Raw genomic sequence first — 288,358 nt, 5'->3', positions numbered from 1 at the left:
ATACTCGCATATATATAAAAAGAGAGAGAGAAAGAAAGAAAGAAAGAAAGAAAAAAAGAAAGAGAGGGGGTTTCATAAACACTGCCTTAGATACATTCTTGGTTTAAAGTGGGACAGTTCCATCCCTGATACAAGTGTATTAAATAGGGTCAAAAACATCAGTATTGCTACCACTGTTATAAAGAACTAGATGCGTTGGACGGGTCATCTTGTTCAGCTTGATGACTACCGACTCTAAAAACAGTTGTTTTATGGTGAGCTCCTCCTTGCAAAACACCCCGGCACAAGCCCAAAAACGTTTTCATGATAGCCTCAAGGAGAGTTTGATGAGTGTTCATGTTCCTGTTGACAGTTGGGAGTCCTTAGCGTCTGATTGCAAGCAGTGGAAGGCGCTGATATACAAGGGCGTGAACCACTTTGAGGCAGCCAAGATCGAGCATGTGGAAAACGCCAAGCCTTGCCACCCAATGATGGATACCTATGGATCTGTGAAGTGTGTTACCGGCTCTTTTGTCCAGGCCAGGTTTAGTTATTTACATGAAAGTGCATGGTGATACAAGTCTCGTATTTGTTTATTTCATCCAAACAAATGACCAGTGTCATGTCTGCTTGAGGCTATGCAAGTCGCTGGCAGGACTGAAACATTATATTCGGGAACATGGGCGTCCAGTGACAAGACGTTGCAATTATCATATTCATCCTCACACACAGAAATTTTAAATTTTATAATTAAACTATCTTCAAACCAAAGGCACCGCTATGGGCACTAAAACGTCCCCCAGCTATACCAATATTTTTATGCATATACTTGAAACCAAACTTCTTCAAAACTTCACCCTGAAACTCTCAAATTATTGCCGATATATTGGTGATATTTTCTTTATATGGCCACATGAACTTTTCATAACAATAAAAGATTTACCATGGAACACTCATACAACTCCATTCCATTCTTAGATGTTACTGTCATATCCCATAACAATAAAATATCTACGTCTCTCTATGCTAAGCCTACCTTATCATACATTCCTCAATTTCTACAGAAACCACCCGTTAATGTATGAATATTGATTAGTATATTTTTTGATAATATGAGTATATGCGTATGTCCCTATGTATGTATGTGTATGTGTATATATTTATATGTATGTGCATGTATATATATATTTATATATGTGTGTATGTATATGTCTCTATATGATTGTATGTGTCTGTATATATATGTATATGTATATTGTGTGTATATGTCAACATGTGTATATGTGTAAATGTGTATATGTATGTATATATATAATAACTACAAGGTTAGTTGCTTACTTGATTTGTTTCAACTATCATTTGTACTTACGTGTGTGTATATATTTTAGTGCTTATGTGTGTGTATATATATATGTACATTTATATGTATATGTATGCGGGTATGGATACACATGCATAGATTTAAGTATAGGCTTTACTATTAGACTCGTTAAAATACTTTATAATATTATTTTTATTATTGTTTGTATATATATGGGTGTAAAATATATATATATATATATATATATATATATATATAGCAAAAATGGTAATATATATGGCAATTAATCTACACAGAATATTCCTCGTTTAATTCTACTGAGAATTCGTCAGGCTTAGGCGAAAAAGTGTGGTTATCGCGAGTTTATATATACGCTCATGCTATTGAAATTTTTAGTTAGCCAATCAGCTTCCTAGTTGCCATCGCGCCCACCCTAATCAGCCAATGAGCGGACAAAGGCACAGTTGCACTTTGGTTCACCCCTTCTCTTTGTGTGTTTTATGGGAAGGGTGGATTTGATTTTGTTGTAGTAAGCTGATCTACTTTCAGCCTAGGTATAGTTAGATATGTTATTTTGTGTTTTAGTCTATATTTCGGATATTACGTTACTTTTACATTTTTGTGGGATTTCACGAGCCAGTATTGTTTAATGCTGTATCGAAGCCATCAATATATTTCAGATACGTCGACACCTTTGCAGCTTTTGCTTCTGAAAATGAGGCGAAATCATTTTTCAATAAACTTAATTCTTTCCATACAACGTTATTTACTATGGAGAACAAGAATGACGGTTGCTTGCTTTTCTTGGACGTTTTAGTTGAACGCAGTAAGAATGCATTTTTTACGACAGTCTACCGCAAGCCGACATTTACCGGCCTATATATGAAATGGCGTCCATTTGTGCTTATTTCCATGGAGAGTGGAATTATTCATACGTTAGTATATAGAGCCCTTAAAATTTTTTCTTCTAGTAAACTAGAAAATTGGTCAAGGATATTTTCATTCAAAACGGTTATCTGGAGAATTTAATGAATCATATTATTAAAAATAAAGTTAAAAAATACAATTCTCCTGCAGTCTTTGGTCCCTCCAGGTATCCTGTCTACTTAAAGGTCCCTTGGATTGGGGATACCTGTCACACTTTGGGTAGACGAATCATTAAATCTGTGTCAAATTGCTTCCCGTTCGTTTCTCTACGTTTGGTCTTTGGTGTAAAGTCTGCATTTCCCCTAGTTGTTAAGGATGGTTTACCTTACATCACAAAAAGTAATGTAGTTTATGAATTTAATTGTCAGTGCGCTGCTGACTATGTGGGTCGAACCTCCTTAAAATTTCAGACTCTAATCAACCAACATGTTCCAGCAAAAATAATATTGGGCTGGCCTTGTCGCTCTTGCCCCCTTTCTTCCACCTTGGAATCTGCCATTGGCCAACACCTCAATGAAAATCCAGCGTGTGCCAATGTGTATCAAATGGAGTGTTTTAGAATTTTGCGTTAGGTAATTAGACTTATTTGGGGATATATCTTATATCTCTCCTTTACCCCCACTTGTGCATATATTTTATATTATTATAAATATTTTATTTTATTCGTATTCTCACCGGTCCTTCCTTTCCCTCTCCCTTGCTAAAAATGTACACGCACATCCCATTAAGTCTGCTCTTGCGAAATATTTTTTCTATAGATAAACAATTAACTACTGATGAGTTCATTGACGAATGGGGCCCCTTGGGTTTTGTCGGTTATTTTTGTACCGTCAAACAGATATACATATATATGTGTGTGTGTGTGTGTGTGTGTGTGTGTGTGTGTGTGTGTGTGTGAATTTATTTGGGTGTGCATGTATGTGTGCACGTGCGCGTATATGTGCATATGCAGATGCAAATGCATATGCACATATATTTGTGTATGTGCACATGTATGTGCATGTGTGCGTGTGTGGATCTATGCATGTGTGTATATATGTGCATATGTATGTAAATGTGTACGTGTATGTATGCATTTATATATGTCTGTGTATGCATATGATTATTTATATGTACATGTGTTTATATGGGACTGTATGTATTATGTATGTACGTTAAATATAGCTGTATAATCTATATCTATATATCTATAAAAGTGAAAGTGTATGTCTATCTGTGTGTGTCTGTCTGTGTGTGTACATTTCCTTACGCAATAAATCTGTCAATGTTCTGTCTACAGACTCGAAATTCGATACACAGGGTACTGAGATTTGGGAAAATCTTTGTAATCCGTTTTCGGCCAGAAATTATGCTGTTAAGGCGCCAAAGTTCAACGATTTGGACATGGAACTTAATAACTTGATTTGAGCCCAAACAATAAATGTTAAGGGGTCATAATACGGGTTAAAGTTTTTCAAACTTAGCATCTGCGGTCTCTACCAAATTACTCAGACAATTTCTGATCTAAACATTTGAAATTTTACATGAAGTGTATTCAGAGATAGAGCAAGCTTTTTAATCGATTTGGGTCGAAAATTTCAGCTATCAATATATAAATGTATGTATGTATGTATGTTTGCATGTCTGCCTTAAACTTTCGACAGAGGCGACGGATTTTCTGCAAGATCGGCATCGTTTTGAAGCTCGACCCTTCAGACCGAAAAATTGGCTTAAAATATTAATTTTTTCACCCTCAACTGAGCACTTTTCTACAGGGAGCGATCTTTTTTTTTTTCGCCGATATTTTCCAAAGTAATTCCCTCTTTTTGGTTGTCTAGCCTTAATTTAAACCTACGTCACTTCAGGTTTGACGGTGTTCATAACAGCAAAACGTCACGTTTTTTTCTCGTTCTTTTCCTCCTTCACGGTACGGGTTAGTGCCTGCCTTCCTACTACCACTTTCATTTTTTTTTTTTTGCTCTACATATACCTCCAAACACCCGGGCAACGCCGGGCACCCATGGTAGTATATATATATATATATAAAAGAGTGTAGCCATCAACAATCGTGGGTTTTTTTCAGCCTTTTATTATATTTTTATTTCTAAAATATGTTTATAACGCGTTTCAAGCTTTGTTTCGCTCTCTTCAGATATTTTCGTAAAAAGGTTTTCTTTCAAATGAGAGTTTGAAATGTTATTTTTACATCTTCTGATACTAAATGTGTCTTTCAGAGTGATGTGGTCTCAGAGATTTTGTCCCCAACAGTAAGTGTTGGTAGTGTCCAGTCAGAGTTATGTTCAAAGAGGGGGCTTTTGGTCCATTTGGTGAAGGTTTTTATGGTTTTTTATGACTTTCTTTTTTGCTGTATAGTACACACTCACGCACAATCACACACACATACATACATGTACATATACATATACACACGCATACGCACGCAGCTATATACACATATACACCCGCATATACACAGAAATATATATAGGAGCATACATATATACATACCCACCTACACACTCACACACATACTCACACACATCCACCCACTAACATATCACACACATATTGGTTAATTGTTTTTTGTCTTTCCCAATCAAAACACGCATGCATACATGTACTTAATCATTTAAACATAAGTACACGCGCACACACACAAATAAGATGAAGAATAGGTAGAAGGTGATATATATACACACACACGCACACACAATTATACACATACAACACATACATATACATGCACACACACATATATACATATATATATACATACATGTATGCACATAGACACTCACATACATACGCGTACGTATGCAAGCACACACATATAAATACACACACGCGTATATATAGAGACATATGCAGGGGCTCACACATAAGCATACATTCATATACACACATACACACACGAATACATTTACCCACCCATATATATGCATACATATATATATATATATACACACACATACAGATGCGTATACATTCACCCACCCATATATATGGAGACACGCACCCACCATCACACACACACACATACATATTCATACACCCATACTTCACATATATATTGGTTGAAGTTTTTTTTTCTTTCCTAGTCCAAGCACATATACATACATGTATTCAGTCACCCAAATATATGTGCACGCGCACACACAAACAAGATGGAGGATAGATAACAGATGATATATGTACACACACACGCACACCCAATCATACACATACACGCATAAATACATATACACACATATATATACACACACATATGCGTGTACATACACACGTATAATTTCTAATTGTTTGTTTAGTTTAGGGAAATGGTATTATACTGGATATGGATGTGCGCGCCCGTGAAAGTGTGCGCGTTCTTTATTGTGCTTGTTTTGCTTCGTGTGTGAGGGTGCACATTTACCTAAGTATGCATGCGTGTAAGTGTATTGTGTGTTTTGCCTATTTATGTGTATAATTATTGAGAGATGTTTAAGGCGGGGTTGAACTTTGCTATGAAGTTTTTTTCTTGTGTTAGTAAGTAGAAGTACTTGTCAGTTTGGAAGATGGGCATTATCTCGAATCTGCCTCCACTGCATGTGTATATATGCTGTGATACATGCAGGTGTCTATTTTCTGCGATTTTGATGTTGGATCGGTGTAGGGCTACTCTATTACTAAGGGTTTTTGTGGTGCCTATGTAGGATTTATCGCATGCTGCACATTTTATTACAAAGACCACGTTTTTTTGAGGTGCAATCTAGTTTTTTTTTTTTTAATTTTTAATGTTTGTATGGGGTTCGTGAATGTGTATGTGTTTCCCTCTAATATTATGTTGCAGACTCTACATCGTTGTTTGTTGCATTTTGTGACTCCTTTGTTGTGCCTTGATTGAGTTTGGATGAAGTAAGAATGCGTTTTAGGTTTTTGGGGGGTTGGAGTTTGCTTTTTATTATGTTTGTTGTTTTAAGGAAATTGTTTAGTTTGCTGTTTTGGTTAAGTAGGGCGACGTTTTTCGTTATCTCTGTGAAAAGTTCTGGGTTGTTTGTGTTGTGTGTGGAGACGTATGTTAAAATTTGTTCTTTGTTTCGTTCTTTCGCTATATATATATATGTGTGTGTGTGTGTGTGTGTGTGTGTGTGTGTGTGTGTGTGTGTGTGTGTGTGTGTGTGTGTGTGTGTGTGTGCATATGTATGTGTGTGAGAAAGAAATATATACTCTACAAAATATAGTGCTACATTTCCTAGTATCTATAAAAGTGAAAGTGCGTGTCTGCCTGTATGTCTGTCTGTGTACATTTACCTACGCAATAACTCTGTTAATTTTCAGTCTACAGACTCGAATTTTGATATACAGGGCATGGAGATTTGGGAAAATGTTTGTAATCCGTTTTCGGTCAGAAATTTGGCTGTTAAGGAGTCAAAATTTAACGATTTGACTTTTGAGAACTCTACCAAAGTCCTCAGCCAATTTTGGGTATAAACACTTGAAATCTTAGATATAGGTTCCTTGGACATGGACCTAACTTAATAACTTAATTAGAGCCAAAAACTATAAATTTTGATGGGTCATAATAGGGGGGCAAGTTTTAAAAATTTTACCTGTGCAGTCTCTACCAAATTACTCAGACAATTTCTGATCTAAACATTTGAAATTTTACATAAAGTGTATTCCGAGATAGAGCCAGCTTTTTAATCGGTGTGGGTTGAAAATTTCAGCTACGAATATATAAATGTATGCATGTATGTTTGCATGTCTGCCTTAAACTTTCGACAGAGGCGACGGATTTTCACAGGATCAATATCATTTTTAAACACGCCAGACGACAAATACCGAAAATTTGGCTAAAAACATAAAGGCTATTCAGAAATCGGGTTGGGTAAAATATTTGAGCTACCAATATATAAATGTATGTATGTTTGGTTCAGAGAGTTACGTAAATCCAGATAACTCTTGACGACGTATTATTTATTTTCGTCAATTTAGTCCCACTGTGTATACAATGTCTAAAATTGGAGAATTGCCGGAAAAGACAAGAAAATCGAGTGCTAAGCTACACATAATTGAATATCCGAATTTTGTCCGTCCGTAACACGATTCGGAGATGGTCCGTGAAGTGGAGAAGGATTAAAAAATTACTCGTTCTGAACTACAAAAAATATTAGAAGCATCTGGCACACGTGTATACAAGAATAGAATTACAATAGTGCATCGAAAGAAAGGATTCCAATCGTGGAAAGAAAAACTCCTCGATTTATGTCAGGAATCGTCTGGCATTTGCCAAGGAACATTTGGAGAAACCTTCAAGTTTTTGTGATAACATAATATGATAAGACGAAACGAAAATTTAGTTATTTGGTCGAAATAGTGTAGGTCATGTCTCTAGACAGAAGAACTCGGCATTTGACCCAAAGAATACCATCCCTACAGTGAAGTTTGGAGGTGGGAGTATAGTGGTTTGGGATTGTTTCTCTTTGGCCGGTCCTGAGAAACTTCACATCATAGAAGGGTATCGGGCTATACTCGACGATAATCTCACGAAGTCTGCAGAGGATTTGAACTTTCCTAATGGTTGGATATTCAAACGGGACAACGATCCCAAGCACACGGCTAAGGCAACCGCTGCATGTTTTTTATTTAAAAAAAATGTTTATGGAACGTAAATTCATGCATTTATCCTGATGATTTCTTTCGTGAATAAAACATTAAGATAATTTATTTCTAACTTGCAATCGATAAGAATTTTTATATAATTGACACCTTTATTAAAGCTGTTTTTATTTTATTTTTTATTACTAACACTAACATTTTAGCCCGGCGTTGCCCGGGTGTTTGGAGGTGTATGTTGAGTAAAAAAGAAGCGGTCAATTTTTTTAACTTGGACCCCTTTTATGACCATTAAAATTTATTATTTTGGGTTCACATTAAGTTATTAAGTTAGATCCATGTCCAAGGAACCTATATCTAAGATTTCGTGTTTATACCCATAATTGGCTGAGGCGTTTGGTAGAGTTCTCAAAGGTCAAATCGTTAAACCTTGACCTATTAACAGCCAAATTTCTGGCCGAAAACCGATTACAAAGATGTTCCCAAATGTCAGTACCCTGTATATCAAAATTCGAGTCTGTAGACTGAAAATTGACAGAGATATTTTGTAGGGAAATGCACACAGGCAGACAAGCAGACATACACACACAGACGATTTCACTTATATATATATATATCTATATATATATATATATATATAGAGAGAGAGAGAGAGAGAGAGAGAGAGATAGATAGATAGATAGATAGATAGATAGATAGATAGATAGATAGATTTATTATTTTATTATTTTTAACTTTGCTGATCTTTTATAAGTTCTTACAAATATAAAACAATTTCAAGTAATTTTTATTGAATGCTTTGTGTAGTGAACTAGCTATGGCAAAACGTTTATCAATCCCTTACATATTTTAGTATATTTTCAGCATTTGATGGTGGGGGGGTGAATCCATTTATATTTATATTTATATGTTTTGATTATTTTCGGTATCTTGTTTTTATATTTTATTTCGATGCAGTTTTATTAAAATGCTTTTTAATTAGTAGGGTTATTGAAAAACATGCATTCAATAGAAATAATGATGTGTTTTATTTTATATATATTATTTTATGGCTCTGAATTAGCCACAATAAAAACAGAACGACGATGTAAATCAAGACGTGTATTAATAAAAGACGAACAAAACGTTACATAATGGAAAGGGTGTTTTGCATTCCACCGAGCAAGCCAGGTTAACTCCGGAACTAGAGCCCTACCTGGGATCGTTAAGAGTTCCGGTATATATAGATGGTGGTTGAGTCCATTCAGAAGGTGGTTCCCCTACACCACTAAAATAATAAGGTTAAGGTGTACGTATATTGGTTTGGCATTATCTTGGAAATACAGTACAAACATAGTTTTATCTGAGTTTAAAATCGTATCTGTGAAGTCTTTTATATTTGTTGATAATTCAATTCTGAGGCTTATGTTTTATTTTTCTATATGTAGCAAAGGGGTATGTGTGTGTGTATCCAGGAATCGGTATTCAATGTCAGATTTGAATCAATTATATATTTGCCATCATCAGGACAGAGATGCATGTATTATGATAGTTTTAAGTGGTCAGAAATGTATCTACTTCCGCCGACTTAAAAATTCAATTTTCATGTATGAGGGAAAAGTTACAAATAGCTTCCCGAACTTACAAAACAACCTGAATACTTTACGAAAATGAAGAAGAGTGTAAAATGCAGACAATGCCCCGTTTAAACGTCCGTTATAATTTATATTCCTTTCTTTTTTCTTTCTTTTCTTTTTCATACCATGATGTAATTTATAAAAGGAACCCACAATAATTACTGCATCATTCTGTTTTCTATTGTTTTCTGTTTTATATTTCTCTTGAAAATTTCACACCCCTGTATCATATATTTGAAGCCACCATTCACCTATGCATGGAATATTCTTTCCACGTCTTGGCTAATGCACCAACCACAAGTTTTTTTTCTCTTGGACAGGCCGCCATCCCCGCAATGTTGCATAACTGTGCTTGTTTTGCAAGTACTTTCACGGATTGTGCTCCAACGTACTTACTATACTTTTACAAACTCAACTTAAATATACTTCCATCAAGCAACAAAATCACACCCATTTACTGCAGAGGTTTCTAACTGCGATAAAAACTTGTACCAATAGTTTATTTTTCCTGGGGCACTGGCCTTTACAATTCTTTCCCTGCCCAACAAATTTGATATAAACGAACATCTTGTTGCTCAATTCCCTATTTATGAAGTCTCTTATAAATCTGGCCACTAATTCAACGTAGCTCATTACATATCAGTCGTAATGTGCTTTGTTTGGAGTGAATTCATTTATTTTTATTTTTTTTAGAAAATTAAGAAGTAAAAATAAATATACGCAACATAAATTGCAGTAAATTTGACATTGATCACCTTAAAATTTCCAGCTATGTCACGAGAGTTAATCTACTGTTTATAATACCAGTACAAATGCTTAAGAGTAATAAAACAGCGAGCACCCATATCCTTCCCAAATACTTGACATAACTGCAACAAATTAGTCATGACACATTCAAAAGGTGTTTGATGAATAGATTCCGACCCAGAAAGCAGCAATTTTCTTACTTTGTCAAGAAACACAGTCTAGGGAACGTGAGGACAAAAGGACGAAAAGAAAGCGACAATTAAATAATACAATATACGAGAAATGTATAAGCGTGACGTCAAATGCAGTAACAGGGTAGTTTAAACGTTTCCAGAGAATTAAGAGATCTTTGCAGATCGGTTTTATAGTAAAGTTAGCATCATACTTTAAATCAGGGGTTCTCAACTGGGGTCCACATGGACCCTAGGAGTCCATGGAATATTTCTGAGGGTCCACAGGCAAAACATAACAAAATTATCATAATTATTATAGTTGTTGTAGAATACTTTATTTGCATTAAATTAGTTTTCATTTAAAAATAAAGCTTAATTATATAATATTTCTTTGATTATTAAAAGCTCAAAATTTATATTAGTGAAAAATAGAAGATTGTCTTATGACCAATAGTTATGAAGGGGTCCACCAAGATAAAAAGAGGGGAAAAGGGGTTCATGAATAAAAAAAAAAAGTTGAGAACGACTGTTTTAAAGTGAGAGTACGAACATGCAAAATTTTAGACATAATATAAACAAGAATACGGATTCCCTATGAATATAATCCGTAATTCACAGTAGCTCCTAAGTCTCAGTAGTAAAGTGCCTGGTTTGGGATGAATTAACGATGAAAGTTCTTTCAATTATTAAAAATTGTCAGTAAAAATTTTTATTATTTGGGTTCTGTTCTCATCTTGAGTGTTATTTTTACCACACTTGACCGTCTTCAAATGTATGTTACCAAACTCAGGAGTCTGCACAGAATTTCGAACAAAACCTTTTATTTAATGCGTATAGTATGCTTTCGTTCCGTCAGTCATGACTGAGTAAACGTCTAAATAATACGAATGATAAGCTTGTTCCCCCTGTAAAACAGTTACAACAAACACTCGTCTAGCTACAACTACTGTCCACAATTTATATGTGCCTAAATCTAAACGCAAACTCTATTAACAAAGCTTCTGTCTTAGAACTACCTGCCTGTGGAAGTCTATCGCAGGTCTGCTTCTTCTCAATTGACTACAACATGGTCGTTTTCACATTAAATGTAAATAAGCTCTTGTTGAGCTGTCCCCTTAAATAATAAAATTCTACCCAATTTCGACCACTACAAATCATTACAGTATTGTCTCACTGGCCACATTACATTCATTAACCCTTATCCTCGAGTGGTCTTCAGGTCTTGGTAAGTGGTGACTCTTCCTTGTAATAAAAATAAACAAGTAAAAAATGATTAATCTTAATCTGAAAAATTCAGAAATATAATGTCAGTAAGAAAAGATGTTGCTGAAAAGAAACATGGCAGTCATTTCAATTTGCCTCTGATCTAAACGATGACAACCATCTTAAAAAATCATCCTCGTCGGATATAGTAGTTTCGGAAAAAAATGGCTCCGAAATTTAGGTCGGAAATCCGACCGACATAATTTTATATGTTAGATACGCACGTGCATCGATAAGTACGGTGAACTCCAAATATCATGAATTCTTATACAAAAAAAAAATCATCAAATATTCAACCAGCAAAAAACGACCTTTGAGGGGAAAAACTCGAAAATAGCTTTTTTCGATCTTCTCTTGGAAGAAAGTGTTTTCTTTTTCTCCATCTTCATCATTTGCTTCTTCATCTTCATCATTTACTCGTATTTTCAGCAACTGATTAAAGTTGCACATGCGTGCGCCGTGTTTGCTTTAATCTTTTCACAATATTTTAGGCGCGTCATCGCATCTTTAATCGAGGCTTCGTTTGTCGGTCCGAAGATCGGTCGGTCCGTCATACTGTCACACGTAATTTTCAGCGCTAAACATACAGATCGAATGAACGCATCTTATTTTACTAGCGTCGAAACATATTTATAAAAATCTCGGTTCGTCACTCCGTCCGTCATGATTAAATTTAAAATTTAATTCTTGTCGGTCTGTTACACTGTAATTTGAAATATAATTTTAATCGCTAAATACGTAGATTAAATGGACTTATCTTGATCAAGATGCATCTAAATATCTATTAAGTTTAGAATATCATCCTCGTTGAACTATCAATTTTAAGTTTGCAAGGATCCGTGATGTAGTGGATTAAGTACTTAGTAAAATTCAGTTCTAAGTGACACCATTCTGAAGGTTTATGATAAAATACAATTACGGATTGCTTGGGGCTTCTACTCAGCCATGACTGGTGGAACGAGAGCATACTAACTTGGTGGATTAAATATTAAATAAAGCGTTCCGTTCGAAATTTTGTATAAATTCTGGTGTTCAAAATATACAACTCAAGCGCAACAGTGTGAAAATACCACTCAAGATGAGAACAGTAGTCCGAATAATCCAAATAATACGAATTTTCAATCCTCATCTAAAAATTCAGAAACAGAATTGTTATTGGTCTGTGATGGTTAATTTTTAAATAGAATGTTCATCAATCGTAAAATTTTAAGATATCTTTTCATACAAATATATCACCACTTATCAAGACTAAAAGGCCACTAGAGGATAAAGATTAATGGGTTTCTGAATTGGATTATTTAAAACAGTGCATGAAAAAGGCAATAGTTTATTATTTATGAGGATATCTCGAAAAGTATTTGTTGATACTGAACTTGAAGACGGCTATCTTGTAGTACGAAAAGAAGCAATCCATTTGTATTTTGGTCCAGGAAATTTATATCAGTTATATATTTCTTAAATTAGAAATAACATTTTCTTTTGTTAGACATGCTGTGTAAGTTTCGGACATTTGGGCTGTCTGTCAAGATTAAGTTTTAAATATTACTTCCATTGGTTTGTCATGCGGAACTTTAAGTAGTTTTCCTCGTAAAACGCGAAGAATGAATGCATGTATCTTATTTAGATGCGTCTAAATACGTTTATGAGTAGATGTAACTATCCTTCATTCCGTTCTGCTTGAGTTTGGAACAGCATTTCCGTTGGTTTGTCAATCTTTAGTTTGGGATAGCATTCTTATTCATTTGTCATGTTCAGTTTGAAATATTTTTATTACATTGTCACGATTAATGAATAGATAGCATTTTCGTTGATATTTGACGTGTGCCGTCGAAATGGCAATTCGTAAGTCTGCCAGGGTTAAATTTAAAATAGCAGTTTCGTTGGTTTGTTACGCTGGCATTTTCTTGGACCCTTCTCGAAATTCCAACGTTTAAAGTCATTATCTTGATATTTTCAGGCAATGTGAAGTGTTATCAGCACATAGGAAATGCTGAAAAGTCTGCCGAAAATAATATAAGTCCTCATTTACGCGCTAGAAAACTACTAACACCTGCTAATCTATATCATATTTATCTCAGTCTGTCTGTCTGTCTGTCTGTCTGTCTATCTGTCCGCTTTACTTTTTTCTGGAAAACTATTGCGTCAATCTGTCTGAAATTGTGTATGGTCCATTGCTAAGATGCAATGAATTATGGTATCCGTTCGATGCACTATTAGGGGTCAATAGGGGTTGATAGGGGTCAATAGGGATTAATACAGATTAGTCAGCACAATATCGCATTTACTCTAGAAGTTTTTTCGGAAACTACAAAGCCGATCTAGCTGAAATCTTGTGTGGATTTTTGTTATGATAAGGTGAAGCGAACTAAGTATTTTCATTGTAGAGTTAAGGATTAATAGAGTTTTCCAAAAATTTAATCATATTCAACCATTAATTTTGCATAAAGCACTCATTCTAATTAACCGGGCCATAACTTTTGCCCGTTATAAACGGGCAAAAGTATTTAGTATCCTATATACTTAGAAGGCCATCATTCCCCTGTGTATGCAGTATTATCATCACAGCCGGTCTGGTGCACGAATCACTAGCCTCTTCCTTCTTACATTGATTTTTTTAAATTAATTTCCAATCTAATATGTCCCGAAAGTCTGTCAAGGCCAAGCACTTGTCTCATCGCCACAGTCTCACATCCTTGTATTTGTTTTACAAGTACGTTCACTAAATGCACTCCAATGAGGTTACTGCAAATACACCGGCCAACCTGTCTAATTGTATAATTGCACCTCTTCGATGTAGAGGTTAATAGATCCTGGAAGATTTTTTTCAGTAGTTTTTTTTTTCTCAGATGGCTTTCCTTTGGAATTCGCTCCATGTTTCCTATTTCCACAACCCTGCCATTATGCAGAGATGTAAATGTAATGTGAAAAAAGGTCATGCTGACAAACTCTCTACGCATATTGCCTCCTATACAACTGATCTTTGGTGTTGCATTTTCATCTGTCGAGTATTGCTATAAAACACAATATACCTACGTCATCGTTGTGAATCTATTTTTCTACTTGACTGATCAATTCAGTCGGATGTCGATGTTTATAAAAAACGGTTTATTTATAATGCAGTCATTAAAAAATCATCAGAGATGCGTGTTATTTCTATACGCATGGGAAAGAGAGAGATGGAGAGTAAGAAGGACGGATAAGTAGACGGATCGCTTATCTTGCTACACTTCGCAACATTGTGCATGCTGGCTCTCTTCCTTTCTATTGGAGACAGCACCCTGACACAGCTTTGCTTCCGAAATCTCTCCAGTCCAAAAGAAAAGGAAGTCCACGACCAGGACTTACATTGTTTTAACGACTTCAGTCGGGTTGCCTCTAATCCTAAGTTGTCACTTAAACTTTTCTATTCATGAAATCTCCCTTGCTATGAAATGTCCCTTGTTATGAAATGTCCCTTGCTATGAAATACTATCACAGTAGCTCTTTATGCATCATCAGTAATATGCCGAATAAAAGTAATAAAAAAACGCACTGAACGAATGGGCGTACCTTAAGAATATCTCTTATGCATTTTCCTCTTCAACGTTTCTTCTTTCTAAGTGTAATGAATTCCACGTGAAGCCCGTCTTTATCCATCACCAAAACATATAAATGCCTCGTGTGAACGTTTCGCGGCAAAATAGTGTTTATTCGACTATTTATATGTTTTCTTTTAATTCATCTTCTTTTTTTCGAATCTGCTTTCGAGTCACGAAATTAAATCTCCTCTCAAATAGACATACCATTCAATAGCTACATACAGCGTCGACATGTACTCATCAAAGGATAAACGTGTATTCATAGCTACACATACATCATCAAGTGATTTTTATAATCTTAGTCTGCATATACTCGCTTACACATGTGTACACACATAAGAGATAAAATATTTTTTAAATATTTTTAAAGTAAAATAAAAAAAACGTTGAAGTCTGAATTATCGACAGAAATAACGCTATTTATCACGATTCTCGCAGCATCATATGTAATGGCTAATTCGTAAGCTCTCTCATTTCAGACGCGGCTGTGCGTGTTTGCACACCTAAGTGTCTTTATGTTCTTTACTTATCTACACCAGCAATAACAGTGATAGTAGCGTCTGGGGATCTGGTTACGTGATAGGTACAAAAGCGTCAGAGATTGACTTTTTCATTCAAAGCGACATTAATTTCAAATCAAAATGGCAGACATGTTTGTTGGCCGCAGATGAGAGAGCAGTGAACAGGAAGTGTTATAATAAGACTAGACTACCACGCATGCGCAATGTATATATGTGTTGTCTTCAAAAAAAAAAAAAGAAAACCTTTGTAGCTTTACACAGAAAATCTTTTATATTAATGAAAATAATGTCTGACCCCAAAGAAATCAATTTCTCGTTCCGTCTGCTGTCTGCAAAAGAAAATATATGCAACATTGGGTACGGAATATTTTTTCTTTTTTTGAAGTATGTAAATTATAATACATTATTATTTGTATTGAACTATGTAGCACAATATTACTTTCTGAGTATTTATTAATACTTATTAATTTATATCTTTGGGGTCAGTTCTATATCGAAAATAGATATATATTAAAATATGGTGGATACTATTTTATTTAGAAATGTAAATAAACTCATATTTGCTGCTTGTTATTCGTTTTTTTTTTCTATCCATAACCCATTTTTGCATTATCCAGGAAATACTAGCATTTGAGTTTATAAATATATTGGATTGCCCATCACCAACATATTCCAAATTTCAAACTGTTGGACATCTTCCTGTAAATTTCTTTACGTACGTTTACATGCACAATTTCGGTGCACAGAATTATTCATGTAATTATTATGTCAATTCTTGAATTCAAGAACTTAAACGTACTTCGAGAGATAAACGGTAAGATGATCAACATCTTGAAATTTGGAATATAGACTTTTGTCATTTATTTGTATATGCTCTGTAGTTACATCGAGTTTTATAAATTAAAGGGTTGATACAAATAGAAGATGAAATATAATTGAATAAACGTATTTCCCCATAACTCTCTCTATCTCTCTCACTCTCTCTCTCTCTCTCTCTCTCTCTCTTAATTTACATTCTAATGATCGAAAAATAAAGCCAGTGTATATATTAATAAATCAGTTAGCCTGTTTACAAAGTATTTATTAGATAAAACTATTTATATTATGTATTCACCTAAAATTGAAACATTTTTACTAGTAGGGCCCATTAACCGGTTTTGCCCGGTGGAAGCATACATCCCTCGTAAAAAATTGAATTCGGTTGTTGGTGATGGACAATCCCCAACATCTTAATATTAAAAACGTCTTTTGGAATAGACACCCCTAACCTCCTCATGTTAAGAATGGCTTATGGAATAGACACGCCTTACCTTGAAAATGATGAAAAGTAAGCTGTGACATTTCTTATTGTAACGATATGTTATATATTATGTTAATGTAAATAATGCAAAATGGCAAAATTTACGACGCTGAAACCAACGAAGCAACGGTATTTGCAATAGATGTAACAGAAGAAGCTGCGGTAACTTCTTTGTACCAAATTTACGACTGTTTATTTGTGTAACTTAAAACTAAATGTTTTGGCAAGTTTTTGTAAACATTAATCTGTACCATCGCGGAAAAGCGACAATAGGAAATTATAATTGATTTAAAACGATGCGTGGCGATCATGTGTGTGTAGTTAAAGGTGAAAGTATAACTACGTAAATTTATGAATATGAGCGTGTTAGAATTTGGGGAGTGGTATGCATAAAAGTAGTTATTCATGTAGATTGAGTGGCCATATTGTTTAAGGTTTGGCGTATTCGTTTTTTGTAAGATTGTGTGTAATCCTGAATCATAGAATTTTATATTCTCAGCCAATGAGAATAGCTGGAATGTTAGTGGGGAGAAATCATTATTTTCGAATAGCGAAGTGTATAGGTAGTTTTATGTGTATGGGTGTTTCATCCAGTTAATAAGGGTATCAGGGCAATATAGTTATAATGTTTATATATTACCCGGTGTTGATTTCCATACAAAGAACTCGATCTAGCTCTCATCTTTTATTTCTCCTTGTATGGTAATTACAGTATTAAGTCGCCTTTCTACTCCAGCGGAAAAGTTCTTTCTTTCTTCTCTCTTTCCTAATGGAATATCAATAGACAAAGTTCTTTTTCATAGACACAGTACTTACATTTCCATAGATAAAGTTTGTTTTAAAGCGCTTCTTGGCTGTGGAACACATTATTGATGGGCTGTTTCCTTATTAATTACAATTTGGTTAGTTCTAAGTCAGAATTCAACAAATTCTTGTTATAAATCGCTCTATAATAACCAAAGGTAATTGATACCTTTGATCAATATTATCACTCCCATAGAATGTCCTGTCTCTCAACTTACAATAATGGTGCTTCAGTAATTCATTAATCCTTACCTTCAAGTACTTGGCAGGTGCTCGTCTGAACTCCAATCTCTGGTTCCCCCTCCCCAATCTTTCACGAAAAATACCCGTCTAGCTGAATCCACTGTGAAAAATTTCCCCCACTCTATATATGGGCCTAAATCAAAACGCGGATTCCATGAACAAAGCTTCTTTCTTAGAACTGCACGCCTGTGGAACTCTGTTCCGTCTGCCTGCCTCCCACCGGACTACAACTTGGATGTCTTCAAGTCCAACGTAAACAAATTCCTAATGAACCGCCCCCTTAAGTAAACACTTTATCAAATCTCCACACTAACCTAATGTACTTGCAATAACCCTTATCCCTGAGTGGCTTCCAGACCTTGATAAGTGGTGATCACTGTGTAAAAAAAAAAGTGATAAGTGGTGACAAAATATTAAAAAGAAACTGTGTCCATCTTACTCTGACTTCTTTCAAATATCGGCCTGGCGCTTGGTCTGCTCTTGATTCACACAGCTGCAAGCCCCGAAAATTGTCCCACTCAGCCCAGAATACAAATATCTGTTTCGGCGTCAACAGAAATGTAATTTGTCCTCTCTCTCTCTCTCTCTCTCTCTCTCTCTCTCTCTCCCCTCTCTCTCTCTCTTTCTCTCTCTTTCTCTCTCTCTCTCTCAATATAGGTTCCAAAACATATACTATTACAGTAATTATATAAAGCCAGGCCTGGAACTCTGATATATGTAGCCACAATAAGCAGTGATCATCTATTTTTAAGTATCATTGTGTTTTCTGTATATACATGGAACCGTCCTACGACGAGCAATACTGCTAGTGTTAATTGTAAGCTCGTGATAACAGCCATTTTTCAGTTTTTAAACAATTTAATCTTTGAGTATGTAACTATTAAATTTGAATTTTATCTAAATAGTTAGTTTTCAAAACTCTATCTAGATATAAATATGTATGGCAAGTCCCAAGCGTAAAACACTTTCAAACTCTTTTGGTGCCAATAATAGTTGTGCGTTTCAAATATCCGTGACAAGAATCATTCATAAATTTGTTTAAACAAGAAAAAAATATAAAAACTCTGAATACAAAAACAAATAGTCTTGCTAATCGATAGAATTGGTTTTCAATTCGCGGAATTTGTAAACGTTAAGTGATCGTGTCATATACACGAAATGTTGATGTCGTCTTTTGGTTTTTATTTAATCAACGACAAAGTGGAAAACATGATGATTCAGTCGTGTATATAACCACGTTCGCTTTCGGTAGGAAAGATCGGTAGGCAATTGTAAATCCTATGGGAATAGAAAACTAAATTGTTTTAGCGTTCATTTATAAATTAGATGGGCAGTAAAATATAATTTGTTTACTGACTTATGTTTCTTGTCATGGTACACTGACAGTCACTGTGTTATATATATATATATATATATATATATATATATATATATATATATATATATATACAGGGTGACCAAATAAAAACAAAAGCTAAATGGAGGCCATCTAGAACATATGCTGTAGAACGCAAAAAAAAAAACAAATATATAACAAATAAATGTTACCAAAGGCAAGATAAGTTACTTTTCTGCCAAACTGGATATATTTTTTGTGTTTTTATTCAATGTAACATGTTTATTCAGCTCGAAAAACATACAGTGTTTACTGATGTATTGGAAAATTCAAGATGGCGCCTCACTCCCTCTTTAACACCGTAAGTTTCGGAAAATGTCTTATAAATAAAAAATATACAAAATACTATTAAAAACCCGCCGAATATATGTCAACTTATGTCACGGTAACACATATTGAGCGAGTTTTTAACAGTATTTTATCCGGTTTTTTATTTATAACACCTTTTCCCAAACTTACCGTGTTAAAGAGAGAATCAGACGCCATCTTGAATGTTCCAATACATCGGTAAACACTGTATGGTTTTCAAGCTGAATAAACATGTTACATTGAATAAAAACACGAAAAAAATTTTCCAGTTTGGTAGAAAAGTAACTTATCCTGCCTTTGATAACATTTATTTGTTATATATTTGTTTTTTGACAACTTTTTCGAATCTATGTGTACAGTAATACAAACCCATATATATATATATATATATATATATATATATATATATATATATATATATGTGTGTGTGTGTGTGTGTGTGTGTGTGTGTGTGTGTGTGTGTGTATCATCATCATTACTATTTGGCAGCCTTAAAATCATCAATAAACTAAGATTTTGCCACGGTTAAAACATTCTAAACTTTACCCCCTACGCATTTAATATTTGCGTTGGGAACATGTAACACTTTTCAGAAAGAATTGATTCGTTCTCTTTAGACGATTTCCTGTTTCAGAGATAGAAGCATTCACGTGCAAACATGATTTAGGCTGACCTAAATTTTTAAAAATCAGGTCTGAAATCGTCTTTTCTAATTTAACCAGCGATGGGGGGTGGGGTGACATGTTGACTTTTCTGTCCATCTAATTTCTCTAATCCACTCAAAAAGGGATCAACTGTGCTATCTTTGGGCTACAATTTCTTGGCTTTCAGGTGTCTAACTCTGTCCCGTGGGGAGGCATAGTAAATAGGTACAATAATGACTGCAAAAATAACTTCCATGAAGTTGAGCTGCGTTGATCCCCCCCCCAACTGGACTAATTTACTCAACTGGATTATTTGATTCTTGCTAAGGATTATTTTCACTTTTCGGATTACCTTTGAAAGAGTCTTTGTGCAAGCTGCAAGTTTATTCCTGATCTAGTGTTTTTCTTTTTGTGTGAAGTTATTAATTTTTTTTAGAAACAGGGTAAGTAGGGTGATTTTGTGATGTAAGACTGTGTAATATGTTAACTTTGGTCAAAATCACCTGTTCCTTTATTCATCGAATTATTTCGATTATCGATTATCGATACTTATCGAAAATATTCCAATAAAAAACGTATCTAAAACACTGTAGTCACACTACCGAAGGAAACGAATTACACGCAGCCACACACGCAAAATTCCTAATAGTAGAGATTTGAAATTAATTATATGTATATGTGTTTGTGTGGGGGGGGGGGTGAGATCTTTGTTATTGTTACATTCAAATTTACGCAAAAAAACATTTTTCAATGTCATGTAATACTTTTGATGCAATCTGTTTCTGGCATTTCGTTATTGTTTCGTTAATTCGCGGCCTCTAAATATCAATGTCGATTTTTATTTGTCCGGTTATGAACATCTACAATACCATATTGATAATCCAGGATAACTTACGACTTGTCTTTCATTTCGTGTCTCCTATTCCTCTTCCTCAAAGCCACATGCAAATCTATTTAAAACATATCATAATTCATTCACCCTCTCCGACGAATTCGATCAATTATTTCAGTTTGGAGTTCAGTTACCGATAGCACCCGGTGAACAATAGCGAAGCACTAAGCTCCTAACTATATGCATTAACATATTGAAGACGCTCAAATAATCCACAGAACGTAGTAGAAAATCCTATAATCAGTTCAGAAACACACGTAGCGTGGATAAATTCTCACAGAACATTGAACATACAATCCACTGCTGAAGTTCATAGATTAATCCTCACTTTGATTAACATGGAACACCAGTTCCCGAAAGTGGGTCCTTGAAACAACAGTTTACAGGAGACACATTAATGAATAACTGTTTGTCAAAGGTACAAATTTGTCAAACCATCATAAACCCTTCAGCTTAAAGTCAATCGAACCGTTTGGTCTTTTTCGTTCGGCTTTCGCGTCTAGAATTAATAGAACAGCAACCTTCTCGCTTTCATACGAGATTCCGACAGTCAGGCAAGCATCCTCAGGTTTCGGTCCCATACATACATGGAAATGATATAATGACGATTGCAACCAGAAAGCCATAAATTTAAAATACGAGATACTTTCAATAAGTTTCCAGATTTATTTTGTACAAGCATTTAAAATTGTCGTAGACGCTTGGAAATTCAGTATGTTATTGCTATACCTCTAATAAGATTACTGGCCAAGTTCAAATGAACAGCTACAGCAAGAATTGAAATACATCCTACTAAAGCCTGATTGTCACAGCTGGTGAATTTCAAAAATGCAACCTGGACATGAGGACACTTTAGAAGAACAATAAGCAATAAAATTCTGTTTTAAACTTGAAAAAAATGCCATAGAAACGTGTGGAATCCTACAGATTGCTTTTACACCATCTTACATGAATCGAGCAGCAGTTTTTGAGTGGTATAAGAGATCCGAGGAAGGCAGGGAATCTGTGAGTGGATGCTCCGACGAACTACAAGTCCTTGTATGCCCTCGACATAAATATTCTCGGTAAACCCGACAAGCAGCAAAATCCCACCCTTACACAATGGAGATCACTAGATGTAAGAAAGCCTTCTACTCTAATAGTTTCTTCTCCCGAACTGCTAGACTTTAAAATTCCCTTCTTCCCCAACTATACTGACATACAGAAGTTCAAGTTTAATATGAACAGACATCTGGCTGCTGAACTCCCTACATAGTATCCCTGCGACTTGTTAGTAGCCCCTACATCAAACTGGCACTGTGCTTTGTTTGGGGGGAAATGTAATAACAAAAGAGTAAATAATTACATGTTTACATAGCAATTAGTTAAGATAAATATTCAATATTGTTTTTGCGTTAAGATGGACTAATTAGGTGAAATTTTAAGCAGTAATAATTATTCTTTACCTAATTTCGAATGTTGATTAATATCTTCTATTAAATTAGTGATGTAAATTTACATTTAATGGAAGGGTATGAATTAAACAAATGTTAAAAATGATTAAAATTTTGAAAACTGGTTAGTTTGTATTTCTTAAGCATTTATTATGTAAGGGCGATAACTCTAAGAATAAGGCCAATAATCAATCTTGATTTGTCGTTTAAATGGGAAAAATTAGTTTACTGTAGTAAATCATAAATATTACATTGATAATGGTTTTGTTTAGTTCTAGTTAATTCAATAATAAATATTGTAATAATATTATCAGGATAAAAATTTATAAAGCTACATTAATTTTAAAGCGAATATATTTATTTACAACTGAAGCAATAAGATAAATTAATAAGTATTAATAAGTACTTAAAAAGTAATATTGTGTATAGTTTAATACAAATGATAAAATCACATTGTAAGATACAATCTTTAATTTACTCCTCCAGTTTAGCACCTTTCAGCAGAAAATTTTCTTTTTGCCTGTTTCTTTCGAATGTTCCCTTTTGTTGATTTCTTCTGTCGATGAAACCCCGTTGTAAAAAATCGAAATTACTATCTTCCTTCTTCCCACCATTACAACTATAATCATATATTATTATAATAATATTCAAAAACGAGTATACATCAAGAGAAGGACACTCTCGTATTCTTGTTCAGTGTTGCCAGATAGGCCTTTCAAAGCCAAATTTCGGGAATTTGGCCTTTTTTAACAGCAGTTTGGCCTTCAAAAATTGCATTTGACCTTTTTCAAACTGTAACGTACATACTAACCATAAAAGGAACAAGCTGATTATAATATAGATCACCCAGGCAAAACTAATCTAAAACTAATTATAGAACATTATTTTCATCAAAGACGAACAGAAAACGTATGTGACAAATTATATAGGTGGATAAGTTGAGAAAAAAGATACATGAAAGTGTCAAATAATAAACTGTAAGACCGTTAATCTACAAGAAAGTCTACAAGAGCGAAGCTGACAATAATAGAAACTTGCACCCGAAAGATATTTATCATCAAATTAATGTGTTGGTATACATTCTGTATAAAATTTGCAGTTAACGAGCCATTTTTTTATAAAGGTTTTTCCCACCATAACATCCCTCCTATTGTGCAAATTTTAAATTAAAAACTGTCAAACCCATTGATATTTTACGTTTAAACAGTAACAACCTTATCGTGGCGTGCCACTACTAACCTTACAAAAGAACTTAAAATAAATACACACGATTTCTTGAAAAAATTGGAATCTGGGACATGATTTCTTTTCCATATATAGAATGCCGCTCGTTTACTTCGGGTTCAAGATATGACAATTCTACTTACTGTCCGAGATTTTATATTTTCATTCTTTTTTAATGTTCTAAAAATTTGTTCGGTTGTTGTGTCGACCCCATTTACAACTAGACAATCTTCAAAAGAAACATTTAATTCTTGAAAACCTTAGTCACATGATAGAAACTAACATAGTTTCTTTCTGTGCATATATTCAGTTTAACGAACCAATCGGATGTCATTAAAGCATTGGATCGGCACCGAGTGGCAGAGCAATAGAAAAAAAGTGCGATTCTTCCATCACAGCTCGCAAACAAGGCTTGAGCCTTGTAGTTTACATTAGCATACTTTTTACCTCATCGTTACAGCATTTTCACTATAATGGCGATGACAGTCAGCAACGTCAATAGCAGCAGCTCTTTACCCCACCTCGCTTTCTACAGCAGCACAATAATGGCTGCCATCATATTCGCCACAGCAACTAACATTGTAACTTCAACCGGCCATCATCATCATCATCATCATCATCATCATTATCATTATCATCATCAATACCAACAATAACATATACAGCTAGTTCTTTGGTCAGCCAAAGTTCTTCAGTAGCTAGATGAAGAGACTGCTAGTCGCAAGATAAGGAAAACTCAGTGGAATTAACTAAGTTTGATTACTTAGAGATGGTTTATGGCAAGTGTTTGTTGACATTGTGTGTTAAGATTAAAGGAAGACCTTCAATCTGTAGTGGAATGGGGATAAAAAATGGATGGTCACATACAATGCTGCCAAGACTAAGCTTGTTTCCTACAATAATTGCAAGAAACTTTCTCTACCACTAATAGCAATGGGCAAAAACACATTACCTGAAAGTACTTCCTTTAAACTCCTCGGCCTAACGTTCACAAGGAGCATGAATTGGAACAGATACATTGAGAGCATTCATGCTGCGAAGAAGGTGGACTCTCTCTACCGTGCTAAAAAGCTACTTACGCCTGAAAGTATCCTGTATCTCTATAAAGCCACTATTCTCCCATGTATGGAGTATTGTTGTTATATTGGGGCTGGTGTATCTTCTACTAGTCTCTCGCTCCTGGACAGGGTTCAAAAGAGAGTCGCCAATCTGATAGGTCCTGAACTGTTATCTAAGCTTCAGCCTCTGTCCCATCCACGAAATGTTGCATACCTCTACGTGTATTTTAATGGTGAATACTCTGACGAACTACAAGCACTTGTAGCCCCCCCCCCGACGTAAATACCCCGACAACCCCGATAAGCATCCAAATCCCACCCCTACACAGTAGAGATCCCTAGCTGTATGAAAGCCTTCTATTCCAATAGTTTTTTCCCCCAGAACTGCTAGACTTTGGAACCCTCTTCCGGAATTCTGCTTTCCCAACTGTACTGACATGCAAAAGTTCAAGTATAACATGGACAGACATCTTGCTGCTCATCTCCCTTCATAATATTCCTGCAACTTACGTCCCCGGTAATAGCCCTTACTGGTACTGTGCCTTGTTTGGGGTGAAAATTAAATTTAAAATAGAAGACAGCTATGTTGTAATTTGCAGGGAAGCAGTTCCATATTAATGTGTTTCACATACGGGAAATTCTTGAAAAGAATCCTTCTTTATAGAATCTTCGCCTGACGCTAACCACGTGGAGTAAGAAATAAATGCATTTTTCCGCTGTGATAACAAGACGAGTTCTTGCTATGAATGTTCTACAAGGAGAGAGCAAAGATAGGAACGCAGTCAAACACTTTTCATGTAAATAACGATGGAGTAGAGAGAGCTAGCAATGTATCTTCTGTGAGAAAGGCGTTGTAAAGAAAATAAGTCGATTCTACATTCTGCCAAGGCCGGAAAGAATGCTTTAAGCAGCAACTACCCAGATGTGGCAGCAATACTCTTTATAAAATATTTTCGTGGGGTGTATGTTATAATTTGAAATTATCAAAATGATTTGTTTTATCAAACATTTAAATATATTTTCAAATTCTTTACTTATGACACTCAATACAAATTTATTCACATGGCTTCGGTTATTATTTTCAACTTATAGAAAAATATTTACATTTGTTCACTTTCAAACTGTAACATAAAGAGGATTGTGCTTAGATGGAAACGCTTGGATGACACCTTAAATTTCAAAGGTGGCTGTAAACGGAAGTCGATTAAATCACGTGAAATCTTGTCAGAGATTTTCTATATTCTTAGTTGGTTGAACCTCACAAAGGACAGATGTGTCCGGAGTTATTCCAGAATATGGATCGGCCGCGCTCAATGTAACTACACTCATGAGCAAACAAAAGGAGGGGGGCAAGAGTGAAAGAAGGAAGAAATCGATTTTTCAATATTTTTTCATGAATGTTTGTTAATGCAGGATTAAGGCGGTCCAAAATGACTTACAATCAGATTTTTGATATTTTAAGAAAAGAAAATGTGAAAAATCTCTTTCTGCAGTTAGTGTCACTTTTTGAGGGTGTCTAGTAGTAGTAGTAGTAGTAGTAGTAGTAGTAAGGTTTTTAACTAAATAACAGGTTTTACTTACACATTGAGTATATTCCAATGCACTAAGAACAATATCCAATTTCTGTGTGAAGATATCCGGTTTCCTGGTTTAATGTTATATGGAGAACTAAATAATCGTACATTTTATATAGCTTTTTAGGTGTACAACTGTAGGGTGTATATTTATATGTGTGTATTCCTCTTTTCTTTATGTGCCTAGCGGCTTTGTGTTTTCTAGTCTATATAATTTATGTGAGTACATACGTGTGATCTGCGATTATCGAGAAGAATGGGTATATTTATAACATTACATGCTATATAAAGTTCGTTGTGAGTGTATATACATTCAAATGCAGTTCATGACGGAACAATAACACACGAGACAGTTCTTAAAGCAAAACGCCGAATAACGTTTTCGGGGGGGGTACCAGCAAAAGGACACATAACTTGTTTTTCCTTTTTTCTTTTCATAGTTCTTCCATCTTTCTTTTCTTCCCTCCAAAAGAAAAACACCATGACGCGAATCGTATTTTCTTTATATAAACATCTATTTCACATTCCATCGGAGTTACGCAGCGCAACACCCTCTTACATCTTACATTTTTTTTATATCGCACCTATATCACACGAGCATCAAGGGACCAAAATCCGGAGCCCAAACTTTCCTCTGCCAACTAACCCGGTGGCTAACTAACTGAGTCTTTAACGGAATCTCTTTGACTACGCGTATATCAAGCTCTTTCTCTGTTTTTTTTCTAACGTCAACACCACGTCAGCCTTTTTTCTGGTGAAACTATAAAATGTATTTGTTTAATCTAAATTAACATTTGTTTATGCAACTACATTCCAATCTGGTTTATTATTTATGACTAGGGCTATGACAAGAGAATATTCTTATTATTGTTTCAAGTATATATTCGACACTATTAAACACAGTTAATCGATCGAGAACCACACCACTCTATCTAAAAACATATAAGATATTAACTGATATATACTCGAGAGTCAAAGTAATGAAAACACTATTCTCTTTTCATAGCCTTATTTATGAACTTAAATTTTATTACGACACCAAAATTTATTTGACAACATTTTTCCCTTAACTGAAATTCCATACTTTAAAACCCAATCAACACTCGACGTGCCATCTCCCGCTCCATTTTTATGAGAACCCCAATATTCAATATTAAATGCATCAAACATTGATGTAATTGCTTTTCCATTCCATTTACTAAATTCAGTCATCTTTTGCAAAAGTAAAAACAAAAACAATTTATATTTACAAAAAACGAATGATACACCATAAACAAATATTTGACGATATAAAGAACTTGAAGCATCCAGATTTTATCAAAATGATTTAATATAAAAAGGGTTGATATACCATAAAACCGAATAACCAATACAAACACCATGAATAAATCTTTGAAAATCTATATAACTTGGAGTTTATTATCAAAATGACCAAATTCGACATTAAATAACCTCAAAAGGGTTGGTATGCCGTAAAACAAAACAACTAACCATAAGAAAATACTTGAAGATACAAACAAAATGAAGTACGAAACTTTACTTTCTAAAATTATTGGATTCGGCATTAAATAACTCGAAAAGGGTTGATATGCCGTAAAGCAAACTAATCATCATGAATATAAATATTAAAGTTTAAACAACTTGAAGTGTGAAAACTTTTTCAAAAATACTGCATTTGATATTAAATAAACCGAAAGGGGTCGATATGCAATAAAGCAAAATAACCAGACCGAACAATACCCAATTAAATTGGAAAAGAAAAATGCATTAAAGTTCAAATTAATTTTCTTTGTTGATTTAATTCGATCACGCTGAATGAGATGAGGCGGCTAAAATATACGCATCGTCGTTATGTAACTTAGATACGTATATTTAAATAAATAATTTATATTTTATAAAGTATGTTATGTTAGCGTTTACTGATACACAAAGTAAATTATCATAAATTAGTCGGTATCGTCTGAGTTTAAAAAACACATATCAAATAAATTCACTTTTAAAATGAACACATTCACACTGAATCTAATCGTCTTTTTGTTCGCAGTATAAAAAAACAAAAGGATATATCGACGCGTAGAAGATAAAACAATATCTCTTTAGAAGCCGCTAAGATGCATATATTCTTTACAGATAGAAACAGTGTGTCTATTGTTGTCGTCGTCATGGGATTTATGGAAGGCGGGTTGAGTCAGTCAATCGAGCGGAAGTTTTGAACGACGTTCAAATATCTTGCTGGTTAAGAAAGTCGCTCGAAAAAAAGTCGGCAGTGAATGATTGAAAGTAACCAATGCGTTCAAATAAAAGCTTTCCGAGAGACAAAAAGTGAAATTTATCGCCTTCTCTCCCTCTGAATATATTGCCGAAAAGAGTGGTTTTGTAAATATTCTAAGTGAAAACTGTGCGATATTGAAACTGTCATCAGCCCCACGGGGCGTCGAAACAATGACTGCAACTGATTTATGGCACTCTGGTTTATTATTTCTATAAACTAAACATTTACATTTATTGAGATTTTTGCTGTTTTACTCTTCACTTTGAAAAGTGTGCTGATACGTCCTCGCTTCTCAATAAAAAGAATTCGTCTGTAGTTCGATCGATAGTTCGCGTTCTCTTCTCAAATAGAATTTTCATTACCAAAAGCGCAGATGGAGTGGACGCATCTCATTTGAAATGAGCTCAGACAGCGATCCAAGATGATTTCGTCCATCGTTTAATCCGTCTCACATAAGTTTGAAAAGGAAACGTTTAAGTTTGAAGTTGATTTGTGACACAATGTAATACAGTGCATATGAGCGCGTGGGAAATTATCAGCAGCAGCGAAGCCTGGCTGGCTTGCGAAGAGATTAGCAGCAGCAGTAGCCGAAAAATGCGTATATGCAAATTAGGAAGTGTGTGCGAGAAGAAAAAAGAGAAAAATGCAAAACGTGGCGGGGAGAAAGAAAGTCGGCGTCGAAGACGTGTAAAGTCGAGGATGGGTATGGGCCGGATGTGGCCGGCATGCGGTCGGAAAAAGAAAGTGTACACTGGGCGAGATGGACGATGGCGAGAGACTTTTAAGTGGTGTTCAGACGGGAAAGTAACGATAATAAAAACTGTTATTAAAAAGTAAAAATGCCGACCCAGAGTTTTGTTTATTTCTTTTCTTTTCTTTGTTTATAACTGCTACGTTACAGGTTTTAAACAGCATTTTAGTTGCATTTTACGTTTAAATCTGAAAATAGTTTCTCACTCATGCGTGTGAATTAGAATTATCATAACTATTAATTTAAAGTGTAAATTTTAAGTTTGCCTGTCGTGAATTAGTTTGAAATGAATTTTCTCCAGTTCTTCACGTTTAATTTTTAAGTTGGTGTATTATGAATAAATTCTAAATAGCGTTTTCGGTGCTCTTTTACACTTAATTCTGAAGGAACGCGTGTTAAATAGAATTACCTTAGCTCGTCAGGAACACGTGTTAAATAGAATTACCTTAGCTCGTACGTTTAACTATGAAGTCAGTTGGTCATGATTTAGTTTGGAACGAATTTTTTTGGTGTTTTAACTTTATGTATAAGTTTGAAATGCATTGTGTTGCTCTTTCATTCATTACGTTTGGATTTGGTTTGTCACACAATTTTTTAATGAAATTTTCGTTTCTCTTTAACGTTTAGGTTTGGAATGGATCGCTCACACATAATTTTGAAATAGCATTTCTGTTGCTTCTTAAGTTTGAAATTAGTTTGTCACTCATAAATGTTAAATAAAATTTTATATTTAAGGTCGCAGAGAGTCTTCCTTGCATATGCTTGAAATGAATTTTCGCTGTTCAGTTAGTTTGTCACACATAACCGTGAAATTAAATTTTCCAAGTTAATTGCTAAGTTAATTTATCATATATACGCTTGAAATTGAATTTTCGTCGCTCTTTAATGAAGTTTGAAGTTGGTCTGTCACACATAAATGTTTAAATCATCTTTTACGTTTAATTTAAAGTTAGTGCGTCACTCACCAATTTGAAATATAATTTTCGTTTCTCGTTCAGGTTTAAGTAGTGAAGGTGTCCTTTCACATTTCAATTTAAATTGTTATATCATTATCATCGAATGTTGTGGCTCTTAAAAGTTTAAGTTTTAGTCTGTCATATATAGATTTAGTCTGTCATATATAGATTTGAAATGAAATTATTACACATAAGTGTTAAATGGAATTTTTGCGCCCCTTTAAGGATTATGTTTTAACTTAGTCTAACAAATATAAGTTTGAAATAAAATTTTGAAAGTTAGAAGCTGCTCTGTGAAATGGATTTTTGTTTTTCTTTCACATTTACGTTTGAACTTGGGTTGTCACATATAAGTTTTTCTTGCTCCCTGACGTTTAAGTTTGAAACTGTTGTGGGCCTATAAAGGTCCAGAAGAAAGACGGGATTATGTATTTAATGGAAACAATATATATTGAACTGAAAAGCAAATACAAAGAGAATAGTTGTATGTCAGTCCAACTACCAAGCGTACATAAACTGTATATAACGCCGAGAGACATATTCTCCTTGTTTTCATAAGTGGAAGAGTTAATTGTTATCTGTAGGAAGGTCATCTCAACACAAACATAAGTGTTCAATAAAATTTTCACTCCTCTTTCATGGCATGCATGAGTGCGAATTGATTTTTTCGTTTCTCATTTACGTTTAAGTTTGATGTAAGTGTGTCACGCAAAAAATGTAAAATAGAAATTTTGTTGCATTTTCACGTTTGACCGAAATTTGTCTTATATATTATTTTTTTATTTTGTTTTTATTTTTATTTATTTATTTTTTTATTTTATTTTTTGGGGGGAGGAATCCATTGAGATGAAGCTTCATAATTTGTATATTGATTTTATTTGCGGACTGTTATCCTCATCTTCATAGTTGTTGTTTCATCATGTTTCGGCCAACTCATCCTCTGAACATCTATAGGTGGTTCACCACGACGGGATAGGAATGCTAAGTCTTGTAACTCCAGTAATTACTGCCTTCCATAGTTGCTGTTGTCTCACTACGATTATGACCCACTAATCTCTTGGCCTGCTTTGGGTAAGATTTTAAACCTTTATCTTTAGACAATGCTCACCTGGAAATGTAGACTCAACGCCTCTATCTACTGCTCCACAGGCCCCGAAAGAGGCCTAAGGATGAGTTGGCCGAAACTTGTTGAAAACAGTGAAGATGAGAATAACAGTCCGCAAAAGAGAATTAATACACAAATTATGAAGTTTGTCTGACATACAAACGTTAGAAAACAGGGTGTCCATCGATAAACGTGCATATTGAATGGGCAATTGTCATTCATTGTCCAAGTGTAAGAGACACCGCAAGTCTATTTCTGCTCTATTGTTACTTTCATGGTACATGCTTAACTGAGTTTCACTTCATAGTTACTCTGCAAAACATTCACAGCAAAAACTCGTCTAGTTAAAACCGCTCCTAACAATTGCCCCTATTCTCTATATCTGCTTAAAACTAAACGCAGATATCATAAACAAATTTTCTTTATTAGAACTACCCGCCTGTGGAACTCTATATGTTTTTTTTTCAAGTTCAATGTAAACAAGTTCTTGTTGAACCGTCCTTTCAATATATTTCTCTTCAATTTCCACCATAATCGATCATAACAGTGTTGTCTCGCCGATTACTTGACACTCATTAACTCTTATCCTCAAGTGGCCTTCGGACCTTGATATATGATAACTTGCAAAAGCAAAATATAATTCTTATATAAATCTTTCCCTCAATCAGTGTTTTAGGCTTTACGTTTAAGTTTGGAATAGGATTTTTGATACGTTGAAACATTCTTATGAGAGCCTATCTCAATTGATTATTCGTTAATTGTCATGCATAAGTTTGAATAGTATTTTCATCGCTAACGGGGTTCTTTTAAAAAAGATGATGGCAACAACTGCAGGTTATGTCATACAGAAGTAGAGAGGGTGAGCCACCTGATATTGATTGCTAAGATGCTACTTGAAGAAGGCTACTATACAATGTGCCAAAATAAAGTGTGTAAATATCGCGATAAGATCATTTCTAAAAGAAAATGAATATTCAATGTAGCAGAAAGTTCTGGGAGCCTAAGATTTCAGAAAGAACAATTGGAAATAAGTGATACACCATTCCATTATTACTACGCAATTTCGACAGCTACGTACCTAGAAAACGGAACTATTAAATCTGGCATATTGATATGAGACAAAAAGGAGAAAGACGCAACCTTAGTAAGACGTCAATGTCCTTAATGATGCTGGGTTAAACAGAGCTGAGAAAGAGAAGATTACGAAATACCAAGGTCTTATGTACGATATGAAAAGAAACTGGAATTTTAGGAAGATCTTCGTCATTCTAGTAATTATAGCAGAATACTAACTCATGAAAAAGAATTTTAAAAGCTACTTGGCAAATTAAACCTGGTGAACCAAGCGCAAGAGAGATAAAAAAAAATGCGCTTAAAAGGTTGGTTAGAATCTTAAAAAGATCTCCCAGTTGCAATGTCTGCGATAGCGAATGAATGTCTGGTAGGAAACTGCATCCCCAGCAAGAACAAAAGCATATGAATTTTTTAAGATGATATTGAATGGACCCATGTTAAAAAGGAATTATTTGAATTCAAATATTAGAAATCGCTGTTCATCTCACGCTAACACTTACAAAACCTAAATAAATAATTACATTTATAATTTTATCCATTATACTTAAGTATAAAGTAAACCATCCCCCCCTATGCATGGACTATGATTACGACATCTGGAATGGTGCACAAACCACTTCTTTTTGGACAGGGTACATTACAGGTCCCTCACTCTCTGCCTTGTCAAGTCGCTGCAATGTTTAATACCTGTGTTTATTTTACGAGTACCTCAACGGAATGTGTTCCAGCGAACTTACTGCACTTGTATCGCCCTCAACGTGGATATCCTCCTGAAAAACCTGACAAGAAGCAAAATCTCATGCCTTCACTGTAATGGTCTCCAGATAGTAGGAAAACTTTCTACTCTAATAGCTTTATTCCTCGGACATTTATCCTCAGAATTCCCTCCCTGTTCCTTGTTCTCCTGTCTGTACTAACATGCACAAATTTAAATGTAATGTGAATAAAAATGTTGTTGTTAGCGAACTCTCCGCTTAGGATGACCTCTATAAATATGGTCTCTAATCATAGTCTACCCTTACGCCTCAATGGCGTTGTGCCTTGTTTGGGGTGAATATAATAATTGTTTTGTTTTTATTAAAAGTAATTTTCTTTTCGTTTTTGTATAATGATTACAAAGTAGTTCACTCAGTCACAATATCTTTACAGCTCGTTGTTGTACGGAAAAAACATTTTATTCTTTTTATTTTTTAATTGACTGTAATAACCAAATCCAAATCCGATCTTCCTGAAATAAACGACAAAGAATCGCCTGTGCCGTACATAAAAACCTCGAAACAACAAAAAAAGAAACAGTTACAAATGAATAGCCATTTGTTGATCCATATTAGCTGGATAAGTCTACGGGGGGTGGGCAAGTAAATTTGGTTGCGAAAAATCTAACGATAACAGGTAATTTTCGTATTATTTGGATTCTGCAGACTACAATTCTCATCTTGAGTGTTATTTTCACTTCTTCAGGTTGATTTTGTCAAACTCGGGAATCTGCACAGAATTTCGAACGGAACTCTTTATTTAATTCACTGGGAGAGCATACTCTCGTTCAACCACACCTTTTCTGAATCGGTACAGCTTGAGTTCAGTGGTAAGGAGAAGTGCTAGACGACTAGAAAAAAAATGCCGAGATAAGCAGAGAGCACATGCAGCACCTGGAATATCAAATTGTCACCCATTTTAGTACTGACCGGGCTCAACATTGCTTAACTTCGGTGATCTTACGGGAATCGGTGCATCAACGTGAATCATGTCGTATATATGATTAAAATATAGACGAATCGTGCAAACAGTAATTTGGTCTTCCGATAAACAGATGCTAAATATTCTTTAATTATAGATTTTTTTCCTGGAAGATTCAAATCAATAATTCTAAACTCGAAAAATTTATTCTGAAAGAAAATGTGTTTCGATAAATGTTTGATGAGATAACAAACTATCGAAAACTTTATTTTTCTATTACAAAATCATCCAAGATTTTCGTGATTTCTTATCATTACGATGACGCATTGTTTCATTCCAGCTGAATTGTGATCGATTTGTTAACTGAAAGCGAATTCAGATTTTTAGCCGTCGACTTAAATTCCGATATTTTGGTTTTCTATTTGAACCTCGTGGTTACAATTTGCACGTCTTTACTCTCGTTATTATTCGCGAGACATCTTTGGGGGGGGGTTATGACTTTTGTAAGAAACATGCACAACGGAGTGTTTCATTTTTTAAAATGTTTTTTTTTTATATTAAATGAATATTCTTTTAAATGTTTATGAAAAAAATATTTAAATTATCCAAGATGTGATTGTCATTACACCTTTAAGAAAGAACCTAATTCAATCGCAATGCAGTTCTGTTTCTAATGCTTTTTATTCCGTTTGTCTCCTCTTTGTGTGGCTGTGTGGATATCACTTATTTGGAATAATCTGAAGTTGACATAGAACTTGATTTGTTTCAATGCAATTTCTTCATTTTTATTGAATTTTTTTTCTAAAGGAAAAGCGAATCTGTGAGACATTACTTGACATAGGCAAAGAAAATTATTGTTACACTTTCACTAACTGGCTATCATACACGCATGTTCTCGTTATCGTAGAAGACCCCTGTTTCTCCTTGTTTGTGGATACAATCACTAGGAAGCCGATATTTAGTTGTTGTTGTTTTTTAAGTTTATTATTAAAAAGAAAGAAAGAATTCCAGATAGACGGATAGTTGAAATTGGTACATCTAATTAGAGACGACCCACCAGCAGACGTAACCAACGAGATATCACTTTCCAGATCTAAAGGGCTTCTGTCTATCTAGAAAGTGATCTTTGAAGTTTTTATTGATTATTGATTGCTTTGATATTTTGATGATAATCCAAGGTCTTTCCAGATCTATTCTGAAACCTGACGCCCAAACTGTTGCTGCAAGAGGCTCCTATCTGCTGATCAGTGCAACTTTTAGGAAAGAGCTTAACCCCGACGATTGACAACAAACAGCCAGCGTGTTAATTATCCTGCCACCCGTATTTAGGGTCGTGTGTGTTTTGTGCGCACAGAGCATCTGAGCGGTAGTTTCTAGTAACCAGTGAGTGTCTAGTTATATTTTTGAGGGTCATTACATTTTTTCTTGATCTAAAGAGGATGTGTTTATTTGACACCTGGGGACATGGTAGCTGTTCTCAGGACATAACAACCCTACCAGAAGCATCTCTACCAGACAAGATATAGTAACATGTTATTGTGTAATACGCACTGGAGCCGAGCCGGATGCACGGACAACGATGTACACTAACTCACCCAGTGGCTACATCGTTAACTTCGTCTAGTGATGCCCCCTTTAAAATGCAATTAGAAACTTACTGGTCGCTGGAAATTAATGTTCAGGTGCTCTGAGCGCACAAAACGCGCACTACTCTAAGTCCTTGTGACGATACCTTAACACGTTGATTGGCCGTTTGTTCAGACGTTGTGGTTACGTTCATCCCTTGCAGGTACTCTAGTGATATGCCGCTTCTCTCAGCTACAGAATGACCATCAGGATAAATCTGAAACATCTGAATCAATAGGCAATTAATAATTAATGAAAATTCTGAGATCGATTTCTTATAAACAAAAATAGTTATTACGCAAAACAATTTTTATATAGTTCGTACGAAGAAAATATAAACGATTCGGAGCCTCTTTGTATTTAAGTGAACGGATGGGTATTTTTTACATTAGATTCATTTCCACAAATGATGATTTAAAGGTTTTCGGCTATGCTGGAAAAGAAAATTTTATTTAAATTTTGCAGAGATAAGTAATAACTACACATATAAAGACCTGTATTGTGCATTATAATTCACTGGCGGTCATGTTTGCATGCGCACGCGATAAACAAATAGGTCTAAATCCACAATTTTCTTTTTAAATATTAAAAACGACTTTCGGAATAAACATTCATAACCTCCCCATGTTATGAATGGCTTTCAGAATAAACACCTCAATCTCCTCAAGTTAAGAACGGCTTTTGGTATAAATATCTCAACCCTTCCCATGCTAAAAATCGTAGAGGTGGATCTAATGTAAAAATTTACCAACAGATTATTTCTGGGTGAATTTTAACTGAAATCAAAGTTCAAATAGCTTTCTCGCATTTGGGGATTTCAAAACTAACTTTCGGATTCTTCGAATTCACATAGCGGGAATCTGTATCAGTTGGGTCAGTTGGAGGAGGAAAGCTACTTCAGCCGGTGATGAGAGCAGACGCTCTCTCTCTCTCTCTCTCTCTCTCTCTCTCTCTCTCTCTCTCTCTCTCTCTCTCTCTCTCTCTCGCTCCACCGACGAACAAATAGCAAAAACTGTCTTCACTTCCGGATTTCTAATTTTATGAAAACCACTATATTTAATTATATAACCACTACGTCCTTTGCCGCTATCAAAAGTTCATCTTTCTTCTTCCATTCTCTTGTTTCTATTTTCTTTTTCATTTGATGCCCTTTTCTCTCTCTCTCCCTCTTAAATCCTTTCCTTTCTCTCTTTCGTCCCAAAAGAATTTGGTAATCAAACCTTCTAGATTTCTCGCTATCAGAAACGAAAAACAAAGCTTGTTTTAAATTATTTTTCAGCATAAGACATGTTGTTGATTTGCCGCCAATTCTCGCCGACATTCGCCAAGCCCGTCCATAATTTCAATTCTCATTTAATATTGGGAGATTTACTTTTCTAATATAGAGAAATTTGGGATATCTGGAATACTTGACAAATGTCAAGCCCACCTGACCAATCGTGGTTGCCAACCAAGGCACCCGACGCTGTTCGGCGATGTAGAAGCAATTAGCTACAATTAAATATATTTTTTAATTTTAAAATAGCATTTATTTAGTTTTTATTTTTATTTTATATACGAATTATACGAATACGTTCTTACTGCAAAGTAAATAACGATGCATTCTTCACTTAATAACTAGGAAGAAGACAGCAATCTTTAGCCATCAGTGGTAATGTCCTCATGACATCTGTTTGTTCCTTATGTTCATATTCTATTTAGTCACTGCGTGTCATTTTTAACCTTTCTATACATTAATTCCTAAACTGATCGAAATCCTGATATTTCGAGCAGCTTTGCCTCAAAGAAACCGAATCAATATACAGAAATCAATTTAGAGAATTGAAGAATTTTGCAAGTTTGTGTTTGACTGAAGAAAAGCACCGAAGAGAAATGATATTGATAACGGTCAGTAGATTTACGGGAAATTGAATTTATTCATGCTCAGAGCAGTTCTCTGCACCCACCTGGCATCTGTAAGATTTTAGGCAGAGATCAGTAGTTAAAAATCTAACCTAATGCCATGAATTAAAAATTAACACAGTTTCACAATAAACTCGGTCAACTCGTGTGGTACTGAACGAAAGCATTTTCTCCATTCACACTCACTGAAACTGACAGAAATAGAACCTGCACTAGAATGATTATGAAAAGATAATTGACAGAATTTTCAATTGGATTTGAACAATATACAAACTTAATAAACAATGCAGGTGGTTCATTTTAACACTTCAGTAGCCGCATTCGTTATTTATTATTGTATAAATCTCTTTCGGAAAAGGTAGTGAGCGCTTCGAATTGACAAAGTCTCATGTTATAATTCGGCTGTACTCTGATGAGGGAGAAGTTAATATTCTGTATATATATATATATATATATATATATATATATATATATATATATATATATATATGTAGATATATATATATATATATATATATATATATATATATATATATATATATATATATATATATATACACTGTATTAACAAAACCAAGACTTCAAAGAATTGAATTGGTAGCAACAAAACGTGAATTTCATTGTAAGTTACAATTGTTTCAAGACCGGTTGGATAATTTTCAACCGCCTTAATGCTTGAACTTGTCCAACCGGTCTTGAAACAATTATAACTTACAATGAAATACACTTTTTGTTGCTACCAATTCCTTTTTTCAAGTCTTGGTTTTGTTAATACAGTATATTAATGCTCAATTATGAAATATGGTAATTTTGTAGCTCACATTTTAAGTCATCTCTTTTTGGCTTAAAATTCATTGGTATAGGAAAATTTACTGAATTATACGAATCCAGTAAAATTCAGTATATTACAAACAAGTCTATATATATATATATATATATATATATATATATATATACTGTGGAAGCAAAATCAAGACTTCAAACAGGGTGTTGATGGCAACAAAAAGTGTATTTCATTTTACGTTACAATTTTTTCCATGTCCAATCGAACAATTTCAAACATTATATCGTTTGAAAATTTTCCAAAACCAGCATTTCTTCAGAATTCATGAATAAACACACTTTTGACAATAGAGTATTTTTGAAGAGAAAGAAAAAAGAAAAATTCTATTAACGGGAAAAGCATGTGAGAAAAATTTTCCTTTGCTGTAGTTACGGAAAAATCAATTTAAATATTAATATATCGCCTAATTTTCGTATCTTTATTTAAGAACAGAGTCATGAGAAGTTTTCACAGGAACCCCTAAGCCATTTAAAAAAAAAAGTTATATGTCCCATTCGTTGAGTTCCTAAATTAGATATCGCTGTTTCTTTATTTTCCAATAATTTAATTTTTATTTCTATATTCATAGTATGGCGTAACAACCTTGCAATAACGTTACGGTTAATTTTAATTGCGTATTAGTGGCAAGTAATGTTTAAAGATTATCGTTATTGTAGTACTTAGATATAGACCATTTTAGGTTTAAAGTTTAATCGAATATGAGAATAAATAAAAAGAAAAAGGCTGTATTGTATATATAAATACTTGTACAATATTTCGAGTGAGGTTTTCTAATCTATTTATTATTATTTAATGTTTTAAAATTTATTGTCATTCTACTTAAATGTTTTCATATTGTTTCTAAAGACAATTATAAAGGGAGATAATCCAATTATGTTGTTAATTGCTACTAGTTAATTCTGTTCGAAACTGAGTCGAGTTTTATTTCCTATGACAGTTAAAGGAAGATAATTCAGGCCGTTTGATGTTTTCGGTTTCATTGATTACTAAAAGGCGTCTATGATTCAATAATTAATTTAATCATACAGATTCAGAACGTGCTACGATTGCTTATTTAACAAATTAAGGATAAAAATTATGTTTTTAATCTAAAAAAATTGGTTTTTACCCATGGGTTTAACCCATATCTGTTATTAATCACTTATGCTGCTCATGTCTTATAATTCGTGTGTTGTATTCTTGGGTAACTAAATAAAACATTGTATATTCACTAATTATTATTCTGAGAGCAAAACCACCCAATAGCTACAAATGTGTTTCACTCCGATGAGAAGATGTCTACTCCTGCATTTATGGGTAAAAACATTTAGAACAGGGAGTGAAGCAAGAAAATAAGTAAATCAGCATGGATTTTACCAACTTAAGATGTCAGATGACAAAATCAATTAAACTAATTTTCAGCCCTCACTATTGCTAATTTAATTTTTAATAAAAAATAGTTTAATTGTTAAGTTGTTTTATTGATTTGAAGAGGGTATCACTTATTTCAACGTCAATACTGCTACAGCTGAATACAAAAATGCTTACCGTTAGGGAGAAAAATTCCATTTTTAGATGAGCTTTATATTTTATTTATATTTCTTACCCGGTTTAGAATGATAGAAACTATATTCGCATGTTAGATTTGGATCCTTCATTTAGATTATATAGCTATTTAACTCTACATTAAAATTTAATCCTAGCATCAGATGATCTTTATTGTTGTAAAAAGTTACATTTAAGGCGTGATAGCAGAAATCTATTCCAGGGAAGACATCCCTGTATAGCATCTAGTCTTTTGTTCAAAATTTCCTCTTTGGAATTCACTATGTGAAAGGCTTCCAATAAGCATAGATTGCACCTTTTTGATTTCCCGGGGCTGTACTTCCTCCCCCTGTCTACTACTGACCATTTTAATTCAAAATCTTTATTATTTCTGTTAAGTTCCCTAACCCAATCAGCTAATGCAGTTGTATTCCTCTTTTTGTTTTTATTGTTAATGCTGATTTTGTACCCACCCCACTGCCATCCCTATTAGTTTCTATCTCAGGTTCCCAGATATCCGAAATGCATGAAGAAAGCGCTGATTCCCAACATTTCTAAAAGAGTTTCAGAACTTTCTAAAATGAGAGTCTTTTTGAATAAAAAAAAATGAATACTACAATGACGCCCTTAGGAGATCGGGATACAACGGAAAAGTCGAATATAATAGTACCTACAATGTTAACTACAAACCTAGCTGCGTAATCTCGTATAACATGGCAATGAGAGCTAGAAAAAAACAGAGATCAATAAGGGAAACGTTAAAAATTATCAAAAGAATAAGAACGGTGGAGGAAATAATAACAGCAGAACAGGTAAGGATGAGGGTGTATGATTAATAAGAGAAATAGACGCAAGAGACAGGTTTGGTTCAATCCACCATTCAGCGAGCATATCAAAAATAATATACCTAAGGAATTCTACAGAATAATAGACCAAAACTTCCCCCCCGGATAATAAATTAAGCACAATAATAAATAGAAACTCTGTAAAATTATCGTCCAACGTCCAGAAACTTAACTAACCCTATGATCAGCTCCAACAATAGAAAAATCAGCAAAATAAGGAACAATAACGAACTAGCATCAAACGAAAGTATCCTAAACAGACAATGCAATTGCAGAATACCTAGAAATTTTCCATTGGATGGGAAATGTCTAACCTCGGACATAGTGTATAAATGCGAGATAAAAACCGACAACACTGGGAGCACGGGAACAGTGTTTAGGGACAGTTATAGAAACCACGTAGTATCATTTAAAAAGGAACCTGAGATAGAAACTAATAAGGATGGTATCTAACAGCCATCCTAACACTAACAACACTCATTATCCCCTCCAAAACAGTCCTCGTACAATCATTGTCCCGCCCTTTGTTCAACACAATGAACAGAATTCAAACTATTCCCCTAATACAAATTAGCAAATTGATATTCAGACCTCGAGCTTTTAATAAAGTACATACATATATCGGTGCTACTTCAACATGAATTAATAAAAGAATATCAAACCACATTTCTTCTGTTTACAACCAAAATTCTAATAATAACCAAGGAACTTCACTAACCACTTTAATTAAAAAGTTTAATTCTAACAATACACCTTTCTCAGTCGAATAGACTATCCTAAAAAAGGTGAAGTCTTATACTCCAGACCCTAAGTCATGTAAAATCTACACAACCAAAGCTATAACTATAATTACTTCCCCTCAAAGTAGCAATATAATAAACTCTAAAAACGAACTGATCCCTGTCTGCAAACATAAGTCCAAATTTAATTATGGTAAATTTGAAATTACATAGTCATTAATTTAACCTTTCATATATATATATATATATATATATATATATATATATATATTTGTGTGTGTATTCTTTTCTATTACATTATCGTTTTTTCTACATACTTTTTAAATATTTTATAATTTTATAATTTTTTTATTGTAATTCTTTATTTCTTCCTTGTTTGGCCGGTTTTTCATCGGCAATTTCCGTTTTAGCGTTTAAATATTCCTATCTATCAAATATATCAATCTACCTACACATTTATATTCTGCATGTATGTTTAATTATACTTTACTATATGCATGTACTTTCATACTTACTTACATAATTATTTACTTACATATTTATTTGTTTTATCAGAAATTTGCAGATACCGGCCTTTCTCTCCACTATAATTTTTTTTAACTTTTAATTTATTTATTTATTCATCTATTTACTTATATGTATGTATGTATGTGTGGGTGTGTTTGTCGTATATATATATATATATATATATATATATATATATATATATATATATATGCGTGTGTAATTGTATGTATTCATATATATGTATATATGTTTGTATTTATATGTGTATGTATTTATTTTGTATTTCTTATTATTTCATTTGGTTTCCTTCAAAAACTCTTGCTGATAATTTAATTCTTGAATAATAACTTTTCAGTTGACCTCTCTTTTGCTTAAAATTTGGCTTAAAATTTTAGCGCCTTTAACTTCATCTTGTCTGGGTCATTTTGACATTGGTTCTTCTATTTTAAATTTATTCCAATCATCATTCAACCTTTTTTCTTCCCCCTTTTTCGTCTTCTTCAAGCATTTTCCTTAATTCATCCTTGCCTCGACAATCGAGCTGTATATTTCTTCCATTCCTTTTTTTACGCACATTTTATCTTTCTTTTAATAATATACTGGAATTCTTTCTCTTTTCCTTGTACCTATTTGTGAATTATTCCACGGATTTCTGCCTTTTGGATTACTTTAGATCATCTTCCAATTACGCGATTCCCTTGGATTTTACTTGTGTGAATGGAAATTTAACTAAATTTATTGGATTCTGCACCTTTGGATTTTACCGTCATTGGATATTTTACCCTTGACCAGGCTGTCCATTCATGTGAAATCACTTTTTTATTCACCCTATTTCCTCTGCTTCACTTTTTGTTATCAAGTAAGATCTATGACTTATTTGTAGTTTCGTTTAATACTTTTGCAAGGAAAATCCGATCCCGCATTTTGCTAAATCCTACCCTCTGGTGAGAAGGAAAGTATTTCTTCGAAACTCCGCGGATTAAGGACTATCCACTTATTTAGTGTTTCCTTTTTAAAATTAAGTATGTTTTTAACTCTTTTTCAAAGTGTTTTTAACATATTTTATTAATTACTTGTGCTTGTATATATATATATATATATATATATATATATATATATATATATATATATATATATATATATATATATATATATATATATATATATATATCGACGATTTCAAAACTAAGCATCATTAAATTCATTTACCCACACAGCAGCAGCCGTATAGCGTAATGGTGAGAAGCCTTGACTGTCATTTGGGCTGTGAGGTTTCGATCCTGGCTTGAGACAGTTGCCTGTCTTGCCGCACTGATGAGCTGCGAAACAGTACTGTATGTGGATGATTATGTATATATATATATATGTATATGTGCGTGTGTGTGTGTTTGTGCGTGTATATATATATATATATATATATATATATATATATATATATATATATATATATAAGGCACTTTGTATGTGTGTGAGTTCATTACCTGTCAACGCTGAAGCGGGTCGTTATTTAACGGCATAAGGATCTTTACAATTCAGTGTAGACTATAACGTGTTGTGAACTACGTCATTGCAGAAATGTGACGCTTCCTCTCGGCACACAGCGGTGGATCCTCGACTAGAACAGGCAATCAATCGAGTATTAAAATTGTAGGACATTTGCTGATCGTCATTCAATCCAGGATATCGTCGGATCTCCCTGCTGGTATATATTGTCATGCACGTGGCGGGGGGGGGGGTAAAAATATTTTAAAGCAAACAAAGGGATATGGACAGGAATTTATGAAAAACAAACGTTTATCGCAGGCAGACAAATTTTCTGCATAGGGGTATGGTCAAGATCCCAATAAGGTTCAATTTTCCTTTTTTATTATAGAAAAGGTTGAAACAAGAAACAGCAATTTTGTTCGCATGAGACAAGCGGGATGCAAAATAAACACAAGAATCGAACACGATAAAATTGCGGGAAAGAACGAGAACAAACGCTTCTAAATAATATAAAATAAATTTATTAAAGATAGGGAAAGAAATTTTAACAAAAAACGAAATATATTCAAAATTGATGGGATGTGGGGGATATTTTAAAACATGTAAACTGAGCGAAAATTCCGTAAGAGAAAGAAAATGGATTAACAGCGTAACTAGACTCCACGTGACCAAGAGAAAATATTCAATCTTCAGTTCGACAGAAAAGAGAAGCAAAAATTACGCTCACAATTCTTTTTTTCTGTCTTCTTTTTTGTTGTTTGTTTTGTCCTTTTTCTTTTCACAACTTATGATCGACATATTTAATCCGAGAGGGTTCTCTTGTGGTGGAAGAAAATTCAAATAATATATTCACAGTTTTTCAATACTTTTTTTTCTTCCCCTTTTTTTATATCATGTCTGTCGGGATTTGCTTTTGGTATTCTAAAATAGCTTTTCCGCGATTCGCCTTTGGCCGGTATATTTTTTTCTTCGGCTCTTCCATATTTAAACACGGGTCATAACGCTTAAGGATGCCAGAGAAGAAGAAAGAGACTGTACTCGTCAGAATGGGTGAAAGAGGGGGTTTCTTTCCTTGTATCGCATCTCGATCCAGAAATAGAATTGACGAAATTGCTTTTATTTCTTTTTCCGTAGCTGATGAAATATTTCTAGCTGGTTGAATACTTGGTTTCCGAGATCGGATCACAGTGTAATAACTGTTCTTCCGCTATACTTCAGCTTTTATGTCCTCAGTCAGTGGAAGAGAATTCTTTCAGACTGACTTTAATATTGGGTTTTAAAGTGATAAGGAATTAATGGATTCTCACTCAGTTCGAACATACAATCAAATGTCTATACTATCGCTAGCAGATAAAGAAAAACTATCTGCTGTCAACGTGGGCGGTTGTAACAATATATATATGTGTGTGTGTGTGTGTGTGTGTGTGTGTGTGTGTGTGTGTGTGTGTGTGTGTGTGTGTGTGTGTGTGTGTGTGTTACATATATTTCTGTAGAACTATATTTTCTTATAATATATATCAATCCTTATTTAAGAAGCTGAACATAATTACAGAGCAATATAGAGAATAAATGACAAAAAGTTATATTCCAAAACTCATGATGTTGACCATCTTATGATTTATTCCTTTAATTCAGTTGACTTATACAATTCTTGACAGTATCTGTTTCGTAACGCAAAATCAATCACTTAATTATTATATCAATCAGTGAATCTATTATGCCCTGAACTCATCAGAAGAAATAGCGACAATCAATCCGTCAAAAAGAAATTGAACTGTGATTTGACATGACTAAAATCCGGAAACTGGAAGAGAGACTGCAAATACCTTTTTATTTTTCCATTACGCCATATTATATATATATATATATATATATATATATATATATATATATATATATATATATATATATAAACTGTGTCAATCGCTTTATTGCAGATTAGTAAAATGTCAATATTTCATTAAATATACGTCATAAAAAATGAAAATTATGTCATCAAAGGTCTGCTTTAAAGGTTAGTTATTTCCAAAAATATTATTCAAATTCATTCGATATTCACGAAGTTATGGCATTTTATTCTTTATCGTGGAATCTTCACTGCCCGTCGGTTTATTGCAGGTTTCTTAAAATATTGTTTTAGGGCAAAAATACAATGTCTTATCTTGAGAACTTTACTTTTTTTTATATTTTTCTGACAAAGAATATTAAACACAAGCATATCCTTTGTATAAACCTCATATAAATTAATTATTCATCGACATATCCACCATTTTTAAATAACTTAAAACAATCTTTTGTCCCCCGCGGAAGTCAAATGGTTGATCTTAAGAGGAGTTATGACTCTAGCAACATCAACTACGTTCCTCCACAAGGCATCCTTTGAAGTAAACTACGTTCCTCCACAAGGCATCCTTGCTCTCCTTCCTTATAAACTCCTCTTTTTAATATTGACGAGAGATATTCAATGTGGTAAAGGTCTAGAGAACACGGTGGTCAGGTCATTGGAGTTTCCCTAACGAATCCCGTAGATTCAAGGAAGGCTGCAGTTGCCCTAAGCAGAATGGGATGATGCATTGTCATGTATAAAAATCATATGAAAGCGACGTGACAATGGTAGGTCATCTAGCCATTTCGACAAATGATTATCCAAAAAAGGCCGTGTACGCATTGCTGGTAAGCTTTACACCCTCTGGAACTCGGAATAGTCGAACCAACTTATCCCCAATGATTCCCGCCCAAAACATGATGCCTTTACCTCATTGTAAGCGATGAACTCTGTATCGGGTCGGAGTTCTGTTCAGGTTTCAAACTTTGGTCCAGCTATCCGGACCGTCAAGAGTAGCATGGGCCTCATCCCTTAATAGGACCTGTTGGAAATCCATTGTCATGTTATTCTGTGTCCAAGCCATTCGTTTTTCCCTATGTTGTTTGCTCAATGGAGGCCTTGAAAGATGTTTGATGTTCCGTGCAATCTCATTCAACACATTGTATCGGGTATGCCTGAATCTTGAAGCGGTTCCAGCTTTTGAAAAAACCAAAGCACTGGTGCTGTTTGAGATCCGCAACAATCATTTGCTTTTCTATAAATTACAATCACCTGATGTTTTGCATTTTTAAAGATCTGCAATAAAGTGATGGACAGTATAATTTCCTTGATAATAAATAAGATGTCATAACTTCCTGAATATTGCATGAATTTGAATAGAATTTTGGGAAATAACTAACCTTAAAGCTGTTCTTTTTATGGTACAATTTACACTTTTTATTATGTATATTTTATGGTACAATTTACACTTTTTATTATGTATATTTGATGAAATATTGATATTTTACTAATCTGCAATAAAGCGACTGACACAGTTTATATATATATATATATATATATATATATATATATATATATATTTCATCAGTGATGAAAAAACCGGACGAGAGTACATAATGTGTAGCAAATAAATTATTTTCTTGTGTTGATCTTATTTTGCTTTTAATCAGTAGAATAGAGTTTTATTTCTTAATTAAACTAGGGTTGTACCTAGTGTTGAGATATTTCATGATACTTTGAAGGGTACAAAATTTATATAACGCAATCGTGAAGGAAAGACTAAGATTCATGATTAAAAACGTTTAAAATAAAGTTAACGTTTAAATAAAGTTAACGTTTAGAATAAAGTTAACGTTTAGAATAAAGTCAACGTTTAAAATAAAGTAAACGTTTGAAAAAAAGTTAGCGTTTAAAATAAAGTTAATGTTTCGAATAAAGTTAACGTTTAAAATAAAGTTAACATTTAGAATAAATTTAACGTTTAGAATAAAGTTAACGTTAAAAATAAAGTTAACGTTTAGAATAAAGTTAACGGGGTGAAAAGAACAGAAGAAAAAATGGGGGAGTCAGCTGACCAGTTTCCCCCTCGCTTTATCAAAGAATTTATTGAGAAATTTATTTTGAAGAAAAAAAACACGCATGGGTATCGAAAATATATACAAATAAAATCATATTGCGTTACGTTATGTATGGAGGAAAAAATTGGGAGAAAGCGATTGAAATACAGCAACGTTATATTACTCGAAGATCCGAGAGAAACGCTCAAACTCAAGAGGCATTTCTTCTGCTTACAGAGGAAAGGCCTTCTCAACCGGACGTAACCAGTCTCCAAGATCTTTAAATGAAATAATGAGTGAACACGACAAGAATTCGTGCTAAAGTTTGCTGCAAAAGACGCGTTTTTTATAAGGTGACCAGTAATTGAACAACATTAAGATTGGATGGAAGAGCCCAACAACAAGTACCTACGAAAATCTGAAATGGGACATACCAAATAACAGACGTAATTGTCAATACATACGGGTCTTCAGTTTAATGAGTCAAATGGAAAAGGATTACTTAACAGGAATTGATTTACAGAGAAGACGAATTATTTCATTTGTTTACATGCATGTGTTTCTAGTGCGAAAATGTGTGTTCTGTATAATGATGCGTAAAAGCTGACGCCTGCCTGCAGATATTTGTTAGGAATCTAATAAGACTTTATAAGTACTATCCTTACACAGACCTCTATATATATGTGCAATTTATGCATTTCCAACGCTATCGTTATTTCTAGACGTAAACCTAGTATTAATAACCGAGGAATTGAACTTCACCTTCATCATATAATAGTCAAGTTTATTGGTGAATAAATAGTCAGTGATGAGATCGATTACTGAGTTATATAGACGTGTAATGGAAAATAGCGTCAAGACTGAAGGCGTATTTACTAAATCGCAATTGTTGGGGCTGTAATAGGTTTGTTCTGTGTATGACTTAACTAAATTTGTAATAGGTTTAATCTGTGTATGACTTAACTAAATTTAATTTGTGTATGACTTAACTAAATTTAATCTGTGTATTACATAACTAAATTTAATCTGTGTATGACTTAACTAAATTTAATCTGTGTATGACTTAACTAAATTTAATCTGTGTATGACTTAACTAAATTTAATCCGTGTATGACTTAACTAAATTTAATCTGTGTATGACTTAACTAAATTTAATCTGTGTATTACATAACTAAATATAATCTGTGTATGGCTTAACTTAATTTAATCTGTGTATGACTTAACTAAATTTAATCTGTGTATGACTTAACTAAATTTAATATGTGTATGACTTAACTAAATTTAATATGTGTATGACTTAACTAAATTAAATATATGTATGACTTAACTAAATTTAATCTGTGTATTACATAACTAAATTTAATCTGTGTATGACTTAACTAAATTTAATCTGTGTATTACATAACTAAATATAATCTGTATATGGCTTAACTTAATTTAATCTGTGTATGACTTAACTAAATTTAATCTGTGTATGACTTAACTAAATTTAATCTGTGTATGACTTAACTAAATTTAATCTGTGTATGACTTAACTAAATTTAATCTGTGTATGACTTAACTAAATTTAATCTGTGTATTACATAACTAAATTTAATCTGTGTATGACTTAACTAAATTTAATCTGTGTATGACTTAACTAAATTTAATCTGTGTATGACTTAACTAAATTTAATCCGTGTATGACTTAACTAAATTTAATCTGTGTATGACTTAACTAAATTTAATCTGTGTATTACATAACTAAATATAATCTGTGTATGGCTTAACTTAATTTAATCTGTGTATAACTTAACTAAATTTAATCTGTGTATGACTTAACTAAATTTAATCTGTGTATGACTTAACTAAATTTAATCTGTGTATGACTTAACTAAATTTAATCTGTGTATGACTTAACTAAATTTACTCTGTGTATTACATAACTAAATTTAATCTGTGTATGACTTAACTAAATTTAATCTGTGTATGACTTTACTAGATTTAATATGTGTATGACTTAACTAAATTTAATATGTGTATGACTTAACTAAATTTAATCTGTGTATGACTTAACTAAATTTAATATGTGTATGACTTAACTAAATTTAATCTGTGTATGACTTAACTAAATTTAATCTGTGTATGACTTAACTAAATTTACTCTGTGTATGACTTAACTAAATTTAATCTGTGTATGACTTTACTAAATTTAATATGTGTATGATATAACTAAATTTAATCTGTGTATGACTTAACTAAATTTAATTTGTGTATGACTTAACTAAATTTAATATGTGTATGATATAACTAAATTTAATCTGTGTATGACTTAACTAAATTTAATCTGTGTATGACTTAACTAAATTTAATCCGTGTATGACTTAACTAAATTTAATCTGTGTATGACTTAACTAAATTTAATCTGTGTATTACATAACTAAATATAATCTGTGTATGACTTAACTTAATTTAATCTGTGTATGACTTAACTAAATTTAATCTGTGTATGACTTAACTAAATTTAATCTGTGTATGACTTAACTAAATTTAATCTGTGTATGACTTAACTAAACTTAATATGTGTATGATATAACTAAATTTAATCTGAGTATTACATAACTAAATTTAATCTGTGTATGACTTAACTAAATTTAATCTGTGTATGACTTTACTAAATTTAATATGTGTATGACATAACTAAATTTAATCTGTGTATGACTTAACTAAATTTAATCTGTGTATGACTTAACTAAATTTAATATGTGTATGACTTAACTAAATTTAATCTGTGTATGACTTAACTAAATTTAATCTGTGTATGACTTAACTAAATTTAATCTGTGTATGACTTAACTAAATTTAATCTGTGTATGACTTTACTAAATTTAATATGTGTATGACATAACAAAATTTAATTAGTGTATGACTTAACTAAATTTAATCTGTGTATGACTTAACTAAATTTTATATGTGTATGATATAACTAAATTTAATCTGTGTATGACTTAACTAAATTTAATCTGTGTATGACTTAACTAAATTTAATCTGTGTATGACTTAACTAAAGTTAATTTGTGTATGACATAACTAAATTTAATCTGTGTATGACTTAACTAAATTTTCTGATATGTGCAGCGAAGATGGGAAATAGCGGTTTGAGTAATTAAGAAGTTTGTCAGGAGATGTTCTTTCCAGTCTGTATATGAATGGTGATCTTGGGTGTTTTAATGTGATGATAAAATATGAGGATTTTGTTGTTTCTATAAACGCTTTATAAGAAAATAGGTAAACGTGTAGCAGCCATAAAAATAAATACTTATCTTCACTTGCGAATCAATGTCCTTGCTCTCTCTCTCTCTCTCTCTCTCTCTCTCTCTCTCTCTCTCTCTCTCTCTCTCTCTCTCTCTCTCTCTTCCTTCCATCTTTCTCTCTCTCTCACTCTCTCTCTTCTCTTTACTTCTCTCTTCAATCCCTGTGCATTGGACGCTCCAGTATTGACGATCTTCGCCTGACGATAGCTGCTGGCCGACATTCGAGAGCCCAAAGAACTTTCTACCCTTCCTTTTCCTCACTCGAACACTTTCTAACTTTCTACGACTGAAACACACTTTTCCGTTGTTGTTTTTAAAAAAAAGTTTTGTTTTACCTTGCGTGTTACGTTTTCGTTTACTTTTACTATGTAGAGGTGCATCTCGCATCTCTTAACGGGTTTTGATTTCTGAATGTCTTAAAAAGATGAATGTTCAATTCATCACCTTATATAACGGCTCATTTTTTAGAAAGTCAATCTTGACATAAACAGTTAGGAATGTGATTAAATGTTATAAATGCTAACTTTCAATAGGCCCTGAGTTACGTGAGGGTGCACTTCTGCATTTTCCTGTTTAAAAGACGCTTCATTCACCAAATCTTTAATTCATTAAATTAACAATGAAATCAGTTGTTTTGTTCATGGCTACATTGCTATTTCTGAATAGTTAGTGTTTGGATAGTCAGTGGTTTTCGAGAATCGGTATTTCATTTAAATGGCTTACGTTTTAAGATTTGTTACAGTACAGAAGTTACATATTATTTAAAGTATTACCCTACGGATTTTTAATCATTAAAAAACACTCCGCGGAAAGTATTTTTCTTCCTAAAAAAATATTTATTCCGAACAAAGTTAAAAACTCTATCTACAATCTTAAGTTTATTTTCAATAGAATTTATACTAACTGTTATAGATTACATATTTGTGTGCACTTCTACATAGGTTGTGGCCTCAGTCACGAAGTGGACAAAGAGTAGGAAATAGATTCAACTCGCTTGTTCTTTGTGGCAACAACATTTATTTTCTTATTGTTATCACTGTGACATCACACACGTTATCTAGAACGTTATCTCGTTCCGTGGTTCACGCATCTCACGTGATCTTTCTCTTTTTTATAGTCCTTTATATTTCTTTACCGGCAATGTCATTTCGCATACGCGTATCTGCGCTATGTTGCATTTGTTTGTGGTTGAGGGTATTTATGTTGTGCTTAGCGTGACTTCGTCGTTGCCTCTATTTTACTTTTGTTGGAGTTCTTTAAACCTGCGTGTGGTTTTGTTCAAAAGTCGATCGCGTATAAAGTAAATCACTGGAGAGGATTAAGTAACGTCTGAGACGTTTTTTTTTTTTGTTTTGTTTTTTTTCTTTGTGTTTTTTTGTTTTTTCGTGGAAGCAGCAGCAACAGTGAACGTTATTTTTACTTGTTAACTCTTAATTTTACAAACGCGCAGAAAAGCAGTATATTTTAATCACTAGCACAAAATATATTTATTTCCAAATAATTATCAAAAACATTGGAAGATTATCATGGCGGTTAAATTTAACCGGCAAACCTGCGATCGTTAATTATCGATTCCGAACTCAAAACTGGATAAAACTTCAACAAAATTTGAAAATGTCTATTACTAAAATATTGCTAACCCTTAAATTAAAGAATAATTATTATAAACTATTAAATATTATTGAATGGCTTGATACAAAACTACCATTAGTTTAGAAGCTTACTAAACATACCATACACTAGTTATAGTTTTTCACTGAAAACCCTAATGTAAATAACCTCAACTCCTAACAGTAGATTATATAATGCTCTGTGCACACAACCTGCGCACGGTCCTTAGTCCGAACTGTTACGTTCGAGGCTAGCAGGCATGTTTCTCCTATCTGGTAAAAACAAAGGTCTTTTATGAATTCGACCCGCGAAACAAATTGAATTTGGTCTTTAGCCTTTAAAAAATAGCTGTTAGGGGTTAAAAGTGAAAGAATGGAACAATGGTATTTTCTGAAAGCCATAACTCTGATTCCCATCTCTCTGAAATGAGCATTTCCTCCTCTGTCGTTCGGAGATTACCCCTCCTTCTTCTATTTTCGTTTCCCTTTGCTTTTCTTTCTACTTTTGAATCTCTTTTTCCCCTTTTTTCTTTCTTTCTCTTCTGAAATCTCTCTCTCTCTCTCTCTCTCTCTCTCTCTCTCTCTCTCTTTCGCAAGTTATTTTAGTTATCACCTGTAATGTGGTCTCTTGCTTGACATAAGATACAAGGTGTATTTCTAAGATTTTTCTGGTCACTGAGCTAGACTTTAGACGCCAGTCTATATATATTATTTCGTTGGGAAATTAATTTTTCCCTACGATATCTAAACAAAAACATATTCTATCATTCCTCCAGGCAAATGAGACTTTTTTTCCCAAGGGTCAAAACTCCGACGACACCAATCCCTCAGCCCGTAAGCAAAGTGCTGCCCGGTGCATAAAAACAGTGTTATATTCAAAAACCGGATGTATTTAATTCACACTCATAAGGTTTTTTCATAAAATACGTCTAACATCTGTTTCGATTAATAGTGAAAGACTGCTAAATCACTCATAAGAGAATAATAACTAATGATATAATGCTCTAAAAGTGAAAAGTCACTTTTATTGAGCTTAATATTATTTGTAGAATATGTACCTTATTATTTTTCTTATAAATTTATATATATATATATATATAAATGTGACCTAGTCTGTCATTGCGGGGAACGGCCTCTACCAAACTTATTTGTCAATTATTGGTCTACAAACTAGAAACTTGAATTGATTGGACTGATGAAACAGATTGGATTTGGCCGACAAAAATAGCTGCTAAGAAGTCAAAAGTGAGAAAAAATGAACTTGGCAGTTATAAGTCGATTTTATATTGCTCTTCTACGAATGCGCAAACATACATTTATACATTTTATAACATTTGTTTGTGGGTTTTGTATGCGTACGGACATAGTACGAATGATAACGAATTAGGCAGGAGAGTTTGGCTTCGATTATAACTGATGGAACTCAAGTAATAAAATTACTACTACATATGTGGTGAATATAATAAACAGTAGAATATTGGCGCTATAATAATAAATACGAAATCTACACAAATTAAAATTAGGTTAATTAAATTAAAAGGTTATTTTACGATCAAGCAACTGGGGGCACTATTATATATTGGGTAAAATATAATAATAAATAGAGAATTGGCCATATAAAAATAATTGAATACAAAATCTGCATAACATAAATTAAAATATTATATTAAACGTATTTTATAGCCGGGCAACACCCGACGACCTGCTAGCATATATATATATATATATATATATATATATATATATATATATATATATATATTAGTAAGTAAGTTATAAAATGTATATGGCGATTAAGCTACACTGAATATTCCGCATTTCATCACGTCTATGATTCTTCAGGCTTATGCGAACTAGCTCTACCTACGTATTGAGCACTTTTGAAGTAAATAATTAAAGTTTACACATAAATCTATACTTTCGTATATTAATTTTATGTGAGTAAATTAAGTAGTTATATATATATATATATATATATATATATATATATATATATATATATACGTGTGTGTGTGTGTGTGTGTGTGTGTGTGTGTGTGTGTGTGATTGCAGATTTTATATTTATATTTCTTTCAGAAAATATAATTTTTAAAACAAAATTTATTGTTTGAACAAGGAATACAATATTTAAAATGATTTTCTTTAGCCATGAATTTTCTCAGAGGAAAATCATTTGCAAAATATTTATTTTAGGTTGATGTAATTTTGCTATTTAGCTCATATATTGTAAATATATTGAGGATTAAAATCTTTTAAAGGGACATCGAAAAGGAAAAATTGATTGCAACAATCAAAGAATATTGGATTCAGGTATCTGATTAGAATGGTAGTCCTGAAATAGAAAAGAATGATACTTTTAGGTTCTAGACAAGTTGAAGATTGTCACATTGAAGGTAATGTCCAATTATGTTCAATCCAGTATCCAGAGTGAAAGGCAATGTTCCTTTGCAAACATAGAATTTTTTATGAATTAAGTCCCATTTTTTGGTAATGCAAAATCTGTAGAAAGAGGTGCTATTTTTTACGGTAAAATCCATGTGGTCAAAATGAAGATTCCAACTATCAAAAATATCCATGATAAATTCAGGACAATTAGACTTTAAACAGGTGGAAGCTGTTATATTTGTGAGAGTAGAAATTAAAAATGGAACTTTAAACAAACAGTAAGCTTTGCTAACTTTTCCAGTCTATAATTAAATCATACAGTTGACGGGGATAGCTCCGTACATTTATATCAGATCTACCTCTGCATTCCATATTTAAAAAGAATGCGTCCTCTATAGTATCAACCCTAACAGAATGGTTAATTATAGGTATAGACCGCTTCAGACCCTTCCAAAATTCCAGCAAAAATCTAATAACCAGTCGTGATTCTCTCTAAAATGTGTTGCCATTGCGCATATAAAAATCACTTTTTCCATTGCTTCCAGCGTAATAGATGTATTGAGGCTAAAGCCAGCAACCACTGTAAAAGAATAATAAAGAGAGTTGTATACACAATCCGTTAAGTTCAAAGTAGCTGAGCAGCGGCTTGGTTTCCTGAACGGAAATGTGTGCTCTATTCAACCATTATCAATGGACCTGAGGTAATCTCGTCAGCATCAGACAAAGCCAAACTTTTTGCTAAGAACTTTGCAGCTAATTCTACACTATACGATCAAGGTCACCAACCCCAGTATTTCCTCCTGTATCTGAAAACATGCAATGCGACATACAAATATCTGTGCATGATGTTGCCAAGCTAATCAAAAACCTCGATTCCAGTATATATGCTGGCCCTTACAGCATTCCAATTATAGTGCTGAAAAAGCTTTAATCAGAGCAAGCCCCCATTTGGCCTTGTGCCTAATTTGCTCGGTGGGGGAGCAAATAAATACCATCAGAGCAAGCCCCCATACTTACAAAGCTGTTAAAGCATTGTCATAAGAAAATTGCTTCCCAATACCTTCATTAGTATGCCTCATATTTAAGAACTTGGGTGATCGGCCATCGTTTAAATACAGACCAATCAGTCTTCTGTGCGTCATAAGTAAGTTGCTGGAATGTTTTAAATAGAGTAGTCAACCACCACAGGAAAAATGACCTCCTCGGTGACATGAAATATGCTTTCCGTTCTGCTAGATCTACAACAGATGTGCTAAGGGTTATATCCTATAGGATTAGCAAATATTTCGACGGAGGCTTTCTTTCTCAAGCAATTGCTCTTGACATAACAAAGGCCTTTGATAGGGTATGGAATAAAGGTCTACTCCACAAGATCTCCAGCTAGATATTTCTGGAAATGTCTTCTCAATTATTACATCATTTCTCTCTGGTAGCTTTATAAGAGTAGTGGTTTATGGGCAGAAATCAGAATCTCACAATATTAATGTTGGAGTCCCTCAGTAGTCCATCCTGAACCCAATTATCTTTCTTATCTGCATCAATGATCTTCAAAATCACATCCTAAGACCATTCGTAGACATTTATGCTGACGACACTAGCATCTATGGTAACACTTCACAGGCTGTAAATGACCAAGTACTCTTTTATTCTTTTTTCTCTGATCTTGAGCACATGGTACAATGCGGAAAGGGGTGGCTGTTTACTTTAATCATCTAAATCTATGCTTCTATCGTTACACCATCAACGCTCTAATCTTCGTTTGACATCAATTGAAATGAATGGTTCTCGCTTTATGGATCACCCGTAACGTAGCACAATCTGAGGATCCTATTATTATGTCAAAATTGTTGAGGGGTAGGCTTTCTTGTCCAATATTTCCCATCAAAATGTATTTATCGTCTTGCTAACAGAATTAATTTTATTTTTAAGTCAGTAATATCCGAATGTTTTTAGCAAATATTAAGACCTTATTGGAGTATTGGGAGAGGTAGATTGATAGTCATTATTTATATCAAAGATAATGAAATTCACTCTTTGTTTCTCTTTGCGATTTACAAACCATTTTAGAACAGAGTAAGAGCATTACTAGGTGAGACCATAACTGTTTCATTTATGGTGGTGACTATTCTATCTTAGATATTCTTGGTTACTGGTTCTATATATAGAGAAACAAATAATTCTTATAGAAGGGCTTTCCTTTAAATAAGGTTTATGATCTTTCAAGGAGAATATCAAAGTGCCTGAGGTTACAATTTCAATGAAACTACGGATATCCATTAATTTAAGTAATTTTTTTTTTGCTTTCATCTAGCTTATATATATTTGTAAGAGTTATTTGATTCCTTATAGATAATTTTCTTGTAAGTAGGGCAGTTTTATTTATAGTAGTTTTTAGTTTTATTCGCAGGAACAAAAATGTGTGAGTTTTTCTTAACTTTCGTTGCAAACCTATTTATTTTCCGGTGATAACATTAAGAGGGTGTTTATGTTTCTTAAATGTTGTCTTTTTCACTGAGCTGATCATCATGTTTTCAAAGTTCTCAAGATTCGGCTTCTATTTAGGATGCGAAGTTGTTTTCAGACCGCAAAAATTGAACAACTGTATTTTAAACTTTCTTTTGTGCTCTGAATGAATTAATTGGAAGATCCTTTCTAAGGGTTTCAGAGTGAGAAATTTTTGTTTTGCATTTGCTTTTTATGTTAGAATTTAAATCAAAGTAGTAGGCTTTCCATCTGACTTATAAGAAGCTTGTACAAGTTTATGTATATATGCCTGGTTAGAAGTGATAGGTATTTTTTAGCAAATAGCGGTATATATTTCTTCTCACACATATTTAGGAGGGATAATAAAGCTCAACCCGAATATTTTAATTTGCTCTATTTAGTATATTGAGCAATTTTATTTGGCTGGGATTGTCTTATATGAAAAGATTACCTCCCGAAAATATTTTATAACACTTGAAACCACAAGATTGATTAATCTGTCTACTGCCACTTTTGCTCAACACACACCTCCAAACACCCGAGCAACGCTGGGCACCCAGGCTAGTCAGCTATAATCGAAACCGAAACCAAAATTATGAAGAATTCTTGGTAAAATTATTTATTACAGGAAATAGAAGTACATAACAATTAAACGACCAGGATATAAGCGTGACACAGAAAATAACACACAATATCGTATTAATATATAGATTTTATGTATATGCAGATACTTCTATATAGAGAAAAGGTAAGTGGTTATTTATAGACCGAGCAAGTCCGTTTCCCTAGTATTCGCATGCTTATCTGACGAGTTTAAAATTGCTCATCTGAAATCAATTGTTCATTTCACCTTGGGTCACGTTTTGCTTACAAATTCCAATATTACACCCATCAAGAGATCATTGCTATGACCGTCTTGGGTGTGAAATCAAATGCTTCCACGTGCATTAAAATAATCATAGCCATCACTGACACCGTAGTTGGTGGAAAACTGGGTATATCAAGTTCGAATCGTGTTCGTTCCAGAGAAACAAATCGTCACACCTACATTTGACCTTGTGTCTAACATTCGGAAAATGACGTAAATAAAATAACAGACGCCAAAGTTAAAGCGAGAGTAAATACGTTTGTGTGGTTGTTATTAAGTCAGAATTCTTAATAGAGCTCATGAAGCACGTGTTTCATGATTGTCTGATCTACAAAAATTTCTTATCTTTGGTCAAAATTTATTTGTCAACCTGCAACATTGCAAGAGTTACAACTTTCATCAGGAACAACATACAAAGTCGGGCGAAGATTTATGCTCAGAACACATAAAGAAATGGCGCAGAATCGACTTTGCCACCCTGACTCTATTGATTTGCAGTCCAGTGCCTTATTCGCTTTACTTTCCACACCCAGAGACAATGCCAGCCAGAGAATGCCGGATCCTGATTCCGATTCCCTCTGAATTTTTCCCGGAACCTTGTATATCGGACAGTGGTCTTATTACCACTTAATAACAAACATGCCCGTTATGAGTGGCGCTGCTAAGAAGCTGAGTTCCAGACTGCACAACTCAAGCACTGTTTATAATATAATGTTTACTGATAGGTACGGTAATATATATAGCATAATGATACACCAGTTTCCGTTAGATCACTGAAGTTAAGCGACGCTGAGTCTGGTCAGTACAAAAGTGGGTAACCATTTAGGAATACCAGGTGCTCTGCATTATTTCCAGTCGTCCTGAGCTTCTCTTTTTTGCTGCATTCGAGCAGTGCCAATTCAAGAAAGGTCTGGTTGGTAATTGCGCAACCTTTGTTTCACAATTAATCCTGTAGTTAACCTTTCAGGTACATACATTGTCTCTCATGGCTGGGCGTAGGCTATGAATGAATGCTACGAGGGTCGTTCTATAAGTAATTCTTCCTATTTTTCGAATGGATTGGAGGCAATTGTAATTTGCATGTTATGATGACAGAACTTGTGCATTCATGACGTGAAAGTTTCATCTCTTTGCTGTAGATATTGACGGTGTAAGACTGTAAGAAAGCTACCTCTGTCATGGACGTGCGTCAAAAGCAAAGATGCGTCATTAGGTTGTTGGCGAAATTGAATTAAGAATGGTGGTGACTGTAGAAAGTAAATTCTGGAGTGCAAAAGGTCGTTCGTTTTAATGGTATTACTCTCGTTTACGTAGTTCTTCAACAGTTTGAGTTAAAACATATAGGAGGCTTTTCTTTTGGAACTGCCCTCGTAATAGTTAAGTTATAAATGTTATAAGTTGAAACAAAAAGACATGAGCAATCATTTGTAAACGCTGTATTTGACGAATGTAAAAATATTTGCTTGATAGACTTGGGTCTGTTACGTATAGTTGGTTCGAGATAAAAAGACAATCTAGAAAATCATTAATATACCTACACAAATCACTGTGCCCGACACATCAAATAAGCTTATTTAATTCATACTGGCAGCCCCGCCCTCGTTTGAGAGGAATCTAAAACATGAGATGTGTTCAACTGTTGACTTTGCATCCCCACTCACCCTCTAAATAAATGAGTTTTTTTGGAAAATGTTATTCTTCTTGATTTTCTTCCCTGAGGATTTATTGGTGCGATTCTTTCATCTGATCGAACCACTATGTGTGAGATTAAACGTAACGATCACGCCGGTGAAATGGAAACAGAGAACAGCAAACAAGGGTGGATTACACTGTAAAAAAAAAACTAGCCCAATCAAATCAAACAGCTATAAAAGATTATGCTGCGGGCTATTCATGTGAAAATAATAAAAACAAATGTATACGTGTATAAAACATATATTTCTTTAAAACGAATGTAATTATATACGTTCACTTCTTTGTTCTCTAAATGCATCACTTCCTACACGATGTTTTCAAAAACTACTTCACAGATATACCTAAAAAAAAAAACTATCTGGCAAATATACCCGGTGAACCAAGTGCAAGTGAGATACAAACAATTGCACTTAAAGGAACGATTAGAATCTTTAAAAGATCTCTCGGTTGAAATGTACGAGATAGCGGGTGAATGTCTGACATCCGGAAGGATGCCCCATCCATACCCAGTAGAAAATGATAAGAAAATTGTTTTCAAATGATTTCGTAAGCACGGGGCACTTGTCTCTGTAGGCAGTAAAAATAATTGTTAATATTTATTTTTTTTAATATGATGTTATAAAGCCTCTTTAAGAACGTAAAGTTGAGCCCTCTTTAAGGAATTAAGAAAAACTGGTCAAATTTAACCCAAATGCAGCATTCCGACTTTATGTCGTTGAATACTCCCTAACTATTTACTATGTATGCCCGCTGACTTGGCATTTATAGGCATTAAATGTCCTTCAATTCTTGTGTTGTCGTTCGCCTTCATGTAGAATGCTAGCCCACAATGTCAAGAGTGACTGGGTTCGAATCACTCGACCAACAGTAATTATCACTTCTCACACTGATGATTGTGTAAGCATAAAAAACAAGTGTCTGTAGATATAAAAGTAATTATTAATATTTATTTTTTTTAATCATAGTTATAAAGGCCTTTTAAAAATTAAATTTGAGCCCTATTTGGGAATTTTTTTTAAAAGTGACCACCTTTAGCGCAAATGCAGCATTCCAACTTCCGGTCGTTGAATACACTCTGACTGTTTCCTATGGACTCCCTATGATTTAGCATTTATAGACACTTTTTTCCTTCAATTCTTGTATTCATGGCCTGAAAGTTTCATCTCTCTGTTGCAGATATTGACGGCGCGAGATTCTAAGAAAGTAATCCCTGTCATGAATGTGCGTTAGAAGCAAAGATGTGTCAATAAATTCCTGGTATAAATCAGCGAAAATGGTAGTGATTATGTTGAAAAATAAATTCTGAAGGACAAAATGGTTACTTGTTTTAATAGTACCCCTCCCATCTTCGTAGCACTTCAACTTTAGTTTAAAAAAAATAGTAGTCTTTACTTTATGAACGACCCACATATGTATATATAAAAGTGAGAATGAATATGAATTTGAGGGCATTTTTCAACCTATATACTCAACAAATTTTTTATCTACAGACTTGAAATTTGGCATATATGATATTCAGACAATTTTTAATTGGTTTTCATTCGGTAAAACGAGCAAAAATTGGTGCGGAACGGGTTATCAGATTTTTATTTGTTTTCTACTGTTTCACGACTGACATGACAGCTTCCTTATTTTAAGTAAAAGTTGGTTTAAAAACACTTCTTAAGGATCATATATCTTCATATATATATATATATATATATATATATATATATATATATATATATATATATATATATATAAAGATATATATATATATATATATAAAGATATATATATATATATGTATATATATATATATATATATATATATATATATATATATATATATATATATATATATATATATATATATATATACTAGGTACGGAAAAATGAATGGCGATGCTCAAAATGTATAAACATTTTGACCCCTCCCTTTACTTAAAAATTCACCAAAAATCAGAAAATTAACCAATTTTAATGAAATTTTCAGTATTTATCCGATAATAATCGCGGAATTTTTATTTAAATCTTAGTGGAAATGCATTATTTTGTTTAAACTAAAAATACCTTTACTAAAGTTATGGTTTTCAGTAGTAAATAAAAAACGCAAGAATTTATTTTTGCTTTTTTTATATAAATAAAGCATCGTAATTTGTAAAAAAAAAAAATAAATAAATAAAATAATTTTTCAGGAACATTACGAAAAAAAGCCCCTAATGTCCGTATTAATGAATTCGATATAACTCGAAGAAAAATGAATTTCTCGAGCTACCGATATGACCATTGAATTAAACATTGTTTATTTAATATTTTCACGCACAAAAAAAATTATAATAGCGAAAATATTTCTACTTTTTTTTCTAAATTACAGATTTTGCATAATTTTTATATGCAAGATTTTAATAATTTCCTTGCTCGCAAAGAAGGTGAAACTTTCGGTGTAACATAATTTTTATATAATTTCGAACAATAATTAAAAAAAATAATAATAATTTAAAAACAGGAACATAAAAAATAATTAAATTAAAAAGTGATAAAGATTCATACAAACGTTCAGAATAGGAATTTACGGATGCACGTCTGCGAAAAAAAAATCTGACACCCCTACCTCCTTTTACTATCATGACTTCATTTTGAAACAGCGTTCCGATTGGCTGAAATTTTGGGCTTCTATATAATCGTGTTTACGAACCTTTATCGGCTGCGTTCCGATTGGCTGAAATTTGGGGCTTCTATATAATCGTGTTTACGAACCTTTATCGGCTGCGTTCCGATTGGCTGAAATTTTGGGCTTCTATATAATCGTGTTTACGAACCTTTATCGGCTGCGTTCCGATTGGCTGAAATTTTGGGCTTCTATATAATCGTGTTTACGAACCTTTATCGGCTGCGTTCCGATTGGCTGAAATTTTGGGCTTCTATATAATCGTGTTTACGAACCTTTATCGGCTGCGTTCCGATTGGCTGAAATTTTGGGCTTCTATATAATCGTGTTTACGAACCTTTATCGGCTGCGTTCCGATTGGCTGAAATTTTGGGCTTCTATATAATCGTGTGTACGAACCTTTATCGGCTGCGTTCCGATTGGCTGAAATTTTGGGCTTCTATATAATCGTGTTTACGAACCTTTATCGGCTGCGTTCCGATTGGCTGAAATTTTGGGCTTCTATATAATCGTGTTTACGAACCTTTATCGGCTGCGTTCCGATTGGCTGAAATTTTGGGCTTCTATATAATCGTGTTTACGAACCTTTATCGGCTGCGTTTGACAAACGACATAATTACTTGCTTTTTGAGGACTAATAATTTTGTATAAACAAGGTGTGTGCTTTTTTTTAATTCAATATCTTAGGACTTTACTTTACTAATTATCATTGAAATAGACCCAGAAAAATAATATTTATATTTTAAAGGATTTTTACAATGAATTTATTTAACTTCAAAACTTAGCTGAATTGGTTAGCTCGCCGCGAAAACATGTTTCATAACTTTTTTTTTTTTTTTTTCACGTGTACAAATATTTTTTTTTTTTTTCCTTTAGGATCAAAAAGTAGTCGGAAACCTACAAAAAAATTATGATAAATCGGCTTTCAAACTGGGTCTCTTTTCTTCATCCGCCTATTTTTGCCCATACCGAATATATACAATATTTATTTCAGAACTATATATACATATTTCAAAGGCGTACCAGTGGTTTCATTGCATTGAATCAACCATGAGAGGTTGAATGGTATCAGCGCAAATTCATCAGCGACTTTGAAAAGGCGAAACAATGCAAAGTAAACAGAGAGAAAAAAAAACGTTAAACGAGCGTTTTAACTCAGAGTTCGTGATTTTAAATAGATCTTAACAACCGACGCTAATAGGTTGTTGTTGTTATGGAAAAAAGAAAGCGATGGGTAATGTACGGTGTGTGTGTGTGTGTGTGTGTGTGTGTGTGTGTGTGTGTGTGTGTGTGTGTGTGTGTGTGTGTGTGTGTGTGTGTGTGTGTGTGTGTGTGTGTGTGTGAGAGAGAGAGAGAGAGAGAGAAGGGGGGCTTGTGTGTGTGCATGCGTGCACACGCATGTGTATATGTATGTTTAGCGAAGGATGGTTTGGAAAAAATCTCTCTAAAAAAAATGAAGGACCTGTTTAAACGCCCTAACCAAGCTGTAAGGAAATACAGATAGCAGCCATAAAGGAGACAGTGTCTATTCTTAAAAGAGCCTTCGAATATAAATTTAAATTGTAATAGAATCAAGTGTTAGCCCCAGGAAGGATCCCCTCGATCTCTTCAAATTAACAAAAGTAAAATTTAAAAAAGTACACATAACGGTAATAAATAGATAAATAAATAAATATACAATAAAAATACTATAGATATACAGCATGAATACATATTTATTTAAATTTAATTTAGATTAATTTTAATTAATCTTATGGTTGATTCAATGCACTGAAACCACTGGTACGCCTTTGAAATATGTATATATAGCTCTGAAATAAATATTATATCTTCAGCTCTCACATCCACGATCGAGGACTTTATTGGATTTTTTCATCGCCCCCCTGACATGTAATATATATATATATATATATATATATATATATATATATATATATATATATATATATATACTAGCATGGGTGCCTGGCGTTGCCCGCGTGTTTGGAGGTGTATGCTGAGCAAAAAAAAAAACGGTCAACATTTTTTTACAAATTAACCCCTATTATGATCCCTTAACATTTATTGTTTTGGGCTCACATTAAGTCATTAAGTTAGATCCATGCCCAAGTAACCTATATCTAAAATTTCAAACGTTTAGACCCAAAATTGTCGGAGAAGTTTGGTAGAGTTCTCAAAGGTCAAATCGTTGAACTTTGACCCCTTAACAGCCAAATTTCTGGCTGAAAACCGATCACATCGATTTTCCAAAATCTCAGTACCCTGTATATCAAATTTCGAGTCTGTAGACTAAAAATTGACAGAATTATTGCGTAGGGAAATGTACACATACACACACACACACACACGTTCACTTTTATAGATAAATATAGATATAGACATAGAATATATATATATATATATTGACAGAATTGCTGATGAGAAAAGGTAAGTTATTTTATCCACCGCACCCATTCATTATTATGACCGTTGTAGGTTAATGTTGTTAATCAATTAGTATATTTGTAATAATCAACGAGATGTGGCAAGTGGGTCCTGCGATGTAGGTGTTTCAAGATATGTTTAGTTTCGTATTTTCATTTATGGTGTGGTGTCTTAAAATGGAAGGCTATGAGTATGCATTTTTTGTTGTCTCTGGTGTGGTTTGAGACCGTATAATGCATGGCTATTGAGTACTGTGTGGGTTTGTCTCCTATGGTCTGTTTATGGGTGTTAAAACGTTGGTAGAACTCGGGACCTACTTCACTAACGTAGTTGATTTTTGTGTCTTTGGTGCAATGCAGTAAGTAAACTACTTCGGGACTATTGCAAGTGACTATGGTGAGGTTTTATGCCTTTTGTCTTACCTCCATGTTACTGATATAGCACATCTGATTTGAACAATACAAAACGGCCATGTCATTACCCACTTAGCCATCTCGGTTAACCACTATTTTTGAGGAGGCAGCCTCATGTATTGACTGTGCTTTGAATGTGTGGATTGTGTTAAATGTGCACTGGAAGTGTTTCTTTAGCATTAACCCTGCGGGTATGATATCTAATTTATTTCCATGGTGTGAAGAAAATAATATTTTACCTCATGCGTGTTATTTTCCTCAGGTTTCTTCTGGTTTCATCTAATGTGGAGTTCATCTCTATTAAAATAGGGTTGGAACTGCGTATGATATCCTTGTGCTTAAACGTTAATACATTTACATAAAAACGGATGTAAAAATAAATAAACGTTCATTTTTTTTTTTTTTTAGATATATTTATTTCAACAATATCTATATATATAAAAGTGAACGTGTCTGTGTGTGTATGTGTGTGTTTGTGTGTAGATTTCCCTACGCAATAACTCTGTCAATTTTAAGTCTACCGACTCGAAATTTGATATACAGGGTACTGAGATTTGGGAATATCTTTGTAATCTGTTTTCGGCCAGAAATTTGGCTGTTAAGGGGTCAAAGTTCAACGATTTGACCTTTGAGAACTCTACCAAACTCCTCCGACAATTTTGGGTATAAACACTGTAAATTTTAGGTATAGGTTCTTTGAACATGGATCTAACTTAATAAATTGATTTGAGCCCAAAACAATTAATGATAAGGGTCATAATAGGGTATAAGTTTAAAAAATGACCTCTGCGGTCTCTGCCAAATTACTCAGACAATTTCTGGTCTAAACATCTGAAATTTTACATAAAGGGTATTCAGAGATAAGGCAAGCTTTTAATCGGTTTGGGTCGATAATTTGAGCTACCAATATATAAATGTATGTATGTATGTTTGCATGCCTGCCTAAAACTTTTGACAGAGGCGACGGATTTTCACAAGATCAGTATTGTTTTAAAGCTCGAGCCTTTAGACGACAAATACCGAAGAATTGTCAATTTTCGTTCTAAAGACTCAAGATTTGACATAAGGAGTATTAAGATTTGGGAAAATAGTTTTAATCGGTTTTCGGCCAGAAATTTGGCTGTAATGGGGTCAAGGTTTAATGATTTGACATTTTTAAAACTCTACCAAACTCTTCCGCCAATTTTAGGTCTAAACACTTGACATTTTAAATGTAGGTTACTTGGACATGGATCAAACTTTTTAATTAGTATTTGAGCTCAAAATAATAATTGTTAAGGGGTCAACATTGGGGTCAAAGTTAAAAATAAAACCTCTGTGGTCTCTACCAAATTACTCAGCCAATTTCTTGTCTAAACAATTGACATTGTACATAAATGATATTCGGAGATAGGAAAAGCTTTTTAATAGGTTTGCGTCGAAAATTGGAGCTGCCAAGGGGTTAAAGTTCAAAAGGTTTGACCTGTGTAGCGTCTGGCAAACTACTAAGCCAATTTTGGTTATAAACATTTGAAATTTATACATAACGGGTATTCAAACATGCGGCAAGCATTTTAATCAGTTTTGGGGCCAAAATTTTGCTGCCGAAAGGTCAAAGTTGAAAGAGTTAACCGTTGCAGATTCTACCAAATTCCTCCGCCAATTTTGGGTCTAAAAACTTTAAATTTTAGATGTAGGTAACTTGGACATGTGTAAAACTTTGTATTTTGATTTGAGACCAAAATAATAAACGTTAAGGGTCAAAATTGGGGTCAAAGTTTAAAAAAAATGACCTCTGTGGTGTCTATGAAATTACTCAGACAAATTTTGGTCCAAACATTTAAAATCTTACATAAAGTGAATTCACGCGTAAGACAAGTTATGAACAGTGCATACAAAATAGGGAGCTAATGTGGCTTAAATGTGAGTGCTCACTGTACCCTAATGTCTTAGTAAAATAGAGGTATCTCCCTCAGATCAGTGATGACATATCCAATAGCGCCGGCAAAAGTTATAGCAATTGACTTGTGATGTGCTTTCGTTAACAGTCGCACTTCTTTGTTTACACAGCCATTCGGCGGAAGTGACGTCAGACAAATTATAAGGTTCGGATGACTAACACTGTATATAATGTAGCCTTTTTAAGCAAATATAAGAAATAGGAGTTTTGGTAAATTTTTACTTGGTTTCCAACTTAATATTTTCCTTTAATATGATGACTTGTATAAGTGTTCGAGTATGCTGAAAACGAATATCGCATTTAAATAAGTAGTTTTCATGATATTAAGTAATGTAATTATTTATGTTATAACTGGTGGCCATTGTTTTACGCGCATGCGCGCATATTTTTGCCATAATTGATATACACACTATTCGCAAATGTGCCAAATATGAATCTGCAAAGATAAGGAAACGTTATATACTCTTAGCCACTGAAACTGTCTTACTATCTCTTGCTGACGATTGATTAGCAACAGATAGTGCACGCGCAATACACGTTGTATGCAAAATTAGTGTACATTTTTCCGACAATTCCCTACGAGGATAAAACATGGACGCTTCTTAATTGCCATTAATATATTTTAAAACGTACTACCAATCTCTACACACGTATTAAGTACTGTTTAAATCAATACTGAAAATTGATACATAAAATACCCTATTGTATTGTATATGGATACATGAAATAATAATAAGTATATATATATGTGTGTGTGTGTGTGTGTGTGTGTGTGTGTGTGTGTGTGTGTGTGTGTGTGTGTGTGTGTAACATCATCTGTGTATAGAAACTGCCTCAGGCATTTGTTTATTAAAATGGTCCTGTGGCGATAAAAGTCATTTTGGGGCTCATGGACTTTTAAATGTCTGAGGGAGTGGCACTCGTCTGACAAGACGTTGCAATCATCATATATATATATATATATATATATATATATATATATAGAGAGAGAGAGAGAGAGAGAGAGAGAGAGAGGGGGAGATTATCAATAAAATAAAAAGAAACGACAATACAAAAATATATACTAATATACAGAGATTTAGTTGTTTATTCAATAAGGATAATACATCAACTAGAGGTGTAGGATAAGTAAAACTCTTTATACTATTTCGAAGCCTAATGCTTCTCATCAGAAGAGGAGAGAAGATGCTAGGTAACTTAATAGGTATGAGACGTCTACAAGAAATACATTAGGGGCGAAATAATTTTGCAGTGAGAGATAAAATATTGAGACTGATTAGGGAGGGAATGCGAGAACGAAAGTGATCTCTGTTATATAAGAGTAATATAGGTTTTATTATATGATGAGTATCCCTTATTGAGTAAACGACTAATTCATTGGCATATATTTTTGAAGTGCCGTTTTTTTATTTGATTGATAATCTATATAAACTCCAAACAATTTGTTGATCTTTGCATTATCCCGATAAGTTTCTTCTTAAAGAATCGATCTTATTTCTATTCTTTTAACTCCCCCATATATATACACTGCTGATCCAAAATTTAAGACCACTTAAAAATCTTTAAAAAGAAACCTTTTTTAAGGATAGATTTTAAACTCTTCCGATTTAAGGTTACTAATACTACAATCTAAAAGGTTATGGAAACAAAAAGGTACATTCTATATATTTTATATAAAAATTTACATTTTTATTAAATTAGGCTTTTTACACCTAATCAAAATTATAAAACCAAGGGTATAAATTGTTAGATTTATGGTAATTCTAATGTTCTTAGTAAAGTTAGAGATTAGCAATCACTGTGTAAATGTATTACCATGCCTAAAGCAAGAAAACTAACCAAGGTTAAGCGCTCTCGAATTCTAGAATTCCATAAGCAATGTTTGTCACAGCGAGCGATAGCAGCTAAGGTAAATCGCAGTAAAACTGTTACTTGCAACTTTCTAAAGAACACTGAGAATTATGGAAAAGCAAAATCCTTTTGTAGGCCCCCAAAATTTCTCCTGCATTGAGTAAGAGAATCAGACGGTTTGTTATGAATGACAGGGAACTTTTTTCTGGTCAAACTAAGGCGGTTACATATGCTGATTGCAGTCCAATAACCACCAGACGACACTTACAACAAAAAGGCATAATAAATAAAAAGCGTAAACAAATTCCTCGATTGCTTCCACGTCACAAAGTGGGCTGCTTAAGATTTGGTCCTGGAATACCAAACCTGGGACGTTGAGAAGTGGAAGAAAGTCCTGTTTTCTGATGAGAAAAAATTCAATTTAGATGGTCTTGATGGCTTCCAGCGATATTGCATGACAAAAACATGTGTGCCTTTTCTTACAGAAGTACGATAGAGCTCCAGGTGATACAGGGTCGTCAGACAGCAGCTGGTTATGTTAGCATGCTACAAAAAAGCATCTTTGATGATGGAGGGTCATCGTTTATGTGGTGATGGATGGTTATTCCAACAGGATAATGCTGTAATTCACACTGCAAGACGGACCTTGAGATTCCTACAAGCAAATGAAATCCATCTCTTAGGACATCCTGCATGTTCACCGAACTTGAACCCAATTGAAAATGTTTGGGAATGGATGACAAGAGAGGTTTATCGAAATGGCAAACAATATTCAACAAAAAATGAACTTCGTGAAGCCATCTTTAGAAACTGGAGCAGGATCGCCCACACCTTAATGGAACCCCTTATTTCTAGCATGCCCCAAAGAATTTTTAAAGTCATCAAAAGTAGTGGAGGTAGAACTCATTATTAAGTTTGATTGTGTGCACAGCAAATAACACACAATCAACGCAACAACGAATATGGCTGTCCGGTATACTTTTCGAAATATCAAGAAGGAGCAGTTCGCTTTCGCTATATGGGAATATCACTTTCTCCCATGTGCCTATTTTCTGCCCACCCGGATTTATAACCCCAAAAGACATTGGACTTCTTCCGATAATGGACTACCCAGGTTGTATCAACTCATCTTTTCGTATAATTTTCTCCATATAATTATCCACAACCTCTCAAAAAACTATTTTCAATAATTGTGCTGAAAAGCAAAATAGCGTCCATTCGCAGCTGAACATTTTGCTAACTGCATTTCATTTCCTCTGATGATATGAGCCATTGTTGCAAATCCATGGATTAGAGAAATTAAAATAACCGTTTCTATATATTCCTTTGTCAAACTGTCAAACAATAAATTCTTAAATCGAATATATGTCTCTATATGTTGTTTTTTCAGAATTTAAAATTGAACCACGAAACTTATATATATATATATATATATATATATATATATATATATATATATATATATATATATATATATATATATATATATATATATATGGGTTTTGTGAAAATATACAGTGCCGGCAAAAAAAAGTCAGCACTTGTAATTTTTCCAAAAACTGCAAAGTTAAGCTAAATTTAATGTTTAAACAACTTATACCTCATTTGATTGGCCTTTTATTCCTCTATAATTTTACCTGTTCATAGTTGAATTGTAATTGAAATATGCTAGTGTTCACGTCAATTTTAAAAAAATAACTTCAAATTGAGAAGGCAAAAAGAAAGTCCACAGCAACAAATTCACTTAAAACCAGCTTAAATTATCGCCCCTAAATCAGTTTAAAATATCCATCAACAGGCAACAAAGCATCTCTAATCGTAATTGTTGTTTTTCCAGGTTATACAACGTAACATTTAGTCCATATGCCACGACTTTCTCTTAGTGGTCGTCAGGAGCTCATTAATCTCCACCTTTCTGGTTTATCCAATCGAGAAATTGGCCGCAGATTGAAATGTGATGAGAAAACGGTACGAAAGACTGTTCAAAAGCATCAAAACACCGGCAGTATTCGTGATGCCTCTAAATCTTGTCGTACTAGCGTTACTTCTAACAGGGAATGCAATGTTATCAAGATTCGCATCCTAAGAAACAGATTTGAAACGGCTCCCCAAATCCAACAACAGTGCAATCTTGTTAAAAAGTGCTCTTTTTCTACTGTCAAGAATACCAATTTCTTTTATCAGAAACACTATGTTTATTTAAAGAAATACCAAACAGTGATATACAAATATTAGTTGTTCCCAGAGAATGAAATCTGTAAAATATGCCGACGTTTTTTATTTTGAACTAGCAGGACCCATGTACCTACGTTGCCCGGTGGATGTATGACACAAAACTAGAACAGATTTGGTAAAGGACCAGTCCCGAACACAAATTAAACGACGATTGTTAGTGGGAGCTACTGCTGACTATGATTTGGTTTGGTTTGTTTTTGTTTTACGGCATATCAACCCTTTTCGGGTTATTTAATGCCGAGTCCAAAGATTTTGAAGAAAATTTTTTTAATAGAATATATTTGTTGTTTTCAAGTCGGTTTCTATTTAACGCATAGGTACTACCACTCCGGGTCAGAGTGGACCTGGGAGCAATGGTAATTAAAGGGTGGCTCCACACTCCCCAAAGCCCACAAGCTGGGGCCTCACCACTAGATATAGTTTAAGGTCATATCCAGGACCCCCATTGAGGGACTTTTACCCTCTGCAGGGGGGGCAGTCGGCGTATTCTAATGCCCCACCGACAGGGCCAACTGACTATGGAAAATCTGACGGTTACTGGCGAGTAGTGTTGGTTAGGGACGATTACTTGCGGGTCCTGAAGAGTCATGGCGGGTCCTAGCGAATCCTAGAGGATCCTGACGTTCACTGGTTGGCATTTGCTGCCTTTGTAAGTGAAATTCATTGGCGGTTATGATCAGTGTGAGCATCTATTGGAATGCTTTTGACTGAAATCGTCTGTCTTCAACTGTCGGGCACTGGTATACGCTGTCAGCCACTGGCGGACATGAAATCAACTGTGGTTGCAAGCCTATCTCTGCTTTATTGTTAGATAGATAGATAGATAGATAGATAGATAGATAGATAGATAGATAGATAAACAGATACATAATATAAATACACAGGTAATTAGATAAAAAGATAGACGGATAAACATATAATTTACTGCTTCTGCTCAGCCACTCTCTAACAGTATGTACATCATACAGATTTTAATATTGTGGAAATTCTAGACAAAAACTATATTTTCTTCATATGTAAGAGAAACGCTTTTCTACAATCATGGAATCACAAAGTCTGTCTTTTTGTCTAATGTTTTGTAATAAATCTTTTAATTTTTTTTGTTTTTAATTCTTTAGCAATTTAATAAAATTGTTTTGCTATTTCTCTTTTAAATTTTAATAAATAATTATACAGAGATAAGTTATTTTCGGCCTTAAAGTTGCTTCTACAAATATTTGTAATTTTTCTTTTCTTTAAAGACATGAAAAAATTAACAAAATTTTTACATTTAAAAAATGTAGAAAAGCAGTCAGCAATTTTTGAGATAAAATGTTGGTTTGTTTTTCTAAAAAAAAGTGATGGGACGATTCCAGTATTTTTCATGACTCTAATACAATTGCCGATTCTGTTTTAAATTTCCAATTTGATTCTTTTAAAACCTCTAAACATTTAGCTATAGAATTATTTTTATTTCCATACAAACCCATGTAATATATGTACATCTAGAAAGAGCTTATCCTGCCTTGACAGAGTTCAAAATAGACTTCCTAGCCTAGTGGAGGGTGCCCTTTTCTCTTCCCTGCAACCACTTTCTCATAGAAGAGATATTGCAAGCCTGTCTCTGCTTTATCATTATTTTCATGGCAAGTGCTCGTCTCAGCTCTAATCTATGGTTCAATCTATCCTGGCTTTCACAAAAATACACTCGTCTAGCTGAAACCACTATCAATAATTTCCACCACTCTTTATTTGTCCCTAAACCTAAACGTAGATTCTATGAACAAAGCTTCTTTCTTAGAACTGCACGCCTCTGGAACTCTGTTCCGTTTTCCTGCTTTCTAACTAACTACAATTGTGTAGTCTTTAAGTCCAACGTGAACAAATTCTTGATGAGCCATCCCCTTAAATAATTATACTACTAAGATGACTACGACATGTTACCCTTGATCACTGTACACTCATTAACCATTATCCTTGAGTGGTCTCTGAGCCTTGATAAGTGGTGATATCATTTGTAAAACAAAATAAAAGAAACTTTTTTTTTCTGGATGGTAATACAAATCAAATGAAGATACGGTAATTTTGTAAATAGCTAAGTTGAAAGAAATGAACAGTTATGAACGTAGTAGCCTTAATGCAAATCAGAAGCATGGGTAACCGAAAATCCGACAGCAGGGGTGTCAGGTGAAATCACTAAAATGTTACTGAATATCAGCATAACTTAATTTTATTTTTGAAAAATAGAATATAATGGGGGGGGTCAGTAGTTATAATTTGTTATCATCGCATATAAATTTTAAAAAATATTATTATTAAAAGATAATTATGAAAGGAAAAAAGCAAATTTGAATCAATAAAATACACGCGAGTACTGAGACAATATTGCCGGAGACATAAAAGTTAAAATTCGCACTGCATTGTTTACAAACGCATTCTACGGTAGTGACGATAGACAAATCTTAATCTATGGATGACCAACAGTGTATACAATCCGCCTCCAAATATAGCTTCTACAATACAAATATATTTATAAATTTTTTTTTTTAATAAAACCTTTTTTCCAATAGTGAAATGATGTAGTAAAACTATAAACGGAATAGTAAAAAAGTGCATAAATGTATTCTTTGTGGAAATTTTATATTGCTATGCTACTATTGGAAAAAAAACATAAAGATTCTAACAATAAACGGTTAATTCTGTACACTGTTGGTCATCCGTAGATTAAAATTTGTATATCGTAACTTTTACCGCTGAAGCAGTGTGGTTAAACGGATGCAAGCGATAATCTATCTTTTTATCGTATTTTGTGTGTGAGCCAACATTTATTTTCTTATAGAAAGGAATAAATCAAACGTGAATAAACATAATACACGCGGAGTGCATATAAGCTATAACTATTGTAAACGATAATCTATCGATTTCATTGTATTTTGTGATTGTGTGAGCATTTCTTTTTTATAGAAAAAATTGTAAGAAAAACTACGTTTAGTTGAAATAAAATAACACGAAAACATGGCTGGCAACGATATAAAAAATCAACAGCAATAAGCAATACGTATAGAACAAAAGCGTCGAATGCTGCATTTTTTGTCTTCCGTACTTACTTTTGATATGTGACTCTCTGTAAGGAATGGGAGTTGTTCGAAAGTATTTTGCGTTAGTAATTCCGTATTTGGTTTTCTGATGCGTAACGTTATGAATAATGTAAAGGTTTGTCTTTCACTGAAGAAAAGTGAAGTAATAGTCCGGGAAGTTAAAATACGATATGTAAAGTAAAGATTTCGTTTTGGCTAACACATGCGAAAACGCTACTGAGAAGTGTTTGGGCCGTGTTCGGAAACAGTAACCTGTTAATCCAAGAACGACCCGTTCTAACGTTGAAGTGTTTGTTCGATTGGTAGTTTCCGCCTATTCCATCATTCTGCTAAACTAAACGGGAGTGGTCGTTAATTGTATTTTTAGCAGAACGTAATATGTATGGAATTAAAGAATTTAATAGGTGGAATAATTAGCCGATGTCTTGTAGGTAAGTATGACTATGAGTAAAAGAGCTGGTGATTTCGGAGTTTATGGGAGGATTAAAGTAAATACGGGAAATATTTGCTACTAACTACCTGGGATTACGTAGCTGAAAGAATGGGGCAACAAGGGCACTATATATATATATATATATATATATATATATATATATATATATATATATATATATATATATATATATATATATATATATATATATATTAGAATGGAAATGAAATATGCGTATTTTAGCTGGAGAAGACGCTGCAGCATTAACTTGGAATGGTGTGCGAAATATTTTCGTAGGGATGGCCTCTTTGGGAATCTCTATGGACGATAGTTAGGGAGGGGAAATGTCATCATTTTATTATGTAAAAAAATAATTGGCAAGAAGAATAAAATGTTAGATTTAGGAATAAAGCAAAATTTGCATGCATATATATATATATATATATATATATATATATATATATATGATGAAAATAATGGAAATAGTATTCCGACAAAATAGAGTCAATAAAAAGGAACAAACCGTATTATGTGTTCATCAACGTTTCGTCTTTATTTCGAGACTTCCTCTGGATGAATGAGATTAAGAAATTGGGTTTCTTAATCTCATTCATCTAGAGGAAGTCTCGAAACGTTGATGCACACATAATACGGTTTGTTCCTTTTTATTTTCTCTCTCTCTCTCTCTCTCTCTCTCTCTCTATATATATATATATATATATATATATATATATATATATATATATATATATATATAAGAATAACAGCATAATTACATTCGAATATCCAAATATTTATTTTTATGCCAAACAGCTCTTCCGGCATGTTCAAATTTCGTTCTTTTTTTATTTTGTCTTTTTTTTTGTAAAGATCGGTTTCGTTATACAGAAACAAACGGTTGTTATTGTCAATATAGACTCTTTTCGTGCATATACTCTTCAGAAAACATTATAAATTCTTTGGTTAGATAGAAAAAATTTATAACAATATAATGTTGCAAGAAGAAAAAGTTCATAGAAGACTCAACATGGTTTATTTGTTCTGGCAGTCATCTTTTTTCATATTGACAAGGTAGACATATTTTATTCAACGTATGAATTTAAGTGTTTTTATTTTTTTTTTTAAGAAATTACTCATTATTATTATTATTATTATTATTATTATTATTCAAAGAGGAGGAGGAAGAATTTGAGTGTAGCATGGATGGATTACAGAAAGGCTTACGACATGGTTCCTCATTCATGGATCCGTTAAACACTATCAATAGTGATCGTTGCTGAGAATGTGATAGGGCTTTGGAGACAAGTATTGCTCAATGGAAAACGGCGCTGACAGTAAACAGAGAGTTACTAGGGCAAGTTGGTATTAGACGTGGAATATTCCAAGGAAATTCGTTATCTCCACTTCTTTTTGTAATGATAATGATGTCACTGAGCATTCTCTAGAAGAGAGAGAAGCTGGGGTATAACTTTGGATCTGGTGGCAGGCGCCTCGACAATCGATGATTTATGGATGATTTGAAGATATTCGGTAGAAATGAGAAGGAAATGGAGAGACTGGTAGAACTCGTCGGGATATACTCAGAAGTCATCGGGTTGAAGTTTTTGATTAGTAAATGTGCGGTACTGGTGATGAAAAGGGGAGTAAAGGTTCATTCTAATGTAATAGTGCTGCCAAATAGAGAAATTATGAAAGAAATAGAAGATGTATGGAAAAAGTATTTGGGAGTGCTAGAGGGTGGAGACATCATGAACAGAGAAATGAAGGAGAAACTCAGGAAGGAGTATCTTAGAAGAGTGAAACTAATTGCGAAACCGAAATTGTATGGAGGAAACCTAATGAAAGCGGTGAATGCGTGGGCAGTCAGTGTTTTGAGATACCGTGCGGGAATTTTAGAATGGTCTGACAATGAGTTGCATGCCATGGATATCAAAACAAGAACATTTTAGCAATGTTTGGTATATTCCACATTAGAAGTAGCGCAACGAGGTTGCATTTAAAGAGGAACGACGGTGAGGGAGAATTGAAAAGTGTAAAGGATTGTGTTAGAAATAAGATGTCGTTGAAGGAGTATGTGGTTAGAAGTAATGAGTGGATGCTCAAGGTTGTGGCCAATGAAGTGGAGGTATGTGAAACCAAGACTGAGTATTTGAAACGTATGGACAGAGAAAGGACAGAGGAACTAACTAGGAAGAAAATGTACAGAAAGTTCTTCGAGGATGTAGCAGATGTGGCTGATGAAAAAGCATCGCAATGGCTTAGAGCTGGGTATCTAGCTAAGAGTACTGAAGCTTTTGTTTGAGCAACACATTAGCAGGCATTAGGAACACGACTGTTCAAAAAATTGGTTCTATGAGAGGAAGTTGCTGCAGAATTCCGGATTCGTGGTAAGGCCTTAGAGTCAATTGCGCACCTTTCAGCAAGGTGTAGCGCATCGATCATGAGAGAGTACCGTAAAAGACACGATTACGTGAGACTCCGGATAAATTGGGAAGTCTGTAAGAAGGTTGGGGTGAAGTGTGCTGGAAAGTGATTTTAGGAAGTACCTGATGAAGTGAGAACAAGTGAGGATGGCAATGTAGAGGTATGGTGGGACAAAAGTGCCATAACGACCAAGCAATTAGAACATAATCGTCCGGATTTGACAAAGTCTCAAAAACTGGCAAATTGTAAACTTCTCAGTACTCTGGAACAGGAACGTGATAGTTGAAGGAGAACGAGAAGTGTAGCAATTATGCTCCATTGACTTTGGATATAAGGCGTATACACGGGGTTAAAACACAAATAATCTCGGTCGTAGTTGGTACGCTAGGAGTAGTGTCAAGTCGTCTGCAAGGACAATTGAAAAAACTACGAATCCTCGATGTTTTAGGCGGCCTTCAGACCTCTGCTATTGTAGGTACCACCAACATCCTTAGGAAATCCCTTAATCGTTGAAGCCGGGATTGAGGTAAGTCCTCTAGAAATGAATCCCATCTCTTTTCAGGGAGACGTTGATAAACGAAATCAGAATAATAATAATAATAATAATAATAATAATAATAATAATAATAATAATAATAATAATAATTATTATTATTATTATTATTATTATTATTATTATTATTATTATTATTATTATTACTTTATTTATCTAATAATTTGATTTTGTGTAATTTGTTAATTAGAGTAATTTCTTAGGGTTTACTTCGGTTGAAAATACGAAACTAATTCGTTACATTTTTTAACATGCTGGAGGAGTTGTTTTGCATGAAAAATAAATATTTGGATCTTGCAATGTAACTATACTGTTGTTATTTTATATGTGCTTTGTTGTTATATTAACATACATTGAGCTTCTGAACAAAAAGGATTGGTATACACAAAGAGTGAAATATAATTGACAAAACATATTTTACCAAAACAATATATATATATATATATATATATATATATATATATATATATATATATATATATATATATAAACTGGTAATTAGTAAAAACATGAAGAAGGTACTCAATATTATTGCAGAGCAAATCTATATATTTTTATTACCGTTTTATCTGTTTAGTTACACATGTTTCTGCTACCGAATCGTATCAACGATCCAGTAACTTCGACAGACTTGAACAGAAGTCTTCTTCGCTGATACGATTCGGTAACAGAAACATGTGTAACTAAAGAGATAAAACGGTAATAAAATAATATATATATATAATATATATATTATATATATAATATATATATATAATATATATATAATATATATATATATATATATATATATATATATATATATATATATATATATATATATATAACGAAATTTTTGTTAGTACTAAGTGTTCCACGAGTAAGTTCAGTTAAAGTTTGTATAGCAAATCAAGCTTCTGAAAAAAAATATAAGTACAACGTTACCAGTTCAAGAGACAAAACAATAAGTAATATATGGGCCGCAAATCAAAGTTTTTAATTGACACAAATAACATCGCCAATCCTCATTTACTTGTCTTCCTATAAATACAGAAGCAGACAAAATATCAATTTTTAATATGACGAAAATCCGTCTCTCCAAAACGGGCACTCTGGAAGAGGAAAAACATTTTTTTCTCTCTGTCTCAAAGAATTCCCCCTACACTGACCAAGACAGAAAAGATGAAGAACGGATACTACCCCTTTGCCCAGTCGTTAACAATGCAACGGCTTTTATGTATGAAGAAGAAACTGTTATTGCTTAATAAGGATAGTCGCCGGAAAATAGATGAACTCGATTTATCGAGTTCTACTTAAAAAGGTAAGTATCAAAGAGTTAATTGATTTCCTTCGACAAATCACGCATAGGGCGCGGACATTTTATCATTTTCAAATAACTTTAAACTTGTCATGGTTTAAAACTGTTTAATACTTGAACATGTCCAGTGTGTATGCGCTTATGCTAGTGTATATGTACGTTTTAGTTCGTGATTATATTGTTTATCCCCCAAAGTTTTTTTTTATTTATTTTTTGTACATATGAGAGAATAATAATATGTCTCGATAAATTCTTATATATCTCGACTAGAAGCCTAAGGGTTTAATCTTTAATGAAATTTCAGTAATCGATAAGAAACTTTTCGGTATAGGAATTCTTTTTGACTACCATCTGGTTCACTCTCTCTCTCTCCCTCTCTCTCTCTCTCTCTCTCTCATATATATATATATATATATATATATATATATATATATATATATATATATTCATGCGTGTGTGTAATCATAAACAGAGACAAATATAATTATTTTAGTCTTCTTAAATGTCATCAGGCTATTTCTTTCCGTTTCTTATCGCAATAACCGGCCAAAATAAATAAAGAACTACCCTCACCGACTTAAGCGTTAACTCTTAAAAGTAGTTTACGCACCTGTCGATGCCGAAAGGGAAGATTATAATAATAGTCCAAAGAGTCATTACGGTTAAAACAAACGGACCAGTCCGCTTAATCTTAACATTGGATATCGACCCTTGCGCTGTGTGAAAGAATCAGTTAAAGTCAGTATTAGGAAAATAAACTGATATATTTGTATTATTCGGATTATTCAGACTATTCCCATCTGATATGTCATTCTCGCAACGTTTCGGCCGATATAACCTCCGAAATTCTTTATGTGCTTTTTGTCGAATTTTTTTTTACATTTTCACCCCAAACAAGGCACATTGCCACTTTGGTGTAGGGGGCTACTATCAGGGGCAACAACTACTAGGGTACTATGTAGGGATTTGGGCAGCAAGATGTCGATTCACGTTGCACTTGAACTTCTGCACGTCAGTACAGTTTGGGAAGCAGGGACCTGGAATGGAATTCCAAAGTCTAGCGGTTCTGGGGAAGAAACTACTGGAGTAGAAAGATATTTTACATCTAGGGATCTCTACAGTGTGGGGGTGGGATTTTGCAGCCTGTCAGGTCTGTCGAGGGTGTTCACGTCGTGGGGGCACAAGTGCTTGCAGTTCGTTAGAGCATTCACCATTAAAATACTTGTAGAACAGGCAGAGGGATGCAACGTTTCGTCGATGGGACAGAGGCTGAAGCTTAGATGCCAGTTCAGGGCCTATCAGATTTGCGACTCTCTTTTGAACCTTGTCAAGGAGCGAGAGACTAGTAGCCGATGCACCAGCCCAAATATGACAGCAATACTCCATACATGGGCAAATGGTTGCCTTATAGAGGTACAGGATACTTTCGGGTGTTAGTAGTTTTCTAGCACGGTAGAGAGAGCCCACCTTCCTCGCAGCGGCCCTGGCAATGCCCTCGATGTAATTGTTCCAACTCATGTTTCCTGTGAACGTTAGGCCAAGGAGCTTGAAAGACGTACTCTCAGATAAAGAGTCGTTGGCCATTGCTATAGGTGGTAGAGAAGGTTTCTTGTAATTATTGAATGAAACTAGTTTAGTCTTGGCGGCATTGAACGTGACCATCCATTTTTGTCCCCATTCCACTACAGATTGGAGGCCATCCTCTAGTGTTTCTGCCATTTCTTTAGATATGTGTTCATTTGTTTTCCTGCCGAGCCTGTTATAGAGTGTGGTGTCATCAGCATATATACCCATCTCAGAGGAAATTTTGTCGGGGAGGTCATTTATGAATATCAGGGACAGTAGAGGTCCAAGGATATACCCCTGGGGAATTCCCGCATTTATATCATATTGTTTAGCTGTACAACCGTCGAGGACAACCTGGATTTTTCTCTTATCTAAGAAGGATTTAATTATGTTGTATTCTACCAGTGATACCGTATGATCTAATCTTCCTGAGGAGACCCTCATGCCATACCCTGTCAAAAGCCTTAGATATATCTAGAGCTACCGCTTTGTCCAGTGAATGGTGCATACGTTCAGAGATTACAGTTAGGATGTCTGCTGTGGAACGGGCTTGTCTAAATCCATAGTGTTGGTCAGTCAGAAGTTTAGCATCTGTAAGGTGATGGACTAGAGCATGGTTAATTAAGGTCTCAAATATTTTGGCAATAAGTGGGAGGAGGCTAATGGGGCGATAATTTAATGGGTCAGTTCTTTCGCCAGAATTCTTGAATACTGGTACTACAGAAGCAGTTTTTCGGCAGGCAGAAAAGCAAGATTCATTAAGGCATTTGTTGTAGAGTTTTGAGAGAACTGTAGCTACTTCGGCTGAGCACTTTTTTTAATTGCGCAGCTGGGATGAGATCGGGTCCACATGCTTTTCAAGGTTTCTTATGATAGCATACACCTGAGCAGGGGTGATTTCCAGATCGTCTAGCGTCTGTCCGCATAGGAAAGTCAGGGAGGGGGGGGACAGGGTCCAGTGTGGAGTTTGAGGCAAACCGACTGGCAAGCATGTTAACCTTTTCGCTTGTTGAGCAAACAACCTCGTGATTGTTGGTTAGTGGGGTAATTGTTGATTACCCATTATTTACTACACATTTGTAGATTTTTCAGAAGTCACGAGTTCCTAGATTTTGTGCTTCGATGCATTTTTTAGTGGTTTCCGTAAATTCTCTCTTAGCTGTCGCTATTTCTTTCTTAACGTTATTTCTAGCTTCTATATACTTCTGTCTTTTTGAACTGGACTTTTGTCGGTTAAATCTGCGATATTTAAGCTGCCTTTGAGCAATGGCAGTTGCGCAAGTCGAAGTAACCCATTGGGGAGAGTGGGGCTTGCTATAAAACTTCCGCATGGGAACATGCGCTTCGATTGCAGTTTTGAACCATTCAGTGGTCTTGTTTGCGCACTGTTCAGCAGGAAGAGAAAAAAATATTTGCTCATGGGGCATCTCTGATAAGATCTCTGATGTCTTCCCAGTCAGCCTTTTTATAATATCTCGTTGTTTTTGAGCACTGGCTTTTCAGTTTTGGCTCTAGAAATCGGGAATTCCGAACTGAACCCTTTATTTAATCCATAGTGAACGATTGTTTTTATTTCGTTAGCCATGACTGGGTGGATCAGAAAGGGAATCATCTTCCATCATGATAATGCTCGTCCTCACACAGCAGTACTAACCAAATATTGCATAGGAATATTTAGTTGCAAAATCGTGCCACACCCTGCATAGTCTCTTCACCTAAAATTAGTACTTATGCAGAATACGGACCGTGCTGAAGTAACATTGTTATTATTTTGAAATACCTTCTTAATATTGGAGTGGAGGGTGTTTTGTAATTATTATGTACTTTAACCTTATAGTTTAATAAAGAAAAAATGGCCGATGAATTTAGCTGAGAAATCATATCAATAAAATAGTATAGTCCATATTCTACAGAAGTGCCGTTTTTTATTATTGGGTCACGGTTTATCATGATCAGGAGCCACTCGAGGATAAAGTTTAATGAGACAAAATAATTATCAACCGAAAGATAAAAAATGCTATGGGAGTATTAGCGTTGATCAATGTTTTTGTTCTTACTTATAGGATGCCTATGACAAAAATGTGTTGACATTGGAGGCGACCAGATTGTACACTACATGAAATCATTTTCAAAATTTCGAGTAATTTTAGTTAGTTAATACGGCGTATAATGAAAATTAAATCGGCCTGAAATGCTAGTATATCTATAAAAGTGAAAGTGACTTTTTCTGCGTGTGTATCTGTGTGTGTGTGTGTGTGTACATTTCCCTACGCAATAATTCTGTCAATTTTAAGTCTACAGACTCGAAATTTGATATACAGGGTACTGAGATATAGAAAAATTGATATGATCGGTTGTCGGCCAGAAATTTTGCTTTTAAGGGGTAAAGAAATACCCAAAATTGGCAGATGAGTTTGGTAGAGTCTGCAAAGGTCAATTCTTTCAACGTTGACTTCTTGACAGTAAAATTTTCGGCCAAAAAAAACCATTAAAAGGCTTGCCCTATGTCTGAACGATTTGACCTTTGAGAACTCTACCAAACTCCTCCGACAATTTTGGGTCTAAACACTTTAAATTTTAGATATAGGTTCATTGGACATGCATCTAACTTAATAACTTGATTTGAGCCCAAAACAATAAATTTTAAGGGGTCATAATAGGGGTCAAAGTTTAAAAAAAAAATTGACTACATTTTTTTTCGCTCAACATACACCTCTGGATACCCGGGCAACGCCGGGCTGAAATGCTTATATATTTTTAAAAATGAAAATGTCTGTCTGTGTCTGTGTGTTTATATTTCCCTACCAAACTACTTTGCCAATTTCCAGTCTAGAGACTCAAGATTTGACATAAAGGTATTGAGATTTTGGAAAATCTTTTTAATCAGTTTTCGGGGAAAATTTTGGTTTCAATGGGTCAAAGTTCAACGTTTGAAAACTCTACCAAAATCCTCCGCCAATTTTAAGTCGAAACACTTGACATTTTAAATGTAGGTTACTTGGAGATAGATCAAACTTTATAATTCAATTTGAGCCCAAAATAATACATTTTAATGCGGTCTCTACCAAATTACTCAGCCAATTTTTGGTCCAAACATTGGAAATTTTACATAAAGTATATTCAGACATATTTTACTATCAAGAAGTCAAAGTTGAAAGAGTTGACCTTTGCAGAGTCTACCAAACTCATCTGCCAATTTTGGGTCTAAACACTTGAAATTTTAGATGCAGGTTACCTGGATATGAGTCAAACATTTTAATATATATACATATGCACATAAAATTATGTATAGTATATAGGGCAAGAGCACAGCCTGGCCGAACTGTAGTACGCTTTAAAGCAAATTCACAGTGATCATATTTTCTATGTTTGATTTGTACAGCACTGAGTAGAAAAGCGGTTGTTTCAAATTGTGTTCGCTTCTTTTTTTCCTTTGTTTTATCGTTATTTCCATGGCAGGTGCTCGTCTGAACTCCAATCCCTGGTCTCCCCTCGCTAATCTTTCACGAAAAACACCCGTCTAGCTGAATACTCTGTGGAAAATTTCCCCCACTCTATATTTGTGCCTAAATCAAAACGTGGATTCCATGAACCAAGCTTCTTTCTTAGAACTGCACGTCTGTGGAACTCTGCTCCGTCTGCCTGCTTCCCACCGGACTACAACTTGGATGTCTTCAAGTCCAATGTTAACAAATTCCTAATGAACCGCCCCCTTAAGTAAACACTTCATCAAATCTCCACACTAACCTAATATACTTGCAATAACCCTTATCCCTGAGTGGCTTCCGGGCCTTGATAAGTGGTGATCACTGTGTAAAAAAAAAATTAAAAGAAAACTTTAATCTACATCCTCAGAAATCAAGTGTTAGCTCCACTTCCTGTGGCCAACACTTGATTTCTAAATAAGAAACATAGACATTCGAATATTCCATTAAAGTTCTCTTTTATCTCTCAAACACTGAGTTAGTAAAGAAGTTAAAAAGATAATGTTTCCTCTCCCCAATCGACCATTCAAATATGTTATAGTATATCTTTCTTGTGATCTCTTGGTCTTACTGAATTCTAGGAAAAGAATTCGTCTAATCTAGTAGAGTACTTAGCTCGGTGTTACTACTTAAGGTAATATCATTTGGAAAAGGTGCGCCATTCCTCGTAAAATCTAGTGTGTGTGTAAGCGATACCGAGGTCTTATTTGAGTTGAGAATACTATTAGTATTTATTTGCTCCCCCACGAAAACAAAATATCACACAAGGTCATTTTTAATGTGGTATGTTAAATATTTTGTCAGGGTTTATTTCTATGGAAAAGTATACTCATGCCAGGTGGATCCTGACAAGCCACTGTACAAAGAAAGCTTAGACATTCGAGTTTACTCTGTTTAGTAGCCATTCAAGTTCTCTCCAGTAATCATTCAAGTTCTCGCCATATGTGTCTGAATGTGATATGTTAAAGCCATTCGTTATCACAGTCATGTACTCTGTAGCATATATATTCGTATCCTGTTTTAACGGCAATCTTCCCAATCGAGAAACAAAATCCATGAGGTACTTTATAGATATATTTTTAATTCAAACTTTTCACAATTGCATGACATATATAAAGAGAGACAGACAGACAGACAGAGACAGGGAGATATGAAGAGATACAAGGGTGAGGAAAGGAGAGAATGTGACTAACAGTTACCGCAAGCAACCCTCTCCTCAATCTTAGGATAATTATCAGATCGTGCAAAATTTTTTTGCCGTTTTATAGAAGAGGAATTTGAAAAAACTGTCATTTATTTTTATGCAAAATGTTAGTAGTTAAACATATAACCATGATCAATGTATAACTTTTCTTGGAGATTTTTAAAGAACATTTATATTTTTCTGCACGACCTTTGGTCAACAGAAAGGAAGTCATCTTCCATCATTATAATGCTCGTCTTGACACAGCACTGCTGACCAAATATCGCATAGGAATGGTTGGGAAATCCTGCATATTCTCCTTATCTCCCTCTAATTATCATTTATTTCGAGGATTAAAAAAACTATTTACATGATCTTCGATTAATATTACGAGATAGATTCCTATTTCACATAAAATCATAAATAATTTTATTGGCATTTATAAATAGAATTAAGTTAAAGACAACAACGGTTGTCACTGTTATGAATAAAGATTTTGAAAAAAAAATTTTTTTTTCATTTTTAAGATGAAATTATAAATCAGTCCAAACTTTTGCATCGACCTGATAACTTATAACTGTTGTTTCTTCCATTTGTCAGCATTTTTTTTTTAATTTACAAAGAAGCCACGACTGATCAAGGTCCGGAGGCCACTCGAGGACAAGGGTTAATGCGTGTACAGTAGTCAATGGGAAAATGTCATAGTAATCATTATTAGTGGAAATTTGGTAAATTGGATTACTTAAGGGGACGGATCATCAAGAACTTGTTTATGTTGGACTTGAAGAACCCGTATCCTCGAGTGGCCTCCGAGCCTTGATGTGGTGATTCCTGTGTAAACCAAAAACATATCGTAGTCAGTTGGAAAGCAGGAAAAGGAACAGAGTTCCACAGGCATGCAGTTCTAAGAAAGGAGCTTTGTTAATGGAATCTACGTTTAGGTTCCTATTTACAATGCCTCCCCACGAGGCAGAGTTAGACACCAGGGTCGTTTTTTCATGTGGAGAAAAGGAACAAAAATAAAAATTGTCTCAGTCGTAAAGGATTTCTCCTCCACTGACAGAGAACAAGAAATTGAAGTGTAGCATCTGAAGAACAGATACTACACTTTGAGGTATTTATTTGCTCCCCCACTGAGCAAATTAGGCACAAGGCCGATTTTTAAAGTGAGGAGTGAAGGGGAAATGGGGACCAACTCCCCGGGGAGTAGGGGAGCTGGATAGTGACAATTGGTATGAAGGGTTGCCCCTACATTGACCAAGGTCTTATCTGTGTGGTCGCCCCCACATAGGGTCTTTGTTTGCAGTATCGGCCGGAACAGATACTACACTCTGAGGTATTTATTTGCTCCCCCACTGAGCAAATTAGGCACAAGGCCGATTTTTAATGTGAGGAGTGAAGGGAGGGGGAAGGGGAAAAGGGGACCAGCTCCCGAGAGGTGGGAAATGGGAGCTGGTTAAAGGTCAGGCATGTGGGGTTGCCCCCACATCTGGTCTTTGCTTGCAGTATCTGCCGGAACAGATACTACACTTTGAGGTATTTATTTGCTCCCCCACTGAGCAAATTAGGCACAAGGCCGATTTTTAAAGTGAGGAGTGAAGGGGAAATGGGGACACACTCCCCGGGGAGTAGGGGAGCTGGATAGTGACAATTGGTATGAAGGGTTTCCCCTACATTAACCAAGGTCTTATATGTGGGGTCGCCCCCACATATGGTCTTTGCTTGCAGTATCGGTCGGAACAGATGGTATTTATTTGCTCCCCCATCGAGCAAATTAGGCACAAGGCCGATTTTTAATGTGAGGAGTGAAGGGGAAATGGGGACCAACTCCCCGGGGAGTAGGGGAGTTGGATAGTGACAATTGGTATGAAGGGTTGCCCCTACATTGACCAAGGTCTTATATGTGAGGTTGCCCACACATATGGTCTTTGCTTGCAGTATCTGCCGGAACAGATACTACACTTTGAGGCCAAGAATTCTACGTTTAGGTTTAGGCACACATAAAGAGTGGAGGAAATTATTGATAGTGGTTTCAGCTAGACTAGTGTTTTTCGTGAAAGTCAGTCGGGTGGGGGGCATAGATTGAAGCTTAGACGAGCACTTGCCATGAAAATAATGATAAAGCAGAGACAGGCTCACAATATCTCTTCTATGGGAAAGTGGTTGCAGGGAAGAGAAAAGGGCATCCCCAACTAGGCTACGAAGACTATTTTGAACTCTGTCAAAGCAGGATAAGCTCTTTCTAGATGTACATATATTACATGGGTTTATAAGGAAAAAAATCTATAGCCAAATGTTGAGAGGTTTTAAAAGAATCAAATTGGAAATTTAAAACAGAATCGGCAATTGTATTAGAGTCATGAAAAATATTGGAATCGTCCCATCACTTTTTTTTAGAAAAACAAACCAACATTTTATCTCAAAAATTGCTGACTGCTTTTCTTCATTTTTTAAATGTAAAAATTTTGTTAATTTTTTCATGTCTTTAAAGAAAAGAAAAATTACAAATATTTGTAGAAGCAACTTTAAGGCCGAAAATAACTTATCTCTGTATAATTATTTATTAAAATTTAAAAGAGAAATAGCAAAACAATTTTATTAAATTGCTAAAGAATTAAAAACAAAACAAATTAAAAGATTTATTACAAAACATTAGACAAAAAGACAGACTTTGTGATTCCATGATTGTAGAAAAGCGTTTCTCTTACATATGAAGAAAATATAGTTCTTGTCTAGAATTTCTACAATATTAAAATCTGTATGGTGTACATACTGTTAGAGAGTGGCTGAGCAGAAGCAGTAAATTATATGTTTATCCGTCTATCTTTTTATCTAATTACCTGTGTATCTATATGTATGTATGTATGTATCTATCTATCTCTCTCTCTCTCTCTCTCTCTCTATATATATATATATATATATATATATATATATATAATTATCTGTGTAGCTAGTGATGAGTGGACAACAGTGATTTAAAGTCATGTTTTGATAGATTGTCAAACCTTGTCAAACTCAGTGACCGGTCAGTTTTCACCGGAAACTATTTGAACGGAGACTGGAAGTGATGTATCACATGTCACGTGTTCTGATTTGACAAGCATAATGTTGAGTTAGATTTGAGATGACAAGAGGGGCAGATTTCTAAAATAGGTCTCCCCATGGAAGGAAGGGGCAGAAGTCTCAGAATGGAAACGTAGAAGAACCACCTTCAAGCCAAGATTGTCAATCACTCCTCTGCTATGACGAATACCTGGGAGTGAATAAAATCTATAAAATTTCATATCGTCTTAGGTTCTATTTTGAGTGTTCCTTCTGACAGATTCCAGTTACCCCAAGGATGGTTGGCAAACTTCCAGAAGAAACAATAGCAGAACAGGTATGTTGTTATGTTGTTATATATTCTGACATGCACGCATCAACACCACTAGATGAGACGAATCATGGGCCATAAAATAGACATTAAGGATACAAGGACAACAGTCCGTTACTCAACATAGAGACATGCATATGGTATGATAAGAACAGAAAAAGACATTTAAAAGTGCCACGTATACACATTCAACACATCATAATTCAATTGTATACACACATATGTTTATTTAGTACTGTAGATACACGGTCATATATAAACACCACACATCCCTATACAACAATACCAGTGACAAAACGAAAATATCATATTCCAAAAATCATGCAGTTTTATTTTTATAAAGAAAATCATCCTTAAGCGATAATACGTAGACATTAGAACAAAAATCCTGCAAGTTTGAATTATTGTTGAGTTAGCCCTCATATTACTGGAGATTATTTTCAAGATGACAAGCGAGACAATGATTACTTTCTTACTCATAAAGTTGAATTTTCCTTGTTAAAAAGAAAACTACTACATTGATTCACATGATTTTTGGAACATGATATTTTTGTTCCCTCACATACATTTTTTTTAATTTTGTTTTTAATATAAGGGCAATTCTAAATAAGATCCCAAAATACTAAATTTTATTGACTACTCATGCCAAAACACCACCACTGGGTCCGTTGCACATACTTAAGATCTCTGTGGGGTTAAGGTTTGGGAGTGACGTGTTGTTGTGTGTCCACCCTACGGATAATAATGAACTCTTCTACTTATTATAAAGACTGCAAGAATATGTCCGTCGACGTTAGGGCACAAGGTATACAAAAATCATGCAATCTGATTGACGTATAACCACACTCATTATTTATTGTATTTATTTTTCTGCTCAATATATGTTTCTTCAGTTAAATACCCAGTCGTGTCTTTCTTGCGGGCCATTTTAATGGATCACAGCACATTCCGAAAGTGTTATTGTTTTTATTATACAACATTACAAAATTATATTTGCATCTATCCACATATTATCTTCTATCTAATAACTTGGCCATAATTGTCATGCATTCTTCATTATGGGACGAACATATAAAAATCAGGGTTATATTAGAAATATCATTAATCAACTTTGCATATAGTCAAATAAAAGTAAAGCACTTTGAACATGCTGCATGCATTTGGCTTTGGCGATGACCAGCTGGCTATGGCAACTGTCAGGATTATGCGCAAAACCCAGAGGAGAGGGTCATGCTGGCGGAAAAAAGAAACTATGTAAAGATGACCAGCTGGCTATTGTGGTTGTCGGATTATGTACAAGTGCAATAAGAGTTATGTCCTACGGTCGGAAGTGGTCAGATTATATGCAATAAGAAAATCGCATGGCTCTTTCAAATTCACATTAGTTCCAACATCAGTATTCCATATTACAGAACGAATTCACAGAAACAGTAAAAAAAAAAGTGTCTGCTAAAACCATGTGCATGTACGGTAATCGATATATCTTTCAAAGTATAATTTTACAGTCCGATTCAGTACAAAATATGATTAATATTATTTCTTCTCTGCTATTGCGCATCATTAAAGAGATATCATTATCCTCGGCGAGTTATAATTTATTCCAATAGTAACGATAGATATATAGCTAACGAGCTGCGGTGAATATCCTATAATTAGATATCGCTTCGTGTGTGATCAAAAAAACATTTTCCATTAAATCATTCATATTCATTCGATTCTCAAATGGATGGAATAGATGGAAGCCAACATTGGATATGCCAAACACCGGATGAAAAATCACAGATGCATCAAGAAGTTGATCACGTAAAAACACAATACTAAAATTAACAGCGTACATTTTGAATTAATTCATTTGTCTACAAAAAAAAGCAGTTCACATATAACACATATTTTGACACATCTGGATACGAGCTCCTAACAATACCTTTTCTTGCCTTGACACTGCACAAACCGTCTTCAAAATCTAGTATGTGTGAACCTTTCCGCTTCCTTACTTCCTCTTTCTCCCGGAAGAGAAATAGCGAGTCTATATCTGCTCTATTGTTACTTTCGACTAAGCTTCAACAAACGTTCGTCTAGCAACAACAACTGTCAACAATTCCCTTCTATATATGTGCCTAAAATTAAAGAAAAATTCCATAAACAAGGATTATTTCCTAGAACTGTCTGTCTGTGGAACACAATACCGTGGTGATGCTTCTCAGCTTACAATAATATAGTCGTTTTAAAGCCTAATGTAAATAAGTTCTTGTTGATCCGTCCTCTTATATAATTAAACCCTAAATTCCATCATATTTTATCATCACTTATGTCTGTCTACCGAATCACCCATTAACCCTTATCCTAGAGTGGCCTCCATGTCTTGATAAGCGCTGACCCCCCCCCCATAATTAAAAGAAAACACTGGTAAATGCCACCTGAAGGTAATAAGAGAAAATAATATTTGAAATTTAAATGGAGAATTGTAAAGGGCTTGATAAGAGTGGAACTTAAATATTTTACCAGCCATTTTTTTTTTATTGTTAAAACTAAAGTAATTGAGGATAATTGTTTTACCTTTATCACTGGCCCAGCTTCATCAGATATTGAGCTAGCAAAGATAAGTTAGTGAAATTATAATTCAAAAAGATTGTGTTCGACTGTGGATTCAGTAGGCAAAATGATTTTCTGAAATATCTTTTAACATGAATATGGTTTAAAGACCAAAATGCCATTTAAAACCCTAGCTTGACTTATTAACGAAAATATTATCTGTTATATAAAGGATAGTCGTCTTTGTGTATGTTTAGCTAAAACTACGACACAAACCCCCACAAAGTTAGTATTTTCTTGATCAGCGTTTTTTCGAATAAATATATATAATTTAGAAAAAATAGTCACGACTATATAACAGAAACAAGTAGCCTTACCTACCTTTTCACACACTTACACACGTACATATATATACCAGATGGCGCTCAGACCTTATTACTTCCCTTTTCATCACCCTATAAAGCACTAATATCAGAGATTACAAAAGCAGAAACACAAAAAGATTCTCTCTTTTTCCCTTCCTTAGCTTGCTTGATACACGTTCGCTTAACGCATGCACAAAATCTAAAATTTGTTTCTTGTGTAACAGTAATCATTGATTTTATATGTCATTTTTATATGTGCTGTATCACAGTAATTATTTAATGTGCAATGTTTATACGCTTGCTATATTATTAATTAATGAAATAGTATGTAATGTTTTGTGCTGGGTGTATCAGATTAATTACTCATTTAATATACACTATATTTATGCTTGGTATATAATTTTTTTTTATTACATTTTCACTCCAAACAAGGCACATTGCCACTTTGATGTAGGGGGCTACTATCAGGGATATAGGCATCAGGGGTAATGTGTAGGGAGTTGGGCAGAAAGATGTCGGTTCACGTTACACTCGAACTTCTGCATGTCAGTACAGTTGGGGAAGCAGGGACCCGGAAGGGAATTCCAAAGTCTAGCTGTCCTGGGGAAGAAACTACTGGAGTAGAAGGCTCTCTTACATCTTGGGATCTCTACTGTGAAGGGGTGGGATTTAGCTGCTTGTCGGGTTTGTCGGAGGTATTTACGTCAAGGGGGCACAAGTGCTTGCAGTTCGTCTGAGCATTCACCGTTAAAGTACTTGTAGAACAGGCAGAGGGATGCAACGTTTCGTCGATGGGACAGAGGCTGAAGTTTAGATGACAGTTCAGGACCTATCAGATTGGTGACTCTCTTTTGAACCTTATTTAAGAGCGAGAGACCAGTGGCAGATTCACCAGCCCAAATATGACAACAATACTCCATACATGGTCGAATAGGGTCTTATAGAGGTATAGGATACTTTCGGGCGTTAGTATCTTTCTAGCGCGGTAGAGATAACCTACCTTCTTTGCGGCAGTCCTGGTGATACTCTCAATGTAATTGTTCCAACTCATGTTTCCTGTGAGCATTAGACCGAGGAGTTTAAAAGATGTACTTTCAGATAAAGAGTCATTAGCCATTGCTATTAGTGGTAGAGAAGGTTTCTTGTAATTATTGAAGGAAACGAGTTAAGTCTTGGCAGCATTGAATGTGACCATCCATTTATATCCCCACTACTGATCGGAGGTCATCCTCTAGTGTTTCTGCCATTTCTTTAGATATGTGTTCATTTGTTTTCCTGTCGTGTCTGTTATAGAGCGTGGTGTCATCAGCATATATACCCATCTCACAAACAATTTTTGTCAGGGAGGTCATTTATTAATATTAGGAATAACAGAGGTCCAAGGATAGACCTCTGAGGCATTCCCGCATTTATATCATATTGTTTAGATGTACAACCATCGAGGACAACCTGGATTTTCTCTTATCTAAAAAGGATTTAATTGTGTTATGTATTCTTCTAGTGATACCATATGATCTGATTTTCATGAGAAGACCTTCATGCCATACCCTGTCAAAAGTCTTCGATATATCTAGAGCTACAGCTCTATCCTCCCCTGCTATGTCCAGTGACTGGTATATATGTTCAGAGATTACAGTTAGAATGTCTGCTGTGGAACGGGCTTGTCTAAATCTATATTGTTGGTCAGTCAGAAGTTTAGCATCTGTAAGGTGATGGACGAGAGCTTGGTTAATTATGGTCTCAAATATTTTGGCGAAAAGTGGGATGTGGCTAATGGGGTGATAATTTACTGGGTCAGTTCTTTCGCCAGAATTTTTGAAAACTGGTACTACGGAAGCAGTTTTTCGGCAGGCAGGAAAGCAAGATTCATTAAGGCATTTGTTGTAAAGTTTGGAGAGAACTGGAATTACTTCGGCGGAGCACTTTTTTAATAGCACAGCCGGGATGAGATCAGGTGCACATGCTTTTGCAGTGTCAAGGTTTCTTATGATAGCATGCACCTGAGAAGGGATGATTTTCAGATCGTATAGTGTGGCGTCTGTCCGCAAAGGAAAGTCAGGGGGGGGGGGGGCAGGGTCCAGTGTGGAGTTGGAAGCAAACCGACTGGCAAGCATGTTAGCCTTCTCAATTGCAGCGCAAACAACCTCATGATTCTTGGATAGTGGGGGAATTGTTGATTGCCCATTATTTACTACAATGTTGTAGATTTACCAGAAGTCGCAGGTTCCTAATTTCTGTGCTTTGATGCGTGTTTTAGTGGTTTCAGTAAATTATCTCTTAGCTGTCGGTATTTCTTTCTTACAGTTACTTCTAGCTTCTATATACTTCTGTCTGTTTGAACCAAACTTATGTTGGTTTAATTTGTGGTACGCATGCTGCCTTTGCGCTATTGCAGCTGCACAAGTAGATGTAAACGATTGGGGAGAGTGTGGCTTGCTATAAAATTTGCGCGTGGGAACATGTACTTCAATTGCCGTTTTGAACCATTCAGTGGTCTCATTTGCACAATGTTCAGCAGGAAGTGAAAAGATATTTTGCCATGGGGCATCCCTAATGAGATCCCTGATGGCTTCCCAGCTAGCCTTTTTATAATATCTCGTTGTTTTGAGCAGTGGCTCTTCAGTTTTGGCTCTAAAGTTTAGGGCTATTTCAACCATTACCACTGCATGATCGGCGTTCCCAAGTGGGCTGTGGGCATTAGTTACATAGTCATTGGGAACTATGGTCAGAAACAGATCTAGAAGTAATTGCTGAATCAATATGCAATTATTTTCTTGTTGTATCACATATATTATTGGCTTAAAATATACTTTTAGCATTGTTGTAGACCCGTGCTAGGGGTCACAAATGAAAGAAACCACAAGTAGTGTAAAGTTTATAAATATAATATGTATTTATCATAAAGAATACAGGAGCCACTAAAGTGGTATGAGAGGAACGTGTTCGTAGCATGCGGTTAAAGATGGTATGAATGTCTCCATTTAGTCTCTGAAACCAGTGGTAGTCGTTGATTCCACTTAGTTCTCAAATAAGAGTTATTTGTACCTCAGAACACCCCCTCCTCCTGAGCTTTTCATTCCTCTGGGATTATCGTATAGATCTTTTTCCTGGGGTTGATCTCTATCGGGTCGGTCATTTTCCTTTTTCTGGAGGACCGGTGTTGTCCAGCTGCTTGTGGTGTTACCAAGTCGAATGTGTCATATATCTGGTCCATTACCTCTTCTTGTTCAGCAGGAGGTTGTCTTCTATCATCTGTGATACATTTCTGAATTTGGTTGAAATGCTTCTTGTGAATAAATCTTGGACTTTCGATAATGTAGACCATCTGTCCGATCCTTTTCTGGACCTTTCCTAGTTCCCATATTGTACTATTATTTTTGTGTACCTAGAAAAATACGTTTTCACCAGGTAAATACCTCTTTTTAGGAACATTAATATTTGGCGGTTTCACCTATTTTGGCAAAAGTTTCTTGAAGACCAGTCTAATTTTTCTTGCGAACATTAACTCTGCTGGCAACATCTTCGATGGAATGCTTTCATTTGGCGTAATTCGGTAAACTTGTAAAAACTGTTGTAGCGCCTTTTCTGAGGGCGTTCCTTTCGCATTGTTCAGGGCTCTTTTTGTGGATAACCTGGAAATTCTCGCAGAAACTTTTAAAATCTGCTGAAGTGAATTGTGTGCCATTGTCTGACACTAGACAATCAACCACACCAAACCTAGCATACAATTTGTGAATAGCACTGATTGTAAAATCCGCCGTTGGACTTTTACATTGAAATACCTCAGGCCATTTTGAAAAACTGCCTACCACTATTAAATAATAGTTTCCATCCAGTGGGTCTGCATAATCTATATGTATTCTTTGCCATGGGTGCTCCACTTTAGGCCACGGGCTAAATTGTATTGTCAGCTTTGCCCGTTAGGTTGTCAACTTTGTGACAAAAATCACTCATTGGCAAGTCCCATAATTCAAATTCATGAATCCAATCGGTCCTGAATAAGTTTGTTGCGTTCCTTAGAACGAACACTTTTAGTTTTTTTGTCGTAAACAATGCAGGAACCACTAAAGTGGTATAAGAGGAACATGTTCGTAGCATGCAGTTAAACATGGTATGAATGTCTCCATTTAGTCTCTGAAACCAGTGGTATTTATAGGACTGGTTGATTCCACTTAGTTCTCAAATAGGGGTGATTAGTACCCCACAACAAGCATGTCTTATAATAATTATATATTTAATAAGCAAAGTTTTATGCCTGTTGTATCACATTATTACCGATTTAAAATACCATGTTTAACTTGTTTTATTATATTACTCAGATAATTACCCAGTAGAAATAAATTTATTTCAATTATTCATGGCTAAAATACAGCAATATGCCCACTTTTTTCGAATGAAACTCAATAAAGGCTATTCACCTTACTTACTACAGAAATACTAGTTTATTTTGGTGTCTTAAACTTCTCCCCCCTCTTTTGTGCTGATGTCGAGATTGTATTCGAAAACAAAGTCTTTGTAAATTATTGTCAAGGCTTATTGTCAATTTTAATAAAATGAATATCGTTTCCGAAACGATAGTACACACAGTTTGATTTTGTTTGCTTTTTCCTTTTAAAACTGATTCACAATTTACAATTATTAATCGTTATACTCAAAATTAATATAGCTCTAGGATAAATATGCCTATTGAGCTTATTATATATCTACAGTATTATGAGCAGTTATTTTAAAGTTTTAATACATTAAAATTAACGTTGCTCTTTAGACTCCAAATCTAATGCCCACTATATATATATGGTTGTAAGTTTAATCCTCAGCTAGGAAAAAGTCCTAGTCTAGCCACACTGACGAGTTGTGATACAACGAAACAGTACTGTATTTGGATGACTATATTTTAAGCCCCCCTCTTTTGGGAGAGCACTGTGCTAAATGCATATCATCCGTTACTCATCCGTTACTCACTGTTTGTTTGTTTGTAAATAAACAAACAGCTTGAGCACTGTAAAAGCGATGGGCGAGTGTTTATTTAAATGGACATTTGTTGAGGTCATTTGCGAGCACCGATCCCAGGGACTGGTGGGTAGAACTGCCGATTATCAATGCAATGGATGTAGGTTCAATCCCCGGCTAGGGAAAGGTGCTAGTCTAGCGGCACTGATGAGTTGTGATACAATGAAACAATACTGCATGTGGATGACTATATATATATATATATATATATATATATATATATATAGATATATAGATATATATAGATATATATATATATATATAACTTTATAGATGTGAAATGTTTCAGGCCTATTGTATCAAAGTAATTTCTGATTTATGAGAAGAAAAAAACTTAGTCTTGTATAGAAAGAAAATGTCTAATACAAACGAAAAGTCATACTGTCTTTTTTGTTTGTTTGTTTTGTACATAATACAGAGTGATTCATTTCAAGGTGAATGCACATGAATTTAATGTTAAGAAATACAAATGATTTCTTCCATCTTGGAATAGTAAAATAAATAAAACAAATGAATAAAATTCTTGTTATAAGTTGTTCTGCTTCCTTCATTTTTCTGTAGAAAATAGAGACTTTAATTTATTGCCTGATTACACTATGGACCCATCATTTATCCCTGGTTGAACGGACTTTTAGTCACTTGGGTACAGGACAGAAACATATCAACTGAAATCATTTTACTGACAGAAGTCAAGTTTAACACTCTTTGACCAGGGTGTCTTTATTTGAATTTTTCGTCTTCGTGTCTCATGTTGAAGCTAGACGTTTTGTGAATTGCTTCCAACTTTTGTCTTTTACCATTTCCCTTGTGCTGCCCGCTAGTATCAAATCATCATCAACTGATTTCTTCTATGCCTTAAGCGGCCCCGTTGCTTTTGTATGTATTTGGGTCATCGATATTATACATTTTCCAGTTCCTGGCTGCAGGTGCCGAGCCCGTATCGATTGAGATGTAGTGGTTATGACACCATTTCTCATGTAAACCTTTACAACGACACCCTAGCATTTTCTCCATCCAATGCTCGTCTGCCAGGATCGTGCCGTTACAAATGTTTCAAGTGATGAAACTATGTTCTTTTATTTGGGTGAAACTTTTTTGGCAATGATCGGTGTTCATCATTTTCAATATTTTTCATCATTAAAATTATATTTCTACTCTGTATCCCTTGTTACAATAGCACGTCTAGAATTAGGACAGTGTCCACAAGCCTGTGTTGCTTTAAGGTTTAATATATATATATATATATATATATATATATATATATATATATATATATATATATATATATATATATATATATAGTTTTGGCCCAGAATGGGAAGGACTTTGGGATTTTTTTTGTTTTTCACTCGCATGTGGTCTGTAATAGTTTTTCTTCTACATTTTTCCTACGATATTCTGATGATGTCCCCTGAAATAGGGACGAAACGTTGATTAATATTTTATTAATTCTCGGTTTTCCTTCTCAAATAACAACATATATATATATATATATATATATATATATATATATATATATATATACATATATACATATATATATATATATATATATATATATATATATATATATATATATATATATATATATATGTAATTAGTTTTTTTTTGGAAAAAGAATTCTAGCAGAGTGCTCAATTAAAAGGAAAATCCAAAATGTAAGAGCGTATTTATATTTTGTGTACAGAAAGTTTTTAGTTGAGACAGATCATTGGTACCGTCTGTTTCAAGCCCAATAATAAGGCCCGTTTAAGGCGTCCTTATCAAGCTCTCTTCAGCCAATATTCGTCTATTGGCTGAAGAGAGCTTGATAAGGATACCTTAAACGGGCCTTATTATCGGGCTTGAAACCGACGGTACCAATGATCTGTCTCAACTAACAACTTTCTGTACACAATATATATATATATATATATATATATATATATATATATATATATATATATATATATATATATATATATAATAGTTAGAACAAAGCTGTAAAATAAAAGTTTATAATTAGTTCTTATTATTCGGCAGAATACTACAAAACTGGTGTGTTAGGTAATCCTTAATCTGTGAAGTTTCAAAGAATGGTAATACTTTTCATCAGAGGAAAACTGTTAGCAAAATAATCAGATAGGAATGCTAGATATTAGTATTTCTATGCATTTGCTGCTTATTGCATGAGATGAAACTAAAATTTTATGAGATTTATATAAAAAATATAAGAATCTAAATAGGGAAACAATGCGAAGAGTTCTTTCAGAAATATTTTGAGGAAAAGATCTATATATTTGATTTAGAGTTCAACATAAAAACAAAAAAAAAACAACCATATATAAAGAAAAGTCCACTTAAAATTAGGTAACCCAGACGTTGGCTGCCGAAGATATAAATTCACTGAATGTGTATTATTATGAGAAAAAATATGAACATTTTCCAAAGAGGGAAGATACAGAATATTTAATATAAATCCCTCCTCATGTTAATAATGGTTTTTTAAATAATATGTTATGTAGAAATTCATTCTTGACATTCTCCCTACACTGTTTTCTTATTTTGCATACCAATCGCCGGATAATTCTTTTTTTATGCCAGCATGCCAGTACGCCAGATTTCAATCCACCATGTTGGTTCGCCAAAAGGTACGCCAGTGCACCAAATTTCATTCCGCCATAAAAACAAATTTCTACAAAAAAAACCTTATATTTACATAAACGTACATATGAAAAACCAGGTTTATTATATTAAAAAATCTAACAACCGGGATGGAGTCGATATTTTGCTTCTAAAACAAAACTACCTTTTTTCATAAATCTCTGTGTGGCGTACCGGGAAAATATTTTTTCTAAAGAATAAAAATCAATAAAGTTTATTTTTACAAGAATCTTTATACATTTATCTTGCCAATAAACATATATGTACATATGAAAAACCAACGTTATTATTTTTTAAAATTCTTTTTCTTTTTTTTTTTCTTACACATTGATCACCACTTATCAAGGCCCGGAAGCCACTCAGGGATAAGGGTTATTGCAAGTACATTACGTTAGTGTAGAGATTTGATGAAGTGTTTACTTAAGGAGGCGGTTGATAAGGAATTTGTTAACGTTGGACTTGAAGACATCCAAGTTGTAATCCGGTGGGAAGCAGGCGGACGGAACAGAGTTCCACAGGCGTGCAGTTCTAAGAAAGAAGCTTTGTTCATGGAATCCACGTTTTGATTTAGGCACAGATATAGAGTGGGGGAAATTTTTCAAAGTGGATTCAGCTAGACGGGTGTTTTTTGTGAAAGATTGGTGAGGGGGGACCAGAGATTGGGGTTCAGACGAGCACATGCCATGGAAATAACGATAAAACAAGGATAGGCTCGCAACGTCTCTTCTGTGGGAGGAAGGTTGCAGGGTAGAGAAAAGAGCATCCCCCACTAAGCCACGAAGTCTATTTTGTACTCTGTCAAGGCAGGATAGGCTATTTTTAGCAGCTCCTGCCCAGATATGGCAACAGTATTCCATCCTTGGACGTACTTGGCTTTTATATAGATAGAGAATTGCATCAGTAGTGAGATATCTTCTGGAGCGGTAGAAGGATCCACCATCTTTCCAGCGACCTTGGCAACAGACTTGATGTACGTGTTCCATTTCAGATCAGGAGTAAAGGTCAAACCCAGAAGCTTGTCAAAACACGGGGCCTCACCTAGACGAGAGCCATCTATCACAATTCATGCCAGATGGGGATCAGAGCGTTGATGATGTAAGGATAAGAGTTTGGTTTTGGATGCATTAAAGATAACCAGCCACATCTTCCCCCACTGAACCACGCGCTCGAGATCAGAGGAGAGAGAATCCGAGATTCGTCATTTACAGCCTTTGATGTGTTGCCGTAGATGGTCGTGTCATCAGCATAGATGTCAACGAATGATTTAAGTATGTGTTTAGGGAGGTCATTGATGTAGATCAGGAAGAGAGTTGGGCCCAGGATTGACCCTTGAGGGACTCCAGCATTTATATTGCAGGCCTCCGATTTTTGTCCATCTACCACTACTCTTATGAGCCTATCGGAGAGAAATGATTTAATGATTGAGAAAACATTTCCAGTTATACTGTAGCTGGAAATCTTGTGAAGTAGACCCTTATGCCATACTTTGTCAAAGGCCTTTGATATGTCAAGAGCAATTGCCCTAGAAAGGAAGCCTTTGTCAAGAGATTCACTAATCCTGTGGGATATAACCGTCAGCACATCTGCGGTAGATCTTGCAGAGCGGAAACCATATTGTGTGTCACTAAGAAGGTTATTCCTGCTGAGGTGGTTGACTATTTCTCTATTTAATATTGATTCCAGTAACTTACTCATAACACAGAGAAGACTTATTGGTCTGTATTGAGAGGGAGATGACTTATCACCTGAATTCTTAAATACAGGGCAAACTGATGAGGTCTTCCAGGGGGTCGGAAAGCACTTCTCCTTAAGGCAGCACTTAAATAGTTTCGTAAGTATGGGAGCAAGTTTTGGTTGAAGCTTTTTTAACACTATAATTGGGATGCCATCAGGGCCAGTTGCTTTACTGGAATCTAGGTTTTTTATTAGCTTGGCGACCTCATGCACGGATATTTGTATGTTACCTAGCTTGTTCTGTGTTATAGGAGGAAATATGGGGAGTTGATGGCCTTCGTCGCACAGGGTAGAATTAGCTGCAAAGTTCTTTGCAAATAGTTTGGCCTTGTCTGACGCTGACGAGATGACCTGTGGTCCATTGATAATGGTTGGGATAGAACGCACACTTCTGTTCAGGATCCTATTTGTTATTTGCCAAAACTGGTGGGAACCGAGCCGCTGATCAGCTACCTTGGATTTAACAGACTGGGCATATAGCTCTCTAGCATTTCTTATTACTCTTTTACAGTGGTTGCTGGCAGTCCTGAAAGCAGCTTTAGTCTCAGTGCATCTATTACGTTGGTAGCTATGGAAAAAGTGATTTCTGTGCGCGATAGCAGCAGCACATTCTGGGGAGAACCATGGCTGGCCGTTAGGTTTTTATTGGAATTTTTTAGATGGTATGAATTGGTCTATGCCTACAATTAACCATTCGGTCAGATCTGATACTATAGAGGACACTTCCTTTTTAAACATGGATTGCAGAGGTAAATCAGATATGAATGTACGGAAGCTATCCCAGTCAGCCATAGAGTATCGGTATACAGTACGGTGGAGGGGTACGTCTGGGGACTTCTTACATTTCCTTTTTATCTTAACTGATACGACGGAGTGGTCGGAGGATCCTAGAGGAGAATGAATGGAACATGAACATATCTCAGGGGAAGTTGAGAGAAAAAGGTTTAGGAGGCTTGCATATTGACCGGGTGTATCAGGCACACAGGTGGGTTTGCGAACAATCTGAGTGAGGTCATAAGCAATGGCAAAATCATGACAAAACCTCCCCTCATCGTCTGTCATATTGGATGGGTCAGCCATTCCACGTTATGGACGTTGAAGTCACCACAGATGTGGATGTTAGCCGAGGGATGTGTAGACAGTATGTGGTTTATTTTCTCAGATATGCTCTTAAAGATAGTAACTCCACTGTTGTGGGGCTGATAGAGGGCAAATATAAATGCAGTGGTGTTAGCAAGTGCAACCCTGAAGCACATATAGGGTAAATTAGGATCTTCTCTAGAGATATCCCTGCCACACGGGAAGCCATCCTTAATGTAGGCACATATTCCATGCCCATGGCAATCTTGGGGGTCAGATTTAGCTGTTAAGTTAGAGTATCCGTTAATTATGAACTCATCTAGGGAAGTGGTCGGCCCTATTCCAGTTTTGCTTAGAAATAATATGTTTGGTTTCGTCTCCTGTAATTGGGTTTCAACCTCTAGAAGGTTGGAACGTAGACCCCTGATGTTGGAGAAGGAGACCTGGTAGTAGGGGTCTACGTTGGAAGATGGGGTTCTAGGTTTAATTGAGTTTTTATTCTGGAGATATTTCATGTTGAGGTTTTGGGATTTGTGGAATAGGTCAGCATACTTGGTTAGAGCAGTACAGAGAAGAAAAGTAAGAGAGAAAAAGACAGGAAAATTTTTTTTTTTTTTTTTTGTAGCACACGAAAAGGTAAAGCCGTAACAATTACCCACTAGTATGGCATCGAGAGGCCCCACCAGAGACTACTGCATGGTTCAGATCCACTCACCAAATGGCAATACAGCAGTCCCAGTACTTTGTGCCTGCGTATAGGACAGCCTCCTTAGTGGTTAATCCAAGGTTCGAGTCCCTAACTATCAGGCGGATAACGTCAGCCCAGACAAAACGTTTACCTCCAGCACCCTTACTAGTGACATGGCCACTAGGACAGACAGAGACAGAAAATTTCCGACATCTCAGACTACTGGTCACCAAGTACTACTGACCTTTAAGCAGCTTTTTCTAAACCCTTTGTAAGAAAAATCACTCATTGAATGAGGACTGAGGGACAAAAAAGGAGAAGCGAGAGTTACTGGAGCTGCCGATAACACATCCACTGTATTATCTACTCTCCATAAATTCTACTTATGCAATAAAGCTGAAGTTGATGTTTTCGATTCTAAAACAAACTAACTTTTTGATAAATCTCTGTGTGGTGTACAGGGAAAGTATTTTTTCTAAAGAATATAAACAAATAAAATTTATTTTTACAAGAATCTTTATGCATTTATCTAGTAAATTAACATAAAATTACACATGAAAATCTATTTGGATTATTTTTAATTTGTTTTTGCAAGATCATTAGTAAAGTAGCAGAAGCCCAACACGAAGTTGGTGTTTTTTTCTTATTACATTTATAGGAGAGGAGATCCCTTATGTGCTAGTACGTTCGCCAATTAATATGAGAGGCAAGTGACCACACTATATGTGGAAACCTTCCTATAATAAAAATAAAGAAAATACAACGGCAACAGTAAATAGCAATCAAATCAGACACAATGTTTGTATATTAAATTAATAATTTTTATTTAACCAATGTAGCTTTATGTGGTTTATATAGAGAGAGATATTGATTACACCTTTTTATTACTTGTGATCTCCTGTGGTCATAAAATTAAATTCAATTGAAAGTATTTTGGATATTTTAAGCAGGCTAATTCATAGAGTAAATGTGGTATTGTAGCGATTTTTTGAAGTGAAAATGATGGGCAAATTGTGAAACAATTGAAAGAAAATGCTTATCGGAATGAATCGAAATGTGTCATGTTGAAAAGAGGATAGACAGGATCACTGCAAAAGTAATAGCTAGAAATCCTGCATGACTGTGGCAATTCTTATTCCAAGCATATTTGACAAAGAAAACCGCTAATAAAATGTATCCCATTCCCAGATGCAGCATTGACCCTCCAAGCCTAATTTAATTAGTTTTTATCAGTTTTTATGGTAAGCAAAGTAAATATTCTAGAGTCCACTTACCTATTTAGTATCACAGATTATAAAAAGATTTTCACACCGTTTTGATAAACGATCATATGGTGCCTATTAGACCTTTCACACTTTAATATCAAAAGATTTGAAATGCTTGGAATTTTTCCTGGCACTGCTTTGACCTTGGTTTTATCTAATCATCACATCCTCTGAAAAAATTCATGTTTCCTTATATTTTGTTTGGTTTATGTACAAGTGAAAAATATTGATGAAAATCTCACAAGTTTATCAAAACCTTGGATAGAATATATAATGAGTAAACATAAAGAAGGAACTGATGATGATGATGATGATGATGATGATGATTTAATACAAGAATGAATATTTTAAAATGTGTCCATTCAATCTGCATGATTAATGACCAAGCCTCTAATAAAAGTGCATGGTGTGCATTAAAAAAATAACATTTAAGACAGAAGGATGACCTATAGAAAATGTATAGGTTATCTCCCTTGGTTGAAATGTTAGTTGTAAGAATGAGACAAGATCCAGATTAATGCACAAAGTTCGGAAGAAACACTAGGGAGAACCATGTTGGACACAAACAGGAGTAACAGCATGATGTGTTTTTCATAAAAAGGTTGCTCTTAATCGATACAGAGATAAATACGCTATAAGTAATTTCAGACTTTGACAAACGTTTGTGTATCTCAATCAATTTGACACGAAACAGTTAAACTCGACTTTAGTAACTCTGCCCCTTTTTTTCTTTTTTGTTTGTCAACATGGTTCTCCTATTACTCTTTTTTAAATTTTGCTTTAACTTTGCCATCTCCTCCTTTGCAATCAAAATACCAACCAAGGGGGGGATAACCTATACATTTTCTTGGTTCTTCGTTATTGTAAATTCAAAAATTGAAACATTGAATTTGAAGTGAAATCAATGCTTTCTACTGAATTGTCATGTCACGGTATTGAACATATTCTAAAATTATGAAAAACGATAAGGTAAAAAAATTAATTATAATTAATTTTTTTACCTTATCGTTTTTCATGATTTTTGTCTTTGAAAACTGTTTTTATTAATAATTATTAATAAAACTGAAACACCAGTAATTTAATTTTTAATATATAAATTATTATAATCATTTCTGATGACCTAAGGAAAAATAATACCCACTGTTGATTTTTTTTATTCAGAGTCAAGGAGTTCTGAGTTAATTTCAGGAGGTGTGAGTTATTTGACTTCCTACCCTTCTCCTTGATAGAAAAATAAGCCAGCCATTAATAAAAACAGTTTTCAAAGACAATTAGCAAAAATGAGTTTTGCAAAAAAAAAAGAAAATCTTTGACCAATTTAGCAAAACTTAATTCTTTGAAAACTGCTTAAATTAATAATTAATGTTCTATTTTATTGTTTTTTTTATAATTTTTGGATATTTTCTTTACTGCGACATGACAATTCAATAGATACCATTAGTTTCATTTGAAATTCAATATTAATTTTTCGAATTTCGCTACATTAGTGAATAAGAACTTTTTTTTTTTTCTAGGATAGAGCATCTTATAGATATTATTGAATATGTCAAAAATTAGATGTGTTTTTTGTCTATGTGTATTTAAAGATAAAAATGTAATTTCAGACTGAAATATGACTGACCTACCGACAATACCTCTCATTCGAATATAATGATATAGCATAAACAAAATATAAATGTCGGGATTTTTTTTTTTAAATATAGTTATAATTTTCCATCCGGTGCAGACAGGAAGTGCACCTTACGAAAAATAAAGCAATGATGATAGTTTTCAGCACTATAACAAATCCATGCCTCAATTCATTTATAATTCCAGTACAGATCAATTCTGTAATAATTAACTTGAACCATACATTTCTTGCTAAATATAAAAATATAGAGAAATCCAACTCTTTGTTTCTATACTTTCACATAAAATGGCCGGTGATGCATTTTATAAGAGAACGAGGATTAGCATAATGGATGCCATTGTGGATTATGAAATCAGCTGTGCCATGGTCAAATTATATCAGATCTATTATGCATAATTATTCAATAATTAATGTACCTCCTTCATAAAAATTGACAAAAATATTATGCTTCACCAATGTTTGTATTAATATTCATGTAAAATCATAGAATTATACCAGTAATTTAATTTTTAATATATAAATTATTATAATCATTTCTGATGACCTAAAGAAAAATAATACCCACTGTTGACTTTTTTCTTCAGAGTCAAGGAGTTCTGAGTTAATTTCAGGAGGTGTGAGTTATCTGACTTCCTACTCTTCTCCTTGATGGAAAAATAAGCCAGCTGCCATCTTGTTGGCTAACAACTCGTAAAAACTGAATATTTGAACTGAAATAAAGAGCATTTAAAATTACATAAAAACACAAAAAAATAACTAGGTAGATAGAAAATTAATTTATTGGCTATAGTAACATTTATTTGTAGTGTCTGTGATTTTTTTTTTTTTTTTTGTAATTATTTGTTGGTTTCACTGCACAATCCTCTCAGATTCGATTCTAAATTTATAAATGAAAATCGAAACAGAGTTAAATTTTAATATTTGTTTCTGATTGTAATTTATAAAATAGATTAGTGACAGCTTGGTCATTTCCAATCATTTAATTAACACAGACATTAAATTAAATAACTCAGCTGGCCCTTCAGTGGTAAAAATGGGTTTAATAATTTTCTTAAATTTATTAAGTTAATCAATTCTATTTTATTTTTAAAATACTCCATATAATCAGATCCTTTCTAGACAAGACTGTAAACTGAATGGTAAGTATCAATAAAGCCAAGTACATGTAAATTGCATGCTGCTACACCATTGTTCAAACTTCAGGGCTTGAACTTCCATTTCTGCAAACTCATGTAATACTCAGCAGCAGGGAGGTATCTCTTCAGATTCCAATAGTAGTCAGCTATCATGACTGCATCCGAGCAACCCTCATACCTGATCTTCATTTGTCTCAGGTCTTGATGGAATCTTTTCCAATATAGTAATTGTCAGTAATGGAAATTCAGTAAATTTGTTAACTTAAGGGGAACGACTTATCAAGAACTTGTTTACATTGGACTTGGAGACAACCATATTGTAGTCAGCTGGAAAGCAGGAAAACGGAAGACAGTTCCACAGGTGTGCAGTTCTAAGAAAGAAGTTTTGTTCATGGAATCTACGTTTAGGTTTAGGCACAGATAAAGAGTGGTGGGAATTATTCATAGTGTTTTCAACTAGACGAGTGTTTCTTGTGAAAGTCACAGCTCAGGTTTCTGAAAGCTGTCAGCATGTTGTTGACAAGTTCGGCATAGTTTCTGGTCTTATTGTGGTCACGAACGTTCTTCACTACCAGAACAAATTCTTTCCATGCTTCCAGTTTCACTTTGTTTGAGTTTTTGAACTCTGGATCTCTGATGAGCTGACAGATCTGAGGATCATCAAAAATGCCAGCTTTCAACTTCTCGATGGTCGTACATCAAAACACACCATATTAATGCAGGTATGCTTCAGAGGTCGATCCTTGAACCTTTATTATTCTTGATATTCATAAATGACCTCCTTGATAAAATTGTGTCTAACATGGGTATATTTGCTAAATTCTATAATTGACGTGAAAAGGAAATGATTGTACATATACCCAAGTCAATGGTAAAAACACTAAAAATGATCTTCAATCAGTAGTAAAATGTAAGTGGATGGTAACATTTCATTTTACTAAGTTTCTTTCCTTTAACAACTACAAAAATCCTTCTCAATAACCGATTTCCATGACAAATAATACTCTACCTGAGAGCCCACATTTCATATAGACAGGGTCCAAAAACAGTCTCAGCTCTAATAGATCCAGCACCATCAGCCAAACTCCAACTCCTATCCCATTGCTGCATCTGTGTCTGTTTTACAAGTACCCTTAGTTCTGGTCAACAACCTTCTTAGAGCTGATGACTCAAACTTTAATCGAATGTGCTCTGATGAATTCATAGCAAAAAAAAAAAAAAAGTTTTTCTTTTAACTATATTCTTGAAGGGTTAAAACTTTTGTTTAATGCTAACTCACTTCAATCATTTTAGCTTCTAAAGACAATACCATCTCTCGGTCAAAAAGAATAAGATATATAAAAATAGTCTACCTACAATTTTATTTACTAGTAAATTACAAAGAGTTAAAAGATATTTAATTTTACCAAAAGGGTACGATTCTGTTCACATTTGTTGAAATTTTTTTTTTATTACCTGAGGCTATTCTTTTTGTTATAGACATAATCTGATTAGTTATGTTTGAAATATCATCTTCATTGTGCAATCGCTGAATGGAAACATCTTAATGGATATGTTCTTGTTAAACTAAAACAAGAAAAAGGTACTGTTTCAACCAGACACATATCAGCCAAATGAAATGGCTGAGCCATCGCCAAACATTTGCTTAGTAGAGACATTTTTATCATCCCCTTCCCAACTCAAAGTTAGAGGCAATAAGCTTACTCCTCTAATTAAAAATAATAGGTCTTATACTTTTCTTTAAATTAGTAAGTGAACCAACTTTATTACTTCCGTTTTGTTTTTGTTTTTTGAGAAATTTTTTATAACTATTTATTTTGACCTGCCAAAATGTTTTAACTCTAAGCCTAGCCTCTACAGATAATATCTTCTCTTGATTGCAAAGAAAAATCTTCCTACAGTTTTATTGAAAGTATAAAAAAGGTGTATTTTTGTTGGTATTTGTTGCAATTTGGAAGTTTTGGTATGAGACTGTTTTTTTTTGTGTTTTGTTTTTTCCCAAAATACACTTGATTCTTCAGGAAACTGAATTACAGCTTTATCAAGGTTAAATTCATTTGCATTTTGCAGTTATATGCTTTAATGTCATCTGTCTACACATTTTTTATTCCCAGATTCCAAATTGTAAATTACCTTGGACATTTCCACCGTCTTTCACAAACTTACATTGGAAACATTGGAGCCAATACAATAGAAGTATTTTGCATATATAAATAAAAATCGAAATAGAATTATGATCTTGTTTATAGGCAGAAGCTTTTCCGATTGATATGCGAATAGGTATCTCGCGCACACATGCAAACAAATATTACTCAATATGCACCGGTTATTTGCCCTTGTCTCAGCTTCAGATCTATCCGACAAGTGATGTCTCTATCCACTTCCGTTCTCTACCTATCTGTCCTTTTTCGTTTGAATAATAATGTATTCAAACGTACATTGCGTGTGCCTCAACAAGCATACTTTTGTTTTAAGGTAAGACAACACAATGTATACATTAACAAACTTGTGTAAATGCTACATACATATACATACAAGTTAAAAAGCATGCTTACGCGTGTACACCCACACACATGCGTGCACACAAAAGACACTCTCTTATTGTTTTTAACTTGTTTGTTTAATAAACATTATTTATATATTGTAACTTGGTTTTAACATTCTCCTTTTTGATGTCTCCTTTAAATGTACTTCTCTTAATGTTGTCAGTCCTTTTTATCTTGAGTCATACAAATACATATCTGGCATATACAAGATCAGTGATGAATATCTCTCCTCAACATGGTTATCGATCTTTCACAAACCAACCAACAGCCTACTCTACAGGTTTTGGTATTTAAAGTTCTGTAGTATCCCAAATTATGGAGTGGGCAACAACAAAAAACTTCTTTCTCTCCTGCTCACTATGCGGTCCAATGAGAAGAATTAATACCAGTCATGCTGTACGAAGTCAAATTACTTTCTATAAGCTCAAGCCAGGTCTTTCTTGGTCTACCATCCTCCCTAGTGTCTATATGGTTGGTTGTTTTTGTTTTACGGCATATCAACCCTTATCAGGTTATTTAATGCCGAATCCAGTTATTTTGAAGAAATATTTTTTAATGGAATATATTTGTTCTTTTCAAGTCGGTTTCTATTCAACCCATAGTTGGGACCCTAACAGGTACTACCACTCCGGGTCAGAGTGGACCTGGGAGCAATGGCAATTAAAGGGTGGCTCCACACTCCCCAAAGCCTGCAAGCTGGGGGCATCACCACTGGATATAGTTTAAGGTCATATCCAGGATCCCTTAGTGTCTATAGAATCCAGGTGTGTTATGGGATTGATAGAAAAATTAACACACTGTACATAATCATTCCACCTGTGATGTCAAGCTTTCAAATTTTTTATTATTTCTGTGTTGTTAAACATGAAAAAAATATATAGAAAACATTTACAAATTCCAGTGCAGTTAAAATCTTGGTTTCAATTTTGGTTGAAAACTTTTAAAAATTCAAATATTTAAGAAAAAAAAAAAGGTTCAGCAAATGGAAGAAGAGAGTTTCAGTTGACGTTCAGCAGTTTTCATGCAATACGTTATTTAATTTGGTACTAGTGCACTTATTGATCCGTGCTGAAATAACGTTATCATATAGAAAGCTATTCTTAACATGGGGAGGGGGAGGGTGTTTTGTACCTATTCTATACTTTAACCTTACAATTTAATAAAAACAGATATCATAAAAATGTAATTAAACTTGAAAATACTGTTTAAAAATTGTGCAGATCAATAAGTGCATCAGTACCTTAAATTTCATGTCTCTCAAAGAATTTACAATAACCAGTTAGTAAAAGAAAGAAAAAGCTATGCACAGTTTTTCAAGTTATCCTGGAAACAAAAACAAAGCAATGAATTTGGAATAGTTTATTTTTGATTGTAGAAAATTATTTTAAAACATCAAAATCTAATTTAAAGTTATTTTATTAAATCATTTGTAAATGATCAGTGAAAAAAATACATCTAAAATTTCTGAAGTGCCTTTCATCTTTTTGGTCTACTTTCTGAGGTGATGACTTAAAAGATGACATTTAAGATGTCCAATTGGCAATAAAAATCCACAAAATTTTGATTAACTTTTTGTTATCATCTCCGTCATTTCAGGAACAGCCTGAAAAACAAAAACAAAAAAAAAACACAAAAGGATAAGCATTAGAATATTGTTAGAAGCATCAACAGCAAAAAAAAAAAAACATTGGTAAAAATGGTTAATAAAAGAACATTTACATGCAAAGTTACATCATTATGAAAGTTTATATAGATTGGTTGGTCACGACTAAGTGTAAATTAAAGTTTTCTTCACTAAATATGTAAATTGAATAGATGCAACATATTCTGGATGCATTTATCTGCCTGTTGGATGATATGTCGTGTTTAATTTTGAAATCACATTTTTATTTGTCAATTGCACATGAATTTGACATAGCAATTTCATCCATTGATTTTCCTAAGTTTGAAATAATTTTATTTGTGAGATTGAAATAGCATTTTCATTCGTTAGTCACAACTTTGAAATAGCATTTTCTACCGTCAGTCACACATGAGGTTTAAATAGAATCGGCTGCTGCACATAAGCTTGAAATAGCATTTTAATTCAGTCGTCACAGATAAGCTTGAAGTAGGATTTTCATTCGTCTGTTTCACAGATGGAGTAGACATATTTGAAATATATCTATTCATGTTCTCGAAAAAGTTATTTCGCTTTAATTAAGAAAGGACACTGACCAGCAATATCTCCATATTTATTTGGAACATAAAAGATTATAAAAGTGAATAAAGAAAAGAAATGTTGAAATTGGAACAAATCCAAACAAAAGAGACAATTAAAATCTGTTTCAATATAAAAGGCAAAAAGATATTATTTTCCGAATGACATTCAAAGTCTAAGACTTCACATTTCATTCTGTAAATACATTTATTAGTTTTGATATAGAGACATTTCTGGAAACGATTTTGTTTTATTCTTCCATTTTATTTGGGATAATAATGATGTGTATGTACACACATTAAAGACATCGACAACTTATTTGTTCTCTCTCAAAACAAAATATAAATGATATTGTATGAAAACCAGGCCACTATTCGCCCATGTATGGAGTATTGCTGTCATATTTGGGCTGGTGCATCGGCTACTAGTCTGTCGCTCCTTGACAGGGTTCAAAAGAGAGTCGCAAATCTGATAGGCCCTAAACTGGCATCTAAGCTTCAGCCTCTGTCCCATCGTCGAAACGTTGCATCCCTCTGCCTGTTCTACAAGTATTTTAATGGTGAATGCTCTGAAGAACTGCAAGCACTTGTGCCCCCACGACGTGAACACCCTCGACAGACCCGCCAAGCTGCAAAATCCCACCCCCACACTGTAGAGATCCCTAGATGTAAAAAATCTTTCTACTCCAGTAGTTTCTTCCCCAGAACTGCTAGACTTTGGAATTCCATTCCAGGTCACTGCTTCCCCAACTGTACTGACATGCATAAGTTCAAGTGCAACATGAACCAACATCTCGCTGCCCTAATCCCTACATAGTACCCCAGTAGATGTTTCCCCTGACAGTAGCCCCCTACACCAAAGTGGCATTGTGCCTTGTTTGGGGTGAAAATGTAATAAAAAAACAGACATTATCAAACTTTCTATAAATTTAAAACATGAAAAATACGACAATACTATATTTTCTAGACGTCCTAATAAATAGAGCACAAAATACTTAACTTACCATAAACCAATGAACAAAAACAATTACATACATTTCTGCGACCATAACAGTAAAATTAAAACAGGCTTCATAATTGATTTTTGCCTACGTGATATGAAGATATATTGCTCTTAACATCTCAATAAAGAATATTAACAAAAACCTGAAATATTTTATAGTAAATTCTAGAAGAAAAGCATTCAGCTTACAGACAACTATCAAACAAAAAAACAAAACAAAAAAATATGTATTTCTAACTGAAAGCAAAACATAGTGAATAAGTAAATGGAATATCTTTGCAATTCATTGAAGAAAAAAAGCTATAGCAGGACTCATAATATAGCATTGAGAAGCCCCATTACTGTAAGGTCCAGACTACATTCATTAAATGACAATAACAGCATGCTAGTATTATGCATCTACTGATAGGATAGCCTCCTAGAGAGTGACTTCAAAGTTCGAGTCTTTGGACTATCAGGCACATAAGCTTAGCCCAGGTAAAACATTTACCTTATTTGTGATATGGGAACAGGGGGGGAAAAAACATACATATGACTACTTCATTTAATCACATAAATCAATATACGAAAATATGGTGATAACCGCGACGGATAGGAACTTCGAATCTCCTAACTGCATTCTCAGCAATCACTGCTATCTGTAGTTGTTGTCGTCTCACCACGGTTCCAGAGGAGCATTGTCTGATGATAGCGGTTTCAATCCTACCCAAAGCTGGCCAGAGGCTTACTTGGCCAAAAAACGTGGTGAGATGGCAACAACTACGAATGGCAGTGATTGCTGAGAATGCTGTTAAGAGATCCAAAGTTCCTATCCATTGCGGTTACCACCTGATGAAGGCCAGAGGAATAGTTGGTTGAAACGTTGTGAAAACAACAACTAATAAAGATGAGAATAATAGTCCGCAATAAATAAATTAATACAAACCTCCTGCTATATATATATTTATGTATAAGTATATATATTTGTTTAAAAAATTTTGCCTACCAAACTCCTGTCAGTTTTTGCTGCCAGCGTGACAAAAACAGAAAAAAAGACAAGAGGTGGTGTGGTGTTTTTTATGGAAAAGGACAAGACAAGCGACATGAAGTTGCAAGAGTTGCTGAACATAAATGGCCAAAAGTCAGTTTTTCACTTATGCTTGATGAGTGAACGTCTGTCAGCAAAAGACATGCATGCATATGGAATAAAATGGTGAACAAGTATAACGTCACAGGAACTAACAAACAGAAATAAAAATACAACTCAGCATTTTTTTAAAGTGCAAATGAAATGCATTTGTAGTTCTTTCAAAACGACGCATTTCATTATTTTTCTAAAGTCTCTTCACGCACACACACACATGCTTTTTTTGAAAGTCTCTGTCCTAGAACGATATTTTTTAAAAGTCTTTCTCTCCTCGCAACTTCAAGCAGCCCTAGTCAGTGCTTTCTCGCTCTCAACCTTACAGGTCCATCTTGCCCAGAATGCAACTTGCTTCTCTCCTCAACCTTGTGGTGTATGTTTCTCTCCTGCATTTGATGCAAGCTGGAATACACTTGTTAATTTGCATAGTTCTTTAACAGCTGCTGCTGCTGCTAATATCTTTTCAAGCTGCTGATTCTCTCACGCATGCTTATATGCGCTGTTACACAAGGAAAAAAATTCTGTGTAAAGAGTTCCCATGCTGTGAGCCATAATTCCCCAAACTCTATAGAACATAGGCATTTGTAGGAATGAGCAGAGAGAGACTGCTTGAATATTCCAACATATCTTCCTAACAATTATTTGAGGCAAATGCCGATTGTTACATCATTTGTTTACATCTAATTTAGATTAAGAAAAAATGGTTTTGCACTTTAGGTTTCTCCTTTACAATAATACAAACTCAATTTACATTTATATCGATATTTGCTTCATTTTTATAATATTATGTATATTAATACAATTGTCTAATTTAATCCACAGTATTTTAATGATTATGTTGATTTTTGGCAAACTGTGAGCTGTTTTGCTTTGTTTTTTTTTTTTTTTTATAGCAGATAAACCCATCATATCGCATATCAATCATGTTTGGTTTTCTATTTGCTTGACTCCTCATGAGAGCGGAGTTAGACACAAGCTCAGTTTCTAATGTGGAGAAAATCTACTCTGATATTCTGGATTAAAACAATACTAAAAACTGCCTTAGTTTAGAAAGAGGTCGACTTTTTTGACTGAGGGCAAATAAATGAAGTGTAATATCAGAATACTTTGAAAAATTTATTCATTAAAAAAAAAAAAAAAAAAGAAAAGACATTCCTCGAACCAAATTAGGCATAAGGCCATTCAAATATGTGAGAAGGAGTTTACGGTCATCCTTGTCACTATACGTAATATTTGTCTAGCTCAAATCTTTAATCACCATAATGCCACATTCACTCCAGAGGGTCGTCCTACTTAAGATTTCAAAATCGTTTTTTTTTTCTTCTTTTTTTTAGATAAATATACAAAGGATCAACCGAGTTTCAGTAATTTGGTTTAATTGTTTTGTGTTCAGTTGTGTTATATCAACCATTTTGCAATAATGTAATACCAAATCCAGTGATTTTGATTTTAAAAAATGATGTTCGCTGTCTTTAATATTTTCAAATGTTTTTTTAAGGGTGTAAATTTCTGTTTATCTTAATTGGTTATTGGCTTTTACATCGTGTCCATCTTTGTTAGATTATTATCGGTTTTATGGATTATGATTATGTAATGCCAAATAAATTTGGCAAATCATTATAGGTTGAAACAACAAGTATATTTTGTACACAATTGTTTGTAGACATATTTTAAATAGTTTATAAATGACATATATTTAACCTTTTAAATGGAACCCTAACAGATGAATATGAATGGACCTGGGAGTAATAATAAGGAGTTACTATACACTCCCACAGATTAAAAAAATGCAATTTTCATACAGTTTAGGGCTGTTTAATACTGAAACACAATACTTAGATTCAACAATTGTATACAATAAATTTAACAGAAGTTGCTATTTTATTCTAAGCGGAAATTGTAGCTTCACACCTTTTCTCATAGTATTAATGAGCAAATTACCACAAACATCTGATTAATCTCAGCAAAGCTAATTCTGTCTGTGACTTTATTCATTAGGCCAATTTTTAATGTCTGCTTTATATTGACATTGGTGGGGAAAGAGTTAATCCAAAAGAGAAACCACAATATTTCCAATGGACATCACAGTAAGGAATTTATTTCTTATCTAAGTCTACAGAAGTGCCAAATGTTGCCAAATAAATGACCACCATTCAAATAAATCATCTTATTAGACAGTTCCAGTCAATATTGCTCATATATTCAGAAATCATTACAGATCATTAGATACAAAGGTTACATTTATAAAGAGAGTGGAATTAACCAATAGAATCAACAGAGGCTGATTGATTGATAAATTGAAAATCAGAATTACATCAAATCATTGTCTACTTTTCATAAAAGAGATTCATATAAAACCGAGTCAATGAATTATTCACTACTTATATCAATTATTGAAAACATTCATCAAATACATTTTATTATTCAGTTTACTATCAATAAAGAATTGATATTATTTGAGGTTTTCAGACTAATGTTCTTAGCTTGAGTATTATTTTCATAATGTTTCAATCGATGTAACTTTCATCCCTTCTTCAGGTGTATCTTGTCCAACTCAGGAATCTGCATGGAATTTTGAATGGAACCCTTTATTTAATCCGGGGGGGGGGGGGTAGCATGCTCTTGGTCCATCAGCCATAGAAGTCCTAAATAATTTGAAATTGTATTTTGAGTGTCACTCGGATGTAAAAAGGTCAGATGTTACATCGACCAAAATATTATAAAAATTACACTCAAGAACAGTAGTCGGAATACAAATTATCAATCCCCATCTCAAAAATTCAGAAACAATATCAGCAAAGTTTTTATTTTAAAATTGAAACAAAATTGAATAACATTTCTGTAACAATAGAGACAAAAACTTATCAGCTTTACAATGTATCGCATGTTGGGAAATCGTTTTCCAAAGGGAAAAAAAAAAAAAAATTGTTTCCAAAATTGCTGATTTTTATAGTTGGAAATAATTTGCATGCATGAGCAATAAATTCATCCAGTTTATTTTTAAGTATCCACACTAGCATTATTTTTCTGTTAGAAAAAAAAACTCTAAATTTCAAAAACTATATCTTTATCAATAAACTAGGAAGATTTTACCTTGCCCGGGACTGAATGATGATTAACAATGTTCCAATACTTTCATTGCCATTAAAATTGATTGAAATTGACCATTTTTCAATTAAATCAATTGATTATGTGCTGTAGTTGGGGATCCAAGTGCACCGGGAAGAAGTTTCACATGCCTCTCCGCAGTGACTTAGTCTGCAATACATTATAGTCTACATTAAACTGCAGAGAAACTACTGTTGACATACTTATTTTTATATAATGACTTGAATTAAAGTTTAAAATGCAAAAGTCAAGTATCATGGTTTAATTGTGCTCTAAACAGGAACATTCATTTTAAACATGCCCCTGTTTCATCAAAGCTACAGTTAATTTTATACACTTGACACTTCTGCTTATGCAGTAATAAAACTTCTCAAATGTACTTGTGATGTTAGGTTTAATAAGAGTGTTAACTCTGATCAAAATTGGATTGTTCCTTCTTTAATCAAATCTTTTCAATTATTGATACTTATCGAGGGCATTGTGATATACAAAACTTATCTAAGAACACTCCCAGACATATAAAGTACATTAATTAAAAAAAAAAATGACCCAGCCGTTTCAAAGTCCATTGGAAACAAACCCTCACACACACACACACACAAAGTGTGTTTTATATATAAGTAGAGATTTCTAGCATCAGGTAAGATATTAAAAAGTGTGTTCGATGTATAAAAGTCTGATAATTTTGAATGTTGCAATTAAATCACATGCATTCTCTTTAATAGAGTAGTTAAACGATAAAAGTCCAAACTATTTTTATAATTAAGATTTATTACGCTTTTTTTTTTTTTTTACTTTAATCGTTTTACTTTGTACACCTACCTTTAACATTATATCTCAGTTTCAAGGATTGAACACACTATTTTGATTAAGCTCTTTGACAGAATTATTTGGATCTAGAATAATTAGAATTATTTCATTCATACAAAGAGATAATCCAACTAAGACATGCAAACTGACATTATATACAAAAATTTAAACAGTCAATTATTTTTGAGTGGATGAATATTTCAGAAAGATCCAAATTCATGAAATTGTTTGATCAACAGCAGTAAAACCACTTTGCTTACCTTAAAAAGGTCCATGACAAGTCCGTAGTCCGACACTTGGAAAATTGGAGCATCTGGATCTTTATTAATAGCAACTATCACTTTACTGTCTTTCATGCCTGCCAAATGCTGAATGGCACCAGAGATTCCAACAGCCATGTACAAATCCTGAAAACAAAAGAAAAGGCAGAACCTTCAACTGACCATTCTGTAGAAATTCTGTACCATTCCAGTAATTTTGTCTTTATTATAATAATACCTGTTAAAGTTATATTTCAATATCTATATCTAAATAAAGGTGAAAGATTTTTTTCATAACATTTAAATTACCATTAAAATGACTCACCATTATTTAACTATATAATACTAGCCTGGGTGCCCGGCGTTGCCCGGAGGAGTGTGAGCCAAAAAAAAAAAAAAAGTGGTAGTAAGTAGGTAGTCTGTTGTTGCATCTATCGCCAAACTGGAAGTAGCAAAGACTTAAATGAAGGCTAGTCAATCGAAAAGAGGGGATGACTTTCGAAAATATCGGCGAAAAAAGCGACCCCCTACTGGTACAAAAGTGTTTAGTTGACGGTGAAGGAATTAATGTTTTCAGCCAATTTTTCGATATTTGTCAAGCATCAAAACGATACCAATCTCATAAAAATCCGTCGCCTCTGTTTAAAGTTTTAGGCAGACATACAACCATACATACATACATTTAAACAGACAGCTGAGATTTATATTATAGATAACAGCCTTCAATACAGTATATATAGTTGAGAGAAAAGACACAAACACAACTATTTGTATGGCTAATTTATATAACTATTTTTAAACAATTTAACCTGACTACAACTTGGATGTCTTCAAGTCCAATGTTAACAAATTCCTAATGAACCGCCCTCTTAAGTAAACACTTCATTAAATCTCCACACTAATGTACTGTACTTGCAATAACCCTTATCCCTGAGTGGCTTCCGGGCCTTGATAAGTGGTGACCACCGTGTAAAAAAAAAAAAATGTTTACAGTTATTCATTTGTAATTTTCTTGTTCAAATGTCCTATGCAATAGTTTTATCAATATTAACAGTCATTAAAGTTATTCAATAAAAGAAAAAGATAAATTATCAGAACCATTCTTAAAATATTTTCATTAGTTTTCAAGGAAGGTAATTTAAATGAAAATTAATGTTTTAATGTTACAACAGATTTATATTAAAATCATGTAAAGTTACACATTTAAGAATACTTCCAGCTAGATTAATAGCCGCCAGATGGTGTGTAGTTGTATGCATGTATATATAGATAACTACTGCTTTGTATATCACTAGGGGGGGACGTTAATTCGGTATACATTTATGTGAATGCAAGCATCAGCTGACTGAAGTATTAATATTGTTTGTCGTAAGATGGCAGCAAACTTCTATCTAAAAGATTAATGATTAAACGTTTTGTATTTGTAACAGAAGTAATTCTTTACCCTTTGTTATCTTGATTGAGATTATGTACTCTTTGGAAAGCAGAGTTATGTCCCTTGTATTCGGACAGTTGATATTGTGGGAGCAACATTCAATGGACGTGTCGCTCAACGGCTACAATTAACTACATCCTCATTATAAAGTAATTCTCATTATAAATGTAATTATATAATAAAAATTAAGAAACACGAGTTTGGTTTTCTTTCGCAATATTTACAAAAGATGTTTTTGGAAAAATCTATCTATATTTAGATGTATAATTTGTTGTGGTAGAATGTTTATGCTGTTCTGTGTATCTGTTTGTTTTCTTAATAACATCAAATCAAGCAGCAACAGGGAAATGATGGTTGCTAAGTAATTAATGACACGGACTGACAACCTGGGTGTGCCAAGTTCTAATCCAGTTTATTTCACAGAAACAAGTTCATTTAGAGATGTTGGCAACCTTCATATGATCCTTCCCACAATGTCTTTCTAGAAAAAAATTTAACTAGACAGATATCGGAGGGAAACAAATGCCAACAATAATCATCTGATTCATATAAAATGAATGAATAATGTTTAACAATAAGCAGCAGCTAACTTGCAGCATTAGAATCGTTTGTAAACAAGATAATGTTATTCAAATGACTTTAATTATAAAAGTCGGAAAGCAATGGAGAAACGTATGCCATCGTTTTTGATGCTACAAGCGGACTACTCTAAATATTTCTTGCCATATCAAATTATTTTCCTTTGCATTTCATTATGACGTGAACTGCAACTTTATTGAAACGGTGATTCTTTGCAATATAAAATTCCATTTCATTTAATAAAGAAGGAAATGTTAATTTAACTTTGGAAATCTCTAAGGAATCTTTGATATTTATTTTTAAAAAGGAAACTGGCACTCTTCGTTTGAACTTTGAATATCATTTATTATCAATGTCGCGAATCTATCAAATCAGATGACAAAGTTTTTTTCTTTTTCTCTGATTTTACTTGATTCTGTACTTGCAAAACAGTCTTTAAATATCACCTTTCCTGGATTGAAAAAAAATTTTTATTCAGTTTTTCAAAATGATGCAAGCATTATAATTGGAAATCATTCAGAAGTGAATAAATTTCTTCAATTTTCCAATTTTAAAATAATTTCAATTTTATTGTATTATAAAAGTTTCCATGTAATTTTTTAAACCTTTGTTTTCATTTTCGTAAAATGTACATTAGATTGTTATTAAAATGTTGCGAGCATCTAGTTTTATTTAAATTTCCAGTAATAGAAATTAATTTAATATATTGCATTATGGAAGCTCTTTGAATATCTGAACAGACAGAATGGACTAAATCCGACAACTATTGGGATTAATGTTCAAAAGTTATGTATTAGAATGTGTAGGCATGAGAGCAAGAGGGACTGTAATTACATAGTATGCCAAGTCTTTATTGGAGATGTCCTATCCACATGGAAAACTGTTTCTGATGTAAGCACAACTGAAAAGTTGGACTATCAGACTTGGAGGGATGGGGGGCTCATTTTAATTGTGTATGCAGTTATTTTATTCAACAACAACAAAGATTAGGGAAAATTTTGACTTTACTTCATATATATGGGGTGATTACATAATATCTCAAAAAGAGAAAATGCGAATAATTGTTATATATGAAAAAACTATAGCTTAGTCACCATGAAAGATAACAAAATATATGTCTCATAAAATAATACAACTATTTCCCCTTCCACATTTTATTGTTTTACTCCTAGGAAAAAAATTCCTTGTTTTTTTTTTTGCTCATTTTGTTTTTCTTTGGAAGGGGGGGGGGGGGCTGGATATAAACTCTGTTTTCAGGAGCGAAATCAAATTGTTCAATTTTAGATCCTGTCATATGAAATAAATTACTACATAATTGACTTTTTCCTTTTATTTTACCAATATTATTCTGTAATTATACAGAGTTCTATAACCGAAGTGACTGTGAAAAGTACCCTGAGACTTTATGAAATATTGATAAGAAAAAAGGCACTGGAAGAATAAACAAACAATATGAGAATAGGAGAGAAGAGCAACACAGAGAGCTTATCATACATTCAATTGGTGTAGTTAGCAACGAAAATACTATTTCAACCTTAAACACAACAGACTAGCAAAAATGCTATTTCAAACTTAAGCACAAAAGACTAGCAAAAATGCTATTTCAAACTTAAGCACAAAAGACTGGCAAAAATGTTATTTCAAACTTAAGCATGAGAGACCAATGAAAATAGTGACGCTTGCATGGATCTAAAACAAAGATGTATAATTCAATCCGAATCCATTTGTGAAACTTAAGTGAGAGAACTTGACAGACGATGCCTCTCAGATGAAGACGTATCCACAAAAAAAAATAAATTAAATTTTACTCGTAGATATTTACCTACTGAGAGAGAAGATGGATTTATGCAAATTCGAAATTAGTTTTCCATCGAGAAAGACGCACAGAGCAGAATTACAAAACTGAGCATGTGTACACACATAAATGATGTGTGAAAAATGTTTGCGCCATTAGAGAAAGAGAGGTGCAATTTTGATCAGCAGAAAATGCGGGATGGAAGAGGGATGGAAGAGAGTAAACAAAAAAGTTGAGGAAATTAAACTTCGATCAAATAAGCAAGTCTACAACAAACAAATAAGCATAGAACATGATTAGGATTTATTCAACAGCTTTTGGCCTTCTTACAAACATTGTACATCATTTATATATATATATATATATATATATATATAAATAAATCAAAATTGATTAAAAAAAATACAGTGCAAATGATTTTATATATATATATATATATATATATAGAGAGAGAGAGAGAGAGCGAGAGAGATAAATAATGTACACACTGTAAAATTACATTCCACAAAAAATAAGTCTATAATTATGATTGTTTTTTTATTTGTTTATAAATATGGAAGAATTTTTATCTATACTTTTTCCATAAACATCATACATGTTACATTGTGTATAGCCGATGCTGCAATCACACAAATCATCAGACGGATAAATATTAGAGACAATTACACAAATAGATGGAATGTAAATTTGCAGTATATGTGCCCTGAAGGTGGAAATACATCTCTATTGAGATTATTATTTGTAACAGTTTTGACTATTTCTCTTAAGCCTTGATTTGTATAAATTAGTTTTGGAGAAGAAAAACTCTGTAATAACTCCCAGCATTGTTTTTAGTAAGTCTTTGACTTATTGCTACTGGATTCAAGCAATACCAGCTCAGGAAAGATACTGAAATTGTGCAACCTTTGTTTCACTACAGATTTCCAGCCCTGGTACTATATATTTTTTTTTGTAAGGAAGGGGGACCTTATTTCCCTTAGAATTGAAATTAGGCAAGCATATGTACCAGGACATAGAAATGATCAACCTTTGTTAAAATAGGTATCGATAAGAACAACTTTGACATAACACATGCAGTGACTGTTGCTTCCAATGATGTAGACTTTCTCTTTTTGGGTCAGGTTGGTAGTCACTTAAAGAATTGAACTAGTTCTGTGAAAAGTATTTCCTCTCTTTAAAAATATTTATGTACTGGTATTGTTTAAGATCTTTAAGATGTTACTCTTACAGCATTTTCATGACACATTAGCAAATAATCAAACAATAGTAAAGCTCAAACACGGGTTTGCAACCATCACCATACATACATATATGTATATATATATATATATATATATATATATATATATATATATATATATATATATATATATATTATTTGTATAACTTCCAAACTAGAAGCTACATATCAACATCGGCTTTGCCCGTATTCATCTGCGTTTTCATAAAAAAGACAATTTAGTTTCATTGATACTTATATTTCATCCCATCAACACTTCTTTTTGCTTGCTAATTTCAAAAATGGGATAAGAGTGACTATTCCTCCTAGTAACAAGATAAATTGAATTAGAATACATATTACATCATGTGTTAGATCACCTCATATTAATCACTGTTTTCTTTTGATTGTGTACGGCATAATCATGTTGACACATAAGTTCTCGTTAGATCACTGAAGTTGAGCAATGCTGAGTCTGGTCAGTATCAGATGAGTGACTATGTAGAAGGACGTCAATAACTCCCTGTAAGAACTGTAAAAACATAACATTGTCATATTACTTTACCTTGATATACTAGTGAACCATGAAAATTCCTTCTACAGTGGTAACCAGTTAAACTTGCCTAGGGTGAATATCATTAGTGTATGTATGTTGGGTTTGACTATATGACTAATAATAAAAAAAAAACTTTACAAAGTTTCATTGGAGATTAAAGACACACACATTATGTGTGTGTGTGTGTGTGTGGAAATATGTTTCTTCAATTATATATCACCTTTTATTTATACCAATCCTTCAATTTGTGAAGTGCAATGTAATTACAGAGCAAATAACAAATAAATGAGAAACGTTTATATTTAAAATTTGAAGACGTTGACCATCTTACCATTTATTCCTTTAAGTATGTTGACATGCACAATTCTTGACAGCACCTGTTTCGTAGTGCAAAATCATTCATTCAGTTTAATTGATTGATATAATAATTAAATGAATGATTTTGTGCTATGAAATAGGTGCTGTCAAAAATTGTGCATGCGAACATACTTAAAGGAATAAATGTTAAGATGGTCGACATCTTGAAATTTGAAGTATAAACTTTTCTCATTTATTTGTTATATATATATGTATATAAATCGTACATATGTACATAGATGTATCAATATTTTACTTCTTTTACACATTTTTCTGTGCGCAAACACATCCACCAATCCTTTGCTTAAAAAAATCTTTTTAGAAGCTCAAGTCTAAAATTGCAAAAAGATTACATCGGAAATGAACAGAAGCAGCTATCAACATTCGAATTTGATTTGTTTGTCCACTCTTTAAACACAAGGAAAATAAAATATAAATTAAAAGTATAAAAAAAACAAAAAAAACACATATTTTGAATGTCCATAACTCAAAGGCCAATGAAGTGAAATTAGAATGACTTGTAGCTAACAAATAGGAAATGAAATTTCATCAAGGTTTTTGCCTTGGCTTGTTTTTTTTTTTGTTTTTTTTTTGTTTTTTTACTATGTCTTTACGCTGGTAATATTCGAAGTTTTTTTTCTTAATGTTTTTTATAAAACTAATGGTCAGAATTGTAAATACACAATCTTATCAATGAATGATTATATAATAAAGAGAGAGAGAGAGAGAATAATAGACATATACATACATATACTATTTCATACATACTTAAGATTGTCTACATTAATCTTTTAACTTATATGAAAAGATATTGCCAACATATAAATATTAGAAACAGATACATGTATGTAGACGATTCACTTTTAACCTAATAAACTGATCATAATAACTTTTCGAAAACAGCTGCTAAGTTTAAAAGGTAAAAATTATGCTTTATTTAGTTTAAAATACAATAGCGTGTGTGTTATTTTCTATGTCATGCTTACATCTTTTTTATTCTGAGGGACTCGTTTGTTATGACTTTCCATTTCTTGTAATAAATAATTTTACCAACAATTCTTCATAAGTTTTGGTTTCGATTATAGCTGATGGTATTCAAGTCATCTATTTTTTTATGAAAAATTCTTGGTGAAATTATTTATTAGTTTTGGTTTTGGTTGAAAGAAGTCAAGTTATACATTTTTTTTTCTTCATAAGTTTTGGTTTCGGTTTCAATTCAAGCTTATGCACCCAAGTCATAAGGATATATTTTTGAAATCACAAATTTATAATATATAAGAATCGATAGAAAATCGACTGCATAATAATATGAATGAAATCTGCATAAATTAAAATTTAAGCATATTTTACAACCGGGCTCCACCAGACGTCCCTCCATTTAGGCTGAACATTCACAGAATGCCAACATCAATGTATTACATATGAAAGAGTCTGTTGTGGAATTTCCACAGGTCGCACTAGTTTAATTTAGTTTGGGGCAAAAAGAGGATAGAGGTTCATCGTGAAAATTCAGATACTTTTGATATTTGTAAAATGTTAATAGTATCAGGCACCAATTAATAAATATTCACCAAATTTGTTTGAAAGATTTGGGGGGGGGGGCATAATAGACAGAAAATGTAAATATTTCAGATTTACATTCAATTTGTTCCATAGAGATTAGATATCAATTAATCAAGATTGACTGAATCTTTGAATTTCTTTTATGTTGAAGCATTAAATTTTGGACATTTTCTAGAATCAAACTGATGTATTGAATTTTGAGCAAAATTAGAATCGGGGTTCTAAACATAAGATTTAATATCATATCTTGATTTTGATCTTTATAAACGATCATAAAACTGGCACAAAACTTCTGTTCAAGACATTAATTGTAGTCATCCTCGGATAGTATATATAGTCTTAGAAGTTTTTTAACCTTTAAAACTATATAAAACAAGGCTGATAGCCATTAGTCGCGTGCTCTCGTGTAATGAATGAATGCGTGAATGTAGGATTGACATGAAATTCTTAAAGATAAACTAAAATGACGGAAAAATGGGCTGAAATGACTTAAATAAATAAAAAGTAAATGACTTAGAATGACTTTAATGAACTTAAGGATGAATTGAATGACCTTAAGAATGACTTGAATGCTTAAAAAATAACTGGAATCCTTCAAAAACAACTTGAATAATCTGGAGAATGACTTGAATGGCTTTGGGACCGACTGGTTGTAAAGTGGGTGATCATTTTACATTAAATTAATACAGAAAAGTGATCCTCCACTTTATATCATAATAAGTACAGCATGTAGTAATAACAGATACTACACTTTGATGTTGGCCAAAAGGCCAAGAAAAGCTTAAAAAGCTAAGAACAGCATCTATTAACAACAGACCTTTGATCTTAACCAAAAAGGCCAAGCACAAAAGTGTTACAGACAGACCGACGGAGTGACTTATAGAGTCGCTTGCACGTGACTAAAAACATTTAATTTTTATATTTTTTTTTATTATTCATTGAAAAACTATTTAGTCAGTAAGTCATTTAATCACCTGCAATCGCTGTATCAACTTTCTTTCTCAAATTCACAATAGTACTAATGTTATTTCAGGGATCATAAGTTGTCTACTTACCATGAAACACTGTTTCGGGGATTTAAAAACAAAACAGTATATTAAATCATGGCTCACCAGCAGTGTTGATCAAACACCACCCTTAAACCCTTAATCACAAGAACAAAACAAAAATGTTCCAAAGTTTCTTGCTCCAGATTCATTTGGCTAACCTATTCATGCTATCAAAAAAAATGTCTTCCTTACTTGTGACACTCATCCTTGTCTCCAGATTCAAAATGGATATGTATTTAAATGCTGCCTACCTCAGCATTATGTGACACAAGGTCAGGAAAGTGGGGCATCAAGCAATCTCCTCTAAAGAAGAGGTGCTCTTACTTAGCAAAAATTGTCTGAGCATCTTCATTGGCATTCCTCAGTCGGGATGCCTCAGGCAATAAGCAATGAACTTACTTCACCAGAAAGACAGATGGCAAGACCTGGAAGGGTACCCACACAGCATACCTTATCAGTCCAACAGGTACTGGGCCACTTCCTGGCCCTACACCTGTCGGGCTGATTGTAAAGAATGGATTGTTGACTGGTACTTTACATATCCGGTCCACAAGCAGCTGAAGCAGCAAGGATATATTTTTTCTAATTTACCAGTCAGTTGTATTCATACGATTCAGATGAATCCATTATACAACTTATCACCCCCTACTATTATTAGTACTTTACTTATATATTTACATTTTTATTTATTTATTAAAATCATATAATAGTTAAAAATATTTATATATATAAAAAGGAAAGTGTCTGTCTGTATACATTTCCCTACATAATAACTGTCAATTTTCAGTCTACAGGCTCGAAATTTGATATACAGGGTATGGAGATTTGGGAAGATCTTCGTAATTCGTTTTCGGCCAGAAATTTGGCTGTTAAGGGGTCAAAGTTCAACGATTAAACCTTTGAGAACTCTACCAAACTCCTCCGCCAATTTTGGGTCTAAACACTTGAAATTTTAGATATAGGTTCCTTGGAGATGGATCTAACTTAATTTGATTTGAGTCCAAAACAATAAATTTTAAGGGGGCATAATAGGGGTCAAGATTTTTAAAAATTGATCGTTTTTTTGTTTTTTTTCTCAACATACACCTCCAAACACTCGGGCAACGCGGGGCTGAAATGCTAGTATATATATAAATGATAAAATGTCGATATTCCAAATTTTAAGATGGTGTTTATCTTAGCGCTTATTTCTTTTAGCATGTTAAAATATTGAATTCTTGACAGCACCCGTTTCGTAGTGCAGAATATAATATATACAAATATATATATTTCTCTTGAAATTGATTTTTATACAAAATACATATCCGTGTGTTAATCAAGATTCTACTCTGCCTCTCAAACGTTGGGTTAGTCAAGCAGTGAAAAACATTTTGCTCTCCCCAACTGGCCACTTAATTATGCCACGTGTGTATGTGTGTGCAAATGATCAGACAAATTGATGATTTCACATAATGATGCATTAAAATATACAACTAAGAAAATACCGAAAGGAAAAAAAAATCTTGAAAAATCAGTCACCCACGCACTTTACCTCGGCCCAATTTACCAAAATACAAACAAGTCTGCAACCATTTTTGTTTGTTATAAATGTATTTCAAACTGTTAATAACGATTATTGCAACTTTCAAATTATTATCCAGTCAACAAGCATCAAGTGATTTCATTCACAAGTTTTGTTTTTTTTATTTTGAACATGAAAAATAAAAATGATTTTATTTAAAAGCTGACTTGAATTGTGATTGATAAACACTGTGTTGAAAGAAATAATGCCAGAGGCAGCGCCAAATGATCAATTTAAAGATAAACACGTATAAACTCTGGAATGAGTTGAAAACTATGTCGGCAAAGAATTTTCAAAATGACAGATTTCTACAATAAAGTGAACAAATGACACTTTAAAAACGTTTTGTTTTTTTTAGTTTCGTTCTTATAAAAACGTGCTTCTTATACAACCTCAAATGAAATTTGTTTTCATAAAAATAGGTGTTCTTAAGATGCATCCATTCATTCTATACATGGTAGCAATGAAATTGTAATTTCAAATTTAAGCTTGACAAACCAAATTGTGAGTCTTATTTTAGACTAGCATAGCTACCTGGCATTGCCCAAGGGACATGGACAATAAAATAGAAGAGTTAAAAATATATCTATAGCGGGTTTATTTTTAAAACTTCTTTGTTTTTCTCTCCATCTTTCCTCTCTATCACCTCCCCCTCCTCTTTTCCTGTCAAGAATGATTTTCCCTCTTCCAACAAAAGACAGAACAGGTACACCATTTTGATCGTAATCTAAAACAAGTGAAGCATGCATGGTCCCCCGTAAGTGCACAGTGAACAAGGTATTAAAAAAAAATGACTAAGTTCAGTATTTGCCCCCCCCCACCACCATCACCACATTTAGACCAAAAAATCTGCAGGGGACGTCAAATCCTGGTGAAAATGAACAATACAGTGCATGTTTACAAATCAAAGAACTCTCATCAATTCTTTTAATGTGACCATATCATTAAAATCACCTGTTTTGCACACACACACATCTTTTTATATTAATCTCTTTGGTCATCAGATCTAAGATTGTTTTTAAGACACATTAACTATCCATTGTATCATTCTCACATTATGCATATCTTCAAACTTCACATCCAGACATCACACTGTGTTCACATACTTGACAGTAGTAATGCTCTGCTGGTTAGTAATGACATAAGTTCCCTGAACTTACTCCATACACTCCTAATTCTGGCAATAAGACTAGCACCAGTACCTTCTCCAGATAACAAAACTTGTAAACAACCTTAATAGCCTAGTCATCCAGATAACAAAACTTGTAAACAACCTTAATAGCCTAGTCATCCAGATAACAAAATTTGTAAACAACCTTAATAGCCTTGTCATCCAGATAACAAAATTTGTAAACAACCTTAATAGCCTTGTCATCCAGATAACAAAATTTGTAAACAACCTTGATAGCCTAGTCATTCAGATAACAAAATTTGTAAACAACCTTAATAGCCTAGTCATCCAGATAACAAAATTTGTAAACAACCTTAATAGCCTAGTCATCCAGATAACAAAACTTGTAAACAACCTTAATAGCCTAGTCATCCGGATAACAAAATTTGTAAACAACCATAATAGCCTAGTCATCCAGATAACAACACTTGTAAACAACCTTAATAGCCTAGTCATCCAGATAACAACACTTGTAAACAACCTTAATAGCCTAGTCATCCAGATAACAAAATTTATAACCAACCTTAATAGCCTAGTCATCCAGATAACAAAACTTGTAAACAACCTTAATAGCCTAGTTATCCAGATAACAAAATTTGTAAACAACCTTAATAGCCTAGTCATCCAGATAACAAAATTTGTAAACAACCTTAATAGCCTAGTCATCCAGATAACAAAATTTGTAAACAACCTTAATAGCCTAGTCATCCAGATAACAAAATTTGTAAACAACCTTAATAGCCTAGTCATCCAGATAACAAAATTTGTAAACAACCTTAATAGCCTAGTCATCCAGATAACAAAATTTGTAAACAACCTTAATAGCCTAGTCATCCAGATAACAAAATTTGTAAACAACCTTAATAGCCTAGTCATCCAGATAACAAAATTTGTAAACAACCTTAATAGCCTAGTCATCCAGATATACTTTCTTCACATCCGAATTCTTATTCATTTTCATTGTCTTGTACTTCTTGCACATAAATTTGTTATCTTCTCACAAATTGCCAATAATTCCACTACACTTCTTGTGTAGCCAATTCTTGAAAATACTAGTGAAATTGAGTTCCAAACTTAGAAATCAAGTATCCCCGTTCAAACATTATTGCAACCACTAATCATCCTTTTGTACTTTCCATAAGATTCATCCAATGTGATGCAAGAAAACATGACAACCCCAACACATGTGGCAATAACCACTACAAAACTGCTACACTAATTAGAAAAGGCGATTATATTAATGATTAAAATATTAATTAAGATTAATTAGGAATAGATTTTTTTGTGTGATGCAGGAAAATGAAATGTAAAATATTCAAGTAAAACATTAAAATGAATCCCCCCCCCCCACACTTCATTTATCATTAATCCTACTCCATAAATGTATTTAATATAGTATGGTATTTTATTTGAAACACGAAAAAGAAAAAGTTTTAATTAAACCCTTTAAAGGGTTTCCATGAATTACTTAATCCTTTGCAGAATAAAATAAAAGAGTAAAAATAAGAGCAGCAGTAGCTGAGATTCATAAATTATTTCATACTGTACACGGTCTAAAAAAAAAAAAAAAAAAAAAAAAAAAAAAAAAAGAAGCAATGAATAGGATAAAACTAGAGAAGCAGATGAGCCTATCAATGTTGGAGATTCTCCGAGAAGAGAAGATCATTAAATATTCAAAGAATCAAAAGATCAATGCTAAAACAAATTATCTCTTTAATGAATAGCGTCATGATTTTCTGATTTGTTTCTCTTTTTTTTTTTTTTAAGGTATACAAGCATCTCTATAAAAGCTTGCTTTTGTCCATCTTCTTAGGATTAAATTTGAAAGAGCAAGTTTAAATATGCCTATATCTCTAAAAGGCATTGATTATCCATCTGTCACACTCTATTTTGAAATAGAACATTGGTCAATCTGTTATGATTCAATTTTAAATAGCAATTTTTAAATGCATCAAAAGACTGCCACACTTAATTTTCAAATACTGTTTTTGTCAGTATTATTCTTCTCTTTCATGCTTAATTTTTAAATCAAAGTCACTGGGAAAATGGTTGGATCATTCTACCACTCCAGAAAGTATTTCATTCCCAATACAATTTTGTACTTATACAAAACTTAGGCCACATTTGAAGATGATTTGCTCAGAACAGTCTTTCCTACCTTGATAGGATATAAAACCGTCTTCAACATCTCATTGGCAAACGTTTTTTCACCTCCTTACTTCCTTTTTCACAGGAGAGGCATTTCGAATTTATTTTTATGGCAGGTGCTCAAATAAGCTTCAATCTATTCAAAAAATTTGCAACATCTAGCTATAACAACTGTCAATTTCCTGTACTCTCTATCAGTGCCTAAAACTAAACAAAAATTCCATGATCTCCTTTTCTAGAAGTTTCCATCTGTGGAACACAATACCATGGGGTTGCTTTCAAGCTGATTATAACATGGTTATTTACAAATCTAATGTAAAAAGGTTATTGTTGAGACATCCTCTTATATAATTAAACCAGACTCCAAGTAGCCCCTGGGCCTTTATAAGCAGTGATCACCTAGTAAAAAAAAGAGAAACACGATTTTCATCCAAATATGTGCGATCTAATTAGAAAAAAAACATTTTCAGCATGCGTATGACTTTTTACATGCGTCTTATTCTGCCAACCACTTACTTGACCCCTGTCCTCTCACCTTTGGTCTTTTTATAAAATCTTTTTAGGGCAGCTAATTCATTAATATGCAAATTAATGCATATAAATGTGGAAATTGAATTAATGCATCATAATAAATTAGATGTTCTCAGTGCAAAAATCTACTTTTTAAGAGTGTAGTATCTGTGTATTCTACATAAAATAAGACAATTATAAGAATGCACAAGATCTTCCATAGAAAAATAAATTGATTAACTGTCCTAAAACACTAGAATGGCATAAACCATTAGGTTAATTTCTGGAAACTTTCAGTAGGATATTCTGATTCCTTGCATAAAAATACAAATTTTGTTGCTTAATCTTGCGTTTTAACAAAGGTATAACATTTTTCACTTAATAAGTAGTATAAAAAAAACATGCGACAAATTGCATACAGTTTTAAAGAGGGAAAAAATTCCACATATGATGCACAAAAATAGTGATAACTTATTTTTAATCATGTTTAAAAAATTTCTAAAGATTATTTTTAGACTATCAAGCTTTCAATGTTTGCCATTATTGGGATATTTGAAGATATTTGAATTTTTTCATGTGTATTGCTACTTTATAGATAAAACATTTATTCCAAGACATATCATAAAATGAAATATAAGATAACATTTTCTATCAGTTTATATTATTTGGACTACTGTCCTCATCTTGTCTATCATTCACACAATGTTCAGATGATGTAATCTTCAAATTTCTTCAGAGCCATCTATCAAACTCAGGAATTTTTATGTTGAACTTAGAATTCGATACAGAATTTCGAACTGAACCATTTATTTAATCTATCGAGACAGATTGATCTCATTCTGTTAGCCATGACCAGGTAAAAGTTTTAATAATCATTTTTAAAATTTTTTTATTAATAGCAGGAATTTACATTTCAATATCAAAAACTGTTATTACTTAACTAGCCTGGGTGCCTGGCATTGCCCGGGTTTGGAGGTGTGTTGAGCAAAACAAAACAAAAAAAAGGAAGGGTAGTAGGTATGTAGGCTCAAACCCATACTGCGGAAGATGAAAAGAATGTAAAAAAAAAAAAAAAATATGACGTCTTTGCCATTGCGTCCATCACAAAACTGAAAGTGGTGAAGGTTTAAATTAAGGCTAGTCAATTGAAAAGAGGGGATGACTTTCGAAAATATCAGCGAAAAAAGCGACCATTTCTTGTAGAAAAGTGTCCAATTGAGGGTGAAGAAATTAATGTTTTTAGGCAATCTTTTTATATTTATTGCTGGAAGGGTCAAACTCCAAAATGATACCGATTTCATAAAAATCCGATGCCTCTATTAAAAGTTTCAGGCATACATACAAACATTTAAACAGATATGGGAGATTTATATTATAGATAACTTTATCAATTGCATCAATCTTTATGCTAAGGTTTTTCTGTATTCTGTTGAAATCTGTTTCCTCTCAAAGTTTTACACCTATATAGCATGGCAACGGTCTGCCAGCTCATGTAAGCAGTTGACATTTTAATGAAGCAAAACTTAACTCTTTACTTGCCTTCTAGTCTTAATTTGGGATTGTGTCTGTAGAGATAAGGGTTTGTCTTATAGTATCACACCTACAACACGTGCTATAACTATTCAATGCCAAAGTGACTGTCCATATTGCAACAGAAGCAAGACCCTGGCTCCCAGAGTAATTTTGAATTAAGCATGGATGTATTCTCAACTTTTGAATCATTTAAATTAGACTTTAATAACCAATCAAAATTTAGTATTTTATAAAAAAATATTTTGCTGGTTACCACTGGAGTTCCACAAGTTTTCAATTAATTTGGTATGCACACATTTGTAAGTCATTGTTTTACCAATATAATTTGATTGCTTCAAATATTTGAACTTGATGAGCTCTTGTCACCGTAGAATTGTCTATAGAGTATGTGCATATTATGAAGTAACTTTTAAATTGCCAATCTGTTTTATTAATGATATCAAAGTTTATTCGTTTAGAATTCATTTATATATTAAGATCACTCTCAGTACTTATAGTAATTATACTCAAGAATATTTGATTTATTTTTTCATCATGGATAAACGGTTTTCTGTGGTTTAATGTACAAAATCTGCGATTGTATACAATCATTTATTTATTCTTTTTACAAGGGAGTCACCATTTATTAAGACTCGAAGGCCATTCAAGGGTAAGGGTTAATTAATGTAAGGTGATAGTTTAATAATTGTTAATGGTATAGATTGGGTAGAATTTGGAGTATTTAAGGGGATGACTCAACAAGAACTTGTTTACATAGCACTTGAAGGCACCATATTGTAATCAGCTGTGAAGCAGGCCAATAGAACAGTGTTCCATATGTAGGCAGCTTTGTTCCTGGAATCTGCGTTTGGATTTAGGCACAGATAGAGAGTGGGGAAAATTGTTGATAGTGGTTGTACCTAATAGAGTATGAAAGTTTGGCAAGAGGGGGCCATAGATTGGAGCTCAGACGGGCACCTACCATGAAAATAATGATAGAGCAGAGACAGGCTCACAATGTCTTTTCTGCGGGGAAAGAGGTTGCAAGGAAGAGAAAAAGGTATCACCTACTAGCTTTCGAAGGCGGTTTTGCACTATCAAGGCAAGATAGGGCATGCAGAGTAGCTCCTGCCCAGATGTGGCAACAGTATTCTATTTTAGGATGTATTTGGCTCTAATACAGATAGAGAAATGCATTGGCAGTGAGATAACTACTGGAGCGGTAGAATGATTCAACCATTTTTCCAGTGATCTTGGTCACAGATTTGATGTATGTGTTCCATTTACAATCAGGAATGATGGTCAGTTTTAGAAGACTGTCAAAACATGGTACTTTCCCATGGAGACATATTGCTAGGGTACATATAGGTCAAGCTAAAAATTAAGAGTACATACATTTTCCAATTGTATTAATGTATAATTTAGTATATTTAATAGGATTTTAGTCATACATTGAGTCAATCAGAAGAAGGCTAAAGAGTATAACAGCCCTAAACTGTCATGAATTACCTATTGGGTTCAATATGTTGAGAGATGTTGTATGATATATAAATACATTATATACAAAAGATTATATATTCTTTAATAAAATGCTTGATCAAAACCAAAATGTTTACAGAAGAGTAACCTGTCTGCAATTTAACTACAAATAATTCTAAAAAATAGTATATAAAATTCAAAGACATAAAACAGAAAAGAGAAATAGTGTATAAAATTCAAAGACAAGACATGTGAAAATCTAGACAAGCCAAAGGAAATAATTTAAAAAAAAATACTTGCCAAAATAAAAGACTAGCTAAAAAGTGAATTCAACATTAACACAATTATAGAAAGTAAATAAATTTGACTTCAAACGAAGTCAAAGAACAAAAAAAAAAAAAGAGTAGCGGAATAAAAAAAAAAAAGTTACAGAAATCTTTTTCTTTAATACGTCTGAAATTAGGGAATAAAGAATTGCCAAATTGTATTATTACTGAAATGTCTGTTTAATTTACTTCTTTCTACTAAGATGGATGAAAAGAGCAATACGTAAACATATAAAAAAAAAACTTTAGAAAATGCAGTTGTTTATTGTAAAGATGAAAAATAGCTGTCACGTTTTTATAGCAGAGTTTTATATTGGGTATTCATGACAATATCATTATGTATGAAAAATGGTATGCACAAATTCTACTCAATTCTGTGGAACTTGTTTGTTATCTTTTTTGCTCGTCTACATGCACATTATTATGACATAATCCTCTTCAATAGACAAGATGATAGGAAAATCCTTTGTCTATATAAGAATGATGTCATCTATTAAAAAAAACAGACCATAGCTGACCCATACCCCTTTGTGTCACATATCTTGACTTAAAGGATCAAACATTGTATGTGTGTATATATATATGGTTTTGGATGATTTTTAATCTTTAAAATTATGTATATATATATATATATATATATATATATATATAAAAAATATATAAAAAAGAAAAATAAGACACTTAGTCCGAAGTTCTTTCTTTGAACATTCACTTGCTTATAAGCTGATCAATCTCTTGTAATGAGTATTAGTTAGCTTTACAGAATTTACCCTAGTCTTGATATTTTACTATTTAGTATCAACAGTTGCTTACCATGAAAAATTTAGACATATACATATATATATTATATATAAATATAAAAGATAAAAATTACCAATTAAATTTACCAAAATGATCCAAGATGGTAAAATTAAAGTATATTATAAATATTAAAGAATTAATATTTATAAAGTTATCTCAGCCAGATGTAAAAGCTCGATAAAACCAAATAGGAGATACAGCTTATAAAACGAGCAAACAGTTAATAAAACATGTTAAAAAACACTTTGAAATGAGTTAAAAACATATTTAATCTGAAAAGGAAACACTAGTGGATAGTCCTTAATCCGCGGAGTTTTGAAGAAATACTTTCCTTCTCATCAGAGGGTAGGAATTAGCAAAATGCGGGATGATGAGAAGGAAAGTATTTCTTCAAAACTCTGCGAATTAAGGGCTATCCACTTATCTAGTGTTTCCTTTTCAGATTAAATATGTTTTTAACTCATTTCAAAGTGTTTTTTAACATGTTTTATTAACTGTTTGCTCGTATATACATATATATATATGTACATATAATTTGCTAAGTTTTTACCTCCAGGCCACCAAACAATTAGTACGAGGATGAAGGGAATTAACAACTATCCAGAGTGCTCGAATTAACGTAAGTCGTGAACATTGTATAAACGTTAGTTGACTGCTTCTTAGTTTACTTTCCAGACAGTGCACATCCTTAAGTATTCTTAAAGGGGCTTGATAATTATAATTAAATCATATGATAGTAGGAAGCCTCATATTGCCTAGGATTGAATGAGGATCAACGAATGCTTCACACTTCCAATACTTATATTATCAAAATTAGTAAACTCGCTCATTTGTCAATCGAATCAACCCATTGCCTGCTCTAGTCAGGGACCCACCATGGTGGAGGAGGAAGTGCCACATACCTCCCTACAGTAACTTAGTTATCAATTCATTGCAGTCTACATTGCACTTCAGAGAATCTACTGCTGATTTGATGAAATTATTTTTATATAAGGACTTGAAATAAAATTTAAAATGCACAAGTACAATGGTTCAATTGTGCTCTAAACAGAAATATTTATTTTAAATGTACCTTTGTTTTGTCAAAAACCCTATGTATTTTACATGCCAGGACCTTATACTTGTGGAGTGATAACATTGCTCAAATACTCTTGTGATATTAGGCTGTATATAACGTTGGTAAAAATTGGACTGTTCCTTCATTAATGGAATTTCTTAGATTATCGATTTTTGATACTTATCTGACAAAAACCTAGGAATACTCTACATCATCTGAAACCTTGTGAGAATTCTTTTTAGACACTAATCAAGCAAGATTTCCAGAAATTAATTTATTCTTAAGAACTCCTAAAACTTGAGTCTTAAATTTTCTAGATTTAAAATCATACAATAGATTTAGGTGAAATTAGAATAAGGATTAGTACCATATCTTGGTTTTTGATCTTAAGGGAGGCCATGGAAGTGATGCAAACTGTTTTGCTAGGGGAATTTTACCTATTCTGAAATGGATATATTATATATATTTATAAACGAAATATATTCAAGCTTTTAACTTTAACATTGGTTGTTAAAGCAGCAGATATGGTTGTTGCTGTCTTTCAAACAAATATACACATTATGGCCGTTACTACATATTACGTATTCTAATTTCACCTAAATCTATTGCATGATTTTAAATCTAGAAAATTTAAGACTCAAGTTTTAGGAGTTCTTAAGAATAAATTAATTTCTAGAAATCTTGCTTGATTAGTGTCTAAAAAGAATTCTCACAAGGTTTCAGATGATGTAACTTCCAATAACCTTCACATAAGCAAAAATATTGTAAGAATGAGAAAATTAGAACAGTAGTCCAAATAATCCAAATTATCAATTTTCATCTTTAAAAACTTTATTTGACAAAAAAAAAAAAAAAAAATTAATACCGTCTTTTATATAGAAATATTGAATTTAAAATTTAGTTTGGATTGATAATTCATTGAGATTTCAAAAGAAAATTTTGCAACTGTTGTTAACCATAAACAATTCTATCTATACATGTAGATTTTGAAATTAGTTTGTATTCTCATTGAATGATTGATTGTTAATGTACTCAGTGACTATCTGATTTTTAAATAGAAAAAAAAAGAGAAGTACGGTCCGATTACATTATTGTTTTGCTCCCGTGAGTTAACAAAACTCAGGCTCACACTGAGAGGAGTAAAAAAAACTGAAACTCATATAGTTAAAACACACAAAAATATGACTCATACGGTTAAAAAACACAAAAATATAACTCATACGGTTAAAAAACACAAAAATATAACTCATACGGTTAAAAAACACAAAAATATAACTCATACGGTTAAAAAACACAAAAATATAACTCATACGGTTAAAAAACACAAAAATATGACTCATACGGTTAAAAACACAAAAAATATGACTCATACGGTTAAAAACACAAAAAATATGACTCATACGGTTAAAAACACAAAAAATATGACTCATACGGTTAAAAACACAAAAATATGACTCATACGGTTAAAAACACAAAAATATGACTCATACGGTTAAAAACACAAAACTATGACTCATACGGTTAAAAACACAAAAATATGACTCATACGATTAAAAACACAAAAATATGACTCATACGATTAAAAACACAAAAATATGACTCATACAGTTAAAAACACAAAAATATGACTCATACAGTTAAAAAAACAAAAATATGACTCATACAGTTAAAAAAACAAAAATATGACTCATACGGTTAAAAAACACAAAAAATATGACTCATACGGTTAAAAACACAAAAATATGACTAATACAGTTAAAAAACACAAAAAATATGACTCATACGGTTAAAAAAACACAAAAAATATGACTCATACGGTTAAAAACACAAAAATATGACTCATACGGTTAAAAAACACAAAAAATATGACTCATACGGTTAAAAAACACAAAAAATATGACTCATACGGTTAAAAAACACAAAAAATATGACTCATACGGTTAAAAAACACAAAAAATATGACTCATACGGTTAAAAAACACAAAAAATATGACTCATACGGTTAAAAAACACAAAAAATATGACTCATACGGTTAAAAAACACAAAAAATATGACTCATACGGTTAAAAAACACAAAAAATATGACTCATACGGTTAAAAAACACAAAAAATATGACTCATACGGTTAAAAAACACAAAAAATATGACTCATACGGTTAAAAAACACAAAAAATATGACTCATACGGTTAAAAAACACAAAAAATATGACTCATACGGTTAAAAACACAAAAATATGACTCGTATAGTTAAAAAAAATAAAAATGACCCAGACTCACAAGATTAAAAATAAAATCCAACTCAGTTTTACAGGATTAAAAAAAAAAAAATTGGCTTTGCCTCCTTATTTTATTGTTTCTGAATATTTAGATTGTCCATTAATTCTTTGATTAAAAAGTCCAACTCCAAACCATAGCATTCTTTACAAATTCAACTCCTTAAATCAAAGAATCTATAATGCAGGTTTAAAATATTTAGAAAAAAATAATTAGATAAATAAATTGAAAGAATACATCTAAAGAACTTAGATGTTCTTGTCAATCAACATTGCATTTTATGAATTGGTTTGTTCTACAGCATAACAGCTCTTTTGGAAATCATTTAATGGCAAAATATAATGGCTATTTTCAACAATTTTATATAATAAATTGAATACAATTCACAATTTTACCGATAGTTCCAACACAATTAATGCATAATCATCTATTATATAAATGAGAGTTGTCTTTTAGTGTGTGTGTATGTTTGTATATCCTCCTAAAAACTTTTGAAATTCAAAGTGGATAATGACTTTGGTACCATCTTAAAGGGCAGGGACTCAGATGCATAATATATGAAATTTAGAACAAAATATTAATTTTATTTTCGATTTTAATGACCACAGAATCTGATGGGGGGGGGGTCACGTATGCATGAACTGCTTCCTTCTCAGATACTTTAAATTTGCAACATCATCGTATGACTATCACCTTGGCTGAATAGGTTAGAGGGTTACCTCAAAACTTTTAGTTTTTGCATTTGTATTCACGCCCATTTTGCAGCAGATGTTTCATTTTTATTCTTAATATATTTATGAAAACGTTTATTTCGGTAAGTTTTTGCTTTTAAACGGGTTAAGATTTTTTATATAAATTTTGCTTTGTATTTTGTATTATTTACTTGGCTGAAAACATAATTGGAGAGAATCTTTTACCAGCAGTTAATTTAACTGAAGGTTGATTTAAAAGGTCAGGTTACTATTAGTTACGTAAACCACAAATATATATGTTTTTAAATCATAACTTCTTAAAACTACAATCTCCTTGTAATCATCTCTATTTCATATAGTAACTGCATATCATATCGACTGTTCTTACTCATTTTTGGCCTCAAGATAAGCAAGAGAGTGAAAATGACAGTTGTTCTGTACACTTCATCTTCCGCGATCTTAATACATCATAAAAGCAAAATAGTGTGTATACTCGGCAAGTGAAACTGGCAGATTGACTCATCATTGTCCTAAGGAAACTCTAAAAGATTCTTGGATGGAATAATGGAAGAAATGGAAGCCAAGGGCGGAGGTGAGAGAGAAAATGAGTTAAAGAGAGAAATCTTTGCTTCTTTTTGGGTGTTGGATGGAAAGAGCAAAAAGAATGTGCATGACAGATCTAATTCCAGATGCAGAAATAAAGAAACAAAATTCCGTTTAAAAGTTTCAAAAATATTCAAGGATTAGGCATAATTATTTATATAAAAGTCAGTAGGAGTTTATGATGACTTGCCTATCTATGCATACACACACACACACACATTAATACCTTATACATTAAGTACAGTGACATTTCCCCTTGTACTATTGATCAGAATAGCTTGCTAATTAAAATCTCGATAAATTAATATGTTCAATTAGTGAGAAATTGATAAGTGGTCTTAATAAAAATTTTGCTTTGGATAGATTTTTTTATAGTAATATTTAATCTGATCAACAGATTTTGTTTTTATAATTAATGCTATCGAAAGAGTCAAGGTGATAACTTTTTCAGTCCAAAGTTTACTTCTTGCAACCCAAATCACCAGTTTCTAATTTTATATAATAATTTTCCAATTTACAAGGATCTGCAATCGTTTTTACACATTTTGTTTGAATGTTTGATAAAACAGTAAAATCTACACTTAATTTCCTTTTACGTTGATTTTTCCTATTACGTCTGTAAAATAATTTCAAGAAAAATCAGATGAAACATCGAATTTGATTCTTATACTTTTTAGATACACATTACAAAAAAAAAAAAATGAAAAAGATAAACTATTTATAAATACTTCCACATACAATTTATAAATACATCAGTTATTTTATTACAAACTTACTAAGTTTTACGACTTATTTTATAATAATTTTGGCAATTACATTCTTTAATGCTTTTATGAAAAAAGCAGTTAATTTTGTCTCTCCCATCCGACTTTCTATGCACTGACAGGTATCTAATGAACATTCAGAATTAATTTGAATTTGTTTTATAAAAATAATATTTTTCCTGACACCAAAAATATAAGGGTGACTTACTACTGCTTTTAATGTACAAAGCCAAATTGATTTATTTAAAAAAATATAACAATTTCTTCACATTAATTAATAAAGGACAAGAGAAAGAGAGACATAGAAAAAATCTAAAGAAACCGAGAGATGGGACAGTACATGCTACAGGGACCCCTGGATAGGGAAGTAGAAGTGACAATGCCCCATTTATGGGGTGGTAGATACGAGAGAGATAGCCCTAGAGACGAGAGGGCGTGACAGACAGCCCCAGAGACGAGAGGGCGTGACAGACAGCCCCAGAGACGAGAGGGCGTGACAGACAGCCCCAGAGACGAGAGGGCGTGACAGACAGCCCCAGAGACGAGAGGGCGTGACAGACAGCCCCAGAGACGAGAGGGCGTGACAGACAGCCCCAGAGACGAGAGGGCGTGACAGACAGCCCCAGAGACGAGAGGGCGTGACAGACAGCCCCAGAGACGAGAGGGCGTGACAGACAGCCCCAGAGACGAGAGGGCGTGACAGACAGCCCCAGAGACGAGAGGGCGTGACAGACAGCCCCAGAGACGAGAGGGCGTGACAGACAGCCCCAGAGACGAGAGGGCGTGACAGACAGCCCCAGAGACGAGAGGGCGTGACAGACAGCCCCAGAGACGAGAGGGCGTGACAGACAGCCCCAGAGATGAGAGGGCGTGACAGACAGCCCCAGAGACGAGAGGGCGTGACAGACAGTCCCAGAGACGAGAGGGCGTGACAGACAGCCCCAGAGACGAGAGGGAGTGACAGACAGCCCCAGAAACTAGAAAGAAAGAGAAAGAGAGAGACAGCCATAGAGACGAGAGAGAGAGTGAGAGAGAGTCATACGTAGAGACAAAAGCGGAGAGATGAAGAGCAAAAGACAGGCCTAGAGACAAAAGAAAGAGAGAACGAGAGATAGCTATTAAGACAAGTAAGAGAGCAGGAGATAGTCTTAGAGATGAGAGAGAAATACAAAGAGATACCGACAGAGAAAAAGAGACAGCGGACACAGTAGAGAGGGCGCAGGCGAGCTGCGGACACAGTAGAAAGGGCGCAGGCGAGCCGCGGACACCGGAGAGAGGGCGCAGGCGAGCCGCGGACACCGGAGAGAGGGCGCAGGCGAGCCGCGGACACCGGAGAGAGGGCGCAGGCGAGCCGCGGACACCGGAGAGAGGGCGCAGGCGAGGCGCGGACACCGGAGAGAGGGCGCAGGGGAGGCGCGAACACGAGATAGAGGAAAGGGAGGCGCGGACACGAGATAGAGGAAAGGGAGGCGCGGACACGAGATAGAGGAAAGGGAGGCGCGAACACGAGATAGAGGAAAGGGAGGCGCGAACACGAGATAGAGGAAAGGGAGGCGCGAACACGAGATAGAGGAAAGGGAAGCGCGGACACGAGATAGAGGTAAGGGAGGCGCGGACACGAGATAGAGGTAAGGGAGGCGCGGACACGAGATAGAGGTAAGGGAGGCGCGGACACGAGATAGAGGTAAGGGAGGCGCGGACACGAGATAGAGGAAAGGGAGGCGCGGACACGAGATAGAGGAAAGGGAGGCGCGGACACGAGATAGAGGAAAGGGAGGCGCGGACACGAGATAGAGGAAAGGGAGGCGCGGACACGAGATAGAGGAAAGGGAGGCGCGGACACGAGATAGAGGAAAGGGAGGCGCTGACACGAGATAGAGGAAAGGGAGGCGCGGACACGAGATAGAGGAAAGGGAGGCGCGGACACGAGATAGAGGAAAGGGAGGCGCGGACACGAGATAGAGGAAAGGGAGGCGCGGACACGAGATAGAGGAAAGGGAGGCGCGGACACGAGATAGAGGAAAGGGAGGCGCGGACACGAGATAGAGAAAAGGGAGGCGCGGACACGAGATAGAGGAAAGGGAGGCGCGGACACGAGATAGAGGAAAGGGAGGCGCGGACACGAGATAGAGGAAAGGGAGGCGCGGACACGAGATAGAGGAAAGGGAGGCGCGGACACGAGATAGAGGAAAGGGAGGCGCGGACACGAGATAGAGGAAAGGGAGGCGCGGACACGAGATAGAGGAAAGGGAGGCGCGGACACGAGATAGAGGAAAGGGAGGCGCGGACACGAGATAGAGGAAAGGGAGGCGCGGACACGAGATAGAGGAAAGGGAGGCGCGGACACGAGATAGAGGAAAGGGAGGCGCGGACACGAGATAGAGGAAAGGGAGGCGCGGACACGAGATAGAGGAAAGGGAGGCGCGGACACGAGATAGAGGAAAGGGAGGCGCGGACACGAGATAGAGGAAATTATTTTAATATGGTTGATATTTTTTGACATTTTTCTTGTCAAATTCTCCTAACACGAGGAAAAGTACTGGAATAAAAAAAATGATTATGTTGGTCAGCAAACATGGTCGACCATGTTTAATCTTCGACTGTAAAATCATGTTAATTCTTATTTCAACCATAACTAACTTTTATTTCCACAAGGAGTTGAGCTGGAAAAATAAATCCCATAATTCCCTGATTCTTAAGAGAAAGCATTGCAAAATGCACTTACCGGAGCCACAATCTTTCCTGTCTGTCCAACTTGCAAGTCATTAGCCACAAATCCAGCATCAACTGCGGCACGGGAAGCACCAACAGCTGCGTTCATCTTGTCGGCAAGGTCATATAGTAACTTAAAATTTTCTCCACTCTTCATTCCTCGACCTGATCAAAAAGAAAATGCAAACGTAAATATACAAGGTTTCAGAATTTTTGAACTGAAGATTAGGAATTTAGATTATTTGAACTACTGTTCTTATCATGTTTCATCCAATGTTACATCTGACCTTCAGTTTCAGAATTTTGAACAGAACATTTTTATTTCATTCATAAGGATAGATTGTTCTCGTTCCCTCAGTCATAACCATCTAGAAGTCTTTTTGTGATTGTATTTTTAGTATCTCCTTTATTGAATATTAAACCTTCAACTTCTAACAGACTTTCACTTAGAATTGATTATTACTTAGCATTTATACCCATTCCGTTCAAAATTTTAAACATACTGCAGAGTTCAACAAGGAACCTGAAAAGGTCAGAGGTTACATCAACCAAATATATTCTGATGATATCTAAGGTGAAAACAGTAGTCCAAATAATATAAAATATATGAAGTCTACATTGTTTTATTTTTGTTTTGCCTTTGTTTGAAGAAGAAATGTGAAGAGGATAAAAAGAAGAAAGAGGATTGGTTTGATTTTATGATAAATCAACCATCTACGGATTATTTCATGTCAAATATAATTGTATAGATAAGATAATTCCTAGAATACATTGCTTTACTTTTCAAAAACATTAGAAAGAAACTTTACAAAGGATATCATTATTACTCAAGAACAGGAAAACGGAGCACCCCAAGGAAGCACCCCACAAGTGACACTACCCTCTGAAAATATTACTTATTGGTATTGGTAACTTTTGTTCTCAACACGATTGATCCTCAGCCACTGTCTTCCAGCATCTATGCAGGGAGAAAATAAAAATGGGAAATAAGGCTTTGATTTCATTTTTTTTTTTTTTTTTGTAAGAATCTGATTATATAATACAGTTGAGGATGAATTTATAAAGAATGACATGACCAGATTGATCGGATCGGTCATATTTGATCTCCGATCTAGCCAAAATAAAGGCAAAAGCAGAAAAATAGCTCAGTCAACCAGGATCTTATTCAAAGGCATCATGGATCACTATTCACGTTTTCATGGGAGAAGAGGATAACCCTGTGTATGGGGTTGGACTTGGTGAATTCGTTGACCTGCTAACAGGGCAAAGATGAAAGTGAAGGAAAAACAGAAACAGAATAGGAAGAAAAGAGAAAAGAATGCTGAAAAATGTGAGCTAATATTAAAAATAATTCAGGAAAAAAAATATTTCCCCTTACTCTAAATCTTTTAAAAATGCAACGTCATCTCATCAACAATGTTCTAAATTTTATTAAAGAGTTTTTCTTTTTTTTTTTTAATAATAATTCCTAGCTAATATTTTACAGAAAAGAAATTAAGAAAAATTCAGTCATAACAAATTAAACATTAACAAAAATATATCAAAGTTTAAATTACTAAATTCCAATGAGTTTGAACATTTCAGCTTTTTCTATTGTCAGTTTCATTCAAACAAGTTTACTATCTGTCTTATGTTTTTTTTAACTGATACACTAAAGGGATTTTAGTGATAAATATTATCGCCTGGTAAGCAGTTATTTTGGTTAGGCATTCATTTTATTTTAGACAGAGTTCCTGAGTTCTACAGCTACAATTTTCTGCTCATTATTCGCATTGTTATTTCTATTAAGATTTGAATTATTACTATTTTTTGTCCTTTGTGTTATTTTGGTTGTTATGTTGGTCACTTTTTTCTAATTTTGTTATTTTTTTCTTTACTACTTCTATTTAATATTTTATTATGTGTGCTTATGTGCATCCAAGTTTTCACAGCAACTATAGGACAGTTTTAAGTTGTTTTGATTAAAAATAGCAGGAAGTGCCCATGTGACCGGAAAAAAGAAAAAAAAAATGAGACGTGGGGTCCAAGTTCGAACGTGAAATGTGAAAGAGAGGAAAAAAGCAAAAACTTACAGACACATTATTTTGCCCACACTGTCACAAGTGCTTATGACGTCATGTCGCAAAATAAGCTTTTTAAGCATAGTTTTAGTTTGATATGTGTGCGTGACTTGCAAAAAATGGAATTCCTTTCATCGCTTATTGTTTTTGTAAACGCACTTTACACGGGCTATTTTTTTTATTTTTAATGGGACTTCACTGTTTTTTTTTTTTTCATAAAAGCACTTTCTAATATGTATAAAATATAATTTGCCGCAAAAAAGAGTTTTCAAAGGTTCAAAATAACTGCTTTAAAGAGTAGAAAATTCAATACCAGCGATTAAATAATCAGATGTATGACAAAACAGAGACTGCATTCTTTTTGAAATGTAGCGTAGAGGATTTTCCAAGATAAAATATATAAAGTCTTTGAGTGTTGGCATACTCTGCCAATATTCAGGAACAACAGAAGTTTCACAGGTTTAGTTTAGATTTGATCTTAATAGAAACAATGGAGTGTTTAGAAAATCCCAAAGGAGATAGAAAAATAGATGTCCACCATTCAAGTTGTCAGAAAACGATCAAGAAGGCTTGCAAAATGTACATTGGCATAAAGTGAATGAGTTTGCTCATATGCAAGGAAAAAATTATAAGATTTTCCTTTGCTCTCAGTCTTGTCAGAGTAGACTAGCCATTTAACATTTGTAACATTAAAATCATCATAGATGTGGATGCTAACAGACAAGATTATGCCATTTTTTTTTTCAGAGATACGCTCAATGACAGTAACTCCATCATAGTGTGGACAATAAATAGAAAAGATGAAAAGTGTGCTGTCATCAAGGACTACACGGAAACACATATATCGCAACTAAGAATCTTTGGAGATGGCCCTAGTATATGAACAATTATCCCTGAGATAAGCACAAATCCCCATGGTGATCTTGAACAGGGTTTTCTAAACTTCAAGACACCATGAAGCCCCTAAGCAGGGAAAAGGTTTTCCACAGAGCACTAACAAGATAATTTTTAAAATATGAAAAACATTAATTTCAAATTTTAACACTAACTAATGTTTACAATCATTGTTTTGTTTTTGATTAATCAAAAATTGCATTTTTTGTCCATACACAATCCTTAAACTTTTTACGCCTGTAGCTATGTATCATATCTCTTTCGAGTAAAAAAGATTAATAATTAAATGTATGCAGCGATTTAATTTTTCCATATAAAGCATTTAGTTCTCTTTAAGAAAGGTCTTCCGGAGCCCCTCAGCCTTACTCGCGAAACCTTAGGGCTCTGGAGCCCACTTTGGAAAACCCTGATCTTGAAGATTGGATTTTAAGATCATGTTAGAATTTAATACAATATTGGTGTCATGAATGCATGCAGCAAGGTGCATATTGTGGTGAGAGGGGGTGTTTGACCGGACAGGATGGAGTGAAGGAGTGCAGAGAAATGCAAAACCTTAGCTAGGAAAATAGGACCAACCGCCGATATGTCATTATGAGCTTGTTAAAAGCAAAGCAGATGTTATAACGTCTCAAAAAGGGAGACAGATTTGGAATTATCTACATGTCAAAAGAGATGGTCATATTAGAAGTGACATTAGATGATAACGGACCACACACACAGTGCTGGACAAAGACAAACCCCTGGGGACTGCCAATAGATATCAGTGTGAACAACCACCCCTCTCCCAGGAAAGGGAGAGAGAGAGGTGTTGAGTGGACAAGACAAAGGGTAAGCTCTAAGAGGGAGAAAGAAAGGGTGTTTGTAACCACCCTCTGAAGGAGAGGTGGGAAAAGGGGTTGGATTTAGAAAAAGAAATTCCAAAAAGAGTAGAGTCATAGCCAGAAAACTGAACGACTAGGCTGGTCAAGCACTCCCGATTTGGGAGCCCTCAGGGCCTGATGTTATGATGTTAACTAGCCTGTGTTAATGGGAAATCTGTGACCTTACTGGTCTGGTCTTACATCGTTTCACTGCTATAGTCAGTCACCTCAATTTAGACAGTAGCTGTTATGAAGTAATGAAATTAATAAATAGTTGTTTATTGTTATAAACCAGAGTTCTGTTTGTTTGTGGTGAGGACTCTTCATTTTGCAGTAAGCCGCAAGGACCAGCAAAGTGATAGATGTACCTGGAGAGTACCTACACAGGGTAGGAGACGATTCGATCAAGAAGCAAAGCGCCCCACCATGAAAACACAGTGGATGAAGACGATCAATAGGCCAACTTGTGACGGGACAATGTACGATCCAAAGAACACCTGTCATATCGGGTGGAATCCGACGAGGTTAAAGACACCCGATGTGGTTGGTGCAGTATCGGTCACGTTATACAATGACAAGCAAGATGGCTGGCACTTGTTATACTATAATATAAAGTTAAAAATTCAAATTTAAAAAGAATACTTGTTTTTTATCAAAATTTAACGATTCTATGGCTGTATGGCAGTTAGAATACCCCCTCCAAAAAAAAACAAAACAAAAATAACTTGGAACTTTTTTTATGACAATGAATTTGTATAGGTGTGCTTCTGTTTATCTTACTACTTGTATAGAATGATATAGAAATGAACATTGTTCTCTCAAACAATCTATATATTTTTTAATGGAAGTTGCTCCAGACAAGGCATGAAACCACTTAATGTGAAAACTAAAAAGAACAAAAATGATCAACACAAAGACAGGAGATGCCTATTGGCAATAATCTTAAAAAGACCAAGGCTATATGTAGAAGGAAGGCAGTCAGTGGGACAACAGTTCCACAAGCCTGCAGCTTTTGGAAAGAAACTACTGGAAAAGCTAAATGGAAAAACTAAATACATGAACAGCAAATTGATGAAGACTACTACAGCAACAAATCAAATAAGCTGAAACAAAGGAAGCATGGAATAATACAATCAAAAAACATATTTTTAAGATTCAAATAGATCACATGATGGTTTACCTCCAGAGATGACAATACTGGCATTGGTCAATTCAGGACGATCACTTTTAGCCAATTCTTGATTGATGAAAGAAGATATGTTGTTTCCAATATTAACAGCTGGTGCTGAAAGATTAAAAAGCAAAACATTAGTATAAAAACATCAATATAAACAAAACTAAGGCTCAATAATATAAAGCATTTCTTTTAAATCAACGTTTTAATCTTTTTTTTCTAATATTTAAAGAATGGAAATATTTATACAAACATTGATTACTAAACGCTTTAAAACCAAATGACATTGTAAAGTTTATCTTCTTCAATACAATCATACTGTGCTGCGACTTGAAAAATAAAATATTAAAAGCAGCTACACTGTTTAATAGATTCATATTATTTAGATTCTTCAGACTATTCAAACCTTGAGTGATTATTGCATTGTTTTGGTCGATGTAACCTCTGACTTTCTACACATGTTTCTTGTTAAACTCTGGAATTTTTCTGTCCAACTTGAGAATCTGAACATAATTTGGAATGAAACTAATTCAGAGGGGTAGCATGCTCTCATTCTGTCAGCCATGATTGGATAGAAATCCTAAGTAATTCGCAATTAGTACATTAAATAAAGGGTTCCATTTGAAACTGCAAATTCTGCGAGTTTGACAAAAAGATTCCCAAGTTCAACAAGATACACCTGAAAAAAATCAGAGGTTACATCGACTGAAATATTATGAAAATGTCACTCAAAATGAGACCAGTAGTCTGAAGAATACAACTAATATGAACAACCAATCCTTATCTTAAATATTTAGAAATGTTTAACAGGTATATATTAATAAATTATGGGTATATTTTTAAGTATTTATTTCAAACTAGCTAACTTCACTTACACATCATTGCAATTTAATTATTCAGTACTTGAAATCATCGAAACAGAACTAAACAATACGGTAAAATAAAACTCATCAATAATACAAACCTAATCAGTAAGGAAATGACAAAATTAAACTAAAAATAGAAATCAGCAAATACTATAACTAATAATAAAAAGAAAATTTGTGTGCCTGTAATAAAAGTCGGAGAAATTCTTTCCTTTCTTTTTAATTATTACCAATACAAAAGCTTTATCTACATAGATGTTTTAAGAAGAACGTTGAGATTTGGGACCACTTCCATTGTCATCCTCGGAAAACTGCACATATAAATATACTTTTGGTGTTAATGTAGATTTTCTAACCTTTCTATAAAGGAAAACACAAATATATTGACATATGGATTTATATAGATTAAAAGAAAAATTAAAAATTATCAGGATTGAAAATATGAGAAGGATAAATTGAAGATGAAAAAAAAAAACGTTTTATGACATAACATTTTGAAATGATACTTATTGTTGATGCTTAATTGTATATAATTGTAATAATATGACAGACATAATAGACTCAACTCTAAGCCACATAACAAAATAAACTTGAAAATATTAAAATGCAATTGAGAGAAATTGGAAATCACATTTCTTTTACCTAATGTCAATAAAGCAAACAATATACACATACAATTCATTTAAAAATTTTCTGGTATTTAATTAAGAATTTTACTCAAATTGGGTCACAACTTCTAATGTCTGACGATCAGACAAACAATCGGGCAATTGGAATCTAGGGAAAGTGAAAACAAAATTAAGCAGTTATGAAATTGGATCAAACCATTTTTTTTTTGGGGGGGGGGGGTCACCACTTATCAAGGCCTGGAGACCACTCTAGGATAAGGGTTAAGTTTTAGGTAAATGGTAAGACAACTTGATCAGTTATGAAGGAACTTGGATAAAGCTAGATTATTTAAAAGGATGGCTCAATAGAAATTTATTCACATTAGATTTGAAGATGCTCATATTATAGTCAGCTGGGAAGCAGATACATGGTATTGCATTCCACAAACTGACAGTTCTAGGAAAGAAACTCTGCTCATGGAATTCCCATTTAGTTTTAGGCACAAATAAAAAGTGAGAAGTTGTTGGCAGTTGTAAATTCAAAATATCATTTTCAAAAGTGAAGACAAAAGATCTGACATAGTACAGATTAGGTCTGAGAGTCTGGGAGAGACAAATGAGAACCTTGGTAGACGAGACAAACATGGCAGTGAAAGCTAAGGCATTAAACTGGAAAACATTTAGTCAATCCACAGAAACTGTTTGACATAATACAAGCAATTAGTTCTGAAACAGAATTATTAAAAATATATTGCATCAAATGTATTTTGTTTTTGTTTTTAAGTGAGAACAACTCTGCACCAAACAAAGTATAGAGTTCTCTCCCTTACATCCTAATTGATTTTATAATTCAGGACAATTAAAATATCAACTTATACTGAACATAATTAGTTAAACACTATTCATTATTTTACTCATGGCATCATGATCATACTCAGTTTAACATGCTAGCATATGTTAGATAGTAGGGGTGAAATTTAAGGTTCATACCTTTCCCCATATTATGCATAACTGAACACAATAAATTAGACAGGATTTAAACTGGGCATAGTTTATTCAATAGTCAGGAATAGTATCCATTACATCAATGATGCAACACTAATTATGAATGAAGATATCTTAAAGAAAATTCTAAAGTGCAAAATGAAGCAATACAACGAAAAAAAAAAATGTCAACGTTCCCAAGAAGCTGAACCACCTTCCAAGATGAATAAAAAGGAAAACTAAATGTACAGTAAAGATGATTCTTTAAGATTTACTAAAAAAAAAAAAAAAATGAATCAAATGACACAAGATAACATAAACACTATTTAATGTTTCAGATGTGTCTCCGCATCAATGAGAGAGGCGCTGTCCGTCAGTTACACTTCAGTTTGAAATAAAATTTCTATCATTAAATATGCAGACTGAATGGAACATCTTGGATTTAATGCATCCAATTTCACTTGGCTGTGACGGCATTCACCTGGAGTCCCTATTTACTTGTCTCCCAATGAGAGCAGATTTAGACACAAGGTCAGTTTTTATGTGGGATAATTCTAGCTTACCAACAAGAGGCACTTTGGATTGGATTAGGAGAAAAATTTGAATTGTTTCAGTCTAGAATGATTTCTTCTCTGCTGACTGAGGACAGAAAAAACAACAGATATTACACTTTGCTCTTAGCACAAAGGCCACAGTCTTGTCTATTTACTTACATCATCAAGAGGGTAGAGTTAATCACAATGTCACCTTTTATGTCGAAAAATACATCAACTTCTCCAAAAAGGGGTAATTTGGATTGGGATAAAAATTTTAATTGCCTCAGTCTAGAAAGATTTCTTCTCCACTTCATGAAAACAGAAAAGAGTAAGTATAGTCTCAAAACAGATACTACACATTACTCTGAGCCAAAAGGCCATGTAGTCTTAGTCCCACAAGGGCAAATTTAGATATAAATTATGTGGAGAGAATCCCGCTCCCCCCAAAACAGGCACTCTGAATTGGGACAAAAAAGCCAAGAAACAGCTCCTGCTAATGAATTTACAGAGTCACAAATGAGGGCCGACAAAGCACAGCAACCAATTGCCAACATTGAGACGAGTGATAACAAGTCCAAATTCTATCAGTAAACATCAGATGTTTGGATCAATAACGAGTTCATGCGTCTAAGTATTTCTATAAAAAGTTTAGGCTGATCAGTCTTTGTTTGAAATAGGATTTTCATTGCAAAATGCATGGATCTTATAGACGCATCTTAAGAACGGATCAGTTTCTGCTTTCTGTTTTCTTTTGTTATTTTAACCTTCCATCCACCACATCTGTAAAGTCATTATAATCAACTTTATTTTTATCGCCTATGGGAAGAACATGTCACATATAAAGTATCTCGTTGATGAGGTTAAAATATTTCAAAGAAAATTAAAATTCGAGCTGTCATCATTATTAAGCAAAAATGAAAATCATTTTACAAAAAAAAAAAACAAATTGAAAATTCTTATGAAATTTCTGAATGGCTTTTGCATTTGATATTGTTTATCTTGCAAGACAAATCAGAGAAAAGAGATTTTCATTTTAATTGAATTTTGCACTCATCATAAATATTAAAGCAGAAGACGAAGAAGAGTTTTCGTTTCATTTTTTTTTTTTTAAATAAAACAAAAATTTTCTGGCCATCACTTTATGAGTTGTCAAGTGATTATAATTGGATGACAGTGACAGTATTATGATTAGAAGAATATCATAGAAACCGATTAATTGTCAATACATATAGACAAACAAATGAAAGAAGTAAATAAATACGATTATTATCATTAATGATGAATGTCATTAATAATATATACAGCATAATCACGTTTACACACTAGTTTTCATTAGATCACCAAAGTTGAGCAACAGTGAACCTGGTCAGTACCAGATGGGTGACCATTTGGAAATACCAGGCAATGTATGTAGGAGGACATTGACAACTCAAAGAACAGCAAAAAACAAAAAAAATAAACAAATAAAATAATGACCTCATCTCCCCTAACTGGAATATACATGATACTGGGGACTGTTTGTGAATATAATATACCCATGAAACTTCCAACTTCAGATGAAGCTGGTTCAACCTGCCTAGTGTTAATGCTGCTGATTGGCATGGCATTAATAATGACGACTGTTGCCAGAGGGTCTTGATGGACTTAGGTGAGATAGTATTGATTATTTTTCTTAACTAATGAATTGGACAATCACTCGGTTAACCATGGAATGTGGAATTTCAATGTTCTCCAGCAATTTCATGCTAATAAAGTCCATCTTCATTATAACATGGCTCCTCTGAAACAGAAATCAGTACTAAAGGAGAATGGGGAGCTTTTTAACTATTCTGAACTTTCACCTAACAATGTAATAAACAAAAGGTACAGTTTGTCAATTGTCAGCAACTGCAATTTCTTTGGCTAAGTGTTTCAGCATCTTCTGGTGGTTTACATAACCTACCCAGAATATGCTATCAATAACGCGGTCCCTATTCGGCATAAATACCAAAACTTCTATTGTTTTCTTAGCCCATGCCATACTTAAATGGTGATATATAAGATATACTGATATTTAAAACAACAAAAAATATCAATTAGTGTAATCTATCAAGCTTTCAAACTTTACTACTGCTTTGTATGGTGGCAAGTGCTGGTCATAAACAAAGGAAACAAAAACTTTAAACATGTATGAATTGTTTTTGTGGAATATCTATTTACTTCTTTCATGCCTATGTATATATACTAGAAGGAAGACCTAGCATTACCCGGGATGGAATGAGGAACCTTATATTCTCTAACTCCTAGTCCACAGCACCATCTTTCAATTCTGTTTTTTTTTATTTTGTTTTGTCACATTTTATATTATTCAATTTCTTAGGTGCCAAAGTGACGTTAATTAAAACAAATCAATATAAATTTATAGTCTTTAATTCTCTTGAAGCATACACAGCATTTCCCAAGAATCGATGAAAGTCCCATGAACCTCTTATAAAGATTCATTCATTTCTTAATTTCTATAATTTTCATGTTATGAATCAAATAAGTAGAAAGCACCCATAATAATGTTCTACCCATTTTGATCCAATTAAAATATACAAGAGTTTGAAAAAATAAAGTTATTTTTATATTCCTCCGTTTCTTTTGTTGTGTGTCAGTAATGCAGTTTATGTGGTTACTTGTGTTGGGTAGGTGCAGAAAGGTCAATGAACTGCCGGTGACACACATCCAACTCAATGACTTCCACTGACAGAGTATGCACCTGCATGCTGGAAAGTGGGTTGGTGCATTTTGCAGGTTGGTTAAAAATTAAGGAGTCGAGATAAGGATTTATTGTTCTCTACTCATGTGGACTGCAACGATGTGCCAAATGTGTGAGGATCATAACTCCATGGGGTAAAGATTCCAACCTTGCTTCTGTGCATATGTAACCGTCATTCCTTTATATGTTGCTGAGCCATAATTTCTGACTTTGTAATACAACCACTAGGCCTTGCTGCTCAGTGTTGGAGTAAAGAAACTTACAATCTTGCAGATATAATAAATATGTTCCACAATGAGGACTTCAGGCAAACTAGAAAATCCTGAGCCATGATCTTCATTGTTTTTTTGTTTTGTTTTTACAAACGAGTCACCACTTATGATGGCCTGGAGGCCACTTGAGGATAAGGGTTAACGAGTGTACAGTAGTCAATGGGACAATATCATAGTAATCGTTAGTAGTGGAAATTTGATGAATTGGATTACTTAAGAGGACGGCTCAACAAGAACTTGTTTACATTTGACTTCAAGACGATCATATTATAATCAGCTGGGAAACGGAAGAGAGTTCCACAGATGTGCAGTTCTAAGAAAGAAGCTTTGTTCATGGAATCTACATTTAGGTTTCGACACAGATAAAGAGTTAGGGGAATTATTGATAGTGGTTTCAGCTAGAAGAGTGTTTTTCATTAAAGTTTGGCAAGGGGAGGGTACCACAGATTGGAGCTCAGACGAGCACTTGCCATGAAAATAAATATAAAGCAGAGACAGACTCGCAATGTTTCTTCTGTGGAAAAACAGAATGACTCGAGGAAAACAGCTGAGCTGCCCCAAGAATTACATGTGTAAACTTTGCCAACTAAATTCTGGTAAGTAGGGGGAAAAAAAAAGCTTTATTCACTCAACAGCAGCAGTAATGTGTTTGTTTGTGTGGAAACGGTGATCACAGCTATAACTGCTGGTTATGAACTGATTGCAAAGTTTAGAAATTATTTAATAATATATATCACTGACCCAATGTGTCATGGATTGCCTATTATAAAACTTTGCTGATCTTTAATCCAAGTGGGTCAATAAATTTTTTGGCTGTAGAATTCCCTCTTAAATGAGTTAAAAAGAAAAGATGGAACTTAAGATTTAAGAATGAATCAAAAAATACTTTTTGGGGGGGGTTAATTCATCTCTTTATCAAGCCTTCTTTCAAGTATTTCTGCATTTAAAAGCCAAACAGAACAATATGCAAATGAGGCAGTTAAACTTTTGTGAATGTTTCATCGCCTTTGCGACCAATTAAAGATCACTATGCAAATTTTGTTGAAACCTTTACATTTCGCAGCTTATTCCTTTTTTTTCCTTTCATTCATTCTCTTAGTGAATAGATATGAGATCTAACGGCTATAAGGACAAAGGAATAATATTTTATTACTATAAAGCTTTAAATAAAATTTCAAACTCATTTATAGCTAAAACATAAAATCAAAATGTCAGAGCAATAAATAAAAGAAAATAATTTTTAATAGTTTTTCTTGGTGATGCTTTAATCACTTTATGTAATTCTAAACAGAATATCTTGAGCAATAAAAATTTCAACTTAGTTTATTTTTCAACACGATTTTATACTTGCAGATAAAAAGAATAGGTGCTTTTTTTAAAATAACACTTGATTAAGAAATAAAAATACAGAAAAATCTTTATGCTGTACAGACTCATGAGGAAACAAAGATCTCATATTCCAAAAATCACGTAAATTGATCAAGTAATTTTTTTTTTATTTCAGAAAATCAAATTTTACAATTTTTAACAATTAAATAATTTTAATTATTTTTAATACAAACAAAATCTCTGTAGTTGAACTGAATTGTCGTCTGGGAATTTTGGCATAATTTAAAACAATATGGCTGCTCCTGACCCCTTTGCATCCTCATAAAATTTGATTTTCTTCATTTTTATGTGTTTTTTTTTTTAAATTCTATTTTCACCCCAAACAAGGTAAAGTGCCAATTTGATGTAGAGGGCTACTATTGGGGACAGGTTGCAGAGATGCCATGTAGGAAGATGAACAGCAAGATGTCTGTTTGCATTACACTTCAACTTCTGTATATCAGTACAGTTGAGAAAGCAGAGTCCCGAAAGGGAGTTCAAAAGTCTGGTAGTTTTGAGGAAGAAACTATTAGAGTAAAAGGCTTTCTTACATCTAGGGATCTCTACTATCTAGGGGTGGGATTTTGCTGCTTGTCGGGTTTGTCTTTATGTCTAGGAGGTACAAGGGCTTGTAGTTCATCAGAGCATTCACCATTAAAATACTTGTAAACAGGCAGAGGTGCAACATTTCGTTGATGGGACAGAGGTTGAAGCTTAGATGATAGTTCAGGCTCTATCAGGTTAGCAACTCTCCTTTGAACCCTGTCCAGCTTGGTTGGTTGGTTGGTTGTTTTTGTTTTATGGCATATCAACCCTTTCCAGGTTATTTAATGCCGAATCCAAAGATTTTGAAGAAAATTTTTTTAATAGAATATATTTGTTGTTTTCAAGTCGGTTTCTATTCAACCCATAGTTGGGACCCTAACAGGTACTACCACTCCGGGTCACAGTGGACCTGGGAGCAATGGCAATTAAAGGGTGGCTCCACACTCCCTAAAGCCCGCAAGCTGGGGCCTCACCACTGGATATAGTTTAAGGTCATATCCAGGACCCCCTGTCCAGGAGTGAGAGACTAGAAGCAAATGCACCAGCCCAAATGTGTCAACAATACTCTTCATTTCCTTAGATATGTGTTCATTTGTTTTTACCTGTTATAGAGCGTGGTTTCATCAGCAAATATACCCATCTCAGACAGAATTATATCAGGGAGGTTATTTATGAATATTAGGAATAATATAGATCCAAGGATAGACCCGTGAGGTACTCCCGCATTTATATCATATTGTTTAGATGTACGACCGTCGAGGACAACCTGGATTCCTCTCTTACTAAAGAAGGATTTAATTATGTTAAATATTCGTCCAGTGATACTGTATGATCTGATTTTCTTAAGAAGACCATCGTGCGGTACTCTGTTATGACACCTTCGTTCCGTGACAAGTACTACATCATAAAGATTCTTCTGTATTTTTCTTTTTTAACTAAGTGTAGTTCTAAACAAGCACCAAAAAATGTGCCATCCATCATTCAGATCTGCACCTTTGTGCATATAGTAATGAAGAAGTTATTTCAAACTTAAGCATAACAGAGCCTCTTTAAAGACGCTTTGTGATTTAAATTCAATCTGCACATTCATCATCCTATTTGGTTTAGTGTCAAGTTTACATGCTGGCATGTGTTAAATGGCTTTAAGAAACTGATTTCCATAATAACCGTTCTCTTATTAGGTCTTTATTTATCCCTCTTTCTCTAAAGTCCATCCTTATCATTACCTGCCTTGTCTTTTTAGCTTTCACCTGTGAACTGAACCTGCTACTTCAACTGTTCCACATCTTCTAATCCAAGAATTCTCATCCATTCCTTCAAAGTCTTCACACCAATCTCCTATTCAGCACACATCCCTCTTTACTGTCTAACTTGAATTTTTCAGAGATACTCAGATTTAAGCCTGTTTTTAAGACATTACACATCCATCGTATCATTTTCATTATTTCTCTCCATGCAACACATGTCCTCAACCCTCACTATACAAGTTTCATTTCCATACATCATCACACTTCATGCACATGCTTGATACTATTTACTTTGTCGACAGTGACAATGCTCTGTTAGTAATATCAGAAGTTCCCAGAACTAACTCCAGTCACTTCAAATTCTTGCAATCACATAAGCACCTACTCCTCCCTGTGCTCCAATAGCATCACCAAGGTAACAAAACTTCTGAACAAGCACAGTGACCTTGCTATCAAGATATACTATCTCCACCTTTCAGTTATCATCCATTTCCATCCTTAAACTTTGTGCACACAAACATGCATACTTTGTTTTTCTACATTCATTCACCTCAAACCAGGCACACTGTCATTCATACGTAGTGGGTACCGTGAATTTATAGAGGCATCGTAAGTATAAAATTGTTCATCAAAATGTTTGTTCACATTATATTTACATTTCTGCATATTGGTATAGTCAAGGTTGGTTGGTTGTTTTTGTTTTACGGCATATCAACCCTTTTCAGGTTATTTAATGCCGAATCCAAAGATTTTGAAGAAAGATTTTTTTTAATAGAACATATTTGTTGTTTTCAAGTTGGTTTCTATTTAACCCATAGTTGGGACCCTAACAGGTACTACCACTCCGGGTCAGAGCGGACCTGGGAGCAATGGCAATTAAAGGGTGGCTCCACACTCCCCAAAAAGCCCGCAAGCTGGGGCCTCACCATCGGATATAGTTTAAGGTCATATCCAGGACCGGTACAGTCAAGGAAATAGAAAACAGGAATGAAATTCCAAAGACTAGCAGTTCGAAAAAAAGAAGCTGTTAAAATAATATTGAGCTAAGCCTGAAGGATGAACAGGTAGTGTCTTACATAAATCAGCTGATGCATCTAAAAATACTATTTTAAGCATAAAACATAAAAGACTAGAGAAGATTCTATTCTAATCATAAGTACAGCAGACTGACAGATTTTTAAACGCATTAAAACTAAGAGAAAGTCTAACAGACCAACTGAATGACAGATAACGCTTCTTATAGGAATGTGTGGATGCATCGATAAAACAATACAACTGGAAAAATAAAAAAAATATATATTTCATCTCAAAAGTTTTGACAATAACAATGGAGGTTTATTTTATTTAGATATAAAGAATATATTACCACTTAGATAAGAATTGAACTTTTATTTTCAGACAAAATTTGGATAGAAGAATCCATTTAAAATGTAAATTTATTCTTTTTTTTTTTTACAAGTTGTTTTTAATCTTTCAGGAATATTTTTGTGACAATACGAAAAGTTGCTGCTTTGAGAATCTCGAAAATTTATTTACATAGAAATCCAATTATTTTCGAAAACATGCAATGCATGAGAATAAAAACCGAAAGGTAGGAATAAATTTTTTGTTCCTGGCTAGAAAAGAAACAAAAGAGAAATAAACCATGCAAAAAAGAAGGACCATTCTTGCTTTTATCTTTAACAAAGAACTCATAAACATTATTCTAGTTAAATAAATAAGCCAGATGTGAAGCAAATAATATTCATCAAAAGAAAATTATTGATCTTTAAAAACAAAATCACCTTCAAAAGTGGTCATTTCCACACCATATTTTCTGATAAAACTGGCAATCATAATCTATGGCAAAAACAGCAGAGCTTTATTATATCAAGTATAGTTTTAGTAGAGGAAAATCAACTTTACAAAATTGAAACTGAGCCAGAGGAAGGGAAAGTAAAAGGAACCGAGATGAGAGAGAGACTAAGAGAGACTAAGGGATGGCTAGAAAGAAAAAGAGACAGAAAGAGACTAGAGAGATAGAAGAAGCTAGAGAGACAGAAACAGACAGGAAGATTAGTGAGAGAAACTAAAAAGAGAAAGAGGTAGAGAGAGAGAAACAAGGGAGGGGTAGAGAGAGAGAGAGAGAGAGACGAGGGAAGAGTGGAGAGAGAGAGAGACGAGGGAAGAGTGGAGAGAGAGAGAGACGAGGAAAGAGTAGAGAGAGAGAGAGACGAGGAAAGAGTAGAGAGAGAGAGAGACGAGGAAAGAGTAGAGAGAGAGAGAGACGAGGAAAGAGTAGAGAGAGAGAGAGACGAGGAAAGAGTAGAGAGAGAGAGAGAGACGAGGAAAGAGTAGAGAGAGAGAGAGAGACGAGAAAAGAGTAGAGAGAGAGAGAGAGAGAGAGACGAGGAAAGAGTAGAGAGAGAGAGAGAGAGAGACGAGGAAAGAGTAGAGAGAGAGAGAGATGAGGAAAGAGTAGAGAGAGAGAGAGATGAGGAAAGAGTAGAGAGAGACATGATGGACGGTTAAAGACAGAGAGAGACACGATGGACGGTTAAAGACAGAGAGAGACACGATGGACGGTTAAAGACAGAGAGAGACACGATGGACGAGGGAAAGGCGGAGAGGAAGACGAGGGAAAGGCGGAGAGGAAGACGAGGGAAAGGCGGAGAGGAAGACGAGGGAAAGGCGGAGAGGAAGACGAGGGAAAGGCGGAGAGGAAGACGAGGGAAAGGCGGAGAGGAAGACGAGGGAAAGGCGGAGAGGAAGACGAGGGAAAGGCGGAGAGGAAGACGAGGGAAAGGCGGAGAAGAAGACGAGGGATAATCGAAGAGGAAGACGAGGAATAATCGAAGAGGAAGACGGGTGAAAGCCGGAGAGGAAGACGAGGGAAAGGCGGAGAAGAAGATGAGGGATAATCGAAGAGGAAGACGGGTGAAAGCCGGACAGGAAGACGGGTGAAAGCTGGACAGGAAGACGGGTGAAAGCCGGAGGAAAACGAGTGAGAGGCAGAGAGGAAGACGAGGGAAAGGTAGGGTGAGAGAGGAAGAAAAGATCGAGAGAGAGAGGGGGGGAAAGATCGAGAGAGCAGGATGGGAATAAAAAGGAGACTAGGGGTAGAGAGGGGAGAATGGGGTGGCTATGGAAGTAAATGAAAGTCTCTTTAGCAATAACAAACTTATAAAGAACACCACAAACAAAGAATAACTTACAAAATGCCAAAATTCTGACCAACATAGCTTTGCTCTTCAAAAACTTAAGCACAACTTGGAATAAAATCGTTATTCTATACACAAATAACTAATATACTGCATATGATGAGATATGTAATGTCAAAATTCAATTGTAAAGCTAGTTCCAAAGAGTTCAAATTCTGTGTTTTTTGTTCTACTACTTAAAGGAATCACACTAGATTGTCACAAATATAGCACTTATCTTACTTAAACCGAGATATTTTTTTAAAATACCAAATTTTGGAGTTTAAATATGTCAGAATAGTGGTAATGTCAAGAGATATTTTTTAATTTTATGAAAGTTTTATCCTATGTTATTTAAAAAATCCAAAAGTAATTTCAGGAAACACAACTTTTTATTGCTCTGCTTTGGAGGGCTGAACACCTCTTAAAAAGTGCTGTAGTGGCACATGAATCAGTCAAAAAAAGGTGGAGTTTTTTTTTTCATTTCCTTACCTTTGAAAACATACTTAGGTGAAATTTAGGCCCAAGCGTATTATTTTTAGCCCCAAATTGCAAATTTTCTAAAATATCTGGGTTCCAAAATAGGGTGTCATAGCACACAGATTTCTTATTTCTGGACTGAAATTAACCCTCAGAAAAAAAAAAAATGGGTTCCTTTATTCAAATATAGCTGAAAATGCAAATTTCTCTTAGTTTTTACCTAAATTTTATGAGGTGTTCATAAGAAAAAAATCTGAGGAGGGTGATGTCAGGGCGAAATGATATGGGCTGGAATGTCCCGGTGGGGGTGGGTTAAAGAGGGGAGGGTAAAGGGATCCGGATGGGGTAACGAGAAGAAAAAAGGTAGAGAAAGGAAGAGGTTAGAGCATGTAGAGATATGTGAAGAGAAAGAGAGGAAGTGTCTGTTAAGCAATTATATATGTATAACTACTTACCCAAGGAGTTATAACTGTTCTAGTTAACCATAAAAATTGCCTCAGTCTGGCATAAATATTGTTTTGCTGCACATAAATTCTAAATGTAATTTTATGCAAAGTATTTATAGATTAATCATTTAATAAGTCCTAAGTTTGTGGTTCACATGTCAGCAAGTAAAACAAACAGCATGTAATTCAACTATGAGATAGTAAGTTAATGCTACAAAAATAAAGTAGTTTTATGTATTGAATGTTATTTAATTGTATCATTGATTTCTTCTATAAGAGTTGAAAGTGGTTTATTTTTGAAAGGCACTTTTCATTTATAATAGAGTCAAAAATATTTTTTAAACGGCAAAATGAGGTGTGCAACAGTATATTAATTTTGTTGATATTCCTATATATTTAAAGTCGATTAAAACATTTGACTGTAAGCAGTTTATTGTAGGCAGTACATTGAGAAAGTGGTAGATGCAGATGTCTAATTCTGATATCATTTTATACTTATACATGGCAAGTGCTCGTCTGAGCTCTAATCTATGGTCTCCCCCCCCAAAACTTTCACAAGAAACACCTGTCTAACTGAAAACACTATCAATAATTTCCCCCACTTTTTTATCCGTGCCTAAACCTAAACATAGATTCCATGAACAAAGCTTCTTTTTTAGAACTGGATACCTGTGGAACTGTCTTCCGTTTGTTTGCTTTCCAGCTGATTACAATATGGTCATCTTCCAATGTAAACAAGGTCTTGATGAGCCGTTCCCATTAAGTAATCCAATTTACCAAATTTACACTACTAACGATTCCTATGATATTGTCCCATTGACTACTGTACACTCTTTAACCCTTATTCTCGAGTGGTCTCTGTGTAGTATTGGGAATCCCAGCTTAATTGCTATATAGGTAGTTTCAGAAATAGAAAATTATGTAAGTATATTTCAATTCCCATCAGCGAGTTGGCAGGGTCACAAAAGGTTAGGTTTGACAGGTATCAACCTAGAAAGAATGAACTGGAAATTAGGGGTGACATAGGAATTGTGGTCGTAGGCTTCCGGTTGACGACCACATGGGCTGAGAGTGGTTTTGTGCTGCAGAGAATGCAGAGGGGATATTTCGGGTTTCTGACAATCAGGGTTCAAGATGATAGGCTTGCCTTGAAATAAAAGATTGAAGCTTCAAATCCATCTTGTTGTTATCGATGCATCTGTCTGCAGTGACCACTTCCCAACGAGATGGCAGACCAGCGTCTAAGAAGATATCATCCGCTGGCCAAGGCAAGCAAGTATGTACGCATGATGTTATTTGCACATACATGTCTCAAGACCTTCCAAGGCAAAAAAACTGTGTGAGGATAGAACGCGCACAAACACACACACATTTAACAGTGAACTGCACGTAACATATGTAAGAGAATACACATACACACCCATATATGTAAGAACACAGACCCATTAAAAAAATCGAACAGAACTGTAAGAGGAAAAATTAATGATTAGTAAAATAAACAATTAATTAAATAAATAAATAATAAATAGAAGGACGCAAAAAGATTTATTTAACATCTAGGCCTTGATAAATGGTGACTCCTATGTAAAAAATATATATATATATATATATATATATATATATATATATATATATATATATATATACTCCATAAACAATTCAAACTTGAAAGAGGACTATATAGAAATGATGCACTTTTCGTAACTAACTCTACTAATAAAAATTATGAAAAAGCAATTAAAGCTCTACATAAATTATTTAAAAATTATGGACTTAGTATAAAAATCGACCCTAATAAAAAAATTGTTAATTTCTTAGACATAACCTTATATCTTGAGAATTCTACCTTTGAACCCTATCATAAACCTAACCAATCACTACTATATGTCCACAATCAATTAAACCACCCTAAATCAATATTAAAATCAATAGTTCCCAATATCGCTTTAAGAATTTCAAGACAGTCTTCTACTAAATCCATATTTACCAAAAATGAAAAATATTATAATGAGGCCCTTAAAAACTCTGGATATAATTCACAAATTAAATTCATAAATAAAAATGATAGAAACATAAACTCCATTGAAAATAAACCTATTAAGAGCGTAATAACATATAATATGGCAATGTCTTCCCGTATGTGAGATAAGAAAAATAACCAAGAGACAAAAAAGGATAAAACCAAACCACAAATATTAGATAATAATACAAATAAACAGCAAACCAAAACCCGTAAACATAAGAATAGACACAAGGAGATCCTATGGTTCAACCCTCCATATTCCAAAAACCTAGAAACAAACATAGCCAGAGAATTTTTTAAAATATTAGATAAGAACTTTAAAGCCCCCCATAGATATAATAAAATTTTCAATAAGAACACAATTAAAGTCTCTTACTCTACTATGCCTAACCTTCATCAGAAAATAATTAGCTCTAATAATAAGAAAATTAATAAACTACAAAATACAACTATACAAAATACATCGGACTGTAACTATAGAAGAAAAAATAAATGTCCCCTACAAGGCTCATGTAAAATTAAAAATGTTATCTATAGCTGCACAGTATCGAAAACTCCAAATCTACATGAACCTATTAACAACCATAACTCAACTACCAGATTAAATAATAACACCAACTTAAACCAATCTACCGATCAATTACTAATCAACCCACCATATAATAATCCAACAACAGACCTAACGGAAAATAATCACAATAAGCAAGAGGTAATATATTTTGGTTCTACATCTGGCCTAATAAAACATAGAATTTCAACACACAAACATTCTTTTAAAAATAACTCTCTGTCAAACCAAACTACTCTATCCAACTATATTTGGCAACTAAAAAACAGCAATATTTCTTTCAACTTAAAATGGCGAATAATTGAGACTTGCAAATCATATAAACCAGGAGATAAATTTTGTGCACTATGTACAAAAGAGACCCTAAAACTTTTAAAATATGAAGATATAAAAAATACAACCAAACTATTAAATTCAAGACAGGAGCTTATATTTACATGTAGTCATAAACGTTGGTTTAAATTTAATAAATATAAACCACCTTAAATCATTAAAAATTACTTATTAGTAAAAATAGATTACATTTTTTTTTTTTTTAATAAATTAAGTTAGACTAATTATCTCCTTTACACCCTTCAAATAAATAAAGTAAAGAAAACATGACAATTATCTCCCCTTAAAATATGTAATTGCACAAGCAACATTCTATATATAAACCGTAGCGTCTTTAAATCAAAAATACGCTAACGGAAATAATTTATTGCACGAGCGTCCCCCCCCTTTTAAAATTCATCATTCAATAAGATAAAAAGCTATAGCAAACATCTAAATGAGTATTTTAACTATAGTTCCTGATTTCAAAAAGCGAAAAATTAAAAGGTAAATATCTCTATATATTTTTAAAGCAAATTTATAATGTAAATCAAATCTATATTTTTCTCTACTTATTTCTATCTCTAACCCATATTAATTTTCTTATAAATTTTAAATCCAGACCTTTTATTTCAATTTTTTCAGATTCATCTGCCTTACTTTTAATGCTAGGTTTATTTATGGTGTCTTTTAAATTCAATAAAAACCCTTCAAAATTTGCTGATGAGGAGACCTTGCTTATTAAAAAACTATATGTAATTATTGTACGTAACTTGATGTATACCACAATAAAAAGCATTGTTTTCCGAAACGATCGTACAGATAATTGATTTTGTTGTTGTTCCTTCTTATGAAACGGATTTTTAATTTAATTATAATTTGATTTTTAAATTTTAAATTATCAATCACATTACTTAATAAATATATATATTGCCTGAGAATTTCATTTTTTTTTTTTAATTTTATTTAGCTCCCTACCTTTTTTTTGTTTTGTTTTTTAACTATGCTGGTTTTATTTGTTTGTTTTGTTTTACCAAAGTATTTTTTTAGATTTTTAAATAAGTTTTTCTAATGTTTAATTTAATAAGCACGATTTGATCAATAAATTATTAATTGAACCAAAATGTAAAAAAAACTATAATTTTATTAGAGTAATATTGTTTTAATCTATTTATCAAAGGATTCAACTGGATTTTAGATGCTTCTTTATTTAAGAAAAAAATCTTTCTTTCCTCCTTTCCATTATAATGAACCTAATTGATTTATGTATGAATTAAAAATTGCATAAAATAATAACAAATGAAGCTCCTAAAACAGTAGACTGACTGGGACATTATCATATCCTTTAGTTTGGATGGTTAACACAGACTGAAAACCTGAGTTCAAAGTCAGTTAATTCCACAGAAACACTTTCAAATGCGTACTTGATCTTATGCTGAATCTCCTGGAAAGGAGGTAAATAAAAAATTTTTAAATCTGAGCTTTTATATGCTGCAAATTTGTTATAGTGCGAATTGAGAATGCATATAGTAAACAATGAAACTGTGCAGTAAACGTTTAAAAATATTAATCGTTTATTAGTGAAAAGTAAACATATTTTGCAGAAGTCAAAGGAAATAACTCCTGACATGATTACCTTCCTTTAATATTCAAGAATAATCAACAAGTAAAGAAGATAGTATCTACTCTAAATATTTTCTTTGCCAAAATAACTATTTTCAGAACTGATTGAAATAAAACATGTGCTTTCAATAAATTTTCAAACTTTCTTGTACAGACTTTAAAAATTGATGTAGACTCTTGAAAATTTAGTAGCATATTGCTATACATCTTATGCGATGATTGATCAATTTTCATGATTTCAGGTTCAAATGAATAGCTACAGCAGGAATTGGAATAAATCCTACTAAAGCCTGATTGTCACAGTTAATGAATTTCAAAAATGCAATCTGGATGTGAGGACACTTTAGAAGAACGATATGCAAGTTTGTCTCAAGGGTGCAGTCCACAACTACATCCTTGTCGCAGACTATTTGACCAAGATGGGCATCAAGACAGTTTCTCAATCTCCCTTTAGTCCAAACCTTGCTTCCTGTGACTTTGGCTTATTCCCTAAGCTCAAGGAAAACCTTAGAGGCTGTTGTTATAATACAATTGAGGAGATGAAAGAGACTGTGACAAAGGTCATTGGAACGGTACAACAAGTGCATTGCAGCCGGAGGAGATTACTTCAAAGGGACTAGAGTTTCATGCGTGTAATGTCAATAAAAGTACTCATACAAAAAAAAGGTCTGAAGATGTATTGAAGACACCTCGTATTAATGCCAATAATATAGTGGAAGAAAGAATTTTTTTAAATAGTTTCAATCAAGCAAGATGTTAGAATTGCTAATAGAATCTGGTTTCAAAAATCCCACTAGATAATTTCATGTTATAAAAACGGTTTCAATCAGATCATAGTTCCAAGTGTTCTAGCATAACTGTCAGCTGATGTGCACATGTTATTTGGCAACATACCTGACGTTGTTTACTATTTTCTCATGTATTATACAAGATTAATTTTGTAAACAGTATATAAAGTTGTTAAACAGGCACAATTGGTTCATACTTTTCAGAATTTTATAAAATAGAAAAGAAGATTTACAAAAATTTTTCCTGTTCTTCAAATATTCAAAATGGTAAAAGTAAAAATATAAAAACACAAGAAAAAAGTAAACTATATGAATAAGAAGTGAATAAAGTTGGAGAAGGAAAGTCTAAATTAAGAAAAACAACAAAAACCATGATTTATGGTGAAAAGGAAAAGTAAATAACAAAAAGATGATGGAAAGAAGCTTCTTTGCTGAGGTATTTCACTGGTTTATCAATAGAAGTTTTCTAAAACTTAAATAACTTGAATTTATGAATGAAATATGGAGCGGTAATATTTATTTTATTTCTCACCATCAATCATAATACACAAACGTTTTATGAATTTCTTTAAATAAACGTTTTTATATTCACGATAGGCAGTGTATAAAATCTCTATCTCTACTTATATATAAACTAGCGGGGGTACCCGGCATTGCCCGGGTGTTTGAAGGTGTAAAAAAAAAAAAATTTGGTAGGTAGGTAGGCTCGAACCCGAACCCTTGAGGTTAATAGGCTGAGGACTTATCACCACACTACGATGGCAGAGAAGTAAGATTGTGTGAAATAAAATCCTTAAAAAGTGCGTGTTTAATAAGGTCAAACATCATGCCACAGTGAATGAAAAGTGAAAAGTGGCAGGTGTGTGCAGAATTTAATTCCACACTTAATTTTACTGTGGAATAGTTCTTTTGGGTTTGTTTTTTTACCCAACTTTATCTGGTTTTGTTTCCCCAACGTGTTGAGGAAAAAAAGCTCCCCTTTTATTAGGGGAGTGTCCAAATGATGCAATTGTCTGATATGATGGTGAAAAGCTACTTAGCTTCAGATCAGTTTTGCTTTTATACTAAAAAGCCCAACCAACACATGAGAAGCCGAAATAGCAATAATTTTGTAAAAGTCGAGGTAAGTAAATCTAGCTGCAACGCATGTTCGCAAATCGTAGATATTATTATTTAGGGGGTATATAAACACTTCTAAGTGATAGTACCCCCCTCCCCGAGGATCCCCTAAAACAAAAAGCCTTTCTTGGACATACTTTCATGCGCACGTTTTGCCTTTTATATATATATCTATAAATATAAAAGCGAAAATGTGTGTATGTATGTATGTTCGCTTTTTGTGTATGTCTGTAAAAAACGTTTTTCCGAGAAGCGGTCAGTCAGCTCACAACTTCTTAAAACTTTTTATGCCACATATACATCATAATATCTATGAGTTAACAACGGAGGTCGCCTGTCTATTTAATTTGCTCGACTTTGAAAAGATAAATATTCAACATTTTTCACTCGCAGCATGTGGATTAGGCTTTTACATATAATAAAAGTGACACTAATTCTGGCAGTATTTTTCCGGTTGCCGGAAATGTCCGAAAGCAATCAGCTTTGATCAATGTGGAAATATTTTCCTTATATCAGACAATTGCTATTCAATTTGGACAATCCCCTTTTTATGGGGAGGTGGTCCCTCCCTCAATATCTTGGGAAAATAAAAATAAAAAAAGCGTTCCCGCAGTAAATAAAATACTACCCCGCAGTCAAAGTTGACTTCATTAAGTCATTAAAATGTGCACCTGCCAATTCTAAGTAATTAAATAAATTCAAACATGTTTCTGTTAGTATTTCACGGTGGTCCAGTGGTTAACGTCGCACTTTTTTTTAACACTTTAATTTCCAACTTTGCCTCAAGGGTTCGGGTTCAATCCTCATACTTAACTACCAAAACTTTTTTTTTTAATTCTTAAGATTAAAATAAACTATTAAAGCTTTCTGATATTATTTACCATTATCAGGTCTCATTCAGAATTGTCCCTATATGAAAAAAATCAAAGATAACGAAAAATCTGTATGATGTACATTACCATGAGAAAACTAAAATATCGTATTCCAAAATCTACGTAAATTAATCAAGTAGTTTTATTTTATAAAAAAATTATTTTTAAGCGATTAATAGGAATTTGTAGACATTACAACAAATTTTGCAAGTTTTGAATTATTGAGTTATCTCCCCCATTTTTTATATAATTTTCAAAATGGCAGGTTAGATAGACATTTCTATGAAAGTGATAAAATTTGATTTTCTTAATTAAAAATTAAGATACTTGATCAACTTTACTGATTTTTGGAATATATTTTTCATTTTGTCATGGGTATATACATCATACAGATTTTTCTTTATTTCTGTTTTTTAATATAAATAGGATTCTGGATAAGAATCAGATTGCCCTTCATCGTAACAATTTGAAAAAAAGAGTATCCAGAAAATAAATTGAGTGTCCCTATTTTCCTGCAACCATTCAAAATAACTATATTAATTTTGTCACAATCATTCCAAATAAGTGTCTTTATTTAAAGGAAATCATTCAAAATAGCTGCATTCTGACGCGGCCATTCAAAATAGCTGCATTCTGACGCGACCAGCAAAATAACTGTATTTTGACACGACCATTCAAAATAACTGTATTTTGACACGACCATTCAAAATAACTGTATTTTGACACGACCATTCAAAATAACTGTATTTTGACACGACCATTCAAAATAACTGTATTTTGACACGACCATTCAAAATAACTGTATTTTGACACGACCATTCAAAATAACTGTATTTTGACACGACCATTCAAAATAACTGTATTTTGACACGACCATTCAAAATAACTGTATTTTGACACGACCATTCAAAATAACTGTATTTTGACACGACCATTCAAAATAACTGTATTTTGACACGACCATTCAAAATAACTGTATTTTGACACGACCATTCAAATAACTGTATTTTGACACGACCATTCAAATAACTGTATTTTGATGCAACCATCCAAATTATTGTATTTTAATGCAACCATTCAAATTATTGTATTTTAACGCAACCATTCAAATTATTGTATTTTAACGCAACCATTCAAATTATTGTATTTAAACGCAATCATTCAAATTATTGTATTTTGACGTGACCATCCAAATAACTGTATTTTAACACGAACATTCAAAATAACTGAATTTTAACACGACCATTCAAATTAGCTGTACTTTGGTGCAACCATTCAAATTAGCTGTATTTTGACGCAACCATTCAAATTAGCTGTATTTTGACGCAACCATTCAAATTAGCTGTATTTTGACGCAACCATTCAAATTAGCTGTATTTTGACGCAACCATTCAAATTAGCTGTATTTTGACGCAACCATTCAAATTAGCTGTATTTTGATGCAACCATTCAAAATAACTATTTTGACGCAACCATTCAAATAACTATTTTGATGAAACCAGCAAAATAACTGTATTTTGATGCTACCATACAAATTATTGTATTTTAATGCAACGATTCAAATTACTGTATTTTGACACAACCATTCAAATTACTGTATTTTGACGCGACCATTCAAATAACTGTATTTTGACGCGACCATTCAAATAACTGCATTTTAACACGAACATTCAAATAACTGCATTTTAACACGAACATTCAAAATAACTGCATTTTAACACGAACATTCAAAATAACTGTATTTTAACACAACCATTCAAAATAACGATATTTTAACACAACCATTCAAAATAACGATATTTTAACACGACCATTCAAAATAATTGAATTTTGACGCAGCCATTCAAAATAACTGCCTTTAATTTGACACAATCATGAAAATAGCTAAGATAAATCACAATGTTTGAAAAAAAAAAAATAGCAAAAGAAATTAGGAAAGAATAGAATTTTTAGTTTTTATCAATGAATATCAAACATTGCATATGTAAGAAGAAAAAGAATAAAACTAAAAATGATTACCTGTTTCACTTGCAGAAGATCCACCCTCAGTTTCTGCTGCTTCAAATGATGTGGCCCTAATTGTTACGACTTTAACTGGATCAGTTGATTGGATAGTTTGGATAGCATTACCTACAAGAACAAAGAAAAACAGGTTTTCAACTGAATCACAAATAGTTTGTCTAGTAATGAGCATGAGACACCTGTCAACATCTCAAATCGAGGCTTCATATATAAGTAAGAAATGTCTATTTCTAACAAGCATCAATTTTCTCTCCAAAAACATGATTTGATTTTAATAATTCAAATTATAATCTATATTATACATTTTTTTTCTTTGTCTGTTCATTTCACTAGTTTTCAGAAACTTTGTATGGACCTTTGTTATAAGATACAACAAACTAAGTATTATGGTAGCCGTTTAATACACAGTTAAAGATTAATAGGGATTAATCACCACAATACCACATTTACTCTAGAAGTATTTGCTCAGAAAATCTGAGTATCTAATTGAAATTTTGCATGAATCTTTGTTATGATAAGATGCAGCAAACTAAGTATTGTGAGTAAGTGGAGTCATCTTGGGAAAGGAGTGGCACCCTCCTCTACACTCCGGTGTAATAATTAATAAAAAGGGAGCTTTTAGGTTGCTCTTGAGTATGGTTGACTACCACACATTTTACATAAATTATTAATTTGTATGCAATTAATAAAGTTTTACATAGAGTTTGGATAGAAATTGTTGGTTCATACTGTTCAATATGGTTATAGTACATAACTGAATATAATAAATCTGATTAGATTTTTTTAAGTGAGAAAAAATGATTCCATAATCTAAAATGGTATATGATAGACCAATTGTGCACTCCTACCCCTAGAAGTATGAAAGTAAATATTCTAAAAAAAAAAAAAAAAAAAAAATTTGCATAAAATAACAAAAATACTAACTTACCAGCATAAATAGTTCGGACAAAAGTATCTTCAGACTTGATGCCAATAATGTCAGATACAGGAGACACGTCAAGTTTGGCAGCTACACGAGGCAACAAATTCTGGAACCAAATAAAGTAAATTCAATGACTTAAAAACAAGTAAAAAATAGTGTAGCCAGATGAACTGTCACTTCTTAATAAAAAAAAGATAAAAATAAAACGATGCCATGTTAAGAAAAGAATTTACTAGAGAATGTGGTGAGGAAATAGATTCCAGAATGTGAAAATAAAAAGTCAATATGAAATTAAAAAAAAAAAAAAAAAAATCTATGGTTTTCTAAATTCTGAAACAAAACTCACTAAATTGTCAGTCTCTTCATTTCTTATATTAGGCAGGTACAGATGAACTAGTACAATAGGTTATTTCTATGATGTAAATTTTATAGATCAAATTTATCATATAAATAAAAGGTGTTTTATTTTTTAGAAGCAGTGAACTTTCAATTGACAACTATTTTCATTAACTGCAAATTTGGCAACTATCGGTTATTTTTTTTATTTAGTTTGGTTTGGGAAGTCATCATGAACAGACTGACATCAAGGCAGCATTTACAAATTATGCAAATTTATTTTATTTACATTTAATGAACTAATAATTTCAGGAAATGGACCTGCGAACTGGCCACTGCATTTGTGCAATTTAACCTCATTAGGTTATTTTCTTTGGGGATATGTAAAGTCCCATGTCTGTGCTGATAAACCAGACACAATAGATCACTTGGAAGACAACATTTGACATGTTATTGCTGAAATACAGCCTAATTTAATGCATAGACTTTGTGAAAATTTGAGCTCTACATTATGTCAAACATGTGCAAACCATTAAAGTGGGGGGAATTATAAATGCAAAAAAATTAATCTTTGGATAATAAATATATTTTTCTGTGATTTAGTTTAATTTAAAGTTTGCCACTTTTATTAAATTTAGTTAAGTTCAAAACCCTTAATATGAGAGCATTACATAATGAAAGAAATTCATGTACAATACCAATGGTTAATAGACAGTCATACTCCCAGAATAAAGAAACCATTTTTATTTTAAAACTTCTATAATTTAAATCCTATTGCTGCAGATCAAATAAAATAACTTTTGTCTGATTTAACATAATACAGAAGGCTGTGATGGTTTCTGATGATATCTGAGCCTTAAACTTAATATAAATTTCAATAAGAATTTTTTTTTTTTTACTAACAAAATTATATTTTTGTGAAATCAGTGCAAGAAAAATCATTTGTAATATGATCGATGTTGAAACTCTGATGTAAATTAAAAAGGATTCAAAATAATTTAAAATATATATAAAAATAAATTATATTTTTATATAAGATTCAACTTTAATACATGCAATAACTTTTTTTTTCTTTTTTTTTTTTAAACTTTCTCAGCTAGTATATAGCAATAATTTTAACTTTCTCAGCTAGTATATAGCAATAATTTTAACTTTCTCAGCTAGTATATAGCAATAATTTTAACTTTCTCAGCTAGTATATAGCAATAATTTTTGCTCCTTTAACATTTTTTCATCTTTGTTAGTTTAAAGTCTTCTATCTTCAATTTCCTTTTTCTTTCAATTTGAAACTTTCGATTATAAAATCTAAATTCTTGAAATTCTCAGACTTTATCATCACTAATTCAAACAGATGTGTCCTCCAGAGGCTCTTTAGGTCCATTGCTTCTCCAGTGATATTTTCCCTGTGATAATTGTGATCAAGTCATCTTCATCAAAACCATCATCATTTAACATTCATTTTCATGCTAGCATGGGTTGGATGTTTTTGCCTGATGTCCCTTCTCTATGCCTCTTGGTCTTATGCAAGGCCTGGTTGTAATTTCAATTTTCTTAATGTCATCCTTAACTAACTGACTATGTCTTACATGGTCTACTCGTCCCTCTAAATCCATCAACCTCAATAAATCTACATCTGCTAACTGAACCTTTCAATATGTGCATGCCACCTCAATCTATTCTCTTACGAAACATCAATTATGCTGGGATGTGTAATCTATTTCTCAACTCTTCAAATAACGTTCTATCCCTGAGACTTACACCACACATCACATGAAAAATATCACTGGACATATAATCAGATTTCAACAAAACTATTAATCAAAACATCAGATAATTCCAGAAGAAAACAGATCTAGTAATGTAAGAATACTTGACAAGCATTGGATGAAGATCAAAGAAATCCTGTCATACACTTTGGGGAATTACCTTTTTATGATTTAAAATTCATTGTATATTCTGTAAATTAAATACCTTTTTATGACATATAAGAAAATAACAATTACATCATGTGCCATCTAATCATGTTTTTAAATAATATAATCTTATTTCAATAAACTTTTCAATGATTTAAAATTCATTGTATATTCTGTAAATTAAAAAGACCTTGTTTAAAAAAAAAAACAGGAAAGTTCTGAGTGTTTGAACCAAATAATGGTTTATTTAATTTCAGATTAGAAAACAAAAAAACTTTCCCTCAAAAATGTCTTTCAATCTTTGAAATTGATTTGATTGCGAATGAAGGTAATAATAAAAAATCCTCAGCAAATCACAAGTTTTTCCTTTTTATATTTATTTATTATCCCTCTATTATTATTATTATTATTATTATTCTACAACTGGGATAATTAATATTTGTTTCACAAAGGGTTAATTTTACATATATGATCAACATGTAAAATATATATTAAAATATTCCTTGGTTTTGAGAATTGGCTTAAGTTTTCTAGATTGCATTTTAATTATTCTAATTGCCCTTTACTCACAACCATTCTATTACTGTCATCATTTGTTTGACTCCATCAATTTTATTTGATAGAGTGTCTATCAATTCTCCCTCTCTTGATGTTTATAAATACAAATAATCAAACTAACAGAAAATAATAGATAAGATTAGAATAGTCCATTATAAGAAATATCATCAAAAGTATAAACCTCTAGGTGAAAAGAAAAAAAAAAGCTAAATTTGTATTTATTATAAATTATAAGATGATATATAATATAGATCTGTTAATTATTTACTTCAACAGTGCTCAATACTGGAGTAGAGCTTAGTAATAGTATGGAAATATATCTACCCATAAATACCCAATAATTTCCTGTGGGTATGAGATATAGACGCTTCTTTATAGTTTACTTGATATATTTTCATATTATATATACATATAGTATGTTGAATCCAAAAAGAATACAGTGTTTTTAAAAATGTTGTTTTGAGTAGTGGTGGGGGGATCTTTTTTTTTTTTTTACTTTAAATATTTATTTAGTTTTTTGTGCTCAAATCGTCAGTTTTTAAGTTCAATAGATATTTATTTATAATTCTAGACTATTTATAAATAGACAATAGAAAAAAAAAGCATATCCCACCAACAATATCTTTATATTCCAATAAAGAGATTAATTTTTAGCAGTCATTTCTCCAGACAATCAAAGTTTTTCTTGAATGATTCATCAGAAATATATAAAGAGAAAAGAATCCCAAAATATTAAAAACTTACTTGCGGATATTCATTAAAAAAAATATGTGAATTTTGAATGATGCATGCAGTTCAAAACAACTTCATGTTTTCTATTAATTAGGTTTTCTTTTCCTATTATCTCAATTTTAAATCAATTAAAAGATATAAACCTTAATCATTAATACAATATTTCAACCAATAAATTCTTTAAAAAAAAACTATCTAAAAATAAATACTTAACAGGGATTACTCTGATAATAAAAAACTAAGTTGTTTCCCTTAGATTTGAATAGTTTTATTTTTAAATAATTCAAAATATTGCATTTTTTGTGTGTGTTCTGTTTATCTTTATTTTTTATGTAGAGGGGGGAGTAAATATGTCTATGATTTGGAGAAGAAAAAAATCGACCTAAAATATTAATTTTTTTTTAATAGTTTTGTTTTTCTGACAAATTTCAATTTTTCAAATAATTTTGTTTTGTTTTATCTAATCAAGCATTGTCCTTGTAGACTCAATTTTGATTGTACAAATGGAAAAATATTTGATGAAAATAAATCCTTTTATTGGAAAATAAATATATTGCTGAAATCTGTTTTCTTCTTGCTGTTTCCGATATATGAGGCTGTAGTCGCTAGCATTGCCTGGGGTTCTAGTCTATGTAAATTACAGGAAAAAATAAAATAAAACTAAACAATATTGCAATAGGAAATGTCTAAGTTCATTTAGGTACAAAATCAAAGTAAAAATAATTATGCCCCAGGTGAGATTCGAACTCACAAAATATGTCTCAATGTTACAGTACTGATTGAGCCATATGATGTTTTATAGAAGTCAGTAAACTTGAAGATTAACAGGTGTGGACCGTCTAAGTTCAAGATTAGAATTGAAGGCAAGAATAAACAAATATTTGTAGCTAAATTCTTTCCCATTGTAGATTTGTGCCCAGAAAGAAGCAGTGAAATCTACATGCTATCAAAATTGAAGAAGTTAAGTTACTGACTGAGAACACATCTACTCAAAGAGTTAGAAAATTAGGCCATTTTCTTGTTTGTTTCTTGATTAACTTAATATTCATAAAGCAAATTAGGACAGGACCCTTGAAAATATATATTTTTTTTTAATCTCATGACACCAAGGCATCTCTATTTCCTGTAAAAAGTAAACTATAAAAAAATTCTTACTCAAAGGATTTATATTTTTATTCAGAATTACAAAAAAAAACGTTTTGGCAAATAAATCTATTTTTAATCAAATATTTTCAAAAGCTTCAATTAAAGAAAATTTCTATTTCTAATGGGTTTTAAGAAAATGATTTATAAGAGAAAGTTTGATGGCACTGAGAAGGCAGTGAAGCTAATACAATCCTAAAGGATTAATTTATAATCCAAGATTATTCTGTATTCTTAGAGGTTTTCTTTAGCCAACAATGTATTTTGGCCACTAATCTGATTAGATGAAGGATTATTTGTGCAGAAAATGCACCTTGTAAATTTTCCTGTTCTCTATATTCATATTTTTTAAATGCTCTTCTTTTAAAGCAGAAAATGATTTTAAAATAAAACCCAAACATATGTTTCTGACGAAATTCTTCCATATTCTAAAACTGACAAATCTATCTTGATTTTAAGGTTTGTTTGTTTTCTTGTTTTCTTTTTTTTTTCTTAATAATTTGTTTGCTTTTCTTATTTTTTTTTTTTGCCAATTGATATTATTCTGAAAGTTTGATATATAATTGAAATTACTCTTAAACAATGAAAGATCTGACCTCTTAAAGTTAATGCAAGTAAAAATTATGTTAATTAACAAAAATAGACGAATCACATGCAATCTTTGTCCAAAACAATTATACATTAAGATGCGTCTTTTTAATAAGCATTTTCTCATTTAAACACGTTTGAACAAACAAAATAGACAATTTCTGCCTATTGATCCTTTTCTAGATTTCATTTCTTTGGAGATGTTTCCTAACATTAGATTTTATATTGTTAACTTATAAAACAAAACTGTTTACACACATAGCATTCTGGCCAAAACTGAGATGTAAGGGTCCTTAAACTGTAAACGTTCTTGCACAAAATGACCAACACACAATACACTTTATACAAAAGCCACATACGGTAGACAGGGAAAGATTTTTATTATCATCCAGACTTACGGCAGGTGGTAGTGTAAAAGAAATGCGCGTGTTTCTTTATAAACTTACAAAAGCAATAATCTAATGACTTCAAGAAAGATTTTGGTATTATTAACATCACCTGATGTGCTGAGAAAGTTTAATAATCAACATGGCAAGTCAAAATCCAGTTTTAAAACTAATTTAAACACAAATTTAATTTTAACTGAAAAATCAAAAGAAAAATAAACATTCCCTTCATTAACTTTACCAGTAACTCTAAATCTGGATGATATTACAAAAAATAAAAAATTGTTGTGGTGCCCACCTTACAGATAACCATGAACTCTTTTGCTTACTATAAAGACTGGGAGAATAGCTCTCTTGGTGTTATATACACTCGACAAACTGACATATAACCACTCTTTATTTGCTGTGCTTATCTTTCCTTTTCAATATAATTTGTTTCTACTATATACAGAGTTGTGCCTTTCCTTTGGACCCTTAGCAATTCACAACAAAAATAAATTAAATATACTGAAAAACAAGGTATGGATAAGTGCAACAGGACCATTAAAAATCAATTTATAGTCTACGTGATCCCTTAAGCTCAATTTCATATTTTTGATACTGTCACAAATCTTGATCAATGGATTCACTTAATACAAAAGAAAAATGTGAAGAGTTTTATGCAATTAGAAATCTGACAAACTCAAGACAGTTGGTCCGATGGTTTTGCTGAAAGCACTACATTAGCTCAGCATAGAGGTTAACCGAAAGACGAATCAGTTAAATTAGTATGATCATGTTGAGTGTTCATCCTCCTGAATCAACCGTTGCAAAAGCATGAATTTCTTAAATTGCAGCAAAGTTAGCTGGTCAAGAAAAAACTTACAAGCAAATGATGTGACAAGATTGTACAGAAGGGGATTTGGAGACCTGCTGAACTATGTGGACTGAAACATGAGCTTGAGTAATATAGGAAAATGTCCGAACCCTGAACAAGGAAAAGTAATGGTCAAATGGACAAAGCAACAAACAATTTTATTTGTGTAAAATCTATATCAATTAAATAACGTCATTTGCAAATTTGAACTTTTATGGAACTATCTGTTCGGACATTTTTTTTTCTTTATTTTGTGAATACCCTGGCAAGTATAACAGAATTCAAAATACTGTGTAAATGAGTGTTGTTTTTCTTAACTTAAACTTTGATATTAAATGAAAAATTAAATAAAATGAGCAATATACAGAAGTTACCTATTTTGTTTAATCAAACATATAAAGTTATTTTGTGACATTTTAAAAGTCAGACCCAAACAGCATTTAAGATGACATATCAAACTGATTCTGACTAGCCAATTTTTATTTTTTTCTTATAACATGTTATTGGCATGTAAAAACATTGTAATATTGAAATTCTTAACTATTTTCATTGAAGAGTACAAAAGTTAAAAACAACTAAAATGTTAAGGATGAGAGTTCATATAGAAACGTTTTAATTTGAATAAAATATGCATCAAATTTCATTTCATATTTTATTTTATTCAAATTAAAACAACGTTTCTATATGAACGCTCATTCTTGACGTTATTCTCACATTGCCTACGCACAGTTCAAACATTTCAAAATACAACCGCTAGATACAACGCGCGGCTCTTTACAAACAGACTTCTTTACAACTTTACAACATGGCAAGGAAGAAGGAAAAAAAAAAAGAAACAAAACACACTGAAGATGGAGCATACCTCTGAAATAAATTTCAAACAAGTAAAATATTTGTTTATTTTCCTAATATTATGTTGTGATTTGGCTTTCAAGCGCACTTGACGCATATTTTATTTTATTCAAATTAAAATGTTATTTCTTTTTTGTATATGTTTTTTTTTTTTTGTATGTGTTTAAAACATCTATAAACAAAAATGTTTTCACAATATCTCGGGCAATGCCAGGTAGATACAACTAGTTATCAATAAAGTTTATCAATTAAAAGTAAAAGAGAAAAAAAATTACCTTTCCATATGCAGTGGCTCCAGCAATTAAATGAGTGAAGTTGAATTTATTTTGTACTTCAACAACCAATGGAGTTAAGCTTTCTAAAATAAATAGACAGGTAAAAAATTAAAATTTAAAAATGGTTTAATAACAGCCTAAAATTAGAAAAAATGCAATAAAGAAAAATATGGTTATTTTTTTTACTTTTAACACATACATACATAGTGACGATTTTCAAACAAGTTTTTAACATTTTTCTCAAATATTTCTGCAGCACCATGTGTATTTTGCAAAAGTCGAAAACAATCTCAAGCAATCAAAGTTTATTTAAGACAAAATGGAAATCTAAATAATGTTTTTTAAATTCTACTTTTGGGTTAAATGTTTAGCTATGCGGTGTATAGATTATAAAAATCTTAGCAACATTCTAGAACAATAATCCTTAACTGTTTATTTACTGAATCTGTAAAACTATTAAAACAAAAGAAATATCTTTTTACGACAACAAAAAGTTTACACAGGTTTGTAACCAAAAAGTATGGAATACCACCAGTGTTCAATAACACTGTTTATATTTGATTATGTTGATGCATATTATAATGAAGATATTGTGTAACCGAAAGTTGGTTAATCTTTTATTTCAAATTGCATTTTAATAAAATATTGTTTTTGTTTGTTTTGTTTTTTACATTATTGGGCGTATAGATCTATTATATTTTAATACCCATTTCAATTAATATAGAGAACAAAAAAATGGTTCACAGGGTGAATAGAATGGCTAATTAACAAATTTTAATAAATAATGAGCAGAAACGATTTCTAATTGTTTTATTGTATTATCTTAATTATATTATAAAAAAAAATTGTGGACGAATCTTAAAATAAAAAAAAGAAAAGAAAAGAAATGATTCAGACAAAACCAGAAGACGTTTACTGGGCAGCTAAATTTCTTTGTTTACACTGAATCTGTGATAGTGGGGCCCAATGATAAAGAGCTCATTTCTCAAATTTAAAAGCTTTATACTCTGATGAAAACGAGTATAATTTAAAACATTAAAAACATCGCGACATCAGAGCATGTTGTCAATCAGAGTAGAGTGATAAAAAGCAGATGGAGCTAGGTAAAAAAGGTAAAAAAAAATCAAAGTTGACCAACATTTGCTGAGAACTAAAAAAAAAGAAAAAAGAAAAAAAAGACCTATTTCTAAAGGAAGAAACTCTTCAAGTAGAAGGCTATCTGGCATCTAGGGAACTCTACAGTGTAGGGGTGGGATTTTGCTGCTTGTCAGATTAGTCGGGGATATTTACGTTGACGAGTACAAAGGCTTGGAGTTTGAAGCACCTTGCATTAAAATATTTGTAAAATAGGCACAGGGATGCAACGTTTTGTCGATGGGACATATGTTGGAGATTGGTTGACAGTGCAGAACCTATTAAGAAAGTTTCTTGTAATTATTAAAGAAAAGAAGCTTAGTCTTGGCAGCATTGAATGTTACCATCCATTTATATCCTTATTCCACTATAGACTGGCGGTTTTCCTGTAAAGTTTCAGTCATTTCTTTAGATATGTTTTCATTCATTTTCCCCCTCATGTCTGTTATAGAATGTGGTGTCATAAGCAAATTACCCATCTCAGAGGTAATTTTATCAGGAGGCCATCTATATATATAAAAGGCAAAATGGGCGCGTGAGTTTTTGTATGTCCAAGAAAGGCTTTTTTCACCAGAGTTCCCGGGGGGGGGGGGGGAATTACTATCGCTTAGAACTTCTTATATACCTTGTAGATCATAATACGTACGAATTGCGAACACGTGTCGCAGCTAGATTTATTTATGTCGAGTTTTACACAATTCTTACTATTTCGGCTTCTCACGTGTTGCTTGAGCTTTTTCATATAAAAGTGAAACTGATGTGAAACTAAGGCACAGTTCTCGGCCTATGGGCCGGGAAAGTCCAGAGGGCAATAAATGTTTGGTCAATGTCGGTTTTACCATCATATCACAAAATTGCTTTCATTTGGACACTCCCCTAATAAACCCCAACAAAATCAGACAAATTTGGGTTAAAAAAATAACAAACTCAAAAGATCCTGAAGTAAAATTAAGTGTGGATTTGACCTCATTAAATGCGCAGTTAAAAACTGTCTCGCAGAAATTGTTAACTGCGGAATAGCGTGTTGTTTGACCTCAATTTGAACTCATTCACTCTTTAATACCCAAATTAAATGTCTTTTATTGCTTATGTCGCCGGAGCGCAAGTGCATGTTGTCAGCCTATTGGCCTTAAGGCTTCATGTTCGAGCCTACCTGCCACCATTCCCCTTCTTTTTTTTTACGCCTACAAAAGATTTTTTTTTTTCCATTTTGAAAATCGCTGTTTTTTGTTTTATTTTTTCTAAGCTTAACTTTTTTTTTTTTATATTTAAACAGGGTTAAGTTTCCTTTTTGTTCTGCTTTACTCCCTCCCCCCACACACACAGCTACAAACACCCGAGCAATGCCGGGTACCCCCACTAGTCTATAATATAAATCTCTGTCTGTTTAAATCTATGTACGTATGTTTGTATGTCTCGCAAAAACTTTCAATAGAGGTGACGGATCATGATAGAATCATTTTGAAGCTCAACATCTCGGATGACAAATATTGAATAATAAGCCAAAAACATTAATTCTTTCACCCTAAACTCGGCCATTTTGTACAAGAAGGGGTCGATCTTTTTCGCTGACATTTTAGCAAGTCATCATCACCGTTGGATTGACTCTGGTAAATTTCAACACTTTTGACTTCCAGTCATGTCATGGAGATATCAACTAAAATGTCAGATTTTCTTTCACTTTCTTTTCCACCTTCACGTCACGGGTTTGAGCCTGCGTGCCTACTACCACTTTTTTTTTTTTTTGCTCAACACACACCTCCAAACACCCAGGCAATGCTGGGAACCCAAGCTAGTTTATGAATAAGAGGAATAATAAAGGTTCAAAGATCAACCTCTGAGGCACACTGGCATTTATATCATATCATTTTGACATACAATCATCGATGACAACCTGGATTTTATCTTATAAAGAAAGATTTGCTTATGTTAAGTATTCCTCCAGTAATACATATGATTTAATTTTCATGAAAAGACCAACACGCCAGACTCTGTGAAAAGCCTTGAATATATCTAGGTTAATTGCCCTAGCTTCTTCTTCTTTGCCCAGTGCATGGTATATACGTTCAGAGATTTTAGTTAGGATATCTGCAATACAACGGGGTTGCCTATAGTCATAATGTTAGTCGGAAAGAAGTTTAATATTTATGCTTTATTAATTAAGGACTGAAATATTTTAGCAAAGAGAGAGAGGAGGCTAATGGGGCAATAATTTAGTGGGTCAGTTTTTTACTTAAAATATAAATTCACGTGGCAGCTGCAATGTTAAATAAACTTCAATCAATTTCCATCAAATAAAAAAAGTTTAAGTTTCTTACAATCTATGACAGTTTACAGATATGGTGATGTGTACTTAGTAGGTTAGGGTGTGTGCTGATGAATTATTATGGTGAAATTGGGTGACCTAACAGAACGGTTAATCCAATAATCTTTGGAACTAAGATTAGAGGAAAATTGATGTTGAATCTGTATAACAAGTAATGCATGATCTAATTGAATTTTAAAAACTCAATTGTTTTGGTGCCCACCTTACAGATAACAACAAACTCTTTCTCATACTATAAAGACCGGGAGAATATATCTCTCGCCATTATGCACAAGTTATGCACACTTGGCAGTCAAACTGATGTATAACCACACTCTTCATCTGTTGTATTTGCTTTTCTATTCAATATATCTTTTTCACTAAACACAGATTTCTTCTAAATCCTTACCAGTTCACAAGAAAGACTTTCCAGAATTTTTCAATGACTCATTCTCATTCGAAGAATTATTCAAACAACTGATTTTTTTCTTTTAGTTTTTTCTTTTTCATTTATTTAAATTGTAAAATGATATCTTAATGTATTCAAGGTCAAGACATCTACAGATGATTTGAATATTAACACTTTTGTAATAATTCATGTTCTTTCTTGGGCATCATCATGCGGTTTTAATGTCTTGTCTACTTGTTATGAGCATAAAACGCTTTCATGGCCTTTCCCAAAGCATCTAAGCATCTATCCAGAATATTTGTTCCAGGCATAGGTATTGGTTTAGGGTCTCATAATCACTGATTCGCTCTTCCCAAGTCTTATGCAGGTTTTCTCTCTAGCAAAGTACATCGATGGATCCACCCAGCCTGTTTTCTTCACAAATATGAAGTAAACAGTTTTTTTTTTTTACAAAAAAGTCACCACTTATCAAAGCCCTGAAGGCATTCGAGGATAAGGGCTAATGAGTATACAGTAGTCAATGAGAAAATGTAGTAATCGTTAGTAGTGGAAATTTGATAAATCGGATTACTTAAAGGAGATGGCTCATTAAGAACTTGTTCACATTGGACTTGAAGACAACCATATTGTAGTCAGTTGGAAAGCAGGAAATAGAACAAAGTTCCACAGGCATGGAGTTCTAAGAAAGAAGCTTTGTTCATGGAATCTACATTTAGGTTTAGGCACACATAGTGTTTAACTACAGTTACAGTTGAAAATGATAATTCATAAATTTAGATAAACTTACCTGCATGCACACATAATTATACAAGTTTCAATAAAAAAAAATTATCAAAAAAAAAGAAAAAAATGTTGTTTAACCTAACTTTAACTTAATATTCAGCTTTTATATTCCAACGAAATTTATATAATAAATCAAACTGTTTTGCATGTCTGTTGATCACTCATGAGTTACTCAGCAGAATTACATTCAATTTTGCATGAATTGGAATTCCAAATCTAATATAAGAATAAAATTAAAATTATAATTTTTTCAAGTTATTAAATGAAGAATTCAGTCATTTTTGATAAAAGAATTTATGCTTCTTCAAACATTTAATAAATTATTTGGATTCTTATACAGAATTTCTTGTATATTAAAAGAAAAACAAAAATAAAAATATTTATGATGTAAATACCCATGACAAAATGAAAATATATTAAAAAAAAAGTCACATAAATTGATCAAGTAGTTTCATTTTTAAAATCAAATTTTATAAAAAAACTGAAGAGCAGCTGTCTTGTCAGAATTTTGAAAAAAATAAATAAATAAAAAGACGGAAGATAACACAATAATTCCAACTTACAAGATTTATGTTGTAATGGCAATGAATTCCCATTAATTGCTTAAAAATGATTTTCTTTATAAAAATTAAGCTACTTGATCAGTTTATGTGATTTTTGGAATATATTTTCGTTTTATCACAGGTGCGTATATCAGATTTTTCTTTATTTTTGGTTTTTAATATAGAGAGGGTTTTTTGGACAAGAACCATTTTTTTGTAAATGAATGATTATAAGATTTGTTTTGCCCATTCTATTTAACTCATAAACTATGCCCTGATAGATACTACAACTCTATTTCAAAGTAACCCTGGCTGTAACATTAACTAGGCGATGATTCTACACTTCCTAATATTCCCAAATTCAGAACTATTGGATACAGTTTTATTTCATACCCAGAATAGTTAAGAGTAAAGAAAGCTTAAGTATATAATAGGGTTTATAAAAAAAGAAAGAAAAAAAAAATGCTAAAAATTATACGTTTTTGGGTGATGGTGTGGTGGGCAAATGAAAAAAGGGAGCCCGAAACCATATGTCATAGCCAGAACAAATTCTATTTAATCTATGGTTGAGACCCTGACAGGTACTACAATGCAGAGCCATAACGGATCTGCGAGTTAAATTGTGTGATTCTATACTATCCTATCTTCAAAGATCTCTAATTGAAGTTTTATCAACAAATGCACTTTAAAGCTCCAACCTCTGACCCATCATCACAATGATGTGTCCTGTATCCCTGTGCCTGTTTTACAAGTATCTTAATGGAATTTGTTTTGTTGAACTCAGTCTTGTACCCCCTCGACGTACATGTGCGGATTAATCCGACAAGCAGCAAAATCTCATCCCTTCACTGCTGAGGTACCTAGATGCCGAAAAGCCTTTTGTTCTATTAGTTTCTTTCCTCCAACTGCTAGACTCAAGAATTCCCTCCCTGTTTCCCGCTTCCCTGCAGAAGTGTAAATGTAATGTGGACAGACATCTTGCTACTCAATTCTCCACAGTCCTCTGTTAGACACAATCCCAAATAGTAGCCCTCTTATGTCCAAATGGCAGCATGCTTGAAACTAATATTTCAAATGAAAAAGAAAAAAGATTGTGTCATAGAAAGTAATAATTAAAATGCTATAATTGATGATAATAAAATTTATAGCCAATTTTAAATTTTTACATGCTACATAAGATATAATAGAATCGAGAATACTAATGATTAATATTGCAATAGTTTTGGCATAATGATACCGAGTACGATCACAAAGACTTGGACGATTATATTTATAGCCAGGGGTGATAAGAACAAACCAATCAGGCACCAAAATCGCTGTATGAAATATACTCAATCACTTTGAATTTTCAATTATAGTATTTAATCTTGACACGAAAAGAGGAGCAGCATTGCTGATCCAAACCAGATTAACATCCCCATTCTTTACAATTCAATGCTTCTTTGACTGAACTGATACTGCTAATTTTTGCTTAGAACAACTACATTTAATACTTGTAATTGGATATATTTTTTCTCTCTACAATAGGGTTATTTCTTTTGACACAACTTTTTGGGTCATTTTTCCAACTACAAAAATGGTTTTGCATTCATAAATTAAAGAAAGTCCTAACAGCAGGAGTGAAACTAAAAGTTGAATTTTAAGAAGTTTTCCAGCTAGTCTCAAATAATAAATTCTTGCAATTCTTACTAAATCGTTTTAGAGCCTAAAGTTGTTATTTTTGTCCATTGAACTCTATTCACTTTTCAGAAAATCCTAAGCCAAGATCAGAGCAAATATTGCTAGTTAACCAAATTAGACATTTGTCTTTTCAAGTTATTTAATTAGGCAGAGACAGAAATACATAATCATAAAAAATAACTTGTGTATATGATGTATGAAGGACAAATATACACTGACGTTAATGACTGTCTACTGAGATCATTTGGGAATTATTTGGAGCAGGGAGTTTCAAGTGAGTAAACCGTTATCAGATTTCAGAGCCTGCAACCAATTTAGATGTTCTAAAGCAACAAGTGTCACCGTTCCCATTTCTTTGTATTATTCATCAATTCATTTGGATTCTTTGGACAACTGTTCTCATCTTGGGTACTATTTTCATAACATTTTGGTTGCTGCAACCTCCTACCTTAAAGTGTATCTTGTCAAACTTGAGAATCTTTCTGTCTAACTATATATATATATATATATATATATATATATATATATATATATATATATATATATATAATATGTAGCAATAAATAGTGCTATATCTATATAGTGATAAGTAGTAATACAAAATGGATTTAAGACTCCTAAAATTCATACTAGAATTGTCTGCAAGGACCCATGGTATAGTGGACAAAGTACTTGGTGAAATACAGTTGTAAGTTACACTCTTCTGGAGGTTGATGATTCAAGACTCAGAGTGAATAACACTAAAGTTACAATTGCAAATTACTTAGAATTTCTACACAGTCATGGTTGGCAGAATGCTAGTATGTTACTCCTATGAATTAAATAAAAGATTTTGTTCAAACTTTTGTGCCGATTCCCGGGTTCAACAGAGAGATTCCCAAGTTCTACAAAATACACCTGCAAAAGATGAAAAGTTACACCAACCAAAACGTTGTGGAAATAACATTCAAGATAAGAAAGGTAGTCTGAAGAATCCAAATAATATGAATAATCAATCCTCATTTTAAAAATTTAGAAACATCATTGACATTAGTTGAATATTTTTCATTAATCATATTTACATAAAGAAAACGATTTTAGTATATATTAGTCCAAGGTCAAATCTCATCAACAGAGAATTCTAGAGAGGTGGGAGTTATCAAAAATAAATTAAACAGTAAATAAGAATACAAAGAAAATGGAATCCTAACATGAATATGGAAGAGGCATTCATTCTTTTAATCTCACAATGCAACACAAAATTATTTTTTTAGTTTAAGAAAGCCATCAAGTGTATAGGGTAAAAAATACTTGAAAATTTATTCATTTAGAAAATTATGTTAAGAAAACTATTTATATTTTTAGGGAATTTCTTCATTCAAGTTCTTTTAAAATAGAATGAAATATTCCTTACCCCCAAAATATATCTTGTAGAAGTGTTAGTCCCAAATCTATTGTAGACCAACTTTGACACATCAGTCTATGTACATCTCTAATGTACAAACCTAGAGTCACTAGGAATATAAATTAAAAATCCCAGTCTATAATTGCTTCCTTAGGCCTCAAACATTAAAGCATATTCATTCAGAATGCCTTGGCGAATCTTTATTTATATAATAAATAGTTCCAGTTCAGGGCTTTCTTCTTATTTTTTAATTTACTGATGAGTAATCAAGGCCAAAAACTTTTTTCTTTTTTTTTTTTAGAAGGAAGTTACCACTTATCAAGGTCTGAAGGCCACTCGAGAATAAAGGTTAATGAATAACTACTTTAACATGTTTGATTATCTCCCATTTTGCCATAAAGACTCAGACAAACATATGCAGGGACTTGGAGTCTATATTCGAAATACCCTCTTGACTAGAGAATCAAAGCTAGAATCAGATGACCTGGCCTTGATGTGCTTTAGACTTAACATGCAACATAGCATTAGCTACTTATTTTTTCTCTACTGCTCTTCCTTGCCCCAGAACTGTACTCTAATCAACTAAGTCTCTGACAGCATAGATACAGCACTTTCCCTTGACACTAGCACGCAAGTATATGTATTTGGTGACTTTAATATCCACCACAGAAATTGGCTTGGTTTCTTTACTTACAGACGCAGCTGGTAGCATAACACATAGCTTCCCTAGATCTTAGTCCCTATCACAGACAGCTATGTTTCCAACTTGTTTCTCAGACTAGCAAGATCAACAAGCCTCACTTTTAGACCTATTTCTGACCACAGTTGTCAATGATTATGTAACAAATGCATATAGCCTACTCGGGAATGCTGATCATGCTGTGATAATGGTAGAAATCGTCCTAAATTTTCAACCCTAAGCTGAAGAGCCATTACTCAAAACGACAAGGTATTATAAGAAGGCTGACTGAAAAGCCATCAGGGATCGCATCAGAGATGCCCCATGGGGAAATATCTTCTCTCTTTCTGCAGAACAGTGCACAAATGAGATCACTGAATTGTTCAAAGTGGCAATTGAAGCTCATGTTCCCACATGGAAGTTCTATAGCAAACCCCACTTTCCCCAATGGTTTACTTCTACTTGTGCAGCTGCCATTTCTCAAAGACAGCATGCATATCGCAGATTTATCTGACATAAATCCAGTACAAATATGAACCTAGAAGTAATTGTAAGAAAGAAATAGCAACAGCTAAAGGAGAATACACTGGAACCACCAGAAAACGCATTGAAACACAGAAATTAGGAACCCGTAACTTCTGGAAAATCTACAATAGTGTAGTAAATAATGGGCGATCAACAATTCCCTCACTATTCAACAATCAGGAGGTTGTTTGCATGGTAACCGAGAAGGCTAACGTACTTGCCAGTTAGTTTGCCCCAAACTCCACATTGGACTCAGCAAACCACTCCCTCCCTGATTTTCCTTTGTGGACTGACACTACACTAGATGATCTGAAAATCACCCCTTCTCAAGTGCATGATGTCATAAAAAACCTAAACACCTCAAAAGCATGTGGACCCGATCTTTTCCCAGTTGTATTATTAAAAAAATGCTCTGCTGAGGTTGCTCCAGTTCTCTCCAAACATTACAAACGCCTTAACATACTTTGCTTTCCTGACTGCTGGAAAACTGCTTTTGTGGTACTAGTTTACAAAAATTTGGGCGAAAGAACTGACCCATTAAATTATCACCCTATTAGCTTCCTCCCTCTTTTCACCAAAATATTTGAGTCCATAATTAATCAAGCTCTAGTCCATCAACTTACAGTTGCTAAACTTCTGACCGACCAACATTACAGATTTAAACAAGCTCGTTCTACAACAGTTGTCACATTTGGGATAGTGCATCCACTACTGGTCTCCCACTCCTGGACAGGGTTCAAAAGAGAGTCGCCAACCTGATAGGTCCTGAACTGTCATCTAGGATTCAATCTCTGTCCCACCAACAAAATGTTGCATCTCTCTGCCTCTTTTACAAGTATTTTAATGGCGGATGCTTTGACAAGCTACAAGCCCTTGTACCCCCTCAGTATAAATACCTCCGTCAAACCCAACAAGCAGCAAAGTCTCACCCCTACACAGTAGAGATCCCTAGATGTAAGAAACCCTTCTACTCTAATAGTTTCTTCCCCAGAACTGCTAGACTTTGAAATTCTCTTCCAGGTTCCTGCTTCCCAAACTGTACTGACATTCAGAAGTTCAAGTGCAATGTAAAATATCATATTTAAGCAGATTTTATGACTGGGCAATACCAAGCAGTGTGCTAGTATATAACTCAATATGTTTCTTATAGAAAAAAGGTTAAAGAATCTACATTAAATCTATAAGTCTATTCTTATATAAAATTTACTGGTGAAGACAATAAATAAGACAATTGAAGTATTTCCTAATCTCTAAATGAACCCTTAATGGACTATGAGAGTATAACCCTCTTAAAATTTCAAATATATATTATTTTTATGAAATGTAAATTATACGTAGAAAATTTTCTGGGAAAGATAATGGAAGTGTTCCCATCTCTAAAGAGCAGAATCATCTGAAAACTTCAAACACATTTGATTTTATTGAAATTCAAATCATATGTATAAGATACTAATTGAGAGAGCTTTTTCAACATTTCAGCTTCTTCTGACTACATTAGGGAGCAAAACAGGAGGAGAAGGAGGAGGTTAGTAAAAACAAAGTAATATTGTTTTATGAGTAAAAAGTGATCCTCATTGAATCCCGAGCAACAGCGGGTCTTCCTGCTAGTGATTTTCTCAAATCAAGATTCAAAATAGCGAAAGCAACAATTCTAAAAAGCTGTACACAACTTAAGTTCACAATTTACTTAAGCTGATCTGCAAGCCATTACTTGATGAAGAGGAAAAAGTTTCTCTACCTAAACACTGCTATACACACAATTTTTGGAGAAAACTTCTGACAATGTCTAGGAATTATTCCACATCCCAAAATTGCTAAGAAATTTCTGCATGGTTTGAAATTGGTGGCAGACAGCATTTCTTTTCTTTTATATCTTGAAGAAAAAGGGGAGGTAAATACTGTCTTTGATGACAGCCCATACAAATAGCTACCTATGCCAGCTGATGTATTAAAAGATCAGAAAGATCTTCAAACTCAGACATTACAACCCACCTACCCTGGCACCACCTTACAACCCCTGAAAATCAAAACACACAGCCCTTAAGTCTATGAGTGATGCCATTTAGTACAATTTTTGACAATCAGATATTTCAAGTCATACAGCAAGAGAAATTTTGATAAGATGAAAACAAGAAAAGAAAGAAAAAAAAATGTAGATTGATCTAAAGTTTTAGTACGATCTCAAATTATGAATATTGAATCATTTCAATACTTACTCATTTGAAAAATGATTTCTTACTGACAAAATGTTTAAATTATAAAAAAGCTAAAAAAATTTTAGAAAAAGGTAAGAAACGTCTATTTCTTTCTGACAAGACTGAGTCTTATTTAGAAGTGACAAGTGTCTCATCACTTACCCAGTCCTTTCGGTCAAAATAAAATATCAAGCCTTTATTTTATTGACGTTCAAAACACATCGTTTTGCTAATTGAGTTGTGGTATTTGTATCCCACTTTCAAAGGTTTATATTTTTCTCCTAATGAAATCTATAGTAAAGAATTGGCTTAATAAAACAAAGACTACAGCAGGGAGAAATGTACAAAATTGGATAGTATAAACATTGTATTCTGTTGTGTAAAATTATGACCCCACTTTTTCTGCATAACAAAAGCGGAGGATTTTTTTTTTCTGCAAATCTGATTTCAAAAATATTATGAAAGAATGGTACAATGTGATGCAACTAGTTTACGTTTTTTGTTAAGATCAATAAAATATTAAATGGTTTTGTGCCAGAAAAATCTCTGAAATGTAACAAAGCTTTAAAACAAAAAGCAAAGATTCTACAATGACTGAAGTAATACAAACATTTTTATTCATGCCAAACATATGGCCACTGAAGTAAGAGGATATTGTTATACAGACCAAATTTATGCGGAAACTTAAATCAAAACTTCACTGAGATGCTTGATCACATTACACTTAAATTTGTGCATGTTGGTACAGTTTGAAACAGGGAGCAGAAAGGAAATTCCAAAGAAGTGGTCCAAAGAAAAACAGCAAATCAGAGTAGAACCTATGATAATCATCTCAAAAAGCTTAACTCTTGAGCACCGACAATTATGCAGTGATCTGATTTTGGTTTACAATCTCCTCAATCGGCATTATGATATATCTCGGAACCTGTTGTTCACTCCTACACCACAAAGAGGACTACACAGGCACTACATGAAAGTTTTCCAAGCGATTTTGATTGAACTGAAATAGAGCTGTTTTCTCAATCAGAATCCCTGGATCTTGTAATAAACTTCCAAAAGAAACCATAAATGCACCAGCAATGCAACAGTTATGTAAATTTGGGCAGGTGTTGTCCTCTTCTCTATAAATTTTTATCATCTTTTTCCTACGTTGTATTGAAGCACAATTCTTTTTTTTTGTTTTTTTTGCCAAATAAACTGAATTGAACCTTCTAGCATCTAGGAACCTCTACAGTGGAACGGTTGGATTTAGTAGCAATTTCGATTTGATGGAAACATTCTTCTAATACAATGGTTGACGTATATTAATAACTATTACCTCTAATATTTTATGATATTTAGACCATGCTGTGTGCATTATGAAAAACAAATCTTAGATTTTATTGCTGAAAATAGTATAAGGTTTGTGCAACAACAATATCGTTTTCTCACATGTTACTTTTATATATGACTAACGAAGAGTACCCGGCGTTGCTCGGGTGTTTGGAGATGTGTGTTGTTTTGGGTAAATCAAAACTCCGGGGGGGGGGGGGGGGTAAAATAAAAATAAAAGTTTTGGTAGATGAGTATGAGGATCAAACCCGAACCCTTGAAGCAAAGTTGGAAATTAAAGTGTGAAAAAAAATCGTGCGATGTTAACCACTGGGCCACCGCAACATACTAACGGAAACACGTTTGAATTTAAGTAATAAAAACAGAATTGACACATGGCCACAATAAAAGTTAACTCTACTGCTTCTATTTGACTTAATTAATAAGGTCATAGAAGTAGCGGACTTAACTTTTGCTCTGCTTCTACTTGACCTCATTAATGAGATCAAATAGAAGTCACGGAGTTAACTTTTGCTGCGGGGCAGCGTTTGGGTTTGTTTACCCAACTTTGACTGGCTTTTTCCCCAAGATGTTGGGAAGGGGGAAACCAGCTCCCCATTGTCTAGATTGAATAGCAATTGTCTGATATAAGGAGTTTGGCCTCACATTGATCAAAGCTGATTGCTTCTGGACGTTTCCCGGTGCGATTGCCGGGAACAGTGCCTTAGCTTTGAATTAGTTTCGCTTTTTATGCGAAAAAGCTGAACAAACACAAGACGGGCTGAAATAGCAATAATTTTGTAAAAGTCGCTGTAAGTAAATCTAGACGCTACGCGCTTTCCCAAATCGTAGATATTATTATCTAGAGGGTATATAAACAGTTATAAGCGATAGTACCCCCCCCCCCGGGACTGTGTGCGAAAAAAGCCTTTGCGAGACATACACAAAATGATCACACACATTTTGCCTTTTATATATATATATTTCTGAATTCATTGATTGATATATATATATATATATATATATATATATATATATATAGCCATATATGTTATATATCATTTTGAAGCATGTTTTTCGTTCTATTGAATTGTGTTATTCATTACTGTTCTCAATCTCTTCATTCATTTTTTGTAGGTTTTTCGACAGAATGGACAAAATTCAAATCGGCATAATTTCCTTGTTCCAGTTCAAACCAGGCCGAAAAGCTGCCGAGACAGTTCATGATATCAATGATGCGTTTGGTCCAGGAACCACAACGGTGATTCAAGAAATTTTTCAATGGTGACGAGAGCATCTTTTTCTTAAATGTTTAATATTTTGGTTTACAGAAAAGGCTTTTTAGTAAAGATGAAAGAATTACAAAAAAAAAGAGAGAAGAAAGGGAAGAGAAAGGAAGTCGGATGTCATATCGGAAGCTTGTGGTGCTACGCTTAACTGTCAATCATCAAGGCCAAAGGGCAGACAATTGCTTATTCTTCTTTTTTCAAATTGTGTTCGTATGTTTGCCTCACTTAGCAGTGTTTGTTAAGACATGCATTTTTACAATACTCCCCCCTATTCGGTAACCATTCCAACATCATATCACAACTTATGGTGCTCACGTACATGCTAAACCTCAACGATTGTGTCTGGAAAAACTAGCCTTGGTCCGCTCAGAATTTCAACACATGATGGATCTCAGCATTATATGACCCTCACGCAGCCCATGGTCATCCCCACTTCACATGGCACCCAAGAAATTGGAGGAAGATTGGAGACCCTACAGAGACTACTATGTTCTCAATGCAGCAACTATTCCTGACAGATATCCCATTCCACACCTGCACGATTTTTTAACGTCCTTATCCATCGCTACAATTTTCTCACGCATTGATTTAGTTCATGCATATACACAAATTCCCGTTGCTGAGGAAGACATTCCTAAGGCTCCGATTTGCACCCCTTTCGAACTATTCGAATTCACCTGTCTACCTTTTGGACTGCATAATGCCACCCAGGCATTCAAAAGATTCATCAACAAAGTTCTTCATGGACTACCCTTCATTTTCGCATACATCAATGATATCCTGATTGCAAGCTCCTCACAGGAAGAACACTTGCACACATAACTGAAGTCTTCCAACGTTAACAATTCTTCAGATTAAAAATCAATGTCACGGACTGCAAATTCAAAGCCAGTTCCCTTAATTTCCTTGGACACTGGATCGACAAATAGGGACTTACACCCTTGCCTTCAAAAGTGCAAGCAGTCCAAGATTTCCCTGTACCCACTTTCTTGCATCAACTGTGTCGATATATTGGACTTGTGAATTACTACAGCTGTATCATACCTAGCTACTAAATCCACCCCAAGCAAATTCCCTGTACCTGACACTCGTTTCTCGCATATCAATTTGGACATCGTTGACGCCCTGCCACCTTCTGCTGGTCATCATCATGATAGACCATTTCACTTGTTAGCCAGCAATAATCTCTTTGCATGACATATCCACAGAGGTTGTAGCCTGTACATTCATAGAGAACTGGATCTCTAACTTTGGTGTACCAACCACTGTTACCACTGACAGGTTCCCAGTTTATATCACACTTTCCAAGACCTTTGCCAATCCTTTGGAATTTCCCACATTGCAACAACTGCCTATCATCCTTCTGCTAATGGGATGGTAGAGCACTTTTATCATCAACTCAAAGTTACCCTAGCTGCTCAGCCTAAACTGCATCGCTGGAGTGAACATTTGCTAATCATTCTTCTCAGACCTTGATTGATTATTAAAGAAGACCTGAATGCTATACCAGCAGAGATGGTTTTTTGGAAACACTTTTCATCTTCCTGGTGAATTTTTCACAGCCGACAAGTTCATACTTGCAACCACCTCCAATCATGCTGACTCTGAAAATCGCAATGTCTCAAATGATGTATACTCCACTGCACTGTCACTTCCAAATCGCACTATCCACCTGATGTTCATTTGTGCAAGTATGTTTTCGTCCATATTGACATATGCAAACCATTACAGCTGCTCTACGATGGACCATATCTAGTATTGGAATGCTCCAACAAATATTTTGTCATCGACCGCAAGGGCAAATGTGGGGCAAATGTTATTCGATCGGATCGTAATAGACTGTGTTAAATCAGCCTTCCTTGTAAGTTGGTTTGATTCAGCCTTTCCTGCAACCAGTTTTGCCCGAACCAAATCTGACTGCCACACCTGATTCAGATCCCATCATTACATCTGCTTCTAGCACACCTCATAATGACCATAATATGCATTTCAACCTCCTACCATGAATCGCAGTGGCCATTGTAAAATTTTCCCACGTAAATATGCATATGTTGAAACCTGATTTTTTTTTTTTTTTTTTTTTACACATACACATGTTACACCACATCGACATCTGCATGCTCATTTTATTAACTCTTTTCAATTGCCTCTGGCTATCGGGGGGGGGGGAGTATTGTAGAAATACATGTTTTAACACTGCTGAATGGAGGTGAACACACGAACACAATTTGAAAAAAGAACAGGAAATTGTCTGCTCTTTGGTGTTGGTGATTGACAGTTAAGTGTGGCACCATGAACTTTTGCGATGACACTTGACTCTCTTTCTCTTTACCAAGCAGTTGTGGCAGACGCACACATAAAGACTGTTTTGCCATTCAATCTCACGGCATGTCCACACTTTCAACAATGACTTACATGGACTAACACAAAAATATGTTACTGTACAAACGTGAAAATTCTTTTGTTCTGTTAAATAAATTCTGCAGATTGTAAATATGTAAACTTGGTCTTATTAATTGTTGTTTTAGGAACACACAAAATGCATACTGCAACAGGTGCCTCTACCGGGGTATGTTGATGGAGCTGCTTAGGTATTTTTTGTAGGTCAGAGTGCACTAGCTTTTCAAAACTCCACCTGACCTTGTGTCTAACCTCCTTATAAACATAGCAAAGCAATAATTATTAGATCAAACCTAAACATTAGGAAAAATTACATTACCTACGAAAAAATGTGCAACAATGACGCAGAAGCACAACTTTTTTCATATTAAAATGCATTTCAACTGCTAATACGTTGAATCTTCTTGGTTCATAACAAATACAAAGCTGGAGCTTTTTTATAAGTATATCAATTTTCAACCATGCAAACAGACAAACATTATTTGATAATAGTTCAAAAATTTAATCACTTACGTTTTCAATTTCGACGTTTTTTTTTTGTGAAAAACAATTTAAAAATCTATATTAAGTCATCATATTGATGAGTGGCTCTTTTAGCTAGAGGATGGGATGGTTTTTATATGCACAAAAACAAACAATATCATGAACATTAAACTGAAAACATCCACATTAAATAAATTGCTTGTCATTGAAAATAGTAACCGAACTTGAAATAAACTGTAAAAAAAAACTATTAATGACACAAGAGAAAGAATTATACATTTATAAAGAAAAAGCATTAAATGTTATTGGCACACCAATTTTATCAAAATACCCCAAAAGATAAAGGAAGTATCACAAATTGAATCTGAAGAATATTTTAAGTATATTCACCTACTTTTGCACACTAAAATGGTGGATTTGTGATACCTAATATAAGTTGTTAAATGGTAAATTTCTACACGTTCAGAAAAAAAAATATATAACTTTATTAAAAACAAAGACAATTTTAATATTTCAAACCGTTTTCCTTTATCAAAATACGTTTTTCTTGATAAAAAAATAGACAGTTTTATAAATAACTACACATCAGCTAGATTTATGAGTATTTCATCATAAATATGTGCAATGTAGCATGTTTAGTAATGTGCATAGATACAGGTTATTGATGGTAAGTCTGCAAGTGAAAAATATTCAGCTAAAAGAGACAGTATCTTCTTGACTAAAACATTACATGCTGTTATTACAACCTACTTGATATTTTCCAAAAGCAATGTTATTATGAGACTTAACCTTATTGTCAGTCATCTTTTTATGAGTAAAGATTACCAGCTGATAATCTTGTGTGATCCAAGTGATATCTATATATATATATATATATATATTCCGGTAGAGGAGCAAAGGCATCAAATAGGATTTGTACTTGGAAACAGAAGGCCTTTGAGTCGTAAGCTGATTGACTGTGTATACGGTTGGACTTCAGGTAGGCTCAAAAGTTCTGATTGCAAGTCTATTTTTTGGTTAAGAAGCATCAGTATAACCTTCAAGAATAAACCGTTACTTGCTTTAAAATAGAGTTGTAGTTTTGTTTGGTGGGAGAATCCTTTTGTTGCAGCCAAAACTACACAACTGGCACTGCAACTGGTGTTAAAATTAAGCATTGACTTCAGATGAACACAACAATGGATAAATCATGGCTTGTGCAGTGAACGTACACAGACGCATGTTCATATTGCAACTGTTTCCTTTTGTTCAATGCATTTTTTTTACTCTTGTACACCCTAAACAAATCACATTGCCACTTGGACTTAAGTCTAGAGAGGACTATGTAAGGAGATGAATAAGATTACATTTAAACTTCTGCATGTACAGCCAGGGAAGCAGGAAGTGAATTCCAAAGTCTAACACGGGAAGAAGCTATTAGAATAGAAGGCTTTCTGGCATCTAGGAACCTCTACAGAGAAAGAGTGGGATGTTGTTGCTAACCGGGTTTGTCAGCAGTATGCATGTCAAACGGGTGCAAGTGCACTGATATTTCATAAAATTCTTTTGTTTTCACACATATGGAAATTTCAGACGATATTATGTTTATCTTTTTATAATCTTTTAGTTTTTGTTATATGGGTTTCTTGCATTCTTATGACTGGTTAAAATAACAAATCTGTTTATTGCTTAAAAATGCGACTTTACTTTCCCTTTCTTCTTTCTCTTTTCCTTTTGTTTAGTTTAAAGGTCAGTGACTTTTTTTAATGAAAATCGCTCCAGACAAGGCATGAATGAAGTCACTTGATGTAAGGAACTAAAAAGAACAAAAGATTATTATCACAAAGACAGAAAATGCATATTAACCTTAGTCTTGAAAAGATACAGGCTATATATAGGAGGGAAAAAGAAGAGTTGCACAAGCCTGCAGTGTTTGGAAAAAAGTTACTGGAATAGGAAGCTGTATTACAATGAGGTATAAAAACAGCAAATTGATGAAGACCACTAGACCTACGAGTCACAGAGCTGGAACAAAGGAAGCAAAAAGCAGACAATTCTGAGAATATATGCCATAATAGTATTGATACAAAAGACTAAGACTAGCAGAGAAATAGAAAGCATGGGGGGCACTCAAATTACAGATACGTTTCTACACTTTATCGAGAACATTCAAATGGGATTTGCATAAATATGTGTATCAATAAAAGGTGAGTATTTTTATGAACAAATTTAAAATATTGGATAGCCTTAACTCAGAAAAAAAAAACAATGCGATGGAGGTTTTAATACAACAGCATGTTAAGGTTGCAAAGTTACTGATCTTTTGTCTAAAAAAAACTTATTTTTTGATAATCACACAATCTCCTTAATAACGTTTGCTATTTAAAGTGTGACTATTTTCTCAACGAGAACTAAAAAGTTAAAGAACTTAACATTTCATTTCCTCTTGGTAACGAAAATATTTTCTTGCTAAGCAAACACACATCCATTCTGGAATGCCTCCTGAGATTCTGATAAGGAAATAACCATGTCATTTATTTGTGATGGGGAAAGAAGAAATATATCAATAATAGACACATATCTTGTTTACTCAAAATACACTTCTTTTGCCTCAAACAAGACTTACATTCATCAAGTCTATCACTGAACAAGAATATTTCGAAACTCTTAAATGCCTTTTGATGAAAACAAAAAAAAAAACAATGTTATATACCCAGCTTGTTGAAACAAACAGTTTTATATAAAAACTAGCAGGCTACCTGGCGTTGTCCAGTCATAAAATATGCATAAATATTATATTTTAATTAATGCAGAATTCTTATTTATTATAAACAGAAATACCATAAGTAATAAACGCAATGTTAAATGCCTTTAAAAAATTGAAATAAAAAAATTTAAAAAAAAAAAAAAAAAAACGGAAAGAAACTGAGACATGTGCATACGAGTATCGTTTTTTTTTCTAAACAGTTCACTTCTTATAAGGAAAAAAAATACTTAAGCTGAGATTAAAACCAAAACCTTAAGAAAGGGAGTCATGTATGATAACCAATAGGCCATCTTGACACGTCTTTAAAAAGTGTTTTTAAACCTACTTATTCTTAACAAAAGTAATCTGTCATGTGAAGGAGTCGTGCATGCACATTTGTGAAATAGTTGACAAACAGATAAAATTCCGATAACCTCCACATACCAAATTTTCAATTTTGATCCCTTGCAGCCATTTTTTCTGGGTGAAAACTGATTAAAACGTTTTCCATACGTCTAAATACTCTATATAATAAATTTCAAGTCTGTAGATAAAAAATTTGTGGAGTATATAGGTTAAGAAGTGTCCTTACACACACATTTTCACTTTTATAGATATAGCGATAACTATTTGAAAATATCAAAGGACCCAGGAAACCACATCTGAACTCCATGTAAATATTTTTACTTAGCTACAAATACTAATTGTAGTATTTAATAAGCATTAAATTTATAAAATAACATTTAAATGTCCATATTATTTCATAACTATAAATGACATGCCATTCAATAAATCTATCACTTTAAATATGTGAAAAATACAAAAAAAAAACAGAAACTGTGTGCATGCAGTTGGCATAAACAAACTGATAAATAATTATTTTATAGCCTAAGAGATTTTTAAAGGTTATTGTTTAAAAGTATTCAGGTAGATCCTATGGACATGACACTGATCCATGGATAAGAGTGCCACGGACAACAGGCAAGAAACCAATCTCATTTCAAAAGATGGTAATACCTGGGAGGAAGGCTTCTTGTTACCTTTGAATGTTGTGATGAATTCTAAGTAACACCAAAGTGTTGTATTTCTTTAAATTCTTAAAATAAAATTTTTGAAATTAAAAAAAAAATAATAAAAATAAATAACACAAACAGAGCATGTTCAGTTAGTGTAATGGAACCACTAAAAGTCAATTAATCTCCAAAATTAATAAAAGTTAATTTCACCCTAAAATGTCCTGGTTAGTATCGTCAATATTTCCTCACGGATGAAAACGCTGTGGACAACAAGACAACCATCCTCTGTCTAAAAGATTATAAGATTTATGATAGTCTCCTATTACCTTAGAAAGTGGTTGTGAATATCATAAAAGCACTGTTCCTGGATATCCTAACAGTAATCTAGATGATTAAGAAAAAGACAAAAAAGACAAAACTGGTGCACGTTCAGTGGTCATACGTAACCATGAGTAAATTTATTGTCAAAATGACAAAGTCAATTTCACCTAAATATTTTCTGTTTACGTCCAACGCTCCTTCACAGATTAGAATCACTCAGGCGACAAGCAATAACCATCCATCTCTTAAATTAAGTGGTAATTCCTGGGAGAAAAGTCTTCTATGACTATGGTTATTATTATAAAGTACAAAAATTTATCTAAAGAAACAATATATTGAAGTACAGATCATGCCCAATACTTTTTACATCTGAATATGAAATAGAATGTAAAAAACAAAAAAAGAAAACCTTTTTATCTGCATAACTAACTCTGAATAAACAACTCCAACATATTTTGTCACTGTTTGAGTAAAGTACGGTTTATTAATTTCAGAATGTAAAAGGATGTCTGCTTTTGATTCATATTTGCTATGCAAAAATCAAAATCAGTTATCAAATGTGATCGGTGTTATTTAAAAAACACAAATCTTATGACGTAAAAGATAACAAATAAAAAATTTTAAACTGAATTATTATGTTCCAAGAGTAATCAAAGCGATTAAATCTAAAATGTCGGAAAATGCAAATTTAGCTATTCCGCAAACCTCTTAATACAATATGCTCAGAATATTCTTTAAGTTCAACGTGAACAAATTCTTGATGAGCCATCCCCTTATGTAATCCAATTTACCAAATTTCCACATGTGTACTTTGCTCCATGGTTCTGCTTCCCGGGGCCACACATGTATTTTCTTTTGCTTGAAATTCCTCAGTTCTGTGCAATTTTTGTATCTTCTTACACAGTCTTCTACATCTCTTGAGTACCCCGGCCACCATGCTTCCAATTTTAATCTTCTTTGCGTAGCTGCTACTCCACAATGTACATTATCATGTACACTTTTTATAACCTGTTTCCTCTGTAACTTTCAGTAGTTCTTTTCTTGGGTTGAAAAATTCCAGAATTTTTTTCCCATCAAGAACTGTCTTGCTCTATCCGTTGTCCACACTATGGCTAGTGCCTCCCTTTCTATATTAGAATAATTGTGTTCAGTCATTGTTAATCTCCTCAATAAGTACATTACGGGATGACCATCTTGTGACAAAATACCAGATACGGAATGCTTACTAGCATCAGTCGTTAAAGTTATGTCCTTCTTACGGTAAAAAATTTGTACTATTGGTTTTTTCACCAATTATCAAAGGCTTTGTGTTAATGTTCTAACCAAATGAATTCCTCATTTTTCTAGGCTCCAACCTTTTAGAAGTCCAATTACAGGAGACTAAACCAGATTTATTGTTCCTGTGCAAAACTGGCAGTGGACCCACCCTTTTCTTAGATGAGTTCCAGATATTCAAACTTGATATCAAAATCTGACCTCAATAATCGTCATACGCATGAAATATGTGGCTACATTAGAGATGGCTTTCCATGTGGTAGGGACATCTCCAGAGAAGATACTAATTTGCCCTAAATGTGTTTCAGAGTAGCACTTGCTCACAGCACAGCATTCATATTTGCTCTCTATCAACCCCATAACAGTGGAGTTACGCGTACTATCATTGAAAGTATCTTTGAAAAATTGACCATATTCTGTCTACCCATCCCTCGGCTAACATTTATGTTTGCAATGTTCAAAACGTTGAATAGCTAGTCCACTAAAACAAGACAGATGATTAGGGAAGGTACTGTCATGATTTCGCGATTGCCTATGACCTAACACAAATTGTTTACGAACTCACTGTATGACCGATTCCTTTTTTTTTTCTTTTTTTTTTTTTTTACACAGTGATCACCACTTATCAAGGCCCGGAAGCCACTCAGGGATAAGGGTTATTGCAAGTACATTACGTTAGTGTGGAGATTTGATGAAGTGTTTACTTAAGGAGGCGGTTCATTAGGAACTTGTTAACGTTGGACTTGAAGACATCCAAGTTGTAGTCCGGTGGAAAGCAGGCAGACGGAACAGAGTTCCACAGGTGTGCAGTTCTAAGAAAGAAGCTTGGTTCATGGAATCCACGTTTTGATTTAGGCACAGATATAGAGTTCCGATAGACAATATGCAAGTCCCCTTGATCTGTTTCTTACAACTTCCCTGACATATGTTCATCCTCCATTTTGTCTTCATTGGGATCTTCCAATCACTCAATTGTCAAAGTTAAGATAAAAACAAAATACAAACAGAGTCCTGAAGAGAAGCATATCTTCTATCCTTACGTTCATTAATGAACCTGAGGAATTCTTGTCAGGATCTGACAAAACAAAACTCTTTGCCAAGAATTTTGCAGCAAATTCTACCCTTTGTGATTAGGGCCGCCTACCCCCTGTATTCCCTCCTGACTGAAAACACACTAAGCAACATACAAATTTCTGTATGTGATGTTACCAAGCTTATCAAAAAGCTTGATTCTAGTAAAACAACTGGCCCCAATGGCATTCCAGTCATAAAAGCTTCACACGGAACTCTCATACTTACAAAGCTGCTTAAACGTTACATTAAAGAGAAATGCTTCCCAACACGTTGGAAAACTTCATTAGTCTGCTTTGTATTTAAAAATTCCAGTGATTGATCATCTCTCTCTCAGTACAGACCAATCAGGTCATCCGTAGAATTTATGTAGAGGCATGACAATCTATGGTGACACTTGAAAAGCCAGCAATGACAAAGATCTTTCTGATTCTCTCTCTTCTGATCTGGAGAACGTGGTACAATGAGGAAAAAGGAGGCTGGTTGATTTTAATGCATCGAAAACCAAGCTTCTCACCTTTCATCATAATCGCTCTGATCCCCACCATGCCCCAACTTAAATGAATGGCTCTAAGTTTGGGGAAGCCCTATGTCTTGACAAGCTTCTTGGACTGACCTTCACTCCTGATCTGAAATGGAACACATAAATCTGTTGCCAAGATTGCTGGAAAGATAGTTGGATCAGTCTACCACTCCAGTAAGTATCTCACTGCCGATGTGATCCTCTATCTGTATGAGCCATGTGCACCCTACAATGAAGTACTGTTGCCGCACCAGGGTAGAAGCTGCTTGACACACCCTATATTGCCTTTATAGAGTTCAAAACTTAGTAGGTGATGCCTTTTTTCTTCTCTGCAACCTCTTTCCCACAAAAGAGATGTTGTGAACCTGTCTTTGCTCTATCACTATTTTCATGGTAAGTGTTCGTCTGAACTACAACCTATGGTTCCCCCTTGCCAAACTTTCACAGAAACACTTCAGTAGTTAAAACCACTATATATGATTTTCCCTACTCTCTATCTGTGCCTAAATGTAAACGCAGATTCCATGAACAAAGCTTTTTTCCAGAACTGCCCATCTTTGGAACACTGTTCTGCTGGCATGCTTCCCAGCTAAATACACCATGGTAGCCTTCAAATCTAATGTAAACAAGTTCCTGTTAAGTCATCCTCATAAATAATCAAATTCTACCCAATTTACACCATTAACAATTACTTCACTACGACCATAACATAATTAACCCTTATCCTTGAGTGACCTTCAGGCCTTGATAAGTGGTGACATCCCACCCTCCCCAAGTAAAAAAAAAACAAAAAAAACAAGGAAATCCATAAAAATCGATATTGGAAATGAAAAATACAAATTAACTTCAAATACCTAGCTTGAAAATCTAACATTTTTTTTACATAAATCATAGCTAAAAAATGTTAAAATCAAAATTAATAAGAAAATGAAGAGAGAAAAGTATGAATAATCTAAGTGAGTACTAACTAATGATTGATGTATTAACTCTGAAGGCATCTGCGTTTTTTGAACGCCATTCTTCTAATCAGTTATTGTGTTAATTGAGAATGTGAAAGAATGTATTTAAAACTCCTCAAAAGCGGGAAATGTAATTGAAAGGAGCATTCTGTATCTGGGCTGACAATAACAAGAATGAAAAAATTAGGTAATGACAAGACTAGAAAAAAGTAGTTCATCTTATAAAAACTTCCTGACATAAAGCAACCCTGTGCAATGCCCGATAAACATGCAGGTTAGGATAGATTAGTTCAGTCTAGTTTCTGGAGCCAACGAGAAAAGATGGGTTTTCCAAAATGACTGATGAAGCGAATCAAGACAACATACTGAGAAATGTGATTTAGAACGGTGGTTGTAAGACCTGTATACATATATTATCAACGTTTTGGGTTAGTCTCTCTTTCAAAAAAGTTGAAAGTCTTTATTTCAGTCCAATGATCCAAACAGCTGAACCGGCCAACATGGAAACCGTTGGAAAAAAGTTATGATCCCATTTGATGTTTTTACATTCCAACATTCATAATATACATTGATTTCAAAGAAGCTCATGAATAGAAGATCACACGTATTCACATTTCATAAAGAAACAGATTTAAACACTCATCTCTTCCCTATGATGATATAACATGTGCCGTTTATACACACATCATATAGATGACTGTGACATGTATATGCAAACATATATACACTCACTACATCTATATGAACCCCCATAAAACAACATACACAACCCCTGACAATAAAACTAAGCCTGGTGATAATCTTTGGGGTAAGTAATGATAAGAATGCATTTAAAGAAAGAAAAACTGAAAATTTACCAATCGATAAAAACTGCACCTTCAATTTTCTGGTTTTTCATCAACATAGATTGAGTAGATGTTTTGTACCAATCGGGGATACATCACTTACAATTATTCCAACAGTAGTTTTGTTGCTGTTCGGTTGAGATATGATTCTGTTTAGTCCTGGGAGGTCCATATTCTCAGAGTTTATTTTCTCTCTGAAGAGGGGTTAACTTATTGCTAATCGTCTGAGGTGCCCCTACTGAGGAATTCCAAGAGGGATTTTCAGACATTTTAGTAGGTCAGAGAACATTTCACCTGCGCTTGTAGAGGTTATAAATAAACATTACCAGTATGCAGACTGTATTAATGTTTTATTATTTAAAAAAAAAAAAAAAAGTTCCTTGATAGAAATAATTAGTTATACATTTTTTTATATTTCGTTTTTTATAATTTTGTTTATAATTATGACTGTTTTGATTAAATTAACTTTTAAGTCAATTTTTAATAACTATTTACTTGCCAATCAACAAGGGCAAAGTCAGACATAAGATTGATTTTTAATGTGGAGAGAATCCAGCTACTTCAAAAAAAGAGCACTCTGGATTGGGAGAAAAATAAAAATTGTCTCAGTCTAGATGGACCTTTTCTTCACTGATTGATTGGTTAGTTGTTTTTGTTTTACGGCATATCAACCCTTTTCAGGTTATTTAATGCTGAATCCAGCGATTCGGGAAAAAATTTTTTTAATAGAATATACATATGTTTTCAAGTCAGTTTCTATTTAACCCATAGTTGGGACACTAACAGGTACTACCTCTCCAGGTCAGAGTGGTCCTGGGAGCAATGGCAATTAAAGGGTGTCTCCACACTCCCCAAAGCCCGCAAGCTGGGGTCTTACCATCAGACATAGTTTAAGGTCATATCCAGGACCATTCACTGATTAAGGATGAAACAGATACTGTACTTTTATCTCAACCCAAGAGCGTAGAATGAAGTCAGGTACAAAATTAAGCTAAACTCGCTCCTTTCCAGCTACCAAAATAATTGGAGTGCCAAATCTACACCTTGTTCATATGATCCAATAATAGAAAATATCTTATGTTGCCGCTGGTTTAAAGGTTATCCCCCTTGACGCAGCAGCTGTAAACATGTTGACTATAAATTTCACCCTTGATCACTTTGATATCTTAAATCAAATTCATATCCTAATCGAATCAAGCCGAACAAGCAGTCTATATAAAGACTAGTTTTATGTGTTGCAAACCTCTTGTGCCATGAGTTGAGAGAACGCAGAATCTGTTAAGCTGATGAAATAAAAACCAACAAATTTATGAGGGGGGGGGGATGAGTGGGGTGCAGGCTTTGATATCTTTTATGTATTGGCTTATTTATTCCTTCTCATTTTCACTTATGTTTGCTGATTAAAATAAGCGAAAAGTGGAATCCTGTTATCTGAGCAAAGTTCATTTTGTGTACAAAAAATATAAACCCGGTTCAAAGTCAAAGCATTTTATTTTTAAATCTGACCCTTCAATTGCATAAATATCTTATAATAAAAGCAATGCCAGAAAATAAGTTAACTCGTTCAAAGTTTGTGATGTGATTCCCTTGCCTAAGTAAGGCCATTTTAGACAATAATAGCATCCTTGGATATTGCCAAGAACCATACCAATATTTAATATGAATTATGTTTTAAAAAAGGAAAGGAATGAAGGATAAATATTCAGACATGCATATAAAAATGGAAACAAAACATTGGGAGAATAGAAGGGTCACCAGTTAGCAAGTGCTAAGTAAAACAGATTTCTGTAAATCAAAAATTGAGAAAAACGAAATTTTATAACAATTTATATCTCAATTTTATAAGTATATAAAAAGTTGAGTAAGTAGTCACAAGTCAAAATGTTCACAGCATAAATAATATTTAAGTAATGTACGAAATAGTTTAAGTTTCCAGATTTTTTTTTTTTTATAGGCATTTAAAATCATCGTAGATTCTTGAAAATTCAGTATATTATTGCTATACATCTGAGATTACTGACTAATTTTTATGATTTCAGGTTCAAATGAACAGTTACAGCGAGAATTGGAATACACTCTACCAAAGCCCGAGTGTCACAGATGGTGAATTTCAAAAATGCAATCTGGACGTGAAGACACTTTAGAAGAAAACAATAAGCGAAAAAATTCTGTTATAAACTTGGAAAAAATACCACAGAAACGTATGGAATGCTTCAGACTGCATAAATTAAGCATCAGTTTTTGAGTAGCATAAGATTTTAAAGAAAGGTAGGGAGTCTGTGAGGGATGACAAGAGGTGTGGGAGGAGTAAGGAAGTCAGAACATCAGAGTTGGTTGGCAAAATAAAGAATTTCATGGATAAGTATCGTCATGTATCTATAGAGACAATAAGTGCACAATTTGATGTCAATGTGGGAATTCAGGAAGAGATTTTGTCGGAAGAGGCCAGCGGTATTTTCACCAGGACAATGCACCAATCTACAACTCCATCTTCGTCATGGACAATTTAACCAAAATAATCATCAAAACAGTTCCTCACCCTCCCTATAGTTCAGACTTTGCTCCCTGTGACTTTTGGTTATTTCCTAAGCTCAAGTAAAACCTTAGAGGTTGTCATTTTGAAACAATTGAGGAGATGAAAGAGACTGTGACAAGGATCAGTGATACGCTCACACAAGAGGACTTCCATGGAGCTTTCCAGAAGTTGTTGGAACGGTACAACAAGTGCATTGCAGCCGGAGGAGATTACTTCAAAGGGACTAGAGTTTCATGCGTATATTATCAATAAAAGTACTCATACAAAATTGCAGCTGGAAGGGATGAATTTAAAAGGGACTAGAGTTTCATGTGTGTAGTGTCAATAAAAGTGGCTATATGTAAAAAGCCTAGAAACTTATTAAAGGCACCTCATACGTATATGAATATTTGGCATTTTATATGCATGTATGTTGGTTTAACTTGTTCTTACACGTGGGTGTATAGCTGCAACAATTCGTTTCTGTTCACCTGACTTTTTCCAGTGTGTAAAAGTGTGAGTGTGTGTGGAAGATGAACAAAGTTGGTGTGCAAGTCATTGAATCGTTTTTGCCTTGCATTCCCTGACCCAAGGCACGATCCGGTAGATATCTCACTGCTGATACTATTCTCTATCTATATAAGAGCCAGGCACGTCCAAGGATGGAATACTGTTGCCACATCTGGGCAGGAGCTGCTAGAAAGGACTTGGCCTGCCTTGATAGAGTTCAAAATAGACTTCGTAGCCTCGTAGGAGATGTCCTTTTCTCTTCCTTGCAACCTCTATCTCACAGAAGAGATGTTGCGAGTTTGTCTCTGATGTATCGTTATTTTCATAGAAAGTGTTCGGCTGAGCTTCAATCTATGGTCCCCCCTCGCCAAACTTTCACAAGAAACACTCGTCTAGCTGTAAGCACTATCAATAATTCCCCCCACTCTTTATCTGTGCCTAAACCTAAACGTAGATTCCATGAACAAAGCTTCTTTCTTAGAACTGCACGCCTGTGGAATTGTCTTCCGTTTTCCTGCTTTCCGGCTGACTACAATATGGTTGTCTTCCAGTCTAACGTAAATAAGTTCTTGATGAGCCGTTCCATATAAGTTATCAAATTTACCAAATTTTCCTTACTAATGATTATTATATTGTCCAATTTCTACTGTACACTCTTTAACCCTTATCCTTGAGTGGCCTCTTGGCCTTGATAATGTGGTGATGCCTATGTAAAAAAAAAAAAAAAAAGAATATGTTCTTGGCGTCCTGTTCAATATGCTGGCTGGTAAAACCTCTTTAATTTTTGGCTGTTTGTTTTATAGAAGTTTCTAAGTTTGCATTGGCTTATTAATTTGAACTAAACTTGTTACTTAAAGGATTTGAAACGATTTTCATTGGTTGAAAATACTTTGAGTTAACACGTTCCTGTGAAAACTTACTTAGGAAGTGACATTGAAAGCAAATTGAAATGAAGCAGAGAAAGAAAGAAGGTAAGTTATTCAAGCCATTTGCTTTTTAGTGTTTGTCAGAATTGCTTAGTAATTAAGTCACCACAAATTCATTAAAATTAACAAGAATAAATATTCTTAACATGTTTTCATTCAATCTGATTCATAGTTAAAACGCTATTTCAAACTTAAAACTAACAGACTAATGAACCGATTAACTAAAAGACTACAGGGAACAATTCTGTGATACCAGAAAATTATTCAGACAATGATTTATTCACATTGACAGCTCGAGTCTTGATTTATTAACACAAAGCAATAGTTTGTTCTCTCCTTTTTTGTGTGTTTTTTTGCTTTGTTTTGTATTTATTTTAATAAAAGTTTTTAGAAAAATTATTATCTAATAACAGCACAAAATTCATTTAAGGTTTAACGATTTTTTTTAGGTTTTTCTTTTTTTTTTTTATGTATACCTATATAATATCCGAAACATATCCCCAATGGTGGTAGAGGAGTTATCACAAAACACACATTCTCATTTACAGTCTAAAAAAAAAAAAGAGAAAAACCACATCACTATCAACTTTCTGTTATAATCAAGGTTGCAGAGTTGGAAGAAATATTAATAAACTCTTAGGATTTCAAAAAATTTAAATTTTTTAAAATTTCCAAACCTCCAACTCCAATCATGTAATATCCTGACATGTAATCCTAATTCTAGTTTGACTTCTAATGGGAAATTTCATCTTCTTGCTTAACTAATCTTATATGGAATTTTCCAGAAAATTATTTTTACACACATGCATTTAAATATTACAAGGGCCTCTTACATTCTTTTTTTTTTTTATCCTTTTGTTTTTTGCTAGGGATGGAGCATCCTACTGGATTCACCAGCTATTTCAGTAATTCAGATTTTTTTAGAAGTCTAACCATCCTTTTCACCACAATTGCTCTTGCACTTAGTACACTGGGTGTATTCACTAGGTGCCCATTGAACATGTATGTTTAGCAATAAAATAATTATTTAAAAATCAAGTATAAGAGGCCATCCAGTGATGAATATTGCCTCTTATACAGACGCAAGGAGGCATTAAAAATTATTATTTCAAATGAAATAGTCTGACGAAATTCCTATTTCAAACTTATCTGTGACCGTATTATGAACAGAATTTTTTTGTTAAAGATTTTTTAATGCATCTAGAAAAAAATAAATAAATAAAAAAAGAAACGAAGGTGGTCACCAAAATTGATACTTTAACAATTACAAGATTTTCTTAAGAAAAATTAAGAAACCAGATTTTGAATAAGTAAAAATAAGTTATATATTTAAAAAGGTGTTCGTCAAACAGCTGCCGTCGTTTCTCGATTAATAATAAATGTGAAAGAGAAACCGAGGAAGAAATAAAAGAGTTGACGTGTGGAAGTCAGATGAAAGTGACAGCAGGATGAAGCTTTTAATACTGAGGAAAGATCAATTCTTAATCAAAGCATCAAGATTTAAAGCACAAAACTGGCACCGGATATACATGGTTTCCAACAATACAAATGTCTGAAACATGCACTGGAAGCCTATTTTATTATTTTCTGTATTGTACAAGAGGAAAGTGTTACTCTTTATTTCCCTCCCAGAAGGGAAGAGTTATGTTATATACTGGGTGGTATGGCGGTGACGTCTATTTTATTAGCACCAAGCCTGTATTTTAACTATCCGAGATTTTTTAATATCTCGATAGAGAGATAGTTCGTTTGACATTTATGCACATGTTTGTTGTAAGTCGTCTAGTGAATGGAATGACCGCTGTTCATTTATCAATGAATAACGAGACGCTATGTTATAAAACAACCTGGTTTATTTAATAAACATTCATATACACATAATACAGCGGTGGAGGTGGTGGTGGAGAGGGTGTGGTTGCGACCGTGACAGGCAGTTGAGCGTCGTCTGTCCTCCCCTCTCTGCTGTCACTCTCTGACTGACTCGTTCTTTTGTTTATCATTTGACTTTTATGAATTTTCGACCTCGTAATCCGTTAAGCAATTTACGTCATCGACCCACATTCTGATCCTCTTACTTGCGGCCGAATTATGTCATCTTATTCCCGGGTTTCATTTTTGTCGGTCAGGGTTTAAGTTCATTCAAACTTTGCTCCATTCAACGGTCTGACCCATAAACCGACTTGCGTCATAGGACCAGGTCATCCAATTCCAGGTTCCATTTTTGATGGCCCGGATTTCGAGTTCATTCGCACCTCTCCTCTCTCTATAACAGTTAGACATATGGTCAGTTTTTAATGAGGAAAATTCAGCTTATAAAAAAGAGGCATTCTTAATTGGAATAAAAAAAAAAAATTAAAAAAATGCCTCAGTCTAGAAGGATTTCTCTTTCCGTGAGAGAGGACAAAAAGATGAGAACACATACTACACTTTGCTATCAGCCAAAAGATCAAGTTCACATCAATATTAAATTATTTCAATGCTTATTCTCTATCAAACAATAATACAAAAAAGATTAACTTTTTGGTGTGTATTTGGTTGGCACCATTACATCGTTTACTGCTCAAACATGTTAAAGGAAGCTTTTTTTGTTGAATGAAATATGGAACAAGATGATCTAGTGTTTTAATGTACTTCACTTATTGGTTTGATTTCCAGTTATGTTCTTTATATATATATATATATATATATATATATATATATATATATGTAACGGACGCATCACGCGCATCACATTGTAACGGGAACGATGTCCCGGGCCTGCGTCGTCTAGTGGTGGACCCCTCCAGCGTGACCAGACTCGTACTGGTCCCTGGAAAACATACCTCCACTGCTCAAGGCACGTTAAACGTGCATGACCCCAAGTCCGTGTGGCAACATTTTCCTCTTCGGCCGTCAATCTGGTTTCGTGTCGGTGTCTTCGTCGTCTGGCGTCAGGGCATACCTGAAATAAACTGCATCTTCACTTATGCCGGCAATCGAAAAACAAAGAAAAAACTCTGAGGTCATTTTCGTTTAAACCAAATAAAATAATTATTTGCGATCATTCTACATTTGTTTAAAGTCATGTTTTCGTTATCCGTGCTTGGTGATGCAGGTCGTATACTTGAGATATCAGGTTAATTCTCTAGCTAAGAACAAGATCTTTACAAGTTAGTCTAGAGATTTCTGCCCCTCTCACCCCCAGGCGGGGCGAGAGCCGATGTGTACGCTTCGCTCGCTGACCAAAGACTGCCAAAACCCTTCTAATTCTTTTTCGAGTAGGCGATCGTTGTTTATATCAAAAGCATCTTTTTTCCTTTTCTCCATTATCTTCTATTCCCCCCTCTTTCTTCTCTTGTGAATTTCTTTTTCTATCCCTCTATTTTCTTATACTTTTCCCTTTCTCTATTGTTTTGTGAACATATCTGTCAAACTAGCTTGGTGGTCTCTGAGTTAAAGCACCACGGGTCCCCGACTCCGAGCAGACATTTTGGAACCCAATTCTCGAGACTGTCCGAATCAATTACGTTAGTTAAAACTCATTCTCACCAGATCCAACTAGAAAAATAATCTCTTTTTTTTTCGCCATTAAAACAGATATCCTGTCTCCCAAAGATCTCATAAACGCCTGTCTTAATCTTTGACACAGTATCAGCACGCCCCCCCCCCCGGCCATAAGCATTCTTATCTTCACCTAGCTGAACGGGACACCCGGCATCGTCCGGTGTCCCGTCACATATATATATATATATATATATATATATATCCTTGGGAAGACGGCCATCGGGCATTCTGCGCAGGTGTCCAAGCCAGCGCGATCATCGTATCTTGACTGTCTGGAACAAGGAGCGGCTGCCAGCATATCTTAGCACTTAGCACTTCTTCGTTGCTGATTCTATCCCACCAATTGATGTCCATATGTCGCAAGCATCGGAGATGGTAGACGTTCAGTCTTTTCTCGTGATGAGCATACGTGGTCCAAGTCTCTGCTCCATACAGTAAGGTACTCAGAACACAGCATTCGTAGATGCGGCATTTTGTGCGAAAAGTGAGATATTTATTGAACCATGCTCTTTCACATAGTCAGTTGAAAATAGACGCTGCTCTACCTATGCGCGTTTGTAGCTCCTGTTCAATGGATACTCCCTTGTTGATGTTGGATCCAAGATACGCAAAGTTCTCAACAGTGTCTAGTTCGTGGCCATTGATGGTGATTGGTGATGCGTCACCCTGGTGCATCACAATTGTCTTCTTCATACTGATTACCAGTGCAAACTCCGCACAAGCAGCTCTCAATTTGTCAAGCAGCCGCTGGAGTCCACTTGCAGAGTGCGAGACCAATGCAGCATCGTCTGCAAACAGCAGCTCAAGTATTAGGACTTTTTGAATCTTGGTTTTGGCACCTAGGCGAGCCAAGTTAAAAAGTTCTCCATCAGAGCGATACCCTCTACAGCGAACTATCAAATGGATCAAGAAGCCGTGGTCGCCCGGTGCTGCGTTTTAAAGACGTGGCCAAATGGGATCTGATCGCTCTTGGCATCAATGTGAATGTGTGGGAGGAGCTAGCCGATGATAGGCATGCTATGAGTAAGGGTGGCGAAGGACTTGAGAACCTTTGGTTCAAGAGGCTGGTGCAGAGAACACAAAACTAGTGACTTCGTTTACTGCTGCTTGCATTAATCTTTCATAGATTGCTTGCCAATACATTACATTACATATATATATGTAGGGGGGACTTAAAGGAAGAGAATAAGATCAAATATTTTTAAGAGGAGACTTATCCGGATAATAAAAAGCTCAACAAATTGTTTTGGGGCTTATATTGAAATCAATAAAGAAAGAAAATGATGGTGTAAGACTATATACTAATATATATATATATATATATATATATATAAAGAGAGAGAGAGAGAGAGAGAGAGAGAGAGAGAGAGATTTATTCATTTATTCAATAATATTATATATCAATTAGGGGTGTAGGGTAAGTGAAAACTCTTAATACCATGGTATTTCGAAGCCTAATGCTTCTCATCAGAAGAGGAGAGAAGATGCTAGGTAACATAATAGGGATATATTAGAAGCAAAATAAAATATTGAGGCTATTTGAGGGAACTAAATTGACCTCTGTGATATAGGAGGAGCATAGCTTTTATTATATAACTAGCGGGTGTGCCTGGTGTTGTTCGGGTGTTTAGAAGTGTGGGGTAATCAAAACAAAGCGAAGTAATAACCCTGTTTAAATATTATAAAACAAAAAACAATGTTAAGACTTCTTTAAAAAATTTGGAAAAAAACAAAACTAAACAAAAAAACAGTAAACGAGATGCAAAACGAACAATGTTAAAACGGCGTTGACCGGGTGATTTAAAAAAAAAAAAAAAAAAAACGTGATGCAAAAAATGGTGTTGACCGGGTGATTGAAAAAAAAAAAAAAGTTTTGGGGAAGGAAGTAGGCTCGAACCCAAATCCTTGAGGTGAAAGCGAAAAAAAATAAAAAGCGAGATGACTTACCTCAACGCTACGAAGGTAGGGGAATGAGAATTGATGAAATTTAACGATTAAAAAGTGAATTGACAGGTGCGTAAATTTAATGAGGTCAAACCTCAATCCCACAGTTAAGTTTGGCTGTGAGGCAGTTTTTTTGGTTTTGTTTTCCCCAGATGTTGGGTTGAAGGGGAAAATCAGTTCCCCATAAAAAGGGGAGTCTCATTATGGATAGCAATTGTCTGATATAAGGGGTTCTCCCAGCATTGATCAAACCTCGTTGCTTTCAGGATGTCCTGAGCATATGTGCCAGGGAGGTTCATTTTGCTACAGGTTCAGTTTTGCTTATATATAGAAAAGCCAAATAAACATTTTCGCAGTATTTCTTAAAATACTGCGAAAATAGCGTGTAAAAGTCAGCCAAATAAAAGATACACATCACCCCCTTTCGTAAATCTTAAATATTATAATCTAAGTAGCATGTTAACAGAACATTCAAATTAGTGTTTCAATAAGGGTTAAAGTTTTTGTTTTGTAGAGGGGGGTTCTATAGTTCACAGTGGACATCAATATTAGATTACTTCAATATTTATTCTCCAACTATCAGATAAAAATTGTTGTGCATTTGGTTGGTCCTATTCTACTATTGTTCAACAAAATGTTAAATTAAGCCCTTTTTCCGTTTTATGAAATATGTAACAAGACGAATCGCTTATTTTTAAAAATATATTTCATTTTTTAGTCTGATTTCAACCACATCTATACATTTTCTATAGAAAAGTTTTAATAATAATCTAAAGACACTGTTAAAGCCTTCCTCTGATTTTATACGAGTTCACTAGGAGCAGTTATCAGTTAGATTTGTAAAATAACTGAAACAGATTAGAACATAAACAATAAAATCAAAATAAAATTATACAGAATATACAGAAAAATGTACTTGAAAAATGTTTAAATTTTATACAATTATTTTCATGACTTAAAATAAAACGAATTTGTTCCAATTTATTAAAGCCATTTCATAGCAACACAGTATCAAGTATTTATTTTTCTCTTCACCATGTAAGTGATGACCATCCAAAGGCACAGTGTATGCTATATAATCACTACCTATCTTATTGCAAGAACTTCTTTGGTCTAGAAGAGAAAACATAGGTTGATACCATTCTCAAGAGTATTACTGAAAATAATGAAATAGACCCAACGATATTTAAACACAAATGAGTCTGCATTGATAACAAATTGCATCACCATCACCACCATTTTATAATAAATAAACATTTCTATTTGAATAATGTAAACAGCCATAAATCACAATTATTGGCTTCTTGGAGAAAACTAATGAGTATATTATTAAATATTTATGAAAAGTTGCAATGTTTGTAAACTGTGAAGAAGGGAGAGGATTTTTACAGGTCTTTTAGGCAAACTGTAGCAGAAAAAAATTGTCTTCTGCTTTAAAATCACTCTACAATGCACTTATGGTTCCAATAGCTATATATGCTTTTGAAAGACGATGATAAAACTAGCTCTCTGCATTTGAAAATCACTCTCTGAGAATGATAATCGGTGAAACCCATCTGGATCTGGATGTAGGATAAACCAAATTAAAAAATCTCTTTGATTTCGAAATGACATCAAAGCTATCAAGAAAAGAAGAATGAATTGGTTTGGCCATATCGTCAGAAAAGATCTTAAAAGCAATGTATACAGAGTATTCAAGGAAGAATTTCCTGGTAAAAGACCTTGTGCCAGGCTTCGAAAGTGCAGCACTGATTAGATTTGCAAATATATAGAACTTTCTGTTTGCAGTAAAAAGACTTGTAAAACAGAACAAAATGGAAGGATTGTGTATCCAGAAAGTACAAAAATCTGTTGTTATGTGGTCTAATAATAGACATGCATTCAGTTTTAGAATAAAACTAATTGAATATTTCTGAACAAAACATGTTACTGCACATGTTACTATCAGAGACATACCAAAGAAAAAGAGACTTTGCCCTGAAATTGTTGATAGCAATAAGCAATTGTTTGCATCATCCTTACAATACTAATATAGTTCCACATAGATTAGAACTAACTCCTGGCAATCTTTTATATTTCAACACTACATATAACTAATTAATCTGCTTTTATTGGATTTCATACTAGCAGCAATACCCAGCCTCACTCAAGGTCCTCATTATTAATCTCGGAGTTAAAACAGTCGAGTTATCTCCCCTTGCCTACAGATAAAGACAAATCTGTTTGGAGTGAGCTGCCTTTGGTTGTTGTTGTGCAAGTGGGTTTTGAAGAAGGAGTACTTAACACTAATATCTCTAAATTACATAACTTACAGAAAAAGAAAAGCCAAACTAAACAAGCTGCTTAATGTTTTAATTTGAAATGTCAAAGTTCATTTGAGGAAAAACTCAGAATAAAAGTAATTATGCCGTGAATGAAGTCTGTAAGTATATTAACCCAAATTATAGCCAGTGACATTAACCCTAGGCAAGTTGAACCAGCTTCCACCAAAGGAGGAAACCCCTAGAGAATATAAATTCACAAATTGTCCCCAGTGGCATGTATATCCTAGTTAGGGGAGATGATGACATTAGGTTTTTGTGGTTCTCGCAAAAGATGTCGAAGTCCTATATACAACGCTCACTATTTCCAAATGGTTACCCATCTGGTACTGACCAGACTGAACATTGCTTAATTATAGTGATCTAATGGGAACCAATGTGATAACTGTGTTCAAATATATATATTAAATATGTTAAATACGAAATTATAGCATTATTAAATGTCTCTGACAAGCTTAGAGCATTAGAAAAAAGTTCTTAAGAACGGGTAATGACTTACCAGGTAAAAATCCATTGAAGGCTTCATTTTCTGCAACTAATACTTTTCCTACTCCCTTCACCTTCAAGACGCTCTCAACAATCTGCAATTAAAATAATTCATTACATTTAAATATCTAATCAAAATAAATAGACAAACATAAGAGAAATGTTTCCTATACAAAATATATTAAATTTCAATTAAATAAAACATATTTGATCATCTTTTGTTTTCAATCACTGATATTTACTATTTGAAACCTTATAAAATGTACCATTTTCCAAGAATTGACTGTGAAATTCCTTTTTGTATGAGGAGAATTTCAACATGACTAAAATTGGGAGAGGTGTTCCAAAAGTAATGCCTTCTATCTTTTTTTTATTCTGATTGGATCAGAGGGGATTGCAAATTGGGTTGTTATGACTGAACTTATGCATTCATAACCTGGAAGTTTAATTTCTCTGTTGCAGATATCGATGAAGCAGGGATGCATCATTGAATTCCTGACAAAAGTGCATTGAGAGCCACTCACCACTTCATAGCTTTTAAACTTATGCCGTGAATGAAGTTTAAAAAAAAAAATAGGAGGCTTTACTTTTGGAATGATCTTCATACTTTTTAATTCTCTGCTGCTTGTGACATCAGGCTCAGATTACATAATATACAAATATAAAGGACTGATAACCCACTGTAGATGACAAATAAAAATCCACTTAACAGTAACTTGTTTTGTAAAATATCCAGACCAGATCATCTCACAGAAATTAACAGACTTAACACCTGGCCAAAAACAAAATCATTGATTCAGTGAAAACCACTTGACCAGAGGAAACAAACATACTGAATTGTCAAAAATAAAGTAATTGCTGATTGAAACCATCTGCAATGGTTTGTGGCTTAGGGAAATACTTCATAAACATCCTAGGAGTATGGCTACATTGACAGTGAAGGTAAAATCCCACAATGGGTGTTTGTAGATTGATGTGGGAGTGTCTCAAGTTGTTATAAAATATCACATCTGAAATTAAGATGGTCAGTCGACTAAGCCTCTAATTCCAGTGTGTGTGTGCATCTTCCTTCCTCACTAACCATTACCTCACACTTTATCACCACCAACAAAAATAAAGATTTAGCATTGTATTTCTATGCATCATCGTTCTCTTAAGCAGAGCAGAAATAACAGTAGTATTTGGATTTTTTGGAGCGTCGAGTTGCTCTGGAATACCATACTAATGTCACTTGGATTACATATTCTGAATTTTTTCAGACAATCACTCCATATGTTGATGCCATTTTCTAAGGTTAGTTGTTTCGGTGGATGGTTTCTCTAAGATCGTATATTTCCTCTTGTTATCTATTGGTGTGAATACCTATTGCTTTTAGTCAATATTGTGGGTAATAAATAATTCTTCTCTTGATATATGGATGGTGGAAGTTGAAATTAAGATATTGTTTAAAGAAAGTTGGTTTTCAATAGACAGATGAGCTCAGTGAAAGTTATCAACACATCAGAGATGGACAATTTATATTCTTTTTCTACGGTGAACTGCATAGATGGACAGATAGAGTTCACATGGTCCAACAATGCTCAAATATCTGGGTGAGGACAGAGTATGAGTGTCATCCACATATTGCAGCCATATTGATGGTTTTAATGATGTAACTCCTAATGCATTTTTCTAAGTAGTACAAGTACATATAAGCCAGTATTGGAGATGATGATGATTTCATAGCCAAATCTTCTTCACGCCAATATATGTCAAATCTGTCATGAAATATGTACTTTCTACACAAAAAGTCAATTTATCTGTCGGGATGCAAGTTCTTTCCTTCAGTGAAGTATCTGAAGTTAACTTAGCTGATATCACAGTCTTATTAGTAGGTACGTTTGTAAATAGACTTATGTCTAGGCTTACTATCTGGTTAAAATGGATTAAAACATTGATTTTTCTACAAAGTGACAGAATTCTTGACACATGATAGAGATTTGCTTACTAAGAATTAGTTCAATGGATATCATGTTAAACCTTGGATGCTGACAATCAGTTGGTGATTTACATTTCAGGAAATTTCAATGTGTAACTAATGTTTAGTTTTTTTGATTTTGGTTTTTTTTTTTTTACAAAGGCATCACCACTTATCAAGACCCAGAGGCCACTCGAGGATAAGGGTTAAAGAGTGTACAGTAGACAATTAGACAATAAAGTAATTGTTAGTAATGGAAATTCGGTAAATTTGTTAATTTATATGGAACGGCTCATCAAAAACTTTACGTTAGACTTGAAGACAACCATACTGTAGTCAGCTGGAAAGCAGAAAAACGGAAAACAAGGTGTGCAGTTTTAAGAAAGAAGTTTTGTTCATGGAATCTATGTTTAGGTTTAGTCACAGATAAAGAGTGGGAGAAATTATTGATAGCGTTTTCTGCTAGACAGGTCTTTCTTGTGAAAGTTTGGCAAGGGGGAACCATAGATTGGAGCTCAGTCGAGCACTTGCCATTAAAATAACAATAAAACAGAGAAACTCGCAACATCTCTTCTGTGAGAAAGAGGTTGCAGGGAAGAGAAAAGGACATCCTCTATGAGGCTACGAAGTCTTTTTTGAACTCTATCAAAGCAGGATAAGTCCTTTCTAGCAGCTCCTGCCCAGATGTGGCAACAGTACTCCATCCTTGGACGTACCTGGCTCTTATATAAATAGAGAATTGCATCAGCAGTGAGATATCTACTGAATTAATAGAAAGATCTCACCATTTTTCCAGCAGCCTTGGCAACGGATTTAATGTATGCAATGTTTTTTATTTTTTTTTTCATTAGCTGTTGTGTTCAACAAGATACACCTGAAGAGGACTGGTGATTACATTAAGGGAAACGTTGTGAGAATAACATCTAAGATGCGAACAACAGTTTATGTTATATAAATCCTTATCTTAAAGATTCTAACACACAATAAGTTATATTATTTAGTTTAATCATTTTATCTTATCTTATGATTACTATATTGTCCAATTTCTACTGTGCACTCTTTAACCCTTATCCTTGAGATGATGATTATATTAATGATTCATAATTGATTTTGTCTCAATTGTAAAAAAGATATTAACAAAGTAACAATGATTTAAAATATTTAATTTTTGTAGTGACCTAACTTTTTTTTTATAATTGAAACATTGATTTTTATTTCTTTTTTAATTCATTAAATATATATTTTATAGTAACGAGCTATGAATATTATCTTCTAGTGTGTTGAGATAATACCGTTATTAAGAATGGATGATCATTCTGAGATATTATTCACACTAGTAAGCTTCCAGCAAAAAGGTGAACACTCTGCCAAGATAAGGTTAAGTGAAAGTACATTTTTGGGGCTACACCCACCTAATTTTATTTATCATTGTTGGAATTTAAAAAGAGGTTTTTCTGCATTTACGTACTTGATTTTTTAGACATTGGCTTTTGATTTTGTTTTGACTCATCTTATAATTCTAAGTGTATTGAGTTATATTTATTGCAACCAAGGTTTTTTATGCTTCAAATTTAACAAACTCCAAAGTATTATTTTATGGTAAACTGAATTTATTCTCCGAAAAGAAATTAATTTTAATGAAAAAGCCAAAAAAAATCTATCAATATAGTATCAAGTTTAGATATGTGGATTTTAAATGTGGACCTTTAATAGACTTCCAAGTGAGATAATAACTGCACCAAAAATATAATAATTCAAAGTAAATTTGGGCAAGTGTTGGGCTACTGTATCCTTTTCTGTGTAAATTTCTAGCACCCTTTTGCAATTGATAATTGAAGCAGAAATTTTTTTTTTTTTTTACATATGAATTGAATTGAAAAAGTTATAACTGATTTTATATTGAAGTTTATTTTTAATACTTTGCTAATGCTGTGAACCATGTTTGTTTATAGCAAAATTCCCTTTTAATATTATTTAGCTGATATTGTAGAACTAAGTTCTTTTATAGTGAAGTACTTTGTAAATGATAATTTGCTGATGCTACGAAAAAAAATTTATAGCAAAATTTTGCCTTGTTATTTTGCTCATACTGTGAAAATGTTATAATGAAGTTAATTTTATCAAATTTTGCTTATGCTGCAAAACTATCCTTTTTATAGTGAAGTTTCCTTTTACTATTATTTTGCTAATACCGTGAATCTGTGTTCTTTTCTAGAAGAGTTCCTTTTTAGTGGGTTTCTTTTTTTTTTTTACATAGACATCACCACATTATCAAGGCCCAGAGGCCACTCAAGGATAAGGGTTAAAGAGTGTACAGTAGAAATTGGACAATATAGTAATCATTAGTAATGAAAATTTGGTAAATTTGATAACTTATATGGAACGGCTCATCACAAACTTATTTACTTTAGACTTGAAGACAACCATATTGTAGTCAGCCGGAAAGCAGGAACACGGAAGACAATTCCACAGGCGTGCAGTTCTAAGAAAGAAGCTTTGTTCATGGAATCTATGTTTAGGTTTAGGCACAGATAAAGAGTGGGGGGGAATTATTGATAGTGTTTACAGCTAGACGAGTGTTTCTTGTGAAAGTTTGGTGAGGGGGGACCATAGATTGAAGCTCAATCGAACACTTTCCATGAAAATAACGATACATCAGAGACAAACTCGCAACATCTCTTCTGTGAGATAGAGGTTGCAAGGAAGAGAAAAGGACATCTCCTACGAGGCTACAAAGTCTATTTTGAACTCTATCAAGGCAGGACAAGTCCTTTCTAGCAGCTCCTGCCCAGATGTGGCAACAGTATTCCATCCTTGGACGTACCTGGCTCTTATATAGATAGAGAATAGCATCAGCAGTGAGATATTTACCGGATCGATAGAAAGATCCCACCATTTTTCCAGCGGCCTTGGCAACAGATTTGATGTACGTGTTCCATTTAAGATCAGGAGTAATGGTCAAGCCCAGAAGCTTGTCAAAACTTGAAGCCTCCTGAAGACGAGAGCCATTCATTTCAATTGATGCCAAATGTGGATTAGAATGTTGATGATGTAAAGAGAGAAGCTTGGTTTTAGATGCATTAAAAGTAACCAGCCACTCCTTTCCCCATTGTACTACGTGCTCAAGATCAGAGGAGAGAGAATTGGAGAGAACTTGGTCGTTTACTGTCTTAGATGTGCTACCATAAATGGTAGTGTCGTCAGCATAAATGTCTACAAATGATGTAAGGATGTGATTTGGAAGATCATTAATGTAGATCAGGAAAAGAGTTGGGCCCAGGATGGACCCCTGAGGGACACCGGCATTAATACTGTGAGCTTCTGATTTTTGCCCCTCAACTACTACTCTTATGAAACTATCAGAAAGAAATGATTTAATAATTGAGAAGACATTTCCAGCTATACCATAGCTAGCGATCTTATGAAGTAAACCTTTATGCCATACCCTATCAAAGGCTTTAGATATGTCAAGAGCAATTGCCCTAGAAAGATTGCCACCGTCGAGAGATTTGCTAATCCTATGCGATATAACTGTAAGCACATCTGCTGTAGATCTAGCAGAACAGAAACCATATTGAGTGTCACTAAGAAGGTTATTTTTGTTGAGATGGTTGATTAATTCTATATTTAACACAGATTCTAGCAAGTTACTCATGACGCACAGGAGACTTATTGGCCTGTACTGAGAGGGGGATGAGCGATCACCTGAATTCTTAAATACAGGGCATACTGATGAGATTTTCCAGGGTGACGGGAAGCAATTCTCCTTAAGACAACGTTTAAACAGTTTTGTAAGTATGGGCGCTAGTTCAGGTTGAAGTTTTTTGAGTACTATAATTGGAATACCGTCAGGGCCAGTTGCTTTACTGGAATCAAGGTTTTTGATTAGCTTGGCAACATCACGTACAGATATACGTATATCACATAGCGTGTTTTCTGATACAGGAGGAAATATTGGGGGTTGGCGGCCTTGGTCGCAAAGGGCAGAATTAGCTGCAAAGTTCTTGACAAAGAGTTTGGCTTTGTCTGATGCTGACGAGATTACCTCAGGTCCATTGATAATAGTTGGGATGGAGTACACGCTTCTGTTCAGGATTCTGTTTGCTATTTGCCAAAACTGGTGGGAACCAAGCCGCTGCTCAGCTACTTTGGACTTAACAGATTGAGCATACAACTCTCTTGCGTTCCTTATTACTTTCTTATAATGGTTGCTGGCAGTCCTGAAAACGGCTTTAGTTTCCATACATCTATTACGTTTGAAGCAGTGGAAAAAGTGATTTCTGGCAGCAACACATTCTGGAGAGAACCATGGCTGGCTGTTAGGTTTTTGTTGAAACTTTTTAGAGGGTATGAAACGGTCAATACCTACAATTAACCATTCAGTCAGGTCTAATACTATAGAGGACACATCCTTTTTAAACATGGAATGCAGAGGTAGATCAGATATAAATGTACGGAAGCTATCCCAGTCAGCCTTAGTGTATCGATATACTGTACGATGGAGAGGTACGTCTGGGGACTTATTACATTTCATTTTTATCTTAATTGATACAACAGAGTGGTCGGAAGATCCAACAGAAACTGAACATAGTTCAGGGCAAGTTGTGAGAAAAAGGTCTAGTAGGCTCGCATACTGGCCGTCATTGTCGGGCACACGGGTGGGTTCCTGAACAATCTGAGTGAGGTCATAGGCAATGGAGAAATCATGACAGAACCTCCCCTCATCATTGGTCTTGTTTGAGTGGGTCAACCATTCAACGTTGTGAACATTGAAGTCTCCACATACGTGAATGTTAGCTGAAGGATAAGCAGATAGGACTTGGTCAATTTTCTCAGATATGCTTTGAAAGATAGTAACTCCGCTGTTGTGGGGGCGATAGAGAGTAAATATAAATGCAGTAGTGTGAGCTAAAGCAACCCGGAAGCACATATAGGGTAAGTTAGGATCTTCCCTGGAGATGTCCCTCCCACATGGAAAGCTATCTTTAATATAGGCACATATTCCATGCCCATGGCGATCTTGGGGGTCAGATTTAGAAGTTAAGTTAGAGTATCCTGTAATTGCAAACTCTTCTAGGGAAATAGCCTGTCCAATGCCAGTTTCACTTAAAAATAAAAGGTCTGGTTTAGTCTCCTGTAATTGGGTTTCAACCTCTGGAAGGTTAGAACGAAGACCCCTGATGTTGGAGAAGGAGACATGGTAGTAGGGGTCTACGTTGGAAGTTGGAGAACTGGGTTTAATCGTGTATTTTTTCTTGAAACTTGTCATGATGAAATTTTGGAATTTGTGGACTAGGTCGTCAGATTTACTTAGAGCAGGACAGAGAGGGGAAACTAAGAGAGAAAAAGAAACAAAGAATTTTTTTTTTTTTTTGTAGCTAATGATAAGGTAAAGCCGTAACAATTACCCACTAGTATGGCATCGAGAGGCCCCACCAGAAGCTACTGCATGGTCCAGATTCCATTCACCAAATGGCAATACAGCAGCCCCAGTACTTTGCACCTGCTGATAGGACAGCCTCCTTAGTGGTTAATCCAAGGTTCGGGTCCCTGACTATCAGGCGGATAATGTCAGCCCAGACAAAACGTTTACCTCCAGCACCCTTACTAGTGACATGGCTACAAGGATAGACATAGAAACAGAAAATTTCCACCAACTCTGCCAACTGTTCGCGCAAAATACTGCCAACCTAGAAAACAGCTTTTTCTTCTCCCTTTGTTAGAAAAATCACTCATTAAAAAATGAGGACTGAGGGACAAATAAGAAGAACCGAGAGTAACAGGAGCTGCTGATAAAGCATCCACAATGCGTTTTCTACTCTCCATTAAAAAAAAAAAAAAAAAAAAAACTATTAAGTTTATATATCAAGTTTTGGTAATCTCTTTTAAAGCATCTCTCCAGATTGTTTGTTCTGGGAATAGGTTTTGGGCTAAGTTCTGGATCATCCTAGATTACCTTTTCTCAAGTTTTGTATCGGCACCATTTTCCCTGTTTGTATTATAGTGCACATGAGATTATGTTCCTGTGCATATTTTTGTGCTGGGTTTGTATGAAAGTATAAAAACCACTGCCAGCCTTTGATGATGGTTTAGAAGATACCAACAAAATGGTCACTTGAAGTAGAGGACAAGATTCAAAAATGGTAATTTTATTTTTTACTGTAAATGGACATCTCCAGTTGTGGCATATTTTATGTTACAAATACCCCTGTTTATATCCTTTTTATTTTTTCCTTTGATGTCACCTGGAATTTCAAGGATCATCCTTCAGTGATCATATTTAGTTTAATGTCCACTTAATATGCTGGCAGATCTGAACATAAAAATATAGCACAACTGAAGATGTTAAGGGAAAGTGAAGATTTGGGGATGAGATAAAAAACTACATATAAGATTAATATAAGTTGCTGGTCTTTGAAGTGACAAACTTTTGGCTTTGATTTTGGACCGAAAGTAAAGCTCTCAGTAGGAATGAGATGGTAACTCCATTTTTGCACTGCAAACCAAATGAAGTAAAAATGTAATTGACAAGCTTCTGACTGATCATCAACTTTCACCTGAAATAGAACACATACATCAGATCCATGGGCATTGTCGCTGGTAAAATGGATGGATCATACTACTGCTTCAAAAGATAGCTCACTCCTGATGCATATAAGAGTCCAACAGACGTGTTTAAGGGAAAGTATGGTGATAGATTCCCCTCTCACGAACTAAAAATGAGTACAATTAGGTAATCTATTTTTGCAATCAACTCGGAAGATAAATAAACATTTATGGACGAGAAAAAAAGCTAGCATTTAATACAACAGAAATACATAAATTAAATACTGAAATAAAATGTAGTTATTAATATTTGAATCTAAAAATAAAAAGTGCGAATTAGTATAGAAATCACTTATCTCAAAAACACTTCCGTCTCCAAACTGCAAACTAGTGAAGAATTTAACTTTTAATAGCGTTCAGAAGATTTTTTTTTTTTTTTAAATTAACCGTTAAAAGAAAAGCGTGATTTTATTCTGAACTTTAACTAGTCACGTTTTAAGAAACTTACGATATAAAAGAAAAGCGGATGGGGGGGGGTCTTCAGAAGTTAGTTGGTGACGTTATAAGTAATTGCGAGATAAGATGGAAGCCAGAAATTAGGGGTGGGGGACTGAAAATGATAATATAATGGATTGATTATACAATATTTAAGATCAACTTGGTAGATAAACATTTATGGACGAGAAAAAAAGCTAGCATTTAATACAACAGAAATACATAAATTAAATACTGAAATAAAATGCAGTTATTAATATTTGAATCTAAAAATAAAAAGTGCGAATTAGTACAGAAATCACTTATCTCAAAAACACTTCCGTCTCCAAACTGCAATACTCACATTGTGGAATTATGTTCTTTTATATTGAAATTCCTATGTTATTTTGCTGTTATTGATACTTTAAGAATGAAGACTATTTCTTTATGGAGAAAACTGTTCCCTCTAAAATATATTCTAAATCAATTCTATTCAATCATATAGATGCTGAGATTTAAGATTTCTGACTATAGAAATAACAGAAAAAATATTGTTCCTTCTCATTTATATTTATAATAAGTTACAAAACCTATTGACCCACAAAAAAACAAACAAAAAACAGGAAAATAAACCTTGAAAACAGCTCAGCTCATTTCTATCATAAGTGTTTGTTTTTCCAAACGTTTTGAATATATTGGTGATGCAGTGAAACTGCAGTTGTATAGTGATGTTTGCTGTAAGATAGTTTCTCACCATCAACAAATACTAACAATAGGTTTAACAGAATCAACAAAGTAAAATTAAAAAAAGCTTCAGTAAAAACTAAAATTTCAAACCAATATTAAATATGTTTATCGTTAAGTAATATTAAATGAAATTCATTGAAAAATCAATTAAAAACAAAATTTAATTAATATTTTAATAAACTTAATTAGAATAAGATGAAGTTTAATCTCATGCAATGACAAAATCAAAATTAATGTTTTAAAATCTAATATAACAGATCTAAAAAAAAAAAAAAAAAAAAATCAAAAAGATTTCTCCTAGTTAAAAGTGTATGTTCAGGAGGTCAGGTCTTAGTTCGTGCATAAATATGTCTTCTCTAAAAATATGGGTCAACATTTTTTTTTTATCTCAGAAATAAAGGGAAAGAAAATGTTCGAATTCCCTGTTTGTCAGAAACTTGGCTTGTGATGTTTTGATAACAGAATAATTTACGCTACAAAACGAATGGTGCCAAAATGGAACTGTTTGCAAGAAACTCTTGGGATTAAAGTGGTCGTTTTGATTCCTTCCCTCTGAAATCTTTGAATATGAACAAAGTCCACAAGTAATTGACAAGCAGAGAATCACAGCCATCTGTAATTGGCAGAGAATATCATGCCAAACATTCATCTTGAGAAAAATGTTTTTTTAGAGTGACCGATTCCCAAAGCAACAGTGGAAATATGCACAAGAATTCTTGAACAGTTCAGCTTACATCATGAATATTATTTTCTTTTTTGAAATGCACGATTTTTCTGTCCGCTAATGTAGTGATGATGATACTAGCAAAAGTATGCATCCTCTGATTGCACACTTTTTGCTAGTATTTAGAACCAATGAACATGCACTATACTGCCTCATAAAGGAGGAGATGATGCCTGGCATGATGGCAAAACAAATACTACACTAATGAACAAAAATGAGCATGATGTTGGGAGGATGGTGTTGTGGAGACACCCACTAATTAACATAGGTGGGTGAGTGAGATATATAAAGGTATCAATCACCAATACCGGGAGAGTTCTGCAACGATCGCCAAATAGGCAAGACGCCTATGTTGCCTCCAGTAAGACATGCAACACGCCACCTGCTGGAATATCTCCAACTGAAGTATAGCTGAAGACATGTAAATATGTATATAACTTTTCTTCCTAATATATTATTGTTATACCTTTACTTTCGTGTTCTTGTTAATTATTTGTGCAGACACAACAGATGGTATAACAAATAAACATATACTACACTGCTCCCTACTCAAAGGAGGAGATAATTTCCTCTAAGATGATACTATATCAATAGAACAGATACTATACTACAATCATCTAAATATAACATTAAGTACATCAGTTCGAAAGAGTAAACTGAATTGTGCATTAAAAAGACAGAAATAGTAAAAAAGGAACTCTTCTAGAAAAGAACACAGATTCACGGTATCAGCAAAATAACAGTAAAAGGAAACTTCACTATAAAAAGGATAGTTTTGCAGCTTAAGCAAAATATGAAAAATTAACTACATTATAATATAACATTTTCACAGTATGAGCAAAATAATTAGGCAAAATTTTGCTATAAAAATTTTTTTTCGCAGCATCAGCAAATTATCATTTACAAAGTACTACACTAGAAAAGAACATAGTTCTACAATATCAGCTAAATAACATTAAAAGGGAACTTTTCTATAAACAAACATGGTTCATAGCATTAGCAAAGTATTAGAAACAGATTTCAATATAAAATCAGTTATAACTTTCAAGTTCAAAGTTCAGCTCCAGACAGATACCAAATCTCCATTAGTAAGATGCTGATTGTTCATAAAGATGATTTTCCATTAGACAGGTGCTTGCAGCAGCTTATTGATTATCGATTGGTCATGTGACTATGATGAGGTCATGTCACAGAAGACAAGACTTATTTCATGAAAATGCATAACAGAAATAACTTTTGTAACACAGTAAAATGTCAAACATTGGGAAGAGAAACTCTTGTTCAGAAAACATCAGAATAAAACTTCTCATCTAGCTGCACAAATCTTTTTCTTCTGTTTATATCTTATGCCTGTCATATCTAACCTGAAAATTACTGATATCTACAAAAACAAAAAACTGAATGTCCATTTTTGAGCTCTTATAAAATGGCTACTTGACAAAGTGGGCATTTCAAATTTCTATTATCATAAAATTCTAGTAGATGGAAAATGTTTAAAAAGATTTTACTGAAAAATTTAAGTCACATGAACGATTTGATATTTCATCTATCATTATCTATTACTTTATTTTTAAATACTGAAACATATTCTTGCAAAGTCCATTTAACATGTCATCAAAAACGGATACAAATGATTTTTAATGTTTGCTATTCTCCATCTACTTTTTCAGGTGTCAGATTTGTTATTGCAGTCATCATGGCTCTTCAGTCTCCTCTGCATTTGATCTTTTTGATGAGATCTATAGTTATGTTTCCAATGACCTTGTTGAGACTGTCAGTGAACTTTGTATCTTTCTACCCTTTTTACCAGCGATTTTTCTTAACATCAAGCTTTTGTCCAAGCCGTCCGCCCACATTAAAATAGCTGAAGAACTTTAACTCCATCATCATCTCATTTAATATATCAAGTTTTGGTGATCTCTTTTAAAGCATCTCTCCAGATTGTTTGTTCTGGGAATAGGTTTTGGGCTAAGTTCTGGATCATCCTAGATTACCTTTTCTCAAGTTTTGTATCGGCACCATTTTCCCTGTTTATTAGGATCCACCATCTTGTTACACATGTTTGTATTATAGTGCACATGAGGTTATGTTCCTGTGCATATTTTTGTGCTGGGTTTGTATGAAAGTATAAAAACCACTGCCAGCCTTTGATGATGGTTTAGAAGATACCAACAAAATGGTCACTTGAAGTAGAGGACAAGATTCAAAAATGGTAATTTTATTTTTTGCTGTAAATGGACATCTCCAGTTGAGGCATATTTTATGTTACAAATATCCCTGTTTATATCCTTTTTATTTTTTCCTTTGATATCACCTGGAATTTCAAGGATCATCCTTCAGTGATCATATTTAGTTTAATGTCCACTTAATATGCTGGCAGATCTGAACATAAAAATATAGCACAACTGAAGATGTTCAGGGAAAGTGAAGATTTGGGGATGAGATAAAAAACTACATATAAGATTAATATAAGTTGCTGGTCTTTGAAGTGACAAACTTTTGGCTTTGATTTTGGACTGAAAGTAAGGCTCTCAGTAGGAATGAGATGGTAACTCCATTTTTGCACTGCAAACCAAATGAAGTAAAAATTTAATTGACAAGCTTCTGACTGATCATCAACTTTGACCTGAAATAAAACACATACATCAGATCCATGGGCATTGTCGCTGGTAAAATGGATGGATCATACTACTGCTTCAAAAGATAGCTCACTCCTGATGCAATTCTCTACCTATATAAGGGCCAAATATCTCCTAAGATGGAGTACTGTTCCCACATCTAGAGAGGAGTTGCTAAGAATATCCTTTCCTGCCTTGACAGGCTTCAAAACCGGCTTTGAAATCTAGTGGGCAATGCCCTCTTTTTCACTCTTCTTCCTCTTTCTCACAGAAAAAACATAGCGAGTCTATCTCTGCTTTATCATTATTTTCATGGGAGGTGCTTGACTGAGCGTCTATCTATGGTTCCCCCTATAGAACATTCACAACCAACACTGGTTTAGCAACAAACAACTGATAACAATTTCCCCTGTTCTCTATATGTGCTTAAAACTAAACCAAAATTCCATGAACAAAGTTTCTTTCCTATGATTGCGTGTCTGTGGAATGTCACAAAACTGTTGGGCTGCCTCCCCGCTGACTATAACATGGTTGTTTTCAAGTCTAATATGAGCAAGTTCCTGTTGAGCTGTCTTCTTAAATAAACAAACACTAGCCAAGTTCCACAATTACCAATAATCATAGTCTTGTTTCACTGGTTAACAGACACTCATTAAACCTTACCCTTGAGTAGCTGTCAGTGACCACCCCCTCCCTCTCTCCTAGTAAAAAAGAAAAAATACAAACTCAATAGATTGTGTCAAGAAATGTTAAATCAAATAATGAACATTGTTGATTGCATAGCGTTGTCCATTTCATGAATCTTTTTATTCCAGCTACTCAGATGCATTACCACAGTTATGTCTCAAGCACATATCAATTTCAGATAAGAAACTTGCTCATGTAAGACTTGAAAACAGCCATGTTATAGTCAGCTGGAAAGTAGCCCAACTGTCTTGTGACATTTCACAGACAGGCAATCATAGGAAATAAATTTTGTTCATGAATTTTTGGTTTAAGCACATATAGAGAATAGGGGGAATTGTTATCAGTTGTTGTTTGTAGTTAAACCAGTGTTGGTTGTGACATGATGACGATCACTAACCACAATGACAACCAGTGTACTTTATGATTTCAGATGTTCAAACTGCAATCCATATCATAAAATACTGGTATCTTTCATTTTTAATACAGAAATATCAAGAAGATAGTTTGAGATTTTCCAACCATGTAACAAATGAAACACAGCAATTCCATTTCTCTCCAGTTATAATTTGTCCCCAATCCTGAGAGATCCTCACCCACTACCATACAAGAACATTTTGTTCTTGGTCAAAAGGTCAAGTATCCAGAGATAACCTACAATTTCTGAGGTTAAAAGATTGTGAGAAAGAGATAAGAATCTCCTGCATGTGGTTTTGAGAAGTTTAACGATTTTGTCTTGGTAATGGACGATTAAGAGGGGATCATTTTTTAAAATTTCATAGTAAATCATTAGAAATCATGTTAAAGTGACAATTTATAGTACTTGATAGTTTTGTTAAAATCATTAATACTTAACAAAAATAGTTTTAAAATGGAAAAAAAATGTTAGTTTGATGTGTGATGAAATCATAAAGTTATGAAATTCAGTTGATCAGGATGAAATAAAAATTGGTGGAATCAATTGAAAAGGATTATTTTCTTGTTAACAACATGAACCAAAATTTGCCAAACCTCAACAACTTTATGTAGGTTTTTGTTAAAGTTATTCAAATCAAAATAGGACAAAGATCAACTTATTTTCTGTATAAGCAAATAACTAATTTAACCTTTTCTGCCATCAAATTTTTATAATTAACAATAAATAAAACAATGAAAACATTCAGTTGACCAATCTTTACAGATAAATACAATTGTATTTTAGAGAAAAAAAACAAATTATATTAAAAATTCTTTCTTTTTCACTGACCTCAACATAATCACAAAAACTGTTTCTATGTTGACTTTAACCGTTTTGACTAAATACGTACGACTAAAAATTATGTACGATCGATCTACAACTACTTGCCACTGCTGCTGATTAACGCAACTTCAACACAGGCAATCGACTGGGTCCATCAGCATAAAATATCGTAAAACAATCTTGTAATAAACAATAAAATGAATTTGCTAGAAGTTTCGAGAGGTTTTTTTTTTGGCAAATATTTTTTTAAGTTTATACCTAAAAAGATATTTACTAAAGAAAACTCCCGAGTTTTAATAAAATATTTTCTCTTATACGGGCGATCTACTGAGTCCCTTAGTGCAAAAAATGTTATCAAAATAAATAAAACGACTTAGTTGTGATTATTTTGGCAAATTCTTAAAAAACTGAGACTTTTGTTTATTTTTTAATCTTTGTAAAAAAAAAAATAAGATAAACAAATTTATTTCTTTATTATTGAAATAAAACACAAAACGAATTTAGTTATAGTCACAACTTTCAACCGAGAGTTTTTTTTGGGTTTTTTTTTTTTGCAAATTAAATTATACAAGTGACTTTTTTCTTTAAAATACCAATGTAACATATTCCTTAATTGGAATTCATTTTTGAGATGAGCATTATATATATTAATTTTATTTTTATTTCGGACTATTATTCTCATCTTTATTGGTTGTTGTTTTACATGACGTTTCGACCAACTATTCCTCTGGCCTTCGTCAGATGGTAACCGCGATGGATAGGAACTTCGAATCTCTATGGTTCTAGATGGACATTGTCTGAAGATAGTGGTTTCAATCCTACCCAAAGCGTGCCAGAGGTTTACTTGGCCAAAACGTGGTGAGACGACAACAACTACGGATGGCAGTGATTGCTGAGAATGCAGTTAGGAGATTCGAAGTTCCTATCCGTCATGGTTACCACCTGACGAAGGACAGAGGAATAGTTGGCCGCAACATTGTGAAAAACAACAACCAATAAAGATAAAAACAATAATAAAGATGAGAATAATAGTCCGAAATAAAAATAAATTAATAAACAATGTAACACTAGAAAAGTTTTGTAAAAAGTAGAAGAAATTCTTATTATTATCGACTAATGCTTGTTTTTTGTTTGTTTTTTAAATTAAACTTGAAACTGTCGAAGTTGTGTTGACTAATTAAACCCTTAATGACTGAATTATTTTTTCCATTACAATGTGCCAAATAATTGTCTCAGTCTATTAGGATTAACTTAGATGTACATAAAATCGTGTTTAATTTTTAGTTGTGCATAAATAGTAAAATCAAGGTACAAAACTAATGAAAAAAAGGAAAAAAAAAAGTTGCACACAGAATTGGAAACAAACTATTTAAGTTTTTTAAGGAATTCATTATGTAAATAAATACTTATGTATCTGTTTACAATCTGTCTTAAGAGAGAATATTCTAAAAAATAACATAAAAATACTTATTAAAAATATATTTGCCAAAAAATAACCTCTCGACTGAAACTTGAGTAAATTCATTTTATTGTTTATTTTCATCTTTTTAATTTAATAATGTCTAGGAGCGAGAGACTAGTGGTAGATGCACCAGCCCAAATATGACAACAATACTCCATACAAGGGCGAATGGTGGCCTTATAGAGGTATAGGATACTTTCGGGTGTCCGTATCTTTCTAGCACAGTAGAGAGAACCTACCTTCTTCACAGCGGTTCTGGCGATACTCTCGATGTAATTGTTCCAACTCATGTTTCCTGAGAGCGTTAGGCAGAGGAGTTTAAAGGATGTACTTTCAGATAAAGAGTCATTGGCCATTGCTATTGGTGATAGAGAAGGTTTCTTGTAATTATTGAAGGAAACGAATTTAGTCTTGGCAGCATTGAATGTGACCATCCATTTCTGTCCCCATTCCACTACAGATCGGAGGTCATCATCTAGTGCTTCTGCCATTTCTTTAGATATATGTTCATTTGTTTTCCTGTCGTGTCTGTTATAGAATGTGGTGTTGTCAGCATATATACCCATCTCACAGGCAATTTTGTCAGGGAGGTCATTTATGAATATTAGGAATAACAGAGGTCCCAGGATAGACCCCTGAGGCACTCCCGCATTTATATCGTATTGTTTAGATGTATGACCGTCGAGGACAACCTGGATTTTTCTCTTATCTAAGAAGGATTTAATTATGTCATGTATTCTTCCAGTGATACCATATGATCTGATTTTCCTAAGAAAACCTTCATGTCATACCCTGTCAAAAGCCTTAGATATATCTAGAGCTACCGCTCTACCCTCCCCCGCTTTGTCCAGTGACTGCTATATACGTTCTGAGATTACAGTTAGGATGTCTGCTATGGAACGGGCTTGTCTAAATCCATATTGTTGGTCAGTCAGAAGTTTAGCATCTGTAAGGTGATGGACTAGAGCTTGGTTAATTCTCAAATATTTTGGCGAAACGTGGGAGGAGGCTAATGGGGTGATAATTTACTGGGTCAATTCTTTCGCCAGAATTTTTGAAAACTGGTACTACGGAAGCAGTTTTCCAGCAGGCAGGAAAGCAAGATTCATTAAGGCATTTGTTGTAAAATTTGGAGAAAACTGGAACTACTTTGGCAGAGCACTTTTTTAATAGCACAGCCGGGATGAGATCAGGTCCACATGCTTTTGCAGTGTCAAGATTTCTTATGATAGCATGCACCTGAGAAGGGGTGATATTCAGATCGTCTAGTGTGGCGTCTGTCTGCAAAGGAAAGTCAGGGAGGGGTGGTTGGCAGGGTCCAGTGTGGAGTTGGAGGCAAACCGACTGGCAAGCATGTTAGCCTTCTCAGTTGCAGAGCAAACAACCTATTTACCATCTATTTATGGCCCCATTCCACTACAAACTGAAGGTCATTTTTAAATTTCAAAGGGTCACAAAGTAATTCATTTTCTTAAACTATTAACAAAATATTAAAATGACTAACTCGTTAATGAAACCAACATTTAAGATACTGTTTTAGTAAAGTTCTATGCTATTCATGTAAATTATTCAGAGTTAAATTCTGTAAAAAGTGATTTTCTTAAAAAAAAAAAAAAAAAAAAAAAATGTAGGCAACTAAGAATTATACAATACAAAGATGTAAACAAGTAAAATATAAAGAATGCCTTTGCCTTAAAAGTTGTTCATTAAAATCATGTCTATGATGATTTTTTATGTTAAAAGGATATCAGGTCAAATTTTAATCCACCCAAATTCAGTGTTTTTATATAGATAGATGAAAGAATTTTGTAAGCATGAAAAGCTGTCTTTAAAAAAATAAACCTATCAATATTGCTTTAAAATAAATAAAATTGTGCTCAACACCAATTTTATAGTTTGGAACAAATGCAGTGAATGGTCAAATCTGTATCAATTAGCCAATCAAGATGCTTGAAATATGAATACCAGTCAATCAACAAAAAAGTATATTACTAAATTTGTTCCCAGTCCTTCACAAGTTTTAGAAGGTAAGGTCTTGAGGAGGGAAACTCTTCCCCTTTCTTAAATATCACTAAGTAAAACAAAAATGTCAATCAAGATAAAGTATGTGATCGATAGAATCAATCAGAAATAATTTTTTTTTTTTCAGAATATGGTCCAATATTCCCCATAAATAACTGACAAAACTAAATTAAATGCCGATTTTGTATACCCTAGGTTTTAAGGCATACAAAGTAGAAATACACTGGCTTCATATTTATATATTTGATTCACTGAACAAAGTGTTTTGCGCTACTTATTTTCCTTTATGAAGATTAAAATCAGGATATATATATGCTACTAATACTTATACAATACTCTTTATTCCAATATTAAACAAAATCCATTTACCAGATTTGATTCCAGAAAATGGTTAAAGTTTGAGTTAAGCTTATCCAATCTTACACCAAGCATCCGTTTCGAATTCATAATGATCGGTTAATTAGTTTCAGAGATTACCTCACACATATCTAACTTTATACAGATATAATTTGATTATTATTTTAAATTTTTTAAATTTAATTTAAACTTTAGCTAAAAATTTGTAATTAAGTCTTCCATTAAACTAAATCCTTAATTACTGTCAATTTGTTTTATTTCCATCATAAATGATTTATTGCAAATGGAAAACGTTCAAACATTAATTTGCAATCTGCAGCAACAAATTTTTAACACTAAAAATTGAAATGAAGGTCAATTTTATCAGTTCAAATTTTAAGTATATGCTATGCCATTATAAAATATCAAAAGTTATTCAGTTTTTTTTTGTTTTTTTTTTTTTTGGGGGGGGGGAGTTCAAAGTTCTATTTTATGATAATCATTTTCAAATGTACACATGATGTAATTCATGTTTTTCTTTTTTTTTTAAGAGAAAAAAATGAGAATTCTGCAAAAGATTTTACACATAGATAATCCTCAACAGAATTACGAGTATGGTTGTCACTACTATAGAATTTAGAAGTTTAAAATTAAAGGTTTTTACATATGTATCACTGTTAGAGAGAGTGAAAGAAAGTCATGGACAAAAAGCTGTGGCTGTCACGTTATGGACGAGAAATGAAAAAGTCTCATAATCCTTTTTCTTCATGCAAGTGACTTTAGGATAGATAGATATACAAATAGTTGCTAGTAAGTGAAACTTCACACACACCCCAAAATAGCTGGTGAATTAAGGTACGATTAAATTGATGATGTAAGGTATTGTGCTTGCTGAGTTTTCTAAAGACTCAGAGGAAAATAAAAAAAATTTTTTTAAATTATCAAGTACTTATATGAACAATTACTAGAAAGAAATATAATTCAAGATACAATTCAATTGGATGAAACCACAACTATCACAAACATGGTACAGTTATTAGTATATGTAAGCTATTGCTACCACAACGATCGCCCAAGATTTACTTTTTTTTTCAAGCCTTCAGGACACACCACAGACAGGCAAAGGCATTCTTTATATTTTACTTGTTTACATCTTTGTATTGTATAATTCTTAGTTGCCTACATCTTTTCTAAATAAAATCACCATTTTTACAGAATTTAACTCTGAATAATTTACATGAATAGCATAGAATTTTACCAAAAAGTATCTTAAAATGTTGGTTGCTTTAACAAGTTAGCCATTTTAATATTTTGTTAATAGTTTAAGAAAATGTTTCAAAAAGTAGACATATTTTTTGAAAAATCAGATTAAAATGGGCTGACTATGTTGGAGTTTGCACAGATAGTGCAACCGCAATGACAGGAGAGAATGTTGGTATCCATAGTAAGGTCAGATCTGTGTGTAAAAATGGAGGTAACTTTCACTCATTGTTTATTTAAAAGAAAATTTTATCTCTGATTTTTATCAATCACATACTTTATCTGGATTTTATGTTTCTGAATTTTTGAGATGAGGGTTAGTTATTCATATTATTTGGATTCATCAGACTACTGTTCTCATCTTGAGTGTGATTTTCACAATGTTTGGACTATACACAAAAGGACACCACTCAGAAACTTACCACAGTTTGTATACTATATATGAAGGGCTCGTCTGAAAAACTTCAACGAATATGTAATCCATATGACATCAGGATAGTATTCAGGAGTGATTCAACTCTCCAAAAACAGCTTGTGAGAGTCAAGCTCCCTACAGAAAAAATCGTGACTAAGAACTGTGTATAGGAAATCCCATATGAATGTGAAAAACTATACAAAGGTGAAACGTCTCGTTCACTAAAAGTATGGTTAGAAGAACATCGAAAAGTCGTATGTGGAGATAATGAAAAATCAGGTATAGCTGACCATATCTGGAAGGAAAAGGGAAACCATCTACCATTATGGGACGAAGTCAAAATTATAGACAGAGAAGAACGATGGAGAGTAAGACCACTGAAAGAAGCAGCACATAAGCTGAGGAATAACCAATTATTAAGTAGACCTAGTATAGAATTTAATACAATATGGGAACCATTAATTATAAACAATAGATAATATATACAAGTAATAAGTAAAAACATATACATATATATATATTAATATATAGTAATAATTAGTAATAAATAGTGATATTTACAACTAGAAATAAAATAGGTTTAAGGCTCCTAAAATTCGTACTAGAATTGTTAGTAATGGCACAGTGGCTAGAGTACTAGGAAAAATCAATTGTAAAAAGTGATATTCTCCTGAAGGTTGAAGGTTCAATCTTCAGTGTGGGTGACTGAAAAATATAATGGCGAATTACTTAGGACCTCTATCCTGTCATGGCTAACAGAACAAGAGCATGCTACCTCCATGAAGTAAATAAAGAGTTCAGCTCGAAACTCCATCCAAATTCCCCGAGTTCAACAGAAACAATCCAGAGTTTGACAAGATCCACCTAAAGAAGGTCAGAGGTTACATCAACCAAAATGCTGTGAAAATCACACTCAAGATAGGAGCAGTAGTCCGATGAATCCAAATATGTTTAGCTGGATTGACATTGTTTTACTTGGTGATATTTAAAAGAGTTTTCCTCCTCAAACAAATTTAGTAATATTCTTTTTTGTCAATTCACTGGTATTCATATTTCAAGCATCTTGATTAGCTAATTTATGGCAATAAAAAAAAAAAAACAGCAAAGAATTGTGTGCAGTGCTACAAGATTCAGTGAAAATGAATTACATCAAAAGATGTGCTCTTAATACTCGACTCTTTATAAATTTTTGCAAAGAAATGGATTCAGAATTTGAATCTTTGCTGCTCCACATGGATATCGGATGGCTTTCAAGAGGTCAAGTTTTGAGAAGGCTGTTGACTTTAAAAAAATGAAATGTTATTTTTATCAGACTTGTTAAGACTTGTTTTCTCAATGAAAACTGTGTTTCCAAACTTTAACAGAAATTTTTGACAAGTTTAATAAACTCAAGATATACCATTGCAAGGTGCAAATACAAATATTTTTACATTAACTTTGAAAATTCAAGGTTTCATTAAAAATTTAAAAAAAAACCTAATGTCTGGTTGATTAACGTGAAAAGGAACAAAATGTTTCCATGTTTGGAAGAGATAAAATGAACTAAGTTTTGAAAAGTTGAACCAGTCATAATCACCCATTTAGTAAGTTTAGTGGAAAATTTCAAAAGCTATTTTCTCAAAGAATCAGACACGAGCCAATTTACTTGGATTTAAAATCAATTTGATGTTGAGGTCGAAAAAGCGAGTAATTTTACAGTAAAAGCACAGGAAAATTGACAGAACTTTCTTTTGATTCTTCTTTAAAAATCATGTTCACTAAAATGAGTCTTGTATCGTTTTAGTCTGGTTTGTATGGAGAATATTCAAACTTATCTCAGCTTGTAATAAACACTCTTCTACCTTTTGCATCGACTTATTTATGCAAAAGTGCTTTTTCAGCATTAACTAACCTCAAAATTGTACTAAGACCAGCTTTCATAAAATTAGAGCGTAGATTTGATCTTTCATGCAACAAAAAAAAAAGAAAAACAATGAAATGATATAATCTTAATGACAGATTATTTTAACTTTATTTTATCTTTCATAAGCCCTTTTTTTTCTGTGAATTCTTTTATATATAAAAGTAAAATACTTTTTATTTCATGCTTAGTTAAAGCAATAAACTTTTTTGCTGTATTAACATATTTTTTTTTATTTATAAAAAATTTTGGTAGGTCACTATATCCACAATGTTAAATGTGCAAGCCAATCAGGATCCCAAAAATGTGAACTACCTATGTTTGCTTTAAAGAAAATATTCTCACCTCTTTATGTTAGGTAAGTATTCGTTTTAACATTGATCCTTGGCTAAGCTAGCATACATCACAGAAATACACAAGGTCACCATATTCCTTGCGAATATCAAATTAAAATTGTTTAAATTGTCAATGATTCAATCCATGAGATAGAATCAGATTCAGTTTCCACAATGACATCCATAATGTTTTTAAACTTCAAGAATTTGGCGCATAATGTCTCTTAATGGATAATGCAATGAATTTTTCCATATTTATAAATAATTCCAAGGCTTTCCATGTGTTCCTGTAGTAATGCAACAAAACCCTTTTTCCCTACCATTGCTGGAGCACTATAAATAATAAGATAAAATCAATAAGGTTTGAAAAATCAAATTTCATTTCTGTCATCATTTTTAACAAAATTTCAAAAATATCTGCCCCGGTCATGGTTTCCTTCATGGAGATTAACTGAATAAACTCTTACAAACATGAAAAGTAGAAGTCACTCTTCACACAAAGACAGTAAGTTGTGAAATGTCATTTGAGCCTGTGATCTCATCGACTGTAATGGAAAAAATATTCACTGCAAGTATACATTATTTGATTTTTAACATCTGGCATTTCTTCACTGCATCACGTGACTGTTTTCGGATGAAGGCTGATAGTTTCAAATTAAAACTTTTTATCTCGACAAACAATATCCAAAACTATCAGTAAACATTCTTTTAAAAAATTAGCATATGCAATTTGTTTCATTTTTCTGCTACACATTTAGAAACTTCATAGCTGGCAATTGCATTTGCTATATTTTCGCCTTTTATCTTTAAAAAAGTTTTTCATCTTGAGACTTTAACCACTCAACTATATCTTTCCTTGATTGTGCAGTAAATTTCTTTAAACTTTCACAATGGTTTGTCTCATAATGTCTAATATTTGCTACCTTATTCATAGCAAGGCTTTCTTTACATATGAGATAAATCAGCTTGCCACTAAGTTTGATGAAGTAATCTAATGTCCAAATATCTTCCTTTGTTTTGTATATATTGTCATCAATACTTTTTCTACATGCCAAGCCAGGTAGCATTAAAAAAAGAAAATCAGTGAAAAACATCTGTTTGGGAAGAAGGGGGTGTATCATAAGTAGGGCTGTGACAACAGCATATTCTTTTCATTGTTTTTTTGTTATTTTTACATGGAGTTCACCACTTATCAAGGCCCAATGGCCACTCAGGGATAAGGGTTATTGTGTGTACAGTAATCAAAGGGATAGTGTAGCAATAGTATTGGAGAATTGATAAAGTGTCATTATTAAGGGGGGAGGCGGTTCATCAGGAATTTGTTTGTGTTGGACTTGAAGACATCCAGGTTGAAGTTGGGAGGGAAACAGGCAAGTGGAACAGAGTTCCACAGGAGTGCAGTTCTAAGAAAGAAGCTTTGTTCGTGGAATCTATGTTTTGATTTAGACACAGATAAGGAGTGGGGAAAATTATTGACGGTGGTTTCAGCTAGTCAAGTGTTTTTTGAAAAAGATTGGCGAGGGGAGACCAGGGAATGGAGCTCAGACGAGCACTTGCCATGGAAATAACGATAGAACAAAGACAGGTTCGCTATGTTTCTTCTGTGAGAAAGAGGTTGCAGGGAAGAGAAAAGGGGCATCCCCCACTAAGCCACGAAGTCTATTTTGTATTCTGTCAAGGCAGGATAGGCTGTTTTTAGTAGCTCCTGTCCAGATGTGGCAGCAGTACTCCATCTTTGGACGTACTTGGCTCTTATATAGATAGAGAATTGCATCATTAGTGGGATATCTTCTGGAGCAGTAGAAGGATCCCACCATTTTCCCAGCGACCTTGGCCACAGACTTGATGTATGTGTTCCATTTAAGATCAGGAGTAAAGGTCAAACCTTGACTCTTGAGTATATATTCGTTAATATCTTATGTTTTTATATAAACTGGTGTGGTTCTCGGTTGATTAACTGTGTCGGATATATACTCGAGAGTCAAAAGAATGAAAAGAATATGCTGTTGTTACAGCCCTAATAATAAGATAAAATTATGGCCATTGAAAGATTCCAGCAACTGGGGTTGCTGTTGGAAGAATGAAATAGAAAACTGACAGATACAACAATGTACTTTTGAACATGTCCCCATCTTCAAATCCATTATCAACCGTTTTTTGTCATAAACCAATCCATAAGTAATTAAATACAATTCATAGCTTTGATCAATGTTAGTAATCCCATAGTGTTCCTCATCTTTCGGTTGACAATCATTCCATCACATTAACCCTTACTCCTCAATGGTTCTTGGCCTTAATAAATGTTGATCCAATCTAATAAGTCCTGCACTGTCAACCAAGTTTCAAGCCCTGTCCCATCACCACAATGGCATATCCTTATGCTTGTTTTATAAGTACTTTAATGGAGCGTGATCCAACGAACTCTTAGCACTGGTGTCCCTCGGCATAAATACCCCTGACAAATACGATAAGTAGCAAAATCCCACCCCTTCACTGTATAAGTTCTCTGATGTAAGAAAGTCTTCTACTCTAAGTTTTTTGGACTGCCAGACTTTGGAATTCACTCCCTGTATCTTACTTTTCCGACTATATTAACATGTAAAAATTAAAATGTAATGTGAAGAGACATCTCACTGCTCAACTCCCTACTTAGAATGTTCCTGCAGGTATGGTTCCTAATTCACAATAGCTCCTTTACGTCTGTGGTAATTTGCCTCGTTTGAGTTGAATATGAATAAAAGTAAATAAATATATTCTTTATCAGAGAGTCCCTTCAGTAAAGTTTTTTTTTATGTAGATAAATAACAGAAAGATATGTGAGGAGTGCACTTAGACATGAAGACAACTTAATAGGATGTGAAAGTCTATCAAATGCTTCAAGATAAATCCCATCAAAAGCTATAGTATAGGATTTTGATCAAAGTGAAATCAAAATAGTTTGGGAATGAATCAGGACAAGAATGAAGTTCTTTACAATACGGATAAAGCAAAAACTAAAAGGAAACTAGGAAATGATGTTTTTAAAGATATTGAGAATAATGGAAAAGCATGACATGTTTTTATAGATGATAGCATTCAAAAAGATTGTATGATGCTGCAAGGATTGGCAGAAATGAACCAATAACCAATTAAAGTTGATGGAGTAGAAAACAGTTACAATAAATATAATAATAGCACAATACATAAATCAAAACAAAAATGAATCTAAAGAAAATAAAACATGACAAATACGCAAGTCATAACAAAAAGTAATTTCGTTTTGGAATTGCAACAATTATAAATCTAAGTAAAGAGTTTTAGTAAACAAGTGCATCAAAGCAAAATAAACTGAATACAAAGTAATTTTAATCATTTTGTGAATTATCCTTTTCATAACAAAATTTGCAAGTGCACAAGTTTTAAATCATTAATACAAAATTGAAAGGCTTTTCAAAAGAAGCGTTCATTTCATGTTAAATGTACAAAGAAAAGTATGTGCCTTAGTGCACTGTAATAGTTCAATTCTTTAACATTTATAAGGACTATCATTTGCGGGTAGAATCAAAATCAGTTCTCCAAATAGTTCATAAAATCATCACAAAACTTTAAATACAAATTTTAATTATAAATTAAAACCAACTTTAATAAAATAAAAAAATTTTCTGTTGAAATACAAAAAAAAAGACTAAAAAAATACAAATAAATAATTACAGGAGCAAACACCCGTCTAGCTGAATCTACTGTGAAAAATTTCCCCCACTCTATATCTGTGCCTAAATCAAAACGCAGATTCTATGAAAAAAGCTTCTTTCTTAGAACTGCACACATGTGGAACTCTGTTCTGTCTGCCTGCTTCCCTCCGGACTACAACTTGGATGTCTTCAAGTCCAATGTTAACAAATTCCTAATGAACCGCCCCCTTAATTAAACACTTCATCAAATCTCCACACTAACGTAATGTACTTGCAATAACCCTTATCCCTGAGTGGCTTCCGGGCCTTGATAAGTGGTGATCACTGTGTAAAAAAAAACCAAAAAAAAATTGAATTGAATCTCCAATGGAATTTAAGATTCATGTTTATTTTATGTACGAAATTATTTATGAATTAAATTCAGACATTTATCATATTTTAATTTTTGCATGTGTGCATTTTACATTAAAAAATAAAAAAAAACAAATTGCCTGCAGGCAAAACATGATAGATATTAGAAATAGAATCTTCCTTCTGAAATTTACATGTTCTTGTGCACATTATTTGTGTGGATCTTAATTTAATGATTTATGTTCATTGAAGAAGGGAAATAAAGAAAACTGTCAACAATCAAAATGTGCACATTGGGGAGGTGCCGCTCTAAACATTCATACATAAATACAAAATCAACTAACAAAGAAATGATCTATTGCATTCCTTACATCTCTCTCTCTCTCTCTCACAAAAGAAACATTGCTAATCTTTCTCTACTCTATTCTATCCATGGAATATGCTCAGCTGAACTTCAATCTAGTTTCTACTTATAAATTAAAACATTCACAGCAGGAACTTGTTTTACTACCACAACAGAAAAACATTTCTACAAATGTGCCTAGCGTCAGACAGAATTTCCATAAACAGAGCCCTACAAAGTTTCCTGTTTACCAAACACATTATCACAACACTGCTTCCCTACAGATTATAACATGATCACCTTCAAGTCCAATGTCAACAAATACTTGTCATAAACTGTACTCATAAGAAATCAAACTTAGTTCATTCTAGTAATCATTTTTATTATGCTCAAAATATTCATCTTTCAACTGAGAATTATTACATTCTATTGACACTTATGTTTGAGTGGCTTTTGGTCTTGATAAGTGATAACTCATTAATAATAAAAGAACAATTACTCTTAATATTGGTATGGTATTTCATTTAAAGATACTTTTTCCCATTTGGGCAGATTTTAAAATGCAATGAGCTACTCTTTCTCCAAAATATTTCTTTCTCTTGTTCCGTTCCTCTATTTTCTTGAGTTGTTACTTCAACAGCAGTCAAAAAGTTACTTTCAATGATCCATAAAAAATACTACTTGAAGACGAAAAAAAATAGCTAACAATGTCTTAGATGGATACATTCCAACCCAGAAATAGCAATTTCCCCCTCTTTGTCAGAAATATTGCCCATGGAATGTAAGGAGTAAAAGAGAAAATAAAGGAAGCGAGAGTTATAAGAGGCTGTCGAAAGTAAACCCAACATTCACTTTCTATTCTTTAAAAACAAATAGTAATACTACCCAGGCAATGCCAGGTACTTATGTTAAGTTCATAAACGCAGCTAAGTACAATGTCACAAGCAAGTGTTTGTATTTGAATTTTATCAGCAAATAAACATTAAATTATTCAAGGCTCAATCAGTTAATACTTCAGAAAATCTCATTTATACAGAAATTTTATCTTAGAATATTTGACAAAGATAATTATTTTTAGATGGTTCTACTTGATATTTTCAATGTTAAAAGAATTTTTGAAAGAGAATTTGCATTAAAAAAGTTCTTAAACAATGTTTTTTTTTAATACACCAAAAACAAGATTGATCATTTATTTTTATCTAAAACAAATACAGCTAGATATTAAAAAGAAAAGGGCAAGAGAATGCTGCATCTATATATTTGTATTAAGTAGGTTTTGTCTGTCTGTTCCTTAAACTTGTAGGGTTCTGAAAATAGACAATCATTTATCAATTAGTGATCACGGCTGCCCTTAACACTATAACCATTCATTTATGAATATGCCCATCTATATAATATTCTGCTTCTGTTTTCCTTAGTTTGTACATTACGCTTTGAAAAAGGCCAAATATAATTTTTGAAGGTCACAATTTTAGCTTAAAAAGGCCAATTTGACAACTCTGGACAAAAATATGAGTGATCTCCCTTTGATGTGACTTTGGTTTTTGTTGTTGGTTGTTGGTTGCTTTTGTTTTATGGCATATCAACCCTTTTCGGGTTATTTAATGCCGAATCCAAAGATTATGAAGAAAATTTTTTTTAATAGAGTATATTTGTTGTTTTCACATCGGTTTCTATTTAACCCATAGTTGGGACCCTAACAGGTACTACCACTCCGGGTCAGAGTGGACCTGGGAGCAATGGTAATTAAAGGGTGGCTCCACACTCCCCAAAGCCCACAAGCTGGGGCCACACCACTGGATATAGTTTAAGGTCATATCCAGGACTCCCATTGAAGGACTTTTACCCTCTGCAGGGGGGCAGTTGGCGTATTCTAATGCCCCACCGACAGGGCCGTTGGTTTTTGTAATGGTGCAATAAAGGAACTTATAGAAATTTTGACATTCAGCTGTTCTTCACTCAAGAAAAGTCAGTGAAACGTTATGTAAAAAAAAAAAAAAAAAAAGTACATTCGAGAGAAACAGAGAGAAAAAAAAAAAGAATATTGTCTGGCAAGAGGTGCTGACCTGAAGGAGTAAATTAAAGATTGTATCTTACAATGAGATTTTATTATTTGTATTGAACTATATAGAACAATTACTTTTTGAGTATTTATTAGTACTTATTAATTTATTTCATTTGGCTCAGTTCTGTCTTTAAAATACAATGGACATTATTTTCATAGAAATGTTAATAAAATCATATTTGCTGCATTCTATTGGTTTCTCTGTCAAAAAAAAAAAAAAAACACCTTATCAAAACATTTGTTGATTAAATATATTTCTCATTCTGTAAAATTTCCATATGTCCTGCTAGTAGATATTTCACTAAAATCAATAAAATGTTCAAATTAATATCATGATGTTTTTTTGTTTTTGTTTTTCTGCAAAAGTCAGATCATAAAAACTGTCAGTATTTTCAATCATTGACCTTTTAACCTTTAAACTGAAAAATGTAAATACAGCTCATAGATAAAAGCAGAATCACAATGAAAAAAAAAATGAATAAGTGTTTCTGAATGAAAGTGTAAATAAGAAATCAGCATTTCAAGTGCTTTCTTTTAACAAAATAGAAAATCGAATATTAAGACTTCATTATCGAATCCATTTTTCTAACAATCAATGTTGTTTTAGCCAGTTCATTTTTCAATATGTGCACACCAAAAGTACTCCTACATACAAAAGAGCTTTCAAACTATTTACAAGAATCTATATTAAGTCTATTCAATCTACATGTTTAACTATGAAAATGTAATTTCAAATGTAAGCAGGACCAATAGACGGATAGAACTTCATAGATAAAGACGTGTGAATGAATCTAAAAATTGTGATTTGAAACTTTTGGGATAAAAAGATAAAAACGCTATTTCAAATTAAAACGTGACAGAGTGACAAACGAGGGAGACCTTTTATCAACATACTTAAAGGCATTTAAAATAAGACCGTACACATTTAACAATGAAAATTCCATAGAATATTTTTCTTCGACATAAAATATGTTCAAATTTACAGACATGTAAATTCAGCAGAATTTCTTAAATTGATTTTTGATCTATACATTTTAGATAAGAAATAAAATAAATTAATAAGAACTAATACTCAGAATGTAATATTGTGCCACATAGGTCAATATAAATAATAAAATCAGAATATAAGAGATAATATTTTTAATTTACTCCTTCAGTCCAGCATCTCTTAGCAGACAATGTTTTTTTGTTTGTTTTTTTTTTGCTCTCTCTCGAATGTACTCTTTTTTTTTTTACATAATATTTCACTGACTTCTTCCTTGAGTGAAGAACACCTGAATGTCAAAATTTCTATGAGTTCCTTTCTCACACCATTATAAAAATGAACATATAATTATATTCAAAAACGAGGCTACGGCAATATGATTTTTTGTATGCTTCGTTAGTTTTATTCATCACTGGAATATGTCTTGTTTCTAATGGTGGAAGATTCTCGTTTTTTGATTTAATTTATTTCTAATCTTAATTGCTATTTTCGAGAAAGAGATAAAAATGTTATTTTAAATTAAAGCATGACAGAGTGATAAACGAGACTTTTCATCAACAATGAGAATGCTATTTCAAAGTGAAGGATAACAGGCATGAACCAAACAATGATTTTACAGAGACGTGTGGACTATCGAAAAATCAGTTAACAATACAAACTTAAAACCATGCCTTCGTGACAATACAAACGTTTTATACTTATATCTTATCTATACCAATATGTAAGATGTATGTATCAGTTTGTATTTCCAATACAAGCTATTTAGATCGCAGTTTGTGAAATTTTATTACATTTATAATTTGTTGTCCTCAGGAATTTATGAAATAATGTTGATAGGATTTAAATCATATATAAAAATTGCACAAAATTTTACTAATGTTGATCATTTAAACATTTAATAAGGTTGATCATTTAAACATTTAATGAGGTTGATCATTTAAACATTTAATGAGGTTGATCATTTAAACATTTAATGAGGTTGATCATTTAAACATTTAATGAGGTTGATCATTTAAACATTTAATGAGGTTGATCATTTAAACATTTAATGAGGTTGATCATTTAAACATTTAATGAGGTTGATCATTTAAACATTTAATGAGGTTGATCATTTAAAGATTTAATGAGGTGTTAACCACACAAAAGCAATAGTTTTCCGAGCTCATAAGTCCTGTAAGATGAAAGGAAAAGGAAGAAAAGAAAGAGAGAATGAGGGAAGAACTGAGCAAAGACGGGAAGAAGAAGAGAGGGGAGCAGAGATAGAAAGGGGGGGGGTAATGAAAGAGAGGCAGGGGCAGGGGAGAGGAAGGAAAGAGAAGAGAGAAGGGGGAGGAGAAGAAGGAGAGAGAAGGAGAAACAAAGGGAGTGGAAAAGGTATGGGAAGAGAGAGAAAGACAGAGAGAACGAGAAAAAGAAGAGAGAGAGAAGGAAGAGAGAGCGAAGGAAGAGAGAGAGAAGAGAGAGAGAGAGAAGGAAGAGAGAGAGAGAGAGAGAGAGAGAGAGAGAGAGAGAGAGAAGGAAGAGAGAGGGAAGAGAGAGAGAAGAGACAGAGAGGGGGAAAAGGGTAGGAGAGAGAAAGATTATAGGAAGAGAGAGAAAAAAAAAAGAGGGAAGAGAGAGAAAAAAAAGAGGGAAGAGAGAGAAAAAAAAGAGGGAAGAGAGAGAGAAAAAAAAAAGAGGGAAGAGAGAGAGAAAAAAAAAGAGGGAAGAGAGAGAGAAAAAAAAAAGAGGGAGGAGAGAGAAAAAAAAAAGAGGGAAGAGAGAGAAAAAAAAAAGAGGGAAGAGAGAGAAAAAAAAAAGAGGGAAGAGAGAGAAAAAAAAGAGGGAAGAGAGAGAAAAAAAAGAGGGAAGAGAGAGAAAAAAAAGAGGGAAGAGAGAGAAGAAAAAAGAGGGAAGAGAGAGAAGAAAAAAAGAGGGAAGAGAGAGAAGAAAAAAAGAGGGAAGAGAGAGAAGAAAAAAAGAGGGAAGAGAGAGAAGAAAAAAAGAGGGAAGAGAGAGAAGAAAAAAGAGGGAAGAGAGAGAAGAAAAAAAGAGGGAAGAGAGAGAAGAAAAAAAGAGGGAAGAGAGAGAAAAAAAGAGGGAAGAGAGAGAAAAACAAAGAGGGAAGAGAGAGAAAAAAAAAGAGGGAAGAGAGAGAAAAAAAGAGGGAAGAGAGAGAAAAGAAAAGAGGGAAGAGAGAGAAAAGAAAAGAGGGAAGAGAGAGAAAAGAAAAGAGGGAAGAGAGAGAAAAGAAAAGAGGGAAGAGAGAGAAAAAAAAAGAGGGAAGAGAGAGAAAAAAAAAGAGGGAAGAGAGAGAAAAAAGAGGGAAGAGAGAGAAAAAAGAGGGAAGAGAGAGAAAAAAGAGGGAAGAGAGAGAAAAAAAAGAGGGAAGAGAGAGAAAAAAAAGAGGGAAGAGAGATAAAAAAAAGAGGGAAGAGAGATAAAAAAAAGAGGGAAGAGAGAGAAAAGAAAGAGGGAAGAGAGAGAAAAGAAAGAGGGAAGAGATAGAAAAGAAAGAGGGAAGAGATAGAAAAGAAAGAGGGAAGAGATAGAAAAGAAAGAGGGAAGAGAGAGAAAAGAAAGAGGGAAGAGAGAGAAAAGAAAGAGGGAAGAGAGAGAAAAGAAAGAGGGAAGAGAGAGAAAAGAAAGAGGGAAGAGATAGAAAAGAAAGAGGGAAGAGATAGAAAAGAAAGAGGGAAGAGATAGAAAAGAAAGAGGGAAGACGAGAAGAAGAAGAAGAAAAAGAAGAAGGGAGAGGGTGAGGGGACGAAAGAGGGAGAGGGTGAGGGAGAGAAAGGGTGAGGGGTGAGGGAGAGAAAGAGTGAGGGGGTGAGGGAGAGAAAGGGTGAGGGGGTGAGGGAGAGAAAGGGTGAGGGCGTGAGGGAGAGAAAGGGTGAGGGCGTGAGGGAGAGAAAGGGTGAGGGCGTGAGGGAGAGAAAGGGTGAGGGCGTGAGGGAGAGAAAGGGTGAGGGCGTGAGGGAGAGAAAGGGTGAGGGCGTGAGGGAGAGAAAGGGTGAGGGGGTGAGGGAGAGAAAGGGTGAGTGGGTGAGGGAGAGAAAGGGTGAGGAGGAGAAAGGGTGAGGAGGAGAAAGGGTGAGGAGGAGAAAGGGTGAGGAGGAGAAAGGGTGAGGAGGAGAAAGGGTGAGGAGGAGAAAGGGAGAAAGAGAAAGAGAGAGAGGGAAAGAGAAAGGGTTAGGGGAGAAAGAGAGGAAATGAGAAGAAAGGGATAGACAAGAAGAAGATAGAGGCAGGTGGGAGGAGAAAGACAGAGAGAGGGGGAGGCGAAAGAGAGAAAGAAGAGAAGAGGAGAGAAGAAGAGAAGAGGAGAGAAGAAGAGAAAGAAGAGAAAAGAAGAAAAGAGGAGAGAAGAAGAGAAAGAAGAGAAGAAGAGAAAGAAGAGAAAGAAGAGAAGAGGAGAGAAGAAGAGAAAGAAGAGAAGAGGAGAGAAGAAGAGAAAGAAGAGAAGAGGAGAGAAGAAGAGAAAGAAGAGAAGAGGAGAGAAGAAGAGAAAGAAGAGAAGAGGAGAGAAGAAGAGAAAGGAGAGAAGAAGAGAAAGGAGAGAAGGGGAGAGAAGAAGAGAAAGGAGAGAAGGGGATAGAAGGGGAGAAGGGGAGAGAAGAAGAGAAGGGGAGAAGGGGAGAGAAGAAGAGAAGGGGAGAGAAGAAGAGAAAGGAGAGAAGGGGAGAGAAGAAGAGAAAGGAGAGAAGGGGAGAGAAGAAGAGAGAGGAGGGGTGAGAGAAGAAGAGAGAGGGGGGGTGAGAGAAGAGGTGGAGAAGAAGAGAGACAAGAAGAGGAGGGGGAGGAGAAGAGAGACAAGAAGAGGAGGGGGAGGAGAAGAGGGGGATGGAGAGGAGAAGAGAGATCGAGAGGAGAAGAGAGATCGAGAGGAGAAGAGAGATCGAGAGGAGAAGAGAGATCGGGAGGGGGGAGAAGAGAGATCGAGAGGGGGTAGAAGAGAGATCGAGAGGGGGTAGAAGAGAGATCGAGAGGGGAGAGAAGAGATCGAGAGAGGGGGAGAAGAGAGAGGGGGAGAAGAGAGAGGGGGAGAAGAGAGAGGGGGAGAAGAGAGAGGGATAGGGGGAGAAGAGAGAGGGATAGGGGGTGAGAGAGAGGGATAGGGGGTGAGAGAGAGGGATAGGGGGTGAGAGAGAGGGATAGGGGGTGAGAGAGAGGGATAGGGGGTGAGAGAGAGGGATAGGGGGTGAGAGAGTGGGAGAGGGGGTGAGAGAGAGGGGGTGAGAGAGAGGGAGATGAGGGAGAGGGGGATGAGAGAGGGGTATGAGAGAGGGGGAGGGGGGAGTGGAGAGGGAGGGAAGAGAAGAACAGAGAGGGGGAGAAAAGTTTGGAGGAGAGGTGGAGGAGATAGAGGAAAGGAGAAAGAGAGGAGGGAAGAGAGAGGAGGTGGAAGTGAAAGAAGAAAAATGAGAGAGTGTAGCTAGTCGAGTTATTTGTTGTGAAAGTTTGGCAAAGGGGAATTATAGATTGGAGTTCAATCAAGCACTTGCCATGAAAATATCAATAGAGCAGAGACAGGCTTGCAACTTCTCTTCTGTGGAAAAAAAGGTTGCATGGAACTAGGTTTTGGAGCCAGTTCTGAACTGACTGGATAGAGCATGCCGAGAGTTTCTGGCCAGATATGGCAACAGTACTCTATTTTAAAGCATACCCAGCTCTTATATAGATAGAGGATTGCATTGCTAGTGAGATATCTACTGGAGTGGTATAGTGATCCAACCATTTTTCCAGCGATCTTGGCGACAGATTTGATATGTTCTATTTCAAATCAGTGAAGGTCAGAAACCTGTCAAGATATGGAGTTTTCTCAAATTGAGAACCATTAACTTCAATTGGGGTGTGGTGGGAGAGTCAGAGCGATTATGATGAAAGCGGAAAAGCTTGGTTTTCGATTCATTAAAATTAACCAGCCACCTTTTTCCTCACTGTACCACATTCTCAATATCAGAAGAGAGAGAATCAGAAAGATCTTGGTGATCGCTGGCCTTTGAAGTGTTGCTATAGATTGTGGTGTCATCTGCATAAATGTCTATGAATGATCTAAGAATGTGATTTGGATGATCATTGATGAAGATCAGGAAGAGTTGGACCCAGGATGGAACCTTGGAGGACGCCAGTGTTGATACTATGAGCTTTTGATTTCTGCCTATCAATGACTGCTCTTATAAGCCTATCAGAGAGAAGGATTTAATAATTGAGAAAACATTTCCAACTATTCGATAGCTGGCAATCTTGTGAAGTAGACCTTTATGCCATACTCTATCAAAGGCCTTTGATATGGAAAGAGCTATTGCTCTAGAAACAAAGCCCCTGTCAAGAGATTCACTAATCCTGTGTGATATAACAGGTAGTACATCAGCTGCAGATCTTGCAGAATGAAAACCATATTGCATGTCACTGAGCAAGTTATTTTTGATGAGGTGGTTGGCCACTTCTGTTCATCACAGATTCTAGTAACTTACTAATGATGCGCATGCGACTGATTGGTCTGTATCAAAAGGGAAATGATCAATTTTGGGAATTTTTAAATATAGGGCAAACTGATGAAGTTTTCAAGGGTGTTAGGAAGCATTTCTCCTTAAGGCAAGGTTTAAACAGCTTTGTAAATATAGGAGTTCCGGTTTAAGCTTTTTGAGCCCTATGACTGGGATGCTGTCGAGGCCAGTTGCTTTACTGGAATCAAAGTTTTGGATAAGCTTGGCAACATCATGTACAGATATTTTTATGTCACAGTGTGTTTTCAGTCACAGGATGAAATACGGTGGTAGCCAGCCTTGATCGCAAGGGGTAAAATTTGCTGCAAAGTTTTTTATTAGTTAAATATTTGCACACAGACAAGCACACAAATACATCTGTTTTATTTATATAGAGATTAATTGTTTTATCATTTGTAATCAGCATTATTTTTACTTTTTTTTTTTACTTCCTAATGTTTATTAATGAGTAGACAGGCTTTTATAAATAAATTCATTTTCATTATTTATAAGCTTGAATCCCAGTTATGGGGTGATAGTATAAATGTATTTCTAGTCAGACTAAGTAAGAATTAGTTGCTGATTGCATTTGTCATTGTTTTGCAAATTGCAAGGATCCCATCATATGTAAGAGAGGCAGGATACAACGTACATGTCCAACCAATGCTATGGCTGCAAGATGCAGTCAATAAACAAACATGAAGGTGATAATTTTGACTGCAGCACATCAGATGGAGAAAACTGTTTCACAGTAAAGGTTTCCATGAGAAACTGCATCACGTGATATCTCAACTGATACAACTATGTCATCTACTGTCAGTTTTTCAAAATACTTCAAAGTGTGTGCCACATCAATATTTACAGCTGAAAGCTGTGCAGTAAACCAGTTAAGACAGAGGGGATGTTGATGACAACCTACCTCTAGCTGTCATTGACACCACCACTTCCTTCACCTAAATACTGAGCAGCTGAAGGGTTTCATTATCATTCAAAAACAACATCTGGAAACATACTTTTAATATAGACTCATTTAGATTAAGCAGATTTGAAATCCTTTTTATTTTTCCTGTTTGTGTCTAAATTATTAGTCCCCTCTGGCTCCACAAAAAAAATGCCTGCTTCCTGTTGGCATTCCCTGGTCAGGGTGCCACAGGCAGAAATGATCTTCACACCAAAGAGGGAAGGCTAGGCTTGAGAGGGTGGACCTCTTAAAACTACCAAGAACCATACATCAACCAGACAAAAGAAAGGCCACCATCAGTCATAATGGCTTATCTCTGCTGAACTGATCGTCGAGAAGAAATCCTCGACATGGTAAGAATGACGACTGGCTTTCACAACAAAACTGAAAGAAACTTTGCTCATAAAATTCATGAGTAATACTTTGTTTTCTCTTATTCTGTCACCTTCTTGGGCCATTTGACTACGATTGTTACAGACTGAATTATGTAAAATCACATCAAGATTAATGAGAAATATTACTGGATTATATAATAGTGTTTGCCGACTCTTAATCTTGTTTAATGATATCATCCTTTGGATATTTGATAATATGGCTATTGTTTAGCATTTGTCAGGAATCATGTCCATCTTTTTAAAGCGTTATGACCCACATGTATCAAAACCAAAAATATTTTTTGGATAAAAATTAAAATAAAAACAGGAACAAAAAATAAGAAAATTTCAAGAAACTACTGATATTAATAATGTATTTTCTTATAACAATCACCTTGCTCAATTTTTTAGGTGAGTTTTTTTTATTAAGTTTTATATGAATTTTTAAAGTCAGTTTTCTATAAAATTTTATATAAAATAGTTTCAAGTGTTTACAGTTCATAAATTTCAGGATTGGTATATTGAATGAATATCAAATTCAGACAAAAAAAGTTTTTTGAAGACCTGTAAACAGGGAGAGTTTAGTTTGCTATACAACATAAAATAATCCATCCGCTCAAATATTCCAAAGGACTTTTGTAAGCAAAATTTGAACACACAAAAATATTAACCATTTTACAATAACTCCATAGAAAATTGAACCATTTCTCTAAAAATTCAACAACTTTTTAAAAAGTTTTTTTTATAATCTGAAATGTTGCTGTATTGATAATCATATTTATTTTTCTTTTACAAAATATTGAACAAATATTTCGGAGGTGATTGACCAGATTGTCTACATCTGTTAAAAGAAATATAAAAAAATCTGCAGGTCAACAATTACTCAAAGTTTGATAATTATCTCCCTGTAGATGGGACAGACTTACCTGTGAACACTGAGAGCCAGCAATAAGACAGGTAATATCTCCACCAATCTTCGAAGCAGCAGTTATAGCATTGAGAGTTACTGGCGTCAGTTTTTCATTGTTGTGTTCAGCTATTACCAAGGTGCTGGCAAATCGAGATTGTCGTGCATAGTTTTTCTGGAAAAAAAAAAAAAAAAATATGGTCTTCAGGTAACTTGGCATCTACATGGGTCATGTATTCTATATTTATTGTAAAAAGACTCAATTCATTTGTATTAACTGAAGTAAGATTGCTGATGTTGCATTCTATGCCAACTGATTAGATTTTACAAAAGTTTTATTTCGTTTCTCCCTAACTTGTCACAGGTTTGCATTCTTATTAAATTGTGTACCTTTTAATTACAGTGAACTAATTTTTTATTCTACACTATCCAGGCAGACGAGTGTTGATGAAAATTAATTGATTCACTTTTTTTTTTTTTCTACTCATTTTATTTATCAATTTCAAAACTTGTCATTTCTGTCTAATTCCTTAACATAATAAAAATATAATGTATTTTAAATAGTGAACCATATGTAAATTTGGCACCCCAATATTGCTGGTAGCTGAAACAATAGCTTTAGCATATCAAATAAGGTGACATCTGTAGAATGCCATGCCTTCCTAAACAGCAAAGCCATTTTTTTTTATATATCAAACTGATTCAGAAAACAATATTTATTTCTTACAAAAGTTATTCTGAAAAGAAAGTTTAAAAATGTGATCTCTCTTATATTATTTTTAATTTTTTGAACTATAATTATCTTCTTCTTGTTGTATGACAATCACCTAAGCAGATTAGACTGGCTTCCTACAAAGGAGGAAGTGTCAAGGGCATATTAAATTCAAAATCGTCTGTAATGTTTGATGCATTTGTGTTCAAGAAGCCAGCATCTCAGTCTGATCTGGTAGCATCAAATGCCCTAACAGATATTAGCACTCCATGCCAAAATGGACCTGCAAACAATGCTAACTAAGAGGCAACTCCACATTTCCCACAGCCCCAAAATGGGGCCTCACCACTGGATGTCTTTTAAAGTCATACCCATTTCTCATCTTGGATATTATTCACACATTTCAGCCGAAATAAATTCAGATATTTTCATGTACGTCCTGTTGAATTCAAATGGAACTCTTTATTTAATCCATGAATAAACTATCATTTCTTCAGCCATGATTGGGTAGAAGTTGTAATAGTATTCTTAGTATCACTTGTACTGAGAATTGAAACTTTAACCTCCAACCAACTATCAGTTAAATTGAGTATTACATAGCACTTAATCGATTGCACAGTGGATCCGAGTAGACTATTCTAGTATAGATTTTAAGAGTCTTAAAACTATTCTTATTTTAGAGGTGAAGTGTTAATATTTATTTTTATAAAGTTATGTTTATATGTGTATATATTTGTAGGTACAGGATTCACTCCTAAACTAATTAACTGATTATTATGAATTTTGTTACTAAGCATAACTGGTCCAAATGTAAACTATATTTAATTTAATCTTATGCAAAAAAAAAAAAAGAAAGGTAAAAAGACAATGGAAGCACTTTGTGAAAATTCAGATACCTCCAATTTTTGTAAAATGTTAACAATGTGCATTAAGACATCAATTTATACATAAATATTTACCAAATTTCATTTTTTAGAAACATTTTAAATGAGTTTTTAGGGGGCAATGTAATATGGTCACAACCTCCCCTTTGAAAATTCAAGTATATAAGATGTGAATTGTATTCAGGTTGTTAGATATTGATTAAGCAAGATTTCCTGAACTTCGATTTTTTAAGACTCCTTAAGCGTCAGCTTTTAATTTTAAATGTTTTGTACAATCAAAACCATGTAACAGATTTTGATCAAAATTAGAATTACAATTGTAGACATACAGTTTAAGAATTAAGGAGGCTTCTGGACAACCCTACAGAAGAGATAGCACTGTCTGCAAGAGAGCAATTTCTGAGGCTAAATTTAGTTACAAATCATTTAAGAATAGCTATCTTATCTCAAAAGGTTGGCTCTTAAGATTTTGGAAAAAATCTTTAATAGTGTTGTTAATAGTGACAATTCTGCTATTCCTCTTCTATTTCATGGTTTTTAAGTTATTTAATCTCTTGAGAATAAGGCTGATCTCTTTGCTTGTCTTTTTGTTGACAATTTTTCTATCAATGATTCTGGTACTGTTCTTCCTGATTTTCCTTTGAAAACTGATAAGTCTCTTGATTCTATAATTATCACTCCAAAGATGGTTGCTAGAGTTCTTTCTGATCTTGATCAGTCTAAGGCTTCTGGTCCTGATTCAATTCCTGTTATCATTCTCAAATGTTGCTCTCCTGAACTTTCTTCTATCTTATCAAAATTATTCTGTTCATCAAAATCACATTTCCTTTCTTATTGGAAAGAGTCCTCTGTTGTCCTTATTTTTAAAAATGCTGGTGATTAGTCGCAAAATGAAACAAAATAGTTTTATGCTTAACAGGAATCTCTTAAAAATGGTGTAATTAGTCTAAACTGTTTTTTAAATATTTTATTAACTATTTTATTTTTGTTGCATTTTTCAGTTCATGTGCTGATTTCTTGCTAATAGTTCAGGTACGCAAAAAAAAAAAAAAAAAAGTGCTGCAATTAATGTACTATTTTAGTGTTTTGTTATTAATTTAGAAAGAAAGAAAACTATTTAGTCTTATTTTGTTTCATTATTCTGGTTCTGTGCTTTTGTTCTTAAATCATCTTTGAGTTTAAGTATTATTTTTGCGGAAGAGAGTAAGCCACTATTCAACCTTACTAAAAAAAAACAAACAAAAAACGTTAAGTAGGTTATTTAATGTTTACGTTTAAATAAAATCTGCATAACGGCGAAAAAAAAAAATAATGCCCCCCCCCCCCGTCTCTTCCCGCCACAAGAAATAAAAAAAAAAGGAACACCAATCTCTCTCTTTCTTTCTCTTTACTTATATCGACAAAATGTAATTTTAGATTGAAAGCGTATGATAGAATAAATTAACCATTATCTACCTTTTGGTGAAAAGTCGTCTTAGATTAAGCCGGAGTAATAATGACATAGTTATTAAAAAAAAAAAAAATATATATATATATACACACAATTGATATGTAGTTTGTTTGAAGCATTGTGTGGGATAGGTATGTAGTAGAGATTTAGAAGGCTATCACAATGCAAGGAATGAGATATAGTCGGTGTTGATGAGAGAAGATAAAAAGAAGTGGTGATTTACAAATCAATAAGTACATACATATATGTCTATATATACATATATTTATTCAATTGTATTAAGTACAAATGTCTCACTTGCTATGTCTGTGACATATCCATTATATTTCGGAAAAAATTCCTCTTTTATTGGAATAAAAATGAAACACAAACCGTGCTTGTGTGAAAAATTGAGACCAATCTAGCAAAGTTCCCAGTCTCCTCAGTGATAGTGGAATTAGAAAACAATTAGTAAGTAAATATTATGATACCATCATCAAATATGACTTCTTTCAGAATGTGACTCTCATACATAATATAATATATAGCAAATGTAAGTGCCTGGTAATATGCATAAAACCTACATCAGATATTGGCTAGTCATCTGACCATATTTAATTTGTATGTGGCATCGGCAAACCTAGGTTTTATTTTTTTTATCTAGACAGAAATAATTATGTCTATTTTATTAATTGTAAACATGTTTCTGAATTTGTGAGATGAGAATTGATAATATCATTCAAACTATTGTTCACAAGCACCAGTTGCATAACAGATAATGTACTAAGTAAGATTCAGTTTTAAGTGACATTCTTTTCAAGGTTTAAGATTCAATCTCCAATGTAGGCAATACTAAGAATACAACTGCGAATTACTTAGGACTTCTACCTGGTCATGGCTGACAGAATGAGAGCATGCTACCTCCTTGAATTAAAAAATGGATTCTGTTCAAACTTCTGTGCAGATTCCAAAATTCAACAGAAAGATTCTTGAGTTCAACAAGATACACCTGAAGAAAGTTGGAGGTTACATCGATCAAAAGGTTGTGAGATTAACACACACGAGGATAATTCAAATAATTTATTTACGAGCTGATAAAGCATAATAGTTTTCGCTAATGGGTTGCGACCTCAGGAATTTCGGCTTCGCAAAGTGTTGTGGGGCTTCTCTGGCATCCAACCACTGCGGCAAATGTCATCGGTTGTCGTAGAGGATCCACTTCTCATCACATGTCACAATCTGCTTGAGAAATACGTCATTTTTGTTGTGCAGAAGGAACGTAGAAGACACTTCAAATTAACGATTTTTTTTTATTATCGTTCAATCCATGCAGCATCCATTTATCCAACATTTTTGACTCCCATATTTGCTTAAATTGGTGAACGACTGTTGAGTAGTTGACCTCAAGTTCAACAGCAACTTCTCATGTGGTTTTGGGAGGATCAGCTTCAATTAAGGCTTTCAAATGTTCATTATCAACCGGCAGTCAGCCAACCACGACCATCTTCATCTTCGAGGCTCTCGTCACCATTGCGAAATTTCTTGAACCACCGTTGTGCCATGCTTGTTAGTGGTTCCTGGGCAAAACGCACCATTGATATCACAAGCTGTCTCGGCAGCTTTTCAGCCTAGTTTGAAGTGGAACAAGAAAATCGTGTGGATTTGAATTTTGTGTATGCTGTCAAAAAGCCTGCAAAAGAAATGAATGAAGAGATTAAGAACAGTAATGAATAACATGATTCGAAAGAGTGAAAAACACGCTTCAAAATGATATATAACATGGCTATATATATATATATATATATCAATGAATTAATTCAGAAATCATAAATAAAATTTTGCACCAACAATTGAATTATACCAAAGACTCAAAAAGGGGTACTTGATGTCCCCTTACAATACATGTGATCACCAATTAAAAGGGAGCCTTTGAGTTACTCTTGATAACATTTGGCTCAATTATTTGTTTTAAACTTCCATTATACACAAAATCAAACAATTGTTTCTAAGTGTGAAAGGTTTGATCTTGTCAATTATCTCCCCTTTAAATAGTTAAATTCAAAACCTGAATACATGAAAATAAAATAATCGCTAAAATCAGTCTGGGTTTATGAATGCTTCTCACCCAATCTATCTACTTCAACAACGTAGATTTTCAAAATGCTTTTTTTTAATGAGTCATAACATGAAACTGGGTCTTCTTCGAACAAATAGAAATCATTTTCACCTAATTTACAAATTAAGTCTGGTCAAAAACTGGAAGAAAGGCGAATAACACCAAATAAGTGCATTTTTAATAGGAGACAATGGTGCTTGTATCTGAAAATGCGGTCATGAGATATGTCAGCTAAAAATAGAACGAAAATGGAAATCTTAATGAAATACACGTTATTGAGAACTATTAATGTACACTGAAAATTACAGAAAATAATCGACTAAAATTTTAATAAAAAAGATAAAATTTGTCCATTTTACACTTGTATGATACCAAGGGGAGATAACCAGTGAGTCTTGAGTCATTAATTAAGATGAAAATCTCTGATAATGGCTGAAAAAAGTTGGTGGCTCGTGACTACAATTCATAATTGAATTTCATAAAAATAAAAATACTTTATTATTTTTCAGTAATTTTTAGCATAAGGTAATATTTTTCAACGACAATTAAGTATTTCATAAAGATTTGTCATTTTATTTTTAACTGCTATATTTAGCAACCAGATTTTCATATACAAGCTACAAGATAACCCTATGCCTCATCCAACACAGGTTTTTTTTATAATACCACTCCAGTTTCATACTGATTTATTTGAATACAATTTCATTTTATTACTTGATTCTTTTTCCAAATATAATTGATATCAAAAAGTAAAATAAAAATTCCAAAACTCACAGAAAATACTGGAGTACTATATTTCTTAAAAGAATAAATAAATAAATGTACAGAGAACCAAATGTTCACCCTACAATGTGAAAAGTGTGTTAAAATGGTCTGTACATGAGATGGATCCACACACATTTCTGATAAAATGAATGAATACAAAAATGTTCATTTTAACCAAACAGAAAGTGTCCCTGCTTAAATACAAAGTTGTAGGCCCGTTAGGGCTTGAGATGTTGCTAAAATCATAAAAAAGATACTAAATCCAGAAAATAAAATCAGTAAAATTAAAAAATTTTCACATTCAGTATCTCACATCAATGATATATTTATTAGATACTCTGGTGTCAGATTAATTAAGATGAAGAAAGGCGAAATTATTTGCAACATATTTTTAATGTGGATATCTTATTTTGGAGCTCCGAAGTGGTTTTTAAGTGATAACGGAGTAGAGTTTATAAATGAGGATTACCAACAAATAAACAAAAAATTGAATATTGAAACATACACAACTGCTGCAGAAAGTCCATTCAGCAATGGGACTGTAGAACGTCATAATCTAATAATTGCTGGAGCAATGGAAAAAATTTAGGTAATGAAAAATGTGAGCCAGAAATAGCTTCATCAAGATAAAGCTATTTTGCACTTCAAAATTATTTGAGTTATAGTGTAAATGAGCTTGTATTCTGGTAAATAACACTCCATCAATTTTGAATGATCTTCATTGGAAACTGCAACAATCAGTGATTTTTTTTTTTTTTTTTTTTTTTTTACACAGGCATCACCACATTATCAAGGCCAAGAGGCCACTCATTAGTAATGAAAATTCGGTAAATTTGATAACTTATATGGAACGGCTCATCAAGAACTTGTTTACATTAGACTTGAAGGCAACCATATTGTAGTCAGCCGGAAAGCAGGAAAACGGAAGACAATTCCACAGACATGCAGTTCTAAGAAAGAAGCTTTGTTCATGGAATCTACGTTTAGGTTTAGGCACAGATAAAGAGTGGGAGGAATTATTGATGGTGTTTTCAGCTAGACGAGTTTTTCTTGTGAAAGTTAGGCGAGGGGGGACCATAGACTGAAGCTCAGTCAAACACTTTCCATGAAAATAACGATACATCAGAGACAAACTCGCAACATCTCTTCTGTGAGATAGAGGTTGCAGGGAAGAGAAAAGGACATCTCCTACGAGGCTACGAAGTCTATTTTGAACTCTATCAAGGCAGGACAAGTCCTTTCTAGCAGCTCCTGCCCAGATGTGGCAACAGTATTCCATCCTTAGACGTACCTGGCTCTTATATAGATAGAGAATTGATGGGATGATTCCAATATTTTTACCTCAATATTCTGATACAATTTCTCAATTACAATACAATTACTTATCCCAATTCTTTTTAAATTTCTAAATATTTAATTATAGAGTTTTTGGGTTTTGTTTCTTTTTTTAATTTTCAGATTACTGTCAAAACCATGTAATGTGTGTATATATTTTTCCAAAGGTAACAATACATTTGTTGGGGAGGGGAGCATATATTATACAAGTAGATCATTCTATTTTTTCTTAAATGTTTTGTTATTAATTATCAATAGCAAGACAAATAAAGATTTATTTATTTATTTTTAAAACAAAGCCAACTTGCAGTAGTTTATCATAAGTTGACAAATTTATTTGAATGTTTTCAGGAACAATTTAATATAGTAAAAAAAATGAACAAGCAACTTATTTGAAAAATAAAAATACTGCAAAGAGAAAAGAAAACAAAAACGGGCTATCAAAGATTACAAAGTATGCTACTTTGATGTTCATTTCAAACAACTTGATGCAGTGACTACATTAAGGATACATCTAATCCACACATCCGGTGTCATCCCTTCTAAGAAAATATTGTTTCACATTAAATCAAATCATAATTACTGAGTTATTAAACATGGAAGTTCGTAACTAAGTAAAATTATGCTAACATGAAAACCGTTTACTTCAGCCTGGCAATTCTGAAATGTTTAGGAGGTGAATTTTACATGAATGGGTGCTTTTTTTTTATTTTGTCAAATTTTATATTAAAAATCACCTAAGTACATTACACAGGTTGTTTGTTCATTTTCAAAGAACTCCCATGGCAGGTGCTTGTCTGAACTCCAATCTCTGGTCCCCCCCCCTCGCCAATCTTTCACGAAAAAACACTCGTCTAGCTGAATCCACTGTGAAAAATTCCCCTCACTCTTTATCTGTGCCTAAATCAAAACGTGGATTCCATGAACAAAGCTTCTTTCTTAGAACTGCACGCCTGTGGAACTGTTCCGTCTGCCTGCTTCCCACCTGACTACAACTTGGATGTCTTCAAGTCCAACGTTAACAAATTCCTAATGAACCGCCCCCTTAAGTAAACACTTCATCAAATCTCCACACTAACGTAATGTACTTGCAATAACCCTTATCCCTGAGTGGCTTCCAGGCCTTGATAAGTGGTGATCACTGTGTAAAAAAAAAAAGTTATCCCAGTCATCTATTCTATCCTCAGTCAGTGAATGAGAAATCCTTCGAGACTGAGGAAATTTTCATTTTGTTTGCGACTGAGGAAATTTTCATTGTCCCAATCCAGGGTGCCTTTTTTGAGGGAGGTGGATTTTTTCTACCTTAAAAACCAACCGTGTATCTAACTCTGCCCTCGTAGGGTGGCAAGTAAATAGGGACTTCTCATTTTACACTGATTTTCTGCAACAAAAAAAATTACATATTGAAAAAGGGAGATAACTGAATAACATTTCAAGTTTCTGAAACGACAACATTGACATGAACACTAATTTCTATGACAGCGTTTTTAATCTTTCTTTTTTTTTTTAACATGGTTTTAAGTTCTTGGATAATGTGGTTGAAACCCATTTCAACTTAAATAATGACACTTGTGCAATTTAACATCCTCAAGCAAATTAATTTTCAATTTAAAAGAAATCCGTCCATACAAGGAAAGAGTCCGCTCTTGCCCATGTAAAGAAGGGCTTTCTAAATTTTCTTAGGATTATTAAACTGAACAATAGTCTAAATAATTTAGGTGACTAAAATAGGAACTTGCCACATAAATATGATGTAAATATTTATTTCTTACTATCAACAAAAAGAAAAACATGCAATCTTCTTAAAATAAATGTCAAAAATTTTATTTAAAGAAGTAAACAGTATTGATCGATTTTAGTACTTATGCAGAATACAGACCATGGTGAAATAAGATTTAGAAACCTATTCTTAACATAAGGAGGGAACTTTTCTGCTATTTTTTTTTTATAACTATTTTGTACTTTCACTTAATTTAATAAACAAAAGATACCGTAAAAATTGAATTTAACTTGAAAATCCTATCTATTAGGTTAAGAAGAAAGTCCTTGCGGAATTTTTACTTTTGATTTCAAATGATGTATTTTCAAATAAGGTTTTGTTATAATAACTTTATATATCATTTTAAAGAGCGTTTTTTGCTCTAACTAATCATTTAAATTATAATCGTTTTAAAACAATTATGTCTTCTTTTCAGAACGTTGAATACAAGATGGAATAAAGCAACTTTGCGCAATTTTCTTATTTCAATTAAGTAAGGCCGAAAAGCTGCTGAAACAGCTTGCAATATCAATAAAGTCTTTGGCCCAACAACCACTACTGAATGCAAAGCACAATGGTGGTTTAAGAAATTTTGTGGTGGCGACGAGTCTTTAAGAAGATGAGCATAGTGGTTGGTCATCGAATGTTGACAACAATCAATTAAGAGTAGACACCGCCAAAAATGGCCGAAAAATCAAGTTGTTGTTTTTTAAAACGAAATTACATTTATTAAAATCCATTATTTCTGAGTAACTTTTTTTTCCAGAAAGATAAAACCCTGAATTTTATCATATAGAAAACAGAATAATGTAAAACTTTTTCTACTATTTTTAATTAAATTTTAAATGTTAAATTTTCCCAAAAAGTTAACAATTGACATTTTTTGTCTTGCACAAAAACCGTAAAATATTTTTAAAAAAAGGTTTTTGAAATAATTAATTTATTTATTTGTTGTCTAACTAAGATTTAGGATGATTTTCTATGAAAATATGCAAAAATATTATAATATAAGTACCTGGATTTCAAATAATTCCACTTATTCATATAGGCAACCAGTTACTTCGCGTCGATCTAGACAATGTTTACGTTTGTACTTAATAAAAAGCAAACTATGGAAAACCAAACAGGCCAAAAAAAGCTTATTTTTCAGTGACAAAAATTTCAATGTATTATTAACGCTGAGGCTGGCCAGTACCAGATGGGTGACCATTTGTATGAGTTTGGTTTTTAATGTGTATGTGTGTGGTGGCCAGGCTCCCCAAAATGGGGGGGGGCAATTTAAAGCAGAATAAAAAAAATTATTTCAGCGCGTTTGGTCCACCGTATTCGAAAGGCGGCAAACGTTTTCAAACGGGATCGAAAAAATGATGCCATTTTTAACACAAAGGGCACAATATTTATCAAATTTTTTTTTTGCATCGATTCTTCAAAGCATGCCCTGTTTAATAATGGTCATGCATTATTCGGCTTGCTAAAAAAAAATTGTTAATTTATTTATCAAAGATTTTAAAATGGCTTTTTTCGTATAAATATTAAAAAAAATTTTTTGTTGTTTTGCTTAACTTAAATTAATTATTTTACTTAACTTATTCACCGAATTTCACACTTCAAAACTCAAAAGCGGGATAATTAAACACAATCGAAGTTCTGATATTCAGATGTCAAAATAAGATATGCAAACAATTTTTTTTTTTTTTTTTTAATCTATAATCCTGTCCCTTACAACAACACAATATGTTTTGTTCAGATTCAGATGATTATTTTAAGCATATTTGGAACCCCCTCAAGACAAGGGGGGGGGGTTGTAAGCAAAAAAAAAATATATATATATAAATATCGTTTATGAAAAATAAGTACACTGTTATAAAGTTCATTCTTCTCTTAATAATCGCTGAAAATTTTGTATTGATTGGATAATTACCTGATTTTTGGTAGATTTTTAAAAAGACGGTCCGTCAAAAAGTACTTACCTGTCCCCCCCCCCCCAGTTTTGGCGGTGCCTAATTAAGAGTCTTAGTCAAAGCCAATCCATGCACAACTGTTCAAGAACTTGCTTTTGAATAACATAACCAATTTCAAACCACTTGAGATTGGAAAGACAAACAAAAATTGATAAATGGGTGCCTCACAAATTGGACGACAACCAAAAGGTATGCCGTTATGAAGTGTCATCTTCCCTTCTTTCACAGAACAAGAATAACTTGTTTCTCGACCAGGTTGTGACTTGTGATGAAAAGTGGATTCTTTACGACAGCTGTCGATGCTCAGCTCAGTGGTTAGACGCCGACAAGGCTCCATGACACTTCCAAAAGCCAAAGTTGCCCCAAAAGAAGGTCATGCTGACCGTTTAGTGGTTTATCCATTAGTTTTTAGGTGAAACAATTAAGGCGAAAAAGCACTGTCAACAAATGCATCAGAAACTTCAACAACAACATCCAGCATTAGGTGTGTCAGAATTTGGGGGGAATTTTTGACACCCCTTACAAAAAACTGTGAATAAAATATAAAAAAACTCGTAATTTCTCTTTTTAAAGTGGGTTGTTTATTTTCTTTATGGAATATACTTCCAAAATAAACTATTAAAGTCGTTTAAAAAATAATAGAAATATTATTTTTCATTTTTTAAAAAACAGTGTTTACAAAGTGCCTGCACGCCTTCATGCAGCCATTTTGTTTACGTAATGAAATCAATTGAATTTTATGAGCTAAATATTTTTCAATTTTTAAACTTTAAAAATCTATCAAAATTTTTCTGTTGGTTCAATTTTTACGATATTTTCAGGTTCAATGTGAAATTTTATGTTCTTTCCAATAAACTGGATATAATATTCTAGATAAGGGTTTTTTTTTTTAATCACCCCCCCCCATTTTTAAATGTCTATTAAAATGAAAATAATTTTCTCACCTCAAATTTATATATCACAAATTGAAGATAAAAGATCAATAAATAAAATAAGCTAATTTAAAACAACAAAAAATACAGTTATTCGCAAATTTACCTGTAAAGTCCAAAGTTTAAAACCTTTTTTAAACCACATTGAATTTTTTTTTCAGTGAAACCTTATAATCTTATATTGCACAGAAAGTTTCGTTTAATTACGACAATTATTTCTATTTCATTCAATGTTTTTTTTAGATATTAAAAAAAAAAAATTCACTCCATAAAGAAGAAATAAAATATATTAAATCAAAAACTCATGTATTTCTTTGAGAAAAGAAAAAAAAAATTCCTCGACTGTTTTTTTGTTTAATGGCAAAAACTTATAAATAAAATGTGACTATTTTTCACCTATGGTGACACATTTCTTCACGCACAAGGCTAGACGGCTAACGCGAACATGTGGTTTTTACGTCCTTCTGTCCATCTGTATTTCAAAACAAGAAGAAACACCGTTTTGGCATTTCACTAACACCGTAACAATGCTTACATAATGGCGGCCTTTTCAAATAGTTGTTTAAAAAAATTCTTTTATTTAAAAAATACATGGAATTTAAAATATAAATATGGATAAATTCTTAACAATGAAGAATGGAAGTACCCATTGAATAGTATTTTTTATAGGTAAGATATTTTTTGGCATTTATTAGCAATACACATGGCCGTTAAAATGCTTTGGATGATCAGATTTCAAGGGGTTTCTGCTAAAATAGTCATATTTTAAAAATCAAAGCACTTTAAGTCTTCAAAATACCACCGTTTGGTTCAGAAATGAATATACTTTCAAATGAATTAGTAAATAATAACATACATTATATATTTTTAGAGTTTTAAGCAAATAAAGTGATAAAAATGTGAACATCATAAAACAGCATTTCGATAAGTTTTTGTAACCCCCTCCCCCTGATTTCTAAACATTCGTACCGTGTTTCTGTAAAGAATTTTTTAATGAAATTTGGAAATTAACCAAAAGAGATGTAATTTTTAATAATTTCGAGTGTCCGAAATTCATTTGATCACTCGTTTTTTTTGTTGTGTTAAAAAAAAAGATTTTAAAATGGTGAGTATTGAAAATTTTGAAAAAAAATATCTTCGGACACTCACTATTAAATAAAACAATCTTTTTACTATGTTTATTCATTAAAAAGATGATTGAACAGTGTTTTCTCTAGTGGTACGTAGCAATTTAAAAACATACTATCCAAAAAAATCGTTATGAATTTGAATCAAGACTTCTGTAGTATTAGTGATAGTAGCAGCAGCAGCAGCGATAACATGGCGTAAACAGACATTTGTTTTTGTTGTTTATTTTTATTTCAAATCGATTTTTTTTTTAATTGAAAATCTGGTTATAAAAAAAAATTCTTACATGTTAGAACTAATTTGTTATCAACCATACAAATATTTAAAAAAATTGGGTAGTAATAAATTTTTAAATATTTTAACAAGCGGAAATGTGAAATATGATGTTTTGGTTCACGTGTACGATTACGAACGGTAACACACTTCTAATTTTCGTCCCTTAAAAAATGTTTTCAGTGAATTATCAAATGGAAACTAATCTACCCGATTATTAAAAAAAAAATTTTTTTAAATAATCAATATTTAAATATTTGTAGGAGGTGCTCTAGCAGTGTCAGAAATTTCGTGAAAATAGTGAATAATTCCACCCCATCTTTCCAAGCTTATAACTCCTCGAAAAATGTAATTCAAGCCCTAATTTTTTTTTTCAATTAAAGGAGTAAGGACCAAGGTTTTATTTAAAAAAAAAAAAAACAAAACAATGTGTTTTTTTTTTTTTTAAAAGGTTTTAAACTTCGGACTTTACAGGTAAATTTCTAAAAAACTGATTTTTTTTTTTGTTTTAAATTTGAATATATTATTTATTGACCTTTTCTCTTCAATTTGTGATATATAAACCTATTAAACATAAATTAATTATTTACTTTTTAATAGACATTTCAAAATGAGAGGCGTAAATTATTCGACCCCCTATCTTTCTAAGCTTATAACTCCTCGAAAAATGTAATTCAAGCCCTAATTTTTTTTTCAATTAAAGGAGCAAGGACCAAGGTTTCATTAAAAAAAAAAAAAAAAGACAAAAAGAAAAAATGTGTTCTTATAAAATAAGGTTTTAAACTTCGGACTTTACAGGTAAATTTCTAAAAAACTGATTTTTTTTTTTGTTTTAAATTTGAATATATTATTTATTGACCTTTTCTCTTCAATTTGTGATATATAAACCTATTAAACATAAATTAATTATTTACTTTTTAATAGACATTTCAAAATGGGGGGGGGCGTGAAAATGGGGGGGGCGTGAAAATGGGGGGGCGTGAATTTAAAAAAAACGTTTGTCTAAAATATTATATTCGGTTTATTGGAAAGAACATAAAATTTCACATTGACCCTGAAAATATCGTAAAAATAGAATCAATAGAAAAATTTTGATAGATTTTTAAAATTTAAAAATATTGAGTTTAAAAATTGAAAAATATTGAGTTCGGAAAATTCATTACTGTTTTAAAAAAAAATAAAAATATTTTTATTACTTTTAAAACAACTGTAATAGTTTATTTTGGAAGTATAATCCATAAAGAAAATAAATAACCCACTTTTAACAGAGAAATTACGAGATTTTTATATTGTATTCGCAGTTTCGTGTTAGGGGTGTCAAAAATTCCTACAAAAATTCTGATACTGCTAGAGGTGCTCAGTTAAAAAATAACAACGGTAGGAAAGGACATGAAATGTAATTAAAAATCAAAATAACATTAATTCAAATTTTTTAACAATTTGTCAGCTTTAGCAAAAACTTGTTTCTTTTTTTATATTTAAATAGAATTTAAATACTTGATATTTTTCCAAGCATCATATTTTCTGTTAGAGGGACGTCACTTTTTTTTTAAATAATATTTATTTTTGTCTGTTTGTCATAATTCTTGTAAAGTTTCACAATGGGTATCAAACAACCTCTTAAAAAAAAATGTCTAATCTCAGGTACGAGTGGTAAGCCTCCTCCTAAAACCTTTAGCCTTAACAATAACGCTAAGTACAAGTGGCAGAGCTCCCCACTAAACAAACTTTCCCCATGAGCTCATATACATGTAAAAAAAAAAAAAAGCATAAAAACGTTTGAAGAAAAGTGCACATGATTAATCCCCCCCCCCCAAAAAAAAAAAAAATTGGTCAACTGTCCTAAAACGCTAGGATCATCTTGAAATCGTGAATTATTTTACATTTATGTGAAACCAACCGCCACTCTAAATTCTAAAATTGTTTTTGTTTTGTTTCTATCAAGTCTTCAGGATGTTCACACATAATTTTCCTTAGCCCTATCATTAACCCAAAGTCAGAGTGGCAACCTCCCTACCTCCTCATAATTGCACAAAGACCCTCTTAAAACCACGCATCGCCTTTTAGAAAACAAACAAAAAAAAAAAAAAAAAAAACACCCAGGATTTATCTAACATAGGAAAAAGGGAGGGGGGGTAACTGCCTTAAAGCGCTCGAATGATTCAAAATGGGAAATCATTTTACATTAAATTCTAAAATAATTTTTGTTTATCTTTTATTAAAGTTTTTCAAGTTGTTCACATGCAATTTTCTATAAAGGTAGAATCACATATTTTGGAGAGGTGGTCAGATGGTGAGGGGTAACAGAAGGTATTAATCTACAATAATACCAAAGAAATATTGCAATATATTCATTTTAAACCAATCCTAGATGTCGATTTCAGTTTTTGGCACATAAAATGCATTACAACTAAACTTTGAGTTCTCTAACTTCTTTTCTTTTAATGAATACATGGCATTTTTAAGCAATCACAGCATATTTATTTGTTGATTTTCTTTAAATCTTTTTTTAAAGAAAACCGACTTAAAAAACATAATTTGCTATTACCTGTTTTTTTTGTTTTTTTTAATTTGGTCTTTGCTCCTTTAATTGAAAAAAAATTAGAGTTTGAATTACATTTTTCAAGTAGTTATAAGCTTGGAAAGATAGGAGGTCGAATTATTCAATTTTTTTATCTCAATTCTCCTCCAAAACAATGCCCAACTGCATGTTGCTAACTGACCCTGCAAAAGCTGAACGAATTGAACTACGAAACTGCCTCATCCACTATACTCTCCAGACCTCTCATCTACCGACTACCATTTTTTCAAGCATCTCAATAAATTTTTGCGTTAGAAATGCTTCAAACACGTAAGCGATATCAAAAACGCCTTCAGCGACTTCATCGATCGCCACCAGAATGCAAGATTTTTATGTTGCTGGCATAAATACATTTGTTTTGCGTTGATAAAAATGTGTTGATTCTGATGGTGCTTATTTCGATCAATAAACTTTTGTTTGAGCCACAACATGTTCATCCGTATTTACAATTTAAAAACCGCAAGAACTTTTTTGTGAACCTGATAAAAACTAGCACGATCTGACTACATAAGAACCAGTTTATATAACACACACACACACACACATTATTAAGTTTGGTCGTAAATTATTATGTAACGATGACATAGTTAACCGGAACCCAAAAATATAACTTAAAAAAGCAAACACCTTACATATTAAATGTATTATTTTTTTTACATCAAAATTTTTTCTAAATTTAAATTCATACAATTCAAATGGGGGTACTCATCATGCACTTATTGATCCGTGCTGAACTGAAATAATAACGTTATTATTTAAAAAGCCATTCTTAACATTCTTAACAAGGTGTTTACTGTTTCGTACCTATTCTGTACTTTAACCTTACAATTGAATAAAAAAAAAAAAACATAAAACTTTAAGGTGCTAATGCACTTACTGATCAGCGCTATTTTTTTTAATCGTATTTCCAAGTTTAAAGTTTTATATGTTTTTTTATTCAATTGTAAGGTTAAAGTATAGAATACAAAACACCCTCCCATATTAAAAATGGCTTTTTAAATAATAACGTCATTATTTACGTTCGGATCACTCTCTGCACTAGCACCAAGTACAGAATAGGTACAAAACACCCTTCCTCCCCATGTTAAGAATGGCCTTTTAAATAATAACGTTATTATTTCAGCACGGATCAATAAGTGCATTTAGTACCAACTTTAATTAAACTTGGAAATACGATTTAAAAAATAGCGCGGATCAGCATTACTCAAATGGGATATGAGGATGTGAGGAACGTTATTTATTTTTTTGTAAGGAGAATCTTCAGTTATAGATTTTATAAATAATAAAAATAAAAATAAAAGTAGTTAAGAGTTTTTAAGATAATCAAGAAAGGAATTAGAGGTTATTTCTTTTTCTTTTTTTATTTCAAGTTGTAAGTTTGAAAACAACAAATAAAGCTATAATTTAAACAAATCCAAATTAAGTTTCTCGTGTTGCGGATCGGGTAAAACGTGCTAAAATTTATAAACATCAGTAATTCAAAAATAACCTTTTTTCTTAACATTTTGCTCGTTAGGAGGGCATAGTTTTCACGTGTTCCGATTTGTGAAACGAATGGGTGAAAAAGGGCATTATTTTCTTGGAATATTTTAATTCTTCTTATCGGAATACACGTGCACGTGTACACAAGTAAAATACATGTATTTTAAAAATAAACTTTAATTGAAAATGAAAAACAAAAGTGTAACTCTATATTTATTTTATTGTTTTTAACCTAAGTTCAAAGGTTGTTTTGGTAAATGACACGTTTTTTCAAATCGAATATTAAAGAAACTGGAAAGATTCTCAATAAATGCAATTTTATTTTCTTCCTTTCGACCATGAAGCGGAGTGAAATTAAGAAGAGTTATATTTTTTTAAAGGAGGGTGAGGTTAATTTTTTTTTTTAAACCATTGATTACTTACAGCAAGACGGAGAAAAGTTTGTCTGCTCGTGGACAACATGATTCGACTTTCACCACAGCTGTGGAAGGTGTTCCAATTTAGTTTCGTATTTTAAAAAAATCCTTCAGTCAGTTGAGCTAGTAGTTAGTTTCGTAGCTCTCACAATATTAGTATTGATTTCAGTTAATGTTATTTTACTTATACCTCTCCCATTCAATTGATGATGAGAATATATTGAGCCGACTCCCAAAATTTTATTGAAAAAATAAATTAATTAAAAAATAATAATAACAACAGCGACCACCATCACTACCTCTTCTTCTTCTTCTTCTTCTTCTTACAGAGGCTATCCATCAAAGATTTCTCTTTGAAAACAATTTGTGGTATTCTCTGGAGTCTGAGTGACAACAAGTTTCCCTAGATTTCCAATACTTTCTATCTCTTTCGATAACCTTTGCAGATGAATTTGCGTTATTGCAACAGTCGCTTACCATTGATTTCTTATTGATAGTAACCATTAGCCTTCACTAGAATTTAGATGGTAATAAGCCTCCCGAAGTTTCCAGTACTCTTTACACTTATCCATCGGAGGTCTGGCTAGTGCATTTCCATCCACCTTGACTCTCCTCACTTATCTGTGGTGTTCTCTGGAAGCTGAGTGGCAACAAGTCTCCCCAGACGTCCAGCTATCTCCACCTCCTTCGATAGCATTTGCAAATAAATTTGCGTCATCGCAACAGCCTCTTACCATTGATTTCCCGCTGGTAGTGGCCATTGGTCTGCATTGGAATTTGCGTGGCACTAAGCCTCCCCAAGATCCCAGTTCTCTTAACGCTTGTCCAGCGGAGGTCTGATCAGCGCTCTCTCCTCAGTCTTTTCATCCTCCTTGACTCTTCTCGGCTTTTTGGTATCTCTTTTTATGGGGGTGGGGCGGTGATGAGACAATGGGAGGAGATGCATGATGGGAGTGTAGAACTTGTAGATATGCAGCTTCAGTGTTCTACATTCCCTGTAACGCTTCTTCGTTATATTGTATTCATGTATTATTCTCCGCATTCAAGGGTTTTCCTTAATATTTCAGTCGTTTTCATTATCGTTAGCCACTGTATTTTTGCAGCCATTCCTCTGATTCCAATTTCTCCCATTCATAACTCACTTGAGTGTTATTTCTTCTGCCCGTCACACCAATAATTTCCTGGGTAAGGTTGACACTGTTGTCCAAACTTCTGTACACGTAACGCACCTTCTTCTCTCAACTCCAAACAAACTTCTGCTAATTCAACTTATTTCTTCAAAATCCAACTCCAAAATGAACGTCCCTCTAAAAAATCAACCCTCTTTAATCTCCAATCAGGAGCATCTCATTTGCATATCGGGTGGTCACATTGCAGGCATATAAAGAGATAAGGCAGCCATTTTTATTTCTTTCTTCTTCATTCATTTCGTTCCACGTCCGACCCATTGAATTATGCACACGTACTAGTTAGGTAAGTCACGCATTTCCCTACACTTTTTTCAAAGTTTTTCGGAATTGTTCCTAGTGCTCCTACTATTATAGGTATTATTTTGATTTTCTTCATCATCCAAATCCTTTTTAACTCTCTGGCTAGCTCTGTGTATTTGCTCCATTTCTCCTTTTCTTTCATACTCACTCTGTGGTCCGCTGGGACAGCAAAATCTACGATTTGACAGGATTTTTCTTTCTTGTTAATTATTACGACATCTGGTCTACTTGCTTGGATGGGTTTGTCCGTCTGTATGTCCATGTCCCATAAGATTTTGTGGTTCTCATTTTCGAGTACTGTTGCGGGTTTATGCTTATACCATTTGTCTGTGCATTCAAAATGCAGCCATTTGCACAATTCCCAGTGCACTGCCCTTCCCACTTGGTCATACCTGTTTTTGTATTCCTTTTGGGCCAGTTTGCTGCATTCACTTACTATATGGATTATCGTTTTGTCTCTTTGTCCACAGAGTTTGCATTTGCTGTTTTCTTGTGTTTTATCGATCCTTGCTTTGATATGGTTGGTTCTTATTGAGTTATCTTGTGCTGCAGTTATTAAAGATTATTATTATTATTATTATTATTATTATTATTATTATTATTTCACTCAATAGGAGTTCTCACACAAGCCATCATCAGAGATTGCTCACTGATAAAAACCGGTAGTGTTCCCCAGAGTCTGGGTGACAAGTCTCCCCAGATTTCCAGTAATCCTCACCTGTTTTGACAACCTTTGCAAATAAATTGTATTATCACAACAGTCGCTGGCTGTTGATTTCTCACTAGCAATGATCATTATTCTTCACTGGAATCTAAATCTCCAACATCCCAGTCCCCTCTATACCTGCCCAGTGGAGGTCTGGTAAGTGCTTTTACTCCCCAGTCTTTCCATCCTCCTTGATCCTTTAACTATTTGGTGTAGTGCCAGCCGATGCCGGTACTACAAATTGTTTTTCTCCTTTTTTGTGGAGGGAAGTGAGAGGAGGGGAGGAATATGGCTAGGAGGATGAGGAGGGGATGGGGAGAGAGATAGATGGAAAGGGAATTCTTCTTCTTCTTCTTCTTCTTCTTATTATTATTATTATTATTATTATTATTATTATTATTTCTTTCTTTCCTTTTAATTTTTCTCTTTTTCTTTTCATTTTCTTTTTTCTTTCCTTATTCTCCTTTATAATGAAGTAAAGTGATACCCCCACTGTATTGACAAGCGTTGTGTTAATATTCGTTTTATTACCCATGCTAACACGTTTAAAAGTGCTAGTTTTACACCTAAAAACAATGCATGTTTAATCTTTTTATGTCTTGACACTTCTAATGCAACCGGATGTTTAACCATTGGGTGCTTTAATCTGCGTGACAGAAATTCTCACCCTTTTTGCTCATGTCATCATTGAACACAACCAATGTGTTCTCATTTTTTGACAGAGGGGCAACATACAGTTCTTCAGAGTGAACCGTGCCACATTCAAAAAGCATCCTACTTCCAGTGATCTATCACTATCTTCTAGGAAGGATCTCCACAGAGGATTAGTTTTCTCTGACCTAGCAATTGGCTTGCAAAGTCTTACTCCTCAATGCTATACAACACTGTTTCAGATTTGTAGATTTGCTCAGGTGTCCCCATTGTGACACATTTGAAGAAGAAACACTTGAGCACACTTTCTTGAATGCCGTGATCTCCTAAAAGATAGCAAAAGGTCACTGGACCTCGAATAGGTTTTGTGTTTGGCTCAGGACTCTTTGAACAACTATATCTCACCCTGTTGTACCTTTTTGTAATATTTGTTAGGGTGAGTAAGTAAGGAAAAGAAATAACGAGACATCATAAAGCTATCAAAGCCATTTTATCATACAATAAAGGACACAACTTGCACAGGTAAAACAACAAAACAGGATAAGATAATCAATATCATGACATCCCTTTAAAGAAATGAATGTTCAAGCAGAGTTTGCTGGAAGGAGTTTCAAGTATGAACCTTTCCTATAAGTCGTATCTTTCGGGGGGGGGGTTACAACACAACCTTATCTTGTGATTGTTCCAGATGGCTTGCTGTTGCTGGACTGTGCTTTTTGTGCAGGTCTGTGTATTTCTGCAGAGGGAGTACAGATGCTGGTGAGTGTGTTGGGAGTTTCTTCAGGATGTATGTTTGAAATGTTGTATGGTGTAAACTGAATGTGATGTGAGTGTGTATTATGTAGAAATGTCTGTGTTATATTGGGAAACTGAGTATTTTTTTCTGAGATGCCTGCAAAGAACCTGTCTTCTTGAGGTCTCATCCATGTAGGATTGGGGTTCACTGCAGGCTCCTCTGATGACTGTTGGAGTGTACCTTTCCGTGTCCTGTACTCACACCCATTGTCACGTGCTGAGATTAGGGAGATTCTTAGCATGCTTATCATGTTGTCTTTTCTGTGACTCCTGTCACTGTAGTAGCTGATCCTGAATTTTCTCTTTTTGGACATTTTGGTTGGTGCCTTTTGTGGGGAGATTGTTGCCCAGTTTATGATTAAAGAGTATTTCTCCCGGGGACAGGATAACATGATCTATCGAAGTTGATCGGAAACATAATATGCTCATGTTTATGTCCTTATTGCTTAGTATGGCTTTTTTCATGGCTACTTTGATCTGTTATGCCATTCGATTGGGGGTATCTGGAAGAAGAGTTGATGTACTCAAAATCCCATGTTTTAGTAAATTCTCTAAAATGCTGAGAGTTAAACTGTGAGCCATTGTCACTAATAAGCCTTTCTGTTCAGCGAAGATTTGCTTGATACAACCGATTACTTCTCTGTTGAAGAATTCGTTTAGTTTGCGGATGAAGGGGTACTTTGAATAGTAATCCACAATGAGGAAGTAATTAAGCCCATTAAGGCTGAAAATGCCAGTAGCTATGATTTGTAATGGTCATACAGGGATCACATGTGGCATGTCTCAGCTGTTTGGTGCATTGCTGTATTATCACGTCAATGACATTATTGATGTTACTCCAGAAAACACAGGCTTTAGCTTTTAGTTTACCTTTGTCACTTCCTTGGTGCCCATAATGTAACTTTTCTAATATCTCCAGTTGCATTGATTTAGAGATCAGTATCTTCTTATTTTTTAGCAGTACACCATTCTCAATTATGGTTGAAGGTCTTTATGTAGTTTTCTGCAAGATTCTGACCAACCCTTAAGAATCAGTGCCCTCAATTTGCACAAAATTGGATTGGTGTTCATTGCTTGACGATTCTGTGTTAATTTTTTATTGAGAAGTGCACAAAGTTTACCTTGACGTCATGATCAATGACTTCTTTATTCCTTTTCCTGGACAGTCTAGATAATCCATCAGTAAATAGCATCTCATTGCCTGGTCGCTACTTGATGATCATGTCATATTTTTGGAGTCTTAATAGCATTCGTTAAAGTTGGTATGGTGCTGCTATTAAGTTCTTGAGACAAATCATTCCCAAAGGTTTGTGGTCACTTTCAACTTCAAATAAACAACCGCAGATATATGTTTGAAAGCGTTCACAGCCAAAAGTGACAGTTAAGAGCTGCTCTGTTTTGGTAAACGATTTTGAAGCGAAAGATATGGATCTGCCTTCTTGGATTAGGGCTGCTCCCACTACTCTGAATGATGCATCCACTTGTATAATGGAATTTTTTGAGGGATCATAATAGTGGAGTAACATCTTCTTGCATATTAAGTCCTTTATCTCTTGCAGCGATTTCTGGTCGCTATTGCTTCATTTGTAGTCAGCATCTTTTTTCAAGAGTTCTCCAAGGTTTGCCATGAGGTCTAAAAGCCTAGGAATAAATGGTGCTATGTAGGTAATAATTCCTAGTATCTTTTGCAACTCAGTAACATTAGTTGGGCTGGAAAATGATTTTATTTCCTCCACTTTTGGGGGATCTGGGTGAATCCCGTTCTTGTTAAAGATAGCGTCAAAGAATCTTATTTGTTTCTGATTGATTGCACATTTGCTACTGTTAAATGTAAGGCCAGCAGCCCGTTCACTCTCCATCAGCTTTCGTAAGTTGTGATCATGTTCTTCTTTGGTTTTTCCATGGATGATCACGTCATCATTCAGAGCTTCATCATCCAGGGCATCTCTCGATGATCATCTTTTTTGGAAAACGTCTTGGGACATAACCAGGCCAAACAATATCTCTGGAAGGGTTTTTTTTTTTTACATGGTGGTCATCACTTATCAAGGCCCGGAAGCCACTCAGGGATAAGGGTTATTGCAAGTACAGTACATTAGTGTGGAGATTTGATAAAGTGTTTACTTAAGGGGGCGGTTCATTAGGAATTTGTTAACGTTGGACTTGAAGACATCCAAGTTGTAGTCAGGTGGAAGCAGGCAGACAGAACAGAGTTCCACAGGCGTGCAGTTCTAAGAAAGAAGCTTTGTTCATGGAATCCACGTTTTGATTTAGGCACAGATAAAGAGTGGGGGAAATTTTTCACAGTTGATTCAGCTAGACGGGTGTTTATCGTGAAAGATTGGCGAGGGGGGACCAGAGATTGGAGTTCAGACGAGCACCTGCCATAGAAATAACGATAAAACCAGGATAGGCTCGCAACGTCTCTTCTGTGGGAGAGAGGTTGCAGGGTAGAGAAAAGGGCATCCCCCACTAAGCCACGAAATCTATTTTGTACTCTATCAAGGCAGGATAGGCTGTTTTTAGCAGCTCCTGCCCAGATATGGCAGCAGTATTCCATCCTTGGACGTACTTGGCTTTTATATAGATAGAGAATTGCATCAGTAGTGAAATATCTTCTGGAGCGGTAGAAGGATCCCACCATCTTTCCAGTGACCTTGGCAACAGACTTGATGTACGTGTTCCATTTCAGATCAGGAGTAAAGATCAAACCCAGAAGCTTGTCAAAACACGGGGCCTCTCCCAGACGAGAGCCATCCATCCCAATTGATGCCAGATGGGGATCAGAACGTTTATGATGTAAGGATAGGAGTTTGGTTTTAGATGCATTAAAGGTAACCAGCCACATCTTCCCCCACTGAACCACGCGCTCGAGATCAGAGGAGAGAGAATCAGAGAGAGCTTTGTCATTTACAGCCTTTGATGTGTTGCCGTAGATGGTTGTGTTATCAGCATAGATGTCAACGAATGATTTAAGTATGTGTTTAGAGAGGTCATTGATGTAGATCAGGAAGAGAGTTGGGCCCAGGATTGACCCTTGAGGGACTCCAGCATTAATACTGCAGGCCTCTGATTTTTGTCCATCAATCACTACTCTTATGAGCCTATCAGAGAGAAATGATTTAATGATTGAGAAAACATTTTCAGTTATACCATAGCTGGAAATCTTGTGAAGTATACCCTTATGCTATACCTTGTCGAAGGCCTTTGATAGCACCTCACTAGGAAATCATCAATATTTTCTGTTTCGTTTTGAGAGTAATTTTGTAAGCAGAAACATGCAATCCAAAAATTAACTTGAGGTTTTATCTGTTCTAGAAATTTCTCCCAAATTATAGCAGGGTTGCATCTGTCAACCACGTTTGTGAATGACAAAAAATTATATCACCTACTTTCCTCGACAACATGAGAATGTGAACCACTTGTTTGTCCTCTGCAATGCCTCTTACAGAAAAATTCAACTCACATTGTTGCTGAAAAAATTTGAAGGATTCCACCAAATCCATTGTTTCCCAGCACATATGTGGTTCACTCATATGATTCGACATTGTTCTTGTTATTATTGACAATTGTTAAAATGTTTTTGACTCCTAATGGAGTATGCCACGAATGATTTTGACCATCGTTTTTATAACCACAAGTTATAATAAACAACCAATCAGAAGCTTCCAAAGTTACTATAAAAATTGTCGAATTTTGGATTCAATCAGTTCGCCGTTGTCTCCGTCATGAACCTGCATTTGATTCTTTGCTGCCATCTTTGTTACTAGGAATTACTTAACACTCAAGATCAGAACTGCACTGAATCTTCGCCGCCATCTTTGTTACTAGGAATTACTTAACACTCAGGATCGGAACTGCACTGATTCTTCACCGCCATCTTTGTTCAACATAATGTTTCAACACTTGACAACCATGTTGTAACTTTTTGTAATATTTGATAGTATGAGTAAGTAAGGAGAAGAAATAACAAAACGTCATTAAGCTATCAAAACCATTTTATTATATTATAAAGGACGCAACTTGTACAGGTAAAACAACAAAACAGGATAAGATAATTCATATCATGACACACCCCTTGGCCTATGATAACCCTTGACCGAATGGTCAAGAATGAGGTCGAGAAAGGACCTAAATGTGAAAAAATGAAAAAAAATCCTCAAGGAATTTAGAAGAATTAATTTAAAAGTAGAAATAGTTTTAAATACCAACACTGTTAACTTTATGGATATAACTTTAGATTTAAAAACATAATATATGCACCCTATAAAAAGGATGACACTGACCCCATATATGTAAACCCAAATTCAAACCATCCAAAATTTATAATTAAACACATTCAAAATTCTATCAGCAGAAGAATAATAATTCCTCCATTGTAGACATTTTTAACACTCACAAGCCATTCTATGATAAAGCACTTAAAGACAGTGGTTGCAAAAATACAAATCTAGAGTATATCTAGCCTATATCTAACACTAAAATATTCAGAAATAAGAGAAGAAGGAAAAGTATATGGTTCACCCTTCCCCCTTCAATTTAAATGTCAAAACAAACTTGGAAAAAATTCCTTAACCTAATAAAACAACACTTCCCACCTAATAATATCGTCAATAAAATATTTAATAAAATTACAATAAAATTATAACTGCAGTGAAAATTTAGAAAATATAATAAAGAAATATAATGTGAAGATGTTTAATAATACATCTGAATCAAATAAAAATAGCACCACAAAATTTTGTAATTGTAGAAATAAACATGAATGCCCATTGAATGGAAAATGTTTAGTAACATCAGTAGTTTACAGTGCAAGAATCTCCATGAAAGAAAACTCAAATAGTAGTAAATACTACATTGATATGGCCGATAATACATTCAAAGAACGGTTTAGAGGTCACAAAAGTTCATTTTAAAATCCCAACAGTAAAATTAATACATCTCTTTCAGTATACTATAAGGAACTTTTGGAAAAAATCTAACACCAAACATAGAATGGAAATTCCTGTAAAAAGCTAAAAAAAAGTTCCTCACTTAGCTCTCTGTGTTACCTTTGTCTTTCGGAGAAACTATTTATCATAAGATTTAAAGACAGGGACAAGTTACTCAATAAAAGATTAGAAATTTCCATAAACTGCAGACATTATAAAGAACATCTTCTTAGTAATCTTAATATTACCTCTTAATATTACTTTATTCCTGTCATTAAAAAAAACTATAATTTAACCAAAACAATAGATAATCTGTATACTGTAATTATATGTATGTTTATTAGGTATTTATATATATGTATATGTATATATGTGTTCATATGTTGTCTTTGTATATATATATATGTGTATGTACATGCATATGTGTATATGTATATGTGTCTGTGCATTGGTATTTATACATATGTATATATGTCGTACGGGTGATTGTATATATATTTTTAGTATAAATATTTGTATTTGTATGCATATTTATATGTATATATATGTGTTAGTATGAATATTAGGTTATTTGCAAATTTATGTATGTGTTTTTATATGTATATGCTTGATTTTCTGTGTACGAGGTACATACCTAATACACCCAACATCCTAATTGATTAATCTACCACTAACAACTACATAAACCTAAAATACCAATTACCTACTTACACCAAACCAACTTAAACATCCTCTATAAAATAAATGCTCAATCTCCAAGGTTTTTCTCCTAGCACGTTTTATTTTGCAGTTAATATATGGCATGAGGCTTAAAATTACTGATATTTTATGATAAGAGTGCCACATGAGGGCTTAAAATCCATGCGGCTATTTTTGAGAGAAACGGTCCATAAATCATTTAAGTGAATACGTGTGTGTGTGTGTTTGTATGTGCGTGTGTGTGTGTGTGTGTGTGTGTGTGTGTGTGTGTGTGTGTGTGTGTGTGTGTGTGTGTGTGTGTGTGTATTCGTATCATAAGAACAGTAGTTTAAAATAAGAATATTCAAAAGGAGGTTTGAGTCCTCGCTAGATATGATAAATTTCCACGATGGGTATTGAAGTCATTTGTGTCGCGCGTAAAATCATGATGGGCGGAGGGGGGTACATTTCTTACAGATGGTTTCTTCCAACACGTGTTGAACTTGAGAAATTGAAGAGAAAACTGATTTTATTTTGGCAAGTAAACCTTTCTATACAGACTTTCTCGAATGTTCCATACTCTATTCATACACAAGGTAACTTAGTTCCTTTTCTTTTATGTGTGCAGTGGTCACATCACATTGTCATGATCGGATGTGTTTTTCATATGTGTGGGCATTTTAAAGTGATAATCACTGTGAAATTTTCATGTCGGGCATTTATTCCAGCCGGGCATAGCAGTTGCTACAAGTTGACAATAAAAAAAATAATTTTATGGATTTATTACGGTAGGTTGTTTATTTTTATTTATGTTTGTATTGACTTCAGTCCATTCTGTATAATCCGGCAGTTTTTGTCATCCGCCAGGCATTGCCGAAGGAGACTCATGGGATTTAAACTGCAGACGTACCTGACATAGTTAAATAATAAAAAGATAATTTCACCACACTCTTCTTTATCCTTCCTTAACAAACGACTTAAATCAAAACAACTAAATAAAATTCAACCAATAAATAAAAAACAAAATAAAATTAATTATATATAAAAAGGTAACAGAAAAAGCCCCTTAAAAAACAAAAACAAAATTGCCACAGACGACGATCAAGGATTGAAAGTGCTTAAAGAAAATGGCTGACAAAAAATCACTCGACAACCTAATACACAACTTACCAACTGAAACGAGAAAAAATGCTCAGCAGATCGAGAAAATCAACAGAAAAGTAAAGAAAGAAAACTCTATCGTATTTAATCAATACACACACACACACACACACACACACACACACACACACACACACACACACACACACACACACACACACATATACCTTCATGTGAAATTTAAAAAAAAAACAGCCCAGCTGTTTCCAAGTTCATTGGTAATGAACTCACATGCATACATGCACATACAAAGTTCCTTTTATATATATATATATATATATATATATATATATATATATATATATATATATATATATAAAATATGCAGAAGTTTCTCTAGAGCTCTGTCGGCTATCATCTCATCAGGAGAAAATCGATAGCGTAAAAAATAATATTATGTCGAAAGTTTAAAGACTTCTAATGGGGAACTATTGAATGTGCCAAAAGTACGGGGACAACTAAAATTAAGTTTATTAACGTTTAAAAACGATTAATATATTGGCACAACGAGGGGGTGGGGGGAGCGGGAGAAAATATCCAAAGTTCCCCAAAGAGAAACAATGCGTTTGCTGTTTCCTTCCAAAGAAGGTTTACGCACCGCAATAGAGACAGACTCCAAAATCTTTAAATGGTTTCTGGAGTCTGTTCTATGTAGCACCTCGAACCATTCTATTTCATATCTATCGGCACAGCACGGATTATCAACCAAATGCTGGCCAATAGAAGAGTCCAAGGCTGCAGAAGACTGTAGACTAAAAATTGACAGAGTTATTGCGTAGGGAAATGTACACAGACACGTTCACTTTTATAGATAGATAGATATAACTTTTTAATAGTACAAAAATTATACAGTGCTTTGAAAATAATATACAAAAACACCTTAGGAGCCCCTTCGCCAACAAACAAGGTAAATCAAGAAAGGCAAAAAGAGCTGGTGACTCAAACAAATTACCGGTTTGCAATACCTAAATTGCTTAAGGAGTAGATAGGTCCTGCCTATCGCCCGGCTTCCACACTCCTTCTTTGCCTATTAGTCAGGCGCAGAGATACTATCAGTGATTCGACAGAAACACCCATTGGTAGATCTTGTTTCTTGTCTAGGGCAATGAACGCCGTTTCCCCCACTCCCGACACACCCCACCCCTAAAGCTGGGCATTTGAGAATGCTTAAGTACCACATATGCCTGAGCAATTAGATTGGGTTGACCTTCCTCTGACAGGAGCCCTAACTCTTTGGTAGCGCTCAGAGCGGCTGCTCCATCAACAGTTGAATAATATCGGGATGTTTGCAGTGCCATGGCGCGCATGGAAAGGGACCCTGCACTCATCCCCGGTGGGCTTTCCTGAGGCCACAGTCCTAATTGATGGTGGGTCAGCTGATGGTCTACTTGTGATGCATGTGTGATATTCTGCATAACCTCCTGTTCGGCTTCCCCTAACCCAACTGAAACTCGTTAAAAAACATGATGACAGTACAATCTAAAAATAAGCTTAAACCAGGCTTAGGGTCAAACAAATTCAACTTGCCTCCTCCCTTGAGGCTTGCATTCACAAATATCCGTGGGCTTAGAACTAATTTAGCTGATGTTGAAGCATTTCTCCTAACAAATACCCCGGATATCTTAGCACTAAGTGAGACTAACCTACACTCCTCCATCCCCTCTAACTACTTTAACATGCCTGGATATCTCCCACTCTGCCGTAAGGACTCTGACAGACATATGCATGGACTTGGAGTTTACATTCGTAATACCCTTCCCCTGACTAGAGAAACAAACCTAGAAACGGATGATCAAGCCTTTATGTGCTTTAGACTAATCATGCAACACAACATTCGCTACTTTTACTTTCTCTACCGCTCTCCTTCGACCCAAGACTGCACCATAATAAACAAAGTATCTGACAGCATAGACACAGCACTCTCCTTCGACACTAGCGCCCACCCAAGTACATGTATTTGGTGACTTTAATGTCCATCACAAAAACTGGCTTGGATTCTCTACTTATACAGATGCAGCAGGCAGCGCAACTCATAGCTTCTCTGTATCTCACTCCCTATCGCAAATTGTTACTTTTCCAACCCGCTTCCCTGATCAGGAAGAACAACACGCATCACGACTAGATCTGTTTTTGACCACAATTCCTGATGATTGTGTAACGAAATCCGACAGCCCACTTGGGAACGCTGATCATGCGGTAATAATGGTTGAAATCGCCCTAAACTCTAGACCCAAAACTGAAGAGCCAGTGCTCAAAACAACGAAATATTATAAAAAGGCTGACTGGGAAGCTATCAGAGATCTTATCAGAGACGCCCCATGGGGAAATATTTTTTCTCTTCCTGCTGAACAGTGTGCAACTGAGACCACTGAATGGTTCAAAACTGCAATCGAAGCGCATGTTCCCATGCGGAAATTCTATAGCAAGCCCCACTCTCTCCAATGGTTTACTTCAACTTGCACAACTGCCATTGCTCAAAGGCAGCATGCATTCCGAAGGTTTAACCGACATAAGTCCAGTTCAAACAGACAAAAGTACATAGAAGCTAGAAGTAACGTTAAGAAAGAAATAGCGACAGCTAAGAGGGAATTTACGGAAACCACTAAAAAACGCATCGAAGCACAAAAATTAGGAACTCGTGACTTCTGGGAAATCTACAACAGTGTAGTAAATCATGGGCAATCAACGATTCCCCCACTAACCAACAATCACGAGGTTCTTTGCTCAGCAACCGAGAAGGCTAACATGCTTGCCAGTCGGTTTGCCTCCAACTCTACACTGGACCCTTTAAACCACCCCCTACCTGACTTTCCTATGCGGACAGACGCCAAGCTAGACGATCTGGAAATCACCCCTGCTCAGGTGCATGCTATCATAAAAAACCTTGACACTTCCAAAGCATGTGGACCCGACCTCATCCCAGCTGTGCTATTAAAAAAGTGCTCAGCCGAAGTAGCTCCAGTTCTCTCCAAACTCTACAACAAATGCCTTAATGAATCTTGCTTTCCGAGCTGCTGGAAAACTGCTTCTGTTGTACCAGTATTCAAGAATTCTGGCGAAAGAACTGACCCATTAAATTATCGCCCTATTAGCCTCCTCCCACTTTTTGCCAAAATATTTGAGACCTTAATTAACCATGCTCTAGTCCAGCACCTTACAGATGCTAAACTTCTGACCGACCATCAATATGGATTTAGACAAGCCCGTTCCACGGCAGACATCCTCACTGTAATCTCTGAACGCATATACCATTCACTGGACAAAGCGGGAGAGGGCAGAGCGGTAGCTCTAGATATATCTAAGGCTTTTGACAGGGTATGGCATGAGGGTCTCCTCAGGAAGATTAGATCTTACGGTATCACTGGTAGAATACTTAACATAATTAAATCCTTCTTAGATAAGAGAAAAATCCAGGTTGTCCTCGACGGTCGTACGTCTAAACAATATAATATAAATGCCGGAGTGCCCCAGGGATCTATCCTTGGTCCTCTGCTGTTCCTGATATTCATAAATGACCTCCCCGATAAAATTGCCTCTGAGATGGGTATATATGCTGATGACACCACACTCTATAGCAGGCACGACAGGAAAACAAATGAACATATATCTAAAGTAATGGCAGAAACACTAGAGGATGACCTCAAATCAGTAGTGGAATGGGGACAAAAATGGATGGTAACGTTCAATGCCACCAAGACAAAACTGGTTTCATTCAATAATTACAGGAAACCTTCTCTACCACCTATAGCAATGGCCAACAACTCTTTAGCTGAGAGTACGT

General features: G+C 33.8%; 1 protein-coding gene across 1 annotated transcript; it reads right to left on the bottom strand.

Annotated features, from left to right (window-relative positions):
- Window positions 1–110,977: 110,977 nt before the first annotated feature.
- On the bottom strand, window positions 110,978–274,325 carry LOC145276995 (electron transfer flavoprotein subunit alpha, mitochondrial-like). Its single transcript, XM_080128573.1, has 10 exons — window positions 274,173–274,325; window positions 256,412–256,567; window positions 218,561–218,642; window positions 180,449–180,531; window positions 172,816–172,915; window positions 171,885–171,995; window positions 149,295–149,399; window positions 144,314–144,465; window positions 118,137–118,283; window positions 110,978–111,236 (listed from the first exon to the last, which is right to left on the bottom strand). The coding sequence occupies exons 1-10, from the start codon at window positions 274,209–274,211 to the stop codon at window positions 111,198–111,200; spliced, it is 1,014 nt and encodes a 337-aa protein (XP_079984699.1). The 5' UTR covers window positions 274,212–274,325; the 3' UTR covers window positions 110,978–111,197.
- Window positions 274,326–288,358: the final 14,033 nt, after the last annotated feature.

The sequence above is a fragment of the Euprymna scolopes genome, chromosome 5, assembly GCF_053919585.1.
Source record: "Euprymna scolopes isolate OS-2025 chromosome 5, ASM5391958v1, whole genome shotgun sequence".
Lineage (NCBI taxonomy): Eukaryota > Metazoa > Mollusca > Cephalopoda > Sepiida > Sepiolidae > Euprymna > Euprymna scolopes.
This window is presented reverse-complemented; position numbering and strand designations above follow the sequence as displayed.

Coding starts and splice junctions, on each gene's coding strand:
- LOC145276995 (XM_080128573.1), bottom strand. CDS start 274,211: ATGTTGTCCACGAGCAGACAAACTTTTCTCCGTCTTGCT. Junction 218,643..256,411: donor CTGGCTCTCAGTGTTCACAG/GTAAGTCTGTCC, acceptor TTTTAATTGCAG/ATTGTTGAGAGCGTCTTGAA. Junction 180,532..218,560: donor CTTCAATGGATTTTTACCTG/GTAAGTCATTAC, acceptor TATTTATTTTAG/AAAGCTTAACTCCATTGGTT.